The sequence below is a fragment of the Atractosteus spatula genome, chromosome 9 (genome assembly GCF_055471065.1).
Source record: "Atractosteus spatula isolate fAtrSpa1 chromosome 9, fAtrSpa1.hap1, whole genome shotgun sequence".
Classification (NCBI taxonomy): Eukaryota; Metazoa; Chordata; class Actinopteri; order Semionotiformes; family Lepisosteidae; genus Atractosteus; species Atractosteus spatula.
In genome coordinates this window covers 37,614,167-37,902,524 of record NC_142714.1, presented here as the reverse complement: position 1 = coordinate 37,902,524, position 288,358 = coordinate 37,614,167, and the positions used below count along the sequence as shown (strand labels likewise).

The 288,358-nt window shown below is 38.0% G+C and overlaps 7 protein-coding genes and 6 non-coding genes across 13 annotated transcripts; 9 read left to right on the top strand and 4 right to left on the bottom strand.

Moving 5' to 3' along the window:
• Positions 1-129,771: 129,771 nt before the first annotated feature.
• On the bottom strand, positions 129,772-137,539 carry taf9 (TAF9 RNA polymerase II, TATA box binding protein (TBP)-associated factor). The gene is made up of 7 exons (XM_088925315.1): positions 137,484-137,539; positions 136,645-136,726; positions 136,129-136,265; positions 135,186-135,320; positions 133,655-133,736; positions 132,791-132,907; positions 129,772-130,863 (listed from the first exon to the last, which is right to left on the bottom strand). Exons 1-7 carry the CDS (start codon positions 137,517-137,519, stop codon positions 130,697-130,699), a joined length of 756 nt encoding a protein of 251 aa, XP_088781441.1. The 5' UTR covers positions 137,520-137,539; the 3' UTR covers positions 129,772-130,696.
• An 11,345-nt stretch (positions 137,540-148,884) lies between these two features.
• tmlhe (trimethyllysine hydroxylase, epsilon) lies at positions 148,885-162,738 on the top strand. The gene is made up of 8 exons (XM_088925753.1): positions 148,885-149,093; positions 150,045-150,225; positions 151,193-151,369; positions 152,512-152,791; positions 156,355-156,474; positions 157,926-158,162; positions 158,718-158,856; positions 159,359-162,738. Exons 2-8 carry the CDS (start codon positions 150,048-150,050, stop codon positions 159,488-159,490), a joined length of 1,263 nt encoding a protein of 420 aa, XP_088781879.1. The 5' UTR covers positions 148,885-149,093; positions 150,045-150,047; the 3' UTR covers positions 159,491-162,738.
• Positions 162,739-166,640: 3,902 nt separating this feature from the next.
• On the top strand, positions 166,641-176,762 carry dkc1 (dyskerin pseudouridine synthase 1). Its single transcript, XM_088925018.1, has 15 exons — positions 166,641-166,690; positions 167,802-167,863; positions 168,000-168,086; positions 169,034-169,125; positions 169,642-169,826; positions 169,941-170,005; positions 171,033-171,159; positions 171,892-172,022; positions 172,591-172,734; positions 173,287-173,407; positions 173,653-173,771; positions 173,849-173,952; positions 174,362-174,407; positions 174,801-174,965; positions 176,136-176,762. The coding sequence occupies exons 1-15, from the start codon at positions 166,675-166,677 to the stop codon at positions 176,202-176,204; spliced, it is 1,533 nt and encodes a 510-aa protein (XP_088781144.1). The 5' UTR covers positions 166,641-166,674; the 3' UTR covers positions 176,205-176,762.
• LOC148828538 (small nucleolar RNA SNORD17) lies at positions 168,152-168,376 on the top strand. The gene has a single exon (XR_016091740.1). It is a non-coding gene; the product is annotated as a small nucleolar RNA SNORD17 (small nucleolar RNA).
• LOC148828537 (small nucleolar RNA SNORD83) lies at positions 169,430-169,509 on the top strand. The gene has a single exon (XR_016091730.1). It is a non-coding gene; the product is annotated as a small nucleolar RNA SNORD83 (small nucleolar RNA).
• Positions 170,734-170,960, top strand: LOC148828536 (small nucleolar RNA SNORD17). The gene has a single exon (XR_016091739.1). It is a non-coding gene; the product is annotated as a small nucleolar RNA SNORD17 (small nucleolar RNA).
• On the top strand, positions 171,454-171,532 carry LOC148828535 (small nucleolar RNA SNORD83). The gene has a single exon (XR_016091731.1). It is a non-coding gene; the product is annotated as a small nucleolar RNA SNORD83 (small nucleolar RNA).
• Positions 172,280-172,417, top strand: LOC148828534 (small nucleolar RNA SNORA36 family). Its single transcript, XR_016091736.1, has one exon. It is a non-coding gene; the product is annotated as a small nucleolar RNA SNORA36 family (small nucleolar RNA).
• On the top strand, positions 173,497-173,570 carry LOC148828533 (small nucleolar RNA SNORD83). Its single transcript, XR_016091733.1, has one exon. It is a non-coding gene; the product is annotated as a small nucleolar RNA SNORD83 (small nucleolar RNA).
• A 949-nt stretch (positions 176,763-177,711) lies between the features above and the next one.
• Positions 177,712-207,086, bottom strand: mpp1 (MAGUK p55 scaffold protein 1). The gene is made up of 12 exons (XM_088924970.1): positions 206,724-207,086; positions 191,589-191,723; positions 190,395-190,473; positions 189,475-189,560; positions 188,947-189,015; positions 186,684-186,880; positions 185,522-185,628; positions 183,308-183,388; positions 182,790-182,870; positions 181,018-181,220; positions 180,420-180,494; positions 177,712-179,739 (listed from the first exon to the last, which is right to left on the bottom strand). The coding sequence occupies exons 1-12, from the start codon at positions 206,844-206,846 to the stop codon at positions 179,563-179,565; spliced, it is 1,413 nt and encodes a 470-aa protein (XP_088781096.1). The 5' UTR covers positions 206,847-207,086; the 3' UTR covers positions 177,712-179,562.
• An 18,829-nt stretch (positions 207,087-225,915) lies between these two features.
• On the top strand, positions 225,916-227,944 carry gpr34l (G protein-coupled receptor 34 like). Its single transcript, XM_088925796.1, has one exon. It carries the CDS (start codon positions 225,920-225,922, stop codon positions 227,000-227,002), a length of 1,083 nt encoding a protein of 360 aa, XP_088781922.1. The 5' UTR covers positions 225,916-225,919; the 3' UTR covers positions 227,003-227,944.
• Positions 227,945-228,546: 602 nt separating this feature from the next.
• LOC148828529 (synaptotagmin-like protein 2) lies at positions 228,547-248,799 on the bottom strand. The gene is made up of 12 exons (XM_088924596.1): positions 248,699-248,799; positions 248,187-248,332; positions 247,185-247,290; positions 246,525-246,648; positions 245,824-245,902; positions 244,536-245,387; positions 243,870-243,953; positions 236,002-236,093; positions 234,279-234,451; positions 231,468-231,570; positions 228,959-229,120; positions 228,547-228,603 (listed from the first exon to the last, which is right to left on the bottom strand). Exons 1-12 carry the CDS (start codon positions 248,797-248,799, stop codon positions 228,547-228,549), a joined length of 2,079 nt encoding a protein of 692 aa, XP_088780722.1.
• A 5,736-nt stretch (positions 248,800-254,535) lies between these two features.
• LOC148828528 (V-set and immunoglobulin domain-containing protein 1-like) lies at positions 254,536-285,420 on the bottom strand. Its single transcript, XM_088926042.1, has 7 exons — positions 285,372-285,420; positions 270,273-270,433; positions 260,089-260,287; positions 258,535-258,690; positions 257,740-257,856; positions 256,241-256,382; positions 254,536-255,146 (listed from the first exon to the last, which is right to left on the bottom strand). The coding sequence occupies exons 1-7, from the start codon at positions 285,418-285,420 to the stop codon at positions 255,011-255,013; spliced, it is 960 nt and encodes a 319-aa protein (XP_088782168.1). The 3' UTR covers positions 254,536-255,010.
• Between the last annotated feature and the right edge of the window lie 2,938 nt (positions 285,421-288,358).

Genomic DNA, 288,358 nt, shown 5'->3' with positions numbered 1-288,358 from the left:
TGCAACAAACAAGGCCAGCAGCCATATGACCCTGCAACTCACAACTGGCAACCCACTGAAGCTAAGCAGATGTGAGCCAGGATCAGTACCAGGATGGGTGACCTCTGGGAAAAACTAAGGTTGCTGCTGGAAGAGGTGTTAATAGGGCCAGCAGGGGGTGCTCACCCTGTGGTCTGTGTGGGTCCAAATTCCCAGTATAATGAAGGGGACACTATAATGTAAAAAGGTGCCGTCCTTCGGATGAGACATAAAACGGATGTCCTGACTCTGTGGACATTAATAATCCCAGGGCGTTTCTCGAAAAGAGTCGGGGCGTAACCCCTGTGTCCTGCCCAAATTTCCCATTGGCCCTTACCAATCATAGCCTCCTAATATTCCTCCTCTATGAATTGACTTCACTTCTCCTCCCCACTGTTAGCTGATGTGTAGTGAGCATTCTGGTGCACTATGACTGCTGTCACATCATCCAGGTGGATGCTGCACATTGATGGTGGTGGAGGGGAGTCTCCATTACCTGTAAAGTGCTTTGAGTGGAGTGTCCAGAAAAGTGCTATGTAAGTGCTATGAATTATTATTATTAGGGAGCTGTGTTGTATATGAAGGTTTCAATGGTACATGTGAAGGTTAATTCCAGCTGAAAAGAAAAGAGCTATGGATCCTTCTTCAGGTATGAACAAGAGAAAAAATACATGTAAATAAAACATGGGATTGGATTGTTAATATAAAAGACAGAAAGAATAAATGGCTTGAGTGTGTGAAAATAGGATTAAATAGGTTGAAATTTGCCCAACAAGTTGTTGGGTACGCATGGAAGGAAACAATCTGTAAATAAATGGAAAGATTAATAAATTGCTGTTGTTTTGAGAGACTGTATGAAACAAGTTGAAGAAATATTGTCTTATTTATAAGCATTTGAAGAAATGTATTAAACTTATCAATCTGTTGGTTCTGGCATTAGATCTAGCAATATATCTGACTTCCATCCATGTTTCCAAATCACTTTTAAAGAGCTCTTCCTTTCCTGGACATAATTATATTAACTCCCTAGGACTGAAAATTGCTGTGTATTACAAATGCTTCATTTCACACAGTTATCCAGTCACCCTTTACAGTTCCTTCTTTCCTAATCATACTAAAAACTTTTTTTCCTTTCTCAGTTTGTCTTTTCCTCTCTCAGACTTGATCATTTATCCAGCAATAAGACAGACTTCAAAAACCAAGCACTCAATGTCTCTGTCTTTCCTCCACACACCAAACGAAACTCAACAGATGAAATGCTTTTTTTCTCTTTTATGTGGAATTAACCTGTGCTTGTTGTTGTTATATCTACACTACTGTACAGTTGGAAATATATACAGTGTATATAATATATAGCTATAATCAAGGCTGCATGTCATTTGCAGTTCATATCTTGATTGCATTACTCAAGGCCTTACACAGAAGGCCAAAATCAAATGGTGCAATTTGAGGTGTTTCCTTAGCTGCAGGTGGGCTAAGAGTGTAAACACAGATGGTCAAAGGGGGTTTCTAATGGTTGTTAATTAACTTCATGGTAAATCAATAGAGTCATAAAACAGAACATAAATACAGAGACAAGAGAGGAAGTAAGTGAAAGACCAAAGAACAGAGAAGTCAGAGAACAGAAGAAACATCATGACCTTCTTTTTCCTCTAAGCTTGTGCCAAAGCAAACAAAACATTTAAAGCAAGCAAAATGAGAATTGAAAACTCACTCACATACGTTGACTTTTAGAGTAGGTTGTGGTATAATTGTAAAATGGGGATAGGGATAAGTCTCATCCTCAGACCAAAAAAAATCATGCTTGATTATATGTGAGACAGGTGGCATAGTAACGCAATGGTTAGCACTGCTGCCTCACATTGCTGGAACCCCAGGTTAAATTCCAGATGTAAGGTTATATCTGTGTGAAGTATGTATATTCCCCCCTGTGTTCACATGGATTTAATCTAGGTGCTCCAGTTTCCTCCCATCAGTTCAAAAACATACTGGTAGATTAATTGGCTCCTAGGAAAACTGACCCTAGATGTAAAAATGTTAGTGTTTGTGTGTGTCTGGTCTGCACCAGACTGGAGTCCCCTGCCTTGCATCCATTCTAGCCCAAAGCCCTAAATGAGGTGGTTAGAAAATGGATGGATGGACATTAATGTATTATGATCATAACAGAAACCAAACACTTATAATCACACCAAATTTGGTGAAGCAGTTATAAAGTGGATAGATGGTACAATATATGAGGCTTTACTCATATACAGGGGGTCCACGCTTAGCATCCTTAATGGGGACCATAAAACAGGGAAGCAAAACATTAAGCAGGGAATTATTTCAATCAATGGAGACCAGGACATGACAACATCTACAGTGTACATTTACATTTTCTGTGTATGAACAAAATGATTATTGTAATGACCCATTTAATTGAGCACTTAAATGTAATTTAACCTTGTTTGAAAGGTGTTTGTTTAGAAACACTTAAAATTTAAAAATTATCAATGAATGAGAGAGAGGTTCTGAGAGAGATTTTGTATTTGAGAGAGCTTGACTGTGTATGAGATTTTGTGTACATGAGAGAGTAATCATGTATGCACGTGCATGAGTGAATGAAGACTGATATTTTTAAACATTACACTCAAGCATTAAACTTTAAATTTGAAGTATTTTAACATATACAGTGTATGTACAGTACAGTAAGATGTAAGCAACAGCAAAATACTTTATAGAGTAAAATTATTTATACTGTATTGTACTTGTCTAGAAATGTTGTCTGGTTGGGCTTTTCAGCACTTCTTTGAACTTTGTTAGGGAGCTTCGTGCCTGTTCGTCGCATAAATGACTTTTTTTCTAAAACAATCAGAAAATGCAATTTGATTTAAAAAGAAATAACAACTGTTTGAAAAATGTAGATCCCATCTGTCCTTTCTTGACTTAAAAAATAAAACTGTCTGTCTTAACGTCAATCAAACATCTTCCAAGACAAAACTAAATCCCTCAGAAGCTTCATTCAAAGAATGTAAAGTAGGGGCACAGAAAAATGTAAAAATTACATAAACTTCTCAAAACATACAGTTATAAAATAATGCAGTTATCTACATATAAAGTAATTTTAAAATAATACAAACAGTACTACAGTATTTAGCAGAAATGTGCCATTTTTTACACTTTGTACTCTGTTTTTAGGGTGGTGTTTATGTCCTTTGGATGTAAAGTTGGTGAACTTTTACATGCACCGTCACAAAAACTCAGTGATATAAAAGCGGTGACTCCCTGTACACCTCTTGATAAGATGCAATAGCATTGTTGGATTTGTGTGTAAATACAGAACGTCTTTTAATTTGGATAAAATTCTTTTAGTTTGGATGGTTTCATCACAAGTTAGGTTTGTGATGGCTAGGCTGAGCTACAGTACTTTCAACGAAAGGATCTACACACATGAAATCTCATAATAGACCTCAGAGTAAGTGCAGGATGCTTTTCTATGTTTTTCCAAGATGTACAAAAACTAATGTTAAAAAAACTTGCATCTCCTTTTAAAATTATACACACCATTAATTAAACCCCATGTGAGAAAGTGCAGTTTTCCAGTCATTGCCAGTAATTGACACCCAATTACTAATTGATACCTGAAGTAGGACCTATATCTATACTGCACATATCCAGCACTACAACATTAGTACTGAACTATATTGTAGAAGTTATTAGAGTGATTGCTGAGATTTATTAACTAAGGCCATCTCAAAATATCTGTTAGAGCAAACAAAGGTGACTTGTACCATACAGCTGCAATAATGAATGCCCTGTTGCAAATGTTAAAGGAGGAAAATAAACAGAGGAAGCCATAAGAAAAACAAACCATAAACAAGGGAAAACACTAAAAGTGTCAAGCCATCTCCTGTCACATGTTAAAGTGTGAAGTACTGTAGTAACTTTGTCTCTCAGTCTGTACTGTATATAAGAGTTGGGAAACCCTTGTAGTTCTGCAGGGCAGGCCCAGCAGGCTTTGCTGTACTTATTGAGGTTCAATAAAACTGAATCTGCACACGACTCTGTCCTGCTCCTCTGATGAAGAATTTCCCACAACATACCCAATGAGATTTTTCCTCAAATTAGAGGCCCTTTAATGGCCTCTAAAGAGTCTCTGCTTAGGCAATTCTTTCACAGTGTCACGATCCGCACACAAACACGCAAACGCTCCCACATTCTCACGTGCACTATTCACTGTAAACGTCCACACACCAATTAACACAGCACACTTTCTTATTTAAACCCTTACTCTCCTCTTGGCCCTCGCTCACTATTGAGGTTTCCTCGCCGAGCTACTCTACTTCTTCCTATTCCTGAAGACTTGGATTTCACTCTGTCTTACTGGCTTTAACTCCAAGCAAACATACTCAACCACGACTGAACCTTAATAACATCCTGACCAGATGCCACCGGGAGATAGCTACGCACAGGGTCCTACCTGCTCCAGGCTGCAAGTCCTGACACACAGCCATCAAATGTCGCAATCACCAATGCCACATTCACTCTGTGGCAACATTAATAACCACAATAATTCAAAAATAATATTGCAGTCTTTCCAAAACTGTTTAATGGCTGGCTTGTTTTGCCATTAGATTCTGATATGAGCTATAGGTAATATGCCTTGAATGTGACTATATCACCCTGAGATCCAGCTGCAAGATGGAAGTGGTGTTGGGAAGCAACAAACAACTTTTCATTGGCAAGAATCCAGCATTGACAGGATGGTCAGGTGCAATCAATAGATGTGCCTTGTTGTCGAGGTTGTATTTGGCATAATATGATGCAATGAACGGGGAAAGAAAGTCTGTCACACAGTCAGCAAACACTGGCATTGTTAACTATGCCTTCTTATTAAATCACAAATTCAGAGGAAATACTACTTTACTCAGTTCTTAAAGGGCTCAAATATTTTGAGATTGAAAAAACAGAAGTGTCTTTGTCTTTACATCATTCTCAAGATTACCATGAAAAGGAAGATTGAAGTGGTGCTTTAATTCTTTGAAGTCTAGTGCTTTCTTCTCATCTCACTAAATAATGTTTAACACTTCACTTCTCTTCCAAAGTCCTGTGTTGTCAATATATAAACTCTACTTTGACAAATATTCTGTTTTTAAGGACTTTTGTAACTCTTTTGGAAACACCTTCACCCTTTTCACCCTGATATGCAAAAACTATGCAAATGTGCATAATTCTTAAATTAAATTAAGTCAATTTAAGTCAAATTATTGTTGACTGGCTTTGAATTCAAGCTCATACCAGCATCCTCAATTCAACTTTATTTGTTATTATACTTACATGGTTGCATAGTAGTGTTTCTCATTAGTCAATCAGGTGCAGTATATAAATAGAACAGAAGACAAGACAATAGACAGTAACACAATAAATATAACAGTGTAATAACATAACAGTGTAATCAAACTGTGGAAATATGCAAACAGAGAAAAGAATACAACGGGACAAAAACAGGGCAAAAGTAATTCAGGGAACTGTTGTAGTACAATCGTTGTGTACAGGAAAGAGTTAGGAGAGATCAAAGGGAGGCAGTGGGGGCATCACCTGCTTGACGGCTCTGGGGAAGAAGCTATTTTGGAGTCTAGTTGTGTGCGACTGGAGCGTCCGGAACCTTCTGCCGGATGGTAGGGGGACAAACAAGTTATGACTGGGGTGAGTGGGATCAGGCATAATTTTGGTGGCTTTTTTCAGACTTCTGGTGTTGTAGATTTCCTGGATGGATGGAAGGCACTACCGATGATGTGTTGGGCAGTTTTGACCACCCGCTGCAGGGCCTTACAGTCGGATGCTGTGCAGTTGCCGTACCAGACTGTGATGCAGCTGGTCTGTACGCTCTCCACCTTACATCTGTAGAAGTTGGTGAGGATCTGTGGATGCAGGCGTATTTTCTTCAGCCTTCTCAGGAAGTACAGCCGCTGTTGTGCCTTCTTGATGAGACTGGAGGTGTTGAGTGCCCATGTGAGGTCCTTAGAGACGTGAATACCTAGGAATTTGAAGTTATTCACCGTCTCCACCGCAGACCTTCCGATGTAGATGGGGGAGTGGACTTTTCCTTGTCTCCTGAAGTCAACGATCAGCTCTTTGGTTTTGCTGATGTTGAGACATAGGTTGTTGGTCAGGCACCAGTCTGCAAGTTGTTTTATCTCCTCCCTGTAGGCAGTCTCATTGTTGTCAGTGATCAGGCTCACGGCTGTGGTATCGTCAGCATACTTGATGATGGTGTTTGTGCTGAACGTGGCAGTACAGTTGTGGGTGAACAGGGAGTAAAGCAGTGGGCTGAGCGCACAGCCTTGAGGGGCACCGGTGTTAAGGGTGAGTGTGTTGGAGGTGAGGTTGCCAATCCTGACAGCCTGGGGTCTGCTGGTGAGGAAGTCTAGGATCCAGCTACAGAGGGTGGTATCTAAACCTAGAGCCCTGAGTTTGGTAGAAAGTTTTATGTTTATGATGGTGTTAAATGCTGAGCTAAAGTCAATGAATAGCATTCTTGTATAGGTGTTCCTTTTATCCAGGTGGGTTAGTGTGGTGTGTAAAGCTATAGAGATTGCATCCTCCGTGGAACGGTTTGTGCAATAGGCAAACTGGAGAGGATCAAGTGTTTTTGGAATGCTGGCTTTAATGTGTGGAATAAGCAGTTTTCCAAAGCACTTCATTATGATGGGGGTGAGTGCAATAGGGCGGTAGTCGTTCAGTCATGCGGGTTCTGATTTTTTTGGTACTGGCACGATGGTGGTTGTCTTGAAGCAGCTAGGTAAAGTGGTCAGTACAGACATCAGCTATCTGCCAGGCACATGTTCTGAGTACCGGGCCAGGGATACCATCAGGTCCAACAGCTTTTTGTGTGTTCACTCTTCTTAGTGATTTTCACACATCTAGCTTGGATAGTGTGGGGGGTGGTGTGGCAGGGGAGTCAGTGGTCCAGGTGGTTGGTTCAGGGTTATGAGCTTCGAAGCGTGTGTAGAAGGTGTTAAGCTTGTTTGGAAGGGAGAAGTCAGTAGCGCTTACAGGGCTTGTTTTGTTCTTGTAGCTACTTATTGTATTTATGTCTTGCCACATGAGTCGTGGGTTAGCGTTGGTGTTGTAGTGGTGTTCTATCTGGGATTTGTACTGTTTCTTGGCAGATTTTACGCCAGCTCTTAATCTTTTCCTTGCCACTCTCAATTCTTCCTCATTACCAGATTTGAAGCCTGCATCACGGGCTTTGAGCAGGGAGCGGATCTCAGTGTTCATCCAGGGATTTTGATTTGGGAGTTTGCGTATCTTTTTACGCTTGCAACATCATCAGCACATTTGCTGATGTAGCTGGTGACTGATGATGCATACATGTCGATATCAGGGCGGAATCCGTGGCAGGCTGCATCTTTGAATACACTCCAATCTGTGCACTCAAAACAATCCTGAAGCATTGATTCTGACTCTTTGGTCCATGTTTTTTACAGTTTTAATGAAGCCTTGGTGCATCTGAGAACTCGTCTGTAGGCTGGGATTAGGAACAGGGAGATGTGGTCAGATTCTCCAAGAGGGGGGTGAGGTACCGCTTTGTAAGTGCCGGGTACATTAGTATAAACATGGTCTAGTGTGTTGTTTCCTCTGGTGGGGCAGTCAACGTGTTGGTGGTAGCTAGGCAGGACTGATTTCAGATTTCCCTGATTAAAATCACCTGCAATAATAAAAACACCATCAGGGTGTGCTGATTCTTGTTTACTAATAGCTTTGGATAGCGTTTTGACTGCTTCCTTAGCATTAGCTTTAGGAGGTATGTACACAGCGGTAATAATGACCGACGTGAATTCCCTTGGTAAATAGAAGGGTCGGCATTTTACCATAAAATATTCTAAATCGGGTGAGCAGTGGATAGCAATTTCTGTAGCATCTCTGCACCATGCTTGGTTGACATAAATACAGACCTCCTCCTTTATTTTTACCAGAGGCAGCTGTTCTGTCCGATCGGAGAGATAAAAAATCATCCAGCTGAATGGCGGAGTCCAGTATGTTGTTGTGAAGCCATGTTTCTGTAAACACAAGAGTGCAGCAGTCTTTTATTTCTTGGCGAGTAGTGAGCCTGAGTTTTATTTTATCCAGTTTGTTGTCTAGGGACCGTACATTACCGAGGAACAGGCTGGGTATAGGTGGTCTGTTCCGCTGTTCTTTTAGTCTTATTTGCAGCCCGGCTCTCTTACCACGTTTCTGTTTGCGTTCTTCACTAAAGGAGAAATCCCTGCGGTTGTTTCTGATGTCCAGTAACGTTTTCCGGTCATAGGAGATGTAAGCTTTAGTGTTTTGAGTAAATAACGTGACATATAACATAAAAATAACAAAATGCACCGTTTTTTCAGCGCTAATGAAGCCGCTGCGTTCATGCATGCCGCCATCTTGTTTCTTGTTCATCCTCATGTTCCTCAAGATGATGTTAGACACAAAATCACATTGATATCACATTGAAATCACATTGATAAGATTATGAAAACATAGTAAAACCTCTGTTTAAAGAATACGGGGGGAAAGACATGTCAGTTATTGCAGAATATTTGTTAAATCACAAATTATATTTTTTCAGCCTGAAAACACACTATTATATGAGAAAAATATGTGTACTGTATTGTTTTACATATTTATGTTTACTGAATCTTTACTTACTTTTCTCTTTTTCATTAACGATTACAATCAATTACAATCAGAATATCTTTATTTAATGTATCATTCATATTCTGTAATAAAATTCTCTAAAGCATACAAAATGCAATTAAAATCAGTCATAGGCAACTGAAATACTCTATCTATATGCTCTATCAGTTGATATTCCTGAATCATGCCTGTGTAATATTTATTTTTTACTTTGTTTTATTTATCCATTTCATTGTTATTGCTGTACACATTTGGCATTTCTGTTATTAATAATAAATACATTTTTAGCTGATTTTGTCCATTAAATCCAAAGTCTGTTAAAGCAAAGTTTGTTAATCTGTGGGTTTACTGATTGACGAAACTGATTGGTGAAAGAATGATGTGGGCACACTAAAAAGCATTCTACAAGCCTTAATGTCACATATGAACAAGGGCTAATGACAAAGAGATGAGAAGATACTAGAACACATATGTACCGGAAAAGCTGTTATGAGTGCTATCTTAATAAGTGCAAAAAAGTCTGACCATTTAGTGAACAGAAAGTATTTAAGTTCATATCACTATGAGGAGCAAAAACTCACTTGCTTATTTATCCAGTGTAATGCCAAGGTATATTATTTCACTTGCAACTACAGTAAGTGCCATTAAGATTTTTAATATTTTTTGACCAAGCTGCGTGGAACTCTGTGTAAATTCAGAGGAATGTGAATAAGAGGCCCCTCTGGTACAAGACATCATAAAGACATCATGGTGATGTACAGTATAGTGCAGATGGGCCTCATTGAGTAAGACCACAGACCAACCCACTAGAAGTTTGAACTCCTTAGGAATAGTTGGCCAACAGATCTTGAACAGGCCAACGGAGTTGAACTGTTATTCCAAACATATGTTTAGTTCATGGTAGTAAATGCATATTTACTTGTATGTGAGAATAGGAAAGTGATGTAATTATATGAGACTGATAAAACCTATGAGGTAGACCACACACTTTCTAGTCTATATACAATATGTTAACTCTGAAGTTATTAACTCTGTTTTTTGTTATACCTGAATGAAGGATCATCCTTTCAGATCGATCATCCTTTCAGATCACAACAGATCATCTTATAAATATATTCTACAGGGTTTGTTGTTATACATGTTTTGGTGTAATATCGATAAATTGTACTGTATATTGAATATTTTATAATACGTGTGTGAGACTGGAAATTATTTTGATTGGTTTGTAACAGTTGTCAAGAACTCTCACAATTTACTGTAACAATTTCTAATTGTTACATTAAATTAAAACCTATGAAACATGAAAAAAATAATGTTTTATATTTAATTTGATAAACATTTAAAAAGAAAATTCATAAATCACACTAAAATGTTTTACTGGTAGGGATTTCTCAAAGGATACCTTCGTTTGTTGAAATGTATAGTGAAACAGAAACACTTTTTATTAGAGATCCAATACAAGGCTTTGTTTTCATTGCCCTAGCTGTTATTTATTACTAGGCCCTGCTAAAATGTTCTGAAGGTTGCTCTATTCCATGCAGTTGTTAAAATGAAAGCATCAATTGACTGTCATATGATTTAACTTGCAAGTCACCCAGACATTTAAAAAAGGATGCCAAGATGATGAATGGGTAGATATAAACTTGACTGATATTGGAGGCTACATCTTCCTGGAGTTTATTTTTAATTTGTTCCACACTGTCCTTGCACTCCACTTCATAAATACCTCACGTGTTCATAACACTGGTATATTGAAAGATATACCTGATTATCCTTACTAATGCCTTCCAATTTTTTAAAAACTGTATTGCTTTCAGGTGCAGTACAGTCAGTTATTCTGTTATATATATATACAGTAGTAAGTTATTCTTACAGTACATATTCTCAGGATTTAAATGATTTGTATCAGCCAGATTGATTAGTCAAATGCAGTCGCATTGACTAGCTTGACATTTTGAAGTTAATTATCATGGCTCCTTTCTTCAGGAGTCATTCAAGTCATGCTATTTATTATTCAATGTGGCAGATTGGTTATGGAGCCAGGGTGAAGTTGTGCTAGAGACGATCAGACGGTGTTTTAAAACAGCCTGGCAGCAGCATAGTTTTTGGAATCGAATCGAGAAGTATGCATTCTCACAGGGATCCCTGCAGATGGCCAGAATTAAGAGGGAGAAAATGCACAGCCAGAGCTTATTATTTGAGAGACTAAAAAGAACAATGTAGGGGAAGGTACTCAGTCTGCTGGTCTCACTACAGAAAAACCTTATGTTTGGAAATATTTGATGACAGTGTTTAGGTACCTTTAACCTCTAGGAGACGAGTTAGTTCCTATGTACAGATCAGGGACAGTGAAGAATCTACCCTTGAGCTCACCAGGTAGTCCATTTACTTATTTGCAATAGTTAGGAACCAACAGAGCCAACAGTGACAAGGCAAGGAAATCTATAAGGTCAGTGTCATGCTGGAGCGAGCACTGGTGATCAGTCCCACATACACACACAGGACAGCACACCTCTAGCACTGTTAGTGAATGTTGGGTTTATTTTTGTGCTTTTTTTTCTTTTTGGCTTATCTTTTTTGTTGTTGTTGTTGTGTTGTTTCCTACCTCAACACTGCCTGAGATCTGCTTGTGAGGTCTTGGTTGGACATGGGTATTTTTCACCTCTAGGTGCGTCATCACAGTTAGCAGATAAGTTACGGATTCTTGAAGGAAAGACCTGAAAGTTTTCTTAATATAAACAAGATAAAATGTTGCTTTTAGTCCATATCTATTTTATACTGAGAGAAAGCAGCTCACTGCAGGAGTGGCATACTGCCATGCATAATGCAAACCGACATTTTGCTGTTTCTGGAGTTTTTACTCACTGCCCTCAGCAATCTCAACACTCAAGATTTCTCTGCTTTGTCACAGGTGGTAAAACAAAAAAAAAAGCTAAATGTGAACAATTACAACAACAAAAGGAAATGCTGTAAGCCCAATGAGAATTTTTCAAAACCCAACTGGTATTTTGCCAGATGGTTACTCTTGAGACTCTGCAGAAGTTTGCAAAAGAATTGACGAGATCTACAGATTGACCTTTTTTCTACAAGGGGAGGAGATAAGGCAATGGAGTGGGATCATTCTTTGCAGAAAGTGATAACAGAAGATGTGGGATAATCTGAGTCATATCTTGTTGTATTTAAGCATACTGCAGTGAGGCATAAAAGGCCTACTGTCCAGGTGGTGATGTGGTAATTCCAAAGGACCTCATCTTTACATTACAAATTTTCAGCCTCATAGTTACCACTTATAGCTGCAGAAACTGGATATTATGTTATCTGTTTGATTCTTTTTTTCAATAGTGTCTGGTTTGCACTTTATGCCACTTGTTCCATGGAATATTACACTATATCCTAGACACTTTCTTCAGTTCTGTGGTGTCTTTTGTGAGATTCAGGACACTAATCTCAGGCTTGTCATGTAAATACGCAGAACTGTACTATTTGGGGCTGTGCATTTGAAAAATAAAACTGGTCAGTGGTAATTCTCACAAGTGTGGAATTAAATACTTTATGAAAAGGTATATTTTTCCCCAAAAAATGCCAGAAAACATTTTTGCAAAAAGCTAACAGTCTAACAACATGCTAACCTAAAAATTCCTTTATCTGTCGCGGCACACCTGCTGAATCCAATTTCTCAATTTTTGACAGGATTTTAAAATGTTTTGACAATGGATTAATGTCACATGTTTTTTCACACAGTTGGTGCATCTGTTATATCCTCCATTATTTTTTTCTCTAGCAGCCACTGTTGGAAGCCATCTGTGCTTCTTCTAAACTGTATTATGAACCAAAGACATGCAAATTATTCCCCATGACATCTTTCAATGCTTTTATTCAAATATCTATGTTTAGTATCAGAATTTTGCTTCCTACAGTTGTCTTAATTCCCAGTCTTTGTTATCTTTCAAACACATTCAGCTATGAGTATATTTTCTGCTTCATGTATGATTTTCAGGACAGTGTAACTTTTTTATGAGGTAAAAAATAAAGTTGTTATGTTCAGCCTTGAACTATGTCAACAAATGAGCTACACAAAGATGCACTTATACTGGGCAAGAACTCCCATAGTGTTTAGCTGGTAAACAGTTTAAGATCTCCACATCTGCAGATTACAATTTTAGAATCATTTTATGGTCTCCAAAAAAGGAAGTCTTTTGGTTGAAATCTTTGCTGGTATGGAACATACCGACTAGAAGTAGTAGCAGGACCTTGTCAACATCATAGAATACAGCTTAAAATGAATGCCCAGATTTAAGATATTATATCATAATAATGATTATCTTTTCCCACAGATATCTGTAGGTGTCCCTCTCTGATTTACTCTTAAGACATGGTGTAGCGGAGCTAGTTTTAGCACGGTGACGTCATTGCCCTTCCTGCGCATAACAGGGACCTCAGCCACCTTGGTTAAGGGAGGTCTCCTTTAGCTCTCTCGGCTGGTTCCCTGTTGCGTTACGCCGGAGACCCAGGTTCACGCCCAGGTGTTGTAGGGTGGAGTGGCGAGGGCATGAGCCCACACGGAACCGCAATGGTCACAAAAGGATAGGTATGTTAATATACTAGTTGTTGTTTTTATGAGATGCCAGAATCAGTTATTTTGTTGTCTTTATTAAATGGTTGTTTATTGTCCTATTATGAGTTTCCTTTGCAAGGAAGGACAGTTGGTGTGGAGTTTTAAACTAGATTTTGCTTTTGCCATTTGTTCAATTGTTTCCTCTTACATCATCACAGGTTCTTTACCATGTACATTTGCAAAGAAGTTCCACTCTGCTCCCACATAGTCATTAAAGTAGTGGCAAAGACTTGCAGAGATAGTTTGCTCCATATCCATCAGAGAAGTAGAACACTTTAAACAAGTTTGCATTCAAGGAACTTCAAATACTGCTTTTGAAAAAGATGAACTATGGCTGTGGCTTGTATCAGGCATTTGGAAGTTGCAGTATATGAAATATGTGAGAGTTTTTCTCAATATGCCTCCAGTAACAGATAAAAGGATAAATGGTGGATTGCAAATTGTTCTAATGGTGAGACTGTGTTTCATCTTGGAAGACAAAAGAGGAATTTTCAGCAACAAAAAGCACCTCATTTTCTTGGAGGAGCTCAGCTGTTTACAGAAAGTTTTCTGCATTGTGTTGATGAAGTAATGCTGACAGAGAGGAAGAAGATGGATTGTGCAGGAATCTATGAACTGATCAATGGGCTCACAGATAGTCTGAAGGGTAAATCTGTTTCTTGTTGTCAATTTCTTATACTTGACTGTATCCATCAAATAGCTCCTATATGAAAGTTTTAAATTTCTTAAACGGCAAAGTTACTTTAAGAAGTGGTCACTTGAGACAAACAATAGTGATAATGACTCAGAAACCCATCTATATGAGCACCCAGTTGTGTAAGTTTAGGTGACGCATACTGTACATCAGCTTTGCATTCTGGTATAATGTGCATTTACTATTTACTAATACAACATGTGTCATAACTGCCTGTAAAAACACACTGCATAAATTTAAAATAAAACAATCCGGATATCAGAATACTGTACCTAGAAAAACTGAAAATCCTCCGAAACATCACAGAGAATGAATTACTTTTGTTGGTGTTCCCTCCTTTCCAGCCTTGCATTGCAGAGAGAGGCAAAGTCTTTCTTTCTAGCCACTATCCTTCTACCATCTTCATGGCAATATAATGATTTTATCATTTCAGCAGTCTCCTTTTGAAGAACTCTCCTGTTTTTGGTATTTAGTTTTGCCAAAAGTCCTTTCTGTTGTTGAGGGGACCTTGCTGTGATAGGTTGCATTGAATTCTGTGACAGTTCTTCATATAGACAAGGCCCATGATACAATTGTTAAAATTGGAACTTGCTGACAACTTTCTCTTTAAATAAATCTGTCCTTCCTTTATATTCCTCATTGTTATCATTGATGATTTATTTTACTCCATCACTGCTTATTGAAAACCTTTTCTCAGCTATTATGTTCAGTGCCTTCATAATTGTCTTCACTGGAAGCATGTATTTTCTGTAATACATTCTACTGTCATTTGTGCAATACTGTTGTAATACTCTGAAGTGGAAAAATCAGATTTGTCTTCAATTGAGGCTTGAGGGATGGATTCTTCAAAAAGTGGTTCAAACTCATTCAAAGATGATGTTCTACATCTTTGGATGGGAAACAGCTTCTGCCTAGACACAAAATCGAGGGGTCAGTAATGACAAGAAAGAACAAAAAAAAACAGAAGACACAAGATCCGCTGGTTCAATTGCTACCAGTGCTACCAGCAGCCAAAGAAGCCTAGTTGTTATTAAAAATAACAGTAGACTATTCAAGCATTTTTAGAATGATGGCATTATTTATGTTGAATAAAGTCATCCATCCTGGGTGAAACATACTTTTCAGTACTGCAGGATTTTTCTTCATGCAAGACTTAATTCTCAGAATATCTTTCTTGAACAAATGAATGCACTACCATCCTCAGGGGTACAACAGCAGTAAGGTCTGAAGCCCTAACTTCCCAGTCCAGAGGCCTAACCACTGTTCTGCACTACCACTTTCTACTATATGGTTCTGAAAATGTTAAACAAAAAGAAAATTGATGAAAAAATCTGATTTCATGCATCATTTGCAAACAAAACAGATGAGCATTGAGCCTTAAATCTTATTTCTCGTACTTGTGTTTTGAAATACTAGATAGTGTTAATTTACAAAACATACCACATACCATACTGGGCCTCATCATCTTATTCACAGAGGTGATTATGTTCCTGCAGCAGCAAAGAGACACTGTTACACTGAAACAAAGCATGTGTTGGCAGGCTTAAACAGAAAGGAATGCCAATTATCCCCAAAAAATCCTTAGCACATGCTGTTGCACGACAAGGTCAACTTTCTTTTTACCAAGCGTTTTCCTGTTTCAGCTCTTTTTCATGATGACTGCTGAAGTTGGACTCGATGTATGAATTGAAATAACATATAGTTTTGTCCTGCTGCTCAGAGCTCTATTTTAAAGTTGTAGTCCTTATGATATAATTTCTATTCTATATAACATGATGATATTGAATTTCCATTAAACCAATGTAGGCATCCTCTCACGAGGCACCAGTAAATGTAGGGGTTTTGTGCTTTTACTGGGACAATTATTAATTGTAGCAATAAGTCACAAAATGATTCTTTGATGGCTATTAGAATCAACCTTGCGGGATAACTCAAACAACGCACACACATGGATACTAATACACGAGAATACATTTATTAATGCATAAAATTTCCATACAAACATAAAAGATCTTATAGTGAGGGTTAGCAGAATACAAAAGGTATATATTCAATCATGAAGAGTTACAAATACCAAGAGGGACATACTTTACATTCAGTATATCATTCATTCAATGAACTTGGATTACAACTTCTACGCTAGATACTCAAAAGCAAGTACATCACTCTTAGGAATTAAATTGATATCAATTGGTAACAATTGAATTCTCGAGCTGTAATGCAGAAGGTTGAATTCTCATCCAATCTGTGTGGATTCAGATCTCCTGCAGACACAAAGAAGCAGTGGCAGGCTTGTTGCTGTGTCCAATCGGCGCTCTCTGGCTCGGTGCCAGGCAGTGCTGTTGCGGCTTGCGACGTGGTGGAAGGAGGAAGAGATTTCTGCTGCGATGTGCTGCTGATGCTCTCTGAAGACCGGCTAGTTAGTGTTGGCTGAAACTAGCAGAGTTTGTGCACAGGAGAAAAGTGACTGCGGGTCCAAGCAGGTCAGACTTTTTAGGCAGGAAGAAGACCGGTTCGTTCCTGATGTAGCGCTAGTTCTGAATACTTAGATTCAGCTGTCCACAGTTCCAACCGTAGTTCACTTGTTGATCACGTGAGCGTTCGCAGTGAGTTCCTCGGGTGGATCCTTTGGTTACACACTGGCAACCTTCGTTCTCGACTCTTAGAACAAAGGAAAGCCCTGGCACTCGGACACACTGGCCGTTACGTGATTGTCCGAGCTGAGTCTGAGGATGTCCAGGAGGAGCTGAGTCTAAGAAATGTCCAGGAGGCGCACCGAGGCGCCCTGTGCTGCCTGTTTTTCCTGGAGGAACCACAGTTGTTCATTGGTTGAAAGTTTCATGGGCATCCGAGACCCACGTGGGTTAAACCTGCCCTACTAGTTCCTGATTGGCTGAGGATGAGTAACAATGTACTCTGACCTTAGGGTTGTAAACAAACTTGGCATGAGACTCTCCCAGAATCTCCCAGACTTTAAGGCGCCAGAGATGACCATTTGTTAGGGTGGTTGATGTGTCTCAGCTTTTGGAGTTGTTCCTTATCAGGACACTCTATCAGCTAGAAGAACACCTTAATTGTGAACCAAATGGAATGGCCTCTCTGTACCAAGCACCACTGAGATAAAGGAGAGAGGGACTGGCAAGGGAGCAGCAAACTTAATTCTTGTACTTTAATAAGCCTTGCCGCTACACCAATAAGTTTCACAATACTATATTATTCGTTAAAGGACCTGAAGTTTGATCTAGCTTTCCATATGCAAAGCCAAGACTATGAAAAAGGTTTCAAATGAGAGGACACTTCACTTATTCTGCTTACTTGGTGGCTGTTGGTTTACTAATGCGAGGATTTCTTTTAGCATTTAAATGAAGGATCCCATATTGCTGGATAGCTTGCTCTAGACACCCACATACACTTCTTGTATAAAAAAGTGCTTTCTATTTCAGGTCTTCCTTTCTGCTGATGACATACTGCAGAGACTTCATCTGCCCAATATAAATTTGGATTAGATGTAGGCTGCACCCATTCAGTCTTCTGATGAGCTCGTGTCGTTTGGGGACAACACATTATTCTCATTCTCATGGCAGCGTTCTCTAAGTATCACTTAGCCAAGGGGAATGTGGAAGCAATACATTTGGGAGTGCTGACCTTCCTCCTCCAGCCAGTTTGCTTTCAGGGAAGCATGTTCATTAAACTTTCAAATGAGGACTGGGTTGATATTTGTAAGTGGGCACTCATTTTACTTGAATTTCCCTGAATCCGACAAACAGATGTAATTTAATTCATTACGTAATGAATACTGCAGCAGTTTTATGGGATCATATTGCACAAGTTATGGCTACACACATTTACTAGCATTAAATTAAAAAAAAATAATTCTACATTTCACAAAGATTTCTGTAACTGATAATGTCACAATAATACATTAGATTCTTGGAAGTGATTAAGCATGTAAAACACTATGTTTAAAACTAGGGAAAGTACCTAGCAAGTAACAGATTTTCTTACATTGTAAAATACAAAAGTACATATTCATAACTATAGAAAGTGAGTTCTACCTTTAAAATGAGTCATACCTTCATATTAAAATACCTGCAGCACATTGGCAACAAAAACAATTGGTTTTGAAAAACACCTGTAGGCTAAATAGACAGAAAGAAGAAAGAATGCAAAACAAACACATGAGTACTTGTATTTTTGGCAGTCAATTTGTTCGATTTCCATGGTAATGCTGCCCAAGATACCAGGACAAAATCCAAAACAATTTTTTACTACAATATAAGTTGGTATTGTATTTAACTCTTTAAAACCAAAAAATACATCTTACTATAATAGTTTGAACCTTAATTCTTTCTATGGTTGAGGGCAAATACTTTTGAGGTACAGGCTTCTCAACAAACTCAAAACTCAAACTTATTTTTGCTTTACAATTTAGCAATCTGTGATCAAGAGATTTATATGAATGCTAAGTGCATTTTAATTTTGGGTAGTGCCATGCATACACTTGATCAGATTAGAATAAAAGCATATTTTGTGCTCAACTCAGTGATTTCAAGTGAATTTAAGTACTAAGGGTACAAAAACACTTTACATTGTCACATCCTTTTGAGATGCTTTATTGGAGTTTTTGGATCATCTTGGGGCCATTCTGACTTTATTTTTTAACTTTTAGAACATTTTTTAACACGTAGAACGTGTTGAAAGGGTCTTTGTGAAGTTTATACACACGTTTTTTACTGGAGCTGCAGTATTTTATAAGGTGGACATTTAAAACTAGAACTAGGTCATTGTCAGTCAGCATAGTTAAGCACTGGCCAATAAGTATGGGAGAACGTACTTCCACAAAGCAGAAAAAAAGGCTTCTGTAAACTTCAGCATTCATTCTGCTGCAGCCAGCCTTAGTTACACCATCAATAATGATGAGTGTTTCTGTGGCACGTACTGTATACTATCTTTAAAGTAAAGCCAAACAAACAGTTTCAACTCTGCTGTCCCTGAACTTTTGAAGGACACTGTACTGTATAGCTCTGGGTAGTATACGATGTATAATATTTAATTACTTAAATTTGGTTTATGAAGTATGTAGAGATTTTGGAGTCTATCACTATCAATGGACTCTCTTTGAAGACTCTCTTTGAGGACTGGATGAAGTCCTGTTTTTTACTTTGTCTTACAGAGGGTCTAAAATTCCAGTGGAGCCAGAGAACTGACTTACCCTTTTGTGTTTTGCAGTTCCCTAAAATTCCCTGTATGTGTCTCTGTAGTGAAAATCTTGATTATTAAACATTAAAAATGCAATTGGTTTTAATCTCCCTCAATTTATATTCTCCTGCTTATTGAAAAGAAGGTGCATAGAACACTCTTCAGTCCTTCATATTGAAATGTTGTAAAACTATTGGTTCTTACATCAACACATTTAAATGCTTTATTAAAAACTGACCACTGCAGATGCCATGACAAACTTATTATCTAATCATTCAGCAAACAGGGGGACAATATGGTACAAAACAGTGAAATAGATTGTTCATGAAAGAAACACTCATCTCTTGCTTTTACAGAAACATTTTGTCCGCAGTAGTTTTGTGAAAAGCAGAAAATATTCCATGTAATAGTTATACAGTATCTTATACTTGATGTGAAACTGTACACACTTTGATATGTGTTGTTATATAAAGTATAACCTTGAAATCACACCAGCTATTTCACATGAGAAAAATGCACCTGGAAATGGAGAACTCATTTTGTCAAGATTAGATGAGCTTACTACATATTGAGAAAGTACACTGTTGCATCTTCTATATCTAGTGAAATTACCCAGTGTCTCTGCAAAGAAGAAAAATGAGTTGATAAGAATTCAGACTATTCAGTTAAACGGTTTGGGAACTTTTCACAGTGTCATTAATCTCTTTTTGTCACGATTGTAAACCCCTCCTCTTAAGGACGCTCCAGCCCTTCCTTGTTCAGTACTAATTCCCTGCACCTGCCTCTGGTTCCTGCCCCCCGTCCTATAAAAGCCGGGCACTCATTCTGTTCCAGGCTCTGCATTGGTTCCCGTACCAGGCGAGTCCAGGACCTGGAAGCACCTGGTCCTGTCATGGTTTTAAAGTTCCTGTCGGTTTCGACCCGGTTCCAGTTTTAATTGTGTTTGTCTTGGATGGACCGTCCTGTTCTGGATTTTGCCTTCTTTCGGATTCCCCGTTGGACTCAGTTTTGGACAGTTTGCCTCAGCCACACCTTCCCCGAACACCAGTGCACTATGAACACGCCACTTGTTTTCATTCCTGATCCCTGCATGCCTTTTTCCCCGTGTTTTCCTCACTCTACCCCAGATTGTGTCGTCTGCATAGGTCCGGAAAGAACGCTTTCATGACACTTTTCTTTTGATGAGGTCTTTAACGATGGTTATATTTATATTCAAGGAGTATTAGAAACAAAATAGAAGATCTGAAACTAACTGCAAATAATGATATAATTAGAATAACAGCAACATGGTTATCAGAGTGTGATTGTGATGAACAGAGCACCAAAAGGTTCAAATGTAACAGGATTTAATGTCACTGAGAATTTTATAGAAGGTGCTATAGCCCCCTTGGAATCTAGATACACTGAATTTTCTAAGTTACGATATTCCTGATCTTTTGGCGTGATTTATTCTCCCTCTGAGGAGAGGTGCTTGGTGGTTCTGAAGCCAGAGTTACCCATAAGTGGCTATGTTCACCTTCAGGTGAAAGAGTAAGCTGCACTCATCACAGTAATTCCATGACTCAGAATACAGAAACTGATACCTACCTACCAACTGATAACTAAGTGTGAATTGGGGTTTAGTAATAATAATTGCTTACACTTATATTGCGTTTTTCCACTCAAAGCGCTTTACAGATACTGGGGACCCACCTGGATGATGCAACGGCAGCTATAGTGCACAAGTACACATCAGCTATTAGTGGGGAGAAGAACAGAGTGATGAAGCCAATTCATAGATGGGGATTATTAGGAAGCCGTGATTAGTAAAGGCCAATGGGAAATATGGCCAGGACATCAGGGTAACAGGGTAACACCCAAATGCTTCTGTGTGGATCTGAAGGCAGAGTTCCCATGAGTGGTTGTGAACAAATTCCATTGTGGGCACAGCTGCATTCGTCACACACCAGAATTCCAGAAAAACAGAGCAAATGGAAGATGTTTAAGATGGAAGACTTAGAAGTGTAGAACTATAAATCAAAGAGAGTGTTTAATCACAAGAGCTTAGATGAGTCTGGGTCTCAGAATATATATGGGTCAGTCTTACAAAAATAAACATAATCAAAAGGCATTGGTTTTTGTGGCAAACCACAACATTTTTGAATTATAATACAGGTATATATATCAACATCAGGAATGTGTAAAGGACTAATTCATGTTCATGAGGGATTTTAATCTTATTCATGTTGATTGGATATCAGTAGCTGACAATAATATGCCAGTAGCTACTGTGTATCACCCTGTATCTCGCATCACACATCACAAACTGGCAAACCACTGAAACTAAGCAGGTTTGAGCCTGGTCTGTATGTGGGTGCGAGAACTCCTGGGAAAGCAAAGGTTACAGCTTGAAGAGGTGTTAGTGGGACCAGTAGAATGTGCTCACCCTGCAGTCTGTGTGGGTTCTCATGCAACCTGCATGTAGAGTTAAAAAGTAGTATTTGTAGGCAAAACTGTCTCGAAATCAAGAGCAATATTTCTATTGGATTAAAAGAGATTTATTCACAAGCCTGCTTGTTTACAATGTAATAAGGCTGCATCATGTCACTGGAATGTTTATTTCCTCGTTCTAAATCTCAGAATATGGTGCTGCGCATACCTGGAAATTACATCTATTTTGTAATGTAAACTGGAATCTTTACAAGTCACTGTTTACTTTCCTTGTGATTTGAAACACATTTATCAATGCCGATTGTTTCTGAGCCTGAAATATAATAATAGTATTGCAGTTCCCCCGTAAGTCTATATTTAGTGTCCTGGATTGCTTCAATGTGTGTGTGTGTCTGTCATTCTCTAGCATTGGAAGGGTTCTAATACTTCTGAACGACACTGTACATTGTACTGTACTACATACAAACTGTACGGCTTTATAATTCACAAATAATTGGCAATATACCAAAAAATCTCAGTAGGTTGAAATACCAATTCTAGAAGGACACAATTACTTCAAGAAGGAATATTTTTGTAGGGGGAATGGTCATCAATTGGAATGATTCATCAGGCTGTAGATACTGAATTATCAGAGGCCCTCGAGAACAGCCTAAATAGCATTCAAGTTTCCAACAGCTGAGGCTTGTCTGTTATTAATTACTTCACCTTGTAAACAGCTTTTAAATTCTAATTGCCTGTCCACAATCATCATTATTTATGATGTTGGTGTGTGTGAATCTTGGAAGAAATGCATTAAAGGCTATAATTTTGCTGAAATGAATAACAATGTCAGTATTCAAAAGATTAGTATTCAATTTGGCAGTATTGTTTGACTGATAACTTAAAACTTGCCACTAATACAGAATTGAATCATTTTTATTTTAGTGAAAAAGGGATACAAAATCTATAGAATCACAATCAAAATTGCAAATATAAGAAATCAGGTCATGTAATCCTCTTCCTAATCTCCTCCTAAGCAAAAGAGTATTGTTTTAATGTGTTGAAGCCATACATAAAAATCAAATTAACAGAAAAAGTCCTTAATAGCAAAACAGGGTGATATTTAACTTCACACGTATACAGCAGTTTTACTTCTGTTATATATCTGAAATTCCAGTGAAAAATGGGTTTATAAGGCTGTGCAAGACTAAACATCAAGATTGTTGTACAGTGCAGGGGTCATTCTGGCAATGTACATAATAAAGATAGATTACATTAAATAGGATGACAAATACAACAGGAGATACACAATGAGAATACCGGCGGTTTATTTTTGTGATGTGAATACAAATAAAATTAATTTAACTTCCAATACAATATACAGTATATCAGAACTGCAGAACTCCTTTTAAACATTCAAAATGTTTAGAATGCATTAGGTGATTTCTTGAAAATGCTTGATAGTGTTCAACATTAATCCCCTTTCATCTATTTCAGATAAACTCACTGAGAAGCCTTACTGTATCAAATGTCCTTCTACAAATATAACAGAAAGGTATGGAGCATGATTTGAATAATAAACCTAACTGTTAACATCACAAGTGTAACCATTGTCATTATACAAACTGCAAGCAGAATTTTCAAGAACTTCTGTTAAGAGTATTTATGGGGACATTTTACCATGACAAATCATAATTTACCATCTTCGTCCCACACTTTCCTGAGTTGCAGTGATGGGCTTCATTATACAGTTATACATCATATTTTGTTTGTGACAGTTGGTGAGGAATGACACCTGCAGTAAAGAGCCATGCCCACATTGTTTTTAAAGTTAGACTTATCATTATCCACAGTGCAAATATGCTGTATAGCTATTGATTTTGAGAAACTCAACTGTGTGAAAGTTATGTCAATGTGTGACTCTCAATCGTATTTTCTCTAGTGTTAAACACTAGCTGTCTCTTCTTTGGGTGGCAAGCTGGCTAGCATATTTCCCTTTTGATTTGCTTACTTTTAGTACAATATGCTTACTGAAATTAATATCATTTCCACACTTACTTAAGAATTACTTAAGAATAAATACTCACTCTCCCTCATGGACAGAATGAACAGTTTTAGTTGTCATTCCTTCTTTAACGGATTTTTATTCAGAAAATTCTGGCCATACGCTTACTCTGTCACTCTGGCTCCTTCATCTCTCTTTATGTCTATTGGCAGACACCTTTTACAGCTCTTCTCTGCCGTTTTTTTATCTCATTTAATCAGCACTGGAATTTTCAAATGCAGTGTGTTGTTTCTCTAAAAGCCTTGTGAAAACATTAATATTGTAATATTGTCTTAGTTACTTAAAATGTTTACCTCATCTTTAAATCATCTTCCATATTAATATACTGTTTTGTCAAATTAGTTAGCTCTGCAAATGTTTTCACTTGATTTGCGACATAATTAATATATTTGTATTTTATTCACAGAGCATCAGCCATGGACTCAGAACAGATAACAGCAGCAGGAGAAACTTATTGCCTCTAAAAAATATTCAAGCATTCATCAAGAAATGATGGATGGTTCTGTTGAAATCACAGCAAACAGATCTTGGTACCATTACCTCTCATCTCAACATCTAAGAACAACAGCAGGAACCTTACCAGCAGAATTATTTTGTGAAAGACAGATTTGTCTTGGTCATGCAGGGTTTAGTTTTATCACTAGAAAAAACGTCATGCTTCTTTAACTGATTTCATCTCACTCTGTCTGCAATATTTTGTCAGGTCTTCGCATATTTCCCACTAATCCTAGTTTTTAGTTTTTCGCTTTGTTTCATCTGCAGTATTTTTTATCCATGGTTGTATGCAAATGCACAAGCTGTAAATAAAGTTGAACTCTAAGCTTAAATGATTGATTAATAGCTGCAGGTAGCTTTCAGAACTATATACTGTATATTCACTTAATATTATTTCACTGCAGAAATGAAACTGAAAGAGAAGTGTAACAAATAATATATGGTTTCACATCTTGCTTGAGTTTCATTATAGCACTATCAGATGTTCTGAATATTTTAAATCTTAAAAATTAGCTGTTTTGATTTGTTACACCCTCCGAATTTTAATAATCAACAATTGTGTGTTTCACAGCTTAGCTCAAGACTACAAACCCCACATCCACACAGTATTAAGTGTGATCCTTGTCCTTGTTTTCCTTGCTGAAGTCTCCAATCTCAGGCTCATAGCAGTATCAGAAACTGCATCAAGGCAGGCCAAAGCTACAAGATCATACATTAATTTTATCAATGTAGTCATCACATTATTAAGTTTATAAATTGAAATCTTGGCACAAAGATTTTCCTGATGAATAATACAATGCAAATTTGCAGTGTGGAGGCCAATGTGATTCACAATGATCTTTATGAACCCCTTTTCTTTGCCGACCATAGCATAGTCAGTCAACATAGAAAATATTTTAAATTGCTTTTTCCTCAAAATGATTAATAAACATCTTATATTCTCTGTAATTGTGTCATGCATGGGTCTTGGGCAATATATCTCTTCTCGAATTCCAAGGAGTCACAATATCTCACAAAAATTGCTAATCACGGTACATTGATTATATCCATACACTCAGAACACTATTGAAAAAACATGTTGAACTAATCCATATTCATTACTTCAAAAGGGCCAAAATGAGTTCTCAACACACGAAAGTGCAGCCGGCAACATCCGACCCCTTTTTAATAAATTACATTTGTTTGCAGTCGATTCCAAAAAATAAAAAAATAGGTAGAACTCGCAGCCCCACTAAGAGAGTGTTCTAGTCACGAAGAAAACGGCTCCGAGTAGATTCACTGGTGACCAGATTAATTTTCATTAATCTTTAATTTCTTAAAAGTTCTGCACGTAGGCTATAACACGCGTCACTAGAACACACGTTCATATTACCTTCACCATCATGCCCATCACATGTCTGTGCACAAAGAATATCCCGCTTATAGCAGGGCTGCCTAGCCTAGTAGCCTGCTAGTTTGTATAAAGAAAGAAAGGAAAATGGATACGCTTGTTGTAAGGGGTGAAAAACAACATGGGCCAGAGGACAAAAATGTAAACGAAACAAATACAGACAATGAAACGCGCAAACAGAAAAAGAAGTCAGAGCATCAGCGATGAGGGTAGGAAAGCACTGGAAGGATGGAGGAGCAGATTTGCCACGATTGATCGAGATGGGCAGCCTTTCCATTTGCTTTGTAGTAAAATTATTGGCGCTTGCAAAACGTACAATGTAAATTTTGATACTACTCACAAGAATTTTTACGAGCAATAAGCAAGTGACAGGTCTCTCAAGATAAGTAACCTAAAAAAACTGCTATTGCAGTTTTGCTATTGGAGAAATCATGCGAGCTACTTTAAAAACATCCCAGGCATTGACGCTAGCCTCATTCAAAATTTCTAGCTACTTGCTTAACATGGCAAACCATTCAGTGATGGTGATATATATATTTATATATAGAGAGAGGCTGGAAAAGTAATGTGTAGTACACAAAGTTGTTTGAGAAACAGGACATTTCGGATGGAAGTCCTTCATGAGCTGTGCAAGTTCAGAAGCACTTTGCTTATACATATGTATTTACACATGGTTAATAGCTATAATAATATTCTATATTACTAGTAATATTATATATTACTTGTATAATATTATATATATTATACATCATATATTATATTATATATGCAAAGGAACAAGTAATAGGTTTATTCCATGCTGAAAAGACAAGAAAGAAAAGACAACATTTCGTCCATGGAGCCTTCTTCAGGTGTGAGGCTGAACTACTTTTATTATATATTATAATATAATATTATAAGAGCTATTATGCACACAGATAAGTTGGGCCTAGTAGTGATTAATATATGTGGCCCGCGAGACTTGCTTTTAGCCACAGTTGCAGCCCAGTTGATAAAAAGGTTGAGAACCACTGATCTACAGTAACTTAGCTTTCTTAGCAACCAACATGTTCTCCGCATAAGTGTAAAAAATGTTCAGTGGCACGGATTATGAGCTGTCTTGTGAAAACAATAGGCTAGCCCTGCTATAATAATTCAATAATTCAATACAAACCAAGTCAATTATACAGTATTTTCTATGGATTTTCAGACCTTTATTGTACATATTGCTTTCATTGCACATGCTGTTAAAAATTCCTTTCCGTTGCAATACATGTGCCATAGGGTACCGACCTCTGCGACTACCCATGATGGCTGGATTACAGAGTGATTTTTATCAGACGAGCCATTCATGAGGAGCATATGGCTATTTTTCAATAAACTACATTATCACATTGGTTTGAAAATAAAGACATTGATTATAATCCTATGTTTTAAGTGAAATTAAATTTATAAATTATTAATTTGTATCTCTTAAGATTCCATGTCGGAGTATATTCAGGTCTCTTCACTCCATTGTGCATTTTTACATATTATCATGGGACACTGTACACTAGTACACTATATATCTTTGGATGAGACGTAAAACTGAAGTCCTGACATCTGTGGTCATTAAAAATCCCAGGGCATTTCTCGAAAAGAGTAGGGGTGTAACCCGGCATCCTGGCCAAGTTTCCCATTAGCCCTTACCAATCATGGCCTCCTAATAATCCCCATTTATGAATTGGCTTCTGTTCTTCTCCCCACTAATAGCTGATGTGTGGTTAGCGTTCTGGCGCACTATAGCTGCCATCACATTATCTAGGTGGATGCTGCACATTGGTGGTGGTGGAGGGAAGTCCCCATTACCTGTAAATCGCTTTGAGTGGAGTGTACAGAAAAGCGCTATATAAGTGTAAACAATTATTATTATAAGCATAGTTAAACTTTGACATACTGTATAGTGTCAAAGTTTAGTTACAATTGTATTTCCCAGATACAATGTCTAGAGCCGTGGTTCTCAAACTGTGGAGCACCCCCAGGTAGTACGCCAGATGACCCTGGAAATTTGTTGTGTGCACTGAAATAAAATTAGTTTATGTGTCAAATACGCAGCCTTCGTACTTAGCTACAATGATACAGCATGCTCTAATACTTGAGTGGACACAAGAACTACTATGTAATTCTATGCCATTGTATAGGAATGTGTGCTACGAACGTAAGTGTCCAATTGCATTTAAAAAAGTTATCTTCAACAAATAGGGAGGTAGGAGAATTTGCATGATTTTGGAATACTGCCAATGTTGGGAAAGCGTGATAGATACGAGAAAAATATTTAAGGACTGTTCTAGGTTAGTTTGAGAAAAATACACCAGGCATCTCTGTTTTGCTCCCATGTGCATGAAATAAAAACTTCTTTAAACTTCTGAGACAGACTCCTGACTGCCTTTTAAGGGGAAACGGGGAAAAATTTCTTCAACAGTGCCACCAAATCAATTGATTGAAAATGAATACCTCGCAAAAATCAAGGATTATGTCATGCCTGAAAGGAATAGATGCCAAGAATAATGATGTCAGCTCCAATAAATCACACACACCTGTTGAGAAAGAATGAGGAGGATTATACATCGGTCACTGACACTAGCTCTGTTGCTGAACCTGCTAGTGTTAGCAAGGGTCAGAAAACAGCTACAAGGCGGTATGATCCAAATTATCTAAGTTTGGGATTTATTTACACCACAAAAATAGGAAGAGCCAAGACCACAGTGTGTCGTGTGCTGTGCGATTCTCAGCAATGAAAGCATGAAGCCAACACATCTGAGGCGGCACTTTACCACGAAACGTGCGCTCATGAAAGATAAGCCTGTTGATTTTTTTCAAAGGAAACTTAAAGCTGAAGCAGTGCAAGTCCACCATAAGGAACAGTGTCACTCCAGTTTCCAAAGTCCAAGATGCATCTTACCATGCAAGCTAGCGGATTCCTAAAGCAGGTAAGCCCCACACTATTGGTAAAGAACTTTGTCTACCGTTGACAAAAGAGCTGTGTGGAGAAAAGGCTGCTAAACAGTTCGACCTGCTGCCCCTTTCGAATAACACAGTCACTCATAGAATTATTGATATGGCAGATGATGTCAAAAGTACACTGACAGAGCGCATTAAGATGAGCAGATGCTTTTCACTGCAATTAGATGAGTCTGTAGAAGTAGTTGGTTTGGCTAATTTGCTCGTTTACGTTACAAATGAGTTTGAGAGCATGTCCCATGAGGACTTTCTGTTCTGCAAGCCTCTACCAACAAGAACTACAGGACAGCTGTGGCTAAGGATCTGCACCTGTGGCTGGAAGGTTGCCGGTTCAAATCCCGTAGCCGGCAGAGGAATCCTACTCTGCTGGGCCCCTGAGCAAGGCCCTTAACCCCAACTGCTCCAGGGGCGCTGTACAATAGCTGACCCTGCGCTCTGACCCTGGGCTTCTCTCCCTGTCTGTGTGTCTATGTGTATCATGGAGAGCAAGCTGGATGAAGTTATGAATTAATTTATCGAAGAGAATGGCATTGACTGGAAAAAATGTATTAGAGTTTGTACAGACGGTGCTAGAGCGCTGACAGGCAGACACAGAGATGTAGTTGTACGAATTAGAGAGGTTGGACGCACTGCAGCACCCACCACGAGGCCTTGACAGCCAAGAAAATGCCTGAGGACTATCTGCACATATGGTGTGGCAGTTGATGCTCTGTTCGTGATGTGATTGCAGTGTACCCTCTTGTCATTGGAAGAACAGTTCTCAGAGCATTTTCCAGTTGAGGCCACACCAGAGTGGATCAGGAACCCCTTTACTGTCGGTGTCATAGGAATACCCAAGGATCTGACCTGTGCTGAACAAGAGAAGTTGCTTGAGTTATCATCTGATGCAACTTTGATGTCAAAATTGAAACGACATTCACTGTTGGATTTCTGTATCCAAAGACCCAGCACTCTCATTAAAGGCTGTGCAATTTTTTATGCCTTTTGCTACTACCTGCCTTTGTGAGAAAGGCTTCTCTGCTCCCACTGCAATCAAGACAAAGTACCACAACAAAATGGATGCTGAGCAAGATCTGCGTTTGAAGCTCACTGCCCTCGTCCCTGACGTTGCAAGGCTTTAATCGACTAAACAGTCTCACCCCTCTCGCTGAAGTGGTAAGCGCTCAGGACTATTTATATTATATGTGTGTGTGTGTGCGTGCGTGCTTATGGTGGTCATTGAGATTTTCTGTGGTTCCTATGAGAAGATGACTTTTAGGAGGTACATGGATGCTTTGGTTTGATCAGAGGTGGTACTTGGTCCAAAAAGTTTGAGAATCACTGGTCTAGAGCAATAGATACTATTTTGATGTATTTGCTTAACTGTCTGTGGACTAAGAGGTAAGTAAACATAAGGTAAGACTAATAATCAAACAGCGTCAGACAATTTACTCTGGCTAATTATCATCACGGTAAGTTATTAGGACTGCCATAATCAATAATACATTTTTAACAATGACTTCCCTTTTCTATGAAGGGCTTTAGCCAGATTGACCCATGCAAGAAATCCTTGTTCTGACTAGTCTTGGACACCAGATTCTGAATATTATTAAAGAGAGGGTGCCATCCAATTAATTTGAGGAAAATTTAAATTCTTATATTGTATAAATCTCAGGCTAAAAACGATCTAGTTTTATACTGCATTTTCAGAATATGGACATTGGTTTCCATTCACTTTTGGGCATCCACATTGTAGGTGTTAAGACCTCTTTGGACGCGTTTTGCAGGCTCCTGTTGCTACGAGAGTGACCTCAAGCTCCTAAGAGCTAGCAGGTACTCTGTGTTCACTGTCTGACCGCATCAAACCTTACTAGCTTCCAAAGTGCTATTCTAGCAGAGGTTTAATTTCTTAATTTTTTCTCTGCTGACTTTCCACCAACTCGATCTGCTACCTCACTACCCTCACTGCAAACAGTCCTCACACAGACTTTTGGCAGTCTTCCTCTCTCTCTTATTGTAGGCCTCAACCCAGCTGCTTCAGTCTCACTGCCTCCTTGACTTTCCAGAATCTTCTGGAGACATGCAAAGTCCTTGACTTGGGTTTCAGCTTGTCAGCTTGTTACAGCGCTGCTCAGCAGCACCTGCAGAGTAACAGTGGAAAGGGAGTTTTGAGTAATTTTTGATCTAAGTAATTTCATCACTCGTAATGTAATTGATTCTTTGGCCTGTTAAAGGTGTTGTAACTGCATTTAGATTACAGGGGCATAATTCTGGGTTTCTAAGCAAAGAGGAAGTAGGACTCTAGAATTCACAGATTGTGCATTTGTGTCACAGTGTAACTCTTGTATAGTTTGGAAATTATTCTTAGTATAAATGTGTCTTGTCAAGTTTGAGCATGATTTATGACTATCACCAGAGCTGTGCCAGAGAATAAAAAGAACTTGCTTAGGTAACTTCCTGACCTCACTTTTGTTACACCATTAATGAGCTATTTTAAGAATTTAGAATATGTGTAAACACTTTAAAGGCTGCACATAACACTTCATAAATACATAATAATGTTTTGAACATTAAAATGTTTTAAAAATTATCTAAAGGTTACCAATTTGACATTTTGTTAATGAAATTAATCATTTGAAAGGCACAGTTCCTATCATTTTAGAAATCTTTTTAGATTTTAACAAAACAAATACATAAAACCCTATATTGTATTTGTTAACAAATTATTAAACTATGTAAATGAACCTTTTTAAAATAGGTTTAAAAGAAGACAAGCATATAATACTCAGCATTGCTCCCAAGCTAAACTAAAGTTAGGACATGAAGCCAAGACATACCTAGTCCATCTGGAGCCATCTCTCTTAAAATACTCTTAGAATTAAAGAAAACTTGTCAAGTTTAGTCAGTACTTTGTTCTGTGGAGGACATTTCTATGCAGTCTAAGCTTGATTAAATTTTAAATGCAGCCCAGCAGTCTGGAATTCATTAATCAGCAAAACAATTAGCTTGTCTGACCTCAACGTGTATGCTTCTGAAGGAAAAATGCAAACCAGTAAATCAGTTTTCTTCAATAGTAGTCATTGGACGACACAGCCCCTCAGATTTTAATTGTATCTGATCTTTAAATTGAACTATTTATGCTCCTGATTTGTACTAATTCAACTTTATTCCAGAGGAAAGATAAGTATTTAAGGACACCTTCACACAATGCTGTTTCAAAGCTGAGTAAAGCTGCAATAAAACACCAATAGTCTTCCAACCCTGGTTCTAAAGAACACATTTCAATGGGCTTTCTTTAGATTTTCCTGAGTAGAGGATCGTAAAGACTCGGCACACATGCACGTTGTTGATTTGTTGACAAGATGATGTGTATTCAAGTAAACTTATTTTAAAAAGCCACCACAACTGGTCCAAATTAATTTATGTATTTTTAAAATTTATTAATTTAGAAATTGCCTATAAAAATTGTAGTTGTCTCCAGTAACACTATACTCTGCATGACGGTGTTATGTTGATTACTTGAGCTGCCTTAAATCTGATCACTTATCAAATTTACTAAAGATACTGTATTTTCTATTATTAATAATATAATTTTAGTTGTATAGCATATTTCATACTCAGAGCAACTTATAAGTGCTTTAGGTAGGGAAAAATATTTCAGAACAAAGAAAAAATCAGAAATGGACCTATTTTCTGTAATCATTATTGTTACAAATGGGGGTTTACGAAACTGGTGAAAGTCAGGAATTGACCGAGCGGTTTAGTAAATCAGTGAAATAATTATTCATAACTCCCAAATACAATTCTTTATTCTCTGGCACAGATTTGTTGAGAGGATTAATAATCCACGCACACTTAGTTAAAACAAATATTTATTACAATAAGCTACACAATACACAAAACATACAACACAAAAAGTTACATAAAATACAGTATTTACAGACAAGTTGTTCCAGAGGCCTAACATTCTGGTCACCCAGAAAACCCCAGACTGCTACTAAGTGCTAAACTCTTAATATGCCTACAGAGGCAACATAAGAGATAAGCTGCCTTCTAACTAAATACAATGTAAACTGCAGTTAAATCTCTCTCTCTCTGCCCCCCAGATGCCAAAAAATAAATGGGAGCCTATACCCCAATCCATAAAAATGCACCCTAATCAGGAAAGACATTTCTAACTGAGGAAACCCAAGTTTCCTTAAAGCACAGAAAAGCACTCTAACAAAGTTCAAATAATTAGCTCCTGTCAGGTTTGATTTGGATGATCAAGAAGTAGGGGCTCTTACCTGGCACAAGCTTCAAGTCCCAACTCCTCTTGACTTCTCTCTCTTCACCCAGCTCTCCTTGTTTCTTCCTTCTTTCTCTCTTCCTTCTCTTGCTTCCTCCTTCTCCTCTTCTCTTTGATTCACCTCTGCTCTGCTAATTTGCAATCATTAATCCAGAATTTCCCTAGGCATACTAAGATAAACTTAACTATTGTTTCTGCTCAAGTAACCCCCCAGACCTCAGCAAACATCCTCTCTCCTTTGAAGTTAGAAGCATTTACTCTTTAGTGTCACAAACTTTATCTGAAATCTAAGAGACACTTCTTAGTCACCTAAAGCTGTAACAGCATAAACATGAAGTAACCACATTAAAATAATCAAACATTATTTGGAATGAAAAAGAGATATTGACTACATTTAGTTATCATGTGACCCAAAAATATTTCTTTTAGCTGTATCTGTTCCTAGGAACCTTGTAACAACAATTCTGAGTTAAAGAAATTTGATTAATCCTGTAGTAGTTGTAATGTTTCCAGGTTTCATATTGATATACTGTTATGTATGATCTGTATAACAGTTAAAGTCTCTCTGACCTTGTGGCAAAATATTTAAAAAACAAATCACTTGACCAAAAGTGGAGCCCTGAGAGATAGTACCATAAGTATTTGTTACTAATCCTTATGCATGCTTACCCAGAAAAATAAAGTTCTGTCTTTTAAATATGATGCAAACCAGGTCAGCACTGTTCCAGAGAGGCATACCCATCCTTTAAGCTTTTACCTAGAATAGTATGCTGCACAGTGTCAAAGGCTGCACTTAACATCTAAGAGAACCAAAATAGATAGCACTTGAATCTGCACTCAGAAGCACAGTGCTCAACAGATTTATTCATATTCCTGATTAACCTGATACAAAAAAAATGAATCCTATTGCAGAATGAGGACTGGATAATGTGTCAACTTAAAAATGTATTAATTATATTATACTGTAATCATAATAGTATTGTAAAGTCATCCATCCATTTTCTACCCACTTTATCCAATAGAGAGTCCCGGGGAGGTAGAGTCTATCCTGGCAAGAAATAGATTTAAGGCAGAATACACCCTGGATGGGATGCCAGTTTATTGCAGGGTGCACACAGACACAGAAACACTAGAGTCAATTTTCCCAGATGCCAATTAACCTACGAATATGCCTTTGTAGTGAAGGATGAAACTGCAGCACCTGGAGAAAACCCATGCAAACACAGGGAGAACATACAAACCACACATATAGCACACTAGGAATTGAAACCAGGGCCCCTGAGACTACAGCAAAGAAACTCACTCTTTGTGATCTTAGCCACAGAATGACAGTGACCTTTGCATGTTTAAGTTTGTCTTTTGGATAATGGTCTTTACCAGGACAGTGATGACCTAAAGTGCTATGGTGGATGTCCACTACTGGTGCCTGGATATCTAGCAGAAAGCAATAGGCATATCTGGACCCAATCTTTAAGTGACAGGGCATGGTCATGATCACTAATAAGTGATTAGCATGGTGGGTACCAGAACCCACCAGGTCCCACAGCATGGTGGGACCCTGACAGCACAGAGAAGGTGCCACAGATAAACAAATCCAGACCAGCTCCATTTTATCAGTGCAAAGTTTAAAATTTCATTATTCACATCATATTTCTCTAGAGTTGAACTATTACTGCAAATGCATGTGTGATGTTTAGTTTGATAGTATTTATAATATTGATTTAGTGATTTAGCTATGTGAAACTGTTATCTTTACAAGCTAGACTGTTCTAGTCGATCCGTATTTTATCCCCGAAGTTATTAACTCTGATCTTTATAATCCTTAAGTGAACAATTAGCTTTCGTATCACAGCAGATCGTTTCACAGATATATGTTCTATTACATTTGTAATATAATACCTAAGAAAATGAATTAGAGGTCACTGTTTATCGCCAAAAGGATGATCAACCAATTAAGGACCTGAAGAGCGGTGTAGAAGATGATGTGTTATACTGTATATTGCCGGGAAAACCGACAAGCGCTTTGTCGTACCCAGTAGTTGTAGGCCAATGATTTTACACGTTGCACATACAATTCCATGGGCAGGGCATTTAGGACATCAAAAAACATACTTGAGGATTAGCTTACGCTTTTATTGGCCAACACTATACAAAGATGTGCAAACATATTGTCGAACTTGCCCCGAGTGCCAGAAAACCAGTATTGTACAGAAATCTAACCGAGCTCCTCTTCAACCTTTGCCAATAATTTCTACCCCATTTCAAAGAATAGCTATGGATATCGTTGGCCCTCTGGAGAAAAGTAGTACAGGATACCAATATATACTAGTTATCTGTGACTATGCAACCCGGTTTCCTGAAGCAACAGTTAGGTACTACAGCGATAAAGACCAGTCCCTATCATCCACAGACAGACGGACTTGTGGAAAGGTTTAATCAAACTCTTAAGAACATGTTAAAGAAGTTTGTGTCTGATACTGGAAAGGATTGGGATAGATGGTTACCTTTTCTTCTCTTTGCATATCGAGAGGTTCCACAAGCTTCAACCGGATTCTCTCCATTTGAGCTGCTATATGGAAGAGCTGTTCAAAAGCCGTGAGATTTGCTGGGAACCACCTGGGAGGCAACCTCACCTACAACATCTGGAGAGGGGATTGTGCAGTATGTACTGGCAATGAGAGACCGCCTGGAGAAATATCGAGAAGAGGCTAGAGAAAACCTATCTAAGGTACAGCGTGCTCAAAAACTCTGGTATGACCAGCATGCTTGCCATCGTGAGTATAAACCAAACACCTGTTTTCCTTTGTTTTAGAAGTGAAACAAAATTGGTAGTCAACTCACGTGTCTCAAATAAATAAGCTGTTTGGATTTCTCACCGGCAAAATGGTTTCTCCCCCAAACCTGTAGGACCCAAACTTTGGCATGGCAACAGGGACTGGCTTAGTAGTGCCTGTTTCAGGATTTCGCATGCATAGATTGATTTGTACGAAGATACCATTAAAAGGGGGGTAGTATTTGCCAAAACAACAGTTATGTACATAAAAGGAGTGTGATGTTTTATTGTTGGTAATAATATGTTCATTGTTTAATTGTCTATTCACTGAAGAAATGTTTATATCAGAATTCTGATTATTATTTCGTAAAATTATTTTTGGCTTTATAGTGGAATATTCTAGAGGAGGAGTTTAACCTAGAAAAGGAGCTCTTCAAGATAGAAGAAGGGGGAGTTAGGAGAAGGTGGATTGTGGGGTAGAATTGGAGCTGCCTACAACAATCTAGTATTTTTTTTGTATAGTAATTAATGTATATATTTCGTACTATAGCTTTGTGTTGTTCTTTTTCTAGTTAGTTTGTGGTTTTCACTTTGTTTTTGGGTGTGGACTTTGGGAACATAGTTCCTCATAATAAACAACCATTGCACATCTTTGCAATTGTGGCTGTGCCATCGTTATTGTTATCTTCTATCTACAGTACGCCTCTAAACTCTGCAAGGAGGAGACTGTGACAGGTGGATATCAAGATTATGAATGATGACATCCCGCCCAATCACCAACTGTAATTTCCTGCTTTTTAAATTAGTACCTAACTCATTTCATTGGTTAGCTCATTGGCTCACCTCTTCTCTCTCCAAGTAACCTGGCAAGCTGACTTTTCCAACAGTGAGCATTCCGATTCAGGACTTCAATTTTTTCCAAGACTCCTAGCCAAGTCTCTATAGAATACAATTCTGCAAACAGAAGAAATCTTGTGTTTCATGAGTCAGTTATAATTTTTGCCTGATCAATGAAATTAACACAGTTGAAATTTCTGTCAGCATTCTGAATATCTGTGTATTTGGTATAAAGCTAAAGCTGGAATTAGTTTTTCTCCCACCCGTCTTATTTGACGCAAGCAGACAACCATACATACAGTATACTGTTTTAATGCCTAAAGTTTAGCTAAATGCTAACTTCCTTGAAAAGCTGTCCTCAGCAATACTAGGCAAAGCTCACCCTCTCTCTTCTCTGCACCATGACGAATCAGTAAAAAGTTGCAACCAATTATGTGTCCAAATTAAATTGAAAATTAAACAAACTAAACTTAATGTACACTTAAGATTCTAAGTTTGTGTTTTTAAGTTGAAAAAGAAATAAATTCAAAATGAATAAAACTAAAAAGTTTATACATTTTATTATAAAATAAACTGACTAAAATGTGACTAAAACTAATTCTCTTTAGGTAGACTAAAAGTAAGACTAATTATAGTCCACATTTAGTCAAGTAGATCATAGATGAAGTTGTTCAACAAGGTAGCTGCATCAGCATGCATAGGCTGCAAGGAACAAGTAAAAGGTTTATTCCATGCTGGAAAGAGACTAAAGGAAACACAATGTTTCGGCTGTGGAGCTTTCTTCAGGTGTTTCCTTTCGTCTCTTTCCAGCATGGAATAAACCTGTCACGATCATAAGCCCCTCCTCTTAAGGACACTTCAGTTCTTTCTTGTTTGTCTTTGATTTCCTGCACCTGCCTCCAGTTCCAGCCCCCTTCCTACAAAAGCCAGACTCTCCTTATCTTTTCAAGATGGACGCCCAGAAGCCCGCCTTCCAGCGAGTCCGACGGCATAGGCTTCACAACAGCATCCTGACCTTCTGGGTCCGGGTGTCACGGACGTCCAAAGGGACTAACCGTGGGGAGCAGGAGAGCGGAAAAAGACCCATATGCGTAGCGGCGAGACGGGAAAAAGGCCCGGGCTCATTAGTGCAAAGAGTTCAGGAATGCCGTATAGAAACCTATGCCCTCAGGGAGCGGACATGGGGCACCCTGGTGCTAGGCGGGTCTCAGGACATCCGAACGTCAATGCTGAGCGAGGACAGAGTGCAAGACCCGGAAATATATAGCCCAAGGGAAAGAGAGGGACAGGAAGGACAGCAGACCAGAAACTAGGGACAGGACAGAGAAGGAGCGCCCTCTGGCTGCAGAGGGCGTGACACCGGGGCTTGGAGCGCCTGGCCCCATTACCCCTTTTTATTCCCCCAAACCTTCACCGGATCCCGCTCCGGCTTTTAACTGTTGTCATGTCTGTCTTGGATTGGATTACCCGGCTCTGGACTTTTGCCTGCACTGGATTTCCCTTTGGACTCCACTTGGAATGTTTGCCTGGACCCCCCCCCCCCCAAGCACCAGTGCACCGTTGAGATGCCCCCCTGTTCTTCTTCCAGCCGCGATCCTAGTCTTCTCTCCCCGTGTTTGTCTCACTGCCCTAAGGATTCTGCTGTCTGCATAGGATCCTGAAAAACGCTTCGTGACGAAACCTTTAACTTGTTCCTAGATAATAGATGATTTAGTTGATTTGCCTAAGACTATAACTAAATCAAAAACTTATACTAAGTTTTTATACTAAAACTGGAGACTAACACTGTTCTCAAGACTTAAACTATTACAAAGACATTTTTGATAAAGTAGTTCATGATTGTAAATAAAGTAGTTCATGATATTAAATACATATTTACTTAATTTGTCTAAACAGGATTTATCTTTCAGAATATAAATGAAATGAATAAAAATCAATATAAATGAAATTTAACTATTTAAGAGTGATAAAACCTACAAGGTAGACAATAATATGTTACGTTATAGTGGACATATTTTTGATACTGACATTATTACCTCTTCGGAATTTCTGAGTAAATGATAAACTATTCATATCACAATAAATTGATTCAAAGTTATTTTCTACTACTCTTGTTGGTTTGTCATCCCTGTTCAAAATAAGTTAATTTATTTAATCCTGACATCCAAGAACTGTGATGTCATTTGTTATGTCATTTTCTGTTAATGTTACGTCATTTGTTGAGAGAGTAAAATATGCAATAAGGATTTTATTGAAACCAGGCACATATGACAATAAACTTGAACTTGATGTTTTGATCTTGTATCAATAAATTGTATACTTTATATTTAGAATCCTTGTGTGAGACTTTAAGTTACCCTGTTCGATTGATTCCTACAGTACCAGTTGTCATAACACTTTGGGAATTTACAGTTTCAGTATTGAAATGTTTCTCTAAGTTAAATTAAAAACTCTCACGCCACTGCATTGGCTGAAAATGTCCATTTCCATTATGACAATGAACCAAATCATACATCCCAATCAACAAAGGAATGATTAACAACACACAAAATAAAGAGTTCTAGAATGGCCATCTCAATTTACAGACCTTAATCCAATTGAACATTTATTATTCTAAAGCAAGATGTAATTTGCTAACAGAACCTGAAGAACTTGGAGCAATTCTACATAGAGGGGTGTTCATGCTGTAAATATCCTCTCTGAAGTGTATGAACCTCTAAAAATCATAACAACAGTGGTGTAAATTAATATTTTTTGTACTTCAGTTTTTTAGGACAAAAATTTAATGTAAAAATCATTATGCAATATATATTTGTCTACTATTTGATGTTTATTGTTGCTATTTCATCAGGAGTTTGAATACATTTAGAGGGCACTGAAAATGATATTACTCTAACCGGAGCAATTTCTCATAGGATTGGAGGTAAAACACTTTTAGCTTACACTTACTATTGAGGAAACGTCATTTGGTTAAGCAATACCCTTTAAAGACTTTAGAAAATTGGTCTCTAATAGTATTTTGTTTGATAATAGAAAGGTTGTTTCATGTTTAATATTTGAAAATAATGAGGTTACTCTTATTAAGCACATAGAATTAGGTCTTCCACCAAACAATATATTCTATTGGATGAAAATAATTTAAAATATCATTGTAGGCTGCAATATAATCTAAAAAAGTTTATATTGAAGCACCAAGCAACCTTCTTAGACTGTCTGATACAATTCAGAATTCAAAATCAGGAATTACATGTTTTATACATTTTTTACAATTATATGCAAATTGAAAAGGAAATTTAGTAAAACGATGACTTCTCAATGCATTATTATTCGGCTTGTGAGTGTGCAGAGAGCTGACTGCAGTTTGGTGGAGTAATATACTAATTGAATCTAGAAATCGGGAATGTACCTGAATGAAAAAAATGAAATTGGTCAATAATCATTATCAGCATGAAATATTAACATGGGCATCTAAATAAGGTAAACCAAACATGTTTTTTTGATTCCATGGTTAGGTAATTATACAAAAACATAGATAATTCTAAAATAGGTTTTTGAAACCATCCATCTGTGTTCTAACTACTTCTTCCAATTCAGGGTCACGGGGGAGCCAGAGCCTATCCCAGCAAGCAATGGGCACAAGAAGAGCTACAGTACACTCTGGATGGGAGACCATCACAGAGCAGGCACACAGACACAGACACAGACACACACACACACAGACACACACACACACCATGGGCCTAGAGGCCATTAACTTACTGTACCAGCATGTTTTTGGACTGTGGGAAGAAACTGAAGCACCCAGAGGAAACCCATTTGAACATGGTGAGAACATACAAAATACACACAGGTAGCAGCCCAGGTCCAAGATTGAACCCAGGGCTCCATGCTAACCACTGTACCACCACGCCATCTATATATTTTATTCATGTGATTTAAATTTACAAATTTCACAGAAATGAGGGAGTAAAAATGGAATTCAAACAATGATATCTAAAAACACAGACTATGTGCTCTTTTCATAGCAGAATAATTCTATCTTTAGTATGACACCTTTTTCTTTTGTGTAGTTGTCACTCAAACAGACTCCAAGTGCTGCCAAGTTCTACCATTTAAATGGCAAAAAGAAAATAACAGCTAAAATTATATTCACGAATGTGTTCTCATTCGTTAAAATATCACCATCTCTCATCAGTTTGTAGCCCTCAAAAATGTTCTCAAGCCATCTGTTTCCTGCACAAGAGAAGACATCGGTAATGTCAGCATAGCATTCTAGGAAATTTAAGATTAAGAATTTATGAATTTGAGATTACATGATGCAGAGATACTGGAATGCAGAATGTTTCACACTTGCCTTGAAAATTCTTCCTAGCAGAGGTATCAGTCTCAGTTTTTGGAGTCTTGCATATTCACAGTTTTGTTCCAACTGCTCGCTAAGTTCCATATTTGATAAAATGACCTGATTAATTGTAATACTTCTAACAAGTCTTTGAGTGTATTTTATAAGTAACTGTGTTTTTAATGAAGTGAATGTTTGAGTAATCCACTATTCATTTTAGAGTACAGGCTGTCCTCTTAATTTTCTCTTTAGAAACAAGAATTTGTTCCATTAACTGTTGTTTCTCTGTTAGTGAGGATCTTATAGGCTTGTAGTAATGGACTTTATTTTATCTGTATGAAAAACTGTATATAACAATGCGTGCATTTATGTGTTAGGTATTGGAATTTAAGTTTGTGTCCCCTCATTGCTCCAACATCTTCTTGTGCCAAAGAAACTAAGAAAACATGTGATCCTTTTGTTTAGTTTTCATTTCTTACTATAGGGGCATTCTATCTGGTATTTTAATCTGGTTTATCGTTTTTATTCATAATACAACACTGTTTTTATGGCACAGTAGTGTATGGTATGGACAATGTACTCAGCTGCTTTCTCAATATCCCTGAATAACTGGGTTAACTGTAATTTTGGTTACATGATTTAACTTTTATATGTGGAATTGTACTTATTTTTTTACTGGCAAAAGTTTTTCTTTCACAATATAATTTGATGTGCAAATGCATTATCTAATGAATTAAATTATATTTTCTTTTGTTCGTGTCATATAACTTTTGTGAAGTATGTAGGTATTTAAAATAAACATACATGTATATACTGTACACGTGTACATACATAGGGATAAAAAGAAAATTAATATGTTATGATACCTCTATTAAGAGACCACTTATCTTAAGAGGACACTGTTTGACTTTCCCTTGACTGATCTTTTAATACACTTATTAAAAGTGTATTAAAGAATGTGAATTTATGACTGTCAGATGGCATTTGATCTTAAATTATGTCTTTAGGAAAAACAAATACAATAACAAAATATGACCTGTTTCCCATCATCTATGGCAGTATGTACACTAAATACTAAATAGGTTTGATATTACCTAGCAGCAGTTTTGGTTAAAAGCTAAACATTTTGCATTTTAAATTGAACAGATTTGCATCGGCAGTAGTTTCTTATCTTTTTGCATGTATGGGAAAACTCCACTTGGTGATATTCAAATGGATATTATGAAATCGAGGTGTTGATACTTTTGAAGCAGTTTTAAAGCAGTTATATCAATCTGAGCAATTACCACAGCACCATGTTCCCGTGTCATACCTTTTAGGGGGAATTCTGATTTAGAGGCATTCAGTCATAATCCTACAGTTAGTATCTTTGCCTCATTGGCTCCTCAGCAAAGCACATGCACCAAATGTCTGAACCTGTGGTTACTCTCGTACTGACCAGGATTACTAATGAAGATTGCTAGGAAGTACCACATCTACAGTATTTGTCGGAGCACTGATATACTGTAGGTCAATTGATTTCCTCAAAGATCTAGTCTGAATGACAAGGATCTACCCTAAATATTGAAAATAATCTCAGCACATTATATTCAGTGCTGATATTGTCTCCCAATATCTGTAAAGGGTAGGAATATCTTTTGTGGCCCTTGCAAAAGAAAATCTAATTTGATACACCTGAATTAAGGAAACTGAGGTTTGGCTGTCTACAGAAGGGATGGACAACTCCAGTCCTTGAACTCCACACTTTTCCTTCCACCAGATTTTAATTCAAAATTATTGGGATAAACACCTGCTGTTTATGTCTTCCTAGGTGATACACAGAATATGAGTATATTGCTTTACTTTTTGTGCTGTTGTTAAGTCGAAGAACAATAATCCATATTTTAAAATATGTAATGGTGGACAGATTACAGAAGTCAGTTCATGAAATAGAAAACTATTTGGAATCATTTAGGGAGTATCAGAAATAAATGAGAGTGACCATTCTAAAACTCTTATATGGTAAAACTAGAACTACAAAAAATTAATGAAGCACAGTATGAAGTGTGGAAAGCCAAAAGAGAGCAAAATAATCCACAATGTTTTCATGGAATCATGGGAATCTTGGGAAAATTGCAAATCTACCGCTACAAACGTCTCATGAAAGATGTTACAGAACCTTTCCAGAGAATCTTCTTTCAATGTTTGGCCAGATTTGTAATGGCTACTGGTAGTTTTTCTGCTTTTTGTGTGAAAAACAGAAAAAAATGAAGTAAAGAAAATCACACATGAATTTAGCAGCACTACATAAAATCGCCTGAGATTTTATGTCAAGCTTAGACATAAACACTGTTAAGTGCAAATGTAGTGTTAAATAATGTGAAAATATTAATAACAGAATGAAACTTACCATGCTCTTGTGTCAAAGTGACAGCTTACAAAGGAATTTAATATTAGTCTAAGTACTAAGGGAAAGCAGTCTGTAGGCAAGAGGGATTAACAACTGCCAGCAATTAGGAGTACAGCGAACTAAAGTGTCCAAGAAGTGGCAGGTAGTATAGACGATACACTTGCCTGAGGCAGTTATCTGAGCTCCACAAATTTTCTTTGCAACAATAATTTTGAGAAACAAGTAACTTAAAATCAAATAGCGGTATGAAAGCTTGATTTCCTCCCCTTTTTTACAAAGTGGGATCCATTGATTTATTCGTCTAAAGTTGTTTTATTATGTCTTGAGGAAAATGTAATAACTACATTTAAGAAGCATAATTTATTCAGAAATAAAAAGATGACATTATTTGCAAAGGAAGAAACATCAAAGCTTTTGACAATGTGATTTTTTTTTGTTCTTTTTAAAATTTGTTTCTCTAGTGGTCTTCTACAGGCCTTATGCAACTAAAGAAGAAGGAAAAGCAATTGTCCACTATTTTCAGATATCAATGGAGTAGCCGTCAGCCACATTATATTGTTGTCCAAGCCTTCCTTATTCTCGTCATAATTAATGTTTCTTCATGATAAAATTAGGGAGCAGCTGCCTTCTAAAAACAGCCTATTGTCCCAAATGCATTAATAAAAGGTAAAGATTTCCTAAAACACAAATTCTGTTATGGTACCAATAAATCAGTTTTGGCTAAAGAAAAAAATGTTTTACTTACTGATTTTTTAAATTAAAAACATTTTTGATAGAATTATAAGATGACATTGTAATCTAAACAAAAACCGTTGTGTACAGTGGATATTGAAAGTGAAGGAAAATTAATATTACTCTGCAGCCATATCAATTAAGTCATATTTAAATATTGAAAAGATTAAGAAAAACCCACTCTTATTGAGTGCTTTCCAACTTCAAAATAATATCAGAAAAATGCAAAAGCAGAAATCTCGTTAGAGATTTGTGTGGGTAGTTCCAGATGTATTTTGAGAAAAATATTAACATTCATTTGCACTGCAAGGCATTTACAGGATGTATTACTTATAGCATTACAAGCTGTGTGTCATCTTAAAATTAGAAATAATTAGAAGGCAGAATTATTAGATTTTAATAGGCCTTGTAGAGTTTGTATAGACTTTGGAGATAATGAGAAATTAAGCAGATGGCATCAAAATTTATATTCTAGAAATCCCACAAACAAAAAATCCCAGTAGTGAAGTATTGTAATTCGCAGACATTGTGGTTATGTTTTTAATACAGCAGTACTTTGGATGCTTCTGGACACATAATTAAATAGGCTTTTCAAATTAAAACAGGTCAGGGAAGCATATTATTAATTTCTGACCTATTTAAATTGCCATTTTCATCATAGCCTAAAGGAAAAGCTGCCATAATTCTGACTGTATTTATTTGATTCCTTCTTGCTTCTGATTCCATCCCAGAAGTGTTAGGCCCCTTGATACGTCATCTTCATCAGCATTGCAAATCAGATCAGCAACAGCATGCAGGGTTCAGGGTTGCAAATATAATGGTAATTATAAGTAATATAATGATGGTCTTTGGACTATGTTAAACCAAAGACACTGATACAACATGAGTTCCATTTTACCATCATGGGGGCCAAAGTGTTACCCAAAACTGCAACCTTAAAATAGGTAAAGTTGCATCACACAAAACCTTGCTGTCCACTTTAAACTAATAATGGCTCCACTGGATGTAGCAAACATTAACCCACTACCAACAAACAAAAAATGACTGCCACTATTGAAAACACAAATGCTGTGTATTTATGGGGTGGTAGTGAGAAAACTGTTGTTGCTGAAAGATTAAATCAATATCCACATCATAGTATCATATTTACCCAATAATATGTGAAGAGACACTAAAGAAACCTTTAGATTGCCATTTTCCAGGTGGTTCTTTCACATTCATCAGGGAATATGGACATTCCTAAAGCAGTGAAGTGCACACTCAGAAGTTGTTTTCTCAGATTTTTCTCAGATACTTTTCCCAATATGAACGAGAAATGGACTTCTCCTATGATTTATTTTCTGAATGCCCCTGCACCTAATCTACAGTACTTGTGTTGAAGGATCCTTATAACGCTGCTAAACCTGAAAACATCTCCAGGTTTCATTTGGTCATTTCTCTTCAGGACTTTAAATGCCTGCATCATGACCCAGTGAAAGCTTCTGTTGTATTTTAAAAATATTATTTCCATTACTTTTTCTGAGAAGATATCCCCTTAAACAGGGAATTAGTAAGCTTACTTTCATTTCTACTGCCTTTAGAGCAGCAAAGTATTTTCTCTAACATGGTGCTCAAAACTGAAAACTATTCCAAACAAGGTCTAACCAGTGCATTTGTACAGTATATTTTCAATATGGCTTCCATTCATTTAAATCCTATGTTCATTTAGAGGATTGAATATTTTGTTGGGCTTTTTATTGAATAGCTATTAAAGAGGTTTTATTTTATTAAAGAGGTTAAATGATTTCTTTGTCTAGAAGTCTCAGAAAACTATGATGTTTCTAATGCAATGCTTCTTCTAGCTCTGTGCCACTCATTTCATATTAAAATGGTCTGTTATTGCTTCCTTTATTTGATTTATTGTACATACTGTATGCTATGTCTTTATTGTACTGCATACATTTATTAATGGTTTTGTCATGTATTTGTGAACTAACAAACTCCAAGAATGTGCAAGTCTGTGACACTCTGTATTATCACTTGTTAAATGTGTTTAACCCCATTAATCTTAAATTGCTATTTGCAGTAACCTTTAAATATTGAATATCCACGTTCACTGAGGTTTCAAGAGGAACCTAAGCCCTTCTGCAGGATAAAATGCTGGTCTACACATTAAAAACAAGAATTATAGTTTTATTTAAAATATACCTGTCTCTGTAGGACAATTTAAATTGCATAAATAACTGTGCTACGCTAAAGATAAAATCCCTACTTACCTTCCAAACATTTAAAGCAATGTTTATGTGCTCTCAGAATGTGAAAGAGAAAAATTATTTGAACATGCAAAGTGCACAAGATAATTAAAAACTAGGTGAAAAAGCAAAAATTGAACATTAAATCAACAATTGTCAGCAGTAACATAAAATACTCACTACCAATCTTTGTTCTTTAGAATCTTTGATCATTTAGACTTTAGTTCCTAGGATCCATTATATAATTGTCCCAGATTTTACCAACAATATAAAAATACAGTCTTAATGAAGATTTTTTCACTTAATCCAAACTTGATTTACAGTTTATTGTTATACAGTATCTGAATGCAATTAACAAATACAGAGCACTGAGAAAATATAAAGGTTTCCTGCTCACTTGTCTCATTTTCTAAAGACGTTTCATATCGTAATTTACTTTCATCATAATATTGCTAGAACCTGAAATCTGAAAGCTGAATTGTTATCTTCAAGACCTTTGGCTAATTTCTTGGGTTAGTCAGCAATTTTGGTGCTGCATTTTCCTCCAGCTGTGACCCTCCATCATGTATAGTATTTTTCATCTGGTAGTAATACAATATCTATCCATCCATTACCAAAAGGACACTTATTCCTGAACAGAGTTGTGGATACACAGCATCTATTCTGGAATAATAGGGAGCAAAATGAGGTAAAACACCCAAAGATTTAGCAAAGAAAGATCATTTCAATAGATATGAGAACAGCCTTGCTTGTGTCCTTCAATATGGGAAAGAATGATCTCACAAATCCTATTTCCTCCCTCTGCAGAAGAAGTAGATTTAAGTAACTTTAATCAAATTAGGAGGAGTGCTTTGTCCCAGCAGCTCCCCTTATTAATAGTATTTCTACTGATGGGAAACTGCATTGCTGTCATGCACACCTAATGAAAAATATGTCTGGGTAAATATTGAGCAGTAGGGCTTTTCAGACTTGAGCCTTATGGATACAATTTTAGCTAGTTTATGTTTCTGAGCTGTCAGGTAATTTAATTTCTTAACTGAACCCTTAATTGAATTACAAATGTACTTAATTAGACTTTATTAATTATCGTTGGCTCTTCAAAGGTTAAATATTTAAACGGGAGAAAAACTGAGACATCAATGGCTTCACCAGTTAACATGATTGATATTTAACTCTATTTTTAAATTGCAGGGGGATCAGTGCACAGCAGCCAATATTGTTAAATTTTGGAGACTTTCCCAGCCATAATTGTCTGATCGTGTCAGTAAATATTTGTCACCAACTTTATTTTAACCATCTGATCTGTTGTGTATCTTCCACCATCTCATTAGAACAAGCTCGGACCATATTTACCCATTCTAGACCACCATCTATCCACCCTTCGTAACTACAACCTGATGAATTATCTGATCAAGGAAAAGAGTCAGTTACATGTCAATTCACTAGACCAAATACAAACTGGTAAAAATGGATCTCGATACTTACATGACTTGAGGATATTTTTCTCATTTCTTAGTTTTTATATTTTTTTATCTTGAGGATATTTTTACATTAAATTAGAATACTGTGCTCAATTACACTGTTTAGTGCTTTTAATTGTTATAAACAATAGTTTTTAAATTTCTCTTTTCATTTCTCCTGTTTTGTTTTTCTGCTTGACTCTTAGTATTATACAAAGCTGTATTCATAATTGTGAACAGTTTTAAAATTCTTAACATTGCTATGGTTTACTGTTATGTCCCAGTGTGTAGTCCATGTTTTTTGTTTTTTTTTTGCTATGTTCCACACTTCCGGACTTTGATTGTTCTCCCTCCCCCATTGGTCCATCATTACACCATTGTTTCCGTATTATGTCATCTTCAATTAACTCTCGACTAATCAGAACTCAGCTTATTCAGTATATAACTTGGAGGTTATCAGAATGAAGGGCCTTTCTTTTTACTTTAGTCCTGCTTGTTAGGGGTTCGGTAAGAGGGACCGAACCAGTGAGTGAACCCACATGCAGGAGCGAACAAAGCCAAGCCGTAATCCAAAAGCAAACCGTAATCGTAGGAACGAGCCGGGAGTCCAGGGGAAGCCAGATATCCGAAAGGGAACGAGTACCGAAGCCGAAGCGTGATCCGAAGTCGTAGTCAGTAGAGCAATCCGATAATCCAGGGGTAGCCAGTGATCCGAAACAGAACGAAAGTAACCAATCCAAGCCGAGATCCGAAAAGCCGAAGTCCAAACAGAAAAACCGCAAACCGAAAGCCAAGACGAACACAGAGTAGAAGTAGCGCAACCAGGAAGCTCGAACGGAAAAACCAATACTGAGCAACGAGGTAGGGAAGGACAGGTGTTTAAGTAGGATGAGATGGGGGTGTGGTGGTGAATGGAAAAACTAATAGGTGAACTGATGGATAGGGGCTACGCCTACTTCTGCCTCCTCCGTTGCCGGGAGGCAGGGATCGTAACACTGCTTGGCTTAGCTTCAGTTTAATTTGGATTTGCTTCGCCTTCGTTTAGCTTCGTGTGTGTGTTTTTGTATAGCTTCGGCTTTGTTGCTGTGTTGGTTTGTGTTAGTCTTATCGTACTTTCATTTGTTTTTGTATTTATCCTTATTTAGCCATTACCATGTCCAGACATATTGTATGAACCTCTGTGTTCTCTGGTACCCTGTTACTTGTAACTACTCTCGTTTTCCCTTATTGGTATTCATAGTTCACTTGTGTATTTGTGTGAACTTTTGTGTATAGGGTTAGTTAAGGTTGTTGGGTACATTTTGCACACGTAGTTAATTTTTGTATTAGTAACACTAGTTTAGTATGAATCAGTGCCTTTTGTCTTGTATGGTTTTGGGTAGTCAGTGAAGGTTAGCTAGGGCGTTTGAAGATGCCGAAGACCGAGTGTTTAGGGTTTTCTTTTGTAGTTAGGTCAGCTTTCCCTCACTTTCTTAGCCAGCTCCATTTTGTTAGTTGTTTTCTTTGGCACCGCTCTAGTTCCCTTTCCCATTGTGTTATTGTGTCCTATTACGTACCAGTCACTTATTCACCTTACAATAATCACTTTTACACTGAAACTTGTCACGCTTCCTAAGTTCCTCACCAGAAACCCACCTCCATCCAAAACCATCCTAAATTGTACACCCCTTTACCCCTAGACACTTGGGGTCATAACATTTACACTATGGGGATCAATGTTATAGATTCATTTTATTTTTTTTTAAAGAACAAATAATATTCGATTAGGTTGATCACAATGGTTATATCAAATTACGTTCAGTGAGCTGGAATCTGTAACTACAGAGGAGGTGGTGATGGCTTTAACTGGAAACTCGACAAATATTAGAAAATACTTCTTACACACATCTGTACATTAAATGGATTACTGGGATATGGTGTGGAGGCAGGGATGAGGCTTGATGATGTACAGTAATTGAATTACTTAACATACAGAAAATGACAAGAAAGTTTGTAACTATTTTATGTTCTTAAGAACTGATGAGCTATATAGTCTGCTCTCATTAACAGATTTAAAGTACTGTTTATTGTTTAGAAAGCTTGATATCAAAACATTTTGTAAATATGTATGATCCTGGTATGCTTAAAACAGTTATCTACATTTTCAGGCATCCACCTGCAACCTGTTTCCACTTGGTTATATGAATGAATTATCCATAGCAATCTTAAATCTAAAAATTACATATTTGTTATTGTTTCCTGAATACTTCCTAGATTTTCTGTGAACACTATACAGTATGTGCATTTTAAAGATTCTAATTGAAAATATTGGGTGTAATAACAAATCTAAATATACTGTATATTAAGTATAAAATCTAAAAAAAACTGCAGTATTAGAACAAAAATCTCTTAGGAGTACATCAGCCAAACACTGAAAAAATATACTAACCATAAAATAACGTAGCACTTACAAGCGTAATAAATTCAAGAAGTTAGAAGGAAAATAGCCATTGGAAGCAAAGCAATTTGTGCATCTCCAAGTATTAGGTTGTAGATGCAGTCTTATGGGATTTTGACACATTCCTCTTGTAAGGCTGAAAAAGCATGTGCATGTTACTGTCACTGGTCCCTCAGGCCTATATGCCAAATTTTATTCCAGCCCATCCCAAAAATTGGTCCAGTAGAACTGGCAGATCTGGCAAGCATCCACAGTATACAGTAGCTGTCACATTTGCATACAAGAAAGTCATTGCTACATGATGAAGCATGAAGACATATATTGTCCTGCTGAAAACTGGTTGTATCAAGATGAGACCACAGGAGGGACAGCAGGTTAAATCTCTACAGTGTAGCACCACGTCCAGTCAGACTGCCAGAAATCACTACTATAGGAGTTCTTTAACAGTTTTTACACTTAAGTTTGACACTAAATGATGTGGACTGGACTCCACTGTTGGCAAGTAAAGTAAAGTGTTGCTCCAACATATCAACAGCACAAATGCATTGTTCTCTTGATAAATGGAGCATATTTGTTCCTTTCCATATCTTTTTCTTTATTAATAGCAGCTGTGACAATTTAAACATTAAATTACCTCATTGCCAGTGCCCAATCAACTCTTACTCCAATAAGTTGATTTAGTGCTTTTGAAACAGTCAGTGGAGTGCATCACTGTAACTCATGAATGATCAGATAATCACAATGATGCCAAACACATTTAATCAATATCCACAATTTGTATTCTAAAAACATACACATTTAAACAGAATGATAATCACACAGTTTCATTTTCAGGCATTGTCCACTGTGCAGGATTAAATTGTTTTGAAGTCATTCATCTCCCCATGTTCTGACCAGCTGCCTGATGCTTCCATAATTCCATAAAAAAACAGAATGCTGACTTACAGTTCTATCATCCACACTTTAAAATTAAAAGATAAGTGCATTTCATTAGGTAAAGATAAAAAATACCCATCACTGATGTAATCAACACACACAATATACTGTACCTGGCTGATCATGTAGAGTGCTACATGTTGGACAATAGGAAACTGAGCACTTGTGTGTTAATCAATAAATATTGATTAGCTGTTCTAGGTGCTTTTATATTTAATCCGTTCCAACTCTGAAGGGATTGTTTGGCTAAATTCATTAAATCTTTTTTTCCTTTTTAACCAAGCTTTTGTATTGTGAATAGTCATTGCTGCATATGCATCATGACCTCAGAAAGAAGACAGTTTCTGACAGAACATAGATCATTTAGCTGAATTTCAAATGCCCTTGATATTTCATGAATATTTCATTAGAATATTCACATAGTGAGCAATAATTTAGACAAGCTGCACAAGTTCTTAAAAATAAAAACAAAAATTAATCACAAGAAACTCCCTTACCACATTTTCTGGATTTTTGATTATGTATGGCATAATCATATAACACTACAACCCATAATCATGTAACCTTAACTACAAATGGCAAGTATAACAAATGTAAATTTGTTATATTATAAACTCAGTCAGTTTGCACGTTTCATCAGCTTGAGGACAATAAGGAAAACTCAAAATGTTTCTTCAAAAGAAAAAAAGATTTTCTAGAGATAAAAGTGGTGGTAGACTGGTTTAAACACATGTATTTTCTCTTTACACAGAACTTTCTTATCTAAGTGGTCTGTTTGATTTAAAGGTGAAATCTGCTGTGAAACAAGAAATGAAAAACAAAACTGTACTAAGCTCAGAAAATGTAATTAGTAATTTTTTTAATTTAAAATTTGCACTTATATAATGAAGCAACATCAATGCTTTGTTGAATATCTTGAAAGTGTGTTACAAACTACAGTACATTATCTAAAACAATTAACCAGTTTTAACTTCTCATGTTCTTATATACAGTATATATGAATTTGATGTCCATAGACAGATAGAAAATGCTTACATTTTGTACATTTTGTGAATTTTAAAATCCTAAATTTGAAAATGTCAATTTCAAGATTTAATGTATATTATTTAAAGTGTAAAGAAAAACATTAAAAAGATAAAATGTAAATTATCAGGCTTGCACTGGTGTAATTTTTAATTAGGAAACAGGAGAAAAGAAGTCAATCACTGGTATGCTCAACAGAAGTAATATATTTGGAAACTATTTTGAACACGACTGGATGTACACAAATAATACACATAAAACAGACGATTCTAAGATCTGTAATAATTAATAAATCCGTAATAAATGAAAGCCTGCAAATATATAGCCGATAGCAACAGTGAATGTTAATACCAGGTATGGTTGGCTACTGGACTCTTTCAAGACAGGGGTAAGTTTTGAAATATCAGTAGATTTAGGAATTTAAAGGTTTGACTAGGAATGTCAATATGTTAACTTCCAATTAATCTTTTAAAAAATAAATGGATTATTTTTCTAGCATGTGTGGCAGGTCAGTGTTATAAGAGACCTGCCATTGGAGTTTTTCCTTGTGCTCTTTTATTTGTAAATAGACACAGTGGGTGAAAATTTTGTGATTTTACTATAATAGGTTATGGGTGATGGTTAATGCTGCATTCTCACAAGAGGATAATTAGTGGTGTATTTTTGGCTAGAAAGGACCTCACAGTGATAAGAGAGTTTGGTAGCAGCTGGTAGGTGCTTTGGAGTCTTTAAACTGGAACCTGTTGCAAATTCTGTATCATATTGTACTGTACTTCCAGTGTGTTTTTTTTAATATGTTCAGATACCTGGAGCCACCTTATTTAAGAATGGGTATGTTGCTCATGACAATGTAACATGGTTCACTCCCTACTGCACTTCTAGTCATTCATTTTTGCTACAGATTCACCGGTCTAAGTGGAAAATCTCATGGATGAAATATGTACTCATGGGTCAAAGTCCCAGTAATGAAAAACTTGTCTTGTAAATGGGAAATTTACATGTTTAATATTTAATCATACATTTGAGATACATAAGCAAATCTGGTGTGAGAGTTGTAGAAGAAAATAGAAAGAGTAAAAAAAAACTTTTTTGTCCATTTTTAGAACCTTTGCATAACAGAGAAGCAGTTCTAGTACATGTCTTTAATTATTCATTTTGACAAGAGTTTTTGCTCCTTGCTTGTTCCATTGACTTTATCAACACTTTTGCTAACATTTAAAATCATGTGCTGTCTCAGTCACTATGCCTCTGTTTCTGGCTCACTTTTAACTCATATTTGGATAAGGAAGTAGAAAGATTAATCCATGTTTTCCTAATTACTGTAAAGTAATTACATTAGTTACAGTAATTACTTTAATAAAATTACTTTGTTATTCTAATTACTGTAAAGCTCGTTTAGTGGGATCCTGAAACTGGTGACTATCTCAAGATAGTCCAAAGTTCTGCTGTGAGAATATCTGGTTGTATTGGAACAGATCAGCTCTGTTTAGTCCTGACTTCTCTGACTCCTTTTATTTAAGAAAATACTTTTGTAGACCTTTAAAGCCTTACATAAATCATTCTGCTTTCACAGTACTATATCCCAAAACAAGCTTTATGCTCAATAGATGCTGCTTTCCTTTTCTACTGGGACATATGAAGTGCATCACTACCTTCAGCAACACCTCTAGACCTTTTTTTTCTTCAGTTAGTATTTTAAAACATTTAATAATTAATTTATGTTTCTATTATAGAATGCCTTGAGATGCTTTATAGATTCACATTTTAATTTTAAATGAAACTTGCTGATAGTTATTTATATCTACTACTAGACTCAAGACCATTGTTCCATAGATATGAGATATGGTGTTTCAAAACAACAAAGCCAAATTATGAATTCAACTTTAGTCTCAGAGACCAGGAGTCACAAGAGTTAAAAACTGAACAGCATACTTTAACTATAATACCATCATTACAGTTATGACAATTGAAGAAGGCTCCACAGCCTAAACGTTGTGTTTCTTTTCTTCTCTTTTCAGCAAAGAATAAACCTTTACTTGTTCCTTTGCAGCCTACACATGCTGACACAGCTACCTACTCTAACTATAATACCTACTACAACCCTGCCCACTCAAATTTTAGTCTTTCGTATAGAGCCCCATCCCTTCAAATAATAAATACTAAACATAACAATGTCTAAACATTTTTGGAACTTTAAATTATATGTCTGAACTGCAGATTTTCTCTGGTGTTTAATCCTACGTGATCTCTTAGAATTATATATTGTCAAAGAGTGACAAAATATTTATCATGGAATATGTTGAGTTTAAGTTTGCATTGAATGGTCTGTGTCTCCCTAAGGGTTGAGGTGTTTTGTTGTAAAAACCCATTAATTATCACACAGTTCAGAGGTGACGTATTGGGATTGCGATACATGTCTAACTGGGCATCAGACTGAGAGAGGGTTCACGGAACAGGGTATAAATGCTTAAATCATTGTTATACTTGAATGCTTTACATGCCATCTCTGCTACATTCCAAAAAGTTCTAAGACAGAGAGAGTCCTTTTTATCCCTGGGAGGGCAAGTTGTTTTAGCAGGGTGATTGTCCGAGCAAGTAGATACTGGGGATGGAAATGCAAAAATAAAAGAGTCCCTCCAAGCCCTTCTGCTGTTGTCCATGCCTTTTTCCCTGTCCTGGCTCTGTGGTTGCCAAGTCCTCCACAGGAGCTCAAAGGGCCCACAGTCCCTTCCAGCACTCCTTCGCTGTCAGGAAGCCCCATTTGGCAATATCGATCTTTCCCCTCATTCAGAGATTCACAAGGATCCTCTCCTCCAGCTCCCTCACTCCTCACTTTGTGTTGTGCTGGATGAGAGTGTTCCTCGTGTTCCACAGTCCTTGTTTTATTAGGGACAAAACAGGAGCCTAAGCAAATATGTTGTCTCTTTCTCTATTCCAGTCAGTGGCAGCCCCAGGAGGATGCACTGGTAATTTAGCATTGTTCCCACTCCAAGGAGTTGCATAATGCTGCCCATTCTGCCCCACACCATTAGTGTGGCAAATGGTGGCACACAGGGTCACCAACCAGAGCTGCTGGATTTTTCATTTGGGATATTGGTTTTGGTAACTGCGGTCCACAGAGTGGATAAGTTGTGTCCCATTAATTATTACGGTCCTTAAATTTAAAATAAAAGTGGCGTATTTGTCTACAAAAGCTAAAAAATTCTGCACTTAGGGATTGCTATCTGTGACAGGGTTCAAGAATGTCTATTTCTATACTTTTCTGCTTTCACCAAATGTCACCAAAATTCTGAAAGAATTTACACATCTAACTTAATTCTTAATTAATATTCCCAAAATTGTTAATGGATGAAAATGCCTATATATTGTATATTGATTGAAAGAAAATGGTTGTTGCACACATAAAATGATGCAATCATAAATTATTTTTTTCTGATTTAGTTATTTTATCTGATTGAGTCTATTATACTAATAGACTCATAGTGGGGAATGAGTGTATTAGTCTCATGTAGTTAATAGGGAAAAGGAATATATATGTCAGCCCTAAATACCATTTTTCTGATTTAGTTATTGAAGTAATAACAGAATCATTAGGAAAATTATGTACCCTATTTGGCTCTGGATTATTCAGAAATATTCTTATAGTTATGAGTGTCTATATGAACAAAAGATCTATCTTCAAATCCTAGTTTTTGAGCAATCACAGAAAGATGATAAAAGATCACTTCTTAGAGCATACCAGAAGCTTCTATTGTGTACTGGAAACAAAATTACTTATTCAAATACATATTTAGATAATACAAATTTAAAAAGAATTTAAAAAAACAGTGGAAGTGTGCTGTTAGACAATTACAGTAAGTCTAAAAACAGGTTGTGTTTGGGCGTTGCATGTAATGATTTGAGACAAGTCTGGATCACTCTTACCACACATTGCTACCACTGATGAACAGCACACAGCCTATGTAAATCATGCTGACATTTAACTTAACACTTAGAACAGTAATGGTTGTAAATGTCTGTCTTATGATATAGGCAGTTAATTTGGTTAATATTATCATATGTGAATCATTTATTTTACATTTAAAAGCAAAATATTTTATATTCCATTATCATAGCTCTGCAGGAAGATTAATTCACATCCATAATTAAAAAGTGGCTTAAAGGAACCAGAACTGACTAAATGTTTCTTATCTCCATTTAGTCATACAAAAACACATAAATTTGAAACTCTCCTTATTAAACTGAAATCCAACTCGAACATGTTTATAATACTGTTTAATGCAAGAAAGAAAATATAAGTATTCACTTTGGAAAACCCACTTAACATAATTTTGTTGCCATTTTGTCACCTTTCTTATTGGAGTGTGTGCACACAACAACTGAGCTGAGAAAAAGAATCCAGGCTTTCTTTTCAGCTTCCCACCCCATTCCACCCACGATGAACCACAGCAAAATCTATAAACCACAGAAACCTGTTTATCTGCGCCTACAATTTAAAAGTACAATATGCTACATTTTTCTGTTACTGTCATCTCAACAGCAACAGCTAGGTGTGAAAATTAATGTATTTATTCTATAATAGAAAATTACAAGGTTTTAAAGTGAACCTATCTAAATCATTTCAGATCAACTTTGTTCTTCCAGTATTTTCACTCTGCACTGCAGAAAGAGTTATGATCAAATGAAAAATCAGAACAGAAAGAAGAAATAACGGCAAAACTCTCCATTTGACTGAGTAAAACTGGAAAACCTGTGGAAATGAGTTAAAAACTTCTTGTTAGTCCATCTCTATGGAACCTTGTAATTTTATTTAATCATACTGTCAGCATATAAGATGCATATCTAATACAGTGAGCCTCACAGTGGCTTCACCAAAAGTATCTATATACCCATACCTAGGTGGTAGACTGCAGTTCGTATGTTTGGGGTCCAGGATCAGTGACCAGGCTTGTGCAGCTATTTTCAATGCTTCAGCATGGATGTGCATACAGTGCCTTCAGAAAGTATTCAGACCCCTACACTTTTTACAATCTTTGTTGTGTTGTAGACTTATTTCAAAATGGATTGAATTGATTTTTTGCCATCAATCAACACCCAATACCCCATAATGACAAAGTGAAATCTATTATTTAGAAAAAAGTATTCAAAACATGTATTATGACACTCCAAATTGAACTCAGATGCATCCTTTCTTTTGATCATCTTTTGGTCTCTAGAACGTGATTATAATCGACCTGTGGCAAATTCACTTGATTGGTCATGATTTAGAAAGGCACACACCTGTCTTTATAAGGTCACACAGTTCACAGTGCACGGCAGAGTAAAAACCAAGCCATGAAGTCCAAGGAACTCTCCGTAGACCTCCGAGATGGGATTATGTCAATCTGTCAATCTGGAAAAGGGTATAATAAAATTGGCAATGCATTGAAGGAGCACAGTGACCTCCATCATTGTCAAATGGAAGAAGTTTGGAACCACAAAGACTCTTCCTAGAGCTGGCCGTCCTGCCAAATTGGGTATTTGGGCAAGAAGAGCCTTGGTCAGGGAGGTGACCAAGAACCCAATGGCCACACTAACAGAGCGTCAGAGTTCCAGTGTAAAGATGGGAGAATCTGCCGGAAGGACAACCATCTCTGCAGCACTCCATCAATCAGGTAGCTAGACGGAAGCCACTCAGTAAAATACATATGACAACCTACATGGAGTTTGACAAAAGGCACCCAAAGGACTCTGAGTGCTTGAGGAAATAGATTTTCTGGTCTGATGAGATAAAAATTGAACTCCATGTCTGGCAAAAACCAGGTACCACTCATCACCTGGCTAATACCATCCCTACTTTGAAGCATGGTAGTGGCAGCATCATGATGTGGGGATACTTCTTAGGGTCAGGGACTGGGAAACTGGTCAGGATTGAGGGAAAGATGAACGGAGCCAAATACAGAGAGGTCCTTGAAGAAAACCCACTCCAGAGCGCACACAACCTTGGACTAGGGTGAAGATTCACCTTTGAGCATGACAACGATCTGAAGCACACAGCCAATACAACGTTGGAGTAGCTTCAGAACAAGTTTCTGAATGTGCTTAAGTGACCCAGCCAAAGCCCGGACTTGAGTCCCATTCGAAATCTGTAGAGAAACCTGAAGATTGCAGTTCACCAATGCTCCCCATCCAATCTGACAGAGTTTGAGAGAATCTGCAGGGAAGAATGGGAGAAACTGCCCAAATCCAGGTGTGCAAAGCCGGCAGCTGAAAAAACTCACAACTGTAATCGCTGCTAATGGTGGTCCTACAAAGTACTGAATAAAGGGTCTGAATACTTGTGTAAATGGGATATTTCAGTTTTTTATTTTTAATAAATTAGCAAAAATTCCTAAAAATGTGTTTTCACATTGTCATTATGGGGTATTGTGTGTTGATTGATGGTAAAAAAATAATTAATTCATCCATTTTGAAATAAGTCCACAACACAACAAAGATTGTAAAAAGTGGAGGGGTCTGAATACTTTCTAAAGACACTGTATTTTATATTAGTGAAAAAAGAGTGAAATATTACATAAAATGAAAAGTACTCAAGACTCTTAAAAGTTCTGAGCTGTTATATTTTAAACCCTTTACATTGTGGGCCAAATAATTTTGAAAACAGTAAGTCAATTTACTTTTATCTAGGACAGGTGTGATCTTGTCCATACCTTGTGCCAAATATTAAGATATGCATGTTAACAGACTTTATGTAAACTGTTTTTAAATTCCTAAGGAAGAGTCAAGAATGTGTTTCTTCACACCATGTAGTTTATATAATTTTTCACCAAACTGCAACAATGGGTCTGTGAGTTCTTCTTATGGAAGCACAGATCTCTTACAGTCAATATACCATAGGCTGTAACACGTATGTGTAACAAATTAGCCTGTACGTGTAACATGTTAATTAGTTTCTTAAACATGCCTGTAAGACCTTTAATGGCAATTTCAATGCTGTTACAGAGACTGTACTATAATCATGTTGGAATTGTCATTGCTATATCTCTATCAATTGCAGTGAAAACACTTTGAAGCTGACAGCAGTCTGTCTCAGATTTAAATACACCATAAATGTTTCAAAATGATAAAATCACTAACAACTAATGCAATTTTATATTTATATACAGTTAAATACAGTCTTGGCAGGGCAAATACATAGACAGTACAGACAGTACATTTTCATACTTTTTGGACGTTTAGAGTCATTTTTAAGTACAGTAGTTACATTATTGATGACATTTGGGAGACATAGTCCCACTTTTGCACGATAGGAAAAAATGACCCTTTTCTGTTCAGTTCTATTTGAGGTCTTTGTTTTCCCTGCGGGGCCTTCTGCACAAATGTCATGCTCTTGCCTGCACAGCTCTTCCCTTTTATTAGTATTTCCCAGAAATTATTATTTTCCAGTACTCCCTGGCCATCCCTAGACTCTCCATTCAAATGAATATAAAACCTATTGGTGGCAGAATCGCAGAATCATCTGTCAGCTTTTTATTAGGAAAGCCTTTGCCTTTTCAGTGCTCTTGGTCTTGGTCAGATTTTGAATATTAACGTTTAGTATATGTTAATATTAATGTAGCAGTGTTATTTGTGTAACTGCTTTTTGATTTATGACACCATTTTATTTTAAAATTTCTGATATAAAGCTATCAACATGTAATGAAAAATAACACTTGAAAGTACCCACATTTCTAAAAAATCTTTCTCTATTCTTTGTGATTTTAATGGAAAGAAGGTTTATTTTATTATTTCATTAGACTGCAAAGGAAACCTATTTCTTTTTTTTAATTGGCTTTAAGGTGAAAGGGAGGACATTATTTTGAATTGCCCTTCTAACAACAGTCAATAAATTACAGCTCATACTGTATTTTTCAGTTAAAGCTCCTATGCCTCCTATTAAGGGAAATAAGTTTACAAAATGATTAGATTTTTAAAAATATTTTTTAATCATTTTTACACCACCCACATAAAACTATTATTTGAAGAATAAATACTCAGGACTTCTATTCCTTAGGTAACAAGGGAACAAAGCAGCTCAATAATCAATTTGCTGAGAAAAGACAGGACATATCTTTGTTGATGTTCAGTATGGAGACTTAGTTTTGTTACTTTTAAACCTGCCCGCAAGGAATATGTTTCTGGGACAAGAGAAGGGCATTTATTAAAAGAAAATTTAAGACAAACTGGAGATAGAGCTTATTACCATGAGATGTTTTACTTGTGACTTCAAAATCAATAACAACTAGATTACTTCAAATATGTTCATTATTTAGGAGTGGCTATGACACCACTGACTTTCAGTTGCTTGAAATCTCTTTAGAATCTTGGAAGTTAACCCAACTGGTCCACTCCTATTCTCATTCTTAGCCTGTCCTAGTGTTGATTCTTTTCATGCTCTGGTGATATTAAGAGTGTTTTCCGATGACCCACTTCATCTGCTAATTGGCCATTTCCAAGATGAAAAATTACTATAACTTAGTGGGTTTGAGACTTTTTTTATGTGATACTCAATATACTGTATAATGACAATCTGTAAAGTGAAAGTGAGCAGTTACCAACGATTACAATATGCATGTTAACCGACACATACTGGTAGGTTAATTGGCTTCTGGGAAAATTGGCCCTGGTGTGAGTGTGTTTGTGTCTGTGTGTGCCCTGCAAAGGACTGTCATCCTGTCCCGGGTGTATCCTGCCTTGCACCCTTTGCTTGCTGAGATAGGCTCTGGCTCTTCCACAAACATGTATTGGATAAAGCGGTTAGAAATTGGATAGGTGGATATTTCTTATTTTAAGCCATTGAAGACTCTCAGACTCTTATACTGGGAGTGTGTCATAATACCAGAGAGATCACATGATTTCTAAGATATTAGAAATATACAGTATAATATAATATATATATATAAAAGTTATAGATAGATAGATAATACTTTATTAATCCCGTAGGGAAATTGATGTGTTACAGCAGTCCAGCCCAAGACAAGCAATTATAGCAATTATAACATCAGAATAGTTATAAAACAAAAGACAAACAAGATAAATAAAAATAAATAAATACATAGGGTGTGCAAAATGTGCTGATCATAGTCACTGTAAAAACAATAAAATATGTGCAAAATGTGCATAGGTTTATACAGACTGATTGTCCAAAAAGTACAATGGAGTAAGCATGCTGTCCATAGAGGAGCAAATGAAGGGCTAAAAGTCCTAGCCTAGGGCAGCGTTATACACCCTGACAGCTGCCGGGAGGAAAGAACTGCGGAAACGTTCCCTTGAACACCGTAGCTGGAGCAGTCTATTGCTAAATGTGCTCCGCTGCCCAGTAACAGTCCCATGAAGCGGATGAGAGGCGTTGTTCATGATGGCTGTGAGCTTGGTCAGCATTCTCCTCTCAGCCACCACCTCCATGGGGTCAAGGCTCATCCCCAGCACAGTGCCAGCCTTCTTGATGAGTTTATTGAGCCTATTTGCATCTTTTGTCATGATGCTGCTGCCCCAGCACACCACAGCATAGAAGATGGCCGCCGCCACCACTGATTCATAAAAAATGTGTAGCAGTGTTCCACACACACCAAAGGACCTGAGTCTCCTAAGAAAATAGAGTTGGCTCTGACCCTTCTTGTACAGGGCATCAGTGTTACCAGACCACTCCAGCTTATCATCCAGGTGTACCCCTAAGTACTTGTAGGAATGTACGCCCTCTGTGTCCTCACCCTGGATGGAAACAGGGTTCAGCGGAGACTTATTCCTTCGAAAGTCAAAGATCATTTCTTTGGTCTTGCTGGTGTTAAGCTGGAGATGGTTAAGATGACACCACTCCACAAAATTGGTAATCAAGCTCCTATATTCCTCCTCCCTCCCCTCTCTAATACACCCCACAATTGCAGAGTCATCTGAAAACTTCTGCAGATTACATGTCTCAGAGTTGTACCTGAAGTCAGAGGTGTAAAAGGTGAACAGGAATGGAGCAAGGACAGTCCCCTGTGGAGCCCCAGTACTGCTAACAACCTGTTCGGACACACAGCTCTGTAGCCGTACATACTGTGGCCTGCAGGTCAGATAGTCTATAATCCAGGACAGCAGGTGAGTCATTACTGATTATATATAGGTGAGTCATTACTGATTCTTCTAACAGGTCTTGTTTAGAAAACTGTAACTGCTTATGTTTTTCAGACATGGATGTTCCATTTATTTGAAAGTCTTGATTGCAAGTTTATTCTGAAGCTGACCAATAGTGCAAGAATTGATCAACTTCTCATGGTATCTCCTCCACAATTTACTTTATGGTATTAGTACCAGAAAATGACTTTCTTAAGAGACCATAATAGTCAAGAATGTACTAATATTAATATTAATCTCTTCGTTGCATGGGTCTTTAATGATCTTATTCATATAGTTAAATTCATTTAATAAAACTATAAATCATTGAAAACCTTGGAAATTTTTCATCATTGTAGTGTGGTGTAAAAGTAAACTTTTATTTAGAGAACTATAAAAACTGATGTATGCGTTAAGACTACTGTGTAAGAAATGCAAAAAGACTTATTTTTTAAAAATGCAGCTGCTTAAAAACATCCGTTCTACTGAAAAATACCAAGTCACTTGACCCTATTTTCTCTCTTTATGTAAACATCTGAGTACTTTTAGTGTTTTCTCCCTATTAAATTAATCACTGTCAGGAACACAATACTTCAGTAAGCCACAATCATTGCAGCCATTAACATATACAGTTCCATAGTGTATACAATTATCAGAGCTGTCAGAAAACTAGATGAAGACTATCTGTAGTCAATATGTATTTAACACCTCAGAGAACATTAAATCTGATGAAACCTGAGTGCATTAGAGGCACTACAAAACCTAGCAGATGTGGAAAAATTGTACTTCCATTTAAAATAGCACTCCGTATTATCTGAAATGGAGGAGGTATTAATGCTATTTTGCATACCATCTGTTTTAATCATCAGTAGAGATGCCTCTTAAGAGAGTGTAGAAGTAGAACAAAAGGAAAGATGTTTTAAAACACAAGCAAGATATTTATATTTAATATTTAGTAATATTTTAGAATAAAAAACATGAAAGGTTCCATTGTTATAATGTTTTGATTTGTGATTGAACATGAGATGATGCATATTTAAGTTTGATTGTACATGTTCAGAATTGAGGTTATATACTGTACAAGACACCTATCAGCAACCTATCAAGCTACTACACGATGTGTTCCAATTCACATTTCCAAACCTAATGCATGCCAAAAAGTGATGTCCATTCCATTAGAAAGGACTAACAATTGGGTGTTCCTTTTTCATTATGTTTTCTGATGTTATGAGGGAGCATTTGAAAGTGAGGAGATAAATGAAATATCAGCAATACAATGCTGTCAGAGAAAAAAAAACACAATACTCTACTGCAATCAGCCTGTACGGCCAAGTAGAGACTGATGCTGTGCTTCCTTCACAAATACTGGGAAGGGTATTACTAACAGGTGCAAATCCTGCCCCAAAGACATTTTTGGTGACAACATCCACCTTTTGTTCGATCAGCCCCACACAACCTCTGTCGAACCTTTCCTTTTTATCTTTTCTGGTCTTCTTTTCTTTCATGGTGTTAGTAAGTTAGTTGACAGGAAATGTATTAGTCTTTAACTGAAATATAACCCCAGGTCACAGAGAACTGATTATTGTAGGATTTACTGTATGTTTTTATAAAATTGCTTTGGTTTTACAATGGAACAGAATTAGAAAGCCACAACTACATTCCTCTTTCCATTTGGGATTAACTGTAATCTTCTGATCACTTCTGTTTTCCTGGCTGTATTACCAAAGGTTAACTAGATTTCTTAGTTATCGGCTGTAGTATCAATGTATTTTTCTTTCTTTTTGTTTAAAACCAAATCTAACTAGGTGCATCACTCTGCACTAAGGTGAAATTGTATTTGCACAATTTATAAATATATATCATTCATATTTCTATGTAATAAAGATCTTTATTATCTGATGTGTGACTTTAGCACATATTTCACTACCATGAGCTGTTTTCACTGTATCATTCTAATGTACATGTTTATTAGAATGTAAATGTTACCCTCAAGTGAAGGTCATTCTGTGTGTTGGCCTTCAACAAATCCTTATTATTACACTCTAGAACAACTATGAACATAATGAAAACTGTGTACTGTTTAATGTATAACACTAATAATGTAGTACACCAATGTCAAAAACAAAATAGCATAAATTCAAAACAAATAACAATTCACCAATAGCACCTGTGTTCTTTCCAAGCTGATGCACTCTGCAGACATTACAATGCAGTGACGCCTGTTTTGAGATTGTGAGTTGTAATTTTGTTCTTAACATGCTCTCCAACAAGATAGGACTTGTCATCCATAAACAAAAGAACCATGAAATTATTCTAGGGTGATTGAAAATGCCTATTACATGTCCTTATGTGTTGCAAGTATATTTTGTCCTATTAACTATAAGCTTGAAAAAATGTTCCAAATGGTAATTAGTTATTGTTATTCATAAATTGAATACATTATCCATGTATTTTACATGTGTTTTCTGGGAAATATTATTTTAATATTACTAATATGATTGTATCATTTTATGTAATTTCACCACCTGGCTCCCAGCCACAAAAGACAATGTTGATGTATAAAGAATAGAGCACAATTCATAGATTCTGAAGGTTTAACCCTGAAATAAATGCAGCTTGTTCTGTTAGGACAATCATTAGTCTAAAACTCCAGCAGAAACTTTCCATTTCATCTTACTGCTAGTCTTGTCTTGTTATGGACAGAGATTGAATTTAGTAAGATTTTTATATTAATATAAAAGGACTGCAAAACCATTAAATTACAGACTGGGAACTGACAACTTCTTACTTTAACATTTTCTAGATGATAACTTAGGCAAAGGTATTCAAATGTACCAAACTCTCATTTCAGCATTGTTGATCATTTTCAACAGTGTTGTAGCAACCCATCATCACCAGGCTGGATCTCACACACACACATCCTCACTTCCTGGTTGAGACCCCTCAGACCATCAATCCAAATCTCATATGGCACTTCACTCTATGCAGAGACCCAACACACTGTCCCTAGTTCAAATCTCATATACAACATCTCTAACGCCTCTCTTTCACATCTCAGGTCATACACATTTCTCTAGCTATTGTCACATTTTCTCACGTGCCCGCTAACACACTCTCACAGCAGCTGGCACAGCGTCTCCATGACATAGCGCAACTGTGCACTTAAAGTGTGTGAGCATTCAAGGGTGCATCATTACTAAAAGGATAATAGTGTGACGTCACTTGCTGGTTACACAGCTCAGGTTTTAAAATGCTTTTTGTTGTTGCTGCTTCTTTTCTGGTGGCTACGTGCATGTTGACATCATTTTTTAAAATAATTTTTTCATTCACTGCTCACAGTTTGATTAAATTCAATTTCGTCTCATGTATCCCTGCACAAAACTAGTGACACATTCGCAAATTGAATTAGCAGGCTCAGCTCAAAATAGGCAAAGTAAACTAAGGAAAATGTGGCAATACCGCTCTCTGTTTATTCAAAGCTTTATACTTTGAATAGTATAAATACATTTCATCTCACCTGTTCCAGCACAAAAATTACCGTACGAGGAACATAAAGAGTTAATTCATGTTGAACAGGATTGATTGAACTAAACAAGGTAAACTTGGCAATACCTCAACGCTTTGTATTATTAAATATTTTGTCATTATGTGTAAAAAAATACACCCTGGGTAAACAAATAGTCATCAGCTGAAATGGGGTGACAAAATAAAAGCTTTGTGTCAACACTTTGTATCTAGAATACATATGAATCTAAAGTAGCCTAATGAAATTCGTTTTCTATCAAATATTATGTTCTAAAAAAAGTTCAATTTTAAGAACTGAATATTTTATTCTACATGGACAAAAGTTGATAGGTTAGAACATGAAATGTCACCATTCTGTGAGACATTGGGGGTAATTCCCTTCAGTGGAGTCTACTCCAATGCAGAGTTCAGAAACAGGCACATAAAGGGCACATTGGAAGCATTCATGAGCAACTTTGTGAAACACAAATTGGAAATGGGACACCTTAAGCCCTTGCAGACCTGAGGGGAAGGCGCATATGAAGGGCACAAGACAGCAAGTGTGTATTTTGGGACAAGGCCTAAGGCTCTTCTCTGAAAGCTCTCCTCCACAATCCCTTTCAGGACTATTTGTCACGAATCTTACTCCCGCATGCACCTCCTGCGTCGCTTTTAGTAATCAGTCCATCACTCCCCGCTCTCTCATATATACCCCTTCACTTTGTTTACTCCTCGCTCACTGTTGAGATAGCCTTCCACTTTCTCTTGTGCGCTTTATTTCGTCTCTGTTTACTGGATACCGACCCTGCTTGCCTTTGACCACGATTCCGTCTCTACTCGTGTTATTTGGATTTGGACACCTCACTGCCTCGATCTCTGGATACGTGACCTTACTCTGCCTCCGACCCCGACAACGTCTCTGCCTCACGTCTTCCGGATTTGGATACCCCGCTGCCTGACCTCTAGTTTACCGACCTCGCCTGGCTACCCCGACCTTGTACCTTGTACCACGACCTTTGGAAGTCTGACATTACTCCTATTAGCTCCGCATAGGGTTCGTATACACTTGAGTGTGACACTATTGCTCACACACCCCTCCCCTCATTGGGGGTTTTCTCTCACTGTTCTTTCCCCAGTCTCCTCCACGTCTGGTGCCCTTGTTCTTCCCCATGTCAGGTTAGCTGCAGTGCTCAAACCAGCAGTGCCTCACACTCGCTGTTGCGTTGCTTATGTCTCCTGGAGCTAACACAAGACCGAGGTCTTGTTTGATCTCCTCAAGGGAAGTAGGTGCTCTGTTCTTAAAGTGCTCCCACAGCTGATTCTAATTAACTCTCACTGTTCACACAGTGTGGTTACATAGGCAATGTATCCCTTCTCAATGAGGGCTGTTAAACTGTGTAGGGAATCAAGTTAACTTCCTAGTACAAAAAAACAGTTTAATTAAATATTTTCATAATATATGTTGTTTAAAAGGGACATTTAATACAAAATGAAACTATTGTACTATACATATAATCACTGTATTGTCCAAATGTCTCCATAATGCCATGTTTCCGATCTCCAAAACAAATCTACTTACTGCTGACTTCTGAGCTATATGAAGATTTCTCCCATATATACCAGCATTGCTACTGACAGCACTTACACATGCAGTGCCCATGGACACGTACAGAAAGGTCTGCATGGAAACACCATCAGATTTTTGTTTCACACCACATTTCTCCTTTAATTAACTAAAATATGAGATAGAGATAATTGTATCTGACATTGAAATCATACCTCACAGAAGAGCATTGTGCTTTTAAATGTACACAGCCTTCACAAATGTAGCTAGGAGATGAGATACTTCAACAATGATTATGTTTAAGTTACCATTTGTTTAAAAATATTGTAAGACTGACACAGCCAGACCCTTGATGCTGATTTCAGCTGAGCATATCCCAAGGTTGTGGTGAAATAAATGGCACATGACAATTGTAGAACAGTCATTCCTTGAACAATTACAAGCAACAGATCAGTATAAAACAACAAAGACAAAATAAAGCAAGCTGTGGATGGTCTATCATACATTTTATGGCTCTGCATCAAATCGGATTATATCCATATGAAGCCTTATAATAACAAAAAACAATATGGTACAAAATTAAAGGATTTATAACAATTTTCAACTTCTTTTAGAAATGTCTGCCACGTAATGCAGGTTAAAAAAACATTTACCAAAAAAAATAATTATTGATCATTAAAATATATTTTTTTTCCAAAAATGACCATAATTTGAAACATAAACATACTAAAGAACCATTTGGTTTACTTAATAATTAATAAGAGAATAGTTATATATTAATATAGTATTATAGTAATACAGTAATGTACAACATAGAATTAAAGAGAAACTTTCAGGCAAGAGAAACGAGAAGAGAATTAAAGAGAAACATGGCAGTTATCTTGTTATGCTAGCCTTTAAGCTGAAGGTTCAATCTGGACTGGAGTGAGAAACTGATAGTTGACCTGAAGTTGCAGTTAATGTTAAATGTTAAATTAATACAAATGTTATTAAATACATGAAAGAGTAAAGAAAAACTTTCTAAGTAGCCCAAAAACAAAGAGTGAAATAAAATTTAAGTAGTCAATTTAGGATCCATTCGTTACCACCACAGAAAAGAGACCAGAGTGTCTGTGCTTGGCCTCCATTAGGCATGTTGCTGATGCCATAGTTACAGCAATTCCAAATTGCCCATCTAATAGTCTGCTCCTCGTGCAAATTATAATATTGAGCCACTTTCCAAGAGCCTGATACGTCCCTGACGTTTAGTACATTTCACTTGAGTTCTTGCATATAGTGACTTCCATAAGGAACTGCAAAATAGTTAATGCAACAATCACATAAAAATGGTTCTCGGATGTAACTATATTAGCTATTAACTTGCATAACACATTACATACTGTACCAGAACATTCCAGTAACAGAAAAAGAACAGTTACAGTATAGCACAGATCTAAAAGAATATTTATAGTACAGATCTATTTACAAATGCTAAATCAATATTTAAAAAAGAAAGATTATGTTGTGAATCTATTGAAGTCCATAGCACATTTTTTGTCTGAAGCCCAGGAAAAAACTAAACTAAAATGTAGTTAAATGTTGTTGTTTTTTTTGCACCTATTATGCATGAAGTGTTTCGTTAAACACTTTGTTTGTATTTGATTTATTTTATTTAACCCAAAGCAGTCCCATCTGAATGTGCCTTAGGCCAACCCAGAGGCACCAAACCAGCAACAAATGTGCACCTGTGAACAGTACAGAAAATAAAACAGATAAAGTTCAACTAACCTTGGAAATGTTTTATGAAATAACTAGGACCGTTACATCAAAATAGCAAAAATACAGAAGCCGTCAAAATAAAAAAAAATGTTTTTGTTTAGCATCCCTTTATACAGTATGTGTCTTTCCTGAATCTCTCCTTAAGGCATCTAAGCCGTGGTTGCCTTGAACTGAGTGTTTCGTGCTTTCCATTCCAGCTAAGCTTCCAGTTATTCATTTTAATTTTTAATACAACCATTAGTGGGTTAAGAACAAACCTTCAGAACTGTGACCTTCAAGGACCACATTTGGGACCCCAGGCTTAGATCAGTGATGGCACCATAATTCAGACAGCCTCACGATTTTAGAGATTTTGCTCTACTTAAGCCTTTGATTATTTAACTTATACAACAGCTTTCTAAACGGAGTTCATTCTTCATGTTAAGAATTTATTTAAAGTTGTTATGAAATTTCTCAGTAGAACACTGACATTTGTCAGCAGCCATATCACTCTGCAACTCACAACTGACAACCCACTGAAGCTAAGCAGGTGTGAGCCTGGTCAGTACCTGGATGGGACACCTCCTGGGAAAAACTAAGGTTGCTGTTGGAAGAGGTGTTAGTGGGGCCAGCAGGGGCACTCACCCTGCAGTCCATGTGGGTCCTAATGCCCCAGTATAGTGATGGGGACACTATACTGTAAAAACAGGCACTGTCCTTCGGATGAGACGTAAAACCGAGGTCCTGACTCTCTGTGGTTATTAAAAATCCCAGGGCATTTCTGTAAAAAGATGAGGGGTGTAACCTCAATGTCCTGGCCAAATTTCCAATTGACCCTTACCAGTCATGGCCTCCTAATAATCCCCATCTATGAATTGGCTTCATTACTCTGCTCTCCTCCCCACTGATAGCTGATGTATGGTGAACGTTCTGGTGCACAATGGCTGCCGTCGCATCATCCAGGTGGATGCTGCACATTGGTGGTGGTGGTGGAAGGGAGTCCCCATTACCTATAAAGCGCTTTGAGTGGAGTATCCAGAAAAGCGCTATATAAGCGTGTAGGCATCCTCTCACGAGGCACCAGTAAATGTAGGGGTTTTGTTCTTAACAGGGTCAATTATTAATTGTAGCAGTAAATCACAAAATGATTCTTTTGATGGCTATTAGAATCAACCTTGCGGGACTACTCAAACAACGCACACACATGGATACTAATACACGAGAATACATTTATTAATACATCAAATGTGCATATAAACATAACAGATCTTATAGTGAGGGTTAGCAAAATACAAAAGGTATATATTCAGTCACGAAGAGTTACAAACCAAGAGGGACATACGTTCAGTATATCATTCATTTGGACAGTTTCGTAAATGAACTTGGATTACAACTTCTACACTAGATACTCAAAAGCAAGTACATCACTCATAGGAATTAAATTGATATCAACTGGTGTTGAGGTAACAATTGAATTCTCGAGAGGTAATGCAGAATGTTGAATACTCATCCAATCTGTGTGGATTCAGATCTCCCGCGGACAAAGAAGCAGTGGCAGGCTTGTTACTGTGTCCAATAGGCGCTCTCTGGCTCTGTGCCAGGCAGTGCTGTTGCGGCTTGTGACGTGGTAGGAGAGATTCCTGCTGCAATGTGCTGCTGATGCTCTCTGAAGACCGACTAGTTAGTTCTGGCTGAAACTAGCAGAGTTTGTGCACAGGAGAAAAGTGACTGCGGGTCCCAGTAGGTCACGATCTTTAAGCAGGATGAAGACCGGTTCAATCCTGATGAAGCGCTAATCCTGAATCCTTTGATTCAGATTGGGTTCACGAGGCTTGCTGCTGGCTAACCTCAGGTTGATCCCTTGGTTACGCGCTGGCGACCTCCGTTCTCGACTCTTAGAACAAAGGAAAGTCCTGCACTCTGACACACTGGCCATTACGTGTTTGTCCGGGCTGAGTCTGAGGATGTTCAGGAGGAGCTGAGTCGAGAATGTCCAGGAGGCGCGCTGAGGAAGCTCTGTGCTGTCTGTTTTACCTGGAGGACCTACGGTTGTTCATTGGTTGAAAGTTTCATGGGCATCAGAGACCCACATGGGGTTAACCTGCCCTACCAGTTCCTGATTGGCTGATGATGAGTAACAATGCTGTCACGATTGCAAACCCCTCCTCTTAAGGGCACTCCAGCCCTTCCTTGTTTTCTCCCATTACCTGCACCTGTTCCCTATTTCTGTTCCCCCTTAAAAGCCAGACGCAGACCTCACTCCTGGTTCCTCATTGAATCCCGTTTCATGAGAGCCCAGGGTCCGGCTGCATCTGGCTCCGTTATGCTTTTAACCTTCAGTTCCTGATTCCCCGCCCCGCCGGTTCCGACCCAGTTCATGGTTTTATCTCCTGGATGGATCCCCTGGCCTTGGACACTACCTTCTGTCTTGGATTACACGTTTGGATTTACTCATGGATTGTTTGCCCCGGATTCACTCTCCCTGGACACCTGCACCCCTTGGACATGCCCCCTGTCTCCATACCCTCTCCTGCATGACTTTATCCCCAGTGTTTCTTCACAATTCCGGATGGTGTCGTCTGCATAGGGCCCGGAAAGAAGTGTTTCGTGACAAATGCACTCTGACCTTAGAGTTGTAAACAACTTTGGATGAGACTCTCCCAGAATCTCCCAGACTTTGAGGCACCAGAGATGACCATTTATTAGGGTTGCTGGAGAATCTCAGCTTTGGGAGTTGTTCCTTATCAGGACACTCTATCAGCTAGAAAAACACCTTAATTGTGAACTAAATGGAATGGCCTCTCTGTATCAAGCACCACTGAGATGAAGGAGAGAGGGACTGGCAAGGTAGCAGCAAACTTAATTCTTGTACTTTATTAAGCCTTGCCGCTACAAGTGTAAGCAATTATTATTATTATTATTATTATTATTAACACTGTTCCTCCATGCCAGCATTGACCAACACTGGCTTAGACTATTACTTTATGTGATACCTGACCAAAAAAGAGTTTCTCAAAAGACTTGAAGTTGATTGTGCAAGAGAAGTACAGAAGTCTGTAAGTGATACACACCAATTTACAGTAGCTTTAGCTGGTGTAATAATATTATGGCTCCAAACCCCCTTTCTTCTCTTTCACATTTTAAGTATTTTCAATGAAATGATGCACATATTTGTTTTGTTTTCTTTGTAGCTTTATTTTTGTTTATGTATAATTTAGATATTTGTTTTTATTATTTCTTTGTACAGAGTATGTATTATGAAAGCACTGCTCCATGCAGCGATTAAATTTGTCATGCATACAAATAGGACCATAAGGATTGTTTCTATGGACAACAACAGTACACACCACAAAGAGCTATGTTGTCTAGTTTGCTGGCAATTTCATTCCCTAGGAATGAACTACGTACCTTCTGGTCGACAAATGGTGATGTTATTGTCATTTGTATATGTGCCAAATTTCATTACTTCACAGTATAATTGTAATGAAGCATTTGTTTGAATAGACAAAGTAAATTTCTAGCAACATATTCATTTTCTCACTCTGAGTTTGTTTCTTTAGTCACTAAAGGGCTTTTGAAAATACACAACCCTTGTTGTCTCCTGTAGGAAAACTACCCACTTCGTCTTAGATGAATTAGATGGGCAGTGAGCCCTACACTACCATCCTTGCCAGAAAATTAAATTAAAAAGACTAATGTTATGTTAAGTAGAAACTGTGAAACAGAATCATGCAGTGCATGTAAAAGAACCAACAACAACTTTAAAAACTTTAATATCTGGAAAATTGTATTTTTCAAAGAAATGTATTATCTTCTTTTCTATCTAAAACAGAGTTAACTTCATGTTAGGAACATCTTAATAAATCTATTTAGAACAAGCCAAGAATATACAGTGTGATGAATCGGAACAGGGATTCTGTTCTATTCTCTCCTTGTTACGCAAGTGTCTTATGCTTTTTGTTCTTATTGAGCTATCCATGAATATCTGAATCTTTAATTCAACTAGAAGTTTCTCAGCAAGACCTTCTTTAACTGTTTTTTTTTTGGTGAATGTGATGGACTCTTTGAGGTACTTGTCAAAAATCATATGTAACTTGATATTATACATAAAATATTTGCTCATTAAAGGGATCGGATAAAATATGTAAACATAGTTAGATGGAAAACCACAAGTCATGGGAATCATGAGGACTAGCACTGGGTGACCATGAATTAGAAAATAATCCTTTGAATATACTGTCAGAAAATCCATTGTTTTTCAGAGGTTTAAAGAAGCACCAAAATTTTTAAGAAAAAATAACTGAAAAAAATGAAAAACAAATTTCTTTCACTGTATAAGCAGTCTTCACTGCAGCAATACTCATAGCGGAATACACTGTAGATCTTCAAAATGTGTTTGCTTATTTTGGTACATTCTGTCCCAGTCTTCCTGTCACATTTCATATCAAATGCTTCAACTCACATGTCAAGTTATAATTTACACATTCCAATGAAATCAGGGACATTTGTGTTGGACATTTTAGTCACATCATGAAAGTATAACAAGGTTTGACATATTTGGGACATCCGTGGTTTACCTTGAGTCTTTGGAGAGACAGGTGAAGTTCTGTATGGTGGCCACTTTACATTTTTGAATGCGTTTATTGCATTGTAGCAAAATAAAGTGTCTGGAGAATTTCCTGTACTTATTTTTTATTGTTTTTTATTAACATACAAAGGTAACCAAAAAAAAGTCTTGCCAGTCCTCTCAAAACCTCAAGTATTACAAATATACTGTAAATGAGTATAAAGTCTATGTATCATTCTTTTGCATTTTTATGGAGGGTATAATTCTCATTAGGTTCTAGAAATAATCCATCTCTCCCAGTATCCCTTAAAAACTTCCTTCTGGAGTCTTAACTGTAAGGTTAATTTTTTCATTTCATAAATCTCTGAAACAGTAACAATCCAGTTTTCTTTGGTTAGGGGGTCTCTTTGTAACCATTCATGTGTTATAGCTATCTTACTTGCTGCCAAAAATACTTTTACCAAGTATTTATCTCTATCTGGAGAATTTTAAGAGATGCTCAAATGATGAATTTTTGTATGCATGAATTTGTAAAAGGGGCATTTTGAGAATCTTCTCTCTGCTCCAGTTTACAGAAAAAAACACAAGGTTTATTAAGAGGTGGCTCTTTATTAATTCTAAACAGCATTTATCACACGAATTACAAGTGGGGATACCCGTCAGCAGAGTCTGAACTTACTGCCAAAGTAATGATAGTTTGGGATATTAAGTAAATTTCATTATTATAATTTATTTGGCTGGTGCTTTAAGCCAAAGCAGCTGATAGAAGTTGCAATTACATATTTTATTGCATAGCAGTCCCAGTTCTCATTATACAGTTTGGTATATTGGAGAAAACTGGGGCAAAATACCTTGTTCAATAGCACAACAATACACACAGCCTCTCCCATTAGGAGTCCAGAGCCACTAACTTCTATCCCAAACTGCTATCCTACCAATTTGCCTTAAAGGGGGGGTTTATTTTGGACAAACAGAAGCCAGTATGTAACAGAATTATTTGTAATTCTTCACTATTCACGTTTATCTACTGCAAATTAAACATTTGCCTGTGGGAAAATAAGAATATAATTTTTATGATATAGCTATCTTTTTATTTTATGTGATACAAAGAGAAAATGTGCCTTTATAAGATATAAGGTAGTTTGATTCTCTGGGTGACCCAGGGATATCAGCCCATAGGTATTCTGAGAGCTTTACCAGATTTCACCATTTGTATTTCTATTCAGAATCAAAATCTAAACCACACATGAGAGGATTGTACTGTACTTGTTGTATCTGTTAGAAGAGAAGCGTCACATTAGCAACAGTAGGATCTTTTTGTATTTCTTTTTTATCACTGCTGTCAATACCTAACACTTTATCTCATGCTTTCATTGACAGGATCAGAATCCTAAGTGCAGACAAATGTTTGCTGACTAAAAGCTTTGATTTGTGGGTAAGAAGCTTCACTCCAGAGAATCGTTCGATAAATATTTACAAACATGCTGTTTGTGTAAGGAGAAAAGAAGAGCATCTGTAGGATAACTGAATAAAAGAATACCCTTGCAAGAAGGTCAAATTGCAATATGTTTGTCTTCTGTTTTGTTATTATTGAGCTCTATAGAATCATTTGAAAATAATATAGTTTCATATTGTTGTTGATGATCTTTGTTTAATAATGAATGGAAATATAATGGAAATATATTCTCATACCAGAACTGGTGTGAATCTGTGTATCTGGGAAAAAATTGTATTATATTAAAATATTTAATTTATTTTAACTAACCCAGCAATTACATGTAAGCCGTTTTGAGTATAATTTCTTTTCTTAAATGTTGTTACATGTTTTTACTTTATTGAGTTGTAGTCTGTGGATGAACACTGTAACATTTCTCCATTTTTTGATAGATTATCCATGTTCCTGGTTTTATTCATTATTTCCATGGGCATTCACATACAACATAACTGCTAGAAACTCCACCTTTCCCATCACCCTTCAGTACTTAAGGAATTTCAATGCCAATTACTTATCTGGCTCAAAATCAACCTGTTTCATTTGTACAGGTCCCATCTGTTTTAAATGGAACTCAACGCTTAATAAGATAAACTCCTCTTCACTAAACCAGGGCTTTAAGCCCAACCCATTTATATCTTCTTATATCATTTTGTGTTCTGGAATTGAGTGTGAAACTAGCAGTATTATAGCAAGGTCTACAATATGAGCGCTGTGCCTAAGCATAACTACAAACTGCTTGTATTTGTGGTGAATAACTAAAATCCTACCCTTATGTACTGCAAGTCATTAGTTCAATAATGCAGCATGGGAATTCAATTTTCCCCAGACCTGCTTAGGCTTGTCCAAGCACTCAGAGAACCTCGACACCATACAGGTAAGGAACTCTACATGGCCACACTATACTGCCTATACTTCTTGCTTGATTACAGTTTTATAGGCTGTTGGACTTCAAAACGCTTCAGACAAAGAGTGCTATAGGCACATACAATTTCTTAATTTATTAAGTGAGATAATATTCTTTAGGAAATTATTTATCTTGTATTTCTAGTTGGGGAGTTTAAGACAACATGTTATCAAGTCTCAAATCAGCTGTTTATTATTCTTAAAGAAATTAAAATGTAATATTTTTTGTGTTTTTCCATAAACCTTTTGCTTCAGAATTATGAAATTGAACTTTCAAGTAAATATTTGAAATTACTATAATCACTGAGTAACACAATTGATATTTCTATGTTCATAATTCATTATTGATCTACATGATCACTGTTTTTGTGTCCTCCTTTCAGTGGTGTAGCAGATGTTCTTACAGAAGCACTGGCTACATCCCTCTAAACATATTGATTAATACAACCTAAATTAGCTCAATAATACTATTAAGATGTTCTTAGTGTCAACTACCACTTAAAGAGTGAAATTTCAAAAGATCTCTAGCATGTAAAAGGCTCTAAGAAACCTATAGGGTTATCACAGAGGGAAAGAGGAGTGAAACTCTATGCATGTTATGAGATCAGTCCTAATTTTCACTTATGTACACGGATGGAAAAAAGAAACGCAACACCTCCTCCTCCACACTCTGGCCCTCCCGTCTGCATGGAACAGGCTGAAGAGTGACTCATCCATGAAGAGGACCTGATGCCACTGCTGTTGAGTCCATCCCAGCCTCTGTCTGGCCCAAGACAGTCAGGTGTGACATCTAGGAGGTGTGAGCAGAGGGTCTCTGACATGTCGCCTTGCTGTAAGGCCAGCAGCATGGAGCCTCACTGTCCCGTCACTTGGGCATTGAGTCTGCTGGCAGTCTCAGCAGCAGTAGCGGTGGCAGATGTGAAACAATCTCTCAGATGGACCAGTCTGACGTGTCGGTCCTGCTCTGATGTGGTCTGTTCTACCGGTCCGCTGAAACCTTCTCTGCAGTCGGGACACAGTGGAGCGGCTTACTCCATAGTGTTTCGCAAAGCTGGCACATGACATGCCTGCCTGCAGCGTGCCAGTGGCTCTCCCCCATCCTTCTGGTGACATTCAAGGCATTATGGAATGCACAGAAAACTGACTGACAAGTGTGGTCTGTTTCTTGCACTGACCTAAGCTTTGAATTAAGGCCTTTTTAAAGGTGACCTGATCAGGCATTGTTCCATGTGGACCTTGTTGGGTAAAAGTGCACCTAACATGCTTTAGTATGTTTGGCAAGTTGCAATGCCTCACTGCACAAGCTGTACTGCTGGTCAGAGGGCTTAAAACAAATTGACAACTTTTTGTGAAAGTACATTAACTATAACTATACAATTCTCATTCCAGAAAATGTTGCGTTTCTTTTTTCCATCAGTATATATAGCCAAAACATGATTTAATGAAAAAATAGAGTAACATTATGATGTTCTTTATTTTTGTACCCTAAAATGTGAGTTTTTGAACTTTTGAGGGAAATCTTATATACATAGAGAGTGTAATGGTCCATCCTTTTTTTCATTGGTACTGTATATATTCGTTAGTGATACAATAGCTGTAACTCCTTTATTTTCTAGAGCACAAACACATATAAATCAGGTCAAAGTACCACAAACAGAAAATTAAATAACAAGTCACAAGTGTAAGCCAGGATTTCATCTTCCAGCCTAGAGGGAGTAGTCCTCAAACAGAAGTCAGAGCTTACCAGGGTGAGGTAATAGATGTTATTGATAGCTTGGGAGAAAGACCTGGATGAGAATAAGGGGCATAAGGAAGAAGGAAAAGTATATGGAGATATGAGATATGAGAACATGGAAAGAAATATTAAGTCAGAGATTCAACAACGATCAGTTGGAAGGTACAATACTCCATAATGTTATAGGTATTAATACTTTCCCTTACAGTGGGAAATCAAGATGCTTTTATAAAGAACTCTTTGGTATACATTTCCACAACCTGTTAAACATAACAACAATGAAGTAAAATGAAAAAATACCTAGCTTTGTCTAAGACATTAAATTAAAAAGCGGTGAAAGGGATACAAATTAGTAAAAGTACAAGAAAACAAAATATGATCTGCTTATTTGCATTAATGAAAGACACCACACATTTTACAAATAATTGAAGTAAAGGAACATGACATTAATTGAAATGAAATGAGAGAAAATTTAAATGAAAATTTACATTTACTTGTAATGGAAAAATTCCATATGATAGTATTATTTTCTATCCAGACGTCTCAAATGTCTACTATTTTAACATTAGTTCAGTAGTTTGGTTAGATCCTAATGTACTGTGTGAGAAAGAGAGATAATGATAATGAAAATATGTATAAAGTATTATGTATAAAGTGGTGTGACTCACACGAACAGGAAAAAAAGTCCTGGGTGCAAGACATATATGTAGGCAATCAAAAGGGTACAAGACTAAGATTTAACGCTCCTCCCAAACCATTATAAACTCCATTTTGTGCTCCCCAATTATCCAATGTTGTGCTCCTGAGAGACTAGTACTATTTTAATTCCAGGCAAGAAACAGGCCCAATTTCTGCATGAAAGGTAAGATTCACAACTACTCAACAGATGGCTTTTGGAGAGCGAGGTTCTTTTCAAATCCTAGGGCAATGATGGAAGCGAAAAAAAAAATGCAAAGCATGTTGAATTCAAGAACCATTTGGAGATTGCCTTTTCAGGAAACAAATTTGGCAAATGTTTTTTATTTACTGCATATGCTGGGTTAATGTGATTAGGTTTTGTGTTTAGGTCCCTGCTGCAGACACTGCTATTCTACCCATGTTATTTTACCAGTTTGCTCCAGTCTACCAGTGTATCAATGGGTGCCAGCATTGCTGTTATTAATCCTGCGATGTACTGTTGTCCCATCCAGCAAATAGTCATAATTAGTCTGCTTAACATTTTTGAAAGCAAACTAAGCTCCAGCCTGGTGAGATTATAGGCTTAAGTATGGACTTTACCTTTTGCATCTTGGAAGTACAGCAGATGGTAGCTTTATTTATACCTCAGTGGCTTGTAAGAAATGTCATCATGTTATCAGAAAGCTAGTCTTTTTAAGCTTCGTAAACATTAAGATTTTAAAACATTAAAAATCTTTGAATAGTTGAACCTATGTAGATAGTTAATTCATGTATGTTTAACTTTAAATTATTGTAAAATATTTGTTTTAATGTTGTTAGGGTACACACAGGTGTCATGAGATATAGAATTATCACTGAATGATGCTAAATTATTACTTTTGCCGTATACAGCTTAATTTCTTAGATTTCTTCATTTCACATAGTTAGGCCCTTCTTCTTTCACATTATAATAAACTTTATTTTATATAGTGCCTTTAAAAATAGCTTTTCAAAGTGTTTGCAGGAAAAAAAAACATTAAAACAAAAGAAAACAGTTAAAAAAGATAGGTGTTAACATTAGCACAAAAAAACAGACATAGACACCAATGAAATAAAAATCCTTCTGAAGAAGAAGGTTTTGAGTCTGTATTTGAATGCAGTCATGGTAGGTGACTTTCTGATAACCTTGGATAGAATTCCTGAGCTTTACCAAACCTCAGAATTCCTGAGGTTACCAAAGTCTTAAAAGGGTATTGACAATGATTTTATACTGAGCAGCACAAAAGGACCACATGGTGCAAATGGAAGTTGAAAAAAAAGTGTATTTAGGTTTGAAAACAAGAGACACAAGTTTATACAAAATGGTTGTCCAGAATATGGTGTATGAAGCTAAATGAACTGGGTCCTTTTCAGCTTTTGAAGCTCCGTGAAGTTGGACCCCTACAAACAGCACAAACAATGAAACCCACCTCATTCGTTAGTGCTACGTTTGTGCCGTTGAAAGTAGCTTTTGTGATGCTTTTGATTCCGAAATATAATGCCTTGTTTTTTCAGGGTCGTGACGTCACTCAGCCCCTCTGCAACATCGTAGAGAAACCAAACCAGTCTCATTCGTTAGTGCTACGTTTGTGCCGGTTTGTGCCATTGAAAGTAACTTGCCCAGCTTCTTTCTTTCCCGAGATATAGTGCCTTCTTTTTAGGGGTGTGACATCACTCAGCCCCCCTACAACGTCGTAGGGGAACTGGACTGGTCTCATTCGTTAGTGCTGCATTTGTGCCGGTTTGTGCCATTGAAAGTAACTTCCCAGCTGCTTTCGTTCTCGAGATGTAGCGCCTTGTTTTTCGGATGATCACGTGACCATGCACAGTGACTTTGACCTCCAGTGACCCCGTCTGCCGAGTTCAAGCCCTCTGTTACCAATGTGAGAGTAACAATTCTGCAATTTTGTTTCTCCGTATGCTCGGGTGGGGGGCGGCAGTTGATTTTGCTTTTAATACCAGTATCTTCTGTGCGTTTGTGTGAACAGGAAAATTAAAATTGTCACCAATATCATACCCTAATCAGAAGAGTTGCTGATGTAGCCTTAAAAGGTGAACATTAGCAAGCAACTGCATGTTATTACAAAGAGGCTTTAACTAGCACGTCTCAATATTTCATAGCTGTGTCCGGTTGACCCAGGTAGTTCATAACTCAACTGTAACACATTGGGAACTCTACGGTCTCGCACATGCAGACAGCGGAAATATTGGAAAATATGTTTATTTTCAAATTTTATTTTATTTAAAATATCTGAACATATATCTAAGGTCTTAAAAGTCAGTCATTATCCATGTCTTCGTATGTGCAACATAGCACGATTAGGTCACAGTCCTTTTATTTGTGTTTTCCTGGTCAATCTTTGGTGTAGAATACAGTGCGGGGCACACCTTGACCTCTGAAGACACAGATATGAGTGCCTTTGTTAAGTTGTCATATTTCTCCCAGCTGGAATCGGGTCTTTTGCAGTGTGCAATGTAATGACCCAGGATGTGTTTGCTTGTCCAGCTCCGGGATGTCACCATTGCATTCGAGCTGCATTTGTGCCTGTTTGTGCTGTTGAAAGTATCGTGTTTGCTGCTTTCATTACTGAGATATAGCACCTTGTTTTTTTGGCTGCTTACACATGAAAAACGAAAAACGGGTCCAATTTGTTTCGGTGCAATCTTCTTCTCGCAAATTGCAATTATAATCTATATTCACAACTGTAACAATATTTTTCAAGTTTCACTAGCATGTGTAATGGTCATTATAACGCTCTCAACAAATAAAGCTTTCAAAGAGGTCTTCGCTGGAGATACATAAAATATTTCAGAAATCAGTTTAACTCTCTGACACTGGGGTCAATTTATCAAAGATCACAACTGAAAGATCTGATGGTCGTGATCTTTCTGTATTTGCATCATACTCCGACAAGGGAGGTGTTATATTGAAATGCAAAAAACATGCACCCCACTGGACTCAGATTGCTAAAACTGCAAACCCGTTGTTTTCATCACATCAAGTTATTAAAAGTACCTGTGTTGGTTACCTTCTGAGGTCTGCATGTGTGAGACAGAGTTTCCAATGTTGTTTTGAAGTTGCGTTATAAACTACTTGGGTCAACGTAGTGCATAGTGCCCCCTTTTAAAAAATCCTAGTTCTGTTTCACATTTACAATTTGTTTTTGCGTAAGAAATGTATATAAACAATGGTCTTGTGACACAGGAAGTTGCTAATCCTAGGTTTTTTTAAATACGTGGCTCGAAAGATGGGTCGAATCTTTAAACTGCCCTTGATTTACATGTTAATGTAAAAACAACACAATGTGAAACCGATTACTTCTTCAGATTTTCAAAAAAGGACACAGCTACGAATTATTGAGACTTGCGAGTTAAAGCCTTTTTGTAAGAACATGCAGTTGCTTGCTAATGTTCGTCTTTTAAGGCTAAATCCACAACTCTTCTGATTAGGGTATGATATTGGTGACAATTTTACTGGTATTAAAAGCAAAATCAACTGCCGCCTCCCACCCAAGCATACAGAGAAACAAATTTGCAGAATTGATACTCTCACACCGATAACAGAGGGCTTGAACTCGGCAGACAGGGTCACTGGAGGTCAAAGTCACCGTGCATGGTCACGTGATCACCCGAAAAACAAAGCGCTATAGCTCGAGAACGAAAGCAGCTGGGAAGTTACTTTCAATGGCACAAACGCAGCACTAACGAATGAGACCAGTCCAGTTCCCCTATGACGTTGTAGGGAGGCTGACTGACGTCACGACCCCGAAAAAACAAGGCGTTACATCTTGGAAACAAAAGCAGCACAAATGCTACTTTCAACAGCACAAACTGGCACACACGTAGCACTAAAGAATGAGATGGGTTTAATCGTCTGTCCTGTTTGTAGGGGGGCCAACTTCACGGAGCTTATGTTTGACCTGTATTAAAACTGTGCATCTCATAAAGCCATTTACATTGTACAATAATGCCAATGTGGTTTATGTTGCATTTTTTATTGAGATTATGTAATGAAGCTAAATGCTCTTTGAAAATTTGGGATTAGGTGAATTCCCGTTTCTTATTGTTTATTGCTAGACCTAAAGGCATCATTACTTGATGAAGTATTTGGTGTCTTTTTTAAGCTCCTTCATAAAGTGTAATATTATCAGAGATATAGTAGCATGATCAGGTTTATCCTTTGTTCAAATATTTCGCTTGTCTATTGGGATGTGCTATTCTATTTTATTTCACAGTCAAGAAGTGCTTATTTTAAAATTGGCAGTAACCTGAACATACGCCAGATGACAGACAAGGAGAAATGGATTTTTCCATTTTCTGTGTGAGATCCTGTACCGTATGGTGACCCTAGAAACATTGACAACTGTGCTTTCTAGAAATTTGATCACAAATTGTTGCATGATAAATTATGTGAAGAGATTATATTAAAAAACATAATTTGAATTATGTCTTCTTACTGCATCTGTTTTGCATGTTTTTTTTTCATGATGAATTTGTCAGTTTATAAAAGTCCCAGAGAATCAGGTTTTCTCTTTTGATATCTCAATACAAAAATCAGTCCTTATTGGGACAGAATAGATTTAGTCATCAGGTTTTTTTATATTCCAGTTTTGCTATGTAATTTTGCAGTCTCAGGAAGAACAAATGCTTTTTGGCTTGCATCAGCATGAAAACTTCAGGTGAAGGTTTTAATTATGTACTAGCTAGTAGGTTAAAAAAAAACTCCGCTCAATATCTGGCCCTGCTTTTAAATAGATGCCAATGTGATCTGGAGCTAATAGTTCAATAAAAGCTACAAGGAATGACATTTAATGTGATGCCTAAAGATTGTTTGCCATCTTGAAGATCTCTAGGTATAATGGTGATATAGCACTGCTCCCTAGTTTTAGTTATTGCTGTTGTGAAGATTACTTTGTCACTATTTTTTCTGCACTCCTTAAAATGTATCACACCCATGGATAGAAAGCAAATTATATTTTTTAGCCAGTTCTGTGAATAGAAATAGAGTGGGTGAAAACAGACCTGAAACTGTACAGTACTGTATATCAGTCTCCAAAACAACAAGATAGGGGCAAAGCTGTGCTTATCAATTTCAGCAACCAGGCAGAAGTCTTCATTTATAGTGTAAAAATAAAACTAAAAAAGGTGTTTCTAGGAGAAATCTGAAGAAAGAAAAGGTAGTAAAATCTGGGTAAATATATATACAAAAAGGAGGAGAAAATGAAACAAAAACATTAAATTGACTAAATGAATAGTGTGTGCAGAAACAATATCACTGAAAGAGCCATTACATAATTCTAAAGACTGAAACTATTTTCGTTCCATGTATTGTGGTATTCAGGCTGCTAATCGGGAGTTTTGGTGTGTTCTTCTGCCCATACAAAGCAATACTGAGGCTTTGTGGTAAGCCCAGCCACCTGTAGAGGTACTGGCTGATCTTCCTCTCCAAGCTCTCCATCATCAACATTGAGACATCATGTATTAACAGAGACCAGAGGATCCTAGCTAAGATGCCATGTTGGGAGATCCAAGCCTTGAATTTGCCAGGCAACCCTGACCTGTCTACTGCTGCCAACCAAGCCTCTAACTACTTTCTGGTTGCCTGAATGGCTGCTGTGTTCCTCACGCTGTTGTAAATTAACTTGCCTAGGTTCTTGACTGGCTTCCCTGTAATAGTAGAGATTGATGTATCACCCATGGAGAAGCAGAACATGTCAGCCCTCTTCAACACTAGACCTTGATTTTAAAGGCTTGAAACTCATCCAACCCGACTAATCAACCTCTTCAGAACTCCAAAAATGACGCTGTTACAGTCAGGTCATCCATAAAAGCTCTAACTGGGGGCCATCCCACTGCAGACTTGGATAAAGGGCCTCTGCACTGAACCTCAGCCGACTTGACCAGCATATTCATGGCTAAGGCAAAAATCTCTAAAGTGGCACAGCCAGCAATGATTCTTTTCTCAAACCGGTGCCAATTTGATGTCATTGTCCAAGAGGTAACTCTTATGCTGAAGCTGTTATAATAGTCTGACTATGTTTTTGGCTGTAAAGCCTTCTTCAGGTGTAAGCACACCTGAAGAAGGCTTCACAGCCGAAACATTGTGTTTTCTCTCTTCTCATTTCAGCATGGAATAAACCTATTACTTGTTCCATCATACAGTAGGTATCTTCCTGCAGACGGTGCAAAATTACAATATTATCAGACGATGCTCCTGTATAAACCAATGTACTGCCTTACTACAACTTGCAGCTTGAATTACTGTATTCTGAAAAATCAGACTTATTTTCTTTAAACACTATGCAACTGATCAGCTTTAAACCTGGGAAGTCCCCTGGGTATTTGCTGACTGACACTACCAATAATATAAAAATGTATGTGCCACAGTTAGGGCCCCTGTTGCTGCTTTGCAGTTGTCATAATAATGAAGACAAATAAATACTATGCAATTCCACATTGATTTAGTTAATTAAATATTAAAATATTAAAAAGAAATTTGACATATTTAATAAATCATTAAAATGAAACTTGTTTTGCCTTTAAAACTATTTGAAGATTTCTAGTTACAGTGTTATCCCTTTACAAGGTTAAGCTTGCTTCATACAGGAGAGGATATAAAAAATTCACAGAATCTTAAACCAAATAAGATGGTTGCTATGACACTAATATTTTTTAAGTTCCAAAGACAAGTGGCCATTTAATGTATTATGAATGACTAAAAATAAAGATGTTAAGAATTAAATTGATCTATTCATCATTTGAAGACCTCACACTGCAGTCCTCTGCTTAATGGATTTAAAACCTGTTACATTCACATCCTCAGTTACATTAACTTGCACATTTAGTGAATCCCATCAATCACTGGATATACAAATAAATCAGTTGACAATCTATTGCAGATTAGTTTACTTAAATAAAAGTAAAAACAACATATAAATACATATTCTGCAATCCGAACCTAATTCATTCAGTATATTTTATTTCTCAAAGCCTCATTTATGCTTTAAAATCTAAGAACCAGCATGCCACCATACTATCTGCAAACTACAAATACTATGACCTATTCTGAATTAATACAGTGTTTTTTTATATAGAATTATAAACTAGTAATACAACATACTAAGCTAAAGACAATTTTTCTCTTTTGGGGTGTTTTGGTCATGAGCTTCCTTCAGGATAATTCTCCTGGATACCACACAGTATACTCCTACAATAAAATAAATGTGATGGCAACATGTGACAATTTGTAGTAAACAATAACTGTTACTGTTGTCCTAAAGGCCTGCAGTGTCTGTCTTCTTAGAAAATCTTTCCTCAGCTGGACAGCAGCACTGATTATTTCCAAACCATAGCTTCAGACACATCTGCTTTTCATTGAAGATGCTGACATTTACTAAGCCCTACAAGACTGAGGCCAAGAAAATTACCTTTATTTACAAGAGTGCTTAAAATACCATTAAAAACAAAGCAACCACTGCTCCGATCCTGGCATCTTAAAAACCAATTTTATGCTTTCTTTGGATTGGCAGTTGAGCATAGCCTCAACTCAATCCCACAAAAAAAAATTGGTGTGGCTTTACATGTTGTAAAATTTTAAATTCCATGGCTATTTTTATTGTTACCAGTTTTCAGAAGAAAAAGAAGTAGAAGCACTGATCTAATTTGTAATATTTATAGTGGCCATCATTCACACCTGCCTTCTTTATGCACTAAGGTGTAACACTTATATTGCAGGCCACTGTCACCATTTTAAATTTGGAAAAGACAGAAAACTACCTTGTTCCTTCTCTTCCCCTGTGTTTTACAAAAGCTCTGAAAGTTTGTCAGGGCTTGGTAATATATGTCAGTACTGGGTTTTATTAAACCTGGAATTTCCTGAACAAATGTAAATAAATGTATCCTCCTGTGGTGACATACAGATGCTTATGTAAACAGCAACAGCACCACGGGTGAACATTCCTAACAATGACATATTCTTTTGTATATTGTGGCAGGCAAACCTTCTCCCAGTGGAAATTTTTCTTGTGTTTGACAGTCTAGATGACTAAGAATGAGAACAATGCCATTCCGTACTGGATAATCAATCACACAAATATTCCCTACAACAAACCACAAGTTCAGAAGCAAGAAAAAGAAAGCTCCATTATAGTTCAGAACTGGTACACTCAAGTGTAATTAAACTATGAAAACGTATTAGTAAGGGATTTATCAATAACATAAAAAATTTAGTTTCACCAAAGGTACATCCAGCACTGGGGCCACTGTTTTAGCTGTTTGTATTTTAAGGGTCTATAAATAGAAACATGCAGAGGAGTACACTGAAGATCCTGATATGGAGGAGGGGGTGGAAATGGGGAATGGTTTTATTCATTTTGGATTTGTATACTATTGTGTTTGGCAAATCAAAAATAAAAAAAAACAGTTCACAAAAAGACGTACTTCACAAACAAGGATTAAAGTAGTTCGAGTGAATTGTATACAGAGCTTTTACACAACCTTATTTACTGATTTCTAATCAGGCTGAATGGATTCACTTTTACAGAGTAAAGAGAGGATCTTATACTCCAGATCAGTTAATTTTCACACATAACAGTTAATAAGGTACAACTGATCTGACTGCAGAGTAAATACTTAATCTGAAAGAAACCTGTATTTAACATATCGAAAGGTATAATGTGAACATGCATGTCATTAATTCCATCCTTTTACTTTTTATGCTGGCTTTTATCATATGAACACATTTTTTAGAACCATAGACCGCATTCATTTATCTGTAAGAACCAGGAATTAAAGCCATCTAACACTTTCACTGTAGCATTTTAAAAGCAAACAAAATTAATTCAGATTTGTGTAGGTATAGTTTACGAAGCACCAAGGATGTGCAGACTCTTGTCATTATGGGAAAATAGAAGAATTGAAATGTTTTTACTGTAAGTGTCTTATTAACCTTTTATGGTACTGTGCAGTGTTTTGCTGAAATGTAAACCCTGCAGGAACTAATAAACTGCATACCCAGAACAATTGGAAGCTCTTCACCTAAGAAGCAACAAGAAATTTGACTGATTACATATCCTTACATATTTTTAAGCAATTTCAGAATATTTATACTTTTTGCTTTCCTATTCTCACAAATGAAGGAAACAAAACTTAATTATTTTTATTGTTTGTGATAACTCCTGTTTTTGGTTCACAATACTCCTGCTTCATATGTTTTACCATTAATATATAGAAATATTCATTCGATATTTAGTTTTTGAAACTACATTTTGAGAACATCGGGAGAAAAAAATAATCTTTAAGAAAATAATTTTAGAATGTTTTTCAGGCTTTTGTATTCTTGCCAGTGTTGGTATATGTGTTCTTGATACTTCTCAGTGATGATAAGTATTGTTTCATCTTCAATGGGTACAATGTAGAGAGAGAAATTTGCCATGTGCTTGTCAGGAAGAAAAATTACAACAGTAACAACAGTTTACTGAGTTTTAGCCTAACAAATAAACATGGAATGTCCCTACAATAATTAATGCTGCACAAAAATCTGTATTTAATCTGTATTTTTAGCTCTTCTGTCATTCCTGTCATCTACAACACAGCACATAAACTCTTGGATTTAAATAAACCTAACATTTGTCAAAAGATATTCATCAAGCTAAAAAGATTTTTTGGATAACCCATATATGGATATCTGCTTTCTCAATACTATGTGCATGAGGAAGAAATATTGCATTTATTTAGGGATATTAAACCCAAATGATCTCAAATCTCTTCAAATATAGGAGTTGACCCACTTTATCTACCACTGACATACCTACCTGGGTGATGAATGACAAAAAAGGGGAAGATGTGAGAAATTCCTTCACCTGTTGAATTAAAGGGAACTGTAGGTAGGCCTAACTGTGCAAATCAATAGAGAAGTTTAGTCAAGACGTCCATTTTATCACACACATTAACAAGAACACATCTTATGAATAGGTTATAGCCTTCTACAGGACAGTTTCCCTTGTCACTGTACTAAGGCATTTGTTTTGGAAAGGTGTCACCTGCTAGTCCATTAGCACCACGCAGAACAGCAAGATGTTTCGGATTGATGACTTTTCTGAAGATAAAGTGGCCATAGATAATGGACAGAATTAGCAGTAGTAGCCTTAATAGTAACAGTGTAGTTTACACACTATTATATAGTGAAAGTAATAGTGAAATTCCCATCCGTTGTCACGGATGTCAGAAGGGCATGCCGTGGAATGGCAGGAGAGCGAAAAAAGACCCTATGCGTAGCAGCCGAACGGAGGTTAGCCCGGGCTCAGGAGATCAGACGATATGGGTTGAAACCTATGTCCTCAGGCCGTGGAGGAGATGACCTGGTGCTAGGTGGGTCTCAAGACATCCAAACCCTCAATGCTGACCGAGGAGTAAAGCATGAACCGAAAATATATAGCCCCAGACAAAGACACACCGGAAGGACAAGCAAAGCACAGGAAACTAGGGACAGAACAGAGTAGGAGTGCCCTCTAGCTGTAGAGGGTGTGACAATAGTCAGAGGGGAAGGAGAAAATACAAGGCACAATAAGGTACAAACATTTTATTAGGTCTAACACATACAGTACATAATGCTTCTCTACAATAGAGATCTCTTAATGCAGACCAAAATCACTTAACCCAAACAAAACACAAATCTTTGGAAAACACACATCATTCAAAGCAAATGAGGTTTGTAGCACTAAGCTCATAAATTATTTGATTCCGAAAAGATTGCACTTCTGGGATAGCTTAAGTAGTGAATTTAAATGAGTATTCAAGGTGGGCCATTGTGTTTCATCATTCATTCTCCTTAACCACCACCTCAAAGGCACAACATCAATCTCTTTTAGAGACCTCTTCTGTTTCCCTTCAGCAGTTTAGAAGGTGAGCTTGTAATTTGGTATGTGTAATGGGCTTCTTTAGAGATCATGTGCTTTCAGTGGAGGGCGCAGTGGGGCATTGTAAATAGATGTAGAATCCCAGTGTTACAAATATCGAGTAACATATTTTGCTCTTTTGCTGTAATCCTTACATTGTATTTATTTTCCTAAAGCAAAAATAGAATCTACATGCTTTAGTTTTCTTACAGTACTTCAAAACAGTATTAAAGGAATAAAATACTGATTCTGGCTTTCAAGAGAAAATGCCAACTTGTTGTAAAACCTTTGTAGTGTACAAAAATAATGTGAATTGACTGGCAAATAAAGTAAATCAAAGAATCCTTTTTAGAATACATGCTTTCATTTCATCACAAATCAAGGATACAGTGTATATATGATTAATGTAGTGGTGTCTTGTGTCTTGAAGCCCCAATTTGCCAGGTTGCAAGACTCTGTTGTAAATGACAGCTCATGATGAGGTGTGAAGACAGAAGAATTTGTGAGGAATAAATACATTATAAAGGAGGGGACAGAATGTAACAGAAGACTTTAAATAGGGACAGCAATTAAAGTCCTTGATAGTTCATGTTTCACAAATGAAATGAAGAACTTCAATTTGCTTCACTTCTTTTCTTAATATGTTAATGTTATTAACCCTTGCATAACCTAGATTTATTTCAATGTTCTTCCATTCATGTAAAAAAAATGTAATTAAACCAAAGTCATATCCACACTCCATAATTGCAAATTTAATCTTCCTGCCAACTAGGGAGAATTTAATCCTTTGGTTTATATGCATTGGCTTTAATACAGATCCTGAAACAGAAGCAACAGGAGCCCAGCAGCAGACATTAGTACATTTCAGATTTTGGTTAGTGTATATTGCTATTTTTTAAAAAGGGTAAATATATCCAGCCAGGAATTTGATTGTTTTTAATATTTTATTGCACTCCTGTACCAAATTCTATATCTGTATGTAAATATGATCATGTTCCAGAAACTGAGTGTTATATGTCAAGACTACATTTGTAATGGATGTTTTACAATCCATTATAAAAATAAAAAGGTAAGATCATTAAACATAAAATTAAGGGAACCAACAAAAATAATACAGAGAACTAAATTCCATGGCCATGTTAAACATTATAACATTTATTTGCTTTGGTAACTACATTATCCACTGTGACTTACTTTGGGTTTTAAGTAAATTGCTTCTTACATTCAAATCAGATGTTCACATCCTTGGCATGGATAACTATGAGAATTTAATATGGGTCATTCTAATTCCAGCACTAGTAGATACTTGTGAAGTACTTTTAAACACTTATACAACATCATTTTAATTATAAATTATTACTAGAAATAAGATAGTTGCATGTTATGGCAAAAAAAGTATGTCATAAATTAAGTGGTTTACTTTAAGCAACAAAATTATATTCACTGCTGACCAAAGAAAAAATCATTGGCACAGCAGCAGAATGTTTAAAACTTTCATTTCTGCTACAGACCTTTCAATATAAGCAAGTTCTATATTTGAATAATAAGGTACACACTAGTGATAGAAATGTTTCAAGAAAGTTTTCAAGAAAATCTGTTTGAATTGATTTTTTGTAAACTGTGTATTCTTTATGAACAGCAGATAAGTATGACTCCAGATAATTTATTCCAGATAATTGTTAAGTCTTTCATGAGAGCCCGTAGGACGTCTGCTGGGTGTTTAGTAGGCTGTTTTAGAATGTAGGGTTTCCTGAGCAGAGTTTTATTATATATGATTCTGTGTAAGATTCTGCTTACAGAATTGAAATACACTACAGGATCCTGAAAATTCTGTTAAAGAAGTCCCTTCTTTATGATCTTAGCATCCTGCAGGTTTCTTACAGCCCTAGTGTCCTGTAAGATCTAGAGATTCCAGAGCAGGGTTTTGTACAATATTCAGTTCAGATTCCTGTGGGATGAGTTCAGGCTGGAGTGGAATCTGGATGCTGAGGATTCTATAGGCAATTGTAAAAAGATTTCAGAAATATTTCACTTATAAGGGCCTACAGAATGCAGTTGCATAGGTTTTTATTATATTATGTTTTCTTACACATTATTCCACAGGTTTTGCAAAATCCTGCAAAGCATATAAGAGGATTTGTATGGTTTTAAAGGCAGGGCTAAATAGAGATTAGTAGTGTGAAGTAATAAGTAGGTAACTGGACAAATGATCAATTGATCAAAGAGCTCACAACAAAGCAAGCTATTTGCCAGAACCTGACAAAAAACAAAGTGATAGTAAATTACTTTGGATAAAATTAATAATAAAATGCCTACACAATCGAATTCTACAAGTCCTTTTGTTGGATGCTGTGCAAAATCCTGTTGTATGATCCTTCAGGATCCTGTATAGGAAGATTTGTTTTTCATTTAGTTTATGGCTCAGACTATATGATGCCTACAGAAAAGGCACTCGTTTTCATCTCTAGGAACTGCTGGAGGTAGAAGTCGAAACCAGATAAAGCCAGGAAATAATTACAGTACAGCTGACATTCCTGTTTATACATGGATGACATTCATTGTGAACAAGGCAGGCAGCTTCTGTGGGATCTGCTGGCAGAGAAATTGTCTGGGAGTAACTAGAAGTGCCATTTTCACCCACAGTAATAACTTGACTCTTCTCTTATGCAGGTTGAAAAGTTCAACAAGGTGCTGAGTGAAATGGCTACTGCTGTAGTAAACCGAAAGGCAGGCCATAACCATGTGTGACCTCAGGTCCAGTCTGTGCCTGAAAAAAAATAGAGCCTTGACATACTTGTAAAAATATAAGGCTGGGAGAATGGTCGCTGACCCTGTCACAGTGTCAAGAGCTTGGAGCAAGTGCCTGCTTATACAGAAGAGAAAGAGACTCATCGCTTTAATTGAGAATGAAGCGAACATATTTAAAAATAATACATGTCAGTTAATAATAAAAAAAGATAATAATAAAAATCACAATGTATACGGTAAATAGGTTACATTTATTAAACTTTTGAATTGTTTTCAAAGACTTTTTGAAGTCTTCTTTGAAGAATATTTCTTTATATATTTTCTCAAAATTATTGTTACTTTTTGGGAGTCCATAGATAGAATCAGATAAGCAGTAACCGTACAGTAACAGTAACAGCAATTGTTTTTCTTTCTTTCTAACAGTTTGGGCAACATTTGGGCCTAGGTTTCAACATTTTTGAGCAAATAACATAATTTCCAAATAACTTGGTCCAATTCAAATACGAAAATTATTTTCTTTTTTTAATGATGTGACCAATGATTTGCTGATTTTATTAAAGCCAAAGGTTGCTTGTCATCCAAATACCAAGATATAAAGACATACTCTGCATACATTTTCAGATGGTTGCTGTAAATTGAAAGGTTAATATATTCATGCAGGTCTTTATGCTAATAAGTTACTGTGAAATAGTAAATATGCACTGTCAGTTTCACTGCATCTTTGTTTCAGGCAAACCTAAACTGTATTGCCTAGTTTAATGCAATTTAAATGCAGTATTTTATATTGGAGGGATAATACTTCAAATCACTGTTAAGTTAATGTAAAACAGCAGGGTACTTAAGCTTTTATTTACTCGTTATCTGTTAACCCCTTTGGAGAAATAAATGAGAAAACTAAAAACGAAAGATTTTGTTCACTGCATGTATGTGTCTGTGCACTTCTTTAAATGGAGCAATATATTCCTAACCATTGTTAATGTTAATTTCATGACCATTTAATTTTACTACTATTTCAATGTACTTAAATATGTCATTCTCCTTTTTCTGATTTTTGTTGCTTTAAAAAACAGCTTATTGGTGTTAGAGTGAATAATAATAAATCCTTTTAGAATGAATAATAAAAAATGCTATATATGTATAAGAAGTATATTATTGTAATAATATATCCATTAGACTGTAGCAGACCGTAGCTTCTACATCTGTTAGGTAATGCTGCTGTGGTACTGGCTTGCTTGGGGTGCCTAACTGATTGACTGGCATGAGAGGCACATGGCTTGTTCTCATTGGTTAGGTAATCAGTCAATTAGCTACTCATGTGGCAATCTTCAGCCCTTACAAATGTTGCCAATGTTTAGTTTAGCTAATTTGTGGGCCTTCTTATTATTTTTTTAATTGTGTTATTATGCTATCTTTATCATAATAATAAAAGTAGTTATCAAAAACTGTCCATCAGCATCAAGTACTACTGTACATCAATCTAAGTGCATTTTTAATAATTGTTCCCAAACTGGGATAAACAATATTTTATCTTTAAAAAGAGCTGCTAGAATTTCTTGAAGGTCTATTACATGCCCTTTTTGACCCAGTCTTAACCAGCTTTATTCGTAACTATACAGACAAGTCATAAATGTTGTCCATACCAACAGCTACTGAAATGTGCTTTTTAAAACCGTAAAGTAATAGCTTTAAATTATGTCAACTCTGGCACAATTGGTTTAAGAAACATGGGTATAATCACAATCATCAGTGCTATTCAGCTAATGCAACCTTGCTGACATGACAGAATTCTATAGCTGCAACCTGAAATTTGATAATTTGCAGCTAGCACATGCCTAACATTGTTAGGCTCTTTCACATCCTGTTTCCCATTGAAATCCTATTTCAGTAATGTAAACTTAATGCCTACATTTAACATCTGATTCATTTTATTTGTGACCTAACCTGAGAAATGTAAGCAATAGCCGAACTGTGTAGAGCATTTCAAATTGAGCTTTTATCACAAAACAAACTTGACAGCAATTTTCCTGAGAGGAGAGGGGTTATTAAGTTTTTTTTAAGTGCAGGCAATCACATATATGATACTGTATATAAACAATTCAGTCTATCTGCCTTAAACAGTATGTTAGGAAAGTTGTACTTAGCAATTAACGTTCAATGTAGATAGCTATTAGGAAAAAAATATTCTGACAATCTTTTTTAACATTATCTTTTGTTAAATGGCAGATCTGAATGAGTAACGTATCATTTTGCATACCTTATAATTAAAGTATCTTTCCGGTGTTTTAATTAAATAGATTTTTTAGACTTTAGAAAAGAAAAGTCATACCACAGTTATCTTTTTCTCTGGCTCAGCTAGGGAACAGTCAAAAATATAATCTTGTTTTGCAATCTCATAGGCTTCCTTATCTTTTTAAACTTAGGTATATCACGCAGGGGCTGACTGCGGAGGATAGGGATCCAATGCGGTGGCCTGGGTAGGGTTGGCGCTAGACGTACGCGTAGTCGGAGTAAACAGGCAGGGGTCCGAGTCCAGGAAGGCGTGGTAGAGGCGTAGGCACAGAATCAGTAGGCGAAGGCGTAGACAAGGAAGCAGGCTGGGGTCAGAGTCCGGGAAGGCATAGAAGAGGTGTCGGAGTGGATTCGGAAGGTGGAGGCGTAATTGAAGAGACAGGCAGGGGTCAGGATCCAAGAGAAGGTACAAAATCGAGTGGCAAAGAGGTAGTCGGAAAAGCAGGGTCGAGGTCCAGGGGAGAATCAATAGTTAGTCGAAGGCGTAGATAGAAGGTAAGCTCAGGAAGAGAATCTCAATCGTGAGCAAAGACCGGGGGACTGATGAGGGTTTAAGTAGAGGACTGATTGACGCGTGCACATTTGTTACGGGGAGAGCTCGTGAAAATACGGGAGCGCTTGCCTGCGTGAGGGAGATTCGTGACAGTACCCCCCCCTTCAGGGGCGGCTCCGGACGCCGTAGATAGAGGAGTAGCACGGGAGTGAAGAAAGTCCGAGATAAGGGTCTTATCCAGGATGTCCCGTGCAGAGACCCAGGTTCTTTCCTCAGGACCATAGCCGAGCCAGTCAACCAAAAACTGTCTCGAACCCCTATGCCAATGACATTTGAGGACGTTATTGGCCGTATAGGTGGTGGATCTGGCGATGGAATGAGGAGGAGGCGGAAGAGGTTGTGGTCTGGAGAGGGGTGACCTGTGGTAAGGTTTGAGAAGGGAGACATGAAAGGTGGGGTGAATGCGAAGAGTGGGGGGGAGAGCCAAGTGGTAAGTGACAGGAGTGATCTGGGAAATGACCCGGAAGGGACCAATAAATCGAGGGCCCAACTTGCGGGAGGGTTGATGGAGAGAGATGTTGTGGGTAGAAAGCCAGACAAATTGCCTTCTGCGAAGTCTAGGAAGAGGGTGTCTGTGCCGATCCACAAAAGATTTATAACGGTGTAAGGCCTTTAGGAGGGCGCGCTGGGCCGTCTTCCAGAGTTTCCTTAAGGCAGAGATATATATTTGAACAGAAGGGAGGTCCGAAGGGGGTTTCCAGAGGAGCGAAGGTTGAGAACCCAGGGAGCATAGAAAGGGAGACATGCCAGTAGCCGAAGAGTATAGAGCGTAGTGAGCGTACTCAGCCAACAGGAGTAAAGAGGTCAAGTCGTCCTGAGTGGCTGAGACGTAAGCCCGCAGGTAAGTAAGGAGGTCCTGGTTAAGCCTTTCCGGTCTGGCCGTTGGATTCTGGATGATAGCCAGAAGTAAGAGAAATGTTGGAGCCCAGAGCAGAACAGGAGGCCTTCCAGAAGCGGGAGATAAACTGTGGACAGAGATGATGTCCTCCGGGATCCCGTGGAGACGAAAAACGTGCTGTACAAAGAGATTGGCCATTTGTTGAGCAGAAGGCAGGGAGGAGCAGGGAACAAAATGAGCTGCTTTGGAGAACCTGTCAACGACGACCATAATCACTGTGTTGCCTAGACTCCTGGGATGGTCCGTGAGGAAATCCACAGCAATATGGGACCAAGGCCGTATGGGTACTGGGAGAGGTTGGAGTAAGCCAGCCTTCCAGTAACGGAGCGTCTTAATCCGAGAGCAGGTGGGACAGGCTCTCATGTAATCCGAAACATCAGCCCGTAAGGAGGGCCACCAGAAGTCCTCAGAGACAAGTTCCAAAGTCCGGCGGGCGCCAGGATGACCCGCAAAACGAGAGTCATGAGCCCAGTGGAGAACCTCGGAACGGACCCGATAAGTCACAAACAGCTTATCCAAAGGGCATGAGGGAGGTACAGGCTGGTTCTTAAAGGCATTTCGGACGATGTGCTCGATGTTGGGACGGATCGCCGCAATTATCTGATGAGGGGGTATGATGGGTTCGGGGGGAAGTTCGAGCTCCGGTGGATCAAACAGACGGGAGAGGGCATCCGCCTTGATATAGAGCTGGGGGTGTATGTGATGAAAAAGGCAAAACGGGCAAAAAATAGGGACCATCTGGCCTGGCGAGAATTGAGGCGCCGAGCAGACTGTAGATAGGAGAGGTTCTTATGGTCTGTGAGAATGGTGAACAGATGTTGAGCTCCCTCCAGCCAGTGCCTCCATTCTTCCAGGGCGAGCTTGATGGCCAAGAGCTCTCTGTCTCTCACAGCGTAGTTAACCTCGGCAGGGGAGAGACGCCTGGAGAAGAAAGCACAGGGATGGAGAGATGAGTTGTCCCCAGATCACTGCGACAGGACTGCTCCAACGCCGTGCGCCGATGCGTCAACCTCCAGAACAAAGGGCAGCGAGGGATCAGGGTGACGAAGGAGGGGAGCTGAAGTGAAGAGGTGTTTCAGGCGTAGAAAGGCACGATCAGCCTCATCGGTCCACTTGCCCAGAATCAGACCCTTACGAGTGAGGGCAGAGATGGGAGCGGCAACGGAGGTGAAATCACGAATGAAACGACGATAGAAGTTAGAGAATCCAAGAAAGCGTTGAACCTGCTTTAAATTCCGGGGGGTTGGCTAGTCCCTAATGGCCGCCGTCTTAGAGGGGTCCATCTCGATGCCCGGGGAGAGACGACATAACCTGGAAATTGAACAGTGGAAACATGAAAAGAACACTTTTCCAGTTTGGCATAGAGGCTGTTCATAATAAGGCGGGTGAGGACCTCCCTGACATGAATAACATGTTCCTGAAGGCTACTGGAAAAAATTAATATATCATCCAGATAGACGAGCGCATACTGATGAATGATGTCCCTGAAGATGTTGTTCATAAAATTCTGAAAGATGGCCGGAGCGTTGGCAAGACCAAAAGGCATGACACGATATTCATAATGGCCGTGAGTGGTGATAAAAGCCGTCTTTCATTTGTCCCCCTCTCGAATGCGGATAAGGTTGTAAGCACCCCGCAAGTCGAGTTTGGAAAAAATCTTTGAGCCACGAAGAGACTCCAGAGCAGCAGGAAAGAGAGGCAGAGGATAACGGTTCTTAACAGTAATATCGTTCAGACCGCGGTAATCCACACACGGGTGCAAAGAACCATCCTTCTTGGTAATAAAAAAAAACTGTCGCACGCAGGAGATGAGGACAGGCGGATGAAACCAGACTGCAGGGCGTCCTGAATGTAGGTATTCAGTGCCTTGGTTTCCTGCACGGAGAGGGGGTAAACACGCACTCTAGGTGGTAAGGCTCCGGGGACCAGATCAATAGCGCAATCGTAAGGGCGATGAGGAGGAAGCGAAAGAGCTCTTCGTTTGCTAAATGCAACGTGAAGATTGGCATACTCGGGGGGAATAAGTGGGGAGGTGACGTGAGAGATCTGAAGAACATTAGGTTTCGTGGGGAACTGACAGCAGTGGGTCAGGCAGTGATCACTCCAGGCAGTGAGTTCCTTGTCAGACCAGGAAATACGGGGATTGTGTAACTATAGCCAAGGGAAACCAAGGATAAGTGGGAGAGAAGGAGAACGGAGGAGGAGAAGCTGAGTACGTTCCAAGTGGGTGGCAACAATACGCAGGGAGAGGGGAATGGTCTGCCACTCCACCAATCCCGGAGAGATGGAGGAGCCATCGATGGACTGGATGCAGATGGGTGGGGAGACGGGCAGTAATGGAATCTTCAATGAGGCAGCGAGTCCGGAATCTAAGAAGTTTCCTGCTGCACCTGAATCAACGAAGGCAAACAGGGATTCGTGAGAGTCACCCCAGGAGAGGGTGGCAGGGAGGGAGAGTCCAGAGGCAGAAGGGTTGAGGGAGAGGATACTGACCTTTGGAGGCGGACGGATGGAACAAAGGGGTCGGACTGGACAGGAGACTCGGAGGTGGTCGGAAGCACCACAATAGAGGCAGCGCCCCTCTGACAGCCTGCGGTTGCGTTCCTCAGGAGTAAGAGTAGACGAAGAGGGCGTGGGAGGTGTGACAAGAGTGGAACCGGGAGCGTTGCGGCTGGCAGCCGAACGGAGCATGAGACGTTCAGTCCTTCGTTGTTGTAGACGGTCATCAATCTCGGTGGCCAAGAGAACAAAAGTCTCCATGGTCGGCGTATGGTAAGGGAATTGGGCTAGATGATCCTTAAGTTCCTCGGAAAGGCCAGCACGGAACTGATGAACGAGGGCTTCTTGATTCCAAGCAAGCTGAGCGGCCAGGACCCGGAAGTCCGACACATATTCCTGGAGGGGGCGCGTACCCTGCGACAAAGCCGACAGACGCGAGGCGGCGGAGTAGGAAGATTGCACCTGTCCGAAGGTGGCCGTCAGCGCTGCCTGGAACTGTGCTACGTCTGAGGTCTCAGGGGCATTCCTGGCGAGGAGACCTGCAGCCCACTGCATCGCCCGGCCAGAGAGGTACGCGACCATAAATGCTATACATTCGCGGTCGGTGGGAAAACAATCCGGACAAAGGCTGAAAGCCATCCAGCATTGAGCCAGGTAAGGCTGACACATACTCGGGGTGCCATCAAATCGGTCCGGTGTGGGAGGAGGCAGGGGAGAAGAGGAGGAAAGAGAAACTGGTGGCAGAGTGGGATTTACGGGAGGGTGGGAAACGAGAGACTGAGGAGGGGGGCTGGAGACCAGGTTAGCGAGGTGTTGAACGCTGGCATTGAGCTGGTCAAGAGCCTGGGAGTGCTGGGAGAGCAGCGCCATGGGATTAAATGAGCCCGCGGGATCCATACTTTGGCTCATGATTCTATCACGCAGGGGCTGACTGCGGAGGATAGGGATCCAATGCAGTGCCCTGGGCAGGGTTGGCGCCAGACGTAGGCATAGTCGGAGTAAACAGGCAGGGGTCCGAGTCCGGGAAGGCGTAGTAGAAGCATAGGTGCAGAATCGGTATGGCGAAGGCATAATCAAGGAAACAGGCTGAGGTCGGAATCCGGAATGGCGTAGAAGAGGCGTAGGCACAGAATCAGTAGGCGAAGGCATAGACAAGGAAGCAGGCTGGGGTCGGAGTCCGGGAAGGTGTAGAAGAGGCGTCGGAGTGGATTCGGAAGGCGGAGGCGTAATCGAAGAGACAGGCAGGGGTCAGGATCCAAGAGAGCGTTCTAGAGGCGAAGGTACAAAATCGAGTGGGAAAGAGGTAGTCGGAAAAGCAGGGTCAAGGTCCAGGGGAGAATCAATAGTTAGTCGAAGGCGTAGATAGAAGGTAAGCTCAGAGAGAGAATCTCAATCGTGAGCAAAGACTGGGGGACTGATGAGGGTTTAAGTAGAGGACTGATTGATGCGTGCACGTTTGTTACGGGGAGAGCTAATGAGAATGTGGGAGCACTTGCCTGCGTGAGGGAGATTCGTGACAAGGTAATTCTGTGGTTTACCTCTTTAAAAATATGATCAAAAACAAAAAGTTCTTTCAGTAAGCTTTTTTGTGCAAATGTCCCTTTTCATTAACTACATTTAACATTTTAAATTGTAACACTTTTACTGTTAGATTTTCACTTAGTGTATATTTAATATAGGAATTGAATGGAAATCTTATTCACACATTTGAAAAAAATTCACACAACTTTTTAAAAATAATAATAAATAGCACATTCATAGGATAAAAATTACATCTTACCCAATTTCTACACTGTGTAACACATTACAACATCACTATAAAAGTAAACAGCAAGCAAAGTGTAAATTGTTTTGCATCTTGACAAAAGTTTAAAAACAGATGGTGAAATTCCCTCCAGCATATCAGTTGTAATGCTCTAAGTGGAAAATTACTTTTTTATTTTCTGATGAGAATGTCTCATTACACTACACACTTCCAGGACTGTTGTTTGTTTTTGGTAGACATTAGCCAACTGAGATGCAGATATTTGCCAAGACATTCTCTAAGATGAAATTATTCAATTTCCTGTTTCATTAAAACTCTAAGGCCTAGTGCATGTAAGTCAGTCTACTATGCAACAGAAGAAACATCTTTAATAGCTATGAGGGATTATAAGCTGTTGTCACAGAGCTTCAGTTCAATAATAGTTGCATTACGGGGATATCCAATAACTGGAAAAATTCCTAATGTATCACCTGTGCTCAAGAATGGTGACAAAACCAGTAATTTTTCTATCACATGTAAGGTTATGGTGACAATAATTAGAACTAAACAGGAGGATCATCTCTATGGTAATAGTTCTGGGGAACAATCAACATGAAGTTCTTTGAATGAGCTACCAGAATAATGGATACAAATAAAGCATACTGTATATACTGTATATATTTGTATTGAACGTAGAGACCAGTTTAGGACTTTCATGACAAGGACTTGAAGAAACTAAATATGCAAACAATTTGTGTTTTTGTTGATGATGTTTTTATGCATCATTTACATGTTATAGATAGTGGGAAACCCACAAAAGAATGTCAAGCAGAATGCTAGAATATGAAGTTACAAATGTAGAATTTACATCAAGGGATATTGATGTAAGTATTGTATAATGTACTAATAAGATTACAGTGTAGAATTTGGTCACATTACAAAAAAGATGATGCTACTTTGGCATCAGTCCTGAGATGAACAACCAAGTACTGAATATATTTAATCTTAAAAAGAAAAGGCATTGACAAGGTCAACTCCACGTGCTTCTTCAAGTCATATGTCACACGTTCGCTCAAAATGGATAATAAGAGTAACTTTTATTTCCACAAATCGTGGAAATCATCATGCTAGTCATACCATGGAAGCTTCTTTCCTGAAATGGCTGGGTGAGATCCCCATGTAATTTAGCTACAGGCATTCGTTCTTGTTTTAATTGTTTTAATTGTAATTGTATTCTAATTCCCAGATGAAATGCAATGAAGGGGGGTCACTGGAGTACCTCAGTGTATCCTATTATCAGTATCAATATTATCACTAACCCCAAATGCCTTGCAAACACAATTAAAAATATAACATGTTAAATTTAATTAAAATAAATGAATTCAAAAAGAGAAGCAACCTACATAATGTGAGTTATTGTAGACATTCATGCTCTTAATTTGTGAAATTAGATGGTTTTTAACAGTTCCACACTAGTTCATCCTCCCTCCCTCCCATTCTTCTTTAATGAAAAATGTAGTGTCAAACTGAAGCTAAGGCGCAGGCTGCCACACATAATGCAGAAATTGTTATTCATCAAAGAACCACGACAAAACGTGGATGAAGATGAATAGGTAAGGTCACCTTTTCATGCATAAAGACCCATGGGGGTCAAAGGCCACCATTTTTCTTGACCATCTGACACTGGAGGTGATGTGGTCAGGACCACACACCCACTGGCCTATTATACCCAGAAGGATTAACCCCCCCATACTCATTTGGAAAGCAGGCTGAGTGGACCTGGGAGCCATCTGGAAGGAATTAGAGAAAGTTCTATCACTTGCCCTTACCTAGGATTGAACCCAGGACCTTCCAGTCAGGAGCTGGACACCCTTGCCATCTGAGCTACCATGGCTCCAAAGATGAAGATAACTTAATTAAAAATTAACAGCTGTAAGCTACACACATAAGTCCATTCTGTAAGTCTTAACGTCACCCAGATTTTACACAAGGCTCACCAGAGTTTATTGTTCTTTAATACTTAAGGTGTTGGAGTAGACAGCAGGATAATGTAGCAACAGCTAGGAATCCATGAGGTGGAAAGAAAGGAACATTCCCTCATTTATATAAAGCCAGATAATATACAAAAAAAGAAAGTGAAACTGAAGCATTAAATGGAGCCCTGGTGGATGCTGGTGAACACCACATTGCATTTACTACACACTATGCATCCACAGAGAAAACGTACCATGCTAATTGCTCTTTACGTATCTAACATAAACTTTGCATAAATCTAAATATGTGCTATGGGACCCATGGGAGGAGATTTTTACATAAAATTGAATGCAGCTGTAATGCAACTGCAATGCAACAGTATACAGTATCTTTGAGTGAATAAGTCTATGAGCCCTTAGATTCAGTAACTGGTAACCTCCTTGTGCAAAAACTGATTTTCTCCTGCATCAGGTTTTTATCAATCTTGGCCTGTTCTTCTTTACAGAACCTCTTGAAGTCGGTGACATTTCAGGGTTTTCTTGCATGAACAGTTCACTTCACATCCTGATATAATATTTCAGTGGGATTTAGGTCCAGGCTTTGACATGGCCAATCAAGAAAGTGAACCATCTTCAACTATATTCTGTTGTATATCTGCTTTTATTTTTAGGACCATTGTCTCGCTGCATGACCCATGTTCAGCTGAGCTTCAGCTGAAAATCTGATTGCCTAATATTTCTTCTCCAGAATTTGCCGCTACAATCCTAAATTCACGATTCTGTTAATGACAGAAAGCGGTACGGATCATAAGTCAGCAGAGCAGCCCAAATCATGACACTCCTGCTACCATGCTTGACAGTTAGGATGAGGTTCTTTAAGAAGGGAGTGCATGTTTTTCGTCATGCAAACATTTTCTAATTGTGGCCATTGAGTCATCTATCCAACGTAATACCACAGTACTCACAGTAACTTTAAAGTGGTCAGAGGCTGGAGACTGGTTTCAGGTGCAGGTTGAGAAAACAAGCAAACAAGCAAAACATAATCCAAATCATTGCCAGGAATAGGCAGAGGTCAAAATCCAGTAAGGCCTGGAGTAAAGTACAACATAAGAAACACGGAAGCAAGTCAGAAGAATCGCAAAGCATAGTACAGATAAAGGGTTAATCCAGGAACTAAAGACTAAGACTAAGCATCGTAGGATGGAAAGGAGGGTCCGCAGCCGGCAGAAGAATCCTACTCCGTTGGGCCCCTGAGCAAGGCCCTTAACCCCAGCTGCTCCAGGGGCGCCGTATAAATGGCCGACCCTGCGCTCTGACCCCAAGCTTCTCTCCCTGTCTGTGTGTCTGTGTCTCATGGAGAGCAAGCTGGGGTATGCGAAAAGATGAATTCCTAATGCAAGAAATTGTATAGGGCTAATAAAGCAACATTATCATTATTATTATCATTATCAATATCAGATGGAATTAGAATATGACAGGTGGCACTGATTGCCAACTAGAGCGGATAGTCGTGGTTACAGATTGAATCACAAGATTGGCTTTCTTAGCAGTGAGTTTGGTGTGATTGTTAGCGGTCTGAAAAGAACAGGTATGACAATACCCCTTCATTAATGGGCAGCCTCTGGGCACCAGATGAAATCTGTTAGGAAACCTAACATGAAAAAAACAGATGAGGCATGATTCATTGATGTCTTTAAAGGGAACCCAGGCTCATTCCTCAAAACCATGACTTCGCCAATGAAGCAGGTATTGTACACCATCCTGAACAAAATGAGAGTCAATAATGTGTTAGGGAACAAGGAGGTTGAATCCATCCATACAATTTCCGACAGATGTAGGTGAGAAGGGCTTGTTTTTAACAGATTTCTGGTGAGACACAAGGAAGTCTAATGAGAGTCTGTGTCCAAGGGGAGCAGGGTGAGGAACAGAATTTATGTAGTTCAAAATCTGAAAGGGTCCAATGAAGCAGGGAGCTAGCTTTCCCAAAGGAACCCACAGATGGAGATGTCCAGTGGATAACAGAGTTGGGTTGTGTTGGCAGAGATCAGTGAACTTTTCCTAAGGCAGAGCTGCTTTTCAGAGATTCTGAGGAACTTTGTGCCAAACATACTGTAAATCCTGAGCAAGGCAATCTGCAGCAGGAACAACTGTGCTAGGAAGATCCAAGGACAGTAGGGGAGGTTGGTAATCATAGACACATTGAAACAGAGAGAATTTAATGGAAGATTTAACCAATATGTTTTGGGAAAGTTCAGCCCAAGCTGAGCCCAATTATACTGAATCTCCAAATCATGGTAACAGAGAAAAGTTCCCTAATCGCGGTTAGTCCACTCAGTCTGGCCATTGCTTTCAGGATGGTGGCCTGACTACAAATTGACCCTGATTCTTAGCTTTTTTACAGAAGGCTTCCAAAACCTGGAAACAAATTGAGAGACCTGATCAGAGATGATGTCAGATGGGGATCCATGCAGTCTGAAAATCGCTTTGAAAAAATGGTAGCCATCTGGGAAGCAGAGGGTAGCTTTGGCAAAGGGTTGAAGTGAGCTGCCTTCAAAGATCGGTCGACAATCACCAAAATGACAGAGCAGCCTTGAGAACAGGGCAACCCAGTAATATTTCTTTGGCTCATGGTATGAAGTGTTTTGACTTAACTGTATAGTTAAGACCAAACTCACAAAGTTTTTGACCATTATATAAGGCAAGGCAGCCCAAACCCAGCAGCCTTGCTTGTTACTCAATTATTTAACCACCTAATTCTAATTTCCCCTTAACTCTGCTAACTAGAGGTTCACTTATTATTTCACATTCAATGAGTCTTGATTTTTTATTTCTAATTCATACACCATTGCATCTCAAAAAAGCATTGAATTGATACATACAAAATTTTACGGTTCATTAAGAAAACACAAGTTTCTATTACATAATGGTGTTAATGTAATAGATGGGAAATTCTACATTTATAATGGATGTGTACTTTTTCAGTACTGTACTTTTTTAGTACAGTATGCACATAACTAACTTGTAGTTTTGGTTTCCCTTTGTAATGGTTTATACAAGTCTACTCATATGGCAGTATATCAGTGACTAGAGGCTCATCATGTACTGTAAAATGCTTGTGTAGGAGTACTAAAGAATCTGCCTAGTATCAGTGTGCTTTTAATAATCCTCGTGAGGGGCATTGACTTTCCTTTTGTATCCATAAAGGTATTTTAAAATAATCATAATTCCTATAGCCAGATTGTAAATAGCATTGTATTATTCTCCATTTAACAGTTACAACCTGATGTGACTCATTGTTTGATTCATGAATTTGATCTCTAATATTTTGGCCAGAAACGCCTATTAAGATCTACTGACCTGCTTCGATACATAACAAACAGGGAGTTTTATGAACTTAAATAATGGTCTGCTCTTAATTAAGAAGGGAAATTTTAATGAAAGCCTACACATGAACTTTAGTTTGACTTGCTAGATATATTCCATCTGTCATAATTCAGTAAAGGATTAAACACAACTTGATTACACAAACAGATTACACAAACTGACGAACCACAGGTATGTACAGAAATTCACTTTAGATTTTGAAAAAGATGCTGAATCTGATTCCAAGTTCCAAAAGGCAGAAGAGTTGCAGTCACTGTACACATCAGATAAATTGATTTTGCTCTGGCTAAGTGAAATCAACCCAAAGGACCGTTTAGCTTTAAACAGATGGTTCTAAAAATTCAGAGGTCAAATGTGAAAGATAAATTCCCAATGTGACTTCACTTTTCTTTACACCTTATATTATTGCTACTTCTGTTTAGACAGAAAACTAACTTTTGTGCTATTTTCTCATTTTTGCTAAAAATAACAATACTTTAGTTATGGATAGTAACTGGAAATGGAGGCATTTTTAAACCAACACACATTATTTGAGCAAAGCAAAAGTAGATTTAAGCAAACATTTTTGTATTTTATTTCTATTCAGATACAGTATGTCTGTTAAACACTTGGATCTATTTTGCATTCATTTTTAAACAACTGCGTCACAAGAAATACAGTGAAACAAAGGGGTGAATACCTATGCAATGAACATATTGTAGTTTTCCATTGCTGTTTTTGCTGACATTTAACCTCCTTCTCCAATGAAAGTGTTTGGTTTGAGCATTCAGCTTTTGGATAAAAAGATTCTCTTTAATTAATGTGTGTACACCACATTTGTAATTCAAGAAAAAGGAATTTCCTTTGAAAAGGAAGAATGATTTGCAATGCTCTCTATGTAGAGTGAAACTAAATATTTCAATGATACATTAAACATTATGATTAAAATGGGAGCAGTTATTCCCTTGCAGTAAATTGAAATAATAATGTAAACCTTCAAAGGTATCCACTGAAATGAAACCAAACACAACACTAATTAAGATACTTTCCTTAGGATGTTATTAAAATTTCAGGATAGCTCTCCAAATTTTCTCCCCAAATAACATCCAACTGATTAGCTGCTTTTGCTTGGAGGGTTTGTAGCAGATATCATCTCAGTTGCTTCTCATCCCCTGTCCACACCACTCATACTAATTTTATTTCACTAAGCCAAATCTGACATTTAAAAATTAAGAATACAATTACAAACACTATAATGGGGTGCCAACAAAAATATTGTTCCAAAAATGCTGTTATGTGACTTTGCAAATTCTGTCTCCTTTCTTTAGGACAACCAAAAACTGGCAAATCTAATTCTAATTCTGATTATCTATATGATACTGCTTAATGCTATAGTAATGTTACTGAATTGAGCATTTGGAACAGAATGGAAATAGATTTATAATTAATGGTATGTCCTAATATGTAACTCAAGGACTAAAGAGGTGTTGCTTGGGAAGTTTTTGCATGTCTCATTTACAAAATTCTATTTCATTAAGTTCCAAATTAAATCAAGATTTTCATCTACACACATTAAATTTTATTTACATTTTCAAAATTTGATGGCAAATGTTCCATTGGGTGTATGCAAGAAGCCTTTAGTAAACAGAAAGCTAAATATTCAGCTAAAGTAATTGGGAATTCACAAAATAGAGAGGATAGGGAGACATTTAATGAAACTTTTAATTCATTTGTAAAGTACTACTGAGAGTGTTTTGGTGATCTGTCTTTTTAAAATACAGTATTATAATATAAAGGCATACATAAGGTATATTTAAGTTAGAAACTGGAAAATAATTATCTAATTTTCTTAATTCCTCCAAATTTATTCTCTGCTCTTTTAAGGATTTTGGGGGGAATTAATGTGGGACACTTTGTAACTTCCATGTTCCATGTAACTTTCAAACTAAATTATTTTTCCGCAGTTCATATTAATGTCATTTGTATTGCACAAACTTGGTCTAATGCCATGATAATATGAACATACAAAATAAAAAACACAATGCATTCACAGAAAAACGAATATGCTACTATAGACTACAGAATCCAATAATAATTTCTAATTGCAATAGCAATATACAATACTGGACATAATTATGAAAACAGTGGGTACTGTATATAATGTAAAAATGTGGATTATAAATTAATATTTTTTGTGTAAAAATCGTGTTACCTAATACAGCATAATATTGACATGCAACAATGTCAATAGTTATCAGACAACCTGTTAAAAGTGCCAAATCTTATGACCTATTTAAATACAGGCAGTAAGGCACTGATTTTAAATATGTGGTGAACACTGTGGCTCCTGGAAAATAAAATACGACATGACAAGACCTTTTTAGTCAATGTTTTAGCTAATGAATTACTTATGTCAACAGCCCAGTGCTGCATATTTCTGAGTGCTGTATGTAACATTTTGTGGGGAGGTCGTGAAACTGGTATGGTAATGTTGACAATAGAGGAGGCTGAGGAACCATCATTTGAGTAAGCACAGGAATATACAGTACATTTCCACACAGAACATAGCTGAAACCAAGATGGCCTAGGCTGTAGATTTGTTACTCTCCCTGTTTAACGAGGTACAGCTTGACAATATCTTGTCCCTTCTGCTACATATTACGTTCTTATATTCTCTTATCTTCTTGACCTTTCTTTGTCTTCTCTGATAGTCTGCTTGTCTCAATTACACCGTCATCAGCTTTCCCCCTGTTAATTGCAAGAGGAGTGCATTAATGCATTTTCTACTCATTAGATTAACACAGGTTGTCTTTGAGCTCCAGACTGAAATGAATGTATTCCCCCATGTGAGTTTCCGCTATGACAATACTGACCTTCATTTCCCATGTTCTCAATGTACCAGTAACAAGAATATTAATAGCATTCACCCTCATCCCAGTTTCAATAAAGTAGTGCTGACTTTAAAAAAATAAAATACCAGTTATCCTTTGTCTCTGCACATTTGTGTAATTATTTTTCTGATCCTTAGCATTTTCTGGATATAAACAACAAAATACAATCAAAATGGTGATAGACCATTCAGGGTGCATCACGCCTTTTGTCTGCCGCTTGCCAGGATAAGCTCTGGCTCCACCATGACCCTGTAATGGATAAAATGGTTAAAAGACGGATGGAAAGATAAAGTATATTTTGAATATGTGGGATTTTGAATATAGATCAAATGTTGTTGTAATATCTCAGCTTGAGATACTCAGGGGACTTTGTTATATTGTATAACCACTAAATCACTTCCTTAGTGAAACAGTTGACTGTGCATGGGGAAGAGGTGTTATGACTGCTTGAAATGTCACACATGGTGGAAATTAAGAAAGGAAACAAAAAATGTATCAACATTTCTAAACGAAATGCATCATCATTTCTCCACATACAGTATGAAACTCTATTGTGCCATCGGCATGTTGGAACAACACCTCTGATAGATTTGCCAATTTAGATCTTTTAACATGGATGTTATTTTTTAACCGAACCCAGCATCAAAATAAAAGGTTATATCCACAACTATTTAAATATAATACATTTTTAAGTATTTCACGAAGTAACAAAACACATTATGTATGTTCACATTACCCCACAGGCATGTGTATATTTTCATTGTTTTGAAACTGTTTTAAACTTATTGTTAGAGAGATTGAAAAATTCAACAAATTGTACAGGTAAAGCATCCAAAATCCTTCTATTTTCTAACAGCTATCCCTGCATGCAACAGGCAGGATACACTCTGGACAGGATGAGAGTCAATCACAGGGCACACACATTCACATCAATGAAGCCCATTTTTTTTCCCAGAAGCCCATTACTACCAGTATGTTTTGGGGCTGTTGGAGGAAACTAGAGCACCGAGAGGAAATTGCCACAAACAAGGGGAGAACATACAAACTCCACACATATAACACACCAGGTCCAGAAATGAATTCTGGGCCTCAGCGCTGCAAGACAGCAATGCTAACCTCCTCACCACCCTATCGCCAGCATTCAAATTCTACATTATTAATAAACATAAATATGTTTAGTTAATCTATCTGTCTTTCTGTTTGTGGTTTATCAGCATCTGATATGAGGGACAGTGGAGGAAAACTGAGACTTCACTTTCACTACTCTAACATCTGCCATTCTTCTCTGTTTCTTTACACAGCTTGGGACCCAGCATGACATCAGGCACATCTGCTGTTTCAGCTAGAGCAGGGGTTCCCAATCCTGGTCCTGGAGGCCCAAACACCTGCTGGTTTTCACCCCCGCTTAACTTAATTACTTTATTGAAGCAGTGGAAGATTTGAAAGTTCTTCTTCTACTCAGCTGTTTGGGATTTGATGTTACTTATGAAATGCAATAGTACAAAGGGCAAACTCCAACATGAGTTGAAAACCCTATAACAGTTTGAATTAATCCTCTCACTAAGCCAATTAAGGGTTAAATTTTATAACTGATAACAGGGATGGAAGAAAAACCATGTGGACCTTACAGGACTAGGACTGGGAGTCCCACAGCTGGAAGAAAAACACCCTTTAATAATGATAGATTGTCGCTCACCATCTTTAAACAAGCTTTACCTCATCTGTATTTTCTGGGCAATAATACCCTGCCAATTGCCTCTAGAACTGTCTCTTGCTCCTATTTTTTCACAGCTTTTAACATTCATATTTTTTCACAGCTTTAAATCCTATGTGATTTTTTTTATTCTGGCAGATATGAAACATTGAGATTGTTTCACAATCTATGTACACCGCCGAGCTACTGCATTTAACATTTTAGTTTCATAATTAAAGCAAGTTGCTGTCAGACGGCTGAAAGCAAAAAAAGAAGAAGACTGAAGTAACAGCAGGAACACCATCCCTTTACTCTGTCACTGTACCTGCACCCTGCTGGCCCCTTGTAAGGCATCCCGGGACTCTGATAAATTATGTAAAACCCATTAGGAAGCAAATGTATTCTACATTTTATCACTCTGTAATATGCAAAGTGCTGCCGTTTATGGGAACATACTTAACAAAGCTTCAAATGTTTACACAATAGAAAAAGAAAATCTCGTACTGAGTTCTATTTTCAGGGTTTCTTTACTCCAAGCAGAGTGAGGAACACAATAGGACATCTACTGTGAAATAGCTGGTATTGGTGGGGTTTCATAATCCATACAAATCAATAATACTAGGAGCTACAATGACAGCTATTATTTGAAAAGTCTAGGTCTGCATTGGGGTGTTTTGTTTTCTAATAACACACATCTTATTAAAGAGTGAATTTGCCTCAAATTGAACATAGCAAACTGCAGTTGCAGATGGATTAGGTCAGGGTCTAATAACCGTATGCATCAAGGCATCTCTGTAATTCCACACTGCCAATCTTAAAAATCGGCGACCTGGAAATGCATTCAGACATGACTTGTCATGAATTACATATGCAAAACTGCTTTTGAACTATTCTAGACCTGTGATAACTATGCTATATTTAAGAAGATATACAAAGCAACTATAAATTTGTTACAAAAATGTCTCATATACAGTGATGACACAGTTCGGGTATGCTCAACAAGGAATGTCCCAAAAAACTGTTGCGAGTTTTTTTTAGCCACCACAGAGATCCACCATTAGGACATGTGGCAGGCCAGTCTTCAGAAGGAAAGCAGTAACAGCAGAATCGCCACTAGAGGGTGCCAAGGGGCCCAAACTCTTTTAATTTTATTGGATTAATTACTGGATTATCAGTTAAAAGGGTTAATTCCCCATTCCCACATGGATGTAATTTGTCATTTGTTTGGTTATATAATGGGTTTTCTCACTCAGGAATGGATTTTGAAGCGGTAGTTTTATTATGTCTAAGACTTGCTACAGATTCTACAACAAACCCTCTAAAGTATCGTTGTCATGACTTTCCATGTGCTCCAATTTATTAAAGGCTGTTAATAGTTTATAGTCTGCAGTACGTTTTTCAGACATTAAAATACTGGTAGTAATGTCAATGACAGGGCACACACAAGACATCCACATAATTTAGATATTCACATATTGTGGACAGGGCCAGGTTTGGTGGTGGTTATGTAATCTTGATGGAGCAGCATATCATCTACTAAAAAAAGAGATAATGATCACTGATAACAGTAAATCCAAATTCTTAAACTCCTCTATGTTCTCTTCATGCAGGTTAATGGTCAAGGTCTGCTACAGGATAATACCTAATTCCAGATTGGGATGCTATGGTAAACAAGATCTATAATCTGAACACTTCAAGAAATACTGCATTTGTCGTTAATTTAGGATTTATTTTTATATCTAATTTGATTGCCAGAGCCCCATTTCCTGAGTGTGGAGGATACAGAGATTGTAACAGATGTTCATGATAATTGAAGCAACTCCAGGACTGAAGGAGTCCTTTTATACTTCACTCTGTCAACACTGTGGTACCCAACAAGGAAATTCAACATCTCGCAATATCCATAGTTTCTTCACTGCTGCAAGGACTGTTCTCAGCCTGAGTAACAAAACACTTAATGAGGTGATGGAAACCACCATGCAAATGAAGAACAACAAAGCAGGAGGAGATAGGTCATGGAATTTCCATTCAATTAATTTTTATATAGCGCCTTTCACAACAAGGTTGCCCTTAACAATACTTAACAATACAAGTGACCATACATGTTGTGAATACAGAACAGAAAAGTCCAGAAGACAACAGAGGAGAGGAACCAAATACTCCAGGGAGAAAAAAACCTCTAGGGGTCCAAGGTCAACTGGCTGCCCAACCCCTTTGGGCATGCTAACATTATACAATTAAAAAAAATAAATACATGAATGAGGGAAATAAATATATTCCCACTGAAAGTCTTAAGCAAAGTGGAGAAGCACATACTGCTCTGAAATAATGAGGCAATACTGAGCGATTTCAATGAAGTCATAATTGTGAACATCTTCTGTTATTAAGGCAATTAGTGCTGTCTATAACGGACAAGATATTTATATTCTCATTATCTCATTCCTCTTGCTGAAGAAATTCTCCCAGAACCCTAGTGGGGACTCAGATCCTCAAAAGGCACAGCCTAAATCTTTTTTATATTCTATCAATTGCAGGAAAAAATCAACCCACCTACTTGGACCTGACAAAGGCTTTTGACTGAATCGCAAAGCACTCTACCGAAAGCTCCTCCTGAAGTATTATGAATGTCCTCCAAAACTCATCTGCATTTTTCACCTGCTTCATCATGATATGCATGCAGTACTCCACAATAATGGATCAAACACAGCGCACTTTGATGTTTGGAAAGGCTTCAAAACAAAGGTATGGCATTGAGCCAATTCAGAATTTCTGAACCGCAATCATCTGGTCACACTCTTTCACTACTCTGAAATTTTTATTAAAAATACATACATTGTGAGATACAGTAAGTGTTCGTTTTATGTGTAACAAGTTTCACGATTAGCACTATTAGAGGGACCAGTTGTTAGACTTCCCAAGGGCTCAATGTTTCTTTTTAGCATTTTTTAGCATTTAACTTCAGTTCTCAGGTGTGTTGTTGCCTAGCTAGATCACATGGTGCAGCTGCTTACCAGAGCTCTATTAAGAATGTTTAGTACACAAAAAATATAAAATCTTCTTTGTCATCAGATTCTTAGCATCAAGAAGATGAATTGTAAATGAAGAACTTGTTTAATGTTTGTCATTCCTTTACAACACCTTGGATTACAAAATAAACCTTTCTGGTCAGGATTTTCTTTTGGGGTGAGTGTGTGACTGTCTGTGTGTGCCCTGCAAGGGACTGGTGTGCTGTCCAGCTTGTACCCCGCCTTGTGCCCATTGCTTCCCGAGAACGTAGCCTCTGGCTCCCCCACAACACAAAATTGGATGAAGTGGTTAGAAAATAGATGAATGGATGAATGTTGTCATGAGATTGCTGTCATTTAACTGTTTGGGTTGCAAGGGAAACTTTGGACTTGAAAAATATGAAACGGTGATAAAGTTTTCTCTTGATCTTGCAACCACTACAGACTGGAAAACCACTGAAGCACAAACAAGCAATGTATTATATAGTCAAGGATAAAGGAGAGTCAAACTTTGTTTAGCAATGTAAACTCTGAATGGTTTATTATTTATTCTATTTTTGTATTTACCATTTCCATTCAAACCTTTGTTATAAATCCATTTTTGGATTATCCTTCTTGCCCTCAGTATCCTTCTTTTTATGCAGTAGCACAGATTCTGCCAAAAGTTGCAGGTCTGATTGTTGCAGATAGCCTCATTTTATTTGATTAGGCTGCTACTTCCATGGAAAATACAGAAGAGTACACCAACCAAATTTGTCATGTGCACTGTGTGTTACCCCTCTATATCTAAAGGGGAAAGAAAGATGCCTTTAAAGGGATTTCCAGAATTAGTGGTGATATTCCAAGGTTGGAGTTAGGACTGCTGAATTGATTTTAAAGAAAGGGTACACAGGTAAATAGGAATTAAAAATGGAGTGCATACGTTTATGCACAAAATGTTTCAGCACAAAATGCCAACTACAGTAATGTGAAACACTCAGCAGCAACAGCTCAATAAGTAAACTTTCCACCTCTGCTTGACTAATGGAAAAAAACCTTTCCATTTGTTATCTGTGACTGAAAGTGCAGTGGTATTTATGAGGTTTTGCATTTCATTGATTTAGACAGAGATGCAATTTTCATGACTCCCATCATATACCGCTGGTACTTTTGAAGAGAAACATGAACCAACATTCTCTGTGAACTGCATGAGCTACATAAACACTGTGAAAATTACTTTATAGGCTTCGTGGGTTGTTTGCTATGCAAATGTCTCTCCATTATGAAGACACATCTACTTCAGAATAGTGTACATTTAATATTACATAACAATGAAGTCCTTAAAAGCAATGTTTTCTTAATTATACATCAAAACATATTGTCTCTCAAATACCATTGTGTCATCCTTGCATAACAGAAAAATCAGCTAAGGTCAAAGGTTACTGAAGGTCAATTGTAGTATCATGGGAAACCCCACTTTGAAACAATACCGTGGTAGTTTTTACTTTCTCTTTTATAAGTATAAATGCAGTTTTTTTATGGCTCCTGTATGAGTTTAATCCTAGTATTGCACTCTTCTGGCTGATATATTGTATTGCTTTCAGGCATTTAAACCTCTACCGTTGACCCAGTAAGGCTGTTCTTGAGGTGCACTGTACGGCTAAATAGCTAAATAGCTCCTGAAGCTAAATAGCTCCTGAAGAATTCAGAGACAGAAAAAAGTCACCAGGTCCCAGTTAAATTACTTATCATGACATTAGAAAAATAGGTTTTCTATGTAATTATGAAATATGTGATTTTTAGACCTAAATCAGTTAGTATACTATGATTAATGTCTCTAACCTCTTCCTTTATTAGAACATAGAAATACAACTACATTTTTTCTTGTTTATACTATAAATATTTCTTATAATACTAAATTAATCATAGAAATGATTGTAATAGAAAATTAAGTTTGTTTGCAATACTGTAAATTCCATCCATCCATTTTTTAACCACTTCTTCCAATTCAGGGTCACAGAGGAGTAGGATCCCATCCTGGCAAGTAACAGGCTCGAGGCAGGGTACTCCCTGGATGTGACACCACTACATCACAGGGCAGACACACAAAGACATAAACTTGACCACACCTAGGGCCAGTTTTCCCAGAAGCCGGTTAACTTACCAGTATGTTTTTCGACTATGGGAAAAAAACAGAACACCCAGAGGAAACCCACACAAACACAGGAAGACCTCACAAACTCCATGCAAATAGCACCCCAGATTCAGAATTGAACCCAGGGCCAAAGTGCTGTATGTGCTGTCAATACTGTAAATGATCAAAATGTACAGTAATGTTGTATCTCTACCAAGTTCTTTTGAAAATACAAGTTGGGATCTTCTGTGCAAAGGGAACTAACAACTAAACTATGTCCCTGAGTGATGATGGCATGTACAATCATCTTAACGCCAAATTATACACCCATCCCTCACTTTACAAATGGATTGTGTTCTTGTTCGCTACGTGAACATTTGTAAACTGAAAAAAACTCCAGTGTTTCCTGTGTTAAGCCCTCTGCTTCATTCCTTAGATTTACACACATCATCCAGTATTTCTTGTTTTTACCCTGAATCGTCAAAGTAAGAGCACTGTTGTGTGTTTATGATAATTACCCTTTTATCTTAATATAGTAGTTAAAAAGATAGACAAGATATTCAATCAGCCACACTGAGGACGTGTGTTGTTAGAGGTCATGCTATGTCTTCTGTTCAGCTATGAAGGACACAGCTTCATTGTAGCGTGAATCTCTTTAGAACTACAAAAAACAGGAATCAAAACGTAAGCTCTGTTATAATAAAAATTAGTAAACGGGGTGTTCTAAATCAAAAGAAAATGGTGTGTTACTTATTTTTACCTTAACAGTGCACTGAATCGTAAAAGTATAACTGTTGCTTTTTTTATAATAATTACAATATTCGCCTCAGTAATTACAATATTTACCTCAATATTTACTTCAGTACCTCTAGGAACACAGACAAATTGATTAACTGAGGTTAGGATGACCACAACATTTCCATTTGGCTACAAAAGACACACCTTCACTGTAGTTAAAATCTCTCTGTAAGTTCATAAAACAGTTAGGAAAATGTACACTTCATTACAAAGAAAATTCGGAAACAGGGTGTTCATAAATCGAGGCATTTATGGATATCATATTGGTTCTTCATCCACCTATTTTCTAACCAGTTTATCCAATACAGGGTTGCATTCTGTTAGCTCTTGTATTTGCTGTTTTTAATTATGTTTATTATTGGTACATTTATGTTCTAATTCATTTTGAACATTTAACAAAATTGGTGTGTTTGCATTTTTATTCAGCTGCTGTGGTGATGCATTCAGTAACCTGTTTCTTGCAAAAGACTGAAAAGTAGCTATTTAATTCAGTGGTTTTGAACTTATGTACACGGTGTTATGATGCGGATAACTGAAAATGACAGCCACGTCTTGCTGACAGGCTAGAAATCCAAACGCAAGAGCTCTGTGATCTCTTCGGGCAGGCAGAGAAAACAGTGGTGGAGCTCAGGAGCCACTGGAGATGGCCGAGGAGGCTGGAGATGATGAAGGGATAATCCTGATGCAAACAGGACTAGGAGGAAGGCAAATGCAGTCTTTGGGGCTGAAACTGACTGGGAGCCACTGGTCTGGGGCTGAACACGAGGCTGATGTAATCAGGCAGATCGGATCTGGGGCAGGTTTGGAAGTCTCCAGATAGGGCATAACCTTCAGTAACGCAGGTCCATACTTAAAGTAATCTGCTGTACATGTCTGAAAGCTTTTCAATGACAGACTACCATACCAGGGCATAACAGGGTTTAATTAAATAAGGAGAATGATTAGTGAAGTATGAGCAAGTCCTAATTGCTCCAGGTTTTATGTGGTCCATTGTAGGAATGTTCCCAGTTTCCAAGGAAACTGGGGGCTGAAATTTTCAGTGAAAGATTCCACTCACCTTAGCATGACTCATGGACATCTTTGTAGTTAGCAGAGGTGTACTATGGAAATAGAGTACCCCATATGGAATTGAGATATAAAATGCTTTTATAGAAAATCAGAATTTTGAACCAATAAAATAGGATATTTCATTCCTTAATGGTAAAAGACTGCATGAAATATTGGATGTGATGCCGCATTACATACTTCATTCCCTTACAAAAAGGGTAAACTCAAAATATTCAATTAAAATACAATTTGAGGCATCATAATTACTTCAGGAAGAAGTGGGCTTTGTTTGTTTGATATCAAAAGAATGAGAATGACATGGACAGTTCAGAAATCTAAATATCTATCTTGTGTGTATTACTCAGAAGACATTGTCATACTCAGAAGACGTTATGAGTTTTCCCTGGACAAATACTGGAAATTTTATCCTATCTCCCCTGGATAGGTTGCTCCACCTTCTCCAGCCAGCAGCCCATTTACTTGCACTGCGCAGCAATGCTGGATCAGCTCCTGAACTGGGTCAGACAGCTCCTCGCACTGAGAAATTCTCATGGATCAGGCGATGCCTACTTCCCTGCTATCCAGAACATAAGACATAGAAACACACCAAGTCTGCGCACATCCAAAAGGAATAGTTTGTATTTATATCATGCTTAGGCTCAATGTGCTTAGTTTCAATGCTTGATAGGGATAGCATAAAATGTTTGGCTTAATAACAATTTTATGCCTTTTGCCTTGAATTATAATTTGAGTTTGCTTACACTTAGTTGTTCTCTATCTTAGCAACTTTCACTTTTCCATTTCTCAATTTTCCAGCCATTTCCTCAAGTCTTGCCACAAGCCTTTTTGTTTGTCTTGTATTTTTTCCTAGCAAATTCATATTTTAATAAAATGAAGCAGTCTGTATTTGAACACCGTCATTTAAGAGTAAGTTTGATAATTACCACTAGATCACAAGACCTGTTTTATACCTTTCCTTGTTGTTTCAGTGACCTAGGACACGTGGTGTGGGTCTTGTGTTCAAAAGTGCTTACAACAGGGTCTAAGGTTTAGTCACATGTTCTATTCTCCTAGAATATGGACATGATTGACTGGAGGTTCTGGCAACCCTCCCACACCATCTGATCCACCTAACAACCTATTTATCAGATCTCAGAAGCCAAGCTAGGCTTGACCTGGTCAGTCCTGATATTGGAAACACCTGAAAGACCAGGTTATTGCTGTGAGGGGTTGACCTGTCAGTTGACCGGTAGATGGCACTCTTCCCCTTTGACCAAAATTTTCAAATCGATGACACAATATGTTGACACTTGATACTATGCTATAGGTGGTGCTGTTCTTTGAATGAAAAGTTAAACTGAGGTCCCAACCAAGAGGTCATAAAAAATCCTATGGCACTTTCATAAGAGGAGCGGTGGCACCGTGGCTGGAAGGTTGCTGGTTCAAATCCCACGACTGGCAGAGGAATTCTACTCCGTTGGATTAACCCTTAACCCCAACCACTCCAGGGGCACCGTAAAATGGCTGAGCCTGCGCTCTGACCGCAAGCTTCTCTCTACCTGTCTGTGTGTGTCTCAAGCTGGGGTATGCAAAAAGACAATTTCCTAATGCAAGAAATTGTATATGGCTAATAAAGTGATCTTATCTTATCTTAAGAGTAGCCATACTAATGTCAAGATTGTAGGCCGTTGAAGGAGGAACAGGCTGTAATTAATTGGGTTGTGTTGATGGCCAGGATTGTGTCAATGTTTGCCTCCCCCCCAAAGTTTACAACTCCGGGTTTTCTAATGCAGACAGCAGGGCAGGGAACAATTAGTAACAATTTAGAAACACCCAGATTGTCCAGACAGGAAGCAATTACCACACCTAGGGTACTGACCCGTAGAGGTGTGAGGGGTTGCTGAGCTAGTTGAATCAGACCTTGGGCAGAGGTGTTGGGGAGCAGAACAACAAACAAAGAAGTGATAAGTGCTCATGACACTTAAGGACACCAAGTTCTCAAACAACCCAAGCTTCCTCCTGGTAATCTCCTGGGCACAGCTGCCACTGACAGAGTCAATGGGAAAACTCCTGAGGGGGGAATGGTTTATGGAAGGGATGGAGAGATCTAAGCCTCAACAGAGGCAGCTCTCTCCTCCTGACGAGCCACTTGACAGGAGGTGCAAGGAAAGCCACAGCCTGCCAGACCACAGAGGAGATTGGCCCAGGAACTGCAGACCAAGGGAGACAAGCCTGGTGAGTCGATACTGAAACAAGGAGAACATAGTGCAGCCTATAGGAGGACTCCCAGTCTAGCCCAAACGGAGACTGGGGAAATTGGACAGTGTGGCTTACCTCTTCTATGTGTTGCTGTTCTTCTCTGTACCATCAAGACCTTCTAATGCCCTCTCCTTGTCACCTAAAAGAACAGCTGACCCTTAGGAAATTATTATGACTTTTGGAGGTACCTTCTGTTGCTGCAAATGCTGTTTTCTTTGTGTCTTGGGGTAATAGTAAATGTTGATGTACCTAGAAAATAAAAAGGCACTTGATACATATGATACTATATGCTTACCGCTGGTCTGTGTGTGCATAGGTGATTCTGGGACATGAACAGAACCTGTGATAAAGTAGAGGGGGCCTAGCACCCCGTTTGTATTGTTAGGTGGCATAGTCATATACGAGGTAGGAAATATTTCTTGAGGGGTCACCTCACTGGGACATTAACCCCAGTGCCCTTGCTACATTTTGCTTTAGGCTTTCACAACCTGGTTTAAGAAACTCTTTTCCTTAACTTAACTAGTGAAACAACTTTTCACATCTCCATCTGTTCCTCTATTCTAACCAAAAAAGCATATAATGAGCTAGACTTCAAGTCATCTTTAAGGCAGTATATGACATGCCAAGAAATTTAAAACTGAAAAATCTGAATGCTTTAGATAAGGATAACTCTTAAATTAGATCCATTAGCAGGTTTTAGTGGGAGTGAACTGTTACCATGCAAAATCCTGGCATTAGATACGCAGATTTCAGTTAGGCGCTCAAGCACAGCTCCTGAAAGATGTCAAAATGGCTTGTCTGACAGGCAGTGCTGGAATATTCTCAGCTGAGAGATAGGTGCAATAAGTGAATGAGTGGACATTAAAGGGGAGACTGGCCTACGCCAGGTAAATGACTTGATGGACTCTCATGTTCATCTGTTACTATGGCAATTTTAATTGCTCCATTATAGACCTATCTCGGTAGTAACTAAAAGTCTTCTCCATCGCGAGAAAGCATTCAATGGATATGCACTGTGGTTTGCATCAACTTTTAGGACACACTAACAGTAATGTACCACTTCACTGCCACATTTCTTTTTCTGTTCAGACTGTTCCTCATCTCCCCTCTTCTAGGAAAAAAATTACTCTACTTTGGGCTAAACATAGAAAAAAGTGCTTGTCTGTAGCCAAACCGCTGTTTACAGATGGAAAACCTGACAAATTGAATTTCTTAGAAATTCAAGGAAAGGGGGGAAATTTGTTTGGAATGAATGAGTAACATTCTTGTTTTATCATAGATCATGAACATTTTTCTAGGAGAAGTGCCCAATTGACAGTAGTTCAACCAAATGATATATTGTGTTTTCGTAAATGCATCATAGGCATAACAGATTTTGCAGAAAATATTTTTAGGTATTTTATGTATTTTTTCCAATAACATGAAAGCAGAGCTATGATACTTGGTTTATAACCTGAAAAATTGTGACAGATGCATGCATTCTGCGTGGTTCTCAGAAGGATGTAAAAAATACTAAATATTTTAAAGCTGTCTGAAACACCAGCTTGTGATTTTCACTGGAGCATGTGCCTCATCTAAATTAATCAAGTGTCTTCTTCTTTTTTCTATCCTATAGCAGGGAAAAACATTCTGCTGTGAAAAATAATTTAGTTTTAGAATCGATTTGTGCTATTTGATTTAAAGTAAACTGTGGTCAAATTTTGATTCTGTATTCTAAATGTTGCATGAACAAATCACACTTAAACTATCCAAACTATCTGCATAAACAATTAAATAAAGCTTCATGAAGAAAATGTGATTACATGACAATGAAACTCATGAAAATGAAATGCATCTGAGGACTCTCCCACGTTCTTTTCAATACAACAAGCTTCCTGCTTTTACTTGTCAATTGAAAGGAAAGTGACAAAGTCCTCAGCTGCAGTTCGGTATCTCGAGAGATAGCTGTTGCTATCTTGATGATGGCGTAAATTAATCTCCTGTAACCTGTGATTTTTACAGAAAACTGTATAAACCATTTGGTGCTTTGCGTATTGTTGATCTGATAGACTGAAAAATAAAACAGCTTCACTGAACTTTTTTGATTTGTTATCTCATCTATGGTTTTATCCATTCATCACTCAGAAGCACTTCATTCTACAACGTTTCGCAGTAAGCCTAGCCAGATACAGGGAGTAAGGCAGGACCTGGTGTAGTAATTATTGGCAATTAATTAGTCACAGCGCAATCCAGTGATGTTTTCAAGAATGTTTATTCATAAGAAAAGGCTCTTCCAGAGAACAATGAAAAACAGGCATACAAATGTATCTTCTCCTGCTTTGCTCTGAACACCAGTATTTCCAAGCCAGTGCCTCCCTGCCTAGGATTTGAACACACGACCGGCAACCAGTCAGTTGTAAATCTAGAGCTTATCTATGCTTTGAGAGTTTAATTACTCCTTCACTATGCTGCCATACTACTGTAAGGTGATACACTATGTCCGAGTATGTAATACTCATATCTGTTTAAACACTTTTCACATACATCAAAATATGTAGCTTAACATATTGTGAAAGCCAGTGTACTATGGGCCTGTGAAGCTTAATGTTATTACATAGTGTTCAATTCATTACCAATACAGGAAAACTATTAGAAAAATTATGAGTTAAAAAATATTTTGAAGTGACTATAGAAAATGAAAATATAAGGATTTTAAGAAAACACATTAAGACATTGCTGGATGTGTCTTTAAACTACATGTAATATGTAATGAAATACAGATACATATAATGTACAAGTAATACAGTTTACATAGTATTAAGCCTTAAAAGGTATTTCTGTAGTTTACATTGTATTTTGGAATTAAGACTTAAAAGTGTCCTTACAGTATATTCTAATTGCAACTTAAAAGCACTTAAAAGTTGGAAAAGTGTTGCAAATGACTACAAGTGTCCTATGTTTCTTAAAGAAAGCAGCTTATCAATACTTACCTGTAATGCCGAGAACTGGTAAGATAAAACAGGAAAAGCAGTTTCAAATGTCCATTTAATTAGTCTTCCCAGGGTATTGATTCCTCAGGTGACTTGATCACTTCCTACATAAATTGCATTCTAAGGACACTTGCACTTCCCCATCAATGAAAAATGAGGTGGCACTGCTGCATGCTAATTATGAGTAAGTGGAACTTCACTGTTAATTTGGTGTCTGTGTTTTGCCAATTCATTGAATTGTTAATAGTAGCAGTTGGATTAGGCAAAAAAGGATAAGGCAAAACTAAATTAAACAGGCATAAAAAGGGAATGCACAGTGGTGATTAGGGTTGTTTTTTGTGGAATATCTTTGAGTTGTAAGCTTACAAAAAGCTTTAAAATAAAGTCTCATGGCTTTTACTTTATTGGTCATTGTGCAACCTTTGGGACCCTCCTTGGTTAGTTTGTCACAACAAAATTTCAGTATTTATGTCTGCAAGATGACAAAGATATAGATACAGATGACAAACTGAATGAATGTTGATTGTCACTATTCTTAGTATTGGTATCACTGACAAGTATTTTTACAACATCGTATCTGTTACGCTTCATAAATATGGGGATAGCTTTGTTTTTGTACCATGTGCTAATACATTTTACTTCAGTTGTCACATTTTGTCAATAATGTACACATAAAACAATGTAAACCTTTGTTGATCCTTCTTAATTCATGGCACATAATTCATGTAACTATAAACAACTACTAAAACTTGAACTCATGCAGCTAAGTTACAACAAATACACTCTGCAGCCCCCCTTATCTCCTATTCCCCATTTCTCCTTGTTGTCTCTTGTTCTTGCCTCTTACTGTATTTCATGTAGGTCACTTAATTCTTTTGCCTCATTTTGCTCATTCTCTTTCCGGATATAGACCCAGATGTTTGCTAAATTCATATTAATAAACCTGTGTATTACTTTCTGGAAACAAAGCTACAAAGCATGGCAGACAAATAAGAAGGAGTTCTATTGCTGGTAACGAGCTGCTACCAACAATCTAGCATCCAGCTGATGGTCAATTGTATCTGGACAGTGTGTGATACTATAGTGGTAGTTCAGCATTTAAAGACACATCACTCTGTTGCATCTTATAGAAGATTGCTTAAACCATGTTGAAATGTAAAATTCAATACACTGGGGTGAAAAGGTCTGCCAATAAACAAAGTAGTGCATTTTGAACAAAATGAAGAAATCGAGAACACTCCGACCACATTTCAGCCAGAGAAATATACTTTAGGCTTTTCATTTTTTGATGTGATTGCCATGTTCCATCTTCTCTGTTTGGGATTTTATGCAGCTCTAAAATGCAGTCTGGTGTAAAATTTTTCTTTTTTTTATATAGAGAATAATTTCATCATCTGCTGCCTGGGTGCAAGCATGAAACAAAGACGCAAAATATTCCATTCACAGACAAGATAAAAAGAGATGCACTGAAAACAAGCAACCCTAAATAAGCAGGTGGCTCATTGTTTTTGCAGAAAATCCATTTTGAAATCAGATTGGAATTGCATCAGCTTTCTTCAGTTGCAGTTGTTTTAGGAATCTGAGATAAACCTAGCTTCGTTCCAATTCATACAAAATTTTCCATATATAAAATCGCTACCTCTTACTGGCAGTGATTTACAGATATACACTATATACAGACAGCAAACAAATGTACTGAGGCTCAGCATGAATTCTGGTCATAGACCTTGCCACAGCAAATAGATGTGATTTTCCTTATGTGTAATTGATATGTAATTTTGTTAAGTTTTCCAAGGTTGTTTTCTTGAAGGGGTTGGGAAAGTGTAAGGTTCCACAGTATAGAAGCATGTAATAAATCCACTGATTCTACCATCAATCCTGTCCCTCTGCAAACGGCAGCACCAGAATGTCCAACATATTCACAAGAAAAACAAGAATATTAAATTCTTCAAAACTAAAAAAAAAGCTGACTTTAAATCATGGGAAGATAAAACTATACAGTTCTCATTGATTCCATTTGAAATACTCAGTTTTACTCACCTTCCAAACTGAAAAAATATCACTGCTCTAGATGCAAAACAAAGGATAACTACACTTAGTCTGGAGATAAAGTCATTAACAACAATAAAGAGAACTGCCTGTTCCATCCCAGAACACAAAGAGTTACGTGACTCGATTCAGGTATTTAAAATCCTACAAGGCATTCAGCCAGTTGATAAAAAAGAGACTTCTTCAAGATCAATAATGACACAAGGATCAGGCATACAAGTGGAAATTATATTTAGGAACATTCAGGATAGAAGAAGGCAGTCACTGTAGGTCTGGGACAAACTTACTCTCCATGCTGGCAAAGCAGATCTGTAGGATACTCTAAGAAACAGCTTGATTCTTGGATATTTGACTTCCTCTTGTTTATTTTCTAATTTGTGTTTTCATAATTAATAATTAATTGCTTTTAAACAGTGTTTCATACCTAAGGCTGTGACCAGCCCTGTAGACTGGGGCCGGCGATGTATCTTTCCACATTATAGTTTCAGACTATGACCTTAAACATGCTCTTTTAAAAATCTATGTGGACTCATTAGCATTTACAGTGCATTTGGCAAAGTCTATGACATTCATTACTGTATAAAAAGTCATAAAGCTGAAATAATCCAATCCAACTGGGGGCAATAAGATAATTATGAGCACAATGTGCACTTTTTTGAATATTGGACATCTTTGGCTACTGAAAATGAAAAACATTGAAAAGGTGAACTTTATTCTGGTTCCCCTTTTCAGGTTTCCAGCATTGAAAACAGACAGTGACCTAATGCAATCTTATTGGGAAAGAGGAGAAGGCAGAGCCTGTCGAATGTGGGATTATAAAAATACTACGGTATGTAATATACTGTCAATATGACAAAATATTATAAAATACTAAGCAAAGTCAAAAATACAATAAGAAGTCCAGACTAAACCACCTACCAAGCCTGATGCTCACTTGCGATTTCTTTTTTCAAGAAAGGCAAATCATAAATACTATGAACAAAAAATTGCTTACCTAAAATACTATCATATGTAAAAGAAGAAAAAACTATCAAATATGCAAAGCTGGCAACCAGCCTCTGGCTATATTATTTTTTGCTTCTTTTGACATCTCTAGCCACAGGTATTTGTGTATTGACAGATTGCTTCATTTATCAAACTCACAATTTGCAATGACTCAGCATCTTACACTATTCTTAAAGTAAACATGTGGACTCTGGCTTTACAGTTGTTTACCTAATTTAGGTTAGTCTCAGAAAAAAAGTCATTTATCCATAACTAAGGAACATTGAGTATTCATGACACACAAACCTAATTTATGAATGTATGAGTCACACGTTTTCATCAGGCACATTTCTGATATAAATATGTACTCCATATAGAGGACTGAAGAAAAGCCACAATAGACAGTAAACAAAATTATTTTGCAGGTTAGATGTATCTTTTCAAAGCATAGAAGATGACTTAACAATAGTGAACACATCCCCATCGTTTAGCTAATGAGAGAAACGCTTGATCTATCAACTCTGTTGACTCTTAGAGGCAGAGAAATTTCTCATGAAATGAAGCTGAGTAACAGTGCAAAAGTGGTCTGCAGTACATGTTGAACTGAGTGCTCTTTACTGCTCCATTTCTTTTTGAATATTATGCTCACTAAATTACGTGGGGTGTTTTCTTCCTAATTTGGAACAGTGGAATCACACTTTTGTAGAGTTAGTAAAAAAATTAAAGTACTGCAGAACACATCTAATTCAACTTAGAAATATGAGTGTATACTACTGTTCTACAAAAATGAAGTAGCACAGGGACTCCTCAGTGACAACAGTGCTGGGCCTTTTATCACGGACATTGGTGACTTGGTATGGGCTATGTCAGTGGTTCTCAAACTTTTTGGACCAAGTACCACCCCTAATCCAACCAAAGCATCCAAGTACCACCTACAAGTCATCATCTCATAGGAACCCCAGAAATTCTCAATGACCAACATGAGCGCGCGTGCACACACACACATGCATATAATAAATATTATAATAATAAACTTTATTTCATATAGCGCCTTTAAAGGTGGCTTCTCAAAGTGTTTTACAGAAAAAAACAGTAAAAACAACTAATAAAAAAGCACCATTTCAGTGAGAGGGGTGAGCCTGTTTAGTCGAGCAAAGCAGATGTGAATTCATTTTTCGAGCCTTGATACAATTCACAACAGAGTCTAACAGATTTTAAATCGTCAGGCATTTTCTTGACGGAAAAGGTCTGGCGGTGGATGTTGCAATGCGTCCATTCATTTCTGGAGCAACCTCTCTAATTCGTGCAACTACACCGTTATGTTAGCTTGTCATTGCTCTAGCACCGTCTGTACAAACTCCGACACATTTTATCCAGTCGATGCCATTCTATTCGATAAATTCATTCAGAAGCTGAAATATGTGCTCTCCTGTAGTTCCTGTTGGTAGCGGTTTACAGAACAGAAAGTCCTCATGGGACGTACCCTCAAACTCGTATCTAACGAAAACGAGCAAATTGGCCAAATCGACTACAGACTCATCTAATTGCAGTGAAAAGCATCTGCTCATCTTAATCTGCTCTACCAGCATACTTTTGATATAATCCGCTATTTCAATAATTCTATGAGTGACCGTGTCTTTCGGAGGGGGCAGCAGGTTGAGCTGTTCAGAAGGTTTTTCTCCACACATAATACGTGTCAGCTCTTTTGCCAACGGTAAATACGGTTCTTCAAAAATAGTGTGGCTTACCTGCTTTAGCAATCCGCAAGCTTGCATTTTTCCGCGTTTCCGTTTTTATTTCGGTATTTATTTAAAGTTTTTATTTCATGCGCATGGGAGCGAAACACAGAGACACTCGGTGTATTTTTCTCAAATTAACTTAGAACAGTTCTTAAATATTTTTCTGTTATCTATCACGCTTTCCTGTGCTCACAAGATTACCAGCGTTCGTAGCATGTATTTCTATGCATTCCTGTGTTTACAACATTGGCATTGTTACAAAATCACGCACATTCTCCTTCCTCCCTATTTGCTGGAGATACAATAGCTTTTTTAAAATACAATTGGTCACTTGCGTCCGTAGCACACATTCCTATAGAGTGGTATAGAATTACAGAGTATCTCTTGTGTCCACTGAAGTATTAGTGCGCACTGTATCGTAGCACGTAGGCTGTGTATTCGACACGTATTAAAATACAAAATATGAAAACCCGTCCCGATTTTTCAGCGCACATGACACAGTTCCAGGATCATTTGACGTACCACCTGGCTGCACTCCACGTACCACTGCCGGTACGCGTACCACAGTTTGAGAACCACTGGGCTATGTCATTAGCTGCCTATCTCTGTAACTCTTGGAGGCTGCCCACAGTTGGTGGAGTGCCTGTCGTATGGGAGAGTATGTAGTCTACCCAGCCTTTCCTGGCTTACTCCTTAAAATAAAGCAGGCATGTTAATAGTGATAACTGCATCCATCTGCAACCTTAAATGTGCAGTTGGACCTGCAGGTTTGTCCCCTTCTGCTTGTTTAAGATAAGTTGCTAACGAGAGGAGACCATTCAAGCTCATCAAAATTTGTATTGTTTCTAGCAGGCTGTTAATTGAAAACCTTATCAACACAATTCTTAAATATCAGGGTATCAGTTCAACATGGATGGGTAGCTTTTACTAGACTTCCACATTCCTATATATAAAGTGCTTTTTGTCTGAAATACACTTCTCTTTAATTTTGATTTGTCTTTCAAAGCCAATATTTTCAAAATCTCCTTAGTTCGTTCTCGACTAAAAAGATACATTTCTTATAACAGTGGAAGGCATTACTTATGGCTTCTTCTAATCTCTTCTTTATACTGGTACATCAGTACACATCTGCAATGTGGTGACAAGAATTATGCACAATATTCTAAATGAAATCAGACTCGTACATTGTACAACGATATGCTAAGGTAAATGCTTTTAAGTATGCAAGCAACCATTTTTTTCCTTTTACTACATTGTCATTGACTGGAGGAAAAAAAATATGGGAAAGCAGTATGCTTTCTTAATCTCTTTGGAGGGCTGAACCAACATGCGTATTTGATTAGAACCAGCTAATTCAAAATTAGTTGTTCATATAAGAATAAAGGTCAGTCTAACATTTTAAATCTAACTACTACAGATTATAGTGGCCGGTTCAAAATATCCCATTTTTTTTCATTCCTATTTTTTGAATATATAATGAACTCCGTCTTATTTGCAATATACCTCGTTTATGCTAAAAAGGCCAACGATAATGAAATAAAAGCAGAAAAAAGTTTTGACACGACAGCGACATCTTGTGGTGTTTGGAGGAACTATTAGGAAGAAAACGGCCAAGGACCTTCAGTAGCATACATCTGGAAAAGCTACTATAAAGGACCAAGAATCTTTAGGCAAGACATTTTCAGGTGACTCCAGCACATGACAAAAAATCTATAATGTCTGTATGTACCTAATACAATACAAAATATGCCTAAAGTAGCTTTATGTATTTTTCTTGAAATTAAACAGTTTATACAAGAGTTTCACCGTCTTCCTCACTACCCTGTCCTTCAAATCCACACTTTTCTAATAACGTTTGTGTACCCACCACAGTAACTGTTACAAGAGCTCTATTCTGATCTCTTATGATTTATTTGAAAGTCTTATTTCGGTTTTCACATATGACTTTGATTCTAAATTCAGTTTTATGGACTTTGAGTTCATAATGCTAATCCATTCTCCAAGCACTATTCTCCAAATGTATAATTACCTACAACTTCCCAGTGAGCAAATAATCCATCAAATTAAAACACTATGGGGTGGGTAGTTTCTCCAGTATTGAAATAAAGATCAATGACTCAAAACACATGATCAGAAAGTTAATTGCATACATTGCACAAAACACAGGATCCTGCTTCTTTTCAAATTGGTTAAAACACGGCATACCTCTGTTGATACCTGCTGCCTGACCAATACCACTATTGCTTTTCTATTTTGTTCATACAATATTGCCACCACTTATATCCAGACAATCTAAATCTCCACCCCTCTTCTTTTAAGCAACCAAAACTGCACAAAAATGTAATATATTTCTTCAACAACAGGATGAGGAAGTACAACATTAAACAACATTAAATCCTGGAGGTCTAACGGCACATTTGTCCAAAGCCTGTTCTTAACTGAGAATACTTCACGCTCTCTTACACCTGAGGAAAAGCCTTTGTAATTGATTCTTGGATTTCCACACTGTGACAGAGTGTCAATTTCTGGCCCATTTGACACGACTGTTTTGGAAGAATGGTCTGCTGAATAAAATACGTTCCCTTTCTTTACTTTGACTGGAGATCTCGGCAACATTGCCAAAGGCGGCATAAATCAGAAGGTTACAACAGCAGTTCCCATGAGTCTTTCAAACATTATATGTACAGAATGACAACCCTTAAAGACACAACCAAAATATTTTCACTCCATAAATAACTACTTCACAACGCCCTTCAATGGAAATTAATTTAAAAATTAACATCTGTGAAGACATCCACTGCCATCCCTACACCATTCATTCAGTTGGCATTTAACAATTTCAGTCAACTAAATCAAATGCAAAATTAAATGAACAATAAAACATTTTTAATTAGCATGTCAGCTGTGAAGTGGATGAAAACCCACAAGGGTGGAAACACCAGGTGCTCCTTTTTGAATTGATTGAATACAAGCTTCCATGCCAAAAATAGTATTAGCCCACAAAATAGTATAGCATTACAGTTTATTCTAAACAGAAAAATGCAAAATTTTGAATTTTGCTTCAGATACAAACCTTTAAAGGCTCAATACAAAAATAATTTCACAAACCACTACTAAAAGGTAAGTTGCTTTCATAAGAAAGCTACTTTGGGGGATCTTAAGTAAATATTACTGCTCTTGTTTGCTAACAAAAGTTAATGAAACTGAGATGCAGTGTGGCTCAACAAGAGCTGTAAAACAGGTTACGATATTAATCGGTTTCCACTGTCACTTGATCGGTAGGAGCTCACAGAATACAATCACTGCCCAATCATAACCTCCAATTCATTTTCTTGTAAAAAGAAAAAAATTATGAGTTACGATAAAAATATTGTCCTGGGTTTTTCCTATATTCTGTTATAGCTTCTTTACCAACAAACTGACTTAATAAAATATACCACTGTGTCCCAATAAGCCAATCTATACCAGTTAATGGAAATGTGTTAGCCAGTCAAGTCATATCGGAAATGAGGATTAAGGTATTTGTAAAAGAAACACGCAATCTTCTGAATTCAAAGCCTGTTTTGAATCTGCAGTGATGTCGTAGTTAAAAAAAAAACATTGTGATTTACTATAAAGTACTTTATAATGCTATTGTACTACTTTTTAATACCTTATACAAACCCTTATTATTTTCTGCCTGGATACTTTGCTAAGCATGATTTTGCTTAGCGGACATGATGAACAAAATCTCCAAAGCAGGAAAATAAACGCATCAATTATTTTACAGTATTGTAGCTAATAATTAAAAAGCCCTCATTTACACTACTTTTAATACAAACTAGGCAACAATTAACAATATTTGTTAAAGTTTCTATAATGAAAATGAACACAAGCAAGCACATTTACAAAGGCTCACTGTCCAGCCACTGACAGAATGTTTTTCATGGGTCACAAAGCATCATAATCATCATCCTCTTCATGTTTTCTTTTCAGTGGGTTGGAGTCACTGGCGGAATTTTGTGACGAAACCATGTTTGTTGTGATGAGAATGTTTTTGGATCCAATCAGTGAGGGATTAATCAGGACGTTTTGAACTGTAGGTGTAGAAGGTGTAGCTGTAAAAAAATAAAATAAAAAGCGTGAGACATCAGGGTGTTTTCTTAAATATCAATGTAAGGCTTATTTCCCCAAGAGTCAGAAAGTGGCAATTTCTTTTTTCAAAATACACTTTTGCATATCTTTTGACCCAAAAAGTTATCAGCTTCAGTTTATCAATGACCTTTATACCTGTGTAGTGGAAAGGCTTATTAAAATACAGGTATTAAGTTTGCTGCTCCCTTGCCAGTCCCCGTCTCCTTCATCTCAGTGGTGCTTGATACAGAGAGGTTATTCCATTTGGTTCACAATTAAGGTGTTTTTCTAGCTGATAGAGTGTCCTGATAAGGAACAACTCCCAAGGCTGAGACACATCAACCACCCTAACAAATGGCGCCTTAAAGCCTGGAAGATTCCAAGGAAAGTCTGATCCCAAGTGGTTTACAACCCAAGGTCAGAGTGCATTGTTACTCATCATCAGCCAATCAGGAACTAGTAGGGCAGGTTAACCCCACGTGGGTCTCAAATGCCCACGGAACTTTCAACCAATGAATGACCGTGGTTCCTCCAGGTAAAACAGGCAGCGCAGGGCTTTCTCAGCGCGCCTCCTGGACATTCTCGACTCAGCTCCTCCTGGACTTTCTCAGACTCAGAGCTCCTCCTGGAAATTCTCAGACTCAGCTCAGACCACCACGTAACGGCCAGTGTGTCCGAGTGCAGGACTTTCCTTTGTTCTAAGAGTCGAGAACGGAGGTCACCAGCGCGTAACAAGAGGATCCACCCGAGGTTAGCCAGCAACAAGCCTCGTGAACACAAGCTGAATCTAAGTATTCATAACTAGCGCTACATCAGGAACAAACCGGTCTTCTTCCTGCCTAAAGAGTGTGACCTGCTTGGACCCGCAGTCACTTTTCTCCTGTGCACAACCTCTGCTAGTTTCAGCCAACACTAACTAGCCGGTCTTCAGAGAGCATCAGCAGTGCATCGCAGCAGGAATCTCTCCCACCACGTCGCAAGCTGCAACAGCACTGCCTGGCACCGAGCCAGAGAGCGCTGAAATGACACAGCAACAAGCCTGCCACTGTTTCTTTGTCCGCAGGAGATCTGAATCCCCACAGATTGGATAAGTATTCAACATTCTGCATTACAGCTCGAGAATTCAATTGTTACCTTAACCTGAGTTGATATCAATTTAATTCCTATGAGCGATGTACTTGCTTTTGAGTTTCTAGTGTAGAAATTGTAATCCAAGTTCATTTACGAAACGGTCTAAATGAATGATATACTGAATGTATGTCCCTCTTGGTATTTGTAACTCTTCGTGACTAAATATATGCCTTTGTATTCTGCTAACCCTCACGATAAGATCTGTTATGTTTATATGCACATTTTATGTATTAATAAACGTATTCTCGTGTATTAGTATCCGTGTGTGTGCATTGTTTGAGTTATCCCACAAGGTTGATTCTAATAGCCATCAAAGAATCATTTTGTGACTTACTGCTACAATTAATAATTGTCCCAGTAAATGGACAAACCCCTACATTTATTGGTGCCTTGTGAGAGGATACCTACACCTGCATCAGAATTTAAAAGGTTTGGGTAAATTAAATCAAACTTTTTCCTGAAGAAAAGGTGGTATTCTCCTTTTCCCATTTTTTCAAGTGGATTACAGAGACTCCTCCAGAGAAATGAAAGTGTACAAATTATTTTCTGTTCTTGATTAATTCAGAAAACAGTAGGTGTCAGATGAGGCAAAATATACTCAATTGTAAAAATATGATCAACAGTCCGATTACTGTAGAACAGAGGTAATCCTTCCTGACCAGTCTTTCGAACAGTGGCTGGTTAACTCTGGGATCACATGAAGTAAGTGGAGATTTGAGAAAATGGGGAGTCACTCAATGCAAGTTGAGCTCCTCCATTTCTGTGCCGTGCGAGTTTTACCTGACTTTCCAGTTGAAGACTGTGATGAGGGTATCTGAACAGTGAAGCGCTGCCCTGTCAGTGACACAGGTGTCCCAACTTTGGAAGTAACTGCTACAGTCTGTGCAGAAGGGGTACCTGAGGAAAAAGGAGTAGTACCGTGAAAGCAGTGAACTCTTAAATTATCACCTGGACATTACATCTTCATTGACTCTGATCAAACATTTGATCCTTCTGGTTTCATTCCAAATAAAAGTTCATTCTCCTCTGGTCATAGAGAGCTCCAATTCATTGGGTTTTATAAGTCACCAACTTCTAAAGACTTTTTAAAGACTTAATTGTGATTCATCAAGCAAGTGATTTGTTCAATTATGTAACCAAATTTACCCCCCCCCCCCCTTCAAGAATCAGACTTCTCTTAATTGAACAGATTACTTCCTTGATTCATCAGCAGCTTATATTGTTCTTATTCTTTACAAAAAAGATTTAGAAAAGCGTGACCTATAAGAACAACTGGATTGGGGGTCTTCAGGACTGAAGGTGGAGACATCTGCCCTGGACGTCTGCCTTTGATTTTGATCAAAGGCAGAGGCATCTGATAATTTGATTTAGACTTGTTAAACATTCCTCACAAAATGGCGATTTATACAAATTTATATGAAGCCTAGCACACACAATGAAAAATGTACCCAATATACAATGAAACATGATGTTTCCTCTACTATGAGAAACATAGGTTTAAAACCTATTGTATTGTAGAGCTCAAAATTAGAACAGGCCACAGTATGTGACAAATCCAAAAGAAAGGTTTTGCTCCTAAAAACATCTATCTGCCTTGTTTACTGTTTTTAAAACCATTTTTTTCTGCTTAAATGACAAACCTACCGAGTGTCGGAGTGCTCGGCCGACTGGACACATTTCCCACACTCAGTCGTGGCACTGTTATTCTTCCTGCTGATGACGACACCTGTGAAGCAAGACTTGTCACTATGCTTGTACCAAGTGAAAGCCAATTATGTTTTTCTCCCTGATGCTGCCCAAAGTGTATTAAAATGATTCATGAAACCAGTGTGAAAATTTAATGGACCACATTTACCACCAACCTTCTGTAACATGGACATAAAAGTTATTACTTTTCAATAAACGGAAACAAAGAATTTTGGCATTTGAAAATTTTTGTGACACTTCGACTTCAGAGTGTTATGTATGTAAACTGAAAAATGTTTCTTGTAGATGTGTTCACCTACATTCAAAATCACAGAAACAAGAAAAAGATTTAATTTATGCTAAAAAGAGGAGAAGGGAAACAATGTTTCAGCTGTGGAGCCTTCTTTCTTCTCTTTTCCACATGGAATAAACCTTTTACTTGTTCCTTTACAGCCTATGCATGCTGACAGCTCTAGCAGCTGCTATCTATCTGAACTAGTCAAAATCAGACTGTCTTTAGACCATTTCTGTAACCAGCAAAAAAAAACAGGAAGCACATAATAAAACAGTCATATTGTTCATGTTATAAAGTCGATCAACAAAATCCCCAAACAGCTTTGATTTAGCTCAGACTTGTCAGACTAGCTCAGGTATGTCTGCCACTGTGACAAATTGTTACAGTGGAATATTAGGTATGAGTCACTTATTGTTCATGAGCTGAAGGCTGACCCATTTTATACCCAATCTAACTTTTATGTGGTCATAACATCCACCATAACTGATGCAGAACCATGGTTCAGATGACATTTTAAAGCTTTTAATGGGGTCATATTGTATTTCCATGAAATGTAAAACGCATAAGTAAGCAGATTTTATTGACATTTGACCTCCACTTTGTGAAAATGTGTAACACTGCATTCTGGTCAGTATTCGATATATCGTTATAGAGTTGACATTATTGAGGTGCCAAGTGAATCCTGAAAATGCAGGAATTACATAACTAATCCAATAAAACAAAGTTTGTTTTATTTGTAATCCTGTTGAATACGAGCATCAGGTCACACAACAAGACTCACCTGACCTGACTCTGTGTTGTGCACTGGGCAGAATATGACAGCAGAAGAAACTTTTATCAGATTTTATTTGTCTTCCATTTCAGGGAACATATTATGGAGTAACAGTAACCCAATTAAGAGATTTGGACCAACACCAAAACTGTTACTGCCAGTTCTAGAGAAAGCTTTGTCTACATAAAGATTAAATGGGTAAAATGATGCTCATGAACAACAGGTCACTTATGCCTAATACTTTTACCATAAGCCCCCCCCCCAGTGGCACTTCAAAACATAATTATGGCATAATAACCATAAACATGTTTGATTATACACAAAACAAAACAATGTTAACAAATACTGCATAATTTCTACCCTGTAGTATCTGAGGAGGAAGAACAAGAAAATGGTAACTGTTACAATACTCTCTACCATACCTTTTTCTGCAGGGACTTCAGCCTGTAGTTGGGAGCGGTTAGGCAGTATCTGTCTGGAGGAAGGCGAGGCCCTGTATACGGTTTGATCAAAGGCAGAGGCGTCTGATTTTTCTGTCTGGCCACCTCAAGCAGGAACTGCAGCACATGAGTTTGAAAGATGTTCTGTCATTATCTGGACTACATCCTGCTTAATGAGAGCCTATTGCTTGCTTCTGGCATGCTTTCCTTTCTTTTTACTTAATAAGGGCTGTCTGTTTACGTGCCAAAACTTCCATCTGCTCAATCAAACAACAATATTAATACTTCCTAACACACTAAAATCATAACCATTTAATATTTCAAGGATTTATGAAGACCACATAAGTCTTTCTATTCATTTGCATATGGTATTATGATTTAATAGAATAGAACAAGATTTGCCTGGAATTTTCTGGAATAGAAACAAAGCAATGAAGACCAAATATGTCACTTTCTCTTTTCACTACTGGAAGCAAATGCATAAATTCAGGAGTCTATTCAGCAATCCCTGTAATACTTTTGAAAAGTCCAAAACTCATTAAAGCATCAACTACTTCAGTCTAGTGGAGCACAAAACACACTAGTTACGTGCCAGAAAGCATCTCACATTCCAAGACACCACTGCTTAAGAGGAGTCTATCAAAAATTCAAAACAAGTATTTTTAGATGTGCCAGTTATTTATTAAAAGTGCACTCAGACAATAATTCATACTAGACAATATTGATTAAAAATGAACAGCCAATGCAGCTAAGCTGCACAGAAAAACACATTTCCCACAGGGATTTACTGAATGCATCAGTACTGTCACTTCATCCTTTAAAGCTCAACATTAAATCCTCTCTCCTTATCAGTGAGACAAGAGGTCTTGAGAAGACCTTTCTGTGCTTCATCTACATACAAGCAAGGCCAATGAAAGCAACTCACATCTCTTGGGGGTGGAGAGGTGAAAGATTGGTCCATGCGACACTGAATGGCTAACCTCACATCATCAGCATCTACATTGGACTTTTTTGCATGAGTTGCATAGATTTTAGCATCTTCTATGATGGTTGTTACATATCCTACAAAACAAAAATACAAATGTTAAAAGACCAGCAACCACAGCACCTTTGTGACGTAAATATCTCCAAACTTCTTTGAGTCACACCCAGTGAACGGGTTTCAAAACTAAATTCAAATAAAGCAGATTTCCAAGTCCCTCGTTCAGTGTTTCATTTTTAATAGGGTTTTTTAATTTTAAACATGATGGCATCACAATTTTGCTGTATTAATGTTCAATTCACACATTCATAAAGGACATACAGAAATGACCAAAACAGTCACATAAATGGAGACATTTAAAACGTTATCGTTTAGAAGTAAAATTTAAACACTAAGGAAATCAATTACAGGGCAGAAACACGGGGATTTGAAGAGAAATTGTATACACATGGTACTTACTGTAAGTGAACTCAAGCATCTGATTGATCACCCTCGGTTCATACTCTGTGATGCCCATGTCTTTTAGAATCTGAGCCATTACCTTTAAACAAAAGAAGTATTTCCAAAGACAGCTTGACTATATACATTCACTTCAATAAAGAAGACGATAACGGACCTAAACATTAACGCTAGACTACATATTGACTTATATCAACCTTAATGCACGTAGATTGCAATGAAAATTTGCAATTTTAAAAACTAATTTTAAAGGTTTCGTATTTACCATTTACCAGCTTATTCTTCTCAAATACAAAAAAATTTAAGCGCGGCAAAATACGTAAGATTTTATATATGTATTACATATAACTTACGTACTAACATCAAAAGAGCTTTACAAACACCCCCAACAAGCTATGACCTTTATTTACAGTTCAGAGTTTATTAAAAACATTACCTTAATTGGTTGTTAACTCATACGGAATGGAAATAACATGTACCATGAAAGCAAAACAAACAGTTGCTGTGCAGCCGCACTGGTTCATTGTGCGATCCAATCCTGAGAGGGCTAATGCCCAACTCGCATTACTAACAAAGATCGGGATGCGAAATAGTATCCTCATTTAGCTAACATCTTAAAATGTTTCTTTGACTAGCAGCCATGCACGCTGAATAATTGTCTTTACAGCTCTCTATCTAGCCCTCCTAGACCAGCATGTGCGCAAAACCACATTTGCACGATATATAATTAAATGTTTCTATCCACGGAAAGCCATGCTGCAAGTTTAATCGACCTTTTATCTGATCACTAGATAATGTCTTAAGTTAATCTTAACGAGTTTATTTAGTAATATTCGTACCTGAGCATCTTTAGGCGCACTCTTGGGAGACGCCATTTTGACTGATACCAATTTCCTCTGCAGCTGGACTTCCTGTTTGGATAGAGAAGTCCATTGCAAACATGAAAATGGTCAGCAGGTGGCCTCGTAAGAATGATTGAAATGCACGGTTCACATAAATCTAAAAATTATTCAAATTATGTACTGGATATTCCCGTTTTTGAAGAATAGCTATAAGCGTATATATATATCATATCCGATAAAGTGGATAGTGTAGTATTTCAGTCTAGTGACTCGCAATTAGAAAGCAGTTTCGTCTTTATAAATTTAAACACCAATACCTGACAGATTCAGTATCAGCTTTCTCACGTGTTTTTTAGAAAAAGTGAGCGCTGATGTTTATAGTCCTAACTAGAATGCAATGCTGGTTGAATTATGACCGCGATCTTGAGGACAGCTTTTTTTCATTGAATTAAAAGGGCTTAGAGAAAGCAGTGTTGAAATAGGAGCAGATATTGTAAACTATTGTGGCTTTAGCCATGCGCACGCAAGGCGGGCTGAGAACAGCGCCTGGGGACGGGAGTACGGGACTGTATATAGTGGGACTGAGGCTGGGAGACAGTCTCTTCCCTTCGTGAGTGTATCTGTATTTAATAATTAATATTTAAATAATTCTATAGAGGTCTGTGTATATGAACAGTTTTTTTTTATTTATGCATATACAGTATCCGGATAATCAAAAGACTCATGTAAATACTGCATCGAATTCACAAGAAAAAAAATATTTTCTGTAGAAAGCTTAGTGACATTATATTGAACACCAAATTTCCATACATCCATAATTTAAAATGCTTTATCCAGTACAGGGCTGTGGAGGAGTCAGAGCCTATCCCAGCATGCAACAGGCATAAGACAGGATACACCCTGGACAGGACACCTAAGACACTGTCTCTTAGGTGACATGACACTCACACCTAAGAATTTTCCCAGAAGCCAACTAACCTAACAGTATGTTTTTAGACTGGGGGTGGAAACCCACACAAACATAGGGAGAACATACTAACTCTGCAAATAGCACACCAGGAATTGAACCCAGGATCCCAGCACTGTGAAACAGTAATGCCTTTGGCTTATATCAAGTGTGTATGGCTTAACTGCAGCATTGATTTTCCAAAGGTCTAGAAGGCGATCGAAGCTTCCTGAAGAGTGCTTAAGCTGGTATTGATTTGGATTGAGCCCATTGGGTGAAGGCCAAGCAGCAACTGAGCTAGGTGGGAACCAGTGCTTTCCTTTCCTCTCCTTTCTCTCTCTGCCTCCTTGGCCTCTAGGCTGGGAGTGGGTGCTCAAGGCCTGCCCACAGCACTTGGTATCTCCGTGAGGCTCAGAAGCCATATCCACTCCCTCTTTTCTCTGCCTCTCCTGCCTCGTGGCTGGGCCCGTGTGTGTGGCTGCCGGCAGCACTCATCTCCCTCCTCGAGACCGCCAAAGGCTCTCTCTGTGCACTTCTCACTGTGCCTGAGCCCGGTTTGGGATAACCCCAAGCGGATCAAGGCCAGGGTTTTTTTCCCTATCTTTAGAGCCTCGTGCATGTGTATTCATCAGGAATTGCACAAGAAACCATTCGATTCCACTGGAAGAAGACTTGAACTTTGAACTTGAACTTTGAACTTTACTGCCATATGTAACCGGTACATGTACTGGTACAATCGAATTCTTACTTACAGAAAGTCTCTCGATTGTAAAACAAGTGTAAAAACGCAAAGTGCAAACAGTGCATCAAGACAGTATACAAACAAACAGTAGACAATGTACAAGTAAACATGTAGACAGTTTGAATGTAAACAATACAGACGTGTAAACAATGACTGGAGATGTGCAATAAATAAGAAATTATAATGAGGTAGATGGTGTAGGTGTGGTCCGAGGGGGATGGCTAAATGTGTTCGCCAATCTCACTGCTTGTGGATAGAAGCTATTGAGGAATCTGGTGGTAAGTGTCCGTATGCTCTTGTATCTCTTGCCTGAGGGCAGTGGGGTGAAGAGCTCATGCCCGGGGTGGTGACTGTCCTCTGTGATGGCCAGAATTCTACCACGGCAGCGGTCCTCATGGAGCTGTTTAATCTCGGTGAGACCACAGCCAATGATCTTCTGGGCCATATTGACCATTCTCTGCAGTGCCTTTCTCTCTCGAGAAGAGGTGCTGCCGTACCACATGGTGATCCCGTTGGTGAGGATGCTCTCGATGGTGCAGCGATAGAAGTTCACCCACACAGGTACTGGCATCCCCCATCGCTTGAGGCACCTCAGGAAATAAAGGCGCTGCTGAGCCTTCTTCATGATAAAGTCAGTGTTCACAGTCCAGGTTAGATCTTTAGAGATGTGAATTCCCAAAAACCTAAAGCTGGTGACTGTTTCCACTTCCGTTCCATCAATACTGAGTGGGCTGTGAGTGTGTAGCCTGTGTCTCCGAAAGTCCACTATTAGCTCTTTCGTTTTATTTACGTTCAAGTCCAGGTTATTGTCATGACACCGGGGGAGGAAATGCCAAAACATCACCATTTTACAGTGACTCTCCTACAAGGACTGCTTAGACTTGCGATGGGGGAAATCTACTGCCTCCGGGAGAGTCAATCAAAGGGATATATGGAGGCTTTCCTGACATCTGACAGAAGCACCTTCCTCCAAGGACCAGGAATGGCCAGGGGAGGCAAAGGAAGTGTCTCAGATGGAGGAGGAAGAGAAGAGCCTTCCCAAGATAGTGGCAGATAACAAGTACACCTAAGGGATGAAAGTGACAAGCTGACGTTTTCCATGGAATGGACCAGGAGGCATGGGGGAAACCCTCAAGATCTCCCAGTACGCAGACGACTCAACGGTGTTCCTGAGCTCGGACAGGGGGTTGAAGAGAGCCCTGTAGGTCATGGAGCAATACTCCACAGCCTCTGGATCAAAGCACAACCGCTAAAAGAGCAAACTGAAGTTCTTCGGACCCTGGATGGAAAGGACGATTGCGCCGGAAGGTCTCGAGCTTTGCACTGAGCCCCGCAATATATTGGGGGTTTTGTTCCAGAGCCAGGACCATGAGACCATCAACTGGACTGAGCGGATTGCCAAGGTGAACGCAAAGCTGGGTCTGTGGAAAATGCGGTCACAGGGAAAGTGATGGTGTTAAAAGCAGACATCCTGCCAGCTTTGGTTTACCTGGCTGTGGTGTACCCGCTTGCCGGCCAGACTCAGATGAGTGCTGCAAGGGTTGGTCTTCAAATTTGTCTGGGGCGGCAGGTACGAATACATCACAAGGAACCAGTTATGCCAGCCAGTCGAGGAAGGGGGGAGAGATGTGCTGCAGTTCCCCCTGAAACTTGACTGCATCTTCTTCTGCAATCTCTGTAGGGCGCTGCGAGAGCCCATCAGCCACAAGTACCAGTACTTTGTGAGGCTGTGGTTCTGCTTCCAGATGAGGCTTCTGGTCCAGTGCACAAACACTGGGCCCAAAGCAGAAAGGCGATCAGAGACCTACACCCACGCTGTCAAGTGGAGCAGGAGGTACAAGCCCATGAAACAGCCAGAGCTCTGCACCAACCACAGAGCCCAGTACAAGGAGGTGAGGGGGCAACTGGTCGCCGACGAAAGGCTGCAGGTTCCCAGACAAGTCTGGGAAAGGACACAGCCAAAGGAATTTGATAACAAGCTGAAGGACCTCAATTGGATGGCAGTGCACCAGAGGCTCACAACCAGAGAGGTTCTTTACAGACACTTGCTCACCAGGAATCCGCACTGCCCCCAGGACACGTGTTTCTTAGAAGAGATGCAGGACCACGTGTTCTGGACCTGCCCTTTTGCCAAAGCAGTGTGGGGCAGAATGGACAAAACCTTTCAACTGCTGAGAGTGGTGCTCAATTACCAGTGCATCCTGCTGGGGCTGGCACCAACTGGATTGGACAAGGGGACATAGTACCTGGTAACCAAATAAGGACTGTGGAAAGCGAGTAACACTCTCATCCAGCACAACACAGAGTGGGGAGCGAAGGAGCTGGAGGAGAGGATCATCGTGGACCTCAGAGGGAGGGTGAAGCATGACTTCGCTAAATGGGGCTTCTGAGCAGAGAAGGAACGTTGGAAAGGGCTTTGGGTCCTGTACAGGGACTGAGGCAGAAATCCCTGTTCCCTGAGCTCCTGCTCTGCAGTTTCAGAGCCAGGACAGGTAAATGGCATGGACAAAAGCAAGTGGTAGGGCCTGGAGGGACTCTTTCATTGGGCAAAAAATAAAATACTGATTAACATGGGGCTTCTCAATGGCGAGGGAGTGCTGGAAGGGACTTTGGGCCCTGTACAGGGACTAAAGCAGAAATCCCTCTTTCTTGAGCTCCTGTGGAGGACTGGATGACTAGTTTCAGATCCAGGACAGGGAAATGGCATGGACAAAAGTAAGTGGAGGGACTCCATTGTGCAAATCCGGCCCCATCATCAGTTGATTGATAAAGGACAATCAACTGATTTAGAAAGTTTTTATTTGATGTGAGTTTGATCATTTGTTAGAGTGTATACTTATTGTGAAATGTTTTTTGTGAAATAAACTTTATTTTGATTAAAAAAAACAATACTGATTAACATTTGTCAGCGGTAAGGTTCATTAACACTACTGTGAAGACATAGAGTCATAGTAGTGTGTGTGGCCACTATTCAAAGCAATTCATGTTGTACATCTGTGATATTTGTCCCCTTCTTCTCATAGATTCCTGACAAGTGTGTACCTGTTCACTTGTCTCTGAAACCTAGATGCCAAACATCATCCTACCTGATTCCAGAATTGTTCATCGGGGCTCTAGTGTTGTCAGTAGGGCATCCATGGCACAACTGTCACATTTCCATCTCAAAAGAAAGGTGTTGCTAAATGCAGTACGCAACATGTGTTGTATTGCTGGAATTGTGTCACATCAGGATGAGCCCATAGGAAGAGCAGCGAGTGTGTGACTAATGTAGTGTCATGCAGTCAGGTAACCATCAGTCACTAAAAGTAGAGTTCTGTAGCGAAGACATACTGTACCTGTCCAGATCAACACACTTGGACCTCCCCATCAATTGGCCTGTTGTTCTTAATTATTACAGTATCATTCTGATCCACACTCATGGTTTTCTGGTAAAGTTGTCTACGCAACACCTTGATTTATCACTTAAGAGGATTTTGCACCACTGCTGGCGAGTCTACCTGGAGTCTACAAGGTGTTGCTCCAATAATGACACAAAGGCTTTGTTCTCTTGATAGGTGGGGCATAGCAGTTCCTTTCTGTGTGTTTTTATTTTTCCTGAGTTATACCAAGCTTGAGATTTGTAAGAGTATATCATCTCATTGCCTGTGCCCACTCAGATTTCTCACTAATGAGGTGATTTAGTGGTTATACAAAAGTTAAAGTAACTAACATGGTCAGTTATGAATGATAAAACAAATTCACATTAGTCCCCACAGGCAGGAGTTATAATCGAGCAATTGGCCAGGCCACGTTAGTTGTGACAACCTAGCTCTCTTTGCAGTTTTGGTGTATCAGAAACAAGGGAGACAAGGGAATACCCAACACTTAGGAACTTCTCAGGTTTCCAGTGCTATGTTCTGTTGGCCAGATTCCCAGTGGCACCCTCCCCAGTTTATGAGGCCTCCTTTGGCATGTACTTCATCATAACATATTGTAACGCCCTCGCCTGGTGGTGAGGAGGAAGCGCCCCTAGGCGCTCGTAGTACCGCTGGGCATGCTGGGAGTGGTAGCCGGGGAGAGTCTGAGGGTCAGCACGATGACCAGCGGCTGACCCTACCTGTGTAAATAATGTCCTAGTAATTCTAGTGCCCTGTGTAGTCCTGTAAAAGTGTAGTGTGTTGTTAGGTAATTACCACCCTAAATATGTGTACGTGTTCCGTCAGTCTCCTCATGTGTGTGTAGATCCTGTGTTTGGTTTTGTGTGGTTGAAAACGAATAAAGCTAATGCTTGTTTGTTAATTGCGTCTCCACTCGTCCTTGTTCTGAAAAGAATCTGCAAACGCTACATTGGTGTCAGAAGCAGGCAGAATGGACAACTTGTGGCAGACAGTACCCGATTCTATTAAGCGCCGGCTGACGCTGGAAGAAACAGAACCCATCGGCAGCGCACATAGGGAGCCTGAGCAACTCCTGGGTGCGATAGGTGGCCACAGCCCTTACCAGGGCTATTCAATAGTGGTCCCGCCGGTAGAATTGGGGCGACCGGCCGCTACTCCTGGTCAGCGAGCACCCCAGATAGAGGATACTCTCCCTGCCGGAGCCGATCAGCGATTCCCACACCCATCGGCGTGGGTGAGACCAGGTCGCTACAATGGGGAAGCGCCGTGGGAAATCTACGAGGCGCAGTTCCAGTTCGCGGCCTGGACGAATGGCTGGAGCCGGGCGGAGATGGTCGGCCACCTGGCGGCGGCGCTGGAAGGAGCGGCCTGCCAGGTGCTCCTGGACGTCCCGGAGGAGGACAGAGGCGAATACACGGCGCTGGCAGCGGCTCTCCAGCTGCGCTTCGGTGTGGAGGAGGCGCCGGACTTGATGCGGGAGAGGCTGGCCCTGCGGCGGCGCCAACCAGGAGAGCGACTGGGCCCGGTTGCCGCTGATGTCGCGTTCCTCGCCCGCCGAGGATACCCAACTTTCCCCCGGGAGGCGCAGCGGGAGATGGCTTTCCAGGCTTTTCTCAAGGCCCTCTCACCCGAGGAGCTGCGGCGCCACATGCAGCTGGCCGCGCCAACATCGCTGGAGCAGGCCTTGGCCCTTGCTACACGGGCTGAGGCCGTGTTCGGGGTGGCTGGAAGCGCCAGCAGATGCAGTGCGCCCTGCCGGCTGACCGAGACGGCGACGGAGGGATCCAGCGAGGGGGAAGAGGAGCCAGCCCGGGCAGCGACCCCCACGGAACAGCCCCGCACGCTGATTTGCAACCGCTGCGGGAAGAGGGGACACTGAGCCCGGTTCTGCCGGGCACCCGAACCTCGCACTCCTCGATCGGCGTCGGGAAACGGGAACGGGGCGGCTCAGCGTGGGGAAGGCCGCCCCTCGAACACCTCAACCCCCGCTCTGGAGAGCGCTGTTAAGACCGGCGCCCCTCACGCCACCGTGGGGCGAGTCGGCTGTAGCCGGGGCCTGTACCTCCACTGCAAAATCGAGGACCAACCCTGCCTGGCCCTACTCGACACCGGTTCATCGGTAACCCTACTCCGGCCGGGCGTCCTCCCCGACACCGAGGGCACCAACCCTCCAGGATGGGAGGCCTCCAGCCTGCGGCTAAGGACCGTGACGGGACAGCTCGCTGCAGTCCGGGGGAAACAGGTGCTTGCGTTCCGTCTAGGTGCAGCGACGGTGCGCCACCCCTGCTTCCTCGCACCCATCCAGGAGGACTGCATTCTGGGGCTGGACGTACTGCAGCGAGTGGGGGCCAGTTTGGACTTGAGCCGGCAGGAGTTGGTGTGGCAGGGGGAGCGACTTCACCTGGTGGAGGGCAGGCCCGGGGAAGGCCGAGGGACGCGGGCTTGCCGGAGCCGGGAGAAAAAGTGGCGGCGGCGGCGGCAGTTGCCGGGGCAGACCAGGCCTGTGAGCCGGGGAGCGAGCGTGCCGGATCCTGCTCCCGAGTCAGCCGGGGGGCCAGACAAGGCGGGGGCCGAGCGTTGCGTGGAAGCGAGGCGCGCCTTTGAGGATCTCTACCAGCGGAGCTGCGAGGGCCTTGATCAGGACCAGCGGCAGCGGCTCCAGGAGCTACTCGCCCAGAACGAGGATCTCTTTGCGGCGAGAGATGAGGACTGCACCCGCACTGCCCTGGTCCAACACGAGATCAACACCGGCGACGCTCGGCCAATCCGCATCCCACCGGGACGCATGATTCACGCCAAGCGGACCGCCGCCGAGGAAAAGATCCGGGAGATGGCCGCAGCGGGGGTGATTGAGCCCTCCGCGAGCCCGTGGTCGGCGCCAGCTGTACTGGTCAAAAAAAAAGACGGCTCGTGGAGGTTCTGCGTCAACTACCGCAAGCTGAACGAGGTCACCCGGAAAGATTCCTACCCCCTGCCGAGGATAGATGACGCCCTAGACTACATCACCGGGTCGACCTGGTTCAGCTCTCTGGACCTCCGCTGCGACTACTGGCAGGTACCGCTTGCTCCCGATGCTCGCCCGAAGACGGCCTTTTCTATCGGCCAGGGCCTCTGGCAGTTTACTGTCATGCCTTTTGGCCTGTGCAATGCCCCGGCGACGTTCGAGAGGCTGATGGAGAGGGTGCTGGCATCTGTCCCGCGGAACCAGTGTGTGCTGTACCTGGACGATCTGCTGGTTCATGCCCGGGGCTTCGACCAGGCCTTGACAAACCTCCAGGCGGTGCTGGCCTGCATCCGCCGTGCTGGCCTGAGGCTCAACCCCCGCAAGTGCGAGCTCCTGCGGCGGGAGGTGACCTTCCTGGGACATGTTGTTGGACCGCGAGGGGTGGCTACGGACCCAGGTAAGGTCGCCGCAGTGAGGGGCTGGCCGACTCCACGCACCGTCGCGGAGCTGCGCAGCTTTCTGGGGTTGGCCTCGTACTACCGGAGGTTCGTCCGGGACTTTGCCAGCATCGCTGCCCCGCTGCACCGCCTCACCGACAAGGGCCGCCGTTTTGACTGGGACTCGGGCTGTGAGACTGCCTTCGGCCGGTTGCGTGAAGCTCTGGTGGGGGCCCCCGTGCTGGCCTACCCCGACCCGCGGTTGCCGTATGTTCTCGATACCGACGCGAGTGACTCGGGGGTGGGCGCGGTGTTGGCGCAGGAGGGGCCGGATGGGGAGCGCGTAGTGGCATACTATAGTCGGGCTTTGACTAGGCCTGAGCGGAACTACTGCGTGACCCGTCGCGAGCTGCTGGCGGTGATGGCGTTGGTCCACCACTTCAGACCGTACCTGTTCGGGACCCGGTTCCGGCTGAGGACCGACCATGCGTCCCTCACCTGGCTGCTCCACTTTAAGGAGCCGGAGGGGCAGATGGCGCGATGGATAGAGATCCTGCAGGAGTACGACTTCACTGTCGTGCACCGTGCGGGGTCTCGCCATCTCAATGCTGATGCTCTCTCGCGGCGCCCCTGCGAGGCCGCGGACTGCCACCACTGCGCCCGGCGGGAGCAGCGTGAGGAGGCTGTCCACACCGTGGCGGGGGTGAGCACTGCGGCCACGGCCCGGGAGGGGCCGCTGGGGGTGAGCCTGCCAGACCTGGCGCAGCGTCAGGCAGCTGATCCTGACGTGGGGCCGGTGCTCCGCTGGAGGGCAGCAGGAGTGCGGCCTATGCGAGAGGAGCTCGCCCCGCACCCAAAGTCCGTCAAGGCCCTCTGCGCCCTGTGGGAGGCCTTGGAGGTAAAGGACGGGGTGCTGCGCCGGGGGTGGCGGGTACCCTCCAGTGGCGAGGTACGGTGGCAGCTGGTGGTGCCTCGGTCGCTCCGCGGGGCGGTGCTCCAAGCGGTGCACGGCCAGCTGGGCGTGGGGCACTTCGGCGGTAAAAAAACCCTGCAGCGTCTCCGAGGCCATTTTTATTGGGGTCTTTGCCACCGGGACGTGGAGCGGTACTGCAGAACGTGTGCGGTGTGCGTGGCGCAGAAGGGTCCCCCCGAGCGCTCCCGGGCCCCCCTCCAACAACACCAGGTGGGGGCTCCTATGGAGCGGGTGGGGGTGGACGTTTTGGGCCCGTTTCCGCGCACCGAGGCCGGGAACCGCTACGTCTTGGTGGCCATGGATTATTTTACGAAGTGGCCGGAGGCCTACGCCCTCCCGGACCAGAGTGCCCCCACGGTGGCTGATGCACTGCTGGAGGGGATGTTTGCCAGGCTGGGGGTGCCGGAGGAGTTACACAGTGACCAGGGGCGTAACTTCGAGTCCCAGGTCTTCGCCAGAGTGTGCCAGCGCCTGGGGATCACTAAGACGCGGACCACACCGCTGCATCCCCAGAGCGACGGGTTGGTGGAGCGGTTTAATCGGACGCTCGCCATCCAGCTGGCCACCCTGGTGTCCCGGCACCAACGGGACTGGGACCGCCACCTCCCCCTTGCGCTCTGGGCGTACAGGACCGCGGTCCAGGAATCCACCGGGTGCACCCCGGCCTCGCTCATGCTGGGCCGGGAAATGCGAACACCGGTGGACCTGGTCTTCGGCCCGCCGCCCGGAGACGGGTCGGCACCGCCGGCTGGACCGGACTACGAGTGGGACCTGCGGCAGCGGATGCAGCGGGTGCACAGCTTTGCACGGACCCACCTGACACAGGCGGGGGTCCGGCAGAAGCGGTACTACGACCTGCGCTGCAGGGGGCCTGCCTTCCAGCCCGGGGACTCGGTTTGGGTGTACAACCCGCGCCGCCGCAAAGGCCTCAGCCCTAAGCTGGCGCCGTCGTGGGAGGGGCCCGCTGAGGTACTCGGGGTGGTGGGCGAGGTCTGCTACCGTGTCCGGTTGCGAACACGGGGGAGAGTGGTGGTCCTGCACCGAGACCGCCTGGCCCCCTACCGGGCCCGGGAGGAGGAGCCGTGTGGGGAGGCTCTAGAGGAGCAGCCGGGGCTGGAGCCGGCCGATAGTGGGGCGTCCGTGGGCCGCTCACGCAGGGTTCTGCAGCAGTTGGCCGAATACGAGTACAGCCTGAGGGGGGTGTTTGACGTCGGCGAGACGCCAGACGCTTCAGGTGGGGGCAGTGTAACGCCCTCGCCTGGTGGTGAGGAGGAAGCGCCCCTAGGCGCTCGTAGTACCGCTGGGCATGCTGGGAGTGGTAGCCGGGGAGAGTCTGAGGGTCAGCACGATGACCAGCGGCTGACCCTACCTGTGTAAATAATGTCCTAGTAATTCTAGTGCCCTGTGTAGTCCTGTAAAAGTGTAGTGTGTTGTTAGGTAATTACCACCCTAAATATGTGTACGTGTTCCGTCAGTCTCCTCATGTGTGTGTAGATCCTGTGTTTGGTTTTGTGTGGTTGAAAACGAATAAAGCTAATGCTTGTTTGTTAATTGCGTCTCCACTCGTCCTTGTTCTGAAAAGAATCTGCAAACGCTACAATATCATTTAGTTGAAAAAAGTCATTTGAAATGTCAGGTCAGGTAGTGTCTTAACTGTTCTGTAGTACTTGAGTGTGTTTAAAGGCCCCAGAGAGTTGGGATTATGTGTATTTTTAATTTCGTATTTAACACAACGCCTAAAGGATTATCTCGTCCAAAAAAAAACATTTACATTTATTTAACTTCAATATTTTAAAAACCGCTCTCTTTTAGTCTTACAAACTTTTAAAATCGCGATTCTAATTACTCCAATGAAAACAAGATGCTGTGCGTCATATTAAAAATTCAGAAGTTTCCCCTGTTGCACCACTTCCCCCGCGAAAGGAGCTTTTATGCTCTGCATCGCAAACTACGTATATCGTTGCCTGTCAGTACCCTATGCTCAGACAGCTCTGCTGAGCGCTTGCGTGTCACTGGCTCTCTGTGCGGCGCACGTTACAGCAATGGCGGGGAAGAGTTCCATTAATGATTAAGCCCATATATCCTATATTAAATGTGTTGATTGCATTGAATTCGAGCAGAACTGAATTGAAGTCCACCTAAGTGTGCCGACAGTGCCAGTACGGCAAGCTTAAGACCTCTTCACTGAGTAAGTATGCATTTTTGTTAGGCTTGGACAAAGATTTTAATATACTGTACTGTAGAAAATGCGTTCGTCTCTCTTCTAAATGTGCACTATACTGTTGCAGTTTACATTTTATACACGTTTCAGTTCAGCGCTAACCTACATGTTTCTGGTTTGTGCATTAGGTTTGTTCTTTTTGCTTTGTGTCCCTTGCTAGTTTTGCAATTTGTTATTAAGATGTACTGTACAGTATTGTGCTTCCGTCTAGTAAAGTCTCATTATCAGTGTGAGCAGCTTGTTTGACGATTATATATATATTTGTTTTTCACGTAAAGGTCTTAGTATAGGAGTTTGCGAAACTATCCTTCCAAAGTGTTTACGTTTTCTTAAAACAAAATGAACATTGTATACACACATGTATTGTTGCAAAATCGGAATATGATACGTTTTCCTTTTTATCGAATTGTCGCATCTCCCTGACAAAACTAAACATTGTCATGTTATTATTATTTGTAGTTTTTTTTAATATATTGTTCTGGTTTGTAAAGTAACCAGTTATACGAGTTATATAGAGTATAGTATAGAGTATATAGGAGGTATGCGGGGAAGCATTTCATACGCAGTTTGGCTTCCTGTATAGGTATGTCAGACGCCATGAATTATTTTTTGTTGTTTAAAGGGTCAGTTGGAGTTAGTCTTTTTCCTTCTATTTCCAAACCTTTTACTAAGGAAATACTTTGAAATATTGGTTGGTGCGTTGAAAGTGGTGAGGAAATGGTAAGTACAGTGAACTGAATTTCATCCCCTGGCACTGAAGTGCTAATTATACAGTAGTGTACGTTACAGTTAACCGTTGTGTACCTAAACTGATGAAGTATATTGGTCTTATAGAAAGAGGAGGGTGCTGTGTAACTTGTCATAGAGATTGTAGTGGTGTGTCAATCAGAAGAATACGTTTTTTTTTCTTCCATTTAGATCATGGCTTTACCACGTGCGATTGTTAGGCTGGGGGGTTGCATGAAACCTTTGACAAGACGTCCTGCCCAGTCTTCAGCCCCTTGGTATTCCACGCGTGGAATGACTGCTGCCAAACGCTGTCAGCACACAGCACCACAATCCACAAGCTGTGCTTGGCAACTGCGAGATGACTGCTTTGGTATGTTATAGATGGGGGGGGGGCATCTTTGGTTTTAAGCAAAAACGGAAGGCTGTTGAAAACTAAAAGATGCCAGAAAAGCTAACAGAAAGGTCGAATTGGCAAATTTTGTAGGAATAGTTATATCACATAATTAGTGACGTTATGGGTTATGTTTGAAGTCTCCCCTTTGTTTAAAGTTGAAAAATGAAATGTTAATCACACTGTTTTTAATTATAATTAATGTAATTATACATGTAAGATCATGGTATATTTCTTCTTTGACTCAAACTTATTACACAGTTCAGTAAGAATGGTAATTGAAAATGAATCCTATAATAACATGACTTTTAAATTGTCATCAAATGTTTTCACGACCACCAAGCAGACTACTAAATAATGCTAGTAATTGCTGCTTATACATTTAAGCTACTTAGTAAATAATTTATTTTCCTGAAGCTTTGCAAAATAAATGAAAAATTCCATTATAATGAAGGACATCTGCAGTAAATTAAATCTGGAACAAGAGAAAAAGATGTTGCTTTTCTTTCCAGATTAATTCTCTAAGGGTGTATACAGTGTGCTCAGTCATACATCCTGTTTTTTGTTAGTTTTGTTATGCCACTTAACTAATGGTGTAAGAACATAAAAAAGGTTACAAACAAGAGGAGGCAATTTAACCCATTTAGTCAACTTGGTAGTTAGTAGTTAATTGATCCAATAATCTCATCCATCCATGAAAGAATCAGGGGTGAAGGCCTCAACAACAACACTGGGTAGCTCATTCTACAATTCTTTAGATAAAGGATACCTCCTATTCTCTATTTTAAATGCATTTCCACATAGTTGGCACTTGAAACCTTATCCTTGCAATTACTTATTCTGAGATTTCTGTTTAGATCCCAGAAAATGTTGCGTAAAAAGTACTTTGCATATGTTTTGGTCTTTGGAACATTAATCCGATGCTGTTTGATTTATGGTTGTCCAGAGCTCCGGTATGGTGGGTTAGTGATGCACTTCGATTACGTGTGGCTTCGTGATCACTGTCGCTCAGCTTCCTGCTATAATGCAAAAACCAATCAGCGAAACCTGGACACCGCCAATGTGGAACTGGCTATCCGCCCCTCAAAGACAAGAGTAGACGAAGAATCCCTCTTCCTGACTTGTGAGTTTTACAACTATACCTTTGTCCTTCATGTTCCTGTAACAATATACTGTGTAAAACTGCAGTTTCATAGGTTTCTTTTATGTTCCTAATGCATATATGTAAATCTGGCAAATAAGTGCTCCCTGAACTGGTATATTTTTTGTTCACTTGTTAATGATTATGTTCAAGTTTCTTGTGGATGTGCGAAGCAAGTGGTGAATTATGACCCTTGCACTGTCATTACTTCTTGTTTTTTCCAGGCTTTCTGAACAAAGTTGAATCTGTAATGTAGCTGTAAAACGAGGTCAAAACGTTACTGTAAAAATGGGTTTCCCTAATGAAAGAGCCAGGTTGATTTGTTATCAGTGGCAATTTAAGGGCAACATTCTTGTCATGCTGTTTATAAAAAAAAATGTGTAATTAAGTGCTGCTTGTGCATAATTAAAAGATAGATTTTTAAATTGCAATCAATTAATCCTTTTGTGAATTTAAGAATAAGTGAGCAACAACACATCACAGCATCTAAGCATGTTGCTCTTCTTCAGTGCACTGTTTTGTGTTCCAATTTCTATTACTAGCCCTGTTGTCTTTCAGTTTTGTTTTTCCAGTTCCAAGTCGTTCTCTTACTGTTTTGCTTGCCCTCTTATATAGCTAATTAGTAAAGTCAGTTAACTGTCAGGGGGCAGATTGCTATCTGCGAAGAGATAAACCATGCCGCTGCTCACAAAGCTTTTAGTCTTGTGAAAGAGATGAACTGCTGATGATGCATCCATGTGTTCAGATGACTATGGAAAATTGCACAAAATTCCATGGAGAGCTGGTTACAATGTAACTGCCCTGGTTATGAGCACCTAAGGACATTTTAGTTCTCTTTGCAATCCTTTTGCATTTGCGGTAATAAAAAACATATAAATTGATCCTTTCAGACCAACCAATCAGCTGTGCTTTTACGTATGGTTAAAGTTATATCTGTACAGATGACAAGTAGTTCATGTAGCACAATATCTTACAGTTGTCAGTTCTCTTTATTACTTGAAATACTGGATTTAAATTGTGTTTTTTAAGTGTAAGAGATTCACTGGTCACTTTTCCTTCATTCTGGTGAAGTCTAAATGTAACTGATTCGCAGATATTCAGGGTGTCTTTGGGTATTGTTGTAGGGCCTGATGGTCATGTGACCCGATACAGCCTGGCCTGGCTGGCTGAGAACAGCTATGAAGGGCAGAAGCAGAATGCAGTCCAGCCACGCGTACTGTGGAACGCCGAGATTTACACCAGTGCCGAAGTGCCTTCAGTCAGCTGTGAGAACTTCATGAACTCTGATCAAGAGCTGAAAAAATTTCTGAAAAACTTTTTGCTTTATGGCATCGCTTTCGTGGAAGACGTGCCTGCAACTCTGGAAGCCACAGAGACAGTTGCTCAGCGAGTCAGTCTCATCAGGTAAAGAGTGAACAGTGTGTGTGAACACAGATGATGCGTGGCTTCAGAAGAGTCCAGCAAATGCTCTTGAGTGAGACCTCAGGGAGTGGTGATGTTTTCCAGACTAATGTTGTTATACTTTAAAAGTTAAATTAGCACTGTAGCCTCAGTCTATGAAAAGCTATGCAAATGTGTATTTGCTTTGGTCAAAACTGGAATATATGTGTAGTTCAAAAAGATCTTAATTTTCAACTGCATTTTCACTCATCAGATGTCTTAATTTATAGGTGACGCGTACTATATGCATTTTTTGTTTTTCAATTAAAAGTATTAAACATTTTTACATTATTAGTTTTAAACAGGCAATTTTTTTCATATCCACAAGAAATAGGGTAGTGAAATTACCCTGTACTGTTACTCAAAGAAATGCACATGTCACTTTGCAACATGAAGATGTTTGCCTGTACCTTTATGTAAATATAAAGGTGTGGATGCCCCTTTAGATCTTTTGGTTTCCTGGCAGCATGTGCGCATAATAAAGCTTTATTTAATTAAAACTCAGTTAAAAGCAAGGGATAATTTGTTTTAGTAACACAAATGGCACAAGTCTTTGTTAGAGAAAATGTGTTGATTTTTGATAGTGCCCGAGCCTTGAATAGAGAAGAGGATTAGGGGAGAAAGGAACCAGTTTCAGCGCTGTACTAAATCTGTTTATTAAATACACAACAGGTGGCAACGCTGGAAAAGGATGGCTTTATAAATCATGGTGCTAATATCACTTTTGTGAAAGGAAGAAAAGTGTTTGCAGTGTTTGTACTTTCTGCTTTGGTGATAGTGTTCCTTTGCTTTTAGGGATCCACATGCATAGAGCACTATACAATTCAGGCCTTTAAAATTTTTCAAAAAAGTGTTTTTATTAGTTTTTAAATGCAATGTAACTTTTAGTTTATACACATATTTAGATGCTTATTTTGTATATGGTATGCTGTAGAGTTTATTTTGATTTATTCTGGTGCAAAATGAAATTGTACAATAGATAGTTGTTTCAGAAACTAACATTTATGTCATTCTGGCTTTGCCTAGACCACTGGTAATGAGCTCACTATGAAAGGTGGCTATTTTGTGGGGTACCTCACAGTAGGAGATAATTGTTGTGCATGAATATCTTGTTTGTGAATCCCAAGATGGAGGTTGAGGCCAGTCTGGGTTGGACTGTGTTGTATTATGGGCTTGTGTTCCTAGGTAGAAAGGATAGTCCTGGGTTGTTGACATGACATTATAATTAATAATCACTTAAACCTATATAGCGCTTTTCTGGACACTCCACTTAAAGCACTTTAAAGGTAATGGTAACTCCCCTCCACCACCACCAATGTGCAGCACCCACCTGGATAATGCGATGGCAATCATAGTGCACACAGTGCTCTCACCACATATCAGCTATCAGTGGTAGGAGGCCATATCTGGCCAATGGAAAATTTGGGCAGGGTGTTTTCGAGAAATGACCTGGGATTTTTAATGACCACAGAGAGTCGGGATCTCGGTTTTACGTTTCATCCAAGGAACAGCGCCTTTTTACAGTATAGAATCACCCCCTACTGGCCCCACTAACACCTCTCCAGCAGCAACCTTAGCTTTCCCAGGAGGTCTCCCATCCTGGGACTGGCCAGGCTCATACCTGCTTAGCTTCAGTGGGTTGCCAGTTATGAGTTGCAGGGTGATATAGTTGCTGGCTTTATTTGACATTTGACATAATGGCTATGACATTATTTCCATGTTTTTTGCTTGTCTATCACATTGCTTCTGTATGGTTTTAAAGTGCGGAGCTACTTGCATCAGGCTCTTCCTCCATCTAAGCTACAGCTGGACAGTTCCAGGTGTTGATGTTGATGCTGCATTTCTACATGTTTGTGTTAAAGACATCTTCAAAGAGATTTTTCTGCCTTTCACACAAGTGTAAGTCATTACTTATCTGGGGAAAAAACCCTTGGAGAGACTGGTCTACCAAAGTTAATGCCATTGCCTTGAAACTGGATTGTGAGATGAAATTAACGTTGTATTGTTTGTTTTCTGGCTGTGTTCAAAAGATGTTCTACAGGTACATTGATGTGTGCATCTTGAGATTTCATCCTTGTGTTGTTCATGTTTCAGCTTTCTATAGCATAAATTGGGGATCACAGTTAGTTGAAGAGACTGTTCTCTTGGTTTCAGGTTTGAACTTGGTGTTTGAAATTCCAGTTTCTTTAGGCAGATGAATGCTGCACTTCCAAATTTGTTTGAATCTTTTTGTCAACTGTCCATAAGAGATTACTTCCATGATGCAGAAAATGCTTCATTTTTTTCTAGATTCCCTCTCATGAAAATTAATAGAGCTGGAGACTGCTCATTTTGAGCATGTTGATGGAGGACTTTAGTTTTTGAGCATCCCATTTTCATGTGTGCCTCAGTAAAGATGTTGAAGATTATCTGAAGATCTCCCTCTGAGTAAGAACACTCTACAGTAGCCAGTCATCATCATTGTGCTGCTATTCAGATGTGGTGCACAATTTGAGAAAAAAATCATAATTTTAGAGGAGTAACCAAAGTGTGGTGTATACGCATACTGTAAAATGGGTGTTAAGCTCCAAGCATCACTTCTGGTGTCCATTTTTCAAGGTTGATAGAGATCCACCCATCCAACACGCACACACACACACTACCAGTATGTAGGACTGTGGTAGTTAACTGAAGTACGCAGTGGAAACCCACACAAACACAGAGAGAGAAGATACAGACAACACAGATTAGCACCCCCAGGAATTAAACCCTGGGCTTCAGTGCTGTGTGGCACCACTATGCCACTATGCCACCCTAGTTTGACAGAGATAAAAAACAAAAACAGAATATCTGAGAGCTGTTGAGCTCTGTGTTTCATTGTCATCAATTCCTGCCAGGATAAGGCATATGTTTGAAGTAAACTTAGATTAAAATTAGAAATAAGTTTTGTTTATAATTTTAATAAAATATGTTCAGGTCAATATCTGTATGGGGGGGAGGGGTGTTGCAAATGTTTTGTATTTATGTTACTGTGCTGTGGGATGGACAAAGTTGAGAAACACTACTGTACAGCATCACATGTGTACAGGAGCACCAACAGCTGATATCAAACGATTGAGCTTCCATTTGGTAATTTAGCTCCAAATAAGCTACAGGTAGGATTGTCACACATAGCATTCCAGTAAGGTTTATTAATCAGCGTTGGGGTAGCATTACAACCTTGCTTTGATCCTGTCTTACCTTCAAAGGGGCTTGTGATAGGCTTTCTACATTCTTTGGTGCAAAGAAAAATGTAACACTAATTAGGGACTAAGTATGCATCAAAAATACCTGCACTAACAATCATTTAAAACACAAAAGGAAAACTTGAACCAGGGCTGGAAGAAATAAAACAAATGAACAAAATGGTCTGTTTTTAACCCATGTTTGAATATCCTTGTTTTATTAATGGCTTGATATGCCAGATGTTCATTGTTTTAGGAAAGATGTCTATATTGTACTGTTGTATGAGCCAAGGCCGCTGGTCCTGACACTTTTCATTTTTTTAGAGAGACCATGTACGGTAGAGTGTGGAACTTCACCTCTGATTTTTCCAGAGGGGACACTGCTTATACTAAGCTTGCCTTGGATCGTCACACTGATACTTCTTATTTCCAAGAACCATGTGGGTATGTCCATAACATTTTTTGTTACTTCACAGCTGCAAGTGTACTTTATATACAAGAAATAAAATTCTCTCTCCAGAAATTTGCATCCTATCCATTTCTGTCTGATATGTTTCCTAACTATACAAATTAATATGGGGAATGTTATTCCATTAAACCTCTATATGGATGTGCTATGTAAGAAATATAACAGAAAAATGTTATATGCTCTAGTATGTACTCTTTTATTCATTTCACTTATTGATACAACGGAGCATTGCTGCAAATCAACCCATTTGCTGCTGTTGTGTTACTGTTTTCACTTTTGCCATTCAAATGGCTGTTTGTTACACCACGCCTCCGGAAGAATCGGCATTCCACCTCACATTCCAGCAAAGTTCCTAATTAGCCCTTTTCCTCAGCCTATTTAATGCTGCCTCACACTCTTCCCGTTGCTCAGTATTAGGGTTTTCCTGGCTAAAGCTACTCCCATTCTCATTGATATTTACTACTTGGTTTTTGGCTTCCTGACCCTGGTTTGTTCTCCGTCTACATCTCCTGGTTTTGGTTTTGACTCTCAACTTCCTCACAGTTTATGGCTCCGCTTCTGGTTATTTGTACTTTTGCACCTGCTAGTTTACCTTTGGCTTTCGGACCTCGGATTGTTCTTTCGACTACACCTTTTGGAGCTTGCCCTGGTTTTCTGCATAGGGTCCTCACTACTAATTCCTAACACTGTTATCCTGTTCAGTTGCAGAGACTCATGTTTCCTGTTCTTCTGAGATTGAAAGGGTCTTATTCATCAGAGCAGTTTCTAATGAAGTGCTCTCTGTCTTCATCGGATGTTAATCTCTGCCCTCTAATTAAGTCAAGGACTTAGTTTCTGTTAATTTATCCTTTTCAAACATAACAGCCTGATATACGTGACATCCTAGAGAGCAAGCCAAAATTCTTTAAAGAGCATTGTTAAATTTGGTTCTTTTTAAATTTTAATTCTATGTGGGCGAGCTATAGGGGGCTAAAAGAGAAATTTGTTTTGAGTCAAAAAGGGCATGTAGAGCGTGGCCACAAATAATTGGCTTTTTTCTTGGTACTGGATCTTTCGAAATGCTAGTGGCCTTTACTTTGACTCTTGCTTATTTATTGTTCAGTCTGTGCTTTCTATTCCCTTTCCCACACAGCAAGCCAACTGTGTACTGTATGTGTCACATTGAAATGCATCACTCCAGAGGATTTTTAAAAGACATTTCACCCTTTTCCGGTCCAAAGTTTCGAAAATGGAATACACAGATTGTCTTTATTTTGTTGTGATAGAAACAAATCAATATAAATATTTTTTTACTTACAGTATTATTAAGTTGATCTAGTATTTAAGATTTTTTTAAATGTGGTCTCATGCGATCATGCTTCATGACTCAAGTAGATATTATGTTCTTTCAGAAACATTACACTTACAGAGGTGTTTTTGGTTGTAGGATCCAGGTGTTTCATTGTCTAAGACACGAAGGGACTGGTGGGAGGACATTGCTTGTGGATGGCTTTCATGCAGCAGATAAGGTTTTTCAGGAGACTTCAGACAACTTTGACCTGCTCACTAAAGTGCCCATCAAACACGAATATATTGAGAACGTGGGAGAGTATCACAACCATATGATTGGAATTGGGCCAGTGCTCAATGTCTACCCATGGAACAATGAGGTCTACATGATAAGGTAAAGATAGTCTCTAGATAGGTTTGGAAGCTGTTGTACCTTCAGAAAGTTAAGAGGATGATTTGCATTTGAAATGCACATTGTCTGTCTTTCCTAAAAGCTTTTCTCTTTCTTGCCAAATATAGTAATCCTTTCTAGATCACATGGGTAGCCTAGTTTTTACGTGACCAAAAACGCAAGAAAGGCAAAAAGTATCTTCAGAAATTACATGTTTTGTACAGTGACTGCAGTGTCACGAGTGAATGGACATCTTTGTGTTCCTTAACAGCATGTTAGATTAGGAGGTTAAAAGTGCATTATACACAAATAACTCATTCACTTTGAAGCACATTTAACAGTTGAACAATACGTTTATCAGGAGCTAGTAGTTTTCATAACTGAAAATTAAAGAAACTCATCAACTTATACAAAGTGCCCACAGTAATGGGTAGTTTAGTTTATTTTACCAAAGGAAAGAAAATTGAGTTGAGGGTGGTGTTTTTCCGTGTTCTAGATTTTGGTGTCTGTTTCAAATCATTAAAATAGAAGACTTAAATTGTTTATATTCTCTTATAGGTACAATAACTACGACCGGGCGGTAATCAACACAGTTCCTCATGATGTGGTACAGCGCTGGTATGTAGCACACCGAGCTCTCACCTCAGAGCTGAGAAAGCCTGAAAATGAACTCTGGGTCAAGCTCAAGCCAGGAAAGGTACGGTTTTAGTGTTTGTCTAGTTTATGTGTTGTCTAGTCTTTATGTCAGTGAAGTCCTAGATCTCTTTAGAGGAAGCCTGGGAAGCTTAAAATTTGTTTGAAAGACCTTCACTGTAATTGATTTGTGGGAGGGGCTGAGCCATCTTCGGATGTTTTACAAAAACCCTAAGTACTGTAGGCCCTTTGAGTGGTTGTTTATTGTTGGGGATTACATTTTTAATTTATGTCCATCAGCTTTGTCTATAAAGCCCATGTTTGCTTCACATATTTTCCCACAAACAGCACATCAGTCTTTTGTATAGTTCTTCATACAAAGAAATAAAAAAACCTTCCATTCTTCCAGCTCTTTGTTCTAGATGGCAATGAACTTTATAGGAGTTTATTTTACTTTGTAAATAAAAGATTACAGCTGAATTCCCTTTACAGTTTTATCAAAAACAGATACTGGCAGAATTTACATTCCATTATTACGTCTGGTTATTTTTTCTTCTGTTTTGTAGGTTCTTTTCATTGATAACTGGAGAGTCCTTCATGGTAGAGAATCATTCACAGGCCTGCGTCAACTGTGTGGCTGTTACCTTACCAGGGATGATGTTCTCAACACAGCAAGATCACTGGGACTCAAAGCCTAAGTCCCCCCATCAAAATTTCCAAATTACAGTACCTACGAGCTTTAACAAACCAAAGCACTCCCTTATCTTCACACTCACATCCTAGAGAGCTGCGGCTTCTGCTGGCTTTTGTAATGCCAGAGTGCTCAGGTTCTGAATTAGTTTAACTGTTGAGTAATTGGATACATGTAGTTTTTCTCTCCAGGTCTGCAAATGTTTAAATGCACTGTACAGAATCTGGAACAAATTGCATGTTTTAATCAATCACCTACATACAAATACATACAAATGTCTTTCTGCCTAAGAAAATAATAAGTTTCCATTTAAAACTAAATCTAGAGACATCTCTGCCCTGTGGGGACTGACCTAAGATCCCTGCCCTAATCAAAAACTAGGCTAGACATCTCAGCACTTTAACTGATAAGAAATATCCATCAAAATATCACTTGAAACAACACAGAATTTCAAATTTTGTTTATAAGTCTTATTGTGTAATGATGAAAGCACTTGAATGTCCAGAGGTCAGGTACCTACATGAAGAACTCCTTTATCGCTTGCTTGCAGTAGACTTTTCTAGATTTGGGTAAGTGTATCTGGAAAGCAATATTTAAAATTGTAATGCTAGAGAAAAAAAATAGAAAAAAGTTATCCCAAGTGTCTACTCTGAGACCAGACTTGTCTTTTTTATTTTTGCTCAATAAAATTGATTTCTTTAACATTTTAATGAATGAGACCTACAGTATATGAAACTTATTTTATTTTGTTTTTTTCATTGTGCCTTACATTGTATTAAAATATTGTGAACCGTCATGTAAAACATGCTAGACACTTGTTAAAAATCTGTCTAATACAGCATTTTAAGATTCATGATTACTGGAAAGAAGTGAAAGAAGAAATACTTTTTTCTATTTTTGAAAATATTCTTTGTGATATGAAAGCTGTCTTCATCAGGCAGAGTAATCTGGAATAAAGTATTTCTGAGAATTTTTAAAACACTAAAAAAAGGCCAATGCTGTTTTGACCTCTTTGCATTACAAAATCACAGATTTTCCTCTTACGTACGTCACCAGGTCATGATTTCATGTATTTCTTAAGTGTATGCTTCATATTCTAAATAAATCACAAACAGAATGCCTTAAAAATTCTAACATTTCTTCCAGAATCCATGAATTCAGATTGCACTGTGGTAGCCATTGCAGTCTAGCAGGTGAAAGCTTGTTCTGTTTCAAGGATTGAAAACAGTCATCACCAATGGGGATGTGCCATGTCACTGAAATTTGCTGGTCTAGTGTGCTGTATCAATCCAGAATGGCCCTGCCACATCACTCTGACCTGTCCGTTTTTCCTCTACAATCCCAGTGAAATTGTTTAATCTGGGCCACTTTTAAACTCATCACTATCCTGGCAACTTGCTTCCTGAAGTTTTGGATTACTTTGTCATGGTTTGGATTCTGCAGATTACTGTTTACTGCTGGAGCACTGCTGCCTTATTAATATTGGGTTCTGTTTTTGTTTTTTGAACTCATACGCCTTCTGTGTGGAGTCGGCAAGCTTTCCCCATGTTGATATGGGTTCTACTTTCCTCCTACCTTTCTGAGACATGCCGGCAAATATAATTGGTATTTCTAAATTGTCCTTGTTTGCGTGTGACCCTGTGAAAGGCGGATGTCCTGTCCAAGGTGTAGTCCTGCCTTGTGCCTTGTGCTTCCAGATTAGACTTTGGGTAGGTGAGAATGAGCAGCTGTCTGGTAATTGGAGTTGGATTTGCTGGACTAAGAACAAGAGCACGACTCTTTCCCTTCTCCAGGTTGATAATTACCTATTTTCTGATCCTCTTCCTCTCTGTGATTTTCTTTCTTTTGTTCTCGTATTTGCTTTCCTTTTCTCTATAACAGGCTTTCTATGTCAGACATGAGCATACTTCACCTAAGAGCTTTTTCTTGTTAATATGAGCTGGATGCTGCATAGCTGTTTTAAGTGCTCTACTCTTCTTCCACTCAACCATTGTGTTGAATCTGTCAAGTTGGCCTTTGATGACTCCTCTTCAGACTAGACCTAGATGGTTTTGTGACTACTGCATGCACCCCTTGACTCAAGAAGTGCTATTTTTCAGACCCTGCTTACTGACACTCCCTTTGCACTCACCTTAACCCTGCTGTCTTTTTCACCTGAATAGCACTGACTGTCTTTGACAGTGTCAAGAATTATTTTCAACTAAGGACTAATGGGGGTATCTTCTCCAAGCTCCCTTCTTCCAAACGTGTCTTTGGTTTGGCATTAATTCAATCACGTGATGCACACATTGCTTATGCATCCATTGTCTAGTGATTTTGTTAAAGAAATAAGCAAAATAACAAGACATGAGGAGGGGAAGAATCTATGAAGCTCCTTAATGCTTTCAGGTTATTGTTTTTGCCCTCTGCGAAATTTAATCTCAATTGACATTGAACCCCTTGTATTTATGTTGGTATTTTTAGCTGCTTGCTCACTACAGTGTGCTCCTGAGTCACAATGCACCAGTTTACAGTGCTTTTAGGATGACACCTAACCTGGCTCCTGAGTCGGGTTTTTTAATAAATTTGTCTTGTATGATACGGGTGCCTGCCAACTTAGGTATGACCAACACCTATGCTTCCTGTCCCCGAGAGACATACAGGACGATTTCACCAGAGCACAAGCCATTTCTGGGGTTCTCCTTGATAGAACATTCCTGGATGAGAACTGCATGGCTTTTATGTGGGTTTCTCCATCTATGTTACCAGGTTTTATAATCTCAATACCATAGATGCTTTGACCTCTATGAACCCCTCTGTCCCTGCTTCTGTTTGTCTCTGACATTAACTATTTAACTATTACACTTATATCCTTGGCTGACGTCCTTTCTTGAAAAGGAATGCTAGCTTTTTTTTACACTGCATATTCTCGAGATCACACTCTGCTGGCCTCTGTTTTCTTCTAAAAATGAAATTGCAACATCCTGGCTTCTGGAGAAAGAAGGATGATCAAGAGTGACTTGCTCCAGTACAATTGAAGTGATTTTGGCATATTGTCTCAGCAAAACTCGGTGAAATGGCACTTTCAAGTCTGTGAAGAATCAAGGAATCTTGAGTTTTTCTGTATATACAGTATTACATTTTAATCATCTGAAATGCAATCTCAGTTGCTTTTAAGAGCTTTTGGAATAACTCGTTTAAAGGTTGTATTCTGTCTGTTATTTCTTATCAACTGTGTTACAGCTCAAATTTTAAAATAAAAAGCCATATTATACATTTACGAATTTTCCCACTTTTTTAAAAACTTTTCTCAAGATGGATCCTGTTTTACGTTGAAATGGTATATATCAGACAGTTTTAATGGGGAAAATTAACTTGCATGATTAAACTGAATTTAAAATTGATAACTGTTGATATTAAAGTCCAGAGAATTGAACTGTATTAAAGCCTTTTCTTATATTTAATTTTTCATCCAAGTGTCTTTCACCATGATTTTTTAGTATCATCTTCTAAGATGACCTTTTACAGATGTAACTATAAAGCACATATCATTCTGTGCATTGTGAGCACAAAATTCTCAAAGCCATTCTAAATGAGAGGGTATAACACATTGAGATACAGTACCCCTGGCCTTTAAAATTATTTTGTAAAGTAATTGTTTGTTTCATATCCAGCCAATTCTGTTTATAGTTCAATAGCAAGATGTATTGTTAGTAAAATTGCTAAATTTGTTTTGCATGTCTGGACTTGGGAAGCTATTGAGTAGAGTAATTTCTGATAACCACATCTTTCATTAAAGAAAATAGTGTTTTACATATAAGAACCTCTAGCTGATTAGCAGTACCATACTGTACATCCAGTTGCCAGTCTGAAGTGTGAGAAATGGGGAACATTTTTAACCGTAATTTTAAGAGGCCATTTGAATCCAGTGATCACTTGGTCATAAAAGAATAATATTAGTATCTCATTGTTTCTGAATTATTAATAAGAGATCTTGATTTAAAAAATTCCTGTATCAGTGGATACCTTGTCTTGTTGTTTATTTAAAATGATGTTTTGTCTTCACTGCTTTTATAACAATAATGATGACTGTGACTGGCAGTTTGTAGATAGGGCTCTCTCCTGTTTTTTTAGTTGGTCTTCTGGGACTTTATGGAGTCTAGTATGTTTCAAATATTGAAAAGTTACGTCACAAAGCTATTGCAATGGCAAGACCTTTACAACTGATTTTAAAAAGGCCACTGAACATGACAGCTGTTTCGTATGTGGTCTTTGTTATTTTATTTTGGTTTCATATGTATATGTATATAAAATGCTTTCAATGTGCATGTTTATAATAAGAAAAAATGGTGACAATACTAATACACAACGATATACCAAGATTAGAAGATTACATCTGGTTGTTGGAATTGCCACTTTTATCTTCTCTTCTTTGCATTTTATTTATGATGGAATACAACCTCTTCATACAGTAAGTCTCCAAATTAAGCCCAAATTAAAAAAAAAGTTACTTTTAAGTACCCTTTCTAAGTGAGCTTGTCATGGACTGGGATCAGTTTATTGCTGAAGCAATAGTAAAAATGGGTCCCTCACTTCAAAGTGTACAGTATATGGAATAAGTGGGTACTGCTGTACCATATTAGATATGAATATACAGTACCATATTATTTATTTTGTGTTCAACTTTTTGCCTTAAAATCTGAACCACACTGGCTTAGTACACCAGAGCATGTCATGGTTCCCATGGTGTTAAGCAAACATTATGCCACTCTCCCCTTAGGACAGGACTCTGGTTCATCATTGGGTTTACCACCCAATAACTGTTGGTCCCCGATGGACTGCAGCAAGTGGGGTAAAGTCTGCAGAAGGGACTTGAACCCACAACCCAATGTGAGTCCAGAGACTTACCCACTATGCTAAGCCTCCCCCAAACAGCACATGAACATAGGAAATGTGGACAGCTTTTCTTGTACCAAACTACAGGTATATCTATATAACTGGGGCTATTCAGATATAGCCAAAGGGAGTTAACCCTAAGGGGAAAATATAGCGTAGACAACAAAAAAATAAGATATGAAGAATCATCAAAAATCCCTACAATTTTGATAGCATTATATAATTGTTTTTAGCACCTTTCTTCCAAATAATCATTTGGTAATAAACCTACTCAATTTGAAATTGGCAATTGTGCGTTTTCATGTCTCTGCTCACAGGTGCATATCCTGTACCAACACATAGTGACAACAAGGAAGTGCAGACAGATGTGTCTGGCCTCCCCACCTTTGAGTCATTTAACTGTTAATACATCTCAGGTCACGCAGCTCACCGCAGGAGGCACTTCTCCAATTGAAGGAGAGGCAGTTCCTTTGCCAGTGGTGGTGCAGGCTTGCAGTAATTGCTGTTTTGTTGGGATCTAAAAGCGCCCTTGCTAACTAATGCCAACCCTACCCTGTGCTGTGCTTAGTCAATTATGTGTCAACCACTTGAGAAATCCCATCACAGTCACAGTGACCTAACCCGGGCTTGAACACACAGTGCCAGTGCCAGTGCCAGTCCTCAAGCAAGCATCTTCACATATTGAGCAACTCTGGAGCCCACATATAATTATTGCTTAATACTGTACATGTTATAATGTTGTTCTTCTTCATATTGGAAACAAAGAATTAAGCCCTGGCGAAGAAACCAGCCACTTAACCTAGCCTAAGCTAATAATAACTGGCAGAAATCAGCTTCATTATTCTGCAGATGGAACTTGTTTTGTGTTTGCGTTGTAAAAAGGGCACCCTGACATCATCTGTTCTGCAACATCTTCCCTTAAATACAATAGTAATAGAAAGTTGCGCAATTAAAAGAAAATGCATTAATTCAATAGTACATTTTAAGATGTGATTTTGAGAGACGGTGCGAGAGGTGGTTTTCTTTTTGGGACATAAAAGAAATTTTTAGGTCTGGCTCTAGCCAGAGGAAAGTGCTCGTCATTACTGCCAGCAACCCCATCAATAGAGCTCTTTGAAAGGCTACATCCCTGTGCGTACTTGTTGTAGGGAATAATGTTTTTTTAAAGGTTATTATGTACCTCTATTCAATCACCCCTTTTGCCAATAGATTCTTTATTTTCTTTCTAATTCATATTCTGCCTAGATCCTAAGGGGACACTACCAGCCTTTGTCTAAACACCCTAAGTCCTAGTCTAACTACTAGTTTCATCAGAATTTATTGCAAAAACCTGAAAGCAAATTAAGAAACTAAGATGTTGGTAATACATATGGTTGAAGGGTTGGGAAATATTTTTTTTAACAGCAAAGAAATATTAATACTACTGCGTGGCTGTTTTATCACAATAGGCTCTACAAGGAGACTGTTTATGATACAGTCATGGGATTAGTGAAACACCTGATGTACTGAATCTAATTTCTAATTACAAACAATAATCCAGATATTATTCACGAATCCTCCCTTTCATGTATAATTTCATTTCATGGAGTCAAGCTAAATTTAGGAGCTGGAAAAATCCTGTGTAATAAGGGTCCTCTCAATATGGAGCTCCTGTTTAAACATGACAGCAAATAAATGTCAATAACTTTAGATTAAAATAAAATGATACATCACATCACTTTCAACAGCCACTTACAGTATCTAATTCAGGGACATGGTGATCTAAAGCCTATCCCAGGAAGCACTGGGCGAAATGTGGGATACACCCTGGATACCAGTCCATCACAGGTTACACACAGACAACAAAAACGCACATTGTCATACCAGGGTCAATTTGCAGAAGCCAACGAATTTACCATCATGTCTTTGGACTGTGGGGCAAAAGCAGAGCACCTACAGGAAACCCATACAAATACTGCAGAACATGCAGAGTTCTTGCAAGTAGCAAACCAAAAATTGATCTCAGGATCTCAGCATTGCAGTGCAGCAATATTAACCATTGTTCTAATTTACAACAACAACAACAATAATAATAATAATAACTCAAGTTGACACGATTAATATGTCCTTACACTATAACTAATCCATCTTTAAAGTAACCTTCACACTAGCTCGCACTAGACAGGGGAGCTGAACTAATAACTCACATATTTGTTAAGGCAATAAAAATGACATCATGTAGAACGGACTCTCGCGGTGTTTCACGGGTCTAAGACTCGGGAAAGGACATGCGCAGTGAACACCACACGTGTTCCTTTCCACATTGAGAGAGTGAAGATGGCGGACGTAGAGGGTAGGCATGGAAAATAATTTTTTGGTTTTCTTTATTTTTATATGCAATTCGAGGGGAAATAGTAGTAATCAATTGTACTTTGATACATAGGACAAAGTAATTCAAGCTCTTTGAGACCGATTTAAGACTGGGTCTTTTGTACAGAAAATAAATCTCACCTCGTGTGTGTGCTGCATGGGGCAAGTGTGCAACTAGACGATAAATGATCAACTTGCCTGTATTTTCACATCTTTAGTTTGATCAATCCGGCTCTTACAACACGTATATCACTATTTAAGGCGTCTTAATTTTAGTAATTGCGATCTTGAATCTTAATATGTAGGGTGCAAACGCATTGAATGCTGTGTTTTTGAATATAAACTTTACAGTAGGAAGAGAAACATGAATTCCACTGTTTGTTGCAGAGGATGTACCTCTTTTTTTTGCATTCGATATTTTTTATAATCCACAATGTAGTCACTTTCATCGATGAAGTAGCAAGCTTTTGTAATTTTGTAAGTTTGTTTTTAAAGTTAAAATCGAAAGTTAACATTTGCTTTAAGAATGCGGAATGCTGCACGATATTACTAAAAACGACAATTATATACGTTTTAATTCAGTTAGTCAATTGTGCGTATGGTATTTTTGTATCTATTTAGTAATTAATGCATTGCACACCGCCAAATGTGGTCTTTTTCTAGTCACCACGTGTTTGCAGAATCTGCCACGTGGTTGTATTGAACAGTTTTCCCTAAATTGATGCAGCCTGCATGTCAGTTATTAATCAAATAAAGATACATTAAATGCGAATTATGATCATGAATGTTCTGAAGAGTTGCTGAATTAGAATATTTTAGGGACTTGACTTTTCCTAATTGTCATTGATGATGGAAACATTTATGATGATTTTCTTATTTCAATAATTTATTTTGTTTAATAATTATATGTGGAAAATCCGTTGTCTTTTTCCAGAAGAGTTTACAGATGTAAGAGTTATTATAGGAAAGTAACCTTTGTTTATTCATATCAAGAGACGTGACGTGCTAATGTTACAGCAACAGTCCACGATTATTTACTGAGAATGATTAATTTATACGGTTTGAACTATTGGGTTTCTTTTCGTTTTTCTCAGTTTCTTCAGCTAAGAAGCACAAGAAGAAGAAGGAGAGAAAAGTTGCCGATGATGAAGTTGGGGTAGGTTCCATGTAACATGGCTTTTTTTGGATGTTAGCAACTTTTTTGGGTGCAATAAACTTTTAAGTTTTTATAATTGCTTACATTGTCATTTAAAATTTTCATAACATTAAATTGATTTTTCCCCCCGCTTTAGGAACTTCAAGAGATGGGTGATTTTCTCATCAAACCAGAGTCCAAAATTCCAACACTTGATACCTCTCAGTGGCCTTTATTGTTGAAGGTAACTAGATAATTATTATACTTTCCTGTCATCCTTCTAGGAAGCTCCCATGTATAGTGTTGTATGTGAGATGATGAACTTGTTTATCCATTCTCTGAGCACTGCTGGCCCCTGTCTCTGCAGCACTCACGGCCTGTTCTAGGCCTGAGTGTCTCGGCTCCCAGACTCGGCTCGGCCATTCCAGTGTTCTGCTGGGGGTGGAGCAGGGGTCTGGAGAGCTGGTGCAGGACTGGAGGCTGTAGCAAGAGGCAGAACCAGCCTCTGCAGAGACGAGTAAACAGTCTGATCGCACATGTTTGATGGGGGGGATCTTGATGGATATCCAGTGACTCCCGAAGGGTTAATCAGCAATGAATCAAAAGTTTTAAGTAGCCTGTTGCACAAAGCACATCCAATGATCAGTACCTCCCTCACATGGCAATACAGCTCACTTTGTCGGGATATGCACAATGTAAGAAATCTGCTTCTCAATCCAAAAAGTAACAGATTTATACAGAATTTTTTCCCTTATCACTGTACCTGAATAAAGGCGTAGATCACAGTTCTCCAAATACACAGTGTTGTATATATGGTGCTGGAGTGTTCCAGTAAGGCAGCACAGCACCTTCCTTAATGTAAATGCCATTTCACCTGGCCTGGTGCCTTTTTGCTCATTAAAGTTTTTTTTCAGGAAGTGTACAGTAAGCAATTTATAAAAAAACCTTGGCTTTCTCCTCAATTCCATACCATTACTTTTAAGTATTAAATGAAGAATTTGGTGACACTTTGAAAAGTAACACTTTATTGATGGATGATGTAGGTGTGACAAAGGTGGTATGCAATATACACCTCTATGTTTTGTAGAATTGTTTTTGGATAGATGTTATTTTCTGAGTTGGCAGCCTTTCAGGTTATTTAGTATGATGCATTTGTGTAAAATCTCCTTTTTCATGTGTTTTTTTTGGTAGAACTTTGATAAGCTGAACATAAGGACAGCACATTATACACCTCTCCCAAGCGGCTCAAATCCCTTGAAGAGAAATATTCAGGATTATGTCAGGTAAATTTTTTTGTTGCTATTGCTTTAGGGATCTTGGTTTTCTAATTGAAACTAATGCTGGCAAAGTCTTAACTTGAAAAATGCACTTAAACTCTTAACTCTTCATTCTGTGTGAAATGTGAAACATGAAACAAGTTGTCTGTTTACTATTGAAAGATTTATTAATCTGTTTTAGGAGGTATTTTACTGTTTACAGCAGGAAGATATTACCTAGACAAATTTACATTGTTAGAATTTTCTACTTTAAGAGTTGTCTAAGATCTGAGAAAATGCTTTAATTTCATAGATTGATAAAGTCCACGAAGCCAAATGATGTTTTTATGTAGATTGCATTAGCACTCTGTGCAAAGATGACTGTCTATCTATCACCCATGACTGATGGCTTCAGGAAGAAATGTTAAGGCAACCATTACAACTCCTTTAGTAGGCCTTGTGTTATGTATTTGTTTTTTCTGAGTTAATACTGAGTGATCTCCTATGCTTAGAAGTTATACTGAAATATTTTAAAATCTGTAGGACCGGTTTTATTAACTTGGATAAACCCGCCAACCCATCTTCTCACGAAGTGGTGGCGTGGATCCGTCGGATTCTTCGTGTGGAGAAAACAGGCCACAGTGGCACACTGGACCCTAAAGTCACAGGCTGTCTCATAGTGTGTGTAGACAGAGCCACGCGTCTGGTGAAGTCCCAGCAGAGCGCTGGTGAGTGGGTATTTCTTGTCTTCTTTCAGTCTCTGAAAATCGTGATTTAGTCACTTGTAAGTGACACAGGAAAAAAGCAGCTTCTCCTGACTACTCTTTTGCTGTTGCTTTCAGGCAAAGAGTATGTGGGAATTGTTCGGCTGCACAATGCTATTGAGAATGAGCTTCAGCTTTCCAGGGTAAGTTTTGTTTTAAAATTGGTCTCTAATTTAGAAAAATGGTATAGTAACTCCACATTTATGTGAACCAGTTTAAGACTGGGTTTACGTTTTATCGTTAAACATAAAAATTGACCTAATTTCTCACTTACAGTATTTAGTCATTTTATTCTTTATTTTGATTCCTTAGCAAATCAATGGAAAGTAGCTACATATGTTAAATATAGTTTAGCTCAGTATGGCTATTGCTTGTCTGTTTGAAGAAAAAACGTCAAAGCACAAACTGTCCACAAGCTTAATAAATCGACCAAAGCCTTTTAGAAATCAGTTTAAAGCAGTTTTTAAACGTGCTTTCCACAAAATAAGTAAAAATTCAGTATTGGAGCTCAAATCATTTGTTTGCTTGCAAAGAAGTTACTGTACATTTAAGCTGTCACTTCAGTGGGCTATGTCACTTCAGCATCTGTGTTTTTACATAAGATGACAAGGGTGGCTCGCCTGTTTTTTCCTGTCTCACTATTTCAAAATTAGCTTGCTTTTTTATTATGAGAGGAAGTCATCTACTTTATGGGGAAGACACTTTGACTTTTATGAAAGTGGGTTTATGTGAATTCTTTTGACTGAAAATATTTTTTTGCTGTTACAATGCCTCAGTTTTGAGTAAGCACACAGGAAAAATCCTGCATTAGTTGATTCTCAATCTTCTGGATGAGCTCTGGTGACGTGCTCTTCCTGTGGCAGCAATGTATGTGAGATGATGAACTTGTTTATCCATTCTCTGAGCACTGCTGGCCCCTGTCTCTGCAGCACTCACGGCCTGTTCTAGGCCTGAGTGTCTCAGCTCCCAGACTCGGCTCAGCCATTCCAGCGTTCTGCTGGGGGGTGGAGCAGGGGTCTGGAGAGCTGGAGCAGGACTGGAGGCTGTAGCAAGAGGCAGAACCAGCCTCTGCAGAGACGAGTCAAACAGTCTGATCACGTACAAACTTCGAAATTGGCTCCAGGTTAAGCCATTTGTCTTGGTGTGTTAAGTCTCTCTCTTTTTTCTCAGGCACTGGAAACCTTAACGGGGGCTTTGTTCCAACGGCCTCCTCTGATTGCAGCTGTGAAGAGACAGTTGAGAGTGAGAACCATTTATGAAAGCAAACTCATAGAGTATGATCCAGAGCGAAGACTGGGTAAGGAAAAGAGAGATCTGTGACTTTACTGGATTTTCTGTTTTTTTCAGAGCACAGCAAAGCTGCAAATCCTCCATTACAAAATAATGTAAAGATGATCAAGAATCTTGCTAATTTTATTAATTAGTTGTGATGAGGAAAGTCAGTGCCAAGAGTACAAAGGGGTATTTGCTTATAGGTTAAGATTAGAATTAAAGTTGAGCGAATTTTCTGCTTTCCTTAAATACTTGGGAAGAAAACTTAAATTTAGGATGGGCATTAGTATCCTAGTTAATGACTAGCTCCAAACAAGAGGCCAAATGATGTGTTGTATAGATTGCATTAGCACTTTGTGCAAAGATGACTATTGATCTATCACCCATGACTGATGGCTTCTGGAACAGTGGTTAAGAGGGGTGTTATTTGAACTTGGATTATTCATTGTAATTGTTTAGTTACTAAATTAATCTTATAGGCATGATATAAGGCCCCACAAGGGTACCAGTGATTTGTGTTTTAAAATTTTTGGAATTTAGGTAAGTTGGTGCTTCATTGTTCTGAACACTCAACTTTTAAATGCTAAATTTAAAAACAAATTTAAGGCCATGTCTCTGATGAATAAATCGAACTGCTTTTGGACTTTGAATTTCCATGAAAAATGAACCCAGACCTTTTTTTGCAGTGATTTACCAGTTCATGTATTAGTGGTGGGTAGTATTCACTCCAGTCATGTTTCTAACTGCTATTCTGCAGGGATATTCTGGGTCAGCTGTGAGGCAGGTACCTACATCCGGACCCTGTGTGTTCACCTTGGCCTCTTGCTGGGAGTTGGGGGACAGATGCAGGAGCTTCGGCGAGTGCGGTCTGGGGTCTTGGGAGAGCGGGTAAAAAAAACTGTTTTCTCTGCTTCCCTCTTTACAACCAGAGGCTTATACTGAGGTCAAGGGTCTCCAGTCCTGGTCTTCTTGGTCTGAAATAAATCTATTTATAAAACCCGCTTTTGACAGGATAAACCAGCTGATGACTGGCTTTATTGGACCTATTTAACAGTTATTCTCAGGCTCTGCTTTTTCAAAGAAACGCCAGGTTTAGACCTATAAAGGACCAGGATTGGACCACTCTGGCTTAAGTAATAAATGTTGTCCAAAGTGGTTGAGTTCAGTGCTGGGCTTTTTCCCCGGCTCTGGTAATTAAGCTTTGGTACAAGGAATGGCATGGAGGAGGATATGAGTGGAATGGTTAAATTTTTTTCCATTTCGTTGAATCCTAGCCTACATTCATTTTGTTTTTCATTGTTTTGAATCTGAGTCACTATGGATAAAAGCATTATTTAAAGCTGTTCTTTGTTACATGGTACTCTTTTGACACCTTTCAAAGATGAGAGCCTTACTGCTTAAAATCATAATGACAATGTTATTACGCAGTAGGAAACATTTTTTTCCCTTTTTTCAGGACAACTTGGTTACCATGCACGATGTGTTGGATGCCCAGTGGCAGTATGACCATAACAAGGATGAGACCTACCTGAGGAGAGTCATCTATCCATTAGAGAAGCTCCTTGTGTCACACAAACGTCTTGTAATGAAGGACAGTGCGGTATGGCTATACCTTTTTTTCTTAGAGCTTTTTTTTCTTAGAACCTTAGAGCTGGGAAGCTAAAATGGAACTGTTTTTAGTTATGTAGTATTAATCATTTTGTCCTCTTTCAGCTTATAAATGCTTTACTTACTGGTCAAAGTAAGCATTGTCCCGGTTTGCAGTATAAGTTTCCTTAAGACTGTAAACAATTTCAGCTGTCAAGTTAGTTGTTAAATGTATGAGTACTTGTCTTATATCTTTTTAAGAAGGAAATTCACACTGAATTTAAGTATTCCTGAAATCAAAAGCATTTGCTATCATTTGAACATTGAACAGTTGATGCATTTAAGGTCATCTTAGAGTGTGGGTGATTCTGGTCTATAGCCCAGCCCTTCCAGAATGGTTTGTGTTCTGTGATCTTAGCTAAAATGTAAAACAAAACTCAGTGGTAGGGAACACAACAGATCCATTCTACACTGAAGATGAAAGCATGGCACTGCTGATAATCATTCAGCCTGTTTTTTGTAGTGAATGAAAGATGCACAGTGTTGACAAGTGTCTTCCTCACAGGTCAATGCAATCTGCTATGGTGCAAAGATCATGCTGCCTGGTGTTCTCCGGTATGAAGATGGCATTGAAGTAAACCAAGAGATTGTTGTCATCACTACTAAAGGAGAAGCTATTTGCATTGGTAAGCAATCATCGGTTACCTACCTTTTCTTGGTTATTCTGCAAGGAAGCTGAGCTGGAATATCTGAAATGTTTGAAAATAAGATCCTGGCCAAGTGATGTTCAACAGATTGCATTAGCACTTGCAAAGATGACCATCTATCTATCACCCATGGCTGATGGCTCTGGAAAAAGTTAATTTTGGGATATCTCACAAAAAAGAATACTCCTTTTTATATTTTTGGATTTGGTCATTTTTACTTCTAGCAATTGCCCTGATGACCACTGCAGTAATTTCCACTTGTGACCATGGAGTTGTGGCAAAGATCAAGAGAGTCATCATGGAAAGAGACACCTATCCTCGCAAATGGGGCCTAGGGCCAAAGGTAATGCTGAAACTTGTTTGGCTTCTTGTTAAACTTTGTACATAAAGGTTGCTTTAATTTTCTAATGCTGTTTTCAGGCAAGCCAGAAGAAAATGATGATTCAGAAAGGCTTGTTGGACAAGCATGGAAAACCTAATGGAAATACTCCAGCTAACTGGAAGGAACAATATGTAGATTACAGGTATGGAGAAAAGTTTTCTCTTGTTTACTGCTTTAGTGTATGCATAGTTCTGGGTGACATATGCTTAGGAATATGTTTGAATTTAAAACTGGCACACTTGTGTTCATATAATAGGTAATCATATTTCTATAACTTTCTGAAGATGGCAAACTGTTTTTCCATTTATTAATTCTGCACCATAAATCTTGGTTTGTTCTTCAGTATTTCAATTGAAATAATAATTTTCCTGATTAGAATAGTACTACTATCCAGTGTGGTACAGTTTACTGTGATCCCTAATGTTTCATTTGCAGATTATAAACAAGGATGAATTGCCAAAACATCAAAACTATGTTGTGATGACACCCTATCCCCCACATTGTTTTAGCGTTCCTTTTTGTATTTAATGACAATTTTTTCTATTTTTCAGTACGCCAAAGAGAATTGAAGCAGAACCAAGTGAACCAATTGCCAAGGTAGGCCCATAATTTTCTGTAACACGACGCAAGAAGGAGAAACTGCTTTTTTCATGGGACGTTAATATGCTTGAAATGTGCTAGTTGTATTTGCTTAAAGTAGGGCAACTTTTGCAGTGTAGCATATACTGGTCTTAACAAAATATGAATAGGTTTTAACAGTAACTTAAGAATAAAGTGAGAGGCAGATGTGAAAACTAGTTTCACAAGTTTGTATAAAGTCCAGAGAATTTATCTTTGGCAGGCTCAATATTAGTCTCCCACAGGTTTTAGTTTTTCTCACAGGTTGTGTTAGTGGTATCTTGGTTGTAAAATTAATTCCTTAAGGTTGTGGTAGTTTGTTTTTTCATGGCTTGCCTGCATAGTAGAAGTAATTGATTTTTTTTTCTCCAGAGGAAGAGAGAAACAAGCGACAGTGAAAGCGATGGAACACCTGCCCCCTCTACACCTTCCGCTCCCAAAGCAGATGTGGAGAGTAAGAAAGAAAAGAAGAAAAAGAAGAAAGACAAGAAAATAAAACTTACCGAAGAAGCAGGGGAAGAAGAACCAGCTCCGGAGGTACAAGTCTGTGCTCGTAGGGAACTGTACAGAGCAAGAAAATTCTGGTCTAATTCTTCAGTGCTACACATTGAAATGGATTTTTTCTCAGTATAATCCATGATTTAAGATTTTTTCAGGGGTTTATGTTGGTGTGAAGGCTTAGGCTTATTTAAATCACTCAACAAATTGCACAACTATGCCTGAGAAGTTTGGTCCTAACCTCTCCAGTGAACAAGGTGTCATTGCATTTGTCAGTCTCGAGTTTTAAATGTTTTAAATTTCATTTTTGTCATTCCAAACTGCGACAAAGAAGCAGATGGTTATCCCTTTCTTGTCTGGTTATGTGGCTTTAAAGGGAGTTAGTCTGCAAAATTATCAAGAGGAAGCCTTCACAGTCCAGCATACTGCCATTGAATGCTGGACTTTGGCCTGCTCTACATTAGCTTTATAGTTAAGATCTCACAAATAGGTGCTCACTATTTGGAGGTGCTTTTAAGTGTGATAGGTTTTATTTTCTGAGAAGCTGGTAGTTCGTTTATACATTGTGTAAAAACTTTGTACTAAATTTATAGTGAATGTCCAGCAGCACAAGGTTAAGTAACTTGATACTGTGCATTGCTTATGTGGGTTTCATATAGATCTTATTACCAGTATCATTTTTTTGGATTTATGATCATCACTCATGTGGGTTGTGTCAGAGGTGCAGATTTAGATGTCGCAATGGAGCATTTTTGCAACTGCAACTCCCAAACTGCTAGAAGAGTGCCATGAAGTGATTTGAGCCAGCTACCAAAATGATAATTGTAACTGAAAGTGATAATTTTGCTTTTGTACAAATAGCTAAAAGCAATCATCAAAGCTGTGTAATGTAGTAAACTATTAGAAGAGAGGGGAAACCTTTATTATTGCTACTTCACCCAGTAAGTCTCAAAGTCTAAATGTTTACAGGCCAGGAAAATGTGGAATTTAATAGATTTTCATTGGTTCTACTTCATTTCTTTTTGGGGGATAACATTAGTGATTGCAACATTTTGATTTAAAGATGAAAGATTTATTTCTCTTTTAATATTGTTGCCCATTAAGGTTTGACTGGCTGAAAGCATCATGTGTCAGGGCTGTGATAAATAAGATTTGGGCTGTTGTTTTTTTTTAATGAGGCAATCATTTCCTTCCACTTCCTTTGTGCAGGAGGGTGAAAGCAGTAAGAAGAAAAAAAAGAAAAAGAAGCAGAAGGAGGAAGAAGCTTCTTCTGATTGAGATCTGGCATAAACCTGGAAAGGGTTTGACCGTATTCCTCCAAGGAACGAGGGAGAGAGTGCCTTGAGAGATGGACTGCGAGATATTGAAGTTGGCACTCTGTGACTGTTGCAAAGGAAACCATCTTTCTTCCACCTTTATGAACTCTGAGTGATTGACTCAGTTGGCTATAGTGATTGCGATAATAGTTTCACTTTTCAGTTCTGTATTCTTTGAAGCTCTTTGCTTCCGGGTAAACCTATGATGATGGGGCATGTTTGATATTCAGGAGGATATACTGTGAACATCAATTCATCTGATGATTTTGGGGAGGATACCCCTCATACCAAAAAGCCTAAGCCGTCCATCTGGTTTTTGTATCATGATTTGTCTGGAGTCGCCCGAATGAAACTATTAATGATGTAATCAGTTGTGGAGAAAGATGTTTTATATTATACTGTGTATTTTTGTATTGTAAATATTTGACAGCTGAAATTGAGTTAGTGAAAAGGTTGACCTTCATTCATGCAATGACTGGAGTTTGACTAAAGCTTTGATTTATAAAAGTTTTTTTTTTAATTATGTGTTGGCTTTCTTTCTAAAGGCAAATGGGGAGAAAAGGTGTTCCCAGGACACTGTCCAAAGACACCCATCTGGAGTTGTGGAGGTTAAGAATTGTCAGTCATTTTGATGGTGCTAAAATGGGTAAACTTACTTTTAACAAGGTTGGAGGGAGTACCACCGAAGGGTATTTGTCAGTAGTTTGGAAACAGTCATGTTTGTGTATGGTTTAGTATTGTGCAATTATGGGTTTCATTTATCTATTAAGGTGATGAAGGTTTGAGTTGTAGATTAAGGTTTGTAAATGCCCAGAATTACCGATTTACCTTAATATCATGGTCAAAGCAAAAGGCTTACAGCCCGTTTCAGTGATCATGTAGTGGCTACATTTACAAGAACTCCCATACTGGGTTAAGCTTGTGGCCACTTGTTTTTATATGCAGTATTTATCAGACTTTCTGCTTAATAAAACAAGACATTTTGTGGCTGGTCCGGTTATTAAAGCTTGTTTGTTTTGTAAATTCTGAGGTTAGATTTTAAATAGGCCATTACAAGTTCTAGGCTCTATGCTAAAATCAAGTTAAAGGATTAATGTTCTGGACATTTATACATTTATAGGTGTGGTTATACATTTGAAAGCTGAAAGTCTTGAGACTTGACCCTCTGTGACTTTCTTAATTCAGTGTCATAACATGAATTAATTTCAGTACATAAGTGTTTGGTTTTCTATACTCAAGCCTTTACATTTTGCTCTTTTAAAAAAAAAACATAATAGCATTTAATGCCAAAGCAAGGTTTCACATCAAGCTTAAATAGAATTATTTAGTACAGCACAAAGTGATGTGCAACCATCAAAAGCCACAGTGTAAACATTGGCAGTCTGAAGGGTAAGGTTTTAGAAAGTATAACTGAAATAGGGCAACTCCTCCAGATGTATTTTATCTTTACAACATTGACTAATACACAATTGAAAGTGGCCTCAAAATATTTTATTTAAATGCAAAAGTTACATGTGCATAATGGCATAAATAACCCCACACTTTAACCCTTCCCCTCTACCCATAAACAAACCTAAGTGCAATGGGACATTTATCAGTATCCAAATAAGTCTATTGCAGATGCCTTAAGAGTAGAACTAAATGAAAGTTCATATTGCACTATTTTAATATCTTGTACCTAAGAAATGGTTACACATTTGGGGAAAAGCATTTTGACTTTAATACTGAAAGGAGTGTAAAGTTCTATATGCAGACACAGCCGAGTATGCCAGGTGTTTCATGTTTTGGTTTAGGTATGAATATCTGCATTTTGCCTTAAGTTTAATTTGAACTGCCATAACAGGGAAACCACAGCTTGCAAGTAAAACTAAATTTTGATTATAGGCATTTGCATTCCAAGTTATTGGTCTGAATAACTATACTGGCATGTTATATTCTCTGGTTTTGTATATTGGTAGAATAATTGCAATGCCTTTCAATGTGCATGCATGTAAACAGGCACACAATGCATATAACCATGTTTTTGTTCTGAATAGTGAACAGCTGTTGTCTTAATTATGAAATGGCTAGCTGAAAGGTACAGTTTCCCATTTTCTACCCTTAAAACGTTTACTTCGATGTACAAAATTTCACTCTTAAATCTTCCCTGAGCCTAGGGTTTAGGAAGGTAATTTACTTGGAGATCAATTGCTCCATCTTAAATCAAGCATCACTGGTTAATATTTCAAACCATAGTGCACATTTTTCAATATTAAGCCTGCGATGGGGATAGGGGGCAGGTACTTATGTTAATGGGGAAATACATTACAAATTATGAATAAAGGAAGACTGTTCACTGATAACCTAGAGTGAGTAGGTTGAGTTACTGATAAGTGATGCATCATCTTGTTAAAATGATTTGTTGGCTAGACCCTAAAAGATAAAACCACACTTGGCAATAAAATTAATGGCACTATTTTTGCCAAAATCCAAGAATCCATCTTAAGAATCCTACACTTTGGCTAGAACAAAGGGGTAGAAGGGACACCCATGTTTTGCTGTGCAGCAATACTACACAAACATTTCTACACTACAACTTTCAGGGCTACTTTTACTCTTCACTGCACTATCAAGAAATATGTTTAAAATCCAGAAACATTGACTGGCTTTTTTTTAGGAACTCCTAATGTCCATCCTTTTGTTAGGTGGCATGTATGTTAATGAAAGTAACGTAATGTAATTTTTATGTGTGAATGCAAATGTTCTCCAAGAACAAAAACATTTCAGATCAGAACAGTGTGACTATAAATTGGTCACTTTTAGAAAAACTGAGTTGGTTTCCTTTGTGACTCGACAGCAAAGGTGCAGGACTACAACGGCAGGTTCAACCGCAAACCACTTCGCTAGCTCATTGCCCACAACTTCCCTCAAGCACCAGAGCAAAATGGTCTAGCACTGTTAGGGATGGGGTTGGTTCTCGGTGACTAAGTGGTGACCCCTGTAGCCACCCAAGAGGGACACGTCTGTCCTTCAATTGGTGCTAAACTTTCAGTTACGGGCTATAGAGCCTGTGATAAAAGATGAATGGCTCGAAGGTTGGTGCTTCAAAGAAGTAGGCCTACACAATTTCATTCTCCCATGTGAGGTTGCAGGTTTGTTAATGGTAACCAAGACAAAAAAATAAATCCTGAATCAAGTGGGTATAACAAATAATGAATTTCATTTTAAAAAGTGATGAGAGTCAGTAAGGATCTTAAGAAAAGGGATTCTGTACCTCCAGAGGTCTGATTTACTGTAGGAGTTATTGGGGTTGGGGGTATTTTGTAGACAGGGATATGCAGTCAGTAAACCCAGGACACTGGCACCCACTGGGGAGTGGAACTAGCACGCTCTATAGCTGCCTCCACACCCTTGACACTCTCGTCTACATCATTGTTCACCAGTGTCACATCAAAATAGTGTCCGTATGTGCTGAAGATGGCATCTGATTCCTTCTGGATCTGCTGCAGAGACTCTGACTGAAAAATGAAAGATAAAACAGCTCATTTTGGATAGGCTCAGGCCATGCATCTTGCACAAACACACTATCATTCTACTCTGAACAACTGTAAAATGAGGGGGGAGAATCTTATAAACACACAGCAATAACAGTTGGTTAAAATAACTGCATATGTAAATTTATCAGTGTTCTCTTTCATTTACCAGGAACTAGAAAACTGACTTTAGTCAACTCTGACTTTTGTTTAAAATGAAATTTTAGCTGAAACGTGCTTTACAGGTAAGTTTTGTTTTTTCAGTTGTGCTTTGTGTTGATTTTGTAGACCTGTTTGCAAGTGTTTTTTTAAAGTATGTTGACCTGTGTAGTTCAGTGAGCCTGTTAAACTAGTTTTAATGGTTGTTTTTCAACCCTCACAATGAGAACTGTTCAGTCACCTGAATTGCAACATTTTTGCTCTTCTTCTGTTTCAAAGGTGTTAAATTGTACTACTGTTCTTTGAAATAGGCACCTGCAGTTTCCTTATAATTAGTAAAAACTGCATTTACTGTTACTTTAACTTCCACTGTTACTCAAAACAATTGATCCAAGCCTGCTTTTATAAGAAAATTAACACTAGATAAGCTTGATGTTTATCATGGAATATCTTGCTTAGATTTTTAATGACCCTGGTAAGACTAGTTATGAAATGTTTTCACTTACCTGGCTGGCAGCAGTAGTTGGGGCAATAAACACTACAAGAGGTGCAAAATCTGCTGTTCGAAGGAGTTTCAAAGTCTGAAAACAAAACAGATGCCGTTCTACACAACCTGATGTCACAGGTGAGTACTGCTTCAGCAGCGCCTAACCAGGGAAACTAAGGCAGTATTTCCACACTAGGGGGAGTAGTTGCTCTAATACTGATGCCACCGCTGTAAGTATTCCTTACACTTCCACCATTGAAAAGCTGCCATGCTTGGCTTTAGCTTATGAATGAATTGCAGTTCGGTTACAGAGGTAATTAACAGCGTAATATGTTCAACTGTTTAAGTTAAGCAACAAAATACAAGTTCCTGGTCTAATTATTATGGTAGACAGTTTTGAAAACTTGTAAATTCCAAAAGCATCCCATTTACATTTAAAGATCTGATAAAAGGTCAATAACACCTAAGTATGGAATGAGTAAAATGGCCTTTGGTTTATGGCCATCTTTATGCTGTCTGCTGCAAATATACAATGAAGAAAACTTCAAGCCCTCTAATATAGTGTGAAAGTATTTTAACAACTTTCAGCAATATTTCACAATATTTCAGCGCCATACCTGAGGCTCGATGTCCAGGACTGCGATTTTGCCCTGCTCATGGATTTTGTGGATGGTTTCAAATTTGGTGCCAAACATGTGGCCCTGGAAGCTACCATACTCCAGAAGTTCGTTGTTGGTGATACATTTTGTCATCACCTCATTAGAAATAAAATAATAGTCTTTTCCATTTTCTTCATCTTTCTTCTGTGGTCTTGTAGTATCTGGAACAGTTTGCAAAGAAAGCACAGTCTTGTACAGTAAACATTTAATTTGCTTCTGCTGACTGATTCCACATATAGTATTGTGATGAAGTGAGAGTAACGTCCTTGGAAGCCATCTTGGCTCAAATATGTTGGGTGCTGAGTAAGTTGAAATACGTAGAGAACAATTCCCACTCTGGATTAAATGAGTGTGAGATAATTGGAATGAGTAGAATTCCACATGAGGGAAAGAGCTGTCAGTATACTCTCTTGTGGAAATAACCCTGCTTTTGAAGATACTAAAGAGGCCTATAAGAGACTAGCGTCTAGCAAGAGGACCAGTCTATGCCTAGATTCAAGAAGGTAACGAACTGGCTGTTGCTGTGTCAGAGGTGCCAGTGTTTGGCATGGAGAATCATTACAGAAAAAGTCTACCAGGTTTAGAATGTGAGAGCTGTTATTCTGAGAGCTGAAGTGGGCCAGCTAATAGGTCTTTGTGACATGGCAAACAGCAAGGTATCTTGAGATTATATAATGAATGATGTCCTGATTAGTTGACACTGATACTGCCCAGGTGGGTTGGCTCTTTGTCTAGGTCCAGTAAAGCAGTACATTAATGAGAAACAGGAGTGAGCTAGAGTGAATGGAGACATTGTGACGGGAAAAGGGAGGTGCTATTTGGCAAGGTAACTGTATCTACTTGCCCCAGATAAGTGAAAATTTAAGATTAGACACCATGCGGAACATTATGCAGAGCAATCCACACTAACAACTGGAGCTGGAGGAGTGGCCTAAATTGAAAGGGGTAGTATTTTGGGGATGGAACGGCATTTGAAAAAGAGATAAGGTGATTCAGAGCTAGATTTAATACCATTATGTCCACTATTATGTTCAATTGTGATAGGTATTCAACGGGAAAACCTTAAGACAGGGAAACAGATGATAGTGTAGGTAGGAGACACACTCCTGTGCCTAGTATAAAAGATGACAGGGAAAAAGAGTGAGAATATTCTGAGCTAAAGGGTTAAGAGTTGGGAGAGAACAGAAAGGGAAAATTTGCTTAAGGAAAGATTATGCTCTTACCTGGTGTAAGAGCTATGATAACCACTAAAGAGCAAAAACATACATGTGAATGTAGTGTAAGATGGTAAGAATGCTGAAATATCATCTGACAAGGCTAGCATGACTCATGGAGTCTGAAGCTTTTAAACAGCCCTAAGACATACTTGTCACAAGATTATTTGGGATTAGAGTTTCCAATCAGAACTAATTGTATACAAAATGATGGGATGAACTACTAATTTTCTAATGGCAAATTTAAATGACTGGTGGAATACAACACAACATTTGTATTTTAGAACAGGTTTTTTAAATCCTCTCAAGGTCTTTAAATTTGATATTCTTCAACAGGAAATGTATTGCTCTTCCATTAATATCATTAATTTGTGTGCACATCTTTTCAACTCTGTATTATCACACACAGACAATCTGCTCTTTTTTCATTCTGCATCCACTCATAATTTAAAAGTTAGAAACTCATCATTCAGCTTTGCACTTATTAAATTGACAGATATTTCAAAAAATACTTACGAGGTGGGGGGTAGGCAAATTTTTCAGGGTTTTTAGTAAGTAAAGTGCTTTTGATATGGCTTCGTCCTACTCCAGGAGCACCTGAATAGAACAGTAAAAATAATTAATAAAAATAATGATAGTTTTATTACTTTACAATAGATAGTAAAAGAAGTAACTTTACTTGCTGTGTTAAACTTTGTCAGCTTCCGGTGAGTATTTTTAAATACTATGACATCCTGGTGAATTTTTAACTTTAATGCCGTGCAACTTTTAGGACAGAATCTCAGTAATATTGGGTTTCAAGCCCTTGCAGTAAAGCATTGGCCAATTAAAAAAGGGTTGAAAATGAGGAGAAGGAGCAGGTCAGTGTAGTTATCTCCTAGATTCTCTTAGTGCATTGTTTATGTAAAGAAACATGTCTGACACTACAAAAGGCAATTCCGTGATTATTGCACACAGTAAGTAGCACATGTCTGATCTCTTGAATATAACTCATTGGCTGCTCCAAAACTGTGCACTGTGGTACATGAACTTACCTATCAGAACCAGTGTTTTTCTGTTGAATGCGGGGAGTTTCACAACCTCCTCATAGGAAATGACATCTAGTTGGTCAAAAACTGGCATTGAAAAAATAATCAAAAAATGAAGATCCAATTCACATTGGTAATTTATTCATCCAAGCACTAATAATCCACACAAGTAGAGAGTGACTTCAAGGAAATCTGTTAAAAGTACTGATCTTGAAAACTCCAAAAAAACGCTGTCTAGTGCACTTAAGAATACTGATGTTGAGGCCATGGTAACTTCAGATATTGAATTACAGTGTGGACACCCTAGTTCTGATTTGAGTTTCACCTTCCAATAGTCCAAAACCTCCATTAATAGAGCACTTCAAAAGCTCAAGCTAGAGCTCTGCGCAGGACTATTTTGTTCCCGCCTGCTCCCATAATATTCTATTTCAAATCCCCAGCTGTCCCTTAATACCACCACCATAACCCCAGAATAACCCACTGCAAGGCTCTAACTCTAATTCACTATTTCAGCATTGTAGGCATATCCAAGTAAAAAAGCACATGAAACCTCTAATTAGGCAATATGCTAAGGAACTTTAATGTTAATCATGCACAGCTTTAATGTTACATGATAGATCTTTTCAAAAATTTCCTTCTAGGAAGTGCATTGTGTAAATGTAAACCCCAATAAAATCACAGTCATCCCTGCTTAGAGCACTGTATTCTGTAAAGGTTTTGAAGCATATGAAAAGTTTATAAATTTCTACATCATATAAAGTGGGACTGCAGTATTTACTGAAAAGGGCAATAATTGGCTAAATGAATGTGAATAATAACTCCCATCCTGGAGTCCCTGCACTGGCTTCTTGTCAAATTCCATGCGGACTTTAAAATCCTCATGCTCCACCTATAAGGCTCTGCATGGCTTGGCACCTCAGTACCTGTCTGAACTATTATCGCCCTACTCCCCACCTCGCAACCTTCGCTCTTCTGATTCTGGTCTCCTAACTGTCCCCCAAGCCCATCTACATTCTATAAGTGACAGGGCTTCTCCTGTTATGCCCCCAAACTCTGGAACTCTCTTCCCAAGGATATCAGAGAGTCACCTTCTCTAAACTCCTTCAAATCCAGACTTAAAACCTTCTTCTTTAGAAGAGCCTTTACTTAACTGACTCCATTCTTTACCCCTCTGCTCCTACTATACTTAGTACAACCATCCACAGTCTCCTCTGTGTACTGTAATTGTGTTTTATCTTGTGTATTCTTTTTATTTATTGTTGTTGTCATTCTGTAAAGCGCTTTGAGAAGCCACCTTTAAAGGTGCTATATAAAATAAAGTTTATTATTTTGTTATAATAATGCATTTTTGGCATGTACTGAGTAGGCAGGATATTCATAGCTGAGTACTATAGTATATACAGTATATTACTGTACCAGAATAAATTTTCCACTATTTAGTCATTTTGGATGTGTTGATGTGACTGTGAGGGTGTCTACATCCCTATGTAGACTATGCATCTGAGATGTCCCTAGGAGGCTTCCACAGGAGCTGGCCATTTTGTCTCGAATGTAACCAAGAACAGTCACTGAGATAAAATGGCTACCGACAGACCAACAACTGAGTACAGGTGCTCACAAGGATAATCAAAACCAAGCTGATGATCCCTGTAAACCAGAGGAGGGTTGGTCTTGTCGGGAAAACAGCTACAGGTTTTGAGAAAAAGACAGACAATCCAGATGGGAGTTCTCTGTTATCTGATAATGCTGTTTTTTGGGGAAACACAGGAAACATAATGTTAAAGTATAGAGAGGACTCCAAGTAGGAGTTAGGTTTTGTTTTGTTCTTATTTAAATCACTCTTCTGAAGAACGTTAAACAATGGTTCTGTTTTCTGTATAAAAGTCAGGATTCGTTGAGAATTGTTGAGGAATTTTTATTGTCACACTTTTCTCATGTGACAGTGCCTTGGTTTAATAATTCAGGTGGGTAGCTGCGTCAGCATGCGTAGGCTGCAAAGGAACAAGTAATAGGTTTATTCCATGCTGAAAAGAGAAGAAAGAAAACACAACGTTTCAGCCGGGGAGCCTTCTTCAGGTGTCTGAAGAAAGCTCCATGGCCGAAACACTGTGTTTTCTTTCTTCTCTTTTCAGCATGGAATAGACCTATCACTTGTTTCTTTGGTTTAATAATGGTGAGTTTTTATTTTTGGGGGTGGGGGAGCATAAGGGTGTATCTTACCTGAGCTGTGCTTGGCCAGGTACTTGTCTTTGCATTTCTTTTTCTTGCCAAAGGGGCTGCAAGACTGGTTCCCCTCTGCACCAGACGTGCTTCTGCTCGCCACTCGCCTAGGAATATAAAGATGAAGGTTCTGACTTGATAATGGGTCCCCTGGGTATTGTTCCACTATCCACCCATCTGCTTATCATTTTATCCGAAAGAGAGAGGCAAGGGATCCAGAGCCTATCCTGGCAAGCAATAGGTGCAAGGTAGGATACACTCTGGATGGGATGCCAGTTCATTGCAGGGCACAATTAGACACACACACTCATACCTGGGCTTGTTTTCCCAGAGGCCAATTAACGTACCACTATATCTTTGGGATAAAACTGGAGCCCATGTGAACACTGGGAGAACATAGATAGATAGATAATACTTTATTAATCCCGTAGGGAAATACAACCTCCAAGCAGATAGTACCCCATGAATTGAAACAGGGGTCTCTACGCTAATCACTGCACCACTGTGCCGCCCTATAGTTCCACTAATATACCAAAATGTAACATGGATTAGAAGCATTCATGCCTTGCAGACATACTTTTTCATTTCTAAGATATGTACATTATTAAGAAGATTTTTCACAACACAATTTGGAATATAACTCCAGCCTACATTTTGTGAGTTACTGGTGATGAAGTGTTAGAGGTAATTTTATACTGTACTTATCATTGATTGCACTTGAAAAAGAAAAATAAATTTTGTTTATATAAAAGAAAAACTATAAATTAGAATCAGGATACCATTGAATGCTGGTAAAACAGAATACACAAAGATGCGTTTTTTGTTATGAATAAATACAATAATGAATACTTAAATGAACATATTTTCCTATAGTACACTGAAGAATAAGTTACATGGATTTACTGTAATTATGACACAGTTTAAAGAACTTTGCTAAATTGTAATACACTCATATTACTTATGGGTCAGTTTAATAAAAATAATATTCACAATCCTTTTAATAAAATATTGCTCTATCACTGTATTTCCTGTGGCATTTCAGTGTGAAGACAAAGAATTGTAAGAGTACCTTTGTTCACATTTTTTTTCTTGAATATTTATGTGAACCAATCATTGTTGCTGCTTCTTGTTTTTTTCTAAGAAGTGTCTTATTGGAACGTACCATTCCTGTAGATCAAGTGAGGGAATCAGACCAGCAAAATCAACATCTGAGCTCTCCACCCTGCCCTGCCACCAGTTTGGATCCTGTTTATTGATGATCTGAATGATGTCACCCCTTTTGAATTTTAGCCCAGCCTCCTTGCATGGAATGAGGTCATCCTTCGCTGGATCATAGTCAAACTGAGCTCTCACATACATCTAGGAGAAGAACAAAACTAGTGTTTGCCACGTGAATCAAAAATATAGGCAAGGACTGCATTCCCCAAAAGCAAAAAGGAAAGGAGACGCACTGCCAGGCTTTTAAGAAAGATCCGATAAAGCCCACAAAACCCAGACATTATATGCCTTATGTCAATATACTACAGAAATGGGTTAAAATATTAATGAATATAACTGTTTATTCATATATGCCCGATGATGAATTTCTGAGGTTAATGTAAAAATGAGCTTTATTCTGTTAACCCTACTCATCTACCTCAAATTCAAAACCTGGAGTAGCATTGATCCTAAAGTGCTTCCTAATGCATAACCATTCACAAACCACAATTCGTTTTAGTGAAGTGAATTAGTAAAATAATAAGTGAATTAGTAAAGTAATAAATATTACATCTTGGGAATTTTCTTTTGTTCTCTGTTAGTGCTTGAGTATGAGAAGAAAATATTTAGGATTGGAATGAAGAAAGGTAGTAGTGGTTCTGCATTTAGTTTAATCCCTGGATGTTGATGAACACATGAAGGAATGGCAAATGTAGTATTCACACTTAAACACTGCCATCTTTTAATGCAATGTTAGGAATCTTGAATTTGTCATGCAACCAGAAATAAGACTTGCCCAAAACTTTAAATTCCAGTCAAACAATATTATATATTATATAGCAATATTACACATTGTAAAACAATATTATACATATAAAATATATTTTTATCTTGGTTTTGATTTAATTCTTAACAATAAACAATCTTAAAATAATCTAACAGTAATACTCACAAGACAGTCCTACTTCAGTTTTTTAACATAAAAACGTAATCAGAAAAAATGCTGGCATATGCTTATAAAACTGCATTTTATAAGCAGCAATTCACATTTTCTTCTATAGCAACTTGACTACCATTTCTTCTACTACCACACAAATGAACAAACCAGCTTATCCTTAATCAGGGCTCTACAGTATTCTGTAAATTATATAACCTGCAGATGGCAGAATGAAAGCAGACTTTCTTTTAAGTTTAAAAAGCGTTAGTGCTCTAAAAGGACGCAGTAATTATCTACAAGCTCCTACTGACTTCTAATGATTGGATAGTCACCTGTTCCTTTCATTGGGCAAGAAGAAGACATGCCTGATAAAGAACAAATGTTGTTTAAAAAAATAAGCGATTTCTTCAAAACATGAAGAGCAGAACAACAAAAGCAGAAAACAGTATCAACTATTACACAAATACAAAAATAATCTGCAGTTATTTTTCCTACACAAAAGTAAGTATAGTTCCCTCCATCCTGCAGTTCCACACCCACTATCCCCTGACAATTCCAGTTGCTTAAACAAATGATCCACTGCCTCACCCCATATTTTGTAAATGCTTCATAGTCCAAAACAGGCTGGCACAGGAATACATATAAATAACTGAGCCAGCATGAAGAGACCCATGATTATTATTAGGCTTTTCTGCCTGCTGTGTGGAAAGTCAGGGGTATGCATAAAGCTCTCAGAAAATAAATGATCTTCCAGCCATGCACATGGAAAACTTGTATTTTTATGGCTGTTGCTTAATTAAACACAAAAGAAAAGCATGAACAATTGGAAATTAAAACAGTTAAAGTTTCTAAAACACTAAAGTCCTTATTTTATGTTTAAAATAAAGGTTCTGGTACTTTCAGTTCGAAGGGAAGAAATGATAAGAGGTACAAAGAGAAAGTGATCTTGTGAAATCTCTGCAAATATATAATGCTGTAGCTGTAGTGGCCACAGAATGTCTTCACACTCTTTATTACTAACCTGTCAAACATGACCGGCCATCAAAATGGATGAGAATAGGTTATCATTTATAGAATTAAAGATGATAAAACAAAAAACTTAGTTTTATTGATAGTAAGCCAAAACAAATATCTTACAAGTGATGGATGTCAAACATACATTGTTTCTGTATGTCCTATCTAAAAAATAAAAAACATACAATATCTTGACATCTGTTGTACTGTACATGTAAAAGCATACCTAGATAAACCTTGAATTGAGAGTAATCACAAAATTAAGAACATTGCTTACCTCAAATGCAAGAGAACGACTTTGTTGGTTGGGGATAATCTTTAAGGTAACAATTCCATTTGTGTCTTTCTGTAAAGACAGATATTGGATAATTCATAGACATCCACGTAAAGTAGGATCAAAACAGATATTCTATTTTAAAATATTGAAAGAAATATTGCATTAGGAGCTATTTAGTGCTGACAAATGTCTGGTCCAAGTAGCAGGAAAACCAAACTTTTGAAATTTAAGTTCTAATACATGGAGTTCTCTATAGTCAAAATTGTCAAGACAGGTTAACAGAACGAAGGAACACTGAAATGGCAGATTCCTTCTTTCCTTCAAGTGACTGCAGACTATATTATAAAGATAAATTTTCATAATGGAAGAGCGAGACTTCAAAACTTGTCCAATAGCTCCAATAGCTTCAAATTACATGGTTTTATTATTTTTAGAACAAGTCATTATACTATGAACGACAGCCATTTGTGTTTTTGCATAAGAGCACAATTTACAATAATCACAAAATGTGGAGGAGCCTGTATGTACCAGCATCTTTTGCAGTTGATCCACTGACTGGTAGGCTACACTCTTCCCATTTATCTCGGCAATCTCATCCCCCTCATGGAGTGAACCTGGGAAGTACAAATAGCCTGTCTGAGAGAAATGTGAATGGATTTCGCAAAACCCTGTTCAAGCACTCTATGGTATTTAAAAATCCTATTACACAGTAAAGTCGATACGATTTTTTTGCTTATTTTTTTAACTCCTGCTCCCAACATCCCAAAGTTACTGTGACAAAGATATTACACCCTTGTAATACCCCTGCCGTTTCAAGAGAAGTTGGCACCAAGGCAGAACTCAGGGCACATTGAAGAGAATTTGAACTATTTAATTTCCAAAGGGGTTGTTCACCACGTGAAAAGCCTGCTGTTTCAGAAACCACTGCTGTTTATTATAATTTGTATGCAAGTAGCATTGACAATTCATGTTTATGTTAAAAAAATAACAAAATACACTGGGTCACTGATTCTACTTTCTGTGGATACTAAACTTAAGGGTATACTAAAGAGGAATAATAAAGAATACTAAAGATAGGGGTTGTTTAAGCTGCCTCCATGTTGCTTTGTTTTGTGAGAGTAGATTTCTGTGCATTAATACTGTAAAATCTTATTATACGGCTTGATTTTAATTCAAACGTGCCCAATGGGGTATATGATGTTCAAGTAGTTAGCTGCGTCAGCATGCGTAGGCTGCAAAGGAACAAGTAAAGGTTTACTCCATGCTGAAAAGAGAAGAAAAGTTGTGCAGCCTTCTTCATGTGTCAACAGCTGAAACGTTGTGTTTCTTTTCTTCTCTTTTCAGCATGGAATAAACCTTTACTTGTTCCAATGGGAAATACAGTATGTCAATATGTTGACTAGCATTCACTAGTAAATAATCCTTAGATGATAAGATAGAAACTGTACCTTGTCTATGTATCATTCCACCATGAAGTATTCTAGCCACTGTGCATCGTTGCTTCTCATTTAATTTCAGAGTGACCCCCTACAGTCCAAGCAAAAACACACTCAGATATAAAAACTGCTAAAATACCGCTGGGAAAATATTCATTGCCATACTAAGTTTGCATCTGTTGTTTTGAATGCAGTTTTAAATTGAGGGTCTGGAGAAGATCAAAACTGTGATCTCATGCACTTCTGCTCTCCAGTACAGAAATATAACATTTCTAGAGCGGGTCACAGACCATCGTTTGTACCCCTGCCTCCACCCCTGCAGCTTCCTGGCTCAACTATCAAAGGAGGGGTTCCCATAACTGCGCCCACATAGCCAGAGTTGCATTTTCTCGGCAAGGAAAGTTAAGACACCAAAGCAATCCTCAAAGTATTTTTAAAGCAGATCTTTACTTTGTCTTAATTAGGATTTGGCCCAGACTACTGAATAAGAAGTAGTGGAGTGTTCCATAAATCTTTTAGAATGATACATGATGAATCCCTGCGGGCATTTTAAGTTTAATTTTGATTTTGTTACACTGGGGGGGATATTTTTTGTCTGTCCATAAATTTGTGATAAATTCATTGCTGTGTAAAAACCTTTATGGTAACAGATCCAATTCCATAAATTCCATTTGGTTTTATGATTTAGAGTAAGTGACTTTTTTAATGAGCTCTTTTATTTTTATTTACTTTGTAGTGTTGAATACCCTCTAGCCCCCATACCATGCAAAGCACTGGATTACAGCTACAATCCAGTATTTTCTCTCTTTCCACCTTATTATCATCAAAGACTTGAAGAAACAAATCAGGGGAGAAAACACATCTCAAATATAATTCCTGGATTTTAGACAAAACTTTTCTATAGTGGTTTTTGGACTATGAGTAGGTGATAATATAGGTAGCTCATTTGGGGAGTGCTTATTTGAACTGAATTCATAAACACCTAAAACAAGCCATTTTAAAAGACAGATCTTAAGCCAGTTGATAATGCAATGCAGGCCTTGGTAACTAAATAAACCAACCTGTTTTTTTTTCCTTTTAGCATCCATATTTTTCAAAAGGTACACATGCTCTTGTCAGGAGATTGTAACAAACTACAAAAAATGAACAGGATTTTTTGGGTGTGTTTCAGTATTTAATTTTAAAGGCAATGAGACAACTTATTACCAGAGGCTGTGCAGGGTTTTTCTCAAACTGCACCAGACGCATCTTGTTCATTTCTTTGCCATTCATGAGACTGGAATCAGCACTCCCATTTGTATACACTTCTTTACCTGTGGCCTTCTCTGTCTGCATTACCGCCTGAAAAGAGAAGATATGCTTTGCTGAACATACACTTAAAGATTCCTCACATCCAAACATTTATGTTATGTTCTGACCGTACTAAACTTAAGTAAACAGCCTTTAATCAAGACTGGAATAACACTGGGAAGGTTACTATGACAAGCACATTTTTATTCATTAGTACTTGTTCACAATACTCTGTGGCTCTCCTCACAGCTGAACACATTGCTATATTTAATTAGCAGGTTAAAGTATCAACATGTGCTGTGGGTTAAAAATTAATCTTTAATTAATCATTAGGTTTTAATAACTAACCAGGCAGCACTGAAAAGAATGAGGGAGATTAAGTATAGCTGTTATATGTGCACCTAAGTGCTGTATGGCCAGCCTGCAGGGCTTTGTAATTGAAGAACAACATTAATAAAAAAAGCAAGTCCCCTGTAAAGCTAAAATTGCCTATTACATTTACAGTGAGCCAAGCCAGTTAACGTACTCAGTAGAACATCATTCTGCAGCTAAACAGAACACTACTCTCATGGTACTTCTTAGTTCCAGTGTTTATTCCAGTGTCCAGTGTTTATTTAGACAATAACTGTTATGCAACAAGTTTTGAAATTACAATTAATAATCATCCACAAAAGTATTTGTACAATCTTACAAACATTTGCATCAGTATAATCATTTTCATATCCATTTCAGGGAAAATTAATTGCTAGTTTGTTGTATGTTTTTGTCAGGTGCAATACTAGTGCATGAAAATATTTCTTTTTAGTAATTACAGGATATTTTATCACAGCATGCCAAGATGGAACTCAGATGGAACTCATTTGGCATTTGCTTCACAGTTTAATGCATAGTCAATCTCTTTTTTCTGCTGATGGTTGAACCTAAACTGCAGTGTGTCCTCTTGCCTTCCAATTTAACAAGAATTTTTAAAAAGCAATTTCATTCTGATAGAATCAGTTTATATTGATTTATATATAAAGCCATTTAAATGACGATGAAATGCATGACAATAGGTACAATCATAATAGACATAAGACAATATTTTTATAATGGTAAGTTACAGTGTGTTTAAATTAGCTACTGATTAAACTGCTGATCAATGTGTGTTGAAACTGCCCATTTATATGCAGCACCTCTTACTTAAAGGGAGCTTCTACAGCTCTCACTGTTCTCTCCCATTACACAACTGTGCATGGTTTACTGCACATCATAAATGACTTTTACAACCTCTTTGCTGAAACACATCAGCAAATTGCAGGCCAGTGACTTTTGATGATAATGCTGATGTGACTGCTGACAAATCTCAGAAAGCCAAAGGTTAATAGCATTGTGGCAATCATATCTCAACTGAAGACATTTGCATATGGTTGCAAATCTAAGTCTATGTATTATGTATTATAGCTTTTGACATGCATTCTTCCACTACCATGGTCTCATTATATAAGCATAGATATCTAAATATCTATGATGTGACACGCACAAACAAGGGTTCAGTAAGTCTATGTCCTATCATTTGAGAACTGTGGTAAAATCATGAAGAAAAAAATAACCATGCATTATACAATACTGCAGAACTATATGTAATCTATTCAATTATCATACAAATAGTCATTCCCATTGACCTTGCAGGTAGTTTTTTCAGGATAGTAAGCATTTAATCACTACGGAGAACTGCACAGTAGTCTGCTCTAAAACCTTACAAGGAATACAGAAAATTTGAAAATAAATGCACTGTCATGCATCCATTGAAGAAACATTTAAAAAACAGATTGATAAATGTAGAATGTTGTGTTATCAGTGAGGACAGCTGGTAATCTACTGCAGCCACCTCAAGGAAACATAAACTGGTGCCAGGGATTTTCTTCCTTCCTGTGCAGTATTATTATCTTACGATCCCCTAAGCCTCCCTTAAGATACACAACGTCTCAAAACCATACGACTATTCAACTGGGAAAGGAGTACGCCATCTAAAAAGACAAGAAGGAGACACTACTTCATCCTAGATAATCAACAATGAAAAGTCAGAAAGAAACACCCTTGTACAACATGATATAGCTTCTGCCATTTTCCCAGTTATTGTTCTGTATAGGTTCTTCTGTTAATATGCACATCAAAATAAGGATTTCCCCAGAATATTTAGTACTATATGAACTGTTGACTAGAATTACACCAATATTTTATACATGGTTTAATGACACTGTGCAGCCAATACTCTGTCCTTCTGCAATCACCAATTGTGTCTCAGCTCACAGCATCAAGCCCTTTACCCACACAGAGAAAAATACAAGGCTTGTCCAACCAGCACTTATTGACCCATTCATTTTTTGACACACTTCAAGCTCTGTAGTGATATGCCGGAGATTTAATGGTGAAGGGAGAAGAGCAGTGTTCTTCCATGATGTGACACTACTCATGTTTTTGTTGATTTTAAATGATTTTAAAACTGTCTCACAGCTCTTGGGTCCTGGGCTTGGGCTTGGCCTTGCGGACCCTCTGCATGGAGTTTTCCATGACCATGTGGGTTTCTGCCAAGTTCCCTGGATTCCTCCTACAGTCCAAAGACACGCTGTCTAGGGTTAGCTGTTGTCTAGGAATCGCTCCCTGTATGAGTGGGAGTATGTGTGCTCTGCCATGGAATGGATGGACATCCTATCTAGACAGTATCCTGCTTTGAGCCCATTGTCTGCCAGGTTAGGCTTGAGCTCACTGTGGCCCTGTACTGGAAAATGTATTTATTGAAAACAGAAGAATGCTTTATTTCATAATTAATAGGTGGCACAGTGATTTCTTAAGTCACTATGTTTTCCCTTTTCACACTTATTTGACCACATTTTCAGACAAAAGAAATTGCCTTTTGAAGGCTGGAGTTAAATGTTTGTAGATCATTTCTGTCCTTGAATAAAAATTAATCTTCTGGGGTAAATAACATCCTTACTGTATGGCCTGAAGACCAGTGTGATTAAAGGTCTTACATCCTTTTTGTACACCAGTTTCCTGTGTATTTAAAAAAGATACTGTAACAATAATAAACAGGGAACTCAATCTCATTAACTGGTATTTTAAAGGGCTGCACTTCCTAAGACAAGTAAAATAATACATTTAAGATCCAGGGACAAGCTCAGGCAACAGTAATATGGTTCATTTTGCTATGTCCAGTAATATTAGATGTTGAAAATGTACGGACCAGCCCAAGCAAAAGTAATGTGATTCATTTGGCTATGTCCGGTATACAGCTCAAAGTATTGTTTACACCTTCAGTGTCTATTAACTTCTGCTTGTGGATTTAAAAGAAGACTGCACATTTGAAAGGAGCCTGTCTGAATGTAAACAGACAGGTCTATTATGTATGCTCACAAAGAAATGAGAGTTATTAAAACTGAGTATAATTTATTCCAAGTAAATGAATAGTTCCTGTGGGATGATCCATTCACTCTGTAATAAAGCAGCAACTAATTAGCAGACTCTTGGAGAGCTGTAATTGATTTTGAACAATAGCGTATATCTATAAAATGCAGAACACTGGTTTTTCATAAACCCGATTTTTTTCCTCATACCGATTATACACCTGTGTTTTAACTCACACTCAGCTCTGGAGCTGCTAATGGTGTGTGTGATTTTACACATTATTTAACCACAAAAAGCTCTGCAGCAAAATGAACCCCCTCAAACTCAATCAATAGCATTGATTACATTAGGCTTTGTGTAATCTAATGTTTCCTTGCTGTTGGTACATATAAAATTGTAGATGAAAAGTACTGGTGGCACAGCGGTGCAAAGATTAGCATTGCTGCCTGGAGCTCAGGTGCTATCCACATGGAGTTTATATGTTCCCCCTGTGTTCGTGTGGGTTACCTTTGGGTGCTCCAATTTCTGTGTACATGTCTGTGTTTGTGTCTGTGTGTCTGCCCTTTGATGGATAGGCATCACATCCATGGTGTATCCCGCCTTGTGATCATTGCTTGCTGGCATAGGCTTCAGTTTCCCTGCAACCCTGAATTGCACGATGGGATTAGAAAACGGATGGAGGAAAAATACTACATCACCATAACCTACCCTACTGTTCAGGTGCACATCTCACCACTATTTTGAGGCACTATTCTTGTGACTTTTTGACTAAACTTGCCCTAGCGTCTCTGTACACAACATGCACACTACTCAGATAGATACAAGTTAGGTGTATGTGTCTAATAAAAGAGTAGTTATAATAATCTAAGATTACTTATACAGTATAAGCCTTTTCTACTTCTCGAGTTTAATGGCACCCTGTATTTGAAAAGGAATGATAGTGATATAGGTATTCTGTCTTTGGAAAAGTTTTAAACTCATTACAAAATAATCTTGTCCTAATACCACTGTCAAATGGTTCAGATAGTGTGGCTGTGTTAATCCTCGTCTTTTTGTGGTTGCTGTTCATTTTGTGGTCAGTAAATTTAAGAAATATATTCTTGTCATTTTTTTAAAACCCAAACGAATTTACAGTCTGAAAGTCTCTTTGCACAGTGCTTCTTATGTTGTTAAATAGAAAATGGTCTATCCCATAAATATGCATTTCTTACACCGATTGTACTGGTCTTTCAATCTATAGTATTGTAGGCAGTGTTGCATAAAATCACAGATTAAAATCAAAAGAAAATTCTTTGGGATATGCTTATTCAGTGTATTTAGTTATATCAACGTTAACAGTATTAAACTACTGTATAATATTGATTTAGGCTGCAATTACAAAAAGTAGTTGTTACTTTTTGTTATTTCTCTGTTGTTTTTTGGTTTGTATAGAATCAAGGTTTATGTCTGGAATGATATCACAGCTACAGGGCAACTTGATAAGTTATAAATTATCAAGGTCTTTAAGCACATAAATCATGTTCAGAGTTGGACCCATAATGTAAGGAATTAACCCATAATTCCTTGAAAAGTGTGACTTTTGCAATTAAAATAATTAACCTGACAACATTCTTTTCTATATCACCTTGGAAGAGTTTATGGATGATGTAAGCTTGTATTATATAATTCAAGTTTCTCAACAAAGGTGCACTATCCTTTGTTTATGTAAACAACCTATAGAATAGATAAAACATTCCTGCTGGATTTAGAATATAGGGTTCACCCAAAAGCACACTAGCTTGACTCGTTTAATATTCTCCCAATCTTTTTCACTGGGTCATTCAGCTTGTTCATTTCTGGCTGTTTGACATAAAAAATGTCATTTGCTGAATTTATTGATTTCTTAGATGGATAGCATGTGAGTAATTGCTTGTGTGAACAGTAAAAAAAAACATTTCCAAGTATGTTTTTAATAGAGCTGAAATTACCCTCTTAAAGCAAACAGCTGGTTTCAGTGTGTTGACCAAATATTGACCAAGCAATTAACCTTTTTCACTCTTACCAAGGACTAGTTCACCCAAATCTCTATAACAAAGAGGAAAGCAGCTGCAAGGAAATATATCTCACTCCTAATTCCACTGAGCATTAGGATCACTAGCTTGGTTTAAAAAGCAGAAGGCTGGGAAACTAAAATAGTCTTTCAGAGTGGACACGCCTAAGTTCTTCACAACAAAACAAGCTGTTAAATGCTTTAAGGAGAATTACTGAAATAAAGGAAACAATCCCACACAGGAAAAAAGTGACTCAGGACATTTTAACCCTTTCAAATAACTGAATGGAAAACGTACAAAACTCTTGTTCTTTAGAATTCACTAAATAGTGCAAAGTTCACTAAATGCTGTTCTTAAAAATTCATTTAAGATATCAGAGGTGAGATATTCACAACTGCTCTTTTCAAAATGATAATAAAATTGGAATATTCAGGATTCCATATTTTTTTATAAAGTTAGAATCACCTGTTATGTCCTCATGTTCTTAATTTTGTATCATATGTACATCCAATCATGAACTGCAATTATGTTCCAAATTGGATATATGAGATACAGATAGCATTCCCCAATTTGTCCACCCATTATGAAATTAATTAGGAAGCTCTGCTGAGATGAAATGGAAGTTCTGAACTCAGTGGGCTGTCAGTGGGGTAGTCCCTCACTTACACCATTGCAAGCCTGCAGGAGCACATGAATAAACAGGGGGAGCTGTTTCACTCAGAGCTAAGAAAGCCCTGGAGAGAATATCGCCAGTCCTATCCCCAGGGGTTCTAAGTCAAGTGTGCATTGCCTCCTGGTTAATTTAGCTCCAAACTACCTAGTGACATGACTCATAATTTAACCTGTGATGTCTTGAATGTCACGATTATAGTCCCCCCTCCTTAAGGGTGCTCCAGCCCTTTCACTAAGACTTTATTCTCTGCACCTGTTCCCTATTCCCAGCCCACCTTAAAAGCCAGGCGCTGACGCTCATCCGGGCTCCGCATCTGATTTCCATATCATGCGAGTCCGGGACCAGGAAGCGCCTGGTCCCGTTAAGGTTTTAACCTCTGTTCCCGTTCCTGTTCCCCGTCCGCCGGTTCCGACCCGGCCTTCGTGGTTTTTAATTCCTTCCTCTGATGGATCTCCTGGTTTTGGACTTACCTTCATGTTTTGGATACTCTATGGATTACTCTTTGGGATTGTTCGCCTCGGCCACGCCACGCCTCCCCCGTGCACCAGCGCACCTTGGACACGCCCCCTTGTCTTCAGCCCCGTTTTCCTGCATGACTTTTCCCTAGTGTTCCCCCATTCCGTCGGACTGTGTCGTCCGCATAGGGTCCGGAAAGAACTGTTCGTTACATTGAACATGAAGCCCAATCTACATTCATAGCCTATGCCTTTACTAGTTGAGCCAAGTGAGAAACTAAATATAATTTCAGTATACTGTATAAAATCAGAAGCTAAAGCACAGAGATGCATACAATATTTCTACGTTGTCTTCCCACGCAATAGGATTTCATCTGACACCCTATTATTCAGAGCTATGGCACAAAGATTGCTTTGAGTCTGCACAATAATCTTTCATTCACATGTTTTGTGTTATGACGTCATCATCATGCATTTCTCTGAAAGGATAATGTGCATTAAAGAGTTTTCAAGAAATAATATTATGGCCTTTTATGGCCAATAAAATTTTTACATACTTGACATCCTCCACAGAACAGATTCTCTATTTCTCTTTATTCCAAACCCAGCCCTGAGTGCTTAGTTCTGATAGTAAAGGATTCTGGTGGTCCCATAATGTTTGGGGACACTTTTTGCTAGCATGGCTTGTGTGCACTCATTCCCTTACAAGGCAAAAGCAAAGCTAATTGCTATTTAGTGGTACTAAATGATCATCTTCACTCCATTTTGCAGCATTTCGTTCCCTCCAGGATGACAAAACCCCCTATTCCCAAAGTGTGTGATCAATGGATTGATGAGTTTGACAGTTTTCATTTTTGTCTCATCTGCCCGTAGTTATTCAAACCTAAGGCAGAGGCCTGTCCATTTGTTTATTAAAAATATTGTTCTTCCAAAAGAATCTAAAATGAAAGAGATGTTTGGCCTAACAAAATTTAACTAAACTGAAACTCAACAATATCTCTTATAATTTATTAACTATTAAATTGAAAACCTTGCTACCAGGAATCTAAACCTGAAATGCACTTTCACTATTGTCATGATCAAAAACACACAGTAAGCAAGCCCTTGGGCTTAAAATGTGGATTCTTATCTGGGGAACGCCTACAGTAAAGTTCCCTGTAAAGTGCTGACTGATACAGTCTGTACTCACGAAAGGAAGACACGAGCTACTAGGAAACAGCCAAACATTAGTCTAAAGGTTGGATAATGAAATCCTTTTAACAGCAAAATTCCCTCAGTCAGCTAATGAAGAGATTACTATAGCAGATTTCGACACTGATTAAAAAGTGCGCATGTTCAATAAGAGCAATTAAAAGATCAAAAAGGAGCCTTTTTATATATGGTTAAGGATTTAACACATCACATTCTTGAAAGAAAAAGATGGTCACCAACAGCATTTTACCACTTTCAGTTACAGTTGTTTTCTAATCTTAATTCTCCATGCAATACCTACTAATATTTTTTATCAAGGCAAAGATCAATTCTCTGTAACAATCATTTGCTGTTTTTTTATAGGAATCACCACTTACTGATGCCAGTACAGTATGACCGAAGATGTGTGAGAGAAAATTTAAACCTGGATAAATGTACCCAACTTAAAGTACAATTCCTTTATCTACTGTGGGAATACCCTGCAAAACAGGGATAGATCTGTGTCTGCACAATAATGTAAACAAGAAAAAGACACAAAAAATAGAGCACATTGGGATGAAACGGTGCACATTATTAATGACTTTTTCATTTCCCTGAATCCCCAAGCTCTGAACAAACAAGGGAAGAGTGTATCACATTGGACGGTGCAGTGGCTCTGTGTCTAAGGATCTGCGCCTGTGGCTGGAAGGTTGATGGTTCGTGTTCCGCGGCTGACAGAGAAATCCTACTCCGTTGGGCCTCTGAGCAAGGCCCTTAGCCCCAACTGCACCAGGGGCACCATATAAATGGCTGCCCCCACGTTCTGACCCCAAGCTTCTTTCCCTGTCTGTGTGTCTCATGGAGAGCAAGTTGGGGTATGTGACAAGACAAATTCCCAATATAACAAATTGTATATGGCCAATAAAGCTATCTTATTAGTTTTTGCCAGATCCGTTCAAATTAGAAGAGCAACCTGATTAGACTCACCTAAGAAAGTACATCATTTTACATTTTCTAGATAAAAAAAAAAACAATCTTTCCACTGTGAGATGTCTCTGGATACTCCAGTTTCCTCTAAATTATACAGGCATGCTGTCTTCAGTTATCTAGTATATCTAAATTGCCCGCTGTGTGTCTATGTGAGTGCACGTGTGTGACCTGCAATAGACTGGTATTCCACATTGAACTCTGTTACTGCAGGGATAGGCTCCATCTTAAAGTAACTCTTTAAGGGTAAAACAGCTACTGAAAATGGCTGAACAGATGTTTTAAACATGGTAAAGTCAAATTATTCTGTTTTCCTTCAGAAGGTTGCAATCATTTTGTGAGAAGACCTTGGAAACAGAACTACAAGAAAAGGCAATGGGTATTAGTTCCTCTGTGTTGACAGTTAAGGAATGGGAGATTCAGTTTCTATGACGTACTGTGCAGAAGCATCAGAACATGTGGTTCTAAATCTGTGTTTAATTCCTGTTTCTGAATTTCATTAAGCTATGGGTCACATGAAAAAAAGGCAAGACTGCTGGCGTGGATTACTTTGGTGGTTTGCAGCTGTCCTGTTGTTAACAGCTTTGGTTTAAACTTCCTGTTTCATGTAAACTGCTGACTTGTTCAGTCACAGCAGAAAGAAACTCTTCCATAGATGTCTTTTAACTCTGCTGAAGGTTTCTTAGCATAATAACAAACAAGAGGGAATTAAATTAAAGAAAGGGATTAAAAAAAGGTTGAGAAAGGTATGATGGACACTTTTTTGTTAAACATTCAACATTAAAAACACTTTCGTGTTATTTTGATACCTGATTTTATGTTTTATTTCTGCTTAAATTACAGAAACATTTGTTGTGTAAACAGCAACAAACTTTCATTACAATCCAAAAAGCCCACTTGGATAGCATAAATTTACTAGGCCAACATAGTGTTTCACTTCATTATTTCTCTGTGAATTTTTTAAAAGCTATTGATTAAAAAAAAACTTTTTCAGGTACTATTTTGATTGTAAAATCCATATAAATGAACTTTTATGACTTTCAGAAACTGCTTTTACTGGAATGCTTCGTTCTGGATGACAAATCAAAGAAAAAGAAGCCTGGATGCATATAATAGCATATACCACCCAGATGAAATGAGATATCTGAGGAAAGCAGGAGATGGACATCGTTCTTTTCCTTTTGAAGATTAAGAGCTACTGCTTATCCTAATTTAGCTCATACTATATTCCAGCCACACCAGATATGTTTACTCTCCTACCATAGTGCTTAAAGTATGGAGCATTGTTAAGAGTGTATTAATTTGTGTGAACACTCTCAAGGATCCCAGGGGACCTATCCATGTCCCATTAATAATTCAGTAAAAACCACATTGCATAAAGCAAAACAAAAATATTCATGTCTTGTAATAACCATCCACTACCAATGTACTATCCTGAACCTCTGTAATCAGATGGAAGGATCTTTTGAGTGTTCTGTATTGTATGTGTTTCAGAGAGGTACTGCATCCCCTTTTTTTAACAAATGTTCTGTATCTAGGTAGAAAGGTCACTGTACATAAATAACTACAAAAATAAGCTTTATAATAGGATAACTTCAGGATTCCAGTACCAATATTGAATAGCAAGTTATAGAACTGTCTCTCAACTGTATTCAGGACAAAGGCAGTTTTTACAGCTAAGAGGTTTAAAAACTTGTTGAGGCAAACCTACTAATACTAGACATGGCTGTAGTCTTGGCTTCGATGACTGTTCTGCTTTATGACATGACTCAGTGCACAGAGCAGGCCGATTCTGCAATCCATAACACAATGACAAAAATAAACTGACACTACGGAAACCTTTATCCCTCTAACAATTTGTCAAAGAACACAGCAAAAAAAGGTCAAATATTTTCTGCTTGAAACATGTTTTGTCAGGTCCTTCTAGCACAAAGCTTGGAAGTACATAAATGTTCTTACTGAAATACTAAGAAGTACAAAATTACAGAGTGTTTTAAGACACAAATGGCTAAGAATTCATTCTCTCTTTTGTAAAAGTTCTGATTGAGTTTCAATTACATGCTGGAAGAGATAAATATACGTCTCTGAGCTGTCCCGATTGTGAAAAGGGGAGAGGAGGCTCACTATGTTATCAGGAATGGTTGGACACACTTACAGAGACCTGCAATAAATAAATGTTCTAGGAAATTTAATATAGTGACTGACGTGCCAGGTAATACATCACCCATATTCCTTTAAAAGATAGTTTACACACTTAGGTGCCAACAAGGCTGAACACATCCTCTCCCTATCTCTTTATAGACAAGAACATTGTGTCCTACTGCGGTTCCCATTTCTCAACCGATTCAGAACAGTCCAGCGAAACACTGAGTGCGGTAGGTTTGTCACGACAAGTACTGTAAATTGTTGAACATTCATTCAGGGGGAAAGTGTATACAGAAGATAAGGAAAATATCAGAAACTCCATCCTCTACACACTATATCCTCCTCTCCTTCTACTGATTTTTATTTCTTTTAACTGTAATTTTGATGAAAAGAAGGAAACACATTTCCAAAAATATAATCAAATATTATTACTTTTATGCCCATTGTTCGGAGAGTTTAAATTCAATTACTTAAATGAACTGTACTAAGTACAGTACTGAGAGCTGTGAAAATACTGCAAAAAATCCAATTAGAAAATATTGTTTAACAGAAAGATATTTTACACAATTTGTATTCCCGCATCCATATCCGGAACCATGAGATTTATTATATATAACCAAAACTAAAATGTGATATTTAGCAACAGCTGCTAGGGAGTAGATGTTGTTTCCCTAGAAAATTTCTTACTTCCCTTCAGAAGGTCATATGAAATAAGATGAGACTACAAGTTTCAATGTGTTCACCTTAGAATATTTGTGACATAGCTCGGTACAGTATATTAATCCTGTAGTAACATGATGGACCAAGCACATTGTAGTCAAATACAGATTTAATACGTCTAAACACCTCACCTGATGAACAGCTTTTCAAAGAACTGGTTAAATCAAAGGATACATTTTAAACTGGCATTCTTTTCTTTATAGGAAAAGCTCCCAAACTGTTACAGGATGCTAAGTGAAAACAACTGCACTTTGCATTGGTTGATGGAGATATCCTTTTGAAATGTACAAAAATATATATTTTCTCACTCAGGTATTTGAAACTAAACGTAAGGACTTAATTGTCATCATAAATACACACAGATTTCTTTATCTTTTTTATTTTTTATCAGTTTTCCAAGAAGAATTTCCTGCACTGAGTTTAAGCCTCAAACACTGATATCGCTGGAATTTAAACTGCAGACAGAATTGATTTTTGAGCCTCAAGTCTCATTATCATTTAAAAATGGCAGAAGAAGTGTAATGGATGATAAACAGGGTAAAATGGAGTGATACTAAAATCTCTGAAATGCTTACTTTGCAGATAAGCGACAGTACTTAAAGTGTGTTTACATTTCAACAGCTGGTTGAAAGTAAAAATAGATTACTTCACCTCCTAAATGGCATACAAGTACAAACTCTTGTACAGTTTCCACATTAGCCATTGGTAAAAGTATACCTTGAACTCATCTTTTTCTTAATGGAAATTAAGACATGAATAGACATTGAAAAAATAGATCAGATTAAACCAATATAAAAGCATGAATGTGTAATATAAGCTATGCATTAAGTTGAAACAGTACTTTGTATTCCTACTATTTGAGAAAAGTCCCTGACATTTTTGAACCCTCAAAAAGTATGGGGATGATAGATTATTGAAGTAGCCAAAACAATGATTCATCAAGTTTTTATTCACCTAGAATATAAGGTAAGAGGCTAAACTGGCACGCAACTGATTACAATAACTAGCACTTACGGTTGGCAATATCCAAAATATTAATTGTGCTAACGTTATGTCTGTGGAAAATGGGATGCAACATAGAATCTAGTGTCTAAGAACAATTTGGGCAACTATGAGAACTTGTATCAGTGCCATGCATATTCACAGAGTCACTTTCTTTTATAAGAGTATGTAGAAATCTGCTTACTAATCACTGATGTAGTTCATGTGCAGATGGATTTCTCAACAAGAATGGATTTTAATCACCCACTATTTCACAAAGGAATCAGCTGAGGCAAACGTGTTGAAACTGGCTATACATTTTTTTTCTTGACAGGCAAAATTTTAAGTAGCAACGTCGCTGTAAACTTTGTTCTTTTGTTCAACAGCTAGTTGTTCATCCTACATGAACCCCAAGAAAAAGTAACACCTCAACATCTGACAGTTGATAAGAAGAAAGAATAAAAGAAAAGCATTTGACTGTGTGAGCCAAGAAATGATCCCAAAAAAGCCCAGCATCACAGATTAAGTATTTAGGTTTCCCTTTTTAATTGGTCTAATTTCACAGTAGATCCTCATGAGCTGCAATGTCAAAGACTCTCAAAATGTTAGTTCTTCAAAATAAATCCTTATCATCAAAAGGAATTATGTCATCAGCAGGGTCAACAGGGCATTTACTGTGAAAGTCACAAAGCAGAACCTTGTGTGAGCAGTGCTGGAAACAATACACGCTGAACATATACAATAAATGCTTTGACTAGGTTGCAGATTCCATCTTGTAAGATTCTGCTTCATACTTCTTGCCTGGACAACCATGTGGCTTTTCACTGGTCTCTGAGCCCTAGAAGCCACGTCGCCCCAGCTCTTTCCACATATATTCAATGGGGCTTCATGTCTGGCAAGTAGACATGGACAGGGACACGGACATCCGTGGCATATCCGTTAAATTCTCACTTCATAAAAAGTCGTTGTAACACGAGCAGCATGAAGGACATGCCTTGTGCTGCTGGATATTTGACATATTTAGATGAGACCACAGGAAAGGCAGCAAGTGAGGTCCGGGGACATGATCAATGTAGTTGCCATCAATCACAAGTAGAGTTCTGTGATGACTCCCAATCAACTATACAGAACATTGACTGCATTATTCTGTGAGTCTACACCACATGACAATAACTGGCATCCATTAGAGTGGGCTACACACAACTTTGATCGATCACTACCAAGGCTCTGCTGCTGGCAAGACTACTTGAGGTGTTGCTAACACCACCTAATTCTGCTACGTTGATGAAAAGAGGTGAACACTGCAAATGATAATAATAATAATAATAATAATAATAATAATAATAATTGCTTACACTTATATAACGCTTTTCTAAAAACTCCACTCAAAGCACTTTACAAGGTAATGGGGACTCCCCTCCACCACCACCAATGTGCAGCATCCACCTGGATGATGCGATGGCAGCCATAGTGCGCCAGAACGCTCACCACACATCAGCTATCAGTGTTGAGGAGAGCAGAGTGATGAAGCCAATTCATAGATGGGGATTATTAGGAGGCCATGATTGGTAAGGGCCAATGGGAAATTTGGACAGGATGCCGGGGTTACACCCCTACTCTTTTCGAGAAACGCCCTGGGATTTTTAATGACCACAGAGAGTCAGGACCTCGGTTTTACATCTCATCCGAAGGATGGCGCATGTTTACAGTATAGTGTCCCCATCACTATACTGGGGCATTAGGACCCACATGAACCACAGGGTGAGCACCCCCTGCTGGCCCCAAATGATGTCTTGCTGTCTTCTCACACTTAAAAAGCTGGCGCACATATTGTGTCCAACCTCACAGTGGTGATGTGTCAGTTTCAGCAAGGTTTCATAATTCATGGTCTCCAAGATAGTTAATCACTTGTGTGTAATTATTGATTAATGAACAACAAATCAAGATGATGTCACAATAATTTAATAAATATCAAAAGGAAGTATGTTTTATTTTTTTAAAAAACATGCATGTATAAATGGTGATACATTTCTTGACATACTTTACAACAAACAAGTCACACTTAACAAGGCTTTGACATCTACACAGACACAATGTGCAGACATGAATAATGATTAATCATAAACATATACAATTAATAGGTGATGTTTTGGAGTTTCTGAACATAACGCGAAGTAATATTGCACAGATCCAGGTTTGAAAGCCTTTATGTACACAGTCAGTACACACTCACTTTCCGAGGAAAACAACAGATAAAGAAATGTTCCCCACCAGAGAAGATCACGTATCAGATGTGAACAAATACAAACTGTAGCCTCCTATATTGTCCGTCTATCCATCCATCAGTACTGGACCTGTCCCCTGTATTTACAGCTATTATTGATTTTCTTCATACACCAGTATTGACAGAAGCAGTAGTTTAAGCATGTTCTATAGCTAACGGTAACGAGATTGTACTGGTTTAAAAAAAATTTAAAAGAATGACTGTATTGAATCAAATCCTTACCTTCTCCGGCTTGGGCTTGTTTTGTAGCAGCTGCTCGAGGTACAGATCGGAGAGGGCTGTCCGAACGCTGTTCACACGCTCAAATACAGCAGCGGGTTCGTTTTTATTGGATTTTAGTGTCATCCTAAAGGCTAGCTAACAGCTGTCAATAGATGAAGGAACAGGACAGAGTGCCCTTGCAGAAGCTACCTGGCTTCGCGGGGAAAGAGAAAAGGACAGATAAGAAACCGTGACAGAAAGATAAAGCCCCGTTCTGGGTTAAAGTCCTAAAGTCAGATCAGATCTGACACACTCCGTAGAGTCTTGCCGGCAGTGCTTGCAAAGCAAGTAAACATAAGTGATGGAGGGGGTTAAAGTACTGCAGCTTCCTTGAAACAGTTACGTGATAGGAGAGCCGAGGATTCTACCAAAACGCAGCAAAGTGGGGGACTAAGATCAACAACGACCTCATGAGCAATCTCATTATTTGTGCCTGAATGAAATAGCCATTTCTGGACACACGTACACGAACTGACACAAAATATATTGTCGGTGTTTCAGAAGAGTAACGCTTCATTATTTTCTACAAAATACCCCTTTGTAATGGTGTTTCCCATAACCTCAGCACAGACACTGCTTCAGCAGTTAGAATTTGACATGAACAGCATTTTGTTGCGCAATGGCGAGGGTGGCTGGGGTCTGTGGAAAACATGTATTTACGGGTGTGTGTTGTTGACAGTTGCCATTGAAACGCGCATCAAGGACATTTCCATTTCCAAAGAAACTGACATATTTTATTGAGCATGGAAATACATACAGTTGTGTTTTATGTAAACGTCATTCCGACACTCTGTAGGAATAAGCAAATCCATCTGAAATCAATATTTACGTCATGGAGATGGGCTTTTCCCTTTTACCGAAGAGAGATACTGGATAAAAAATCCTGTAACGCTAAGCTGGCGTTTTCCTTTGAAGATACCAGGAAAATTTAGAAGGCACAGTCTATGTACAGTTTCACACTTTTACTGAATTGACAAAATAAAAGTGGCTGAACAGGCAGATTACAGAAACAGCAGGCATACCAACACAGTTTACTCAAGAGAACAAGGACTCTTGCTAAGGGCTACCCTATTTATAGGTCCCCAGGGCAGGTTGATAGATACTATCCAGAGCCTGAAAGCCTCAGCCAATTAGGGCACACCATCTTTGTTATGTTACTACTATGTCCCATATATCCCATTTCCTACCATTCCCAAAGGCTTTGTGTGCTATATATGACAGGTTTGAAACTGATAGGTTAATTGGATTCTATAAGGGCTGTGTGCCCTGTGATGGAATGGCATCCCATTCTGTATCCTGCTTTATCCTATTGCTTGGTGGGGTAGGCCCCATGTACTCAACTCCCCCCGCCCAGCTTCCCTACATTGGATAAGCAGGTTAGAAAATGGATGGAATGCTAGTTCTACAACATCATTTATTTTTCTTAATAGTTACTTTTTCTTTTAAAGTATTTGGCTCACTGCTGCAGTACAAATGACTGCTACAATGCATTATTTTAAGGCATGAATAATTGTATTGCAAAGTGCATATTTAATTATTCTTAAAATGAAGGGTTGTAGCTTTGAAATATTCTGTACATCAGAAAAGCATATTGGTCTATGCATACATACATATATTTAGTTTTAGAAAAATACTGTATATGCAGTAGATTTTAAAAAGTGTGTACATGATTTTTGTCTCTGTGTGTCCAGTGATGGACTGGGCTCCTGTCCAGAGTGTATCTTGCCTTGCACTCAGTGCTTGCTGGGATAGGTTCTGATTCCCTCACAACCCAGAATTAGATGAAGTGGTTAGAAAGCAGATCGGTGGATAGATTTTGGTTATTGATTAAATGGTTTTGGTCTTGCAGATGAACGGAAATTTCATGACTGACTATGACTTGACACTTGAATGACTGTTGCATAAGCACTAAATCACTTCATTCACCATCAACAGTCAACTGTCACTTGCAGTGGGTTGACAGTAGCAATGTCTAACATGGGTATGTACTGGATGGCAAGGATATGGGAGAGTCGTGACAACTCTCCAAGACTGACATATTATCATGCTCCATTTTCACAATTATTAATGACAGTTAAACAGTAGATGTTTGCAGGTCAGATGAAAATAAAGAGGTCCTGTGGTCAGCAATGATCATTGAAACAACAGAGTGAAGTGGTGTAAGCACCAACAGTGGACTTTTTATCAACGAATCAAGGTTTTGTGTAGACCACCGTGATGGATGTTAGTGGCTATAGTGTGGGAGTACAGAATATATACAGGTACATGTAATTTTTGTATCCAAAAGACCAATCAGGTAGTTGCAAGTATTATGGCCTGGGCAGGAGTATACAGTCGCTATTGAAACCCATCTGTAGTGATTGGTGGTAAAATGACAGGATCACATCATGTTTAAGTTCTGGGACTTCACTTGATCCTGACATTACAACATCAATATTCCAGGAAAACAAACCACATCCTCATCCTGGTCATGTAACAATGGCTTTCTTTCAGGTTGAGATGTTGAGAGTGTGATACATAGGTCATGTATAGCCTACTTGTCAGAGTTGCACCCCACTGAACATCTGTGGGATGAGCTGGGATTATATGGGATCTAGAGCTCAATAAACCATCCAGGGTCTTATCAAAGAAAAGGCACCTTGAAGCTGGGAGCAAGGAATGAAACACATACATTCAGCTTGTATTGATTTCAGTGGTGGTCTTAGGCACTATTAGCTTGTGTATTTCACAGTAGGATTTCTGTTTATTAAACCTGTTGTTAATAAATGTACACTATGACAGCAATCACTTATTTACCATTTACCATGAACCTAATACAAAGCTGCAAAGGCCCCATTTATCTGCTTATGAACTGTCAAACAATGGCTACCTGGGATTCCAATGCAAGCATTCTTGCTTCTATTAATCTGGATTATCAGAGTAACTAATTCTGCAGTGACAGTTCAGAATGAGACCCTTCTCGTATGTCTGTTTGTTTTAAACAAAAGTTCAGAATTTTAGACTGAATGCCAATTAATTGAGAGCATGCGTTGATTGAGAGCAAAATTAGGTAATTTATTGGTTTTTCTTTGCTTGCATAGAGGGCCTTGGAGGCAAAATAATATAGATTATTATTACATTTTTAATTAAATTACATTTTTAGTTAACAAATTAGAACTACAGAGTTGTAAAATAAAATAAAAAATACCACGGTATTACAATCCCCCCAAAATATCAGACTTATATAAATATATTTTTTTCAGGTACTGAAAAATAAACTTTAAATAGATTCTGGGATGAAGTTATCAAAGTTATTGTATCTATTTATAAATGTCAGCTGTGTGTAAATGTATGCCCAGAGAACCGTCTTCTTGAAAGAACGCCACAGGTGTTGTTTTCTGAAATAAATATATTTTTAGAATATTGCGAATAACTGCATTAAAGCAGATAACAAGATCGTAACTTAAACCACAAGCACATCAAATCAGTAAGTAGAGTGAAACAATAAGTGAAGTTTACGAAATGGGATGGACAACACATTGAATAAGGAATCAGAATGAGATTTTTGAAGACTGGAAAAATAGAAAATCAATATCATTATGTGAAATAATGAAGAATAAGTAATATTTGATTCACTTAATTATGTTTAGAAATGTAAATTAAATTTAATAACTCAAATATAAATGATACATCCACTCCAAGAAATATGAATATAAAATAATATATAAACATACAGTATATATGCCTATATATATACATTTTTCATATGTATTGATTAGGTATTGATTAGGTATCAATGCATTTATGAGGGGCATAGTGGGGGACAAAGTGGGCTCATTGTTTTTGTAAATATCTTTGTGTACATATTTATAGTTTTATAATTTTATTATTCATTGTTTAAACATAATTATGGAAAATACTAATGGGTCACAGAATCTCTTGATGTATTTTCACACTCACTTTCTGTAGCATTAGATAGAGTCAATCTGGTATTTGCAAGAGGCTGGGTGAGTCTCTCATTAAAAGAAATGAGGTGTCCTTCTGTTCATCCATTTTCTAGCTGCTTTCTCCAATACAAGGGAAGCTGGAGCCAATCCTGGCAAGTTATGGGTGCAAGACCAGATAAACCCTGCACATGACGCCAGTCCATTGCAGGGCACACACAGACAAACACACACACGCACTTACACCAAGGCTAATTTTTGCCAATCCAATACATCTACTAGTATGTCTTTGGACTGTGGGAGGAAACTGCATCTAGGAACCGAGGAAGCATCTAGAGGAAATCCATGTGAACATGGGGAGAACATACAAACTCCATGCAGCTAGCATTCTTGGAGTTGAACCCAGGCCCCTAGTGCTGTGAGGCAGCAATGCTCACCAGTGCATTGCTGGATGCACTGATATATTGGAAAAAATATATACAGCTAAATAAACATATCATTCTGCAAAAGAGATTATTTCCAAAACTAAATCAAGAAGTCTAGAAGGCAGTGAGCCAAATGCTTTAAGTGAATAATTTAAAAAAGCAGCAATACTGGTCACTGTGCCACAATGCCACCCTTTAATAGAGCTATTAAAAACAAAATCCAGATAAAGGAAGGGTACCATGAATAACAAAAGAAAAGGTGAAGATGAGGAAAGAAAGCTTAATTAGAATACTATTAGCATAGAAGAAGCAGTTCTAGAAAAGTCTAGCTTTCTCCAAGTCCTGATGCTATCCTACTTATAGTCCTAGAAGGAAATGAAAGATTTTTTTGTATAACAATTCAGCAAAAGTAAGATAATTACAAAATGTTATTAATATAATATCAAAACGTAAGGTTATATAAATGATAATGAAAGAGAAACTAGAGAATTTTCTGTAGAATAGTAGAGTTCTAGAGGACAGTTAGTATAGGTTTAGAAAACCCAACAGCACTAATGAATAGAAGGGCATATGCTAAGATATATATATATATTAAAATTACATAAAAGATGAAGCTTAAATTGAAAGTTATAGACTATCAAAGCAGATACTGGTTCAAGGAAAGAAAGCTGAGAGTACAGTTAAGCGATGAATATTCAAACTGGGGTTCTGTGGAGTACCACTGATCTCCCTAATTTCTACCAATAATCTAGTGTGATTTATAAACTTGTCATATTTTCCTGACACAGAAATAAAAGATGGAACAAACTGTAGAAGCAGCAAGGCAAATGTAAAGACTCTTATACAGTACATCTTAATATAATATATAGGTATTAATATAATTGATAGAATTACATCAATATTTGAATGCTATATCTCTGAATCTCATATTCAGGACTAGGCAAAGAACTGGTAACATTTAATTAAGACAGGCAGAAAAACTATAAATTTTAAATGTAACCTGAGAGACAATGCTTTGAGGATGCTACCTATGAAGAAGGTTGTCACATAATTTTCCTGCTATAGGTAATGTGTGGACACAATCACAAACACAAAATATTATGATGTGTAGTTAAAAAGTGTAGATTTTAAATCAAGTGTCATAATGGAACAATGCTTTTGTAACAGCTCATTTACTTGATTGCGTACAATTTTTTGTTGCCATGTTATAAAAAAGATGTTCTGGCTCCAGAATTGGAAGAATGATCAGGTCTCTTAAAGGACTTTCATTACCCTTATGGACTAAAAGAATTGAAGATCTTCATTCCTCAATAGAGACTTAATAGAGTCCTTAATAGAGACTTCAAATATTCAGAATCCTCAATTCAAATATTCAGAATCCTCAGATATAAAATCAGCCCAGTGGACTTCTTCAGGATCAACAATGAAACGCAAATCAAGTAGGAACTGTGGGAAGGTGTGTTTAAGATTAAAGGTCATTTCTTTACACAGGCGCTATTGGAGTCTGGAGCAATATGTTCTGCCATATTGTTGAAGCTGATACTCCAGTTTCACCAAGAAATGTTGAGATGTTTGTAACGAATTAAATACTAACATCCCAACAAAACTGATTAGACTGAATTGCCTCCCTGAATTATAACATATCTTACATTCTCAAAATAATTCAGTGAGTTTGCGAGCTCAAATAGCTTAGTAACATTGAATCAGAATGTGTTATACAGTATGTCAGAAATGATTTAGTGCAGTACAGAAGGATAATGTACTTATTATCGCGAACAATTTAATTTTAATACTAAGTAAAGAGATGAGACAGTATGATTTACATCGCATATCTTAAGGTTATTCTTACTTTCTGGAAAGAAATACTAATACCTTCACAACAATTACCTGAAAAATAATTGTATCAGACTTCAGCTATTTATGTTATAGTGATACAGGCCAAGGCTAAACAGCCTGAAAAAGCTGCTGACATGATTTCCTTTACACGAAATACTCCAGTAAAAGGAGGAAATGAAATCGCTTCCTCATGTAGCCATGAAATAAGAGGACATGCAATTGCTCTAAAGGCTAAACTGGGATCTTCTTATACAAAAGGAAAAGTCTGTGTAGAGAGAAACACAATCCTAATGCATTTTAAAGCTGAAAAAGAGAATGTAAGAACATTATGTGCAAAGTACGTATTACACAATATATGCTGCAATTGTGTGCAATGGCTTTGCTATTTTGCGTTGTTCAAATATTTTATCTTTCTACAAAATCCAAAATCTTTGGTGATCTGCTTTTCTAAATTCTATCCATTCTGTTGTATTCTAACACAGAACTGTATTTTATAGTAAAAGATGTAGCCTTTCAGCTTTAAGGTTGTGTAATCCTTACAAAGTATGTTAAGGACAAGGAACACCTGAGAATGCATCAATTGGATTTGACTGGTAAATGTGATGGAAAAGCTGCTATCATACATATTAGTTGGTCATGTATTATCTTCATAGATGTTAGACATGTCTCCTATGACGACATTTCTAAGATGTCTAAGGCTTTTACACAGCAATCTATACAGTATTCCATCCATTTTCTAAGTGCTTCTTCTAATTCACGGGGGAGTTGAAACCTATCTTGGTAAGCAACATATGCAATGTGGGTTACATCCTGGGTGGGAGGCTAGTCCATCACAAGCCAGACAGACACAAACACATACATACATACACACACTCACATCAGGACAAGTTTTCCCAAAAGCCAATTAACCTGCCAGTATGTTTTTGACTGTGGAAGAAACCCATGCGAACAGGGAGAGAACATACAAACTCCATGACTTCCAGGTCTAGAATTGAACCCAGGAATTCAGCACTGTGAGGCAGCAATGCTAACCACTCCACCAAAAGTGCCACCCATGTATACAGTACAATATTAGTTATTTTTAGCTGAAGCTGGTAAATATGTAATGTAAATAAAATTCCTAAGAAACCCAGAGTCAGAGTGCTTAGAGCGGCTGGTCAATGGATACATCACCTCCTCACTGCCTGACATCCTAGACCCACTGCAATTTGCGTATTGCCAGAACAGATCAACAGAAGATGCTATTGCCACTGCCCTCCATACTGCCCTCTCACACCTGGATAAGAAAGGAACATATGTGAGAATGCTGTTTATTGATTACAGCTCAGCATTCAATACCATAGTGCCCTTAAAGCTTGTCATCAAGCTCCAGGACTTGGGACTGAACACCTCCCTCTGTAACTGGATCCTGGACTTCTTCACAGAACGTCCGCAGGTGGTGAGGGTGGCCACCAACATATCCTCTACCCTGACTCTAAACACTGGAGCCCCCCAAGGCTGTGTGCTTAGCCCTGTCCTCTAATCCTTATTTACTCATGATTGTGTCGCCAGGCATAACTCAAACCCCATCATTAGGTTTGGGGACAATACAACAGTCATCGGCCTGATCACAGATGGTGAAGAGTCTGCGTAGAGAGGAGGTTGAAACCCTGGCAGCATGGTGCCAGGAGAACAACCTCTCTCTTAACATCAGTAAGACTAAGGAGATGATTGTGGACTATAGAAAACACCAGGAAGGAGATCACACCTATCTACATCAGTGGGACTGCAGTGGAGAGGGTCAGCAGTTTTAAGTTCCTGGGAGTTAACATCTCAGAGGACTTAACCTGGACCCACCACACCAACACCGTGGTCAAAACAGCACGGCAGTGCCTATTCTTTCTCTGTAGGCTAAAGAGGTTTGGCATGCCATCCCATATCCAGGCCAACTTCTACAGGTGCACTATTGAGAGCATCCTGACTGGTTGCATCACTGCCTGGTATGGGAACTGCTCTGCCCGGGATTGCAAAGTACTGCAGAGGGTGGTGAAGTCAGCACAGCTCATTACCGGCTTTGAGCTTCCAAACATCCAGGATATCTACTTAGCTAGATGTCTGAAGAAGGCCAGGTCCATTCTCAAGGACCCCAGTCATCCCAGTCACAAACTGTTTTCCCTCCTACCGTCCGGTAAACTGTACCAAAGCATTCGGTCCAATTCCAACAGACTACGGAACAGCTTCTACCTCCAGGCAATAAGACTGCTAAATAGCCAACATGCAGCTCCTTTAGCAAATCAACTGTAATGGCTACATGGACACACAGTTTTCACTGTATTCAGCATAACCGCACTACTTGTATATATTGCATACACCATGGACACATAGCAGCTCTACTCATATTGAGTTTTATTCTGTTTCTATTACATCTATTATTATGTAACCTTATTTTCATAACCTCAATTTTGTGATTTTTGTGTTTTTGTGATTCTTGTGATTTCTGTGATTGTGATTTTTGTGAGCTCGCAGAAAAGACATTTCATTGCCAGCAACTAGTGCTGCATGCTGTATTGTTGTGCATTTGATAAATAAACTTTGATTTAAAATGTAACAAACAAATAATTATCACTGATTTGTTTTGTGGAAGCTCAGTTGATGCTAATTATGAAAGGATAAATTTACTTCAATTATTGCAAAGAATTTAATTTTAGTACTTTAGTTAGGACTAGTTTACCTAGAGTATTTTTGACATCACATATTTTGAGTTCATTCTTTCTGAAAAAAAAATACTAATACCTTAACAATAAGTATGATCATAAAAATTAATTGTCAGACAATTTCAGCTACTTAGATACATACTACTGTCTAAAAGTAGCATGTAACATGATGCCTCATGTTGCTCTAATCTACAAAAAGAATGGTGGTAAATGTACAATATAAAGCTAAAAGGTCAAACAGTTTTGTTAACAACTCAGCTGGTCACACAGAATAAGAAGATACAATTTGGTAAAAATGCATCACTGAAGTTAATTTAGAAAACAGAGTATAACATGGGTCAACTTTTCATAAATTTTTCAAATATTATGAATATTTTCAAAATGTGAAATACAGCCCTGTACTTTCCTTCAAGACATTGTAGTACTGTACTTTAAAAAAAAAAAACTATAATAGTTTAAGTGTTAAAATATACATTTTATTAATTTAAGTGCCTGTTTTTCACAAAATTATATATTTATATTTTTCAAATGCCCCCCCAAGTGTTGGAAATGTGTTTTAAGACAAGAAGGGAAGATTGTCATGTTTGAGCCTGCAAGTTGTGAATGAATCTGGTGACATCCACTGGCTAAAAATTATACTGCATCTTCAATGGCTGTAGAAAGAAACCGGAGAAACACATTTTCGTACCTGCGTCATTTCCATTACAATTCGCAAGGTGTCAGCCTCTACGAAATGTAAGCTAAACACAAATTTTGGTTAAAGAATGTTTTTATTTCAAAAAGATGAGGTAAAATTAGTAGTAGCATATGCCCACTAACAAGGATGCTATCCCTTTAAAGCTGAATTCCTACTTTTTTATAATATGCATTTTATTAAAAATTACGCATAACTCCTCACGATAATATAAACTGGTTTATGTAGTAGGAGTAAAAGTTTAAAAATGAAACAAATGAAAAGATAATGTTAAAAGCAGAATAGATACTAACTACAGTATAGCAAAGCAAGCAGTACATTTTCCTTACAAAACAGTTAAAACTGCACTCTTCACAAAACCATCTAACGACTACTTTCCGACTACTTTAGTAAATCTGAAGTTAGTTTAAGAACCTATGGGGGCCTACTTGCTTTCTTGCTGTGATAAAGTTTCTTTTCTAGGCTGTAGGACACAACAAGCCAAGATAAAGATACATACATATTATCAGCAAAGCAGTGTTGAAGCATGAGCTCAGTGATGTCATTTATACATTATAAACAGAATAGAGGTACAGTCATCAAGGTCTTGGGCTTTGTTATCAGAAGAGATAGCCTGAGGGGAGCATGCTGCTGAGAAAATTGCTCATGCTAATCCTACATTGTAAATGAGACAGTAGCGGTTTGCTCCCATGGAGTATAAGATTCAGCCCTATGATTTGAAAGTTTTATCTGTAACACCATCAGCATGAATAAAAAATTCCAACTTCAAAAATCCATGCAAAAAAACAAACTGCATATCTGAACAGTCAAAACAGTCTAGACATGCGACAGTTTTGTATGAGATGTTCTCTTTGAAACCTTACCTTCTTTAGACATCTCTTCCTACCTCAGAGTACAAACAAAAGTCGCTATGTGTATGACTAGAATATGACAAAGAAAAAGGAGACAAATTAAAAGGCTTATAACACCAAAGATAATCAGCTTGGAATGTAATATGATAAAAGAATGCAGTCATTATTGGTTCCTATGTTTTTAACAGGCATCTTGAAAAAAATGTTAAACTAGTGATAAATTTATAAGGGGTTAAACTTTTAATGCCTACAGAGGACAAATAAGAGATAAACTGCATTCTCAATAAATGCAATACAATCTGCAGTTAAATCTCTCTCTCTGCACCCCAGGTGATTTACAACTATGTGAATTATTTCAGAAGTGTTAGAGTAGATTGCACTACAGTGCAAGAAGAAAGTTATGTTGTACACAAGGTTTAAAGTAAACATTGTTTCCCCCCAAAATATGCCTTTAAGACTTTTAGAAATATACGTTCAATGCATTTGGTGTTAATGACGAGCTATCAACAAACCCCGTGCAGGTCTCGAGACAGGTTTGAAAGCTAAAGTATCCAAGACGGGTGACGAAGACGGGGTCAAATCTAGGCAGTGAGAACGTAGTCAGGCAAACAAATCCAAGAGGGGGCAGGACGACAGAGAGGTAGCGAGAAATCCAAAGGAAAAGAGTCGTAGAGAGGGTTTCAGGAAAGCCAGGCGACGCGAGCTCAAGAGGCGGATGAAATCCTGATACCAAGCGCCGATCGTAGTGAGCAGAGGGTTTAAATAGTTGCGGGGAAAAGGTGTGGAACAAAGATTGAATAATTTGGAGTTAACTGGTGCCGGCTGTGCTAATAACATTTGGTAAAATAGAGATAAAATGGGGTACTACATATCTCAGTGTCAATCCGCAGGTTTTGTGTAGGCCAGTGGTGCTCAAACTGTGGTACGCGGAGTGCCGCCAGGTGGTACGCCAAATGACCCTGGAACTGTGTCGTGTGCGCTGAAAAATCGGGACGGGTTTTCATATTTTGTATTTTGTATTTTAAACGTGTCGAATACACAGCCTACATACTGCGATACAGTGCGCGCTAATACTTCAGTGGACACAAGTGATACTCTGTAATTCTATACCACTCTATAGGAATGCGTGCTACGGACGCAAGTGACCAATTGTATTTTAAAAAAGCTACTGTATCTCCAGCAAATAGAGAGGAAGGAGAATGTGCGTGATTTTGGAACAATGCCAAGTTGTAAACACAGGAATGCATAGAAATACGTGCTACGAACGCTGGTAATCTTGTGAGCACAGGAAAGCATGATAGATAACAGAAAAATATTTAAGAACTGTTCTAATTTGAGAAAAATACACCGAGCGTCTCCGTGTTTCACTCCCATGCGCATGAAATAAAAACTTTAAATAAATACAGAAATAAAAACGGAAACGCGGAAAAATGCAAGCTTGCGGATTGCTAAAGCAGGTAAGCCACACTATTTTTGAAGAACCGTATTTACCGTTGGCAAAAGAGCTGACACGTATTATGTGTGGAGAAAAAGCTGCTAAACAGCTCAACCTGCTGCCCCCCTCCCCCTGAAAGACACAGTCACTCATAGAATTATTGAAATGAAGGATGATATAAAAAGTACGCTGATAGAGCGCGTTAAGATGAGCAGATGTTTTTCACTGCAATTAGTTGAGTCTGTAGTCGATTTGGCCAATTTGCTCGTTTACGTTAGATACGAGTTTGAGGGTACGTCCCATGAGGACTTTCCGTTTTGTAAGCCGTTACCAACAGGAACTACAGGAGAGCACATATTTCAGCTTTTGAATGAATTTATCGAAGAGAATGGCATCGACTGGATAAAATGTGTCGGAGTTTGTACAGACGGTGCTAGAGCAATGACAAGCCGACATAACGGTGTAGTTGCACGAATTAGAGAGGTTGCTCCAGAAATGAATGGATGCATTACAACATCCACCGCGAGACCTTTGGCGTCAAGAAAATGCCTGACGATTTAAAATCTGTTAGACTCAGAATTGTATCAAGGCTCGAAAAATGAATTCACATCTGCTTTGCTTGACTAAACAGGCTCACCCCTCTCACTGAAATGGTGCTTTTTTATTAGTTGTTGTTACTGTTTTTTTCTGTAAAAGACTTTGAGAAGCCACCTTTAAAGGCGCTATTTGAAATAAAGTTTATTATTATAATATTTATTATATGTATGTGTGAGTGTGTGTGCACGCGCGCTCATGTTGGTCATTGAGAATTTCTGGGGTTCCTATGAGATGATGACTTGTAGGTGGTACTTGGATGCTTTGGTTGGATTAGGGGTGGTACTTGGTCCAAAAAGTTTGAGAACCACTGGTGTAGGCAATGCAGTGGAAGGCTCAGAAGGGATATTGTAGCGCTCCGGGGTTCACGTGGGTATACGCCCTCGCCTCTGCCGCCTCAGGTCGGCCCCCCACCGTCGGGGACTCGAACCCGGGCATCCGGTGTCACTCAACAGGGACCCAGCCACTTGAGCTAAAGGGAAATCTCCCATCAGCCCGACAGCTGCGGTCCCTGCTATTTACAGGGAAGGGCGGTGACGTAAGCCGGCTCGAACAACCTGCAATGGTGGCTGTATGTGTTACAATATTATGAACAATCCTACATTGTGTTTTAAAATGAAGATAATGTGCAAAAGAAAAATCTGATATGGGGAATGTGAGATATAAGTGTTGAACTGTATTTTTATAGAATATTTTATTCTACTTTAATTTTATGCCTCTTTTATACCTATCCAATCATCAATTGTTTCTTTTCAGTTTATATCAACAGCATCTACACTGCCATTGTGAAGTTTTAGACTTGCTACTCTGACTCACTAATCCACTCATCCAATTTCCTTTGACATTCTGCAAGCTCACACCTTACCGGAGAGCTGGCAGATTTGGAGGAGCTATAGTACATGGCTCTCATAGATGCTACTGCAAGCCTGCAGGCACCTAGGAAGTCCTGGGAGTTGCCAGAGTGCTATTCCCAATTAATTCCACCCATTCCCACTGCAGTACTCTACCAGTTGTGCACAGCTGCTGAAATTAGTGACATCAGGGCTGCACAATCTACATTCTGAATAAGCATCTTTACTTTACAACTTTTTAAAATGCACTTAGGAAGATGATGCACAAATAGCCCTTGCAAAGATTCAAAGCTCTACATACTGTATATTTACCACAAAATTGGGGTACTTCAGATTTTGTTTTGAAATAATTATTAACTTCTAGCTTGACAAAATATCCAAAGGTCATGCAGGGGATTTTAGAATGTAGGAGTATAAACACTTGTATGAGAGATTAGATAATGCGGAACATTGTGCTTTGATGACGGATGTGGAAAAATGTATACAAGATGTGAAAGAAAGATATAGTATACTTATACAGTATATAGTGAGTTACAGGATATGGTGTAGTTTTTACTTCCTGCAACCTTTCCACTTTCATCTGTGTAGTCCAAGGTACCCTTCAGAAGTATTACATTTTCCAGTTGTCACTTGTTAACTAGGGCCAGTTGCAGGAGTTCCAGTAGGGCCAGTTACCACAGATGGTTCCAATAATGATATAAGTCTTTTGAGAGCAAGCTGAAGTTTGAGTTCTACGACTGCTTAAAAACTGAAATGGAAAAGAAATTTGATATATGAGAACACTGGATAGAAGGGAAATTTATTACCAGTGAGTTTAATTTCACTCCGATGCTGATTAGTAGTTTAGAGATGGAATAGCCTCCTAACAAGTTACATAAGGGCTGGAGGAAAGATGTAACTCCAAAATAAGTGTTTTTTTCACTTTAGCCTATTGGTTATTTCATACATTGAGAGTGTTATTGCTGTGCTGGAATTGTTAAAGTGTCACTTCCTTCTGTTAGAGGACAAGCCAGAAGGAGCACCCCAAAGTGTCACAGAGTCTAAGAAGAAAGCCTTGAAAGAGCCTTCGCACCCTTTTTGTAGGTGAATAATCTTTAATCAAACCTTGAATGCTCCAGCTGGACATATGTGGGTGAATAATGTTTTTTGCTGACCTTAACTGGGAAGGGCAACCCTCCCAAGGACTCTGAAACACCCAGACAAGGAGGAAATCTGTTGAAAGAGCTGCAGAGATAAATGTTCAAAATTTAAGAAAATGTCCATATGTCCAAGCTGAGTGGCAAGAAGGAAACCACGACTAAAAAAAACTCCATCTCACATGGAATTTACAGCACAGAAATTAAGTGACACTACATGATAAAAGATTTCAGTTTCGAGTCTTGATCTTGATACAAAGCATTATATCTGGAACAAACCCAACACAATGCAACACCAATGCTACTGTCAGGCATGGTGGTGCAGTATTATATTGTGGGGCTGAGATAAACACTGGGCGATAGAGCACACCTCTCAGTTGTCCCTGTCATCAGATTAAAAATCCTCACTTCAAAAAAGTGTACACATCTGTTCTATTTCATGAAAATGGGACAGCATTAGAAGGAAGGGATTTGCACATTCTATCTCAGTCTTATTTGCTAATTTTCTAAGTCTAACATTGTTTGTAAAACAATATCAGTTAAGTATTGAAACGTTATTTATCAAGTGAGAACAGTTCTTTATTTCTGCAGCTCTATAGAAGTATTTAATAATGGATTAAATTACATCACTAGTCACATTCATGGCCGTCATATGTATAACATGTAGACAGTCAAATCAATGCAGAGATGTGTTACAAATGGGGGGTTCTGAATATGGTGAAAATCGGGATTTGACAGAGCAGTTTAGTCAATAAGTAAAATAAATGTTCATAACACCCAACTTGTAAGGGATTTCTTTAGAATGTAACTGAGCAGCTGGTATAATTAGAGGCATGTGAAATCTTTGTTTTCTGGCACAGCTTTGGTAAGAGCAGTAATAGTCCAGGCACACTTGGTTAAACAAATATTTATTACAATGCCAAGACACAAACTACACTACACACTACAAAACATACAACACACAAGTTACTCTAATTACAGTATTTACAAACAAGGGGTTTCTAAAGCCTAACATTCTGCTCCCTAGAGAACTCCAGTCTGCTACTAAGCATTAGAAAATGAATGGATGACTATGAATAGTCTAATTGCAATTCAATGTATTTGAAATATGTAGCTACTTTTATTTAAAGTCTAATGAGGGATTTTCACATAGTATGTGTCACTTTTATATACATACCTGTAAGTAAAGACACGGATGACAGGACACTATTCCTTATCTGAAGAAATCACAAATGTCATAGCAGATGCTATGTTTAATTGAAGACAATAATTTAATACAATTTAATACATGTGAATATGGAATAAACACTTTTTGTGTAATCTGAATCAGTGCTGCCACCCCACAATCAGCCTTAGAGAATGTAAAGACTACATGTGTAAAGACTACACAAATGCATGTTTTAAAAAAGTAAAAGTGTTACCCAGCTATTAACTGTTTTATGCTTTAAACACAATATACAAATACAAACAGCTTACAGACATTTTAAACACAATACACAAACAGCTGAGAACAATTCTCAGAGGAGAGGCAATTAGCCAGAGGAAAACCATAGCTACTGCTGATACACTCAGTATTGCATGATGAGCTACCCCTGAAAACCTTCAATAGTATTTTGGAAGCTGTATGCTGAACTATATGTTCTAATAAAAAAATGATTGCTTAAGTACATGCTGAACATTGCACATGTTCCTGCACAATGTAAAATAATTACTGTGTCTTGTTTCTAGTCTAGCAGTTGCCTTAAAACACATATTGGAAACATTTTTTGGGTGTGACCTTTACCTGGTTTATATAATAGACTTCTGGTAAAAAATGATTATGTAGAACCAAAAAAATTAATTTTGCATTGCTTTATCTCTATGGACAATCTGCCTCATTACGATACGATTAAGAATAAACATTTCAAAGTAATTAATCTGCCACAGCACACAGGCAGATTGTAGGTGTTTAAAAAATCCTGGCTGCCTTTACATACTGAAACTGAGGATCTGAAATTTTATTTCACTAGCTCTAGTTTCTGTTAGTCACTGCATCTACACAGATGCATAGTCTGAGAGATTATTTGCTGCTGCCCTGTAATATCAGATACTTCATTAAAATAAAAACATGTTTTTTGCAACAGAAATTTGATATGTAACTTTAATCGGAACTTCCTCTCTTTCGAGTTTCCCTATTTTGAACTCCACTGGTCTTGTGTTCAGAATAGTTTGGATGAAAACTAGAACAATGATTAAACTGATTTTCCCTCTAATCCCAAATATTAACCTTTGACCTTTTTAAAATTTCTCAAAATAAACAAATTAATGCAATCCGATAGTGTGCATTGTGACAGTAAATTGATTTGTTGTTGGAGCCTGCACTATCCAATAGTAAAATTAGATGAAACCACAAAATCGTCTAGTGATTATTAATGAAATTAAAAAAGAATTTGTACGAAAGACAGAAACCACTTCATCCATCACTGAAATGCAGAACCATTCTTATTAATGTGGAAGCCATTATGAATCAGCAGTCACCCTACACAGTACACCAGCAGCAGAAGTAAGAATGCACTGTATCTCAACAATTGAATTAAAGGGAAAATTTTGAAGTCTGTACTTTTCATGCCCAGACTGACATTTAGCCAGGACACTAATGGACTTTTCAAGCCCAGACTGACATTTAGCAAGGATATCCTTCCTTAATGGAAAAACCCCTGCTAAGAAACTCCTGGATTTACAGCTTGTCACTGTCAATGACATGCTTCAGTTTGTTTTCAATTGAGCTGTTGGGTTAAACAAAGATACCCTTATGAACGGTGTCACAGTATATTTAAGTATGGACCTCTGGGAAATGGTATAAAAAATACATTTAATTAGTACAATAAAAACAATGTAAGTTTTAAAACTTACTTACCAAATTAAAAGAAATGATATATGGGCTAAAAGAATAATTAATTCTAAGGGAAGTGAAAGCAAAATAACACTAGGAACATTTTCAGCGGTGATGATGATGATGATGATGACGATGATGATGATGATATGCTGTCTGTGAAGGCAATAGATAAAAATAAGCCAATACGACTGTGTATGTTTGTTCTGCAGTTTACTGAGCCTCGATTTAAAGCTAAAACAAGAAACTATGAATTTAATCCCATATACTGTATGTTTTATCAGTTTTTAAGACAGTTGTTTACGTTACATCTGATTCTTGTCGCTATGTTGAACACAGCTTATAATGTCCAGTTCAAATGCTTTGTCTGCCTCTGCTTTAAATCTGGCAATCAAAATGGTAATAGTCTCTCTTTATACATTGTGTTACCATTTACTCTTATAGAAGTAAAAACCGCCCTGCCAGTATTCCCTGTTGTTCTTCCAGTCGTGACATTTTCAGTTTATCACAATAGGTGTAGTAGTATGATTGGTAAACTGTAAAAAAGACTGTGTTTTTATTTTATCCATTCTCTAAGCACTTTATCCAACAAAGGGTTGCAGGTGGATCAACACTAGCATAAAACAGTTGCAAAGAAGGTTGACACATTGAATGGGATGCTAGTCCATTGCAGAGCACACAAAGGCAAAGACATAAACACCAGGGCCAATTTTACCAGAAGACAATTAACATACCAATATGTTAATATATATAATATATCCACTCAGGATACCCACGTTAAAGACAGAGAGCACATACAAACTACACACAGATAGTACTCCAGGAATTGAACCCAGGGCCACAGTAATTCTAACCACTGTGGACTATATTTCAGCAGCATTTAAACATTTTTTGTGTTTATCACAGCTGATTTTTGCTGAATGAAATATACAGTGTTATTTTAAAATATACTGTAGATGTGTTTCTTAAGATTAAGGATTAGTTACTATGAATGTGAAGGTAGTTTTTGAATTTTAATGGGATGAGATATACTGTACGTACTTCTCTTAATGTTCATAACTACATGTATTTTGCACAAACTATATGAAAATATATATTTTTTTACTTTATCAAGCTAAACATAGCCACTGATCAGGCATCACTAATATACAACATCTTACAAATATTAGTTTGGAATCACAGTGATGTCTAAACATTGTGTTAGTGGTGATTCCAGACATTTGTGGTCACAGCAGACAATAAAATATATCATGGAGACTACGTAATAAACTGATCGGATATTCTCCTCTAAACTAAATTATTGCTGAAGCTGAGGTTTGTGGTGGTTGCATTCTGAAGGATGTATGAGATAATCACATGGTGAAGGTGACAGTACAGTACGTCAGAGAGGAATTTCCATGATAAGGAGAGTGCAGCTACCTCTCACATCATTAAACACAGAGAAAAGCAGACTGCAGAGGTAAGTCATTTTTTCAGGCTGTGTAAGATGTGGTTGTAGAGATGTAGGTCTTTACATAACTGAACCTCACAAAAACAGATTTAGAGATACATAATTTCAATACTTGAACAAGTGCTTAATGCTGAATTTCATTATTTTCTGTTTCTAAGTTACTATACTGAACATACTGAGTGAGAAAAGGATACAGTTAGCATGAATTGTTAATGCATAGTTTATTGATTAATTGTGTTCACTATTTTTTTACATTTTGTTATCAACATTGGATATAATATATGTTTATATTTTGAATTGATTTTAAAATGGCTTTTTTATAAATTGCATTTTAAAAGTAAACTTTCATTTGAGATATTTAATGCGCATTTTTGTTTGCTTTTGTTCAGAGACAAATATGCTGAAGCCTTCCAATGATCCTGTCTTGGTCAGTTCCAATGAGCCAAGCTCTACAAGTTCCAGTGTGAGTGAGCGAATGTCTTCCCAAAATTCCAGTGTGGACAATTCCAGCATTGTATATATCAACACTACTTGTGAAATCCAGGATCAATTTCTATCCCTGGTGCTACCTGCAAGCTACTCTGTTATCTTTATCATTGGACTCCTCAGTAACACAGTTGCTCTCTGTGTATTTTTCTTCAGCAAAAAGACCAATTCTTCCATTTCTGTCTACATGAAGAATTTGGCCATAGCAGACTTCCTTCTTGTTCTCTGTCTGCCCTGTAGGATTTACTACCATAACAGACATGGACCCTATCTCTTGTGCAAAACTGTTGGCGTTTTCTTCTACATCAACATGTACGCCAGCATCCTGTTTCTAAGTCTGATCAGCTTGGACCGCTACTTGAAGATCATCAAGCCCGTTTGGGTCTACAAAATCCAAAAAGTTGAATGGAGCCAGAGAACCACACGAGCCATGTGGGTCATCCTTGTTTGTGGCATGCTCCCGTTCTTCTTCGAAAACAAGGGAACCCAGCCTTGTGATGACGTGTGCTTCCACTTCCACAAAAAGAGCCTGGTAGGGGGCATAATCAACCTTATCGTAGTGGGCTTTTTTTACTTTCTGTCTTTTATTTTCCTTGGCTTCTATGGGAAGATAGCCATGAAGCTTAAGAACATGTTCCTTGGCAACGCTCCACAAAAGGCCAAGAGTCGGAAAACCAGCGCCATTATAAAAACATTCCTTGTCCCCGTCATCTTCACCCTATGTTTCATGCCATATCATGTTGTTAGAGTGCCCTATGTGCTTTCCCAGATGAACATCATCCAGGAACTCAGCTCAAAGCAGACCCTGCACATTCTTAACGAACTTGTCCTCTGCCTCTCTGCTCTCAACAGCTGTTTGGATCCCATTATTTATTTCTTCCTCTCCTGCACATTTAGAAAAACCATACTCTGTGCAATTCAAGGCAAATTTAAGAACATTTATGCTGTAAGCCAAAGAGGGACAAGTATTATGAAGTCTGTGACCGAAATCTAAATCAGAAAGGAGATTAAATCTCTGGAGCCTCGTGGAGGCTGACAGACACAGACACTTTCTACCCATGCTTGATCAAATTCTCATCGTCATATTCATTTTAGTGAATGGTAAAAAAAACATAGAATCAATGGTCTGAAATTTGATTCAAGTTTTCATTTGTTTCATAATGCAAACTCAAGAGTAAGCAAAATAAGTAAAAACATACAAAAAACTTTTTTAATGCTAAGTTTTGGTAAATCTTTCAAATTTAACGGGAGGAAAAAATGAGCAAAATTGAAAATTGCATTGCTTGATTTGGAATACTGTAACAGTAGACACTTTTAGAAAGATTTTTGTGCACACTTTATAATATTACAATGTAATTTTGTTTCATGCATGCTAAATGTTGCTTTAGAAGAATTATGTGTTATTTAGTTACAAGTTGATCATTTTGTGGTTGGTTTCACTGAAACGAAAGAAATATTTGCAACGGAAGTGTACATGCGACCACTGTGGGTTTTTTAAGGTTGCAGAACATGGCCATTATTGTCTTTCTTAGAAGCATTTGTCTAAGTGGTGAAAATCTATACATTCTGTTTTTGTGTAAAACTTGACCTTTGCTGAGTGATTTTTGAGCATGATCCATGGTAGACTGGGTGTTTTGAGTGAGTAATGGCTTTTCTTGTAGAGGGCTTATTACTCACTGTTGGGTGCATTTGTTGTAATTTCACAAAACCTTTGTAAACACCGTAACTAGTTACTCAGAGAGTAACCTTTATAATCAGTAATTTCCGTGAGCTTTACCCTTTAGTACTAACCACATTCTGTGCAAGTTGTTTCCCATTTTGAAAGCCTTGGGAAGAACAAAATACACAGAATTACGAATGACCAAAAAATGTTCTGTAGAAGCCGTACTTTGTATTATTGGTGTAAATAACATCTGTAAATAAAATGTAAATTATTAATTTATTGTATCCATGACAATTCTTGTAGAAGTTCAGAAAATATGTAATTTATATGTTTTCAAGTTTATTTAAAAAACAAAAATACAATTTACCACATGTACTTGACTTTTTATTGTTATGTCACTAGGGGTAAATCTTGTTTTCAACAAGACTAATCAAACAGCAACATAACGGATTTTAAAAGACACATTAAGAATTTAAGAATCTAAATCTCTATACATTTTCTAATTTCCTTCATATGTGTTTCAGACTAATCCAGACCAGTGTTTTTTCAAAAAACCAACATAATTACTTTTAAGCTATTTACAATCACATCACAGCTCAAGTTTAAGACATAACTGAATACAATGTCTTTGTTATATATACATTTGAAATTTATCTACTGTACATACTGTAAACAGAAAGGATTGTTCTTTTAATTATAATCTCATGCCATTTAATTAAAAATGTTCTAAAAAAATATTTCTTCCATTTGCAATAGCAATTTTCATAGCAATTTCCATCTGGTTCAGTATTCTCCAAAATTGTACATGTAGGTCTGTACACTTTTTCAGCATTTTCCTCTCTTGCAATATGCAGCTGGTTAATTCTTCATTTAACCTATATATTAAGTTCTGATGTTGAAGCTAGCAGACCTGAACCATTGTCTGACGAAATCTGAAAAGAAATACAGTAATGGCAATAAAACATGATATAAAGATACTGAATTCAAACTTAGATGAAAAGCATACTGAAAAATGTCTGATCTCCCTGACATATGTTAGGAATGTTCTACAGTGATTAGTAATCTATTCAGTTATCAGTAATCTATTTAAATTTTTATATGATTAATTGCAGCTTTATATTACTGAGAAAATCTGATTTATGCTTGAAGCTTTTGTGGAATAAAGAGATTTCAATTAATTGTCGTGTGAAATTAACACAAATATTTATCATGCTCTAACTAACACAAAGGCAGGAAGGAATGAAGTTCCTCCTTTCAGCATGTAGTGCTTTCAGTGCGATGTCTTACACATGATTTCAGAGGATACCACATCTGTGCTCTGTCATTCCAATTCCAGGTGTTCAGAGCCACAGCCAGTTCCCCGAGACATCGGTTCTTCCCCAGCATATTATAATCCCAGACTGAAAGGGACAGTATGTGGCTCACCAAGCTGTTCTTTTCAATTTTATACTGTGAAGAAAAAACATTACAAATCACTGTTATGAAAATAAAGCATGATAAGTGTATAGGAAGCTGATGAGTTTGAAAAGAACGGGGCACAGTCTATGAGTGTCTGGTATTTTAGATGTGAGAAATCTCAGAACCATGTCCATGAAGAACAAAACCTCTTCTATTAAGGCTGTAGATGTTTTCTGCTAGATCTGGCATGAGTCACCAGGAAGCTTTTGAAGTGCCTGAAATAATTCAAAAGCTTGGTTGCTTCTTTCTTTGAGACACTAGTGCCAGCAGCGTAAGATACTAGTCTAGACTTCTCGCTAATCTAGACAAAATCTTGTCGTTGGGAATTCCAAAAACTTGCTAGATCTAGAGATATACTTACAAAGTTGGCAATATATAAAGGCCTTTCACCTATCCCACAGTTGGAGTTCATCCCCACAACCCACTGTGGCTTAATGCCATCTCTTCTCTCCCTGATCAGTTATAAGCAGAATGTGGTATATTTTTTACGAAGGCCCACTTCCTGCGTTATGTTATTTTTTAGAGTAAGCAGAAGTCATAAAGAATCATGAATAAAAAAATTAATTCTGATCATTTCACTACCCTGGAAAGCAGAACTGTCTAAAAGGACCCATACATATTATGTATAAGATATATCACTGAATAAATTATAATAACACGTCAAACTGGATATCTGTAAGTGTGTATTTTAATTTCTGTTATCCTGATATATGACTAAATATAATATAAATGGCCTAATTTACCCATGTTTCCACATGCAAAAGGAATAATGGTAATACAATACCGTAACTGTAAATGATGCATCATTTACAGTCATGATGCAGAATGTTGTGCCTTGAGTTGTTAAAATGATTTGAGTTTTCAAGATTAAGCTAAAAAAACTGTTGGGTAAAAAAAAAACTGTGTAACACTTACACAGTTTCCTTCATGTTTATTCAAACTCCCAATGAAATATGAAATAGGAACAAAAACATCAAATAACAAAACGAGATTGAATCACGTGTCTTGCTTAAAAAACCTAAAATAAGTTATACTGTAATGATAATTACATTGCACAGGGCACATTCATATTGGTCATAACTAACTGAATTCCAGAAAAGGTGAGGACACGAGGGTCACATTTATTCAAAATCAAATATACAATAACATTATGCTCTTTGGAACTGAAAAAGAAACCTCTAGAACTATTCAGAGGCCTCCAAAGGCTTCCTGTTTCCATAAAGGCTATAAAGTGTGGTAATACACAACAATCATTCAGTAGCAGAATGCATCATTGTGGTTATGTTCAGACAGCTCACCAGCATAATGTATAATATAAAAAAGTGATGCTCATGTTGAGAAAACACTCCTGCCCACTATGAAGCACGGCATGGAGTATATTATGTTTGGGGTTGTATTGCCCCTGCTGGACCTGGATCCCTTGTTAAGACATTGAATATCATAAACTACAACACGTACCAGGACATTTTGGACAAAGCCCTACTTCCCTTTAACATGCAGCAAATGGATATTCTAGCATGACAGTGATTCAAAGATCTTAATAAACAAAAAAGGGGTTAGGTGCACACAAAATAAATGTTTTCAACTGGCCATCTCAATTTCCAAACCTCAATGAAATTTGAAGAGTTTTAGTCTCAACTCAGTTTACAAAATGGTAACCAAGGGGTTTGAAGGACTTAGAGCAATCATGACTGGGGGAAATGGTCACAAAATCCCTTCAGCCATTTTTTAATAATCTATACTACTTCAGGGGTCTGAATAAATGTGATCCTCATATTTTCTGGATTAATTTAATAATGACAATTATAACTTTTCTCTATGAATAACAAAGAAACAAACAAATACATACATGTATTGTATGCATTTGTATTTACTGAGCATCAAAATCAACATGTATAACTGCAACAAAATGAAAAAGGCATTGTCAGAAAAATAAAAATATGTTTGTAGCAGGTGTACTGGCTTTTTAATTGAACAGATATGACACTGGAAATTACCTATAGAGATTAACATTGAGAGGATTACTCTACAGGGGGCGTGTTGTGCGTGTCAGCGCTACAGTATGCACTGTGCTTAAGCAACAGTTACTATAGTGCACAGCCATGCATTATTAATTAATATAAACTATGCTAAAACATTTAATCAATACCCCATATATGCAGTTGAACATTTTATAAAAACATACATGAATAAAGCATAGTGATAAATGAATAATGAATAAAAACCTTGATGTTACTTTTCATACTCTTTTTGATGCTCAGTATAGACATATACTGTATACATATTAAACATCTGCAACTAACACAAAAGTGCATCTGTAAACAGGTAATAAAATTACCCTCAGAATCTCATTGAACATGGGGTTGGCTGTTTGCTTTTTGACTGTGGTCTTCCTTTTTGTTGTCCTGCTGTTGTCTGGGAGCAAATATGTTTTGATATACCTAAAAAATAAAAAAATGTGTTATACAAAAACATTTGGTTTCTCACTTTATGGAATCTTAAAATGGATGAAGAAAATGTTTTGTAATTTTAATCCTAGTTCCTGTAGTGAGTTAATTAGCTTGTGTTACAATGGAGAACTTATTGTATAATCCTATAAATACCTATATAACTACGTACAGCATCATTTATTTTTACATAGAATGATATATAAACATGAGTGGCATGGTGTTGCATTGGTTAGCCCTGGGTTCAATTTGCTCTGTGTGGAGATTGTATGTTCTCCCCATGTTTGCATGGGTTTTTTCAAGGTGCTCTGGTTTCATCCCACTGTCCAAGAAACATACTGGTAGGTTTGTTGGCTTCTGGGAAAATTGGACCTGGTCAGTTGTATGTGTCTGTGTGTGCACTTTGATGGACTGGCATTCCATCCAGGGTGTATCCTGCCTTGCGTGTTGTATAATTGTGAGATAGGATAATATCTGGCTCCCCTGTATTGAATAAAGCTGTTAGAAAATGGATGGAAGGATGATTTAAACATGTTATTAAATCTTTAAATTTGATAGCATAAATCTAAGTTAGAGAAACCTGTAAAAACATGTGCCCATTCTCAATTTGTCTGCTAAAACATTACTGTCTAGGAGCATCATCAGATTCTGGAATGATCACATATCTCTATAAATATTCCCAAGCTTAACCTTAAAACAAAGTATAGACGGCAGCAGCTATTATTTAAGTGCAGCAGATTATTATTATATATAGTGCTGTGACCTCCAGATGGTGTGGGGCCAGAATTACAGGTGGAGCCAGCTGGAAGCTGGATGCCACAGAACCAGCCCCTTGCCTGAGAGAGTACAGTAGGTCCCACCTCGCTGGAAAATGTCGTGACTGGCCTTGAAGTAGCTAACCCATACATTCATACCCTTACATGAGTCCTTCTATAAGAAGGGTGGAATTAGCAGCAGAAGAGGAAAAGTATAGAGAAATGCCCTAGACTTCTGTATACATCTACCAGGCCCTCTGAGCTCTGAAGGGAACACTAGCATAGACACTATGTAAAGTCATCCAAAGCAAAAAAGCAGACCTGTGGCTGACCAAATTGAAAGCATAATTAGGGCTAATCCAGGTCCCGTTGATGCATTTACTATCCCAGCCCTCTCTTCAACCATTGTTGAAGGTATCTCTTGTGATCACATCTTTCCAAAAAAACCTGCTCCCAGAGAATGGCCTTGCCACAGATGGAAGGAGTGCTTCTACCAAGCCAAAGCCTGCTGAACACTGGGGAGTCTTTGATAAGACAGGATCTGTCACAGTTGGGGTGAGTGGTTGAGTCATATCTGTAAGGAATGCAGGTTTAACAGGGAGATGTGTATGACTGGGGAAGCTGCTGCTAGTGAACCCAGGTGATGACAACAAAACCAATTGTTACAATATTGTTACAGGCTGAGGTAGGTGACAATGGAGGTGTCTAACATTTCCAGCTTTAAAGCAGAGGGCATGTTTGCTGAGATGTAGGGGTTCCAGAGTCAGTGATCAAACAAACATAAAGTTTACTTTTGTTTACCTTAGTTAATTAAGTTCTTGGTAAATAATTAAACGTCAATCAACAGTCCAGAAAGATACCATATAAGATCAAATCAGGAACTAGGAACACGTGGGGTATCAACAGCTTAACAGCCATATTCTTATCTCATATGAAAACCATTGGTACATTAGGAGCATGAGGGTGTTTGTTATCCTGCTGGAATGTTGTGATCAGAATTGGTCCACAGAAAAGGCTGCAAGTGACATCCTAGTACAAATGTATTGCAGGCTACTACAAAATATTAAAAAATCCTTAAAAATTCTGTATTCTGTAAGGCTATGTACAAGTCGTGTCTTGCACATCACACTTGTACATAGCATTGGATTTAGCAATTGGCATGGAGACACTTACACTTATTTGTATGTAATTTGTCATTTATAATCAAATGTATGCTGATTTAGTATAGTCTCAAATATATAAACATCAAAAGTAAATTGTTCTCGCCACAAACCAGGCAAATTTGTTCCTTGCTGTATTTCCCTTTCTTGAGTTTCTTCAAAGCTTGATTTTCAGATGGGTAAATTACCTCATCTGCTGTGCATCGATCAGCTTCTCACTCTTCTGGTCATTGAGAGCCAATGCAGCAGTCACTTAATTATCAAATAATCAAACTGATTCCAAAACATTCAGTCCATTCATTCATTTTTAACTACTTTATACGATACAGTGTCACAGGGGAGCTGGAGCACAAGGGCTCAAGATATAGTATGTCCTGGATGTGATGCCAGTCCAAAAACCTTGAGTCAATATCAAAAATCTATTTATCTAATACCACACATGCAGAAAAATAGTGATATAATTCTTTTCATGTATATACAGTGTGGGAATCTTTAAATTTTCAGTTTAATATTGTGAACCAATGTTTAAGTTCACTCAAAAATATACAGCCATGAATTCTGCAAAAGTCAAATAAGATATATTGATAATACTAATAAAACTGGAATTTAAGATAATATTAAATTGAAAAAATGTGTTTTTATTGACAACCTGAGCATGGTCACTAGATCAGCTGTGTCACTCGTTAAATTTCACTGTTGTAGGCACAGTTCAATTGAATAAATACTACCAAAGTAAAAAAAAAGAAAGACGATACTGAACAGTTATTAGTGAGAGAGCTCCACTAACGGGTCAATGTCTCCTCTTTGCACTTTAACCTTGTCCAGGTTTCTGCACTGGGCAATATAAATCTGAAACTCCTGGGTCTTGGGAGAATAATCAAGGTGAAACTGAATGCAGGCCTGGTCTTCAAAATTGGTGGAACCAACACTACTGGAGCTCCCAGTCCTGTTGTCATGCGCCTGGGAACACATACACACACTTTATATACACACTTTACACATCCTTGGAAACATGGCTGACTGTCACATTCACAGTTTTGTGAGTTACACTTTTTTTTTAAATGGAAACTGAAAATCAGTTTTAGAAAATTTGTGTACATTCAACTTAGCAGTTTTTATTGCTAAGAGACACATTCTGTATATCTCAATGTCAGGGGGCACCAAAATGTATTATTTTTCTCCATATATTTATCATTCAATATGCAACTATAAACCTGAAAATAATAATTAAACCCACTAATGCGTGTCTGTAATTTTGAAACATGATTTTTCCATGCACACTTTCTTTTTAATGCATGTATATTTAAACAAATAGGTTTTCATGGTTTCATGGATGGAGCCTAAAGGTCAAAGAGCCACCCACAAAATCATTTCTCTGTAGACATCAGGCAAAGTGATGAATAATGGGTTAAACCCATTACGTATAACGCAAGAACTCAAGGATATCCATGGTAGGTAGGTCCCTTTTCAGGCCATAAAGGCCCATGGGGAATTTTTTGACCATCCAACACTGAAGGTGATGGGGTCAGCATCACACTCCAGCCAGCCTATTACCCCCAGAAGTATTAACCTCCAGTACTCACTTGGAAAGCAGACTGAGTGGACCTGGGAGCTGTCTGAAAGGAATTAGAGCAAGCTAAACCACTTGCCCTACCTGGGATTGAACCCAGGACATTCTAGTCAGCAGCTAGATGTCCATGCTGTCTGAATTACCACAGTACCATGAGGATAACCCTGATACAGTATACTTAAATTCCACTTAAACAGTACATCGACTGTACATCTGATCAAGCACCTAGCACTCTCCACCTGTGTACTGGCAGAGCCTTTTCTTCTCCATCCTACACCTGCTCTTTCTAAAACGTGGCATCACAGGGTTGATCAGGGCTGGTAAACATTGAGGAGCTAATGTGGGTGATGGTGTATCGCAAAAGGCACAAACAAAAATGCAGTGGTTTGCAGCAATGCAATCTAAAGTACAGTGTCTAATAAATAACTAATCACCATTTCCCTCTCTGTTTTACTTTGACCATGCCAGGAAACATGAAACTCAGATGGGCAGATATGAACAGACAAACAAGTAAAGGTTAATTCCCTGCTTCAAACAAGAGACACAACATTTCAGGCGCTAAGGCTTCTTCATGTATCTTTGCAGGATACACATGCTGATGCAGCTTCTCACTCATCTATAAATAGATTCTGCCTTTTGACAATAATATGCATGCATTGAAATTTAGATGGTCTCATGATAACCATTTTTGTAAGTCGCTGTTTAAGCTTTTAAACTGCTTTTCATTTTTTTTTAAATTGAAGATAGTGTAAAAAAAATACAGTTTCTCCTGATGTGTTGTTAATGCCTTCACTTCTTAAAGCAAATGCAAAACTTGCAGAAACAGAGGTTTTAATAGTCACTGCACTAACAAGGAAGACAGCCATTTTACTAACTTATGACACTAACCTCTAACATTTTAGTATGGAAATTATTTTTTTAAATAACTTGCTTTTCTTACCACTGAGTCCGGCTTTGGGAATCTTAATGTGTTTTGGTCTGTTGCATCTTTTTGTCTTGAATCGTTGTAAGAAAGTACTGGAGAGTAGTAAACTAAAATGACACAAAGACAAAAGAATACATGACAGTATACATGCATGTCATCCATGACAGTTTGTGGCCTTAGTAATGTTAAAATTTATTAAACAATTTTTAACTAACTTTTAATAAAAATGATAGTGGAAATACCTAGATTTATTGTACTCCTTTTATTTAGTTAGCATCACTACCTGAAGACAGTAGAAAAACACATCTTCAAATGAACTTCAGCCTTTCAGGGGGAATTCTAATTCAGAGCTGTTCAGTCACCATTGATTCATCAGCAGAGCACAGACACCAAATGTCTGACGCTGTGGTTTTTCTCATACTGAGCATTACCTCTCATACTATTGCAATGATGCCTCTGAGGAAGGATAAAACTTTTATTTGTCTAACATTTTGACCACAAGCAGAAACATCAATGGCTGGATTCATCAGAAAAAACAAAATTATGTCACAATGACAACATTTCAAGTTTGTTTGCTGTATTTGTCTTAAAGCCAGAGAAATGCTCTCCTCAACTGCAAATTTAATAAATTAAATTAATAAAATGTGAGGGGAACTGTGAATTTTGCTATAATTGTGAAGGAATAGAAAAACAGGCTTTGACCAGTAGACGATATCAACTGCCTTACCTAAAACTAGTAATTCAATAATGCTATGTGGCATCTAATGATGCAGAAAAGAAAATCAGCATTCAACTATAATTAAATTAAATAATAATTTAAAGATAATTATTAATTAATAATTTAATTATTTATATATCAACATTATAGCTAATATGCACACACACAGTTTTGACTCACTGTTAAAATGAGAACACTATTAAGTTATGTTATGAATGGTAAATGACCTTTAACATTAACTCAATGCTTGCAGCATGTTTGCAGTACTGATGCATAGACCAGCTCAGCATCTGAATTGACTGCTGTGGGGTGTTCCAGGGCTCTTACTGAGCAGTCTGTCACGACAGCAGCACTGGAGTGCTGCAAATCCACAGAAATTACTGGATATCATCAAAAGCCCTATCTAGAATTTAACAATGACATTATTCTACAGGCATTTCAATGTGTGGAATTTGGGACAGGAGAACTGTGGAATCAGATAACTTATGTTAGAATTCCTCCTCATATCATCACTCTTTCATCACCCCACAGATCTGAATAATGCAACAGTCAGCGTAATACTCACTAGAGATATCTCTACACATTTTTCCTTGCTTCAGATATGTCAAATGGCCCCCAAACGTTTAAAGGATTGAAATCGATTTTAATAAATACAAATGGACTGATTGATGTAAATGTTATTTATTCTTAGAATTCCTCATGCTGTAGCCCCTATAGCCTGAAAATGATCAGGCAGGTGAATCCTACAAATGTAATGGTTGTGAACTGCTGTGGTGTACCTCTTCCTTCCAGGACGTGACCTGTCCACAGTTGATTTCCTAGTTTTTCTGGACTAATTTGTTGATTTTGAAGTTGGGGCCTGTTTGTCTTACATACAGGCAATCTTCAATCAGTCTTCAACCACGCTAATAACTACCAGGCAATCTTCAAGAAAGGTATGGTTATATCTATTTTTCTGTTCTTGCAAATGGCTATTCGTATGGCTTTTAGTATGGCTATTTACACACATTCTTAACAGAATTGCTGTGGTAATTTTTACTCAAACACATAACAAATGCCTAAAGAACAGAGCACATGATGTAATCTCAATACTTTGTTATCTCAAGTGTGGCAAACACAGAGGCAGGTTGCCATAACACGATTGTTGAACAGTCTAGTTTCAGGGAAAACAGATACATATGTAAAAAGGCACCATGAGCTTAAAAACAGCATTATTTTACTGACAATGTGATTAAATTAAAAAAGCAGAAAACAAAAAAAAACTATATCTGAGCTCTAACTACATTTCTTCTTATCTCTCGTAAAAAGTAGCTGGGCAGCTAAGCTGTATACCAACATCACAGTCAAGTCTCATTTGAGACCCTTTTCAAAAATAAAATCACAAAAACCCAAAAGTGCATGCTTTAAAAAAACCCAGCATGACTTGGAGTCCCTGCTCTCTTCCTTGGCAGCATAGGTTGAATGGAAGACTCAGATAAATGGATGATTCAATTTCCAGGTTTTAACTGTCACCTGACCTATCTTCTTCCTTCAATTGGTCAGGTGACTGAGGACAACGAGTCACTCCCCATTGCTCTCTGCAGAATGTGGTGAAGACCAGAATCTCCACTTTGTCTTTACCTTCTGCCCTCTTACAGCTCTTTCTCTGTTACTCTTTCACCCCAGCTGTTCCAATAAGTTACCCTGTCGTATAAATGGCTGCAACTACAAGTCTCCTAGGATTAAAGCATTAAACAAATAAATTGGTGATTAGTAGGTCATCGGCAGACCAAAGATCCACCGTTCCACAGACAGCTTTCCCCCTTGGTGTCAGTAGACAACAGGGCGTTTGTCTACTACCTTCTCCCTCATTTTGGAAGCCTGGCAATAGCCATCCCTGTCACGCCCGACATCCCTCCCTAGAGGGTGCTCCACTACTCCCGTTATTGTTCCTGTGATTGTTAAGCTCCCGAGGTGTACCTTCTTAGGTGTATTATTTAAAGACTAGCCCCTCCAGTCCTCGGGGCTCATTATTAGGGTAAGGATGTCGCGAGGCCCACCTGGCACCCGGAAACCCTACGTTGGTCTCCTGAGGGCATAGGCCTCATTCCCGACACCTCCCACTTCCTGAGCCCAGGGTCTGGAGGATCTCGCCCTGTCACCTTTGGACCTCCATGTTTTGTCTATTCGTGTGTTCCCCCCTCCCGGGGATTTTAACCTTGTCGCGTCCCAGGATGGATTACTCGCTGATGGACTCTCAGACTGTGCCCTGACCTTCCTTTGGATTTGGATGCTATTCTTTGTCTCCCCCACTCACTGTCTCATGGATTGTCACTATTATTTTGTGCACTATTAAACCCCTGTGTGTTTCCTTTTACCACGCCTCCTGTTTTCTCCAGCTCTTACCGCATCACATAGGGTCTACAAGACCTGACACGGATCTCAGTCCGTGGTCCTAACAATCCCCTCTTCAGAGCCTCTGGGGACACCAGTGATTGCAAACCTCTCTCGCTCTGTGGTTGTGACTCTTCTGGGGACTTAGCATTACTGTCTTCACCCATCACTGGGTGTAGCACCTCATTTTCTTCTTCAAGCCTTTTCTTTCTTAAGGGGTCATCAGGTCTGAGACAGTAACTGTGAAGGCTTTGTATTACATAAAAATAGTCCTTTTAGAAAAACAGAGTGCAGGGAGCAGAAAATGAAGACAGTCAGCCTCTTGCTAGCCTTGGCAAGGAGGGAATCATGCCTTTGGTTGAAGAATCTGTGAGATGTGAAGAAGAATCTGTGTGCATCCATTGTCTTCATATACAGAGTTTTCCAAGTTGCAAATGTACTTAAACTACATATCTAAGTACAATCTTTGGTACTCTGCACAAGGAAAGAAAATTCTTGGCACTTTTCTTGTCTTAATCTTTGAGAAAGATTTTTTCGTCATTTGTCATAAATGAATGTTTTCATTAATTGAAATTAATCAAAACAATTGGGAGCACTATCGTTACTTTTGAGCTTCTGGAAGAGCTTGTTAGAGTTGATATAGAAATGCATATCCATCAATGTATAACTCTGCATATGAGACCAGCCACTGTGCTTTTAAAACTCCTTTCAGGGGACATGATGGCAACAGGGTCTTTGGCCAAAGGCTTTGGCAAGAAGTGCAAGTACTTGCACATAGTTTACTAATCAAATAATTAAATAACTGTTAAATGTAGTGTACTGTATATGTGTGAGTGAGGCAGGGTGTAATTAGTACAAAAACATGCTGATCTTTAGTAACTGGGTAAGCACTTGCATAAAAGTGTGTAATGTTTTCCTTATGGTTAGTAGACTATAGTAGGGAAGGTGGTAACCACAACATCTATTTTTGTAATACTATTTCTAAACTGTTTATTCTGGTGAAAAGGGAATGCTCCCTGGAAAACTGGGCAGATGTTGCCTAATGTTTGTCAGAGCCAATAATGAGCTATTTGTTTCATTTTTCATCAACATGAGGAACTATCTTGAACAATTGATTATGATAGGGTTGAGCATTATTGAGTGATGGTCCCTAAAGCAATGCTACCAGATGCAGGCATCTACAGAATTGCAGCTCCACAAGACCTCCATATATCACTATCACCACATGAACTGTTTACATCGATGCAATATAGATATAAATGTATGTAGGCGTTTGTAGAATATTCTTCCTATAACCAGATAATGGACTGAATAATTGGATAGTGAATGTATGTTTTTCCATCTTTTGATACCTAGGAGGATCTACTCAGCTGTTTATATCAGCACAATATAAACAGCTGAGTCGATCCAGCATCAACACCCTGAGTAGTAAACAGCATCAACACCACGTACACCCTCACCAACCCTAATCTTGTTGTCACTGTACCTTCTGATCTTTCCCTTTCACAGGATGAGCGATCCCTCCTCAGCAAAGGGCTCAGTTTTGTACCAGTTCCCAGGAAGCTGGATATCCCCCAGACCAGTGTCGACCTTAACCGCTTTTACCGCAGGATCCATCTCAGAGCACATTTTGCCGACAATTCCTCTTCACAGGCAGCTGATAACAACCCGGTTATTGATGTCATTAACAACATTAATCCCAAACAGAGCTGTTGGACTCCCCCCTCTGGCCGTTTTCCACCAGTTGATTATTTCATCAACCAATGCACTAATCAAGCTCCCAAGGCACTCTCTATACCCAGTAAACATAGGTCTAACCTCACCCAATGAGAAAGGCGCTCCAGTCTCTCCGCAACAGGGATGATATCGTCATCAAACCAGCGGACAAAGGAGGCGCTGTTGTGGTGTGGCGTAAGGATCTATATATCTTTGAAGCCTATAGACAACTAACTGACACTTCTGCCTACCTCATGAGACCACTGGTTGAAGATCTTCCCTCATACATCAAAGACACCAACCACGTGCTCCAACTTTTTAATGATTTCCAATTTCAGGGTACCGAATGCTACATTTTTACCATGGACATCACATCTCTGTACACCGTCATTCCCCATAATGACGGCCTTACAGCCCTCAAGCACACGCTGGACAAACGCACAGTGCTTGATCCACCCACCCACACCCTGGTACGCCTTGCAGAATTGGTCCTCACACTGAATTCTCTTTCAATAATCTTTTTTACCAACAGGTCAGTGGAGTTGCCATGAAGGCAGTGGAGGCACCAGAATGGGACCCAGCTATGCCAATATTTTTGTCGGCTGGGTAGAAGAATGCTTCTTCACTTCCTACACTGGCTATGTCCCTGAACTCTACAAACGATATATTGATGACTGCGTCGGTGCCGCCACAAGCTCCAATGATCAGCTTAAGTTCTTCCTGCACCATTTCACCAACTTCCACCCGTCCCTCAAATATACGGTTAACATATCTTCCACTACTCTTCCATTTCTAGACATCAACTTCTCTATCAACTACCCCCGACTGTCCACTTCAGTTTATTACAAACCCACGGATTCACACAGCTACCTCCTGTACAGCTCATTTCACCCCAACCACACTAAAAACTCTCTTCCTTTTTCACAGTTCCTTAGGCTACGACGATTATGCAGCGACGACATCGACTTCGAGAACCAAGCCCTCGAAATGTACTCCTTTTTCATCAACAGAGGATACCCCAGCAGTGTGATTGACAGGGCCCTTGCCCGAGCCAAAAACAACCCGATCAGGAACTCCCGCCGTAACAACCGCATTCCTTTGGTGCTCCCTTACCACCCTAACACACTTCCTATGCCCAGGACCATTAACCACAACATCCTACAGGATGATCCCTCCATTGGGGCCCTCTTTTCCGATCGCCCTATCATCTCATATCGCCGACCACCTAATCTGCGTAACCTCCTTGTTCACAGCTCCTTTGACCGCCCTCAACAACCATCCACACCAGGTGGATTCCCTTGCAACAGAGCTCGCTGTATCACCCGCAAGTACACATCCACCACCACACTCATTCAAGGCCCCTCAGGACAATTCCGGATCACCCAGACAGCATCTTGTACCTCCAGCAACCTTATTTACTGTATCTCCTGCAGTAAATGCCCAGCCATCTACATTGGAGAAACAGGAAGGAGACTCGGAGACCGCTTCAGAGAACACGTCAGGGCTGTGAAGATTAAAGATCTCTCCAAGCCCATTGTTTCTCATTTCACCTCTGACAGCCACGACCACTCTAATCTCTCCATCTGTGTTCTCAAAGACAGTTTTTATGAACTCATACATCAGAAAGACTACCGAAACCAAAATCATTCTGCAGCTAGGATCACACATTCTCCCTTCTCTTAATGACATACTACTGTTCTTTTAATTTTTCTCCATTCATTGGAAGTTTCATTTCACACCTCTCTACACCCATTCTGACTTCACACTTCTTGATTGGCCTCTCTTTCTGTCCCCTGCTCCCGCCTCTCACTCCTCCTCCCTCCCAGCCTTTGTTCTCCCGCTACATCTCTTTTGCCTACTGCCTTGTCTCTCTCACACCTGAAGAAGGCTCCACGGCCGAAACGTTGTGTTCTCTTTCTTCTTTTTTTCAGCATGGAATAAACCTATTACTTGTTCCATATCAGCACAATGTTTGGTGAAACTTTATTAGAAAAGAGGTCCACAATGTTAGACATATCTCTGATATTCTGGTCTTGTAAACCTATGACACAACTCATGCAATTGGTTCCATGCCATGCTTTCAAAACTCCTGATTTTTAGTTACACTATACTCCTATCAGGCACGAGAATGGGATTTAGGGAGGGGAACTGCCTCTCTTTTGCAGTTCCCACTTTTCTGCCTGTATTCCCTGTGATGTAAACAGTTTGTGGGATGTTTTCTGCTAAACCACATTGAAAATCAAAATTAAAATGTCTGGTGTAATTTTCCCTGTCAATAGATTAAAGTAGATGTGTGCCCAGTCAAGCACAGTGGAACAGTTTTAAGGCATAAAATGCACTCTGTAGGTTTTGGGGCTTAGTGAAGTGCATATTGCTGTTTTTGCTGTATACACAAGTAATCTGGATTTGACATGAAAACATTAATATGAGGGAAAAGTACAGAATGACACCTTTTATTTCACCATTTTAGGTGAGCATAAGTATTGGAACAAGTTAAAAGTTTCTTCACCAATTAGCTGATCAATTAATTTACCACATGAGAACTTATGTACAGACAACAGAGGCCTTAATGACCCGTAGTGGCAGGTCAGCTAAACTTCCATCATCATTACTGTTGGCTTGCAGTAACTTTAATTTTTCAAAAGGTGTAAACATTATAGTTAGACAAGACAAGGTACAGATGTTGGTGTATAGAGTGGTATTGTCAGAGAAAGGGAAGAATATAGCAAATAACTGAGAATTGCAGTGCAATTAACACATTTACATGATTAATAGTCAGTTAAATGTTTAGATGAATGCCTATTTGCAATATCTGAATCCATATGCATTGCGTATATAGTGCTAGGTCAATATTCTAAAAGTGTATTACAAGCTATATTACAGTTTATACTGCAATTAGGCTGGAAAAGAAAATAATAAAATCAATAGTCATATACACTTCTCAAATGTTCTCTCTTTAACACTTACTTCACACATTTGACTTCCCTCAAACTGCAGGTGGGATTGTGAATTTGATTTTACTATTTACTATTAAAAAAGGCTATTAAAGTCAATCTAAAATGGTGACCATACTCACTTTTCTCAGGGAAACAGAATTTTACTTTTGTAGCTTGAGCTCTGGCCAAAGCTTCCATAACTTGAGATGCACTTTTCTGTGAGTCTAAAATGAAAAAACATATCCAAATCTGAATAAAGGTTTACATGGCAAATATGTTTTCTTACAAACAAAACTGATACAAAAATTTAAATATAAACTGGAAGAAGAGTAGGTTTAATTCAGATTAAGCAGTGTCAGTGTCACAATCTCTTAGAACCACTACTTTGTTCAACAGGAATTAGGCAAGAAATGTTAATGTAGTTCAAAAGAAATGCAGCTGTAAACCTACTGTACTGCAAAACATCTCATTTGACATGTATCACATGTTTAGTGAAATGATTTACAAATGATCTGTCCATTCAAGATGATAAAAGAGCTTATTCCCGAGTAGGGATCCTAATTTGGAAGCATGGGATGTAAGGCAGGACTAAATCCCTGGAAAGGACACTAGGGCACACAAAAAAAAACAACCAAACTGAACAATTATATTTATCTTTGCTCTTTTGCCAGCATGTTGAGAGTATAGCACCCTTTCTGGTAAACAAATAAACACAGAAAATAAACAAATATTTTTGGTATGATGTTGTGTCATTTTCATTTCAGCCCAGTTGAGAAAAAAGTACACAGCAGAAAAATTGTACAAACCAAATTCATTTTTCTGGCCTGCACTGTCATCCTCAGAAGACTCTTCACTGGTGTCAGCTTTCTCCGTTCTTTGGGTTTCACTGTCTGTTTCATCTTTACTGCTTTTTAGCATTGCTTGTTTGGAACATGTTTTCCAAGGTGTCATTGGGTCCCTGTTCAAACTCTCATTTTCTCTGAAGGCCTCTGTTATGCTGTTTAAGAAGTCTTGTGTTTCTGCAGAGTAGTCCTCTTCTTCTTTTTGTTCTAGGATAGACGTTTGTGCCAGATATGGGGCTCTAGCATGTGTCCCATATTTAATTGTTGGAGGTTCCTCCTCATTCAGGTGTTCCACAACAGTTTCATTTAAATGGTCATGGTCATCTGGTACTGGCACTGGGTTCTCAGTTTTTGCATGAGGAATGGACCTGGGAGCAGGTGTAGGTGGCAGAACTCTTGGGGAAGGTCCAGGTGAGAAATTGAAACCATGGTGTAATGGACTTTCAGAAGCTCTCAGGAAATATAGTTTCCTAATCATGTCTTCTCTAAGGTTTCTGCAGGCTGTGTTCCTAAATGGCTGGAGCGATATAGACCTCTGCAGTCTTGGAAGGCTCACAGGGTCTTCAGTGTTAAGCCATTTTAGTAGATGTACCTGTTCATTTGTATTAGCTTCCTCTGCCCTGCCTGGCAGAATGGACAGGTCTGCTGGAGAGTGTTCCTCATCTGTTGGTGTGTAAGATTTCTCAAAAGTTTCTGAGGAGCTGCAAGACCCAAATTCTCTCAATACACTGTAATCCAGGACTTCATAGTTAGCAGTTTGCTCAGGTCGAACGGTGTTGGAATAGTGTGTGGGATTCACTGATGGATTGGTATATTCTGTAAAACAAAAGGTGGTTTGAATTAATTATACTGTATTCCTTTTTTAGATCTGATTCAATGAGAGTCATTCTGCTGACGACATTGTCTGTGATTCTAGTTCACAGTGAAACAACTTTTGAAACAACTGATGAAAGAAGAAGATTGATAAGTTATTCAGAATGTTTATTTTATCAAAGCAGGAAGAAAAACAAAACCAAAAGAAGACAAATTAGTTATTTTTTAGAGTTCGATATCATTATTAATTCCGAAAGAAATAGGCAAATAATCATTTACATGTACTGTATGATATCAAAAGACTCAGTGTATGTTCAGTGGGATAATTCAAATATTACAAGCAATTTGTAAATATTTTACATTGTGCCAACATTACCTCAATGTTCACTAAAAAATGACAAATAATCTACTTCAGAATAGACAACAGTAGGAGAGTCACCTTTGTATGTCTGTATGGGTGTTCTTAAGACTGCAGTGTTTGAGAAAGATTGCTCTGTTCCCACATAAGAAGTCATTTCCTGCAAAATCCAAAAAAGGAAAAAAAAATAAAACTAAACTTTTTGATTTGAAATGTTCATGGTATTTTACTTAACACTTCTGCAAAAGGTACAATGCCCTTTGAAAATGTACTATAGAGTATTTTCCCTCTTTATGTACATAATTACACCTTTCTTTCTAGAGAGGACTGTTTTCCACACTCAGCTCTTGCTAAGGGGTAGGTGCTGTTGTTGATAAAAACATATCCACAATTATTTATCCCTATACATTTGAAAAACAGGGACTGAAGAATTATAAATAGTAGGGATGTGTATTTATTTGCACTTCAAGTCTGCTCCAATTCAAGGGGTGTAAGAAAAAATATTGATTAAGAAGAAAAGTTAATTTATCCAGAATCACATTGTGTGCTGCATGTAATCCTATTCAGTACCACTACATATTCAGTACCAAGTCTGGATCATTACATTTTTTAACATACAATCAAGTCAGATAAATTCAATTGCTTTGGAAGGCTGGCTTTCCATTGCTTGGGTTTTGAATGCAAGATATAGAATTCGCACATAAGAGCACATTTATTCAAATGTGCTTTATTGTAATGTGGGCTCCTATTAACATTTCAGAACAAAAAGAGACCACATTCACCTTGCTTGCTTCGGCTATTAGAGATGGAGAAGAAAAAGGGATTGAGGGTGGTTGACGTTGTGGTTTTAAGATGGATTTGGGGGCATTTAGGTTCTCTTGATATTCCCTCATATCTTCAGCAAACCTGTGAAAAAAACAAATTGCTTATACTGTACATACTGTATACTCCACTGCTTTTGAAGATGTTGTAAATTTTCATGTAAAATAAGCACAAAAGGCATTATTCCTCTTGGTTTTTATCATTTTATCTGTGCATGAAATTACAAAAATGTACCGGTAGTACAGGTAGTCTTTGCATATTTTTTTATTATCATTGGTTCCCTCAGTTATCCTTACAGACTATGTGACATAACAACAACACACTATGTTTTTAAAAATGTTGCATACCATATTGCTCTTGTTTGTTTTGCATATCCCACTTCAAAAACTTTTTGAACACTTCTCAAACAGAATCAATTACGTTATGCAAATTTGTATCAGAATTCAGAAGTATCTGCTTCTTGGAAATTAGATTATCCTGCTTAAACTGGAAAAGGTGTTGTGGAAGCTATTATCATATGAAAAAATAGACCTTACATACATATGGTCTAAAATGTTATTTATAATACAACAGATGAACAAAGAACATCCTCTGAGCACACTTAATTAAACTTAATTTACCTGTAAGAAAAGTCCTGACTAGCTTCTGTAACTTTATCATCTCTTGGGCCAAGATATGGTACCAAATAGACACTTTCTGTTGAACTGCTGGTTTCACTAGAGTAATCTTAAAAAGACAAATATATATAAAAAATACAAGAATTTACTAATTTAATATTAAGAATTGTTCAAGAATGGTATTCCTGTGCTTCTTTACATCAAAACATTCAACTTGTGTCATGGAAGAAAAATACAGCATATACAGTACAAATAAAGAATATACAGATATACAAATACAGAATATACAGAATATGAATTTTAATTAGATCCAGGCAAGAAATCTGAGGAATAAATGTCCTTGATTTTGTTCTCTGTAGTACAAAAGAAATATGAGCGTAAGATGGAACACTTTCATGTTTTGAAATTACAGTACATACTAGTATTAGCTTTAAGCAGGCAAAACAGATTGTAAAATTGAAGTTGAATTGAGGAATGTAACACAAAACCAGATTAAAATGGCCATTATTTTGTATGCTTCTGAATATAAATTAATATAAACATTCTGATGAATTTCTGTTCACATTTTAGATAGATTGGCAACACAAAATAAAATAAATCTCTTTTTAGATGCAATACTATACACAGTGATGAAACAGTAGTAAAAATCTTCCCGTAAAAAACAAATAATTTCTTTACTTCAAGGCTAACTTTGCCAAATCTATGTCAAAATGAAGGAAAACTATGTAATTCCCAGTTTGAACATTTGAGAGCACATTTGGCCTGATTTGAGTGGGGTTATTATTCTGAGAGTGTTAAAACAATTACATGTACAATAGAGATATTAACTATAGAATTCCTGTAATCCAGTCATTTTCTATGTAGTCAATTGTTCCACCAGTCAAGTCAGATAAAACAGATAAAACAATACCATTGGCAGATAAAACAATACCATTCAAGCAAAAGTGGAACAGTAAGACAGGAAAGGAAATGTAACACAATAGGAAACTAAAGTGTGCAGTTTACCCTGTATGCCACTATTCCACAGTGATGATCGCACAAGGTCAGTCCCATTGAGACCATCCTGATAGCGCATCTCTTTGACTTCCTCAAACCATATTCCTGTCACAAGTTTATATTGCTTTTCATCATGAAGCTTGGCTTCCAGCTGTCTGTGCAAAAAAATAAATCAATTTCAGCAGAACACAAAATAATTAATATTTAGGAGATTATTAATTAACAGATAATCATATACAGATAATTAATTTTGATTTTGATCACTTGAATTCATGAAATTTAAATAAAAGCACCTCCATATGTTAACAGAACTGTATTTTAAGGAATGAAAAACTAATTTAAATATTTTACCTTTCAAAACTTTGAAAACTGCACTCTAAAGCAGTATGGTTTTGTAACAATAGTACAAAATATTAAGTACAACGTAATTTTGGATTACCTGCTATGCTCTGGCACAGCTCTATGTAACTGATCGTTGCAAGTTATGATATCGTAAGAGCTCAGCCACCTGGACTTATTACCTAATTCTGTTATACTCCGTTTCCTTTAGTGCAGCATCTTTAACAATTACAGCCCTCAAGATTTCTTGCTCTTCTTCTGTCAAAAAACTTAGGTCCATCATCTTCAGGCAATGCAATTCAAAGTAAGTTTTCTGAAAATAAATGGATTCAAAAGTATAGGTTTAAAATTAAACATTAGACTGAGATCATTAATTTAATTCCTAACAGAAGATGATGATTAACATCAAAATCAAGGACAACACAACAAACCTTGGATCAACCTGAAGACAGAAGAAACATTGTCAGTAATGGAAATATGTTTGTGGATGTCTGTGCTGGTATGCTGGAGTGCATGAAAAGCAATACCAACAATGAAAGTTCTCATTTTGGGGGCTCCTGAATTGTTCGGAGAGTGGCAGACCTGCACCACCAGGATTCACAAAGCAAAAGTGTACATTTTCTTGGGTTCCACTTAGCTTGTCAGTAAATAGTGACTCCCAGAATGTGAAGGATGTTTGTGAGCTATGGGGGTGTATTCTCCTGTTAGATTCTGTGGAGACTGCAGTGTGTCAAAGCATGTATCAAGTGGGGAGTGTGTCAAAGGATGGATAGGCTAGTTGAGAATAATTTTTCTACCTAGACGTGCAGACGTTGTTGCTGAAACAACATACTGTAGCAGAAAATGATTCCCAAATGGATAGGTATAAGTTAATAAAAAAACAAACAATTCCAGATTCCCTCCCCAAAAAGTTTTCCTTTGCAGCAGCATAACATTTATTTTTTTCAAAACATGGTTATTGTTTTACATTGTAATGTTTAATAGTTTTTATATAAAAATGCAGATCGTTTTTGAGCAAAAGGTAAACAAAGCTATAAGTAATTTGTTTTTAAACAGGTTTAGCACAATAAACATTTTTACTCTTTACCAAAAACCAAGTATATGTAATGCAATTACAAAGGAAAGGATTGCGCTGAGTGACCATAACACATACAAATTGCAAAGAAATTGTTTTCTTAGTTTGCTCACCTATGTTGGTGAAAGTACAGACTGCATTCTACAAATAAGGGTACTAAAGATCAAGCACCTGCTAGCACCTGAACAGGCTCAGCAGCAATGAGATCACTGTCCTACTGACTGCTTTGGCTAACAAACTACTAAGGAAGGTAAGAAATATGGTTACACTTTATTATAAGAGTCTCCTTATAGGCACATATAGTACTAGCAGGTACTTTCCTATATGTAACGCAGTTTGGGATCCTTTGGAAATAAAATCACTATATAAATGCAAAGAATTTGTTAATTAAAATTAGAACATAATAAAGCCATTCAGCCATTCAATTAATCTATCTCATTTGGTTGCCAGTAAGTGATCACAGTAATTTCTTGATTTTATGCTTTTATCATGTCTTAAGCAGTTTATACTTCACAAATGTTAAAGGCTTCATGGCCTCCTAGAAAAAGTACTGTATAACATGGGAATGTTCATCGTCGAGCTAACTCCCTATCTGTTAATTTTTAATGTGCAGATTTTTAATGTGTAGTTATGATTGTTCATATGGTGTGGAAGTCTTGAATAAGTGTTTTGAACATTACACATGTGGCATAATTGTGTTCTTTTAGTCTTTGGGTTTGTTAGGAATCTGTGATTGTAAAGGAGGAAATGAATTAAATAATTGCTTATTTGATGTCAATTAACAGTTATGACTTCAGAGTACATCACTTCATACTTTATATACTGGGGTATCAGCTTTAACAGCACAGCTGAGTAACTTGTTTCAGAAACCCACAACACTATGTGTAAAATAGGGCCACACATTTGTTTTACACACAATTCCCTTGTATCGTCTGGTTTGAGTTTCACTGTTTATTCTGAAGAAATCCATTGGCTGACTTTGTCAAAGTTTTTGAGGATATTGAATACTTGAACCAGGTCCCCTTATTATTATTTCTGCCTTATTCTGCCTGCAATATATGAGTTAATATTTTTGATGAATTAATCAAAAACCTTCTGAAAATCAAAATATAACATAGAATATGTTCTATTGTATCAATATTGCAGATATTTAACACGTTTGTTAAGCAGCAAATAACTTTTCTAAATCCACATTGAGCATGCGATAAAATCTTGTCATCATACAGATGATTCTCTAGTTTAGATCTCTTTTTTTTCAGTTTTACATGGATGGGTTATAAATAAAAAATGAAGCAGTAATATGAGTAACTGAAATAGTTTGACCTTCCTGCTCAAAGTGAACAGAATGCAAAAAGCAAAACACTGATTATATCATACAGTAGGTTCCTACTTGCTTTCTTTTAGGATGACTAAAACATGTCACCTCCCCCACCAAAAACACATTTTTGTTATTTTAATAAGAAGAATAACAACACTAAACCCGTTGACCACATAGGTAACTTGAGGAAAATCATCCTTTATAGTAATTGAATAGGATAGTAATTGAAAATTATATTGCTATCCCTGATGTATAAAGCTTAAAAAAATAAAACTTATACTCACATATAGTTTCCTTTCAGAAAAAGGATGATAAAGTCCACCATCTGATCATCTGTTTATTTGTGAGAGGAGTTTCATAGATTGAGTATCCAACACAAAGAAGTGAGCAACTGTATTTGCATGGATTGTCAGAGTGGGGAGTGTGCAGAGTTAGGCGAATGCTTTTATATTTGTTTGTATTTTGCATTTTTTGTAACCCGTTAGTCTGGATCCCCATCTGTTTGAAAAACATTTAAACACTATGAAAGACCTCCCTCTAGATAGGTGATACATCAAGCACGTGAAACTCACAAAGGACAGCAGAATATACTGTAATGCAGAGGAGTCTTTATTCTGGCAAAAATCCTCTGACACAACCACCAAAGACCCACTCTAAACCAACCCAACAACCAACTACCACTGTGTATCCCAAACACTCTAAATTATCCCCATATGAGAATGTGGCTCTTCAATCTCCACCAATTATTATATAAACAATGCATCTCATTTGAACCATTACACAGACAATAGAGACCTTACTGTAGCAAACTCTAGCAAGAGGTCACTACCATCCTCACTACAGCTGGCCTGTTACAAACCCCTTCCGTCAATAGGACAACTTAAAAAACTTAAGAAAAATAGCAACATTGTAATCAATGATATACAGTCAAGCAAGTGTTAATTGTGCATTTTTCGCTATGTACAACAAAATTGTCCTATTTATTTGGGAAAAAGTGTTGTCAGGAACATATGGATATAGAATAGCCTATTATTGTTATTCTGGAGTGCTTGAAAATCAATTTAACTAAAATTGAACTCCTACAGCACTACTGAATTTGAATTTAACAAAGCCCTTATCAAATAATTGAAACTGTATTTAGATTCATTTTTTGTTGCAAACTCATTTAGAAATACAGTCGGAACAACTCTGAAAAATTCTATGAAGTTTTTTAAACACAATATCTCCTGTTCTTTCATCTGCAAAGGTAGTACAAAAAGTGTCACTTATTGCTGTTTCTATATTAAAGTTTGTGACAAAAACATGTTTCCACTTCCAGAGGACTGTCGTCATCACTTCCCTGACTCTGACTTGACCTGGTCTTTTTGGCGTTGCTAACAATAGGGCTCTTATCATCAGCACAATTCTGCTAGATGAGAATGTGTGCCTAAGTGGTAAGGGCTATGGTGCCCATCGTGAGAGTTAAAGTGCCCATTGTGAAAGTTACAGTACCCATTTTGAAGGCTACAGTGCCAATGGTGAGGGTTACAGTGGCCATTGTGAGAATTATGATGCCCATATAGTGGAGTGCATTAAGAAGTCTGGTTTCAAACTGTTGCCTCGCAATGTTAATCGTGTCCCATTGGAATTTTATTTGAGTGACTCTTTGAAAGAAACTCTTCCTGTTGTCATGATTGTAAACCCCTACTCTTAAGGACGCTACGGCTCTTTCTTGTTTGTCTTGATTTTTGGTACTGCCCTCCTGTTCCAGCCCCTCCCTACAAAAGCCAGATGCTCCCACCATTCCAGGCTCAGCTTTGGAAGATGGACGCCCGGAAACCTGCCTACCAGTGAGTCCAGGAGTCGCCTGACGGCATAGGCTTTGCAACGGCGTCCTGACCATCTTGGTCTGGGGCTTGGAGTGCCTGGCCCCGTTACCCCTTTTTTATTCCCCCGACCCTTCGCTGGGTCCCGCTCCATCTCTGCCTTGGATGGATTACCCGGCTATGGACTCTTGCCTACTTTGGATTACCCTACGGACTCCCTTTGGACTTGTTTGCCTTGGACCACACCCCGCCGAGCCAGCCCCGATCCTAGTCTTCTCTCCCCGTGTTTGTCTCACTCCCCTCAGGATTCTGCCGTCTGCATAGGGTCCTGAAAAACTTCAGGACACCTGTTTGCAAATTCAGTGATGACCAAGAGGCCCAGTAATAGTGCAGAGCTAGTCCAAGTACTAACCAAAGCTGGTCATTTTTATTAACATATACCCTTAAACTTTGAATTGGGAGCAGAAATATGTGTGCAAAGAAAAATGCTAAAAAATAAAAAAGTTTTCCTTATTTGTGCAGCGGATTTTGTTAATAATTCTCTAATAGGCTTCAGAGGAATTCAAAAATAGATAAATAATGTATCTAAAAAACTCTAGTTTAAATGAGATGTAAAAATGACAAAGTACTCTTTGATATAGTTCATTATTTTCAAAAACCTTTATTACTTCCAATTTAAAATATGTCGAACAACACACAGTACATATAGCCAAATGTACACAAACTGTAGTCAACTAATTATTTTATTTTGGCAGCTGTTATACTGTAGCAATGTTAAAAACATAATCGGGAACAATCACATTCAGAATTTTTCAGGCATAATTGAAATAGTAAAAAAGGAATGTGAGATGCAACTAATAAAAAATGCATTTCAATATTGCAATAATTGCTATAACATTCAGCAAAGTAAAAAGAATGCACACTCCAAGTTAACGAGGTGATATCCAGCAGAAATAAATCAAAGCAATCAAATAACCACCCTCTCTAATCCATTGTAAAAATAATATGCCATCAATGTTGGCAAAAAAACATTATCAGAACATCAATTTACTCAACATTAAACACTATAAAACATACCATGTGAAAAGAATCCTTATTTCTCAATTAATTAATCAATTTGTAAGTTGCTTATGTTATAAATATACACCAGATAGCCCATCAAGATATCCATATAATCTAAAAGTAGATAGACTTGTGTGCACATGTCTTTAAATACAATAAATGTTAATGTTAATCAATAACTTTATAAAAATGTCATAAGGTGTAAGTCAGTGTTCATTGCATTGCACTGGGTTTCAAAGTAAAATTCACAATGCCTCCTTATAGAGATATGGACTTAATACATACACAAGTACATACAGTATTAAGTGAGGAAAAGTCGTCAACAAAATGAGTGACCACTGGATTATAATATTTTATAGAGCTGCATTGTTCAGCTATACTTTGTTGTTTGGTTTTACTAATGCATTTGGAGTTCTGCATGGAAACATCCAGTGTAGTACACAAAATACATCCTTTCAGGTTATTTTGACCTGTATAGGGATGTCAAAAAAGTCACATACTGAATTACAATGCTATTGCATTGAACAGAAAATCCATATTGAAAATTAAGTCAAGTAAGCACAAGTTAGGCAAGTTAGTAAGACCAAAAGTGTATTAAAACAAAATATCCTCAAAAAGGTGCAATGGGTACACTTGATTTACCCAGTGGCCTCTCACTTTCTTGAAGATAATCATGTGATTTATTACATGGATCACAATATGGTGTATATTTGTAACAATTGATAAGCTCACAGCCAGATTAGTAAATGCAAAATAAGATTTTGTCACGTTATTTAAATTAATAATTTTAATTAATAAGATCTGCGTTGACGTAAATGTTTACGTCCTGATGAATAATTAAACATTGTAAAAACAGTATTTTGAAACAACTATAAAAGCAGACTAGATTTAAAACCATCAATTCTTCCAGATATATTTTAACTGCTGTCCTGATTTAGTCAAAAACGGACCATGGTATTTAATGTATACTTAGATGAATCAGTTTTGGAATATGTACTAAATGTACCCAATGTACTCAATTAAATGGTAGCACTGAGTTTTACGATATAGTTTTACATTTTACTTCCTTGTTTTTAATCAAGATACGAAGGAGAAGGTAGATAATTTGAGACCACACATTCTTTTTGATGTGCAGTCACATGAGGTTGTAAATTGGGTGTGATTGATAGAAACTTGTTGAAAGCGACTGACAGTTTTGATGGCTGACCTTTCAACTTTACATGAGCACAGTGACCTACGCTTCTTCCTGCTCAGGTTTGTCCTCACCAGGTGTGGACTCTGGTGGGACGTCTGCAGCATTGGAGAGCGGTGCACTCTCTGCAGTGGGGACGGATTGGTACTTCACTGGATCTTCCACCGGAGCTTTCACCCTTTTGGCAGAAGGAAAACACAGAAGGAAAACACATCAAGGAGTCATATGTGGTTTCAAACAAAACAGAGTCTTAAAAGTGCAGTATAACATAAATGTCAAATCCACACCTTTTTCATAAACAGAATTTAAAACAAAGTTCAAGAGGAGGTCAAACCCTAATCTCGCCCACTTCCGCTTACATACAGTATGTACCATATAAATGTTCCGCTTCTTGCTGATATCTTGCTTGCACATTTTTTCACATCCCTCTCACCTTTTCACCTTTGTGCTTGCATTAGCTGCCTAGTTCATCCTCCATTGAAAGGGGGTTATGACAGCTCCATCCTTATGGATGAGTTGTTGCTTTTCTTAGCCCAGCGAATTACTCAGCATGAAATAGCATTATCCACGCATTGTTCATATACAGTATTCCTCCTGATGTTAACTACTTAAACTAAGAAATTTAAAAAATTACTTAGAGGTTGTTTACTATTGATTGCACTTCAATTTTGTATTTTCACATCTGGGAATCATATTTTCTGGCAATCACAGCTCCAGAATCTCCTCTTGATTTTCTCAAATTGTTACTTTTGGATATGTTTGCTCCTCAATGTAAGGAGGAAGATCATAGAATTATTATTATATATACGCCTATGGTATCTTAATTATATTAACTTTGGTTACCACTACTGCCCTCACACCAGCATGGGAAGGATGAGGAATGCATGCTTTCCTCTGAAATAATGTCAGAATTACTTTGTTCTTATTCAAACTGAAGGTCTTGCAGTTCCCAGACTACAGTTAGCATTGACCAGCCTGATGGAGCATGCACTGATAAAACCCCAAGGCTGGACAAAGCAGTTGCTGTTAGGCAGCAAGCTGAACCCCTTCAACACAGGCAGTGCTCAACTAATTATGTCCTATGGCATGAGGAATCCTGGTCAAAGTGGGATGATGGCCTAATTCCTCTTGCAGCCCAGAGGAATCTCTTTGCAGCCACTTGTTTGTATTATATTGTATTTGACATATAATAATCAACAGAAATCACTGTTTCCCTTTGTTGTTTTAATTTTTTAAAAACTCTCTGGCTTTGAGAATATGCAGGTTACTTACTCCATGTCAGTAGCAGCTGCCTTGCCAGCTTTGTATTTCCTCCTCCTCATTTTATGTGTCACGTACCACACGATGAGGCCAATGAGTGCAGCTCCACAAATTGCCCCAATCACTGCTCCTACGACCTCTGCCCCATGGGGAACTGTTGGCATTTAGAAGGCAGTGAAGTTATGGTTTTGCTGTGCTTTCAATGTAAGTTATGCATCTATATCTGTATTTCTGAGCACTGTCTGCATTTTAATGTTATGAAATAAAAATGAGAAAATGACAACGATGACAAAAGTCCTTTTTTCTTGTCCTAAAATATCCATCAATTCATTTTCTAATCACGTCATTCATTTCAGGGTCACAGGGGAGCTAGAGCCTATCCCAGCAAGCAACTGGCAAAAGACAGGAGTGCCGATCCACTGCAGATAAGATAAGATCACTTTATTGGCCATATACAATTATTTGTATTAGGTAATCGTCTTTTCACATACACCATCTTGCTCTCCATGAGACACACGGACAGAGAAAGAAGCTTGGGGTCAGAGCGCAGGGTCAGCCATTTATACGGCGCCTCTGGAGCAGTTGGGGTTAACGGCTTTGCTCAGGGGCCCAACAGACTAGGATTTCTCTTCTGGCAGTGGGATACAAACTGGCAACCTTCCAGCCACAAGCACAGATCTTTAGCCACAGAGCCACCACACTGCCCCTTGCCCGCAGAGAAAAACACAAACACACTCACACCAGGGCCACTTGTTCCAGAAGCCAATTAACCTACCAGTATGTCTTTGGACTGTGGGAGGAAACCAGTGTACCTGGAGGACACCCACGTAAACACTTAGAGCACATACAAACTCCACACAGATAGCACCCCAGGAATTTAAGCCAGGACCCCAGCTCTGTGAGGCAGCAATACTAAGAACTGTGCCACTGTGCTGCCCACCTTCAAATATTTTTTTATCTTACAGAATAGTTTTTCTATTCACATACTTCATCATGCTCTCCTTTTAAAATGTATTTAAACACACTTCCAATTTTATTTCAATCTATCTCAATGTGGAATCACCACTATTAATCATTTCAGTGTCCTGGCACAGTCCCATTAATACTGTACATGGAGAGAATGGAAACCTTCTCTACAGCAAACCTAAAACATACAGTATCTACTAATCAAAAAACCTTTACTCCATTCCTTGTTTAATGAAATCTAACTTTTAAAAGAGATACATTTAATAATTTTTTTAAACTTTTAAGAAAACTCTTAAAAGAAGACCAGTCCTCTCTAAATCCATACTCTTCCTGATAATCTGCACAATCTGATATAATCCTTTTATTAATTTCTCAATATTTGCTTGTGAACAAATTAATTTGACCTACAGGGGTATTTGACAAATTATGGCCATTGAATCATTCACAGATCATCATGCCCTGTTAGAAACTGGCTGTAAACAAAGATTTCATCACTCATCCTTTTGCCCTGAAGATTTTATTCCTGCATTTTTTTTTAAAATGACCTTCGTATAGTTCAACGACGCAAACTGCAGACCCCAAGCTGTTGGAGGCATTGCACTGGTACTGTCCAAACTCAAACTGAGACAGATTGGAAATTTTCATCACTCCAGTCTGGATGTCTGTTGAAAAAGAAGAAAAGGATATAAGTGTGTCTAAGTGTTTAAGCACAGAGGGTCATGTTGAAAGTTGTGTTCTTTGTTTAATTTTAAGCATCTCGCACATGTGAAGGGTGTTTTTTGATGTGAATAAACATAAAAAAATAACAAAATGAAAATGTCATATAAAGTCAAAATAACTTAAAGGAAAAGCCTAAACATCTATTTTGTTACATGTCTTTTTCATGAAAGGCATTAAAAACAAATAGTACTTGTTTTAATACTAATCTGTTGCATTTTTAGTGCTTCTCAGTATGTGTATTATATGAGTCATACAGTATATTCAGGCAATCTCAAGTTTTCTGTTTTCAATTAAAATTTTCCAGTTTAATGAAAGTGTAATCTACTGCCAGTCATGACGTCTCTATTTCCATAGATGTCTCAGAACCCAAACCCTTTAAAGACCTTACTTGGCATCTGTCAACAATACTACATACAGTTTCAAAAATGCAAACTGGTTGTACATGCAAGCTAACCTAAACTGTGGAGGATGAAGTGGATATTAATGTATCTTATTCTGCATTTTCTACATAGTATTTCCTAATATAATTAAGCAAATGTTTTAATTATAGTTAATGATTGTTTGGGTTTGGTGTTTATACAGAATGGAACTGAAATGCATTGCCGTGCATATGAACTTACTCATTGTCCCAAGTACGTTTCTACTGGTCTCTTTATCCACTTTGTTCCAGGTGTAGGCTGGAGGAGGTGTACCGTGTTCAGAGTGACATGTCAGTGTTACAAGGTGACCTGACTCCACTGTCCCATGGACAGAGCAAAAAGGGGTTGAAGGTTTAACTGCGATAGAAAAATAAACATATAAAGAGATTGCAAGTGAGTATGATAAAATGGGAATATGAAATAGTAAATTTGAGCAAGTGTCATGAGATTTTTAAAATATTTTTCCAATTATGTCTTTAGTCCTCGTCTCCCTTTCCAAGCAACCATCATGCTGAATAGGAGTGAGGACTGTTCACCCTACAGAAACCTGTGCAGTTTCATGGCATGAAAAACAAGGCACCTGCCATTATTCATGCCATGAGATTTCTAAAACCCACAGCAGTTAGCATTATGTGGAGGCTTTTCTGGCAATGTTGTGAGATCACAAAACACGAGTCAAAGCTATTGAATAAGACAAAAATGAAAAAGAAAGCACTTTACAGAACAGTTAAAAACCTCCCGTTAAAGAAATAGATTATAATAAACTTCAAACACTGGTAAGAACAGACATTAGAAAAGCAGCGAGAGAAAGAGGAAATAAAAGGAGGCTAAAACAACACAATCTGTTCTTTATCATTATTGAAGCAAAAAAAAACAGCAATAATTGAAGAAACTTTCTCAGAAAAAAATTAGACAATGAAAGAGACAAAGAAAGAGAAAAGGCTGAGGAAAAAAATATTAAAATAAACATATGTTAAATTAATATTTCACTCAAGTACTAAGAATTGACCCAGTTTGAGTAAAGTCAAAGTACCATATTATATAGTATTAGCAGTGAAAATGCAAATGTTATTAGTTATAATTGTTAATTAAAAGAATTAAGATAAACAGATCTCCACAGCCTAATTATAAAAAAGCAATGGTATAGGTACCTGTGGAAAAAATGTAATTCATAGACCATTAATAAAACTCTTTCAACAATCCCTTAAAATGGGGGTGATACCCTTTGACTGGAAAATTGTTGCACCCATCCATAAAATAGTTGATAAAAATGAACCAATAATTATAGACCAATAAGTCCTACTTTAATTACGTGGATAGTCATGGAAATAATAATTAGAACTACACTAGTGGACCATCTGTATGGAAACAAGATTCTAGATGATTCAGAATGGAAATAGGAAAAGGTAAATCTTTATTAACTATACCCTAAGCCCTTTTTGAACAAACCGAATCAGTAATAGACACACAAGAAACATAATGTAGTAATTTAGTTTGCTGTAAAGCCTTTACAAAGACAAAACTAATTTATCCTACACAATCCATCCCCTGAGTTTAAAGGGAGGAGGGAAATCTGTTTTGATTAATTGGTTAGACCTAAAAGATTTATATCAGAAATGATGACAGGTTGAAATTGCCATCATCTCCATTTGTGCTCCAGAGAGCTATATACTGTACTGTACAGTACATACAGGGAGCTATATATAGTAAATCTGGTGGAGTACAATGTAAAACGTAGCTTAAAATGAAAATTACCTAAAACAGACAAAAAGATGTTCCCTTGGTTGTGGCCCTGAAAGTCAGGCATGTTGTTGACTTCACAGGTATACATTCCAGAGTCTGAAGGCTGCGTATTGTTGATGGTTATTGAAGCGTTGTTATGTCCAGCCACTCTACCAAGTCTTCCCTGAAATTGCTTAGAAATGAAAGTCTGGCCGGCTTCATAGTAAAAGATCTGAAAAGGAAACATTTCAATAATTAAAAAAGGAGTGAAAGACAATCTCTCATTCCAGGGTTTCTTGGCTTTCAGGTATTTAAGAACCCTGTATTGTATATGTTTTAGATTATCAGAATTTGGTAATGCAGACTAAACAAGCCATTCCATTAAATACTTGTTTTTGCCAGGAGTTTCGAGTTGTTAAAAGATTGAATATACTAAAGAAATTAAGACTACTTCTGTATCAGTTGGTGGATTTCATACTTTCTCTTGATGTATTAGTATTACTAATCGTTAATTACTAATTAGTATTAATATTACTAATATTAGTATTAGCATTCAGTAACAAAAGTGACTTGAATCTGAACAAATGCATTCATATAAAACAGATGCCAGGATTCACACACGTCCTAACCAGCTAACTAACTACAACTGAATAGGCAGTATTTGATGGAAGCTTCCTGTTATTATCATCATCATTAATTAAGAAAAGGTCTATTGAGGGTTGCTTAAACAGTAATGAGGGATAGACATTTTATTAAACATTTTGAGGAGAAATGGAACCACCAGTGATAAGGCTGCAATTAGCTAGACAGATCCATCCCTGCTCTTCCTCTTTCCAGCATGACAAATCATGAAACACTTAATGGGTGGGCTTTCCTGCCCATACTTATTCTCCCCGTGCAGTACAGTACAAGTGGAATAGAATGAAAAAAATAGCAAAAGAAAAAATAAAATATCAGCAAGACTAGGTACTAAGAGTTCAGTTAGAAAGAAAACCACGAGATACAAAGGGTCCTGAGGACTAGAGCCTTATTGTATGATATACCTATTGTATTATAATATATAATAACTATTATAAGTATTATAAGCTATTATAAGTGGAGACATTATCCCTTAGGTAGGGCATTAACTTTCAATGTCTACTTGTTCAAAACTAGACACTAGAGGGTAATGCTAAGAGGAATGTACAGTATACAACTGTGCACAGTTCTAAGAAAATCCATTCAATTAGCATGATGGTTTTTGACCTAAAGTGACAGCAAAACAGTTGACCTTACTTGAACACTTGTCTGCAACACAAATCCATAGTTAATTTATTTGGTCAGTTTGACACAAATATGTGACTTAGACAAAAAAAGCAACTTGTTATACACATACAAATAATTTGGCATTTAATATGACGTGAGCTAAAGTCACATGATATTGCAATCTACAAAATCTTAATTTGATATTTATATCTCATGTAACAAATGGACCATTTTAATTTGATCATATTAGTCAAAACCAGAGGAAAACCGTCTTTCATCTTTTTTTTTAAATGTGCAACTCTATTGGAGTTCCCTCCTTCACCCACATAAGGTTAATCGCTTAAACAGGTTCAAAAGGGTCATTTTTTTAATAAATGATTCATTTGTATTATCTCAAAATTTAATTCAGTAGTAGTTTAATGTAAAAAAAAACATCAACAGTAATAAAAGCAATTTGGGGTCAAAACAAATAAACGTAAGTGTCACCTCTTAGGGAAATTAATATTATTGAAAGCAGCTTTGAAAGTTTGCAGTCAGGTTGAGGTAACAGTCCTACTTGCTCTTTCTAAAGCTTCCCAAAAATAATAAACAACAGACTACATGACAAGTGGTCAGTGCAGTGATATTATTTATTACAATGAGCTCCCCAGAAGTCAGTTTGTGTTAACAGGGGTTGCCAGGTGAAAGGAATCATATCCTCAAACTGCAGCCTTAATAACCACTGTAATCAACCTAAAGAAAGGACTGTCATGACAAAATGTTTTTCTGTTATGGCAAACTCGTATTATTTACTCGTATGCTGGACTACTTTTAGTTCCTGACATAAAGAGTAAATTTTGAAAAAGATTGAGCATACTAGTTACTGAAACTTAAAAAAAAGGTCCCAAAGAGCAATGTCAAGTTTAATCAGCAGTCAGAGATGAGTCTAACTACTCTTTCCTTTCTCTAATGTTGTAGATATTGTCCTTTTTGTTCTAAGAGCTGACATTTACTTTGGCGCTTTGTCTTCATAAAACATTATTACAGCTTTTACAGAATATTGTTCTGTGGGGAATCATTAAGGTCTGATTTGATCTGATTTTCTTTAGGTTAACTGATCCTCTACTTTCTATGTATATATATGTGTATTTTTAAATTTAGATTTCTCAGTTATTTTGTTATCCTGCACACTGTCACAGCTGAGAATCAGACTGCCTATATTGTGTTGAGCCACAAGAGGGTGGCCTAATATAAGCTTAGGAGACAACAAGAAACTCCAACAGAGCTCCATAATTTTAAGTACATGCATTTTCACAGGTTTATGGGTAATTAGTAGGATGCATTGCACTTGTTTTTAATTAAAAGCCTCTCTAAATGTGCTGTGAATGAGCACTTTGGATTCTTCTTTTGTAAGAGAAGCCCATGCTAATCTTCAAGGGCACCTGTCCAGCAGTCTTTATAGGTCTATTTAAATCCCCAGCTTCTTAAGAACAAGAAAAGGCTTCAACTTATCCAATTAAACATAAAATTATTCAATTAAAGTTTCAGGTGGAAAGAAAACTAGAAACTTTCTGACCCTCCAATGCTAGTATGTATTCCCCTCATGTCAAGGTTGAATTCTCTTTGATAGGAGATAACTTACAGTAGGCTATAAAGAAATAATTTTGTTTTTCATTTCTAGGAGGTAGATTCTCAGATTACTTCATATTCCATTGTTTATGGATAACTAATTTCCACCACAGAGCTTGACATCAGAGGGCTTGCTTTGCTCCATTGGTCAAGAAAGAGAGAACTCTCCTCATTTGGTCAGAATGATCTCAGTTGAAGGTTAAGGATTAGAAAATTCCATGAATGTAAAATGCATACAGAGAACTAAACAATGTTTTGGCTGGATCTACAGTATGATCTAGTACAGGGCTTCTCTACAATACAGTTACTTTAAAAACTCCTTCCAAAGATGTCTCATCTTCAGAGATTCAATCTCTCTGAATTCCAAATGATATACACATGCAGTACATTTTAAAGTGAATATTTTCAATCCAAACTTAAATGCTCACACCAAACACTTATGGGTGAAAAGTTAAATGTCAGCAAAACTGCAAAGAATAATCAAAAACATGTTTATTGTGATGTTTATTAAGTGTTCACCACATTTGCCATGACAAATCTTATTGGTTTAGGAGCACAAAAGTACTTTGAGAAAGTCACACAATTAGTTGAATGGCTTCTGCCTGTGTGAAATAATAGTGGTTGACATTATTTCAGAATAAATCCACCAGTCTCTGTAAGATCGCTCATACAGGCAATTATTTTTTAGAAAGTATTCAACTTTGAAGACCATCAAAAAGTTGTAGAATGGCACAGGAGAAGTGTATAAAAACATATTAAAAATACCGAATGGTCCTTTGAGCATGTTAAAGTTGATTATGATGAAGTGGAAGGTGTATCATACTACACAGATAATGTCTAGATCAGACTATTCCTCAAAACTAAGCAGTCAGGGTGACTCTATGAGGCAGCTTTGAAAGAACTACAGAGAATATGTCCATGAGCAAACAATATCCTAGTTACTCAACAATGCTGGGCTATATGGCAGAATCTTAAATCCTTAGACAGAATTTGCAAAAAAGTAAACTGGGATAGTAATTCCCTTTTAGCACCTTTCATCTATGCAAGTAATCAGTGATATACTGTACATACTGTATACATCATTTATAATGCAGCAATATACAGTAATCAATCCTTGGAAAGGTGTGAATATTTTTGAAAGATATTGTAGGCAACACGCTTTCATTGGAACGTAAATCGCAAAACTGTACGTAAAAAAATTGCTTATGTGCAGAACTTTTCCCTCAACTATGCTACCTTCAGACTTTCAGAGCCTTCCACACTACCTACTTTGGAACTGCCAATTTTTAAGAATTAGATCTTACAAAGCAAAGACTCCTCTTTCTCGAAGAGAAAGAGACAGAAAGTTAGGCCAATGTGCAGACCCATTCATCATTTAAAATGATCAATTTGTGCACCACTGTGTCACGCCCTCTGCAGCCAGAGGGTGCTCCTTCTCTGTCCTGTCCCTAGTTTCTGGTCTGCTGTCCTTCCTGTCCCTCTCTTTCCCTTGGGCTATATATTTCTGGGTCTTGCACTCTGTCCTCGCTCAGCATTGACGTTCGGATGTCCTGAGACCCGCCTAGCACCAGGGCGCCCCACGTCCGCTCCCTGAGGGCATAGGTTTCTATACGGCATTCCTGAACTCTTTGCACTATGAGCCCGGGCCTTTTTCCTGTCTCGCCGCTACGCTTATGGGTCTTTTTCCGCTCTCCTGCTCCCCACGGTTAGTCCCTTTGGACGTCCGTGACACACTGTTCATGCTTTGGAATTCTAGTTACTGTTAGCTAGCAATATGCACCATGCTAAGGTTTGTAACATGAGGACAATTGAGCACAGCATACTGTATGTTTCTTACTGGTGAAACCAATCAAGAGCATCTTTCTCTTGACTGTACTCTGAAATACTACATTTATCAGGTATTGGAGGCAGACAGTTAGCAGAAGTTGTAAATGGAAGTTACATTATTTTAGGATGAATGGCAAAAGCCTAGGAAGCCTAAGATGCACGGTGGTACAATGGGCTAACATTGCTGCCTCACAACACTGAAGATCTGGGTTAGATTCCAGACTTAGGGTGCTATCTGCTGTTTGTATGTTCTCCTTGTGTTTATGGGGGTTTCCTCCCAATGTCCAAAAACATACTGGTAGGCTAATAGGCTTCTGGGAACATTGGTCCTTGTGTGAGTGTGTTTGTATATCCGCCCTGCAATGGACTGGTGTCCCATCCAAGATGTACAGTATCCTGTGTATCCTGCCATGTTCCTGTTGCCTCCCTGGATAGGCTCTGGCTCTGGTTCCCCTGCAAGCCCAGATGTTCTGAATGCCACTCTTCTCTACCTGATACGAAAGAAACCTCTTTCTTGTTTCTGTCTATTCCTTTGGCTGCCCTTTTGTGACAGAGTGGACATGCTCTACTTTGCCCTTTAACACATGTTTCCGTGTTTCCTACCAACGTCTCCCATCCCCGCTATGACATGCTTGTAGAAATGAAGAGCACGTTCAGCAATAGACTGATCCATCTATGGTGCGACAGGGAGCGCTACAGGAGGTCATTCTTGCCTTCTGCAATAAGACTGTACAATGCATCCACCTTGCGTCTGGGCAGAGGCAACATTGACAGTGACCTGTTTCTGGACTGAACAGTAAACTGATACATCTGTTCTTTTTTCTTTTCCCGTTTAAAAAACCGTTTTTGTGCAATATATGCCAGGGACCTGTGCAATACATTTATATTTATAGTCATATTGTGCAATACGACTTTTTTGTGTACTGTTCTGTTTTGGTTTGTTCTTTGTGTGTTCTGGACCGTGAGTAACTCTTCTTAGTACACTTCTCACTGTACTGATTGTAGTGTATGTATTGTATTAGTATTATTATTGTATCATTCGTTACACTGTGTCTGTGTTGTCTGTGTTAAGCTGCTGTTGCACTGCAATTTCCCTCACGGGATCAATAAAGTATCTATCTATCTATTTTTGCAGGGCAGAACAAATGTCCATGCTGAACATTTCTTACCTGGTTTTGCCAGCTACATCTTCCACGCTTATCAGTCCCATACACCATGTCAAGACAAACATTGTTGGAAGACTGATCCAATTTCTGAGCATTGGGGCACAGTGAAGGCTGTATTGGGTGAAAATATGCTAGTCTGAGAATCTATTGTTGAGATTACAAATATAATATTTAAGTGACCTAAACTGGTATAATTTCAACTCTACAAAAAGCTTATTGTGTGCAAATGTTACTGACTGATTGTCTGAAGACAGTTATCATCCCCTGGCTTAAAAATGGAACTTGCAATATTTAAGTCCAGTATTGCACTAAAGTGGATTGAGATATGATCCAGTTAATAGGTAGCTAGTAGGTAATACTTCCATTTTAGTTATATTCCTTACAGGAGAGAAATTTACAATAGAATTACGATGGAATTTTTAGATTTCTTAATTATCCCAAATTGCCTATAAAGGTCTTAAGAAATGATTTTAAAAACTGAATTTAAAAATGAAATGATGCAGTGGATTTTGCTTTGTTAACTATAGAACAACAGTTCTACGGTTCTTCTACCTAGTTGAGAACTGTAATCAACTCAGATGATGAACTACACTGTCTGTTATTTGTATTTAGAAAAAATTAAACCCATTAAGATACTTTCTATTGGCAGATCGACTAATTTGCTGGTTAGTTAGAAAGTGTATTGTTGTATGTTTAACATAGGATTTTCATTATTTTACCGTGGCTTGACTGTGTTTTAATCATGGATTTCCTGCAATTTCCTCTGGATTCAGTATGGTGCACTATACGGTTCCAAGTTACACTACAGTCCTTTAGATAACTGAATAAAATATTTGTACCATTTCTGTGCTCCATAACTGAAAATATTAACCTCTATATTAAAATACCATTCCACTTCACAACAGGGAAACAGGCCTCTTTTAAATGCTTTACTAAATGTCTGTATAGACAAGAATGATGGAGTTAACTGGATGAGCCAAGAAAATCGGAAAATTCCCTGAAAGTGCTTGGCTGATGGAGAGCGGGGGGTAGTCCAAAAGCCAAGCTACATGATTACTTATTGTACATGATTACTAATGGTGTATTGATTATGTTTTAATGTATTGATGACATTATTCTCTATTAATATCAATAAACACCAGGCTTGTCTGACAGGTCTTTCAGATTTCAAATTCTTTGGTGACAAACATGTATGTTAAACTGTTTTAAAAGCACACATTGTCGTGTAAAAAAAAAAGATGCTTACTGTATGTTGTTTTTTTAATAGCAGATATAACCAGACACTCCATTTATCGATCCATTCATTGTTATTAAAGTATGTCAATATCAAGATAAGCCAGAAATACCAAATACCAAGCCTGGTATTTTGATAAATATGTTTAACTTAAGAAAATATTTCTTGAAATAAATTTATGTTTTAAAATGAACATTTAATATTGATCTTCTTCCCTACAGAAGTATTTTTACATATAGTACTGCAAACAAATTATTTATTATATGCCTAATCTGAAACTGTCCATTAAAAATACCTGAAGACCTAAATCTGAAGTTAGAGAACTGTTGTGACGGTACCTGTTCTTATTGTTTTTTAGAACAATAAAGGAGAGTAATCTAATTTACAAAAGCACAACTAATTTGTCTTTCATCAAGTATGCAACTCAAAGAACTGTCCCTTGCTACTGTGCCGAAACCACAATCATCAGAAGGATAAGGATAAGAATGATGAGGATAAAAAGCTTTAACTTCAGAAAGAGTAACATTATTATTTAATACAAGTACTAGTTAACTCAACTTTTTGAGATATAAAAGTTTTGTTGTGTAGCAGATTAATGTATTGCAAGTGCATATACAATATCTACATCCATCTAGATTTGAACCTTATCATCTTTTGTATTTTTGTCAATTATAAAAAAACACAGTTAGGATGTATAAAATAGTGTCTTATTAAAATCTCAACTAAAGTCAGTTGTAGAGTCTTTTTGATTAAAATTTAAGAACTCTATACATTTTAAACATTCATATCTTCAAGCAGCCAACAGTAATAGCACTTTGTAGCCTGATTCTATCAGATCTCAGAAACTAACTCACAAAACAGAAGAGAAAACATTTTACAGAAAAGCTTGTGGGAATTTGAAATTACTGTAGCTTCCTTTAAAAACTTTTTTCAGATCAGATAGTTATTTGAAACTGCAGTATTGATGGGATCTTTTGTACTTACATTCTTCAAGAACATCTCTTACTGTCATATAGAATAAATTTCCTTTCCATGGGAGAGTAAACTGAGAATATGCAGCAAATAATTTTGTTAGTCTATGATTCATTATATATGGTGAGTCACAAATAACTTTAAACAGAAGATAGTGACTTGAACCTTCCCAGCTTTTGGTATTGTTTCAAACGTGCTAATTTTAATAAAAATACTGTCTGCATGTACAGTACATAAATACATTGTCAGTTGTATTTTTCATTGACAGCATACATTACGTCAGTTGTAAAGGTTTTTGATTAAAATGTAAGAACTCAATACATTTTAAATGCAGCCTTATTTTCAAGAAGTACAATAGCAATTTTTGTAGTCTGATGTTGTCAGATCTGAGAAAAATAGCTTGGTTCTTGTCAATACTATAAAGGAAGACCCTTAAATTCACTTTTAAGAACTCCTTTCAAAACAGAAACAGAAAAATAGAAACAGAAACAGAAAAAACAGAAAGAAGAAAAACAGGTTGCTGCTGTACTGTAAGTAGTGTTGGTGGACCAGTAGGTGCCACTTTTCACTCTGGACCAGAATGTCCAAACCAAAGGAAACATGGTGATATCAAAGGCAGCATTCTTTGTTTGAAGTGTTAAACTGATTTTCTGACTACTTGTACATTAAAAGTCCCTTGAAAATTTGCAAAAGACAAGGGGTGTTAACCTTAGTTACTCTGGGCAGAAAAGATCCCCCTTGACTCATTAGGTGTAAAATTTCACACTTCACAACATGATCTGCTGCTGGTACATAATGGTACCAAACAACATGCAAAACCCTCAAAGGCCCAACTGATTTCTTACAAGTCACTTTTTCAACCAATGTTTCTTGCAACTTGGCAATCATTGTTTCTAATGGCCAAGTTTCTCATTTATAATTGGTTGTTTTTACTCTTTTGTATTCAGTGTTTTTTTTGCTGTGTCATATAATTATGTTAATGGGTTTCTAGAAAATCTTGATTGAAACCCAAGCATTTTTTCATTATGAGATTAGACCAATTAAAAGCATTGTTTATATTTTATGAAGCGTTGTGCATTGTATTCTGCTACTGAAACGCTGCCCTTAAATGTGTATGTGACACTTCCCCTTTTTTGTTTTCCAGACTTGTTAAAAGTTGTTACTGCTGTGATAGCATATGATGTATGCTGCCAAATTAATTAAGCACAATTACAGTATGTTTATTTGTTTGAAGACATCCCAGAGAAAAGTATTGAAGAATCATTAAAAAATCAAAACAAATTATTCCACAATTTGTTGTTTTCTGGTTGAAAGAAGAAAGCAGTTCAGAGTTCATAAGCATGTTCTAAAACAACAGATAAACTATACATACTGTACAGTATATGATGGAAACACTGAGCTTGGAGAACCCACCTAGTGTATGTGAAAGTAAAAGTCTGTTTACATTGATGCAACACTTTTCTCTAGTCAATCCCGAAATGCAATAACATGTAACAAAATATTAGGGCACATTTAAAAGTATTGAATTAAAATAGAGGGATGTTATGTTAAATTGTACATTGCAATAGCATGCAATTGTGTGCAAATCCTCAAGTAGGATCTGATTCGGAATCCTGAAAGATGTTGACAATCAACTCAATGGACATCTTCAGAATCAAATGTGAACCATAAACCAGTGGCCATAAGAGCAAACTATGATTAAGCAGATTTGAAAGTGAAAGTAGAATACAAAGGGTTGTGGGAATTTAAAATAAGCTTCCTAGCCATCAGCATGTTGTTGAAGCTGATACTACTGTATGCTGTTTGATGAAATGGCAAAATAATTCGCTTCTAGAAACTAAAGGACCTACAGTAGATGGGCTTTTTGTACTTTTATTCTTTCTGAGCATCTCTTACTGTCATATGCTGTAGAATAAATAATGTTTCCATGAGGGAATAAACTAAGTATGTGCTGCTATTATTTGTCTTAGTCTTATTCATTACAGATGGTGAATCACAAACAACATTTAACAGCAAATATATTCTTCTGGTTAAAATGCAGTCCTAATTGTGAACACAAAATCATTACCTAATATATATATATGCTTTAGAAATATTCAAATAAATTATACAGTAATAATGATTGTTAGCAAACTGAGAATGTAATATGCTTTATATCATCATACCTGGACAGGGGTCATGGACTTTGATGAAATAAAACTCCATTGAATATTCAAGTTTGTCTCAGATGCCGTAGTGGTGAAAGTGCACAGGAGAGTCACAGACTGGCCATCAGTTACATTTATATTTTTTTCTGGAATTGTGACGATGACTAAATGAGCACCTCCTAAAAAAATCGAAACAACAATATAAAAATAGGCATTATTCAAAATCAACCTTTCAAATAAAAAAATATTCTTAAAAAGGAAAAAGAAAATAACTGTGCATGCAAAGATTTTATAAGCACTGTACAGTAAAAAAACCCAACAACAATGTACTGTAAGTAGTAGAATCAATTGGGCATACTTTCTCGATGTAGATAGATAAGACTTTATTAATCCCGTAGGACAACAAAATAAATATAAAATAAATAAAAAATAAATAAATACATAGGTGTGTGTGATCATAGTCACTGTAAAAACAATAAAATATGTTCAAAATGTGCATAGGTTTATACAGACTGATTGTCCAAAAAGTACAATGGAGCAAACATGCTGTCCATAGACGAGCAAATGAAGGGCTAACAGTCCTAGCCTAGGGCAGCGTTATACACCCTGACAGCCGCCGGGAGGAAAGACCTGCAGAAACGTTCCCTTGAACACCATAGCTGGAGCAGTCTGTTGCTAAAAGTGCTCCGCTGCCCAGTAACAGTCCCATGAAGCGGATGAGAGGCGTTGTTCATGATGGCTGTGAGCTTGGTCAGCATTCTCCTCTCAGCCACCACCTCCAGGGAGTCAAGGCTCATCCCCAACACAGAGCCAGCCTTCTTGATAAGTTTATTGAGCCTATTTGTATTTTTGTCATGATGCTGCTACCCCAGCACACAACAGCGTAGAAGATGGCCGTCGCCACCACTGATTCATAAAAAATGTGTAGCAGTGTTCCACACACACCACAAGTACCTGAGCCTCCTAAGAAAATAGAGTTGGCTCTGACCTTCTTGTACAGGGCAAGAACACTAATTAACAGATAAGAACAGATAATTAACACTTTTGGCAAACACAAGCCTTCAACAGGGACAAAAACCTATGGCTAGAGTTTCCTTACTCCTAGCATTCCACATGAAGAAAATCTTTGTTTTAGAAGAAAAAATATGACCTCAATAAATCCATGTGGCCAATACAACAAATATCAATTAAAAAGTATAAAAAATAAATACACATCAATAGATTTTTCCAAAAATACAGCTATGATCAAAATTATATCAATTGTTTAAAATAATTCCAAATCAATTGCCTTTAAAAATTATTTATTCAGATATTTATTATTAACTTCTATTTAAAAATTAATTTCTATTGAAAAATGTTTAAAATCTAATCCTGCCTCCAATCCATGAGATGTTATACTAAAATAATACAGTCTATCACAGATCAAACCATAACAAAAACGCAGCAAAATGGCCACAATGTTATAAGGGACTTACAAGAGTAATCATCTACTTCATTAATGTTTCTGGGTAAATATGAAAAATTTTAAATTCCAATTTATTTCAAGTAAGATGGAATTGACCCTTGAAGCAGTACCAATGATGAGTCACTTGTGAATTAATGGTAATAAATGGTAACAGTCACAATTGTGGTGTCTTCTGGCGAGTTTTTCTGAAATGCTACTAAGAACATGCAGTGGCAATTGCTACCAGGGTTGGAATCTGAACTGGGAAGGACTGTAGAAAGATTTTAGCAGTTACTCTTACACGGAGAAGGTTTGCAGCACCACTGAGGCCCCAGAGCTCCAGTGAAAAGTGGTATAGCCTATCACGAACAATATCGTCATAGGCTATATTATACTTTTTATAATACAATATTATACTTTTAATATCCAAGCTTTTAATTCCTTTTAATTCTGCAAAGTTTTCCACCAGATAATGTACTGATCTGTTTTTTACATCCATAAGAAAAAATAATCTGAAGTTGTTTAAGATAGACTACAATAAAGACACAATTGTTAAACATAGATCTTTAAACCTGTATTCCTCCACATGAATGCTAAAACAGCCTTACCCTTCTCAGAAGGAGATAAAAATGCTTATATTAATATATAATATAATATAAACAATGATAATGAATAAAGTTACAACTCATGTATGTTCATTGTAGTCAGAAAAAATATTCTAGTTGTCTTTACAATAGTAGTATTTTAAATATTACCAGTAATTACTGTATACCAAATATAACCAAGAAAACAATTTTAAGATTTCAAATCCACTTTTAGCAAAGAGATTAATTTTTCTTTTAACTATTCAACACCCATTGTAATATTTGACATAAAAGTTCTCCCTTTCAGTTATAGCTCCATTTTCCCTCCAAAACCTGAATGGAATGCAAAGCTGATAAACTTTGTGTTTTATTTTTGTATTCCAATTTTGATAAAAGTTAAATATCCAACTGATGCAAGTTAGCATTACATTCAGTGAAAATTATTCACAACAAATGTTCAAATTGTAATAGATATTAAGACCATCTCAACTCCAGGTGAGATCCATTTAGCCTCCATTCCAAGTGAAAAATAGCTAACATGATCTCTTTCTAACCGTTATAAAACATTTACAATGACTAAACAGCTGAATATCTCTTTCTTACATCTACTTATCTTTCCTACTAATGTAATGCTGCTTTCTAGTAAAAAGAAGCAGGTAATTCCAAAAACATAAATCCCAGAGATTCTTAAAATGGATGTGTGAATTTATTTAAGATGCAAGTAACCTACCTAGAAAGCTGAACAGGATAGCAAAATGTAGAGTTGAAAGCGACATTTTGTAATTGGATTTGTCTGCTGTCACCCCTTTTCTTTTCTGCTTGTGTCCCACTGAGCTCTCAGTTGAGTTTAACTGTAATAAAAATGTTTTCTCACATCACTTATCACCTCATGTCCCAAATGGTAAACACCCACAGAAAAGCTACGATTAATTTCAATGCTGTCGCTGACGCGGCCCAGTTTCACGTTTGAGATATGGATTCGAGATGTTTGCTCAGGTTTATTTGTTGAAGTAACTGAGCTAGGCGTGAATATGAATCTCTTTTATTTTTAAAATCATGCCCTTCCTTATCCAGTCATGAGCAGAAAGAACCCATTGTTGTTGCTTTTGGAGGCAAAGGGTTCACATGACAAAAACTGACTAGGGTGGGAGAAATATATGGTCCATGTCCCACACATCATGACCTCAAAAACTGATCATTCTATTCAGGAACACTGTGAGATTATAGGATTGCAAGGATTCACAGCGCAGTCCAGTCACGGTTTGAGTAGAGTTTAATTGTAACGAACATGGCCACTTCCAGAGAATACTGAAGGAGACACATGCAAGGTGTATTTCCCACAGTGCTCCAATTGCAACAGTGTTACAGAGGGTTTTATAGTCTGAGTCCACCCATGTAATTGCTATGAATGAGGGTTTACGAGTCTGCATTCTACTTATGGTCCAGTGGCTGTTCTTGATGATGTTATCCTGCCTTTCAGCTATTTCTGAGGTTTTAGGTGTAACAGCAGGGGTTTGTTTAAAATTCAGTCAAGCCAGATTAGGAGCAATGAAAATTTGGGTTGATTAGATTGGAAAGAAAATAATCATATTTCATGTTTTCTGAGTAATTCTTTGTTCTTTGTCAGATACATCGTGACATTTAGTACTTTCAGTGAGCAAGTTTGTAATTCAGATGGGCCCCATTCTAAAACACAAGAATTTTAATAAACCCATTAATGAAACACGACAAAAATATTGACACATTGCATCCCTTAGAGGGGGTTTAAATATTTTCTAATACATACATCATCATCAGTCATTTTCTAAGACATCATCATCAGTTTTCGTGGGCACACTGCCCATTACTTATTTGACCATGCTTTTCCATGATGTTCTGTCTAGTGCCAGTTAAGGCTATTTAGACTTATCTGACACCATTCTTCTATACCATCCACCCAATCTGTTTGTTTTTCCTGTCAGAGACAGAGTTTGTATGTTTTCCTGTGCTCACATGTATTTTCTCAGGGTACTTTTGATTCCTTCTATCTCACAAGCAGCAGACCCAATGAGGAAAGGAGCTGAGCACTCTGTCTTGTCAAGAGTGGCTATTCTTATAGTTTATTCAGGTAGCTTATTCTTATAGAACAAGGCCTGCATGACTAGACAGGTGGTTCATTATATAATTTAGAATATAAATTGTTGGGTTACTAAACATCTTCTCTTAATATAAGTTTCCATGTTCACGTGAACTTGCCTTACATGAAAACAACAGTGCTAATGATTAGCATGTTCAAGAAGTAAAACATTCTAAACTCAAACCTTAACACATTTTGTAACAATGATTGTTTTAACAGTACTATGATTGAAGACATTACTGAAAACTCAAAACTCTTGAAAAAGAATCTGGAATTATGGAGCTTGAAGTCCCAGATTCAATCTCTATTGGACACATATTGTCCATTGCCAATTCAAATAAATCAAGCTGATTTATTTTTTAAGAAGAAAATATCTTTTCTTGGCTGGAATTCAAGATCAACAATGTTTTCCTCACTTAAAATGTTGTCATTAAATATTATACATGTTGGCTTACGATGCATATAACAAAATGTGTATGGTGCCAGAATGTTGAAGCAAATTTTCTCTATGAGTAGTGGAGAGTTTCGCTCAAGGAAAAATAAATTCTTATCAAACTGTCTTACTAATATCATACAAACCGAGTCACCCTGTGCAAAGGCGATAACAAATAGGTATAGTTAATAATTAATGCCTCACTTTGCAGAGCTGAAAACCACTCCCAGCAATGATACTGTATAGTCGAATGTCAGAGGCTGCAGTACAGAATACATAAGTCACTGTATTATTCATCCAAGCAAAACTACTTATAGTAAAATTATCAACATCTTTGGGAGTTTCTGGTGCACATTGGACTTGTGTTGAATAGGTACTCACTGTGAGAAAACAATGGATAACTGTTACCGTCATGGATGGTACATCCTCTCAAATGATTGTTATGTTTCAAAAATGACCTCACAACCAATCAAATCCTACACTTTGGATGAAACTAGAAGTTAAATGGAAAGTGGGTATTTGTTTGTTGAATATGGTGAAGGTAAAAAAAAAGTTTTTGGGGTACAGAGTATTATCATATTTTTCTTTATCCATTTACTGCACCTACTTTTCCTGTTTAAAATACAATATACAATATGCAACTAGGAATCAAGTCTATAATTTCCCTGTATGGATAACAATTTAGTTTGTAAAAGTTTTAAACATGCCTTTTCTCCTTCTTAAACTAAACATCCATCCATTTTGTAACCCTTTCATCCAATTCAGTGTCACTGGGGAGCCAACTGGTAATGGGCACAAGCAGGGTACATACTGGGTGGGACCCCAGTCCATTGGAGTGCTAAACTAAACATAAAAGAACTTATTTTGTATATGTCTCCAGAAACACACACTTTTATCATTTCCCCAATTTGTTCCATTTATTCAACTTCAAATGTAATCAATCTATAAAAGCAATACTACTGTATATCCTCACACCTTTAAATACAATAATTTCCTAAAGACAAACTGCTTCAGTTCACAGTATATGAGATCAGGTATTGAAATCATATTTAAATTCTAAGCAAACCTGTTCTAGACATGAAGAATATGAAGCATATGCTTTTTCATATTATCTGTCTTTAGACACACATGCTATCGGCTTATCTGTAATTTTGGCTGATAACACACACAAGGGCATATTACAACCAATGGCTATCTTTTCTTTGTTGCGGAAGACACACCCAATTTCCTAACTGCACTTTCATCTTGGGTGTGCTGGCAATAGTTAATTACATCTTGGGTGGCAAGAAGACATTTTTACTGTTGCCTTTAGCTATTATAAGAAAGGCAATAAACCAGAAGAGGTCATTCAGCCAATTTAAAATTTTGTACTTGAAGTTTGAGCCACCTAGATGGGGAACCTGTTCCAAACACCTAGAACCCTAACCATTTTCTAACTGCTTAATCAAATACAGTGTCATGGGAGAGCTGGAGCAATAGGCACAAGGTAAGATACAGTACACACTGGATGGGAAGCAAGTCTATTACAGGACAAACACAGATACAAATACAGATATGCAGGGCCAATTTTCCTACAAGCTAAATAACCAGTTAATATGTTTTTGGATTGTGGGAGGAAACCGGATCACCTGAAGGAAAACCCTTGCAAACACAGGAAAGCATACAAACGACAGGCAGATAGAATCTCCTTCGAATGGAACATAGGCCATTGTGCAATCATGCCTCCCAATGCCCACAGCTGTTTATGCGAAAGAAGTATTTCCTATTTTGCATAAAATATTAATTTACTATTTCATTTTATTCATTGAGTACCAATACCATTAAGTCTCACAGACTATTATTGTAGCTTTAAAAGCTGTACATTTGTAAAACATGTTTCATCATTGTTTTCCTCTACTGCAATTCTTTCTGGTTATTTCTTAGTAATTCTAAAATTTTTATTTAGTTTTTTTTTTACTCTTTTTAATATTGCTAAATGTTGGACTTTACACAGTCTCTAGTGACCTATTTTCCTTTAGTTTTCCTTCTTAATTTTTCCTATTTTCTAAATTCTAAATTTCTACATTCTACTTATTTCTGTTGAAGATGAATTTGATTTGGGTTTCTAACAATGCTTTTAGTGTCTAAGCATTCTTCATCTGTTGGATTAATCCACCTCTCCATGTATATGGATTCTCCACCTTCTCCTGGCTCTGTCCAAAATTGAATGACATGCTCAAAGATTGAAGGATTGCTTGGAAAGTAGGAAAACATCAATGAGCAGTGCTGAAAGGCAATGATGCAATTTGAAAATATGTGGAATAATGAACTGCATCAGTAATGTTGAATGAATTAAAATGATTAATGAAATGCTTCTTTATGCTGCAACTCTCTTCTTGATACTATACATCTTTCTTCTTTGTCATCCCATGCTACTATATCACTTTTGTACTGAAGTTGATGTGTCATCCATGTCTTCATATGATTAGTCTGCAATGATCATAAACCTTTCTTATAAGGCAAGGTGGCCTGAATCTCTGGCTAAGTGTAAATGTGTTCTATTCTAATGTAAGGAAATGAATGAGATATGTGCATACGACAGGATGAGGCCATCTGCTGGCATATAAGCAATATTGATTTAGGCATCGGCAGCCCTCTTATGAAATACCTGTGCAAAATTAAACCTCCAAAATTAAAGAAACTGAATGCACACATTTTATGAATTTCATTAAATATTTTCCACTCTAAAATATTTTATTTGCAATAGTGGTAAATATTTTGTCACTATTAAATCTGGGAATGTGAATATTAATTATTTCTCTCCATAGTACAGATACATATACATTTTTTTCTTTCAATTTTTTTTCAGTTTAGTTTTTCTTAGTTAAATGAAAATCCTTATGAGGTACTTAAATAGTTTATATCTATATATAAAACAATATACTATAAAACAGATTTTTTCTGAAGTTAAACATTCTTTTAAATATTAATATAATAAATATAACATTTCATATTAATGGACTATCTGATATAAATGCAAAATATGTCACCTATGAAGAACTTTAGTTTATTTTAAAAAGTACTGTAGATGGCTGGACTTTGCTTCGGGTTTGACTTGGAATCAAGCTAGCAGATGTTTTCTGAGACACAGATGGATTAGTACAATCCTGAACCACAACAGACACAGCCATGATTGCTATCTTGGAAGTCAGCTACCCTCCCATGTATTTTCACAAGCTCTGAGGAAGCAGAGGCTTCACTGGGAAGCATTTACCATACACCCCTAGACCCCCAGATCTGTGCAACTGGCCCTCAGGATGGTAAAATGTCCAACTGTTATGTTGCCTTTTAACTGTGTCATGTCCTTTTGAAAGCTATTTTATATTCCCAGATAAGGAGGGAAGTAAGACACTGTTGGAACGGAATCCAGTCAGTTCCAAAGCACTTACAGCAAACAAAAGAATTGATCTGCAAGAGCCACACACTACCAACACCAATCAAGAACAAAAAAGGAGACAACCTAACCAAAGCTGGGCAGAACATTTTAAGCAGACTCTATACAAAGAACCCCAAAGAACCCCACCCAAACTGCTTCAGAGTGCAGCAGTTCTAACCGTATTATCACACTTCTGACAACTGTCTCCAAAGTTTTAACTCAAATATTTTTAACACTGATGCAAGTAACAATGTAGCAACAACTGAAGTGAGGAGCAGGCCAGGTTTCCCAAAGGTCAATCTTTCAATGACTATAAGATCACTTTATTGGCCATTTACAATTTCTTGTATTAGGAATTTGTCTTTTTGCATACTCCACCTTACTCTCCATGAGACACACAGACAGGGAGAGAAGCTTGGGGGTGAGAGCCCAGGGTCAGCCATTTATATGGCACCCCTGGAGCAGTTGGGGTTAAGGGCCTTGCTCAAGGGCCCAATGGAGTAGGATTCCTCTGCCAGCTAGGGGATATGAATCGGAAACTTTTCAGCAACAGGCGCAGATCCTTAGCGACAGAGCCACCACACCGCCCCACTAAATATTTCCTCAATTACACTTTTGACAGTGTTCACAGAGAAAACCTCTGAAAAAATCCTACACCATTATGGCACACCCCCTAAAATCAACAGCCTTTTCAGAGCATTATATAACAACTTCTACTGCTTACATGTAGGCAATCTCACTCATTTTTTTTAGTGGGATTCAGGGTCAAACAAGTTTATCAGTTCAGGATTGATACCCTGAACTGGGCCACGAAAAAGATGCGACAAAAAAGTTCTAGAATCAGATGGACACTCAAAACCCAACTAGAAGGGCTTTCACATGTGCTAGATCTCTGTTTATTATAAAGCACTTTCAAACAAATTAAACTCAAAACTAACCATATAAAGTTCGCCTCAGGGAAATTGGACTCTGAATCAACATAAAAGAAAAAGCAGATGAAAATCAACATAGACACATCAGAATCACTACAGATAAACAGCCAGGATATTTATGTGATAAACACCTTCATCTACCTAAATAGTATTGTAGAAGACAGAGGAGGCATAATTGCAGACATGCATTCCTACATGAACAAGAGGAGAGCTGGTTTTGCAACCCTAAAGCCAATATGGAAATCAAACAATATCTGAAGATCAAGAGCTTTTTTCTATATCATTCAGTATTTGGGAACATCACAAATGAAACAATGATTAACTTCAAAATTTGATTCTCTCAAAATCATCCTAAAAGTCAGATGGCCCAAGAAAGTTAATAATCAAGATATAAAAGTGTTACGTCCCTGCATGGTCCATGTGTGTGTTTTTGTTTCTATGTTCCAAATTTTGGTTGTTCTCCCTCCCCATTGGTTCATCCACCTTGCCATATTATGTCATTCGTAATCAGTTTCTTGGCCAATCAGAACTCAACTTCTTTAGCATTTAACTTGGTGGTTTTCAGAATGTAGAGGGCCTTTCGTTCAACTTCGGTTCTGCTTGGCTCAGCTTCCGCTTCGTTTTACTTTATTTTGCTTCAGGCTTCGTCTCTCTTCGTTTTCATTCATTTCGCTTTGTGTGTGTGTTTCCATATAGCTTCAGCTTTATTGTAGTAGTTCAGGTGGGTAGCTGCGTCAGCTGAAGACACACCTGAAGACAGCTGAAGACACACCTGAAGAAGGCTCCACGGCTGAAACGTTGTGTTTTCTTTCTTCTTTTTTTCAGCATGGAATAAATCTATTACTTGTTCAGCTTTGTTGGTTTGTGTTCGTCTCCTCCTTGTACAGTACTTTTGTTTGTTTGTATTATCCTTTATTTCACCATTACCTTGCCCAAACGTGTTATCAACCTCTGTGCCCTTTTGTACCCTATTCCTTATGTAGACTCTCATTTTCCCTTATTTCTATTCCTAGCTCACTTGTGTATTTGTGTGAACTTTTGTGTAAAGGGTTAGTAAAGGTTGTCGGGTACATTGTGCACGCATAGTTGATCTTTGTATTAGAAACACTAGTTTAGGACTGGTGAGTTCCTTTTGTCTTGTATTGTTTTGGCTAGTCAGTGAAGGTTAGCTAGGGCATTAGACACCGAAGACCAAGTGTTCAGGGTTTTGTTTTGTAGTTAGGTCAGCTTCCCCTCACTTTATTAGCCAGCTCCATTTTGTTTGTTATTTTCTTTCCTTTTGGCACCGCTCAAGTTCCTTTTCCTTGTGTGCGTACCAGTCACTTATTCACTTTAAATCACTTTTGCACCAAACTTTTGTTGTCACGCTTCCTAAGTCCCTCACCAGAAACTCACCTGCATCCAAACCCATCCTACTGTAAATGTTACACCCCTTTACTCCTAGACACCTGGGATTGTAACAAAACGAAACATGCAATCAGAAAAATATCATGGTGGACCTCGTCAAGAAAAGGTGGACTTGTACAAAGACCCTGTACTAGACAGCAGAAGGGAAGAATTAAAAAGAAGACCAAGGATAACCTGGAGATGTACAGTTGTGACAGACTGGGGCTCAGTTGGAAGGAAGCATCTAAAGTAGCCCAGGACAAGAGGAAATAGTGGGACCTTTTGGAGGCCTAATGCGCCAATTGGAGTGATGAGGTCTAAGTAAATGTCATGGTTTTCTAAATCTATTCATTAATCTTGTAAAATGTGTTTAGCGGACAAGTTTGATCTAAATACGTACATCAGCAGCCCTCTACAATACAAGTACTACTGCAGACGTACTGTAATATGATATGATGATATTCTGTAGCGCGGTTTACTATAATAACAGTCCCCAACCTTTCATCACCAGCTTCATAGAAGTAGTCAAATTTCTTGGCTTGAACATGAAAACATTAATAGACTGAAGTTACTGAGTACACTGACCTGCACACACTATGTCTGCAATTTATTATTTTAAAGTCTAAATTTAGTTTTTGAATATAATTTGTATGTGCATTTGAGACGAATGCCAAAGGGCACCAAGGTGGTTCTGACAAAGGAAATGACCATTTTTTATGAGGTTCTTGTTATTTTTTTATCTCTTTTCTAATTTCAACAAAAAAGTAAAAAAAAAAAACTTCAACAAATGCCATAACCAAGGATCAGTGATAAATGGAGGTTATTAAATGAAGTTCGGTAGAGATAACAATGACAAGTCTATCTCACACAGCTGTACCCGATCACCATCATTATAAAATTAGTTAAATACAGTACTCTATATCAAACACAAACACCTCCCTCTGCATTCATCTCAAGCATCCCTCCTCCACCCCATCTCCACTTTGTAGCTACCACTTGGTTAGCTCCTTCTAAATGGGGTTTGAGCCTCCTTTTCCAATGGCCAGGAGGCTACTCATCAACCAAGCGGGTTTAGCCAAACTTATCGCACTTATTCACAAAGCAAACTATTCTTGTCCCGAGTAAATTTAAATTAGTCAAGAGTGCACTTGCCCCAGAAAGCCTGGCTTTAACTGTAGCTCACTGAATGCACTTCTGTCAAAAATCTAGCTAGACTTGAAGTTCCGAGAAGGTAACAGAATATAACAGTGTATTGTAACTGCATTCCTCAAAACAATGAAAGAGCATGGTGATTTCCATGCAATATACAGTACAGTAGGTGTAATGGATAGCTGTTCACATCAAATGATTTGAATTAGTACTAAGGTTTTTTATGCAATCAAAGATGAAACCAGCAGAGGGAACCCTGAGCCAAGAAATCAGGAATGAACAAAGGAAGCTGTTATCCATAGAGCTGAATAAGTCAGAAGGTAAGGGAGAAATGGAAGAAGGATATGAATTGTCTTGCACTAAGTATTTCCTTTCACCTGCTACGTCCTTCCTAGAGTCTGCTTTCTTAAGGATCCAGTTTTTGCTGGTTCTCTGCACTGCTTTAATTCTGCTTGGAAGGATGTGGAGAAGAAGATTGCATGGCAGACTGCTGTGGTCCTTGAATTAAAATATAGTGGCAGCACTGCTGATTCTCAGAGAACACATGGCCTTGGATACTGTTTAGAAATTTGTATACAGAATTTGATCATAAAGGTAAATGGGGAGAAGGAATACAGAGCAGTATAATGTGTGGATGAATATAATCTTGTATAGATTCTGATTTCATTGAATTATAAAATAATTGTTTGTTAGGGAAGGAAAAATGGTAAGTAGCAGTAGGAGGATTTAGAAACTATGGGATATTTTAACACACATCTTTTAACCCAGTCATGTCCTTAAGACCTGTGCAGTGCTTGAACATAAAAGTAAGCCATCTCTGACAGACCCTACCCTTAACCAGGACAGTCCCAAGGGTCTGCACACACCAAAACACACAAAGGTCAAGTAAGGTGAATTCAGTCTGCAGGCAGTGTGTCTTCTCAGGCCAGACAAAAATAAAAAGCACATCAAAAGGGAAAAACACCATCACTAATACTCTAAAAACTCATTTAATTACAAACTGACTTACATTCTTGTAAGAATTACAGAGACTTTGCTACTAATCTACTCTATTAGACAACACCCAATGTATAGCTGTTTCCAAAGATTAGTGAAAATCTAGCGGCCTCTAGTGGCAGGTTACCCATTACTGCAACCCCTTCTAAGGCTGGACTGCAACAATATTATCTTCTGTGAAATGCATTAGGATCATTGGCTGTTGTGTGAGTTGTAAGTAAAAAGAAACCAGACATTTACTGGGCTCAGGCGCAACCCAAAGTCAATTGTTTATAGTTCTCTTCCAAACAAAGACCTTGTTCCCTTGTCATCATCGTGATTGGCCACAATGTGGCAATATTTTCAATAAAGGAAATGTGTTATGGTTTCTTAACTGTGCTGGTAACATTTTAACATATATTATGCTATAAAAATGACAAATTAATCATGAACATCTATGATTATTATGTTTTAATGATAACATTGCATTGCTGTATTTATTAAATTGTGTAAAATGGTTGAATATACAGACCAGTCTTAAATTATGACCTACAATGGGCTCTTGCAATAAAAATGGTCAGACATTATTTTATCCATCCATTTTCTAACTGCTTTGTCCAATACAAAGTTGCAGGGGAGCAAGAGCCTATTGCAACAAGAACAGTGCACAAGGCTGGATACACCCTGGACGGGGTGCCAGTCTATCTCAGGGAAGACAGACACAAGTGCATACACACTCACTCACACTAAATTCCATGCAGATAAATCCCCATGTCCAGTACTGAACCCAGGGCCTCCAGCACTGTGAGACATTAATGCTGACCATTGCACCACCCATGTTTTATGAATTTAAATTATTATGGGAAAAATATTATCTATCCCCTTTACAAACAAATGTTTTTTTTCTTTGCTTTCTGAAAGTTTTACACGGATAAATTGGATGTATTACAAAAAATAAGGCTTTCTATTTAAATTGCTGCAAAGGACCGTAGTTGAGAAAGGATTTTCTTCAGTAGATTTTTTTATCATGCATCTTTTAACATTTAACATAGGACAACATTTTCCATGCAAATCTATAACATCATGTTTTTAACACATAAAATAACCCTTTATTAATATTGTATCAATTTTTAATTATACTACCGTAGGATCCATCTATCCATTTCCTGATTGTTCCTTTCATTTCAGGGTTGCAAAGGCATGGGAGCCTATTTCGGCAAGCAACGGGTACAAGACTGGGTACACTAGTCCATCACAGGACACACACATTAAGCCAATTAACTTAGCTGTGTGTCTTTGGACTATGGGAAGAAACCCCACACTAACACAGGGAGAACATACAATCTGCACACAGACATGGGACATGGGTGACTTATTAACATTTTAGAGATATAATTGCATTTAACTCAGAAAAAAGTTAGAGCAAGACATTCATTTTCTACCTTTTGGAAAAAATAAGGATATAAAGATGAAGTAAATAGTCAGGGATTAAAATAGAATTTTCATTATTTTGGATGCAATAAAACCCGTTTTGCAAATCCCTATGAAAGGTTTTCATTTTCTTTCAAAACCAATCAATCCCCAAAAAAAACCACACAAACAAGAGAGCTACTAGGTTGTGAAATATTGCCACCGTACATTAAATTAATTTTGGTTTTGCATTAAGACATATCTTTTAGTCAAAAATAGAGAGACTAGTAGTACTGTTATGAGAAGATATTTTTTTCCTAAATTCAATTTCTTCAGTGCTGGCATTTCATGAACATACTGATAATCATTACAAAGAATTTCTCTTTCTGAGGGGTCATATATAGTCCACATTTTTTTAACTCAATGAACCGACAGCCAACCAATAACCTAGAAAGTAATAAATAATCAAGTCTACCTAAGATGTGAGGCATAAGCTTTAGTGGTAATAATGTGACTCAAAAAGAGATGTAATAGACTGGATGCTATTCAAAATGAACTATTATTCAGCAAAATGTTAAAAAAATACATTGATTCACACTGTGCATTGACATTTCATCATTTCTAAAAAGCAGCACCAGAACCAAACTGGAGATTAGGTATTTGGCCTTGACTGGTCATTTAACCAGCAAACTTCGTGATCTGAATTAAGACATCATTACGGACAGGGTCTCCAGTCCATGTCAGGCTTTGTAGTAGACCCTATGCGATGCGGTAAGAGCTGGAGGAAACAGGAGGCGTGGTATGGGAAAACACACAGGGGTTTAATGGTGCAAAAAATAACAGTGACAGTCCATGAGACAGTGAGCGGGGGAAACAAAGAGTGGTGTCCAAATCCGAGCAGGTCCGAAGGAGGATCAGGGCACAGTCCAAGAGTCCATTAACAATAAATCCATCCTGAGACATGACAATGTTAAAATCCCCGGGAATGGGGAAAACACGAACAGACAACCGACATGGAGATCCTGGGATAATGGGGCGAGTGTCACGCCCTCTGCAGCCAGAGGGCGCTCCTTCTCTGTCCTGTCTCTCATTTCCGGTTCTCTCTGTTTCTCTCTTTCTGGGGCTATATATTTCTGGGTCTTTCATTTTGCCTTCGCTCAGCATTGATGTTCGGATGTCCTGAAACCCGCCTAGCACCAGGTCACCTAGCGTCCGCTATCTGAGGGCATAGGTTTCTATACGGCATTCCCTGAACAGCTGAGCCCGGGCTAACCCCATTCTTTATGCTCTCCTGCCATTCTTCGGTTCGTCCTTTCCGACATCGTGACGGCGAGGTCCTCCAGACCCTGGGCTCAGAACACGGGAGGTGTTGGGAGGTGTCGGGGATGAGGCCTATGCCCTCAGGAGACGGATGTAGGGTATCCCGGTGCTAGGCAGGCCTCGCGACATCCGTACCCTAATGTTGTATCCCGAGGACTGGAGGCGCTAGACTTTAAAAAGCGGTAAACATAACAGGCCACACCTGGGGAACATAGCAACAATCACAGAACTAATGACAGGAGTAGTGGATAAAATCCAATATTTCCTGGAACAAAGACAAGTAAAGGCAGAAAATTCTTGAACCATTTTCTTGGTCCATTTTATTGCACTCTTTCAATATTTATGGTTTTATGAAATATTGACAATGGAAGAAGCAGTGGATACATCTTAGTTATCTAACTCAACAGCTTTGCATCCTTTTTCTTAACAGTTTTCTTTACTTAAGGTTTTTTAAGTGGTTCTTGCCTGTTGAAGAAATTTCCAGTTTTTGTGGGTTTAGCGTAAAAAGTTGGAGTGAAAAACAAGTAGCTGGATGCTTGCATTCCCTGGTGTTAAGATGAACATATAATGTCTGTCCACATTATACTCTTAATAATATGCTAAAAACACAGCCAATTTTTACGTTTTTCCTCAAGCGACCTCATTATCTTAGATCTCCTATGGTTCAATTTAGTAAATGTATTTTTTGTATCGAGGAAACATAACAAAGTGCTTTATCTGCTCAGAGAATAGATCTGGCAGACAACACATGGGTTTTTCTGTCCTGCCCTTGGCCATCTGTAATGTACTCTGACGAGACATATCCCAGTTTTAGGGATATTTTTAGTTTATATTTATAGTTTGTTATTTTTACTGATAAGTCCACCTTTGAGCTTGTCCTCCTCCAATCCTCTTAAATTCAATTTTTGCTGGACCTCTTATGTTCAGATCTCCTAGTTTGTTTAAGAACATACAGTAAGGCTGCAAAAGAGAGAAGGCCATTTAATTCATCTAACCCGTTTAGTAGTTAGTAGGTAATTGATCCAGGGATCTTATTCACCAGTTTCTTGACAGAAATCATAATATCATATTCAACAATATGATTTGGGCAGCTTGAACCACATTCCCACAACCCTTCAGGTAAAAAAGTGCCTCCTGTTTCAGATTTAAATAGAGTACACTTCTGCAGTTGGTCCTCAGTTTAATCCCAGGTAGGGGACCCCACTCAGCCTGCTTTCCAAATGAGAACAGGGGGTTAATCCTTCTGGGGGTAGTAGATTGGCCAGAGCATGATGGTGACCACATTCACCTCCACCTCCAGTGTCGGATGGTCAAGAAAAATGCCCCCCATTCTGCATGGGCCTTTGTGGCCTGAAAAGGGACCTACCTACCTACACTTCCACATGTCCAATTGTGCCCTGTGGTTTCTGTTTCATTGTTCATTATGTAGAAATCTGATGGGTTGACTTTCTCAAAGCATTGGAAGATTATGAATACATGTATCAGGTCTCCTCATAATCTTCACTGTTAAAGACTAAAAGGCCTCAGTTTCTCCAGCAGTTCCACAAAGGCCAAATAATCTGCCTATCCAGCAAATCCAACAGTAGATCCACATGAATTTAAGACAGAAAAGCTCTGTACTCTGTAGTTACAGTGTTTAAACTGCATTCACTGCAACTGTCTCATATAAAATGAAAAAAAAATAGAAAGCAATAAGTATATTAAGAACAGAAGACACTATTCAACAATTGCATAATGCTCATTTTTGCAAATTAAGTTCAAATTAGGACTGTAAAGAATAACAAGCAAAAAATAGATCCGTAATTGTAAAGGAACAGGAAATTGTAAACCTATCCCACTTTTTCAATACTTTCAACACAGATTGAATCAGAAATGTAACTTAAATCTTCCATCAGCTTGGGATGCATTAAGGCAAATTGAATCATTTCTCTTCACTAATGATTCTTTTGTTTAAACTACATTTCTAGCTTTTCCGGTGTAAGCAGAACCACCAAACTAATAAGAAAGTGTGGCATTTTGTTACAAACAGAACCTCTTAACAATTGATTATATAATGATGTAGTGCCTGTAAATACAGAAAAAAACGTGTGTTGCTTTTTGGTTCTGTATACTCAGGATATATTTGCTATAAGACAAAATTGAGCTTTTAATTGATCAGTCGGGACCTACTGTATTACTGTACATTTGATGGACTTTGACTGTTTTATAAGGATTCAATTGCCTTGTTAGTGAGAAACTTGATTTGGCACAAGTGATGAAGTGATTTATGTCAGGTATTGTGCACATCAAGAAAGAATAATGGACTGCACACAGTGATGCAGTGGCTTGAACATTGCTGCCTCGCAGCACTGTGGTCCTGGGTTCATTTCTGTATCTGCGTAGACTTTGTATGTACAAACGATTTCCTCCTGGTGCTCCACTTTCCTCACAACAGTCCAAAACCATACTGACCAAAACAACCTACTGGCCTCTGGGAAAATTAACCCTAGGTGTGAATGTGTGCATATCAGTGTTTGTGTCCATTTGACCTGCAATGTACAGCCTCTCACAGGCTCAGGCTGGCATCTCACCCAGGGTGGACCCTACTTTGTGACTGTTGCTTGCGGAGATAAGCTCCAGGTTTCCCTTGACCTTGAATTGGAAGACATGGTTAGAAAATGGATGGATGGACACAAGAATAACACACAAATCAATACAGTACGTTTTTTAAGAGAATAATGCCTTTGTGTCATCTCTAGGCTGGAGCCTGGGTTAAGTCAGTATGCTGTCACTTTGGATATGCACAGCCACCAGCTTCTAACTTGGCAAGATATTGTAGCCAGACAGAGAACTTCAGTGATAGACCATGACTTATAGCATCTTGCCAAAATAAACAATTATCATGATCACTTGATCACAATACCAGATTCACACATTAGACATACCAGTCTGCAAATGTGA

What these genes read in the sequence shown, in the direction of transcription:
- taf9 (XM_088925315.1), bottom strand. Translation starts at nt 137,519, where the DNA reads ATGGCGTCTCCCAAGAGTGCGCCTAAAGATGCTCAG. An exon ending in TGAAGTCCCTGCAGAAAAAG is followed by an intron (nt 133,737 to 135,185) that starts GTATGGTAGAGA and finishes CTTGCTTCACAG; the next exon opens with GTGTCGTCATCAGCAGGAAG. An exon ending in GTCTTCAACTGGAAAGTCAG is followed by an intron (nt 130,864 to 132,790) that starts GTAAAACTCGCA and finishes ATTTTTTTACAG; the next exon opens with CTACACCTTCTACACCTACA.
- tmlhe (XM_088925753.1), top strand. Translation starts at nt 150,048, where the DNA reads ATGGCTTTACCACGTGCGATTGTTAGGCTGGGGGGTTGCATGAAACCT. An exon ending in CAGCGAGTCAGTCTCATCAG is followed by an intron (nt 152,792 to 156,354) that starts GTAAAGAGTGAA and finishes TCATTTTTTTAG; the next exon opens with AGAGACCATGTACGGTAGAG. An exon ending in TATTTCCAAGAACCATGTGG is followed by an intron (nt 156,475 to 157,925) that starts GTATGTCCATAA and finishes TTTTGGTTGTAG; the next exon opens with GATCCAGGTGTTTCATTGTC.
- dkc1 (XM_088925018.1), top strand. An exon ending in TTGCCGATGATGAAGTTGGG is followed by an intron (nt 167,864 to 167,999) that starts GTAGGTTCCATG and finishes CCCCCGCTTTAG; the next exon opens with GAACTTCAAGAGATGGGTGA. An exon ending in AGGAGAAGCTATTTGCATTG is followed by an intron (nt 173,408 to 173,652) that starts GTAAGCAATCAT and finishes TTTTACTTCTAG; the next exon opens with CAATTGCCCTGATGACCACT.
- mpp1 (XM_088924970.1), bottom strand. Translation starts at nt 206,846, where the DNA reads ATGACACTAAAATCCAATAAAAACGAACCCGCTGCTGTATTTGAGCGT. An exon ending in AAAACCCTGCACAGCCTCTG is followed by an intron (nt 190,474 to 191,588) that starts GTAATAAGTTGT and finishes CTTGGACTGTAG; the next exon opens with GGGGTCACTCTGAAATTAAA. An exon ending in GTCGTTCTCTTGCATTTGAG is followed by an intron (nt 186,881 to 188,946) that starts GTAAGCAATGTT and finishes TTCTTCTCCTAG; the next exon opens with ATGTATGTGAGAGCTCAGTT.
- gpr34l (XM_088925796.1), top strand. Translation starts at nt 225,920, where the DNA reads ATGCTGAAGCCTTCCAATGATCCTGTCTTGGTCAGTTCCAATGAGCCA.
- LOC148828529 (XM_088924596.1), bottom strand. Translation starts at nt 248,799, where the DNA reads ATGATGGACCTAAGTTTTTTGACAGAAGAAGAGCAAGAAATCTTGAGG. An exon ending in ACGGAGTATAACAGAATTAG is followed by an intron (nt 248,333 to 248,698) that starts GTAATAAGTCCA and finishes TTTTTTGCACAG; the next exon opens with ACAGCTGGAAGCCAAGCTTC. An exon ending in GTGGAATAGTGGCATACAGG is followed by an intron (nt 247,291 to 248,186) that starts GTAAACTGCACA and finishes TGTCTTTTTAAG; the next exon opens with ATTACTCTAGTGAAACCAGC.
- LOC148828528 (XM_088926042.1), bottom strand. Translation starts at nt 285,420, where the DNA reads ATGTCGGAAAGGACGAACCGAAGAATGGCAGGAGAGCATAAAGAATGG. An exon ending in AGTCCATGACCCCTGTCCAG is followed by an intron (nt 260,288 to 270,272) that starts GTATGATGATAT and finishes TTTCCTTTTCAG; the next exon opens with ATCTTTTACTATGAAGCCGG. An exon ending in CGTCGTTGAACTATACGAAG is followed by an intron (nt 256,383 to 257,739) that starts GTCATTTTAAAA and finishes AAATGCCAACAG; the next exon opens with TTCCCCATGGGGCAGAGGTC.